The sequence below is a fragment of the Loxodonta africana genome, chromosome 7 (genome assembly GCF_030014295.1).
Source record: "Loxodonta africana isolate mLoxAfr1 chromosome 7, mLoxAfr1.hap2, whole genome shotgun sequence".
NCBI lineage: Eukaryota > Metazoa > Chordata > Mammalia > Proboscidea > Elephantidae > Loxodonta > Loxodonta africana.
In genome coordinates this window covers 91,072,247-91,299,421 of record NC_087348.1, presented here as the reverse complement: position 1 = coordinate 91,299,421, position 227,175 = coordinate 91,072,247, and the positions used below count along the sequence as shown (strand labels likewise).

At 39.9% G+C, this 227,175-nt stretch overlaps 4 protein-coding genes across 12 annotated transcripts; 2 read left to right on the top strand and 2 right to left on the bottom strand.

Annotated features, from left to right (window-relative positions):
- Nucleotides 1-6,716: 6,716 nt before the first annotated feature.
- On the bottom strand, nucleotides 6,717-43,662 carry PAAF1 (proteasomal ATPase associated factor 1). 3 transcript variants are annotated; one of them, XM_003420047.4, is made up of 12 exons: nucleotides 43,459-43,662; nucleotides 41,693-41,733; nucleotides 35,030-35,133; nucleotides 31,472-31,561; nucleotides 29,230-29,328; nucleotides 28,421-28,571; nucleotides 20,756-20,950; nucleotides 17,873-17,964; nucleotides 16,272-16,387; nucleotides 14,183-14,265; nucleotides 9,580-9,662; nucleotides 6,717-7,167 (listed from the first exon to the last, which is right to left on the bottom strand). In XM_003420047.4, the coding sequence occupies exons 1-12, from the start codon at nucleotides 43,503-43,505 to the stop codon at nucleotides 7,090-7,092; spliced, it is 1,179 nt and encodes a 392-aa protein (XP_003420095.1). In that variant the 5' UTR covers nucleotides 43,506-43,662; the 3' UTR covers nucleotides 6,717-7,089. The 3 variants fall into 3 exon arrangements, with proteins under 3 accessions (XP_003420095.1, XP_023394731.1, XP_023394732.1); XM_023538963.2 differs by lacking the exon at nucleotides 20,756-20,950; XM_023538964.2 differs by lacking the exons at nucleotides 35,030-35,133; nucleotides 41,693-41,733; nucleotides 43,459-43,662 and adding an exon at nucleotides 33,433-33,451.
- A 2-nt stretch (nucleotides 43,663-43,664) lies between these two features.
- Nucleotides 43,665-51,573, top strand: LOC100661201 (cytochrome c oxidase assembly factor 4 homolog, mitochondrial). Of its 6 annotated transcripts, none has more exons than XM_064288684.1 (3): nucleotides 43,674-43,791; nucleotides 43,964-44,052; nucleotides 46,197-51,573. In XM_064288684.1, exon 3 carries the CDS (start codon nucleotides 46,209-46,211, stop codon nucleotides 46,470-46,472), a length of 264 nt encoding a protein of 87 aa, XP_064144754.1. In that variant the 5' UTR covers nucleotides 43,674-43,791; nucleotides 43,964-44,052; nucleotides 46,197-46,208; the 3' UTR covers nucleotides 46,473-51,573. The 6 variants fall into 6 exon arrangements, with proteins under 6 accessions (XP_010597895.1, XP_064144754.1, XP_010597894.1 ...); XM_010599592.3 differs by having other exon boundaries at nucleotides 43,964-44,094; XM_064288683.1 differs by having other exon boundaries at nucleotides 43,964-44,074; nucleotides 46,197-51,572.
- A 4,172-nt stretch (nucleotides 51,574-55,745) lies between these two features.
- Nucleotides 55,746-155,895, bottom strand: MRPL48 (mitochondrial ribosomal protein L48). The gene is made up of 11 exons (XM_064289512.1): nucleotides 155,747-155,895; nucleotides 155,256-155,499; nucleotides 154,979-155,147; nucleotides 123,549-123,730; nucleotides 113,724-113,776; nucleotides 106,065-106,102; nucleotides 84,673-84,761; nucleotides 71,931-72,100; nucleotides 58,658-58,760; nucleotides 57,267-57,356; nucleotides 55,746-56,055 (listed from the first exon to the last, which is right to left on the bottom strand). The coding sequence occupies exons 1-11, from the start codon at nucleotides 155,893-155,895 to the stop codon at nucleotides 55,981-55,983; spliced, it is 1,362 nt and encodes a 453-aa protein (XP_064145582.1). The 3' UTR covers nucleotides 55,746-55,980.
- RAB6A (RAB6A, member RAS oncogene family) lies at nucleotides 155,455-224,430 on the top strand. Of its 2 annotated transcripts, none has more exons than XM_064288681.1 (8): nucleotides 155,455-155,963; nucleotides 190,567-190,625; nucleotides 203,845-203,898; nucleotides 205,311-205,416; nucleotides 207,451-207,562; nucleotides 219,104-219,197; nucleotides 221,348-221,414; nucleotides 222,372-224,430. In XM_064288681.1, exons 1-8 carry the CDS (start codon nucleotides 155,894-155,896, stop codon nucleotides 222,434-222,436), a joined length of 627 nt encoding a protein of 208 aa, XP_064144751.1. In that variant the 5' UTR covers nucleotides 155,455-155,893; the 3' UTR covers nucleotides 222,437-224,430. The 2 variants fall into 2 exon arrangements, with proteins under 2 accessions (XP_064144751.1, XP_064144749.1); XM_064288679.1 differs by lacking the exon at nucleotides 205,311-205,416 and adding an exon at nucleotides 205,491-205,596 and having other exon boundaries at nucleotides 155,456-155,963.
- Nucleotides 224,431-227,175: the final 2,745 nt, after the last annotated feature.

Here is a 227,175-nt window from a genome sequence, read left to right as displayed (position 1 = left end):
TGTCAGTTTCTTACTCCATTCAGTGTTTGGTTGAGTTCTTTATCCCTTCATTTGACAGTTCGGGTTCCAGGACTGACATTTGTCTCTGTTTTACTTAGTTTTTCTGGTCCTTGCTGTGGAATGATGCATGGTGCTTTTGTCTATAGTGCCATGTTGGCTCCACCTTCATGACTTACCACTCTTGATGTTGATCATCTGGCTGAGGTAGTTTGTCAGGTTGCTCTACCATAAAGTTGCTCTTTTTCTCCCTTTCTGTACTGTACTTTTGGAAGGAAGTCATTAATGCAGCCCACACTTATGGGAGTTAGGCTCCACCTCCTTGAGGGTACAGAACCCTGTTTCCTACTCACCACATCCAACCAGTCACCAAGCTCAGTCTATCCCACCTCCTAGACACCTCTCAGACCACTCCTCTGCTCTTCCTCCCCATGCCATGGCCTTGGCTCTGAATTCCCACAGCTCCCTCACTGTTCTGCCTGCATTATCTCTACCCTGCTAGACCATACTCTGCATTGCCCATAGTGAAGGCCAAACTCCTTACCCTAGCACACAGGCCCATTGTGATCTGATCCCTTCCTTCCCACCCTCACCTCTTACCAGCACCCTGCATGCACCTATTGCTAGGCAGTGGACAACAGTGCTTGCAACTGCCCAAACTATTTTCTCTTTCACATTCACATACGCTGCTACCCCTGTTCAGAACCCTCCCCACCATACACCCACTGACCCTGCCCTCAACCCAGCTAACTCATTATTTTTTCTTATGTAGTTTATATGCACAAAAGGGTAGCATTAGAACATTCCTTGTTGAAGCCCCTTGTGTGCCCTTTCCTGATTGTATTCTTCTACCTTTAAAGGTAACTACTATTCTGATACCTGTGTACCGTTCTCTTGCTTTTCTTCATAGTCTCAGTATGTATGTATGTATTTGGTAGTATGCTTGTAAATTTTTAACAACCAGCTCACTGGAAGTTAAAGAAACCCTGATTTGTAGCATTTGCCTATATATATACATACACACACTATATATATATATATATATACACACATATACATATTTAATTTTACTGCATTTTAGGTCAAAGTTCACAGTGCGAAACAGCTTCTCATTCAAAAATTCATGTGCAAATTGTTTTGTGACATTGGTTGCAATCCCCTCAATGTCTCAGCACTCTCCCCCTTTCCCTTCCCACCCCAGGTTCTCTGTGACCATTCGTCTAGTTTTTCTGTCCCTTTCTGCCACCTCGTCTTTGCTTTTGGGCAGGTGCTGCCAATTTGGTCTTGTATAACTGATTGAACTAAGAAGCACGATCCTCACGTGTTACGGTTTGTTTTACAGACCTGCCTAATCTCTGGCTTGAAAGGTGGACTTCAGGAGTGGCTTTAGCGCATTTGCCAAAATCTTGCCAGCTGATACCGGACAGCTTCAGCACACCACTATATGTATCCCAAACAACCTATCTACGTTTGCATAATTTTGAACTTTATACAAATGGCATCCTTTATACAAATGGTACATCTTTTTGTCTGTGTGATTTATTGCACAGAGGCTATATAGTACTCTGTTGATGGACATTTGGGTTTATGTGGCAACTTTGTTAAGGTAATGCCCAACAGTTTTCTGATGTGGTTATCCTACACTGGCAATAGCAGCATATGAAAGTTCCTTTTGCTCCACATCCTCACCGACACTTACTGTCAAGTTTTTAAATATTTGCCAATACAGTACGTATGAAATGGCATCTCATTGTGAATTTTATTTTGCATTTCTTGGTTAAGCATCTTTACATATTTATTAGCCATATGTTAGCATATTAGGTAATACATTAGCCGTTTGTTTTCCTCATTGTGAAATGCCTAATTCATGTCTTTGGCCCATTTTTCTATTGGGCTATCGTTTAAAAAATTTTTTTTTATTGTGGTGAAATATATGTACATTTGCCATTTCAACCATTTTACCATGTATTAATTCAAATGACATTAATTACATTAGCCACATTGTGCAACCATCACCACTACCCATTTCCACATTTTTTCATCACCCTTAACAGAAACTCAGTGCCCCTTAAGTGGCCTGTCTTTTTCTTTGGAAAATAGATCCTTTGTTGGCAATTGGTTATAAATCCCTTCTTTCAATTTGGAGCTTGTCTTTTCATTTTTTTTTTTTAATATTGTCTTTTGATAAAAAGAACATTATTTAATAGGGTCAAATTTGTCAATCTTTTCCTTTGTAGTTATATTTTTTGTATCTAGTTTAAGAAATGTTTCCCTACTTGAGGTCAAAAAGATGTTTACCTATATGTTCTTCTAAAAATCCTTTCACATTTACATATTTAATCCACTAGAACTGATTTTTTTTGTGTATGGGACAAGATGGCTTTTTTTTTTTCTTTCAGATATCCAACTGTTCCAGAACCATTTATTTAATAGTGTAGTATTTCCTCATCAACCTGTATTGACTGCTGGGTTATACATCAAGTTTTCACATATGCATGGGTTTGTTTGGATTGTTGTTCTGTTCCTGGACCAATGCCACACTATCTTAATTACTTCTTAATCTTCTTGTTCAGGAGTATCTTCTCTAAGTGCTGCTTCTTCACCTCAATCTCTCAAACGGAAACCTGTTTTTTAAAACAATCTAGTATCAGTCATATAGGGAAAGAGGAGTGCTGCATTTTAAACCTTATCTCTTAATTGTGGAAGAGAAAGTTTGACATTTCAGAAACTAAAAACCAGCTGGAGCACAAAAGAAAGATTGATTAAAAGATATTGTTGGGGCAACCAGGAAAACTTGAATGGGGTCTGCAGACTAGATGACATCCAGTGCTGATGCCCTTGTTTTGATGGATGTACTATGGTTATGTAAGAGAGTGTCTTTCAGCAAATGCACACCAAAGTGTTTTAAGGGTAACAGAACATAATGTTTACGTGTAACTTTCAAGAGATTAAAAAAATACATACATATACAGCATATATAACCTGTATGTGTATATATGTAGATAGAGAGAATGATAAAGCAAACATAAGAGAAAGTTAACAATTGAAAGATTTGAGTGAGTCTATACTGGAATCTTTTGTACTAGTCTTGCAACTATTTCAGTAAGTTTGGAAGTATTTTTAAAAAATGAAATAGAAAAAGAAGATTAAATACATCCACAAAAAGACTTGTCCAAGAAAAAAAAACGTTTCCCTTGCAAGGCTATTGTGAAGACTGTGCCTGGCACAGAATATAAATAGCTCAATAGCTGATGCCGCTGCCAGTTTTTCAGATCTAAGAGACCTCTGTCACCAGAAGCCACAAGGGGGCACCTGAAAGCCAAGAAACGAGGTCTAGCACAGAGCTTCACTAGGCCTGCAGGGGTGCGGAAGGATGGGGGTTGCCCTACCCTTCCTTACCCAGAATGCACTCTTCAATCCTAAAGAAAAAACAAGCTTTGTCTGCTGCAAACTAGGCCTGCTTCTATCCGTAGTGTTGTTGTTAGGTGCTGTCTACCAACTCACAGTGACCCTGAGTACAGCACAATAAAACACTGCCCAGCCCTGCATCATCCTCATAGTCATTCCTATTCCATTCATCGCTGACAAGACTACGGGACACCTGAGGGCTGGCCTCTGCTCCCTTGCTTCTCAAAATGAAATTGCTGTAGCCACGGAGGTCTCTTGCTACCTGCTCGTGACTACATGATGTAGTGGAAGAAAAACAGGCTTTGGAGACAGACTGACCGAGATCTAAATCATAGCTTTGGCTCTGGTACCTAATTTCTTGAGCCTCAGTTTTGCTAATGTGTAAAAACGGAATAACGCTGTCTTAGTTATCTAGTACTGCTGTAACAGAAATGCCACAAGTGGATAGCTTTAACAAAGAGAAATTTATTCTCTCACAGTCTAGTAGGCTAGAAGTCTGAATTCAGGATGCCAGCTCCAGGGGAAGGCTTCCTGTCTCTGTCAGCTCTGGAGGAAGGTCCTTGTCATCAATGTCTCCTTGGTCTAGGAGCTTCTCTGTGCAGGTTTCTTGGTGCTATGAGGTCCTCATGCCTCTCTGCTTGCTTTTCTCTTTTATATCTCAAAAGAGGTTGGCTTAAGACACAACCTAATATTGTAGATTGAGTGCTGCCTCATTAACATAAACCCAAAACCCAGTGCCCTCGAGTTGATTCCGACTCATAGCGACCCTATAAGCCTCATTAACATAACTACCACTAATCCCGTCTCATCAACATCCTGGAGATAGGATTTACAACACCTAGGAAAATCACATCAGATGACAAAGTGGTGGACAACCACACAATACTGGGAATCGTGGCCTAACCAAACTGATACACATACTTTTGGGGGATACAATTCAATCCATGACATATGCCATTTAGTTTTTAAGAATGTTGTGAGGATTAAATATATAAATGTAATACCAACAAGAGAGTACTCAATGAATTGTAGTATTTTATTTCTACACTTTGGTTTATGCATAAGCAACAGGGTATTGTAAAAGAAAATGGGATTTAAGGTTAAGGTATGCTGTGCTCATGTTTCTGCTATCTATGGCCGTTGGCAAATCACTTCATCTCTTTGAGTATTGCCACCTACATGTCACAGAGTAGTTATAAGGATTACATGAGAACATTGTTGTTGTTAATTGCCATTGAGTCCGTTCCAACTCATGGCAACCCCATGTGTGCTGAGTAGAACTCCTCCATAGGGTTTTCAAGGCTGTGACATTTCAGAAGCAAATCACCAGGCCTGTCTTCTGAGGCACCTCTGGATGGGTTTCAACCAACCTTCTGGCTAGTAGTTGAGCACTTAACCATTTGTGCCACCCAGGTGCCTGCATGAGAATATACCTTTAAAAATTCTGTCAACCATTCTATTACCCCAGCCAAGAATTACCTTCCTCCCTGTTATGGACTGAATAGTGTCCTCCAAAAATGTGTATCAATTTGGCTAAGCAATGATTCCTAGTATTATATGGTTGCCCACCATTTTGAGATCCAATGTGATTATCCTATGTGCTATAAATCCCAACCTGTATGATGTTAATGAAACAGAATTAGAAGCAGCTGGTGGCACAGTGTTTAAGAGTTCAGCTGCTAACCAAAAAGTCAGCAGTTCAAGTCCACCACCCACTCCTTGGAAACACTATGGGGCAGTTCTACTCTGTCCTATAGGGTCACTATGAGTCCGAATCGACTCAACGGCAACAGGTTTGGTTTTTGGTTTGTATGTTAATGAGGCAGGGCTCAATGTACAGGATTGGGTTGTATCTTGAGTCGATATCTTTTGAGATATACAAGAGAGAACTGAGCAGAGAAGACAGGGACCTCATGCCACCAAGAAAGAAGTGCCAGGAGCAGAGCACATCCTTTGGATCCAGGGTCCCTGCTGAGAAGCTCCTGGACTAGGGGAAGGATGATGACAACAACTTTCTCCCAGAGCTGACAAGAGAGAGAAAGCCTTCCCCGGAATCTGGCACCCTGTATTTAGACTTCTAGCCTTCCAGACTGTGAGAGAATAAATTTCTCTTTGTTAAAGCCATCTACTTGTGGTATTTCTGTTATAGTACCGTTAGTTAACTAAGGGAGCCCTGGTGACACAGTGGTTAAAAGCTCAGCTGCTAACCAAAATGTCGGCAGTTCAAACCTACCAGTTGCTCTTTAGAAACACTATGGGGCAGTTCTACTGTGTTCTACAGGGTTGCTATGAGTCAGAACCAACTTGATAGCACCTAACGACAACAACACGTTAACTAAGACACTCCTTAACGTAAACACAAATCTTATCCTATGTTGCCCAGCTCAAGTGTTACGTCCTTCGAGAAACCTTTCATCTGATAATCTCTAAAATATAAATGCTATGATATACTTACTCTAAAAATTGTTGGAAAGGATGAGGAAGGTCTAAATGTACTAAGATGGAAAGATCTCAGAGATATTAAGTGAAAATAAGCCATGAAATACATATATTATGATTTGGTTTTTATATTTAGGAAAAAAAAGTGACCATGTCATTCCTTTGCTTAAACCTTTAGTGGTTCCCCACTGCTGACCAAGTGAGGTCCAAGCTCCTTATCTGGCATTCAAGTCCCTTCACTATAATGAGTTCTCCCAAACCCTCAGCCTCATATCCTACAGACCACGCTCATCATCCTAGGAGTCTTAAGTTACAGCTATATCCAAAGTGTCCCTCACCATCTTTTCCTCTAGGTCAGTGGTTCTCAGGCTTCCGTGTCACCAGAATCACCTGGAAGACTTGTTAAAACACAGATTGGTAGACCCATCCACAGAGTTTCTGATTCAGGTCTGGGATGGGGCCCAAGAATTTCTATTTCTAACAAGTTCCCAGGTGATAATGGCATAAGTCTAGGGCCTACATTTTACAGCTACTGCCTTTACACTGATTGTGATTCAGTTTCTCTACCGGTATACAGGCTGACCAATCATGTTGGTTTGCCTGGGACTCTCCCAGTTTTAGCAATGAAAGTGCCATGTCACAGAAAACCCCTCAGTCCCAGGCAAACTGGGGTGGTTGGTCACCCCACCTGTATAAGAGGTTAATGTTCCAAATCTCTCCCAGGTTGCTGCTTATGGGATATTTACCATTACTGTCAAGCAGCCCTTCTCTATGGCCAACCCAACAGGGAGTTCCTGAGAGAGGAGCTTCATTGGCTTGACTGACTTTTTGCTGGAATGAGAGTGTTGAACAGAGTTTTCAAATTCAGCCCCTCCAAACACATTTCCTTTATTTCCTTCAGAGAAAAGGGTTCAATCAACTGGTCCTTACAAACATCTAACACAGTCGGTATGAGATCACACTATAAGCACCCATATCCTTGTCCTATGTTGCTGAGGTGAGTTTACACAAGGAGAAATTGTGGCAAATGCATTGAGCACATGTGAGCTTCTTACTGAGTTCAAAGTAGGGTCTCATCATCAGATGACAGTTCCACATGGGCCAGTGTAGCTGAGTTTCTGTGACTTCCAAGGGATGCCCACGTCAATAAAGGGCTATGATCCTTGGGAAGGACTGATGACGTTTCTGCTCATTCTTGATCAGCATCAATCTTTTCACTAGCTGGGGACTTCTCTTTCCAAGGGGTTAAAGGTCAGAAAGCTGATAGCGTCGCACAAGACCATCTCGACAGGAAGTGTATATCTGCTTCTCCCATGTGGCCACCTAGAACACAAGAGTTCACATTTCAAAAGAAGCCTGGGATGCTTCGAAAATCAGTCTTCAGGGAACATCTAGCTCAACTGGTGTAACATAGTTTATAAAGAAAATGTTCTACATTCTACATTGGTGAGTAGCATCTGGGGTCTTCAAAGCTTGTGAGGAGCCATATAAGTTACTCCACTGGTCTCACCCCACCTGGAGCAAGGGAGAATGAAGAAAACTAAAGACACAAGGGAAAGATTATCCAAAGGACTAATGAACTACAACTATCACTGTCTCCACTGGACTGAGTCCAGTACAACTAGATGGTGCCCGGCTACCACCACAGACTGCTCTGACAGGGATCATAATAGAAGGTCCCAGACACAGCTGGAGAAAAATGTAGAACAAAATTCTAACTCACAAAAAAAAGACCAGACTTACTGGCCTGACAGAGACTGGAGAAACCCCAAGAGTATGGCCCCTGGACACCCTTTTAGCTCAGTAATGGAGTCACTCCTAAGGTTCACCCTTCATCCAAAGATTAGACAGGCCCATAAAACAAAACGAGACTAAAGGGGCACCAGCCCAGAGGCAAGGACAAGAAGGCTGGAGGGGACAGGAAAGCTGTTAAGAGGTAACCCAAGGTCAAGAATGGAGAGTGTTGACATTTCGTGGGGTTGGTAACCAATGTCACAAAACAATGTGTATTGTTTAAGGAGAAACTATTTTTTTCTATAAACCTTCATCTAAAGTACAATTAAACAACAACAACAACAAAACAGAGCTCGTCATAGTCCCCATTAGCCCAAGGGAGTCTGAGAAGCTTTAATAACTCCGAAGGCAAGACATGAAGAATTACATCTATGGTATGTACTTAAAAATGGCAGGGTCAAGGGTGCACGTAGGACTACAGAGTAGAGAACCTAATTGACCTAAGTGGAGAGTAAAAACCCATCAGTGCTGCACATGGTTTAGTGCAGAGGGTCTGAACCTAGGGAGGAGATGTCCACAGATAGGCTTGGGTACCCCTTAACCTCATAAAATTGTATGCAAAAAAGTTCTGAATATGTGTCTTTTTTTTCTTGGGAAGATTTTTCAAGTTCTCTAAGAAGCCTGAGATTCAAAGAAAGTTAAGAACCAGTAATTTACTGGAAATAGCATGAATTTTAGAGTTAGCTTGATCTCAGGTTTGCTGCTGTGTAGCAGCATAAGCTAAGGCAATTTCTTAACCTTCCTGGCCCCCAGTTTCCTCATTTGTAAAGTATGTTAATTCACAATATAGAACACTACGCAGGAACTAAAAAATATATAGATACAGAGAGATAGAAAGAGTGGATCTATATACTATCTACCTGGAAAGAATTCTAACAAGTAAAAAAGAAAAAAAAAAGTCATAGGGCAAAATACATAGAATGATCCCAATTGTGTGCTAAGATAAAACTATATTATTTACATAAATATATAAACACAAAGGTATGTGTGCAAATTCTCTGAAAACAGTCTTGAAAGATATATGCCAAACTGTCAATGCTAGCCTCTCCTGGAGAGAGGAGTAGAACTAAAGGATTTTAAAGGAGATTTTAAGTCTGTACACTTCCCGTACTGCTTGACTTTCTATAGGAATGTATTATCAGTGTGTAATTTGTTAAAAAGTATATGAAAAATAGGAATAATGACTCCTATATCTCAAGAGCCCTGGTGACATAGTGGTTAAAAGCTCAGCTGCTAACCGAAAGGTCAGCAGTTCAAATCCACCAGCTACTCCTTGGAAACCCTATGGGAAAGTTCTATTCTGTCCTACAGGGTTGCTCTGAGTCAGAACCACAACAACAACAACAAAATACCTTAACAGAGATTAAATGAGACAATACGTGTAAAACATCCTGCATAATATGTGGTCAATATATATTTCCTCATTCATTTTTTTCTTTCCAGTCTAATCAAATGAGCAAATCAGTACTGAACTTTAAATAACAACGGCTAATATTTAATACTTTTTTTTTAATTTACAAAAAGCTTTCATATACATTATCATTCTCATTTTACAGATGGATTGACAGACTAAAGAGGCAAAGTGATTTTCAAATTTCTAAAGCCAATTAGTGAAGTCACTTTTAACTTAAAACCCTGATTTCTTTCCATCCCACCATAATGCTTATAAAATAAAAATTATCACTCCTAGTGACCACAAGGAAACCCTGGTGGTGTAGTGGCTAAGAGCTACAGCTGCTAACCAAAAGGCTGGCAGTTTGAATCCACCAGGTGCTCCTTGGAAACTCTATGGGGCAGTTCTACTCTGTCCTATAGGGTCACTATGAGTCGGAATTGACTTGACGGCAACAGGTTTAATGACAAGGAAGCTAGATTCAGTCCCTTGAAGCCCTAGATCCTGGGTGAGAATCACCCAGGCTTGGTCTCCTCCCAGGCCTGTACCTTGTACACAGGGTCACAGTCAGCCCCGGTGAGTTCCATGACATAGTCTAAATCTTGCTGGATAATGAAACAGCTTCCATCACCTAAAAGACAGAAAGAAAACTCAGATAACTGAAGAGAACGCTGCATTCAAAAGAGTTAAAAACTCAATCTTTTGATTTATTTTGGTAGATCACTAGCCTAAGAAGATAGTCCTAAGACACCTAACTGTGTTTTATCACATGGCCAACTATGAATGATGGATAGCGCCTGCTTAGAATGCTGGGTTGGGAGGATTTGGAGGCCAATCTAATAGTAAGTGGTGGATTGAGGATTTAAACTCAGTTCAGTATAGGTCCAAAATCTATGCTCTTTCCACATCATGCTATTGCCCAATAAAATGAGGGCTATGTAGGAGGTAGGGCAGCAGCTATAAATTTCAATCATGAACACGGAGATGACAGCTGAAACAACGAGGTCAGTCTTTGAGGAAGTGTAAAGAAAGAAAAGGTAGACAGACAAAAGCAGTGTTATGTTAAATTGTGTCCTCCCTCACCTCCCCCCCCCAAAAAAAGTGCTGCAGTACTAACTCCTATACCGACAGATATAATCCCATTTGGTAACAGAGTTTTCTTTGTTATGTTAATGAGTCATATCAATGTAGGCAATGTCTTAAACCCAATTACTTTTGAGATACAAAAAGAACAGAATAGGCACAAAAGCAAGGAAGCACACAAGGGGGAAGAAAGATGCCACGTCACATTAAGTTCTCCAAGGAACAGAAGCTGAAAAGAGACAAGGACCTTCCCCCAGAGCCAAGAGAGAGAAACCTTTCCCTAGAATTGGTGCCCTCAATTCAGACTGCTAGGTCTTCTAAACTGTTAGAAAAAAAAAAAAATTCTGTTCATTAAAGTCACCCACTTGTGGTGTTTCTGTTACAGCAGCACTAAGAAACTAAGCCAAGCTGCATCAGGAAATATTTCAGGTTTATGGATGGTACAACAGCAGGAACAGCAAAAGAATTCAAGTTCAACAAATCGATCTGAAAACCTATAGTATACTATGAATCATGTAAGGTACTTAAAAATATAAGTTATTGAAACCAAAGAAAGCAGTTACTGAAGAGAGGGATTAACCAGAAAATCATACAGTATCACAGAGATCAAAGGAGCTAATAGTTTAAGAAGAAGGAAATAGCTGTTACAGAATTCATTACCAGGAGTCATGTAAGATAAAGGCAGAGATTTACTCATTCATTCAACAAATGTGCTAAGAGCCTTTTGGCCTGTGTAAGAGCTGGGAAAACAGAGATGAAGAAGACATGGTACATGCCCTGAAAGAAACTTAGAGGCTAGTAGACGAGACAGGGCTATAACTGGAAAAGTCACTAGATCTAGCAAGAAGCACATCATTGGTGGCCTTTAGAAGGGCAATTTGAGCAGAGGGACAGGGATGGAAGCCAGACTATTGAGAGTTCTCAGGGGAAGCGTATGACATGGCAGCAAAACTCTCATCCCAGAAATCTGGCAGCAAAGGGAATCAAAGAAAAAGGATCATAGTGAGTGGTGGTAGCAGCATCAAGGTGAGCTGCCACAAGCCTATACCAGCTGTTGTCTTGTCAAGGTTCTGTAACGGGACTGCTGCATCACAAACTGGTGCCAAGCCACGGGAAGAGCAATTAAGGCAGAGTGAGCACAGAGTGCTAGAAACTTAGGTCTATAGATTGCCGGTTACTCTTTACTACGGTCTGCAAATTCTGAACAAGGGCCCGTGAAATAAGGCATTAATTTGACCGGGATGAAAGACATTTGAGAGATGGCCATGAAATCCAGACCTGTAGGCTGTCTACCCAAACAACTGTTCTCCAGCCCTTTTCCTTGCTAACACAATCTCAAATTGTTTCTAGTAAAAGGTGACCCAGTAGGTAAAACTTGATTAGCCTACACCAACTATGATAATTCCATTCCCTTGCCAGTGACTACCTTAAGCAGGGGCATGTGATATAATTTTGGCCAATGAGATAAGACAGCAAGTCTGCTGGGATGCTCCTGAGGAAACTTCCCTCATTCTTAAAAAGAATGTAATAGTACCCACTATTATGTGCGGATGAGAGTTGATGCAGCTGTCTTGCACTGTGATCATGAGGGAATAAGCCTGCGAACAAAACCTAGGGAGGAGAAAGCCAGAAGATGGAAAGAAGCTGGGTTCTCGGTTTTCTTTTTCCTTGCTAAAGCTTTTATTTTAAAAAAGTTTTTTTTTTTTTAAATAAACTTTGCATTTTGGAATAATTTTAGATTTACAGAAAAGTTACTAGTACAGAAAGCTCCCATATGCCCTTCAGCCAGTTTCAGTTTCTCCAAATGTTATCATTTTACATTTGTCAAAACTAAGAAACCAACACTGGTACAACACTACTAACTAAATCCCATACTTTACTCGGCTATCACCAGTTTTAATGTCCTGGATCCAATCTAGGACACCACATTGGTTTAGCTGTCAAGTCTCCTTACTCTCCTCTACTGACTTTGTTTTTGAATCACTAAATTAGTTTAAAGGAGTCTTGGTGCTGCAATGGTTAAGTACTCGGCTGCTAAGTGAAAGGTTGGTGGTTCAAACCCACCCAGAGGCTCTGTGGGAGAAAGATATGGTGATTTGCTTCCTTAAAGATTACAGCCAAGAAAACCCTATGGGACAGTTCTAATACATGGGGTTGCTGTTGTTTGGAACTGACTCAATGGCACCCAACAAAACAACAAATTAATGTAAAACTGGAACCACCATATACCTGGACTTCTTAGGTGAAATAGTATACTTTCCTAATTATTTAAGCCATTTTTAAGTTGGTGTTCTGCTATTAATAGCCAAAAACATCGTAACTGTTAACACTGGAATATTCAGGTTAGGTGGCCCCTCCATGCCGTACAGCTCCGTCCTCCTCACTTACATGATTTCTATAAGAAGCCACAGTATTTCTTAATGGATACACTGCTCCAGGCATTTTCCCCAACCTCACTCCCAAACTCCATTCCAAATATTTTGTCCTGACTACGCCAAGCTACTCACTTTATCAAGAACATATATATAAAGCATCGAGTACCAAAACACCAAACCCACTGCCTTTGAGTCGATTCCAACTCATAGTGACCTTATAGGACAAAGCAGAACCACCCCATAGGGTTTCCAAGGAGTGGCAGGTAGATTCAAACTGCTGACCTTTTGGTTAGCAGCCCAACTCTTAACCATTATGCCACTAGGGTTTCCCCATCAAATACAGTACCTACCATATAGCAGGCACTCAGTAAAGGCTAGGTCCCTTCTTTTCACTCCTTTTCCCTCATCTATGCCTTTGCACCCACTACAGCTTTGGTCTTAAACGTCCATCTTTACATCTCCACCTGGTAAAATCTTCACTGACTTAGAAAAGATTGAAGTTGAGAATTTCATTTTACTTGGATCCACAATCAACACCCACGGAAGCAGCAGGCAAGAAATCAAAGAACGTATTGGGCAAAACTGCTGAAAAAGACCTCTTTCAAGTGTGAAAAAGACGTCACTTTAAGGACTAAGGTACGCCTGACCCAAACCCTGGTATTTTCAATCACCTTATATGCATGTGAAAGCTGGACAATGACTAAGGAAGACCAAAGAATTGATGCTTTTGAATTATGATGCTGGTGAAAAATATTGAATATACCATGGACTGCCAGAAGAATGAGCAAATCTGTCTTAGAAGAAGTACAGCCAGAATGCTCCTTAGAAGTGAGGATGGCAAGACTTCGTCTTACATACTTTGGACATATTCTCAGGGGGGACCAATGCCTGGAGAAGGACATTACGTTTAGCAGTAAGCAAAAAAGAGGAATACGCTCAATGAGATGGATTGACACATGGCTGCAATGAGGGGCTCAAACATAGCAATGATTTTGAGGACGGCACAGGATCATGCAATGTTTTGAGCCAGAATCGACTGGACGGCACCTAACAGCCACCACTACCAGAGTTAGCTGCTCTCCACGCAGGCTTCTACTGCAGCACTTAGCAAACTGTACTGCAATCACATGTTCCCATGTCTGTCTTCTTTAACATCTGTGAGCTCCTCGGGGCAGAAACTGTAGCTGATTCATTGCTGAATTCTCAGTGTCTTGCAATAACATGGGCCCACTCATTCCAGAGCCCTGGTGGCACAGTGGTTAAAAGCTCGCCTGCTAACTGAAAGGTCAGCAGTTTGAATCCACCAACCTCTCCCTGGAAACCCTAGGGGGCAGTTCTACTCTGTTGTATAGGGTCGCTACAAGTCAGAATCAACTCGTTGGCAATGGGTTTGGTTTTTTTTTTTTTTTAAACTCATTTAACTTTTATTGAGCACCTACCACATGGTTGACACTCCCACACGGTTAACACCCGGCTAAATGCTGGGGATAACATATTGAATAAGGCAGTTTCTACTCTCAAGGGAGTACAAAGATAGTTACAATGTACAGTGGTAAGTGCTATGCAATAAGCATAATGTACCACAGAATCATGGAGGACCACGCCCCTAACCCAGCCACAGGGAAGACATGTAAAACTATGTTTAATTAACTGAACCACAAGAAAGGACCTCTCAGTTGTCCCCTGGGCCCACCTTGGCTAGCAATGAATCCATCTCTGAAACTCAGCAGGGAGAGAACTGGTGCTCCTGATCTGTGGATCACCTGAACTGGAACCCTAGGATTCAGAATAAAAGGGACAACTTTATTTTTTTTCTTCCACAACAATGCTTGACTATATTTAACATACAGTATTAACCACAGAAGAGTGAAGTGGACAAATACAGAAGGAGATTAAACATCCATATGGCTTCTTTCCTGGCAAAATCCTAACTGGCAGATCCAGGTAAGCCACTCAAAATCCCCTTGAAGATCTTCCCACTGGGATACGAGGGATGGTACCAGAGACTAGAAAGCATGTCTGAAGAGGATTGATGTGCTGATGACAAACTAGATGAAAATTATGATAAAGTGGGGAGAAGTGGTCATTTTACAACAGAGCCTCAAGACAGCAGAGTCAAATGCCACCAGGTCCTTGGAGTTGCATTTCCATCTGTTACTTAGGTGACAGTGCGGTGATGATGGTGATGATAACGGTAAAAATATTAATAGCTGCCAAATGTTGAGGCTATTTTAGGCATTTTACAGACTGTATCTCATTTATTTGATACTATATTACAGAAAAGTAAGCATCATAAACCCCATTTTCAGATGAGGAAACTGTGACTCAGAGAGCTTACATAATTTGCTAATAATGGTTGATGGTGGGATTTAAATCCAGGCACAAGTACACTTCGTCACTGTGATGGTCAGGGTCTGCGTAAGGGTTGGTAAGAACTGCTAGGTTCTTCCCACTCTGGAAAGGAATCACTATGGTAGAACTAAAAAGGTACTGAAGAACGGGAATTAGAGAAATATACCTCACCATGGGTAGAGACTTGCCTTTCAGCAAGGCTATACATGTCAAGGAACACTGGTGGCAAAGTGGTTAAAAGCTCAGCTGCTAACCAAAAGACTGGCAGTTTGAATCCACCAGCTGCTCCTTGGAAATCTATGGGACAGCTCTATTCTGATCTATAGGGTCACTGTAAGTCTGAATCGACTCAGCGGCAAGGGGTTTGGTTTTGAGTTTTTGGATACATGTAAATAAAAATCAGTAAGAAAAGATGTAAACTAGTGACCTTATCTGGAATTTCTTCACTGCTCTTGGGATGAAGTCCAAACTCCTTAAGACAGTATGTAAGGCCTTATTAAGCAGGCTCCTGTTTTCAGGATCACTTCTCACCACTGCCCCAAATGCATGCTACATGCCTACCATATTAAGCTTTTCAGAGATCCCTGAAAGTGTCATGCTTTCACATGCCTGCATGCTTCTGTATGTTATTCGACCTAGGGAAGGTCCTTCTCTTCTTTACTTGCAACTTCCTACTCCGCGAGATCCAATTAAAGCTTCGTTTCCTGGGTGAGGCAGTCTCATCTCCTTCCCTCCTTGCTGCTTCCTCAAATTTCTGAGTATAGTATATCCCCATCAGACAGTACCACAACAGACTTTTACTTGCCTTTCTTTACCCTTAGACCTCATGCGTCTCAAAAGCAGAGTTTGCATCTTTTATTTCTGTTTTTCAGTGCCTTGCACAAAGCCTGGTGCCCACAGAAATCACTCAATAAATTATCAGTTGAACAAGGGAAGAAAATAAAAGAAGGCAGAGAATCGCAAAGACTGTTAAGTCCTGGAACAGAGAGTTGTGAATATTCTCTCTGAATATCTTTAAGACTAGGATTAAGTCTGTCTTAGGTTATTACTAAAACTAAAGAAACAGAGCTGGCTTATGTAATCTAAATACGACTGTTCAATCTTAGGCTAGCCCAAGTCTAATACCAAAGCAGTAATTGCTGAGTTCCTTAAAACTGAGAGTTCTAGACAATCATTTCTGATGAAATGCTATTTCATTTCATTAAATGCAATCACTACAGCAGAACAGTCAGGACGGTATGAATCTAATTATCTTTTGTTATGCTTTAAGCAATAATAAGATCAGATCATTCACACTGGAAAACTTTTATAAATAGAAAAATATACCCTTGATCAACAGTCATCTATATGCTAGGCTAAATCAGTGTTAAAGCCAATAAAAAATTCCACTCTGCAAAAGACCTGCATCATGCAAATAGATGGTGACTCACCTCGGACTCCTTACATCCAACTGATAAATGTTTCCATCCTGCGTCCCAGCCAATAGTGAGAAGCCAGAGAGAAAAGTACAGCAGTTGAAGGCATCTGAGCCAACAAAGAGGAACACCTGGGGACAAACAGGAGCCAAAAAAGCTGTTTAAAGATTAATTTGTTTTCAGGAATAAATAGGCACCAAGAAAAGGAAAACTTCACTATTTTTAGATATTTTTCTTTCTACTCCTTTATGCATTCCCAAGCAGTAAAAAAGAATTCACCAACGACTGAGGAGGAAGCATTCCCAGGATTTCAGGAACCTCAGGTTGGCTGAGGACTTGAGCAGTTTATATAACGCCATACTGTGGGGTAGCAGCTTTCAAACCACCACTCCACCCCAACACCACTGACTCATAAGATCCCTATCACCAAAAATTCTTTTTATTACAACACCCTCCCCCACTTGACAAACACTTGTAATTCACACATTTGGGGTTTGCTTCATGTCACTTCAAGCAACATTTTGAAGGTGGTAATTTGTAGGAAAAAAAAAAAAAGAAAGGCTTAAATAAGGTGGCAATTTAAAGAATCGCAATTCTCCCTGTGTATCTGAAAAAGGAATTTATTATGATTTCATTTATTCCTTACTATTTTCTCAAACTGGTCTTTTCTCCCTCAAATGTCCTAAAAACAAAAAAAATCCAAACCAACAAAAACCCCTAATTCCCCTTTGGAAGTAAGAGCCAGTATGGAAATTCATAGTGCAAAGGCAATTTTATCAAAAAAGAGTGATGCTCCTGGAGCAAACTTTGCAAATGAAAATGGCATAAGCACAAGAGTAATGGGGTGAAATGAAAATACAAAGCCTATGGCCAAATCAAATCATTAAAGTTGTCTGGGTAATGACGACAGGAGCTAGAAGGAAATTTAATAAATCTAATCTCAGGGAAGACAAAGTTTACTCAAGAGCACAGTCTCAAACTGCAGAATATGAAAGACAAAAATTCAATGAATTCTTCTATAAGAGACATTCAGGTCATTAATTGAGAGCCCTGATTCCATGAGTCCGTTACTTAGAATTTCTTATGCATTATCTCAGAGGTAGAAGGGGCCATAAAGAGCATCTATATACTCTCTTCATTTTACACTTTAGCGCACTAAGGCTCAGAGAGGAAAACTGACTTAAAGATGGCAAAGCAGTAGAATATTTAATCTTCATCACATAACTCTACAAGCTAAGTCTTCTAATATGTTCAGGGATGAAGAAACTGAAGTTCACAGGGGTTAAGTAACTTGCCCAGTGTTGTCACCATCAAGTGGATAAAACAAATAAAAAAATCAAACCTGTTGCCATCAAGTGGATTCCTACTCATAGTGACCCTATAGGATGAGGTAGAACTGCCCCATGAAGTTTCCAAGGAGCACCTGATGGATTCGAACTGCTGACCAGCTCTTAACTACTATACCACCCTGCTCTTAATCACTACGCTGTACTTTCATCCACTCATACTCCTCAAAAGATGAAGGCGGCAAATAGAAATGTTTTCAACACAGCTTTCCAAGAAAGTGAGTGACCCAGGTTGCCTCAGAGTTCAAAGGTCTTATAGGAATCACTTGCCGGCTGTCTGCTCTGTAGTCCCAGGCACTGAAGCTTCTTATCTTCTCGGGCCAACAGCAACATTTTCGCCTCAGTTCCAACCTCCCGTTCACCTGCATGACAGATGCGCTATGTCATTAAGGGGCTGGGCTGATCAGCGGGCAGAACCCACGAACCACAAGTGGCAAAGGCCGTTTACTGACTACGCTCTATGTTAGTGATTCACTTATTAACTTAAAAAAAAATTATTATACTCTGTATCTTGATTGTGGTGATATTTATACAACTGTATACATCTGTTAAAACTCAGAACTATACACTTCAAAAGAGTGAGTTTTACTGTATGTAAATTATACCTCACATGCAACTTCAAAAATTATTATTAAGTCCTTTGTAATAAAACAGGCACCATACTAGGAGCAGGGGTATATTGCTGAACAAAATAGACAGGCTCTGGCCTCAAGGCTCTGGTGGAAATGCAATTTATTCAGTCACTCAATAAATATTCACTGAAGGTTTACTATGTATTAGACACTATTCTAGGCACTGAGGAAATAGTGATGAACTAACAAAGCCCTTGCTTTCAAGGATTCCAGTGGAATGAGGCCATTGACAAAAAAAATAGGATAATTTTAAAGACAGTGATAAATTCTTCGAAGGAAATAAAACAGAAAAATACGACCAAAAGTGACTAGGTGGAGGGAGGTAGGGTAGGAGAGGGCAACCTTAACTTCAAAAAGGCTCTTCAGAGGACACTTTTCAACTGAGACCTGAATGATGAACAGAAGTCAGTCACGTGAAGAGTTGTGGGAGGTACATTCCAGACTAAGGGAAGAGCAAGGCAAAGGCCAGGAGGCTGGGTGAGAGACTGCTGTCCTGAAAGTACCAACAGAAGGCCTGTAGCTGGAACAAGTGGGCCTGGCACAGGGTAGTTTGACATGAGGCTGGAAAGGAATGTAAGGGTAGAAAGTTAAAGGGTTTATTGTATGCCATAGTAAGGATTTAGGATTTTAATATATGTATAAAGGGAGGCCATTGTAGGGTTTTGAATAGGAGAGTGATATGACTCGATTTATGTTTTTTAAATGACGACACTGGTGGCTCTGAGGAGAATGGATTATAGGAGAATAGTATAGGTAGTAGTATAGGCAAAAGATGATAGATTGGACCAGGATATTGGTGCAAGGGGAAAGAAGATAAGGGTAAAGATAGAGGCAGAGGTCAAAGCAGAGGCAGAGGTAGACAGGTAGGTGTCAAAAAATTAGAAACACTTTGGAGGTAAAGACGACAGGCTTTGCTGTGTGGAACATTAGGAAAGGGTGAGTCATGAATGAATCTCAGACTTTGGGCTTGATCAATGGGCAGACGGTGGTGCCATTTACTGAGACAGGGAAAACAGAGTTGGGTGAGAGGAAATAAAATACCCCATGTTAGACAAGGTAAGATTGAGATGTCTATTAGACAATCAAATAAAGTCTGAATTTCAGTTAAGAAGCCTGGGCTTCAGGTATACTTTTGGAAATCACCAGCTTAAATTCAATATTTAAAGCTACGGGACTGATGAGATCATCTAGAAAAAAGAAGTAATTAGAACAGAGGGTACAGGACTGAAAAGTGTGGCCCTCCAATATTTAAAGGAAGAATAGAGAAGTCTTATAAAAGGAGACTAAGCAGCAGCAGCCGGTGAGAGAAGAAGAAATCCGGTTAGTGTGGTAATATGGATACCAAGAAAGAAAAATGTTTTGAGGAGAGGGGTTTACCGTGTTGAGCATCAACAAGAGTTCAGCTAGAAGAGCACAGAGAAGTAATGCTGGATTTGGCAACATGGGAGTCATCGGTAACCTTGACAAGAGCCATTTCAGTCAAGCAGTTGGGGCATAAACCAACCTAGAACAGGCTAAATAGTAACTGGGAAGTGAGAAGTAAAGAAAACAGGACTGTTTTCATTTAAATTATTTCAAATAAACTAATTTTTAAAAGCTTAACTTTGCTTGAAATAATATCTGTGAAATATTAGCTTTAAATGGGATATATGTATGTATATATATATTATACTAAAATATAACTTAAAAATGTATACTGACTAAAAATGACCTTGCTCACCACTAACTGCACATTTATCACTCTTTAGGAAACACAGCTCTACCTATTAATTCCTAAAGAAGGCTAGGGAACATCTCGTGGCCAGAGATAGTTTTAACAGGAGCCCTTGGACCACAGTGAGTTTACACAGGAAGTTTAAGAGAAGAGGTAGAGCACCTGAGTATGTCAAAATAGAGGGGCAAAGATGATGGTAGAAAAAAACAGTCCCAAGGAAACCGAGAAGCGATTATTAGTCTATTAGCATAGGAAAATAAGAATGAAAGTTGTCTTCTTAGTTCATTCCTCGTTCTGACTCACCAGTCAGTGTTTCCCGTCACTAATACTCCAAATGTATCTTTTTTTACACAGCACTCAATTTCACCTCTAAGCTTTTTTTTAATGCAAACTGCTCCTACCTCTACCCCTTGCCTAGCTCTCAACCTTGAAGTATCCTTCCCATTCCTATACGTTCAATTCAGCCATCAAGGTTCAAGCCAACTACTACTGTGACACCTTTCTCATCTATATTAACCTAAATTACTCCCTTCCTCTGAAACCTATTATTATTTGCATTAACAATCGCTAATGTATTTTAGCCAAAATGGTACGATACAGGCATTAGTCTCATCTGCTAAATTAGCCTGTATTCACTGCAAAGCAGTGACTATGACAGATACTTTCTTTGTAGATCCCAAACCAAAAGAAACATTAGGTATTCAATAAATAGTAATCTTACAGTGAAAATAGAAATACTAGCTACAAAGCAGGAAGGGATGACGAAGAAAAGGGGAAACTAAGGCAAACAGATCCTTATCAACTCACTGGGCATCTGCTCAGGGGAGCCAAGGTTTATGGAGTTGTCAGCAGCACCCACAGCCACTCCATTGATGGAAGAACCACAGTCTGTAACAACTCCCAGGCAGGCTGAGCGCCCACAATCCCAAAGTCGTGCTGTTCCATCTCGAGAACCAGATACCACATTCCTTCCCCGATCAACAATTGCTGTATCCAAGACACCTGGCCAAAGAAAAAAAAAAGTCCCTAAGATGGAGTAGGCAATGAAGAACTTACAAGGGCAGAGAAGACGGATCTGGATGAGTGATTTCATTTGTTTAATAAGCATGAACTGGGTATGAACCACATTCCGGGCATGTTCAAGTGCTGGAAAAACAAAACCACAGTAAACAGAACACAGTCCTTGCTTTCCAATGGCTCAAAGACTCACTGTGACAGAGACATGGAAAAACAATTTCTGGATTTAATTTTAAGTGGAGTGTTCTAGAGCTGTGGTTTTCAAACTCCTGTTTAAGCTTTTACTTTGGCTTCAAAACTCTTTTTATAAACAAAAAATTAAGTAGACATCTTTGAGAACTTGGATTGAAAAATCAGTGCTGCTTCCACTAAGCTGAAAAATGTAATAACCAAGGGCTATTACAACTTCTAATTCTTTGCTGAGATTTCAGTACTTCAGAAATGACCACCCAGACCAAGTCCCTGCCCACACAGAACTTACACTCTACCTAGAGACTGGGGTGGATATACACACGTACAAGTATTTAAAATAGGGATAAATGCAATGGAGAAAAGGCAGGATACATAAGACAGGAAGTGGTAAAGGCAGTGGGGTGTTATTTTACATAATGGTCAGGAAAGGCCTCTTCAATACTGGAGCAGATACCTGAAGCAAGTGCAGGAACAAAGAATGTGGCTATTTGAGGCAACAGCATTCTAGGCCTGTTTAAGAAACAGCTGGGCCATTGTGGCCGGACCACAGGCAGCAAGGTGGAGAGTAATAAAGTCTCAGAGAGATAAGAGGGATCATTGTAAGGGCAAAATAGGCTCTTACAAGGGCTTTAACTCTGAAGATTCTGAACAGAGGAGCAATAAGATCTGACTTGGATTTTAAAAGAATTTCTCTGGGTGTTGTGTTGAAAATACAGTAGGAAGCACAAAAGTGAAGCAGTGAGACCAGGAGGTATCAGGAGGCTACTGCTATCTTATAGCAAGAGATGATGGTGGCTTGGACCAAGGTGATAGCAATGGAGGTGATGGGAAGTGGTTTGATTCTGGATATATTCTGACTATTCCAAAATACACAGGGATTAACAATTCTAGTAATTCCTTACTTGACCCCTCCTTTGCACCAGACGGCTAGTGGTTTTTATCTACTATTTAAGATTTGTACTATTTGACACCATCTTTGTAAGTAACTTCTGGGCAGAGACTGAGTTTTAATACGTCTTATAATATTTAATATAATGGTTTACCGGATTAATGCAAATGATCCACCAAATAGATGGTTTACTTGAAAGGCTGAGCACGTGGGAACATAGAGAGGGAATGAAAAGGGTGTCTGGAGCCTTCCTCACATTCATCCTGAAGAGCTGACAGGTGTAAGGAGTTATGTAAGACAACACAAAATTAATGCCCAAATGAATTGTTTAGACGATATGTATTACAGGTCTGGATTTTACTACATTTTAAAAATACCCAAACATGTAAAATAACAATAGCATATTTATCACTTTTTTAATATTCCAATTGAGAATAAAACATCTCTAAATTATTTCTCCCCCAAAAAACCTACCAATCTCTTATAAAGGGAAGATGCTCTAGCGCTCTCTCTATTGTTATTAGACGCCGTCAAGTCGGTTCCAACTCATAGTGACTCTATGTACAACACAACGAAACACGGCCTGTTCCTGCACCATCTTCATAATCATTATGTTTGAGCCCATTGTTGCAGCCACTGTGTCAATCCTTCTCGCTGAGGGTCTTCCTCTTTTTTGGTGACCCTCTATATTACCAAGGATGATGTCCTCCTCCAGGGACTGGTCCCTCATGATAACTTGTCCAAAGTACACAAGACAAAGTCTCACCATCCTCTCTTCCAAGGAGCACTCTGGTTGTGCTTCCTTCAAGACAGGTTTCTGGATCTTCTGGCAGTCCATGGTATATTCAATATTCTTCACCGACACCATAATTCAAAAGCATCAGTTCTTCTCTGGTCTTCCTTATTCGTATGCATATGAGGCGACTGAAAACATCATGGCTTGGGTCAGGTGCACCTTAGTCCTCAAAGTGACATCTTTGCTTTTTAATGCTTTAAAGAGGTTTCTTCCGGCAAATTTGCCCAACACAACGCATCTTTTAATTTCTTGACTGCTGCTTCCATGGCGCTGACTGTAGATCCAAGTACAATGAAATCCTTGACAACATCAATCTTTTCCCCATTTATCCTGATGTAGTTTATTGGTCCAGTTGTGAGAATTTTTTTTTTTTATGTTGAGGTATAATCTATACTGAAGGTTGTAGTCTTTAATCTTCATCAGCAAGTGCTTCAAGTCCTCTTTGCTTTCAGCAACCAAGGTTGTGTCATCTGCATAACACAGGTTGTTAATGAGTCTTCCTCCAATCCTGATGCCACATTCTTCTTCATATAGTCCAGCTTCTCAGATTGTTTGCTCAGCATACAGACTGAATGAGTAGGGTGAAAGGATTCAACTCTGACACACACTTATCCTGATTTTAAACCACGCGGTGTCCCCTTTTTCTGTTCTAATGACTGCCTCCTGGTCTATGTACAGGTTCTGCATGAGCACAATGAAGTGTTCTGGAATTCCCATTCTTCGCAATGTTATCCATGATTTCTTATGATCCGCACAGTCAATAAAACACAGGTAAACATCTTTCTGGTATTCTCTGCTTTCAGCCAAGACCCATCTGACATCAAAAATGATATCCCTTGCTCCATGTGTTCTTCTGAATCCAGCCTGAATTTCTGGCAGTTCCCTCTCGATGTACTGCTGCCATCGTTTTTGAAAGTTCTTCAGCAAAATTTTACTTGTGTATTGTTATGGATTGAAATGTGTCCCCCCAAAATATGTGTGTCATCATTTCAGATCAGCGCCTGATCTCTAAAACCTACATGATACTGCAAAAACTCAACTGCAAAAAGACAACCCAATTAAAAAAGGGGCAAAAGATATGAACAGACACTTCACTAAAGAAGACATATGTAGCTAACAGATATATGAGGAAATACTCACAATCATTAGCCATTAGAGAAATGCAAATCAAAACTACAATGAGATTCCATCTCATTCCAACAAGGCTGGCATTAATCCAAAAAACACAAAATAATAAATGTTGGAGAGGCTGCGGAGAGACTGGAATACTTATACACTGCAGGTGGGAATGTAAAATGGTACAACCACTTTGGAAATCGATTTGGTGCTTCCTTGAAAAGCTAGAAATAGAACTACCATACAATCCAGCAATCCCACTCCTCGGAATATATCCTAGAGAAATAAGAGCCTTTACATGAACAGATATATGCATATCCATGTTCGCTGCAGCACTGTTTACAATAGTAAAAAGAGGGAAACAATCAAGGTGTCCATCAACGGATGAATGGATAAATCAATTACGATATATTCACACAATGGAATACTCATTAAAGAACAATGATGAATCTGTGAAACATTTCATAATATGAAGGAATCTGGAAGGCATTATGCTGAGTGAAATTAGTCAGTTGCAAAAGGACAAATATTGTATGAGACCACTATTACAAAAACTCAAGAAACAGTTTAAACCGAGAAGAAAATATTCTTTGAGGGTTATGAGAGGTAGGAGGGAGGGAAGGAGGGAGGGGGTATTCACTACTTAGACAGTAGATAACTACTTTAGGGGAAGAGAAAGACAACACACAATACAGGGGAGGTCAGCACAACTGGACTAAACCAAAAGCAAAGAAGTTTCCTGAAAAAACTGAATACTTTGAAGGCCAGTGTAGCAGGGGCAGGAGTTTGGAGACTATGGCTTCAGGGGACATCTAAGTCAATTGGCATAATAAAATCTATTAAGAAAACATTCTGCATCCCACTTTAGACAGTGGTGTCTGGGGCCTTAAACACTAGCAAGCAGCCATCTAAGATGCATCAATTGGTCTCAACCCACCCGGACCAAAGGAGAATGAAGAACACCAAGGACACGTGGTAATTATGAGCCCAAGAGACAGAAAGGGCCATGTAAACCACAGATTACATCAGCCTGAGACAGGAAGAACTAGATGGTGCCCAGTTACAACCAATGACTGCCCTGACAGGGAACACAACAGAGAACCCCTGAGGGAGCAGGAGAGCAGTGGGATAAAAAAAAGACCCCAAATTCTCATTAAAAAGACCAGACTTAATGGTCTGACTGAGACTGGAAGGACCCCAGAGGTCATGGCCCCCAGGGCTTCTGTTAGCCCAGGGCAGGAACCATTACCAAAGCCAACTCTTCACACAGGGATTGGACTGGACAATGGGATAGAAAAATATGCTGGTGAAGAGTGAGCTTCTTGAATCAAGTAAACCCTTGAGACTATGTTGGCATCTCCTATCTGGAGGGGAGATGAGAGGGTAAAAGGGGTTAGAAGCTGGTGGAATGGACATGAAAAGAGAGAGTGGAGGGAAGGAACGGGCTGTCTCATTTGGGAGGGAGCAATTAGGAGTATATAGCAAGGTGTATATGAATTTTTGTATGAGAGGCTAACTTGATTTGTAAACTTTCACTTAAAGCACAATAAAAATTAAAAAAAAAGAAAATGTGTGTCACCTTGGCTAGTCCAGGATTCCCAGTATTGTGTGACTCTCCACCATTTTGTCATCTGATGTGATTTTCCTATGTGTTGCAAATCCTGTCTCTATGATGCTAATGAGGTGGGATTACGTTAATAAGGCAGGACTCTATCCACAAGATCAGATTGTATCTTAAGCCAATCTTTTTGGAGAGATAAAAGAGAGAAGTGAGCAGAGAGACATGGGGACCTCATACCACCAAAACAGCACTGCCTGGAGCAGAGCTCGTCCTTTGGACCTGAGGTTCCTATGCTGGGAAATTCCTAGACCAGGGGAAGATTAATGACAAGGACCTTCCTCCAGAACCGACTGAGAAAGCCGTCCCCTGGAGCTGACGCCCTGAATTCAGACTTCTATCCTACTAGGGTGTTAGAGAATAAATTTCTCTTTGTTAGAGCTATCTACTTGTGATATTTCTGCTATAGCAGCACTAGATAACTAAGACACATGTGATATTAATGATATCGGTCGATAATTTCCACATACGGTTGGATCACGTTTCTTTGAAATGGGCACAAATATGGTTCTCTTCTACTCACTTGGCCAGGTAGCTGTGTTCCAAATTCCTTGGCATAGACAGGCGAGCACCTCCAGCGCTGTAACCATTTGTTGAAACATCTCAATTGGTATTCCATCAATTTCTACAGCCTTGTTTTTCACCAGTGTCTTCAGTGCAGCTTGGACTTCCTCCTTCAATACCATTGGTTCTTGATCCTATGCTACTTCCTGAAATGGCTGAACATCAACCAAGTCTTTTTGGTATAGTGACTCTGAGTATTCCTTCCATCTTCTTTTGATGCTTCCTGCATCATTCACTATTTTGCCCATGAATTTCTTCTTCAGTTCTTTCGGTTTAAGAAATAACGAGTGTGTTCTTCCCTTTTGGTTTTCTAACTCCGGGTCTTTTGCACTATTCATTACAATAATTTACTTTGTCTTCTTGGTCAGCCCTTTAAAATATTCTGTTCCGCTCTCTTACTTCATTATTTCTTCTACTCTATTTAGTAGCTCTACATTCAAGAGGAAGTTAGAAAGTCTCTTCTGACATCCATTTTGGTCTTTTCTTTCTTTCCTGTCTTTTTAATGACCTCTTACTTTCTTCATGTATTATGCCCTCGATGTCATTCCATAACTTGACTGGCCTTCAGTTATTACTGTTCAATGCATCTAATCTATTCTTGAGATGGTCTCCAAATTCAGGTGGGACATACTCAAGGTCATATTTTGGTTCTCGTGGACTTTAGTTTTCTTCAGCTTCAACTTAAATTTGCATATGAGTAGTTGCTGGTCTGTTCAGCAGTTGGCCCCAGGCCTTGTTCTGACTGATGATATTGAGCTTTTCCATTGTCTCTTTCCACAGATGTACTCAATTTGATTGAGTACATCTGTGGAGGTCCACGTGTATAGCTGCTGTTTATGTTGCTGAAAAAAGGTATATGCAATAAATAAGTTGCTGGTCTTGCAAAAATCTATTATTTTCCAGTGTCGATTCTATCACCAAGGCCATATTTTCCAACTACCGATCCTTTGTCTGTTTCCAACTTTTGCATTCCAATTACCAGTAATTATCAACACATTCTGATTGCATGTGTGATCAGTTTCAGACTGCAGAAGCTGGTAAAAATCTTCAATTTCTTCTTTTTGGCCTTAATGGTTGGTGTGTAAATTTGAATAATAGTTATATTAACTGGTCTTCCTTGTAGGTATATGGATATTATCCTATCACTGACAGTGCAGTATTTCAGGATAGATGTGGAATGTTCTTTTGACGATGAATGCCATGCCATGCCATGCCTCTTCAATCTGTCATTCCTGGCATAGTAGGCCTTACTAATGTCTGATTTAAAATGGCCAATACCAGTTCATTTCAGCTCACTAATGCCTAGGATATCAATCTTTTTGTGCTCCATTTCATTTTTGATGACTTCCAATTTTCCTAGATTCCTACATTGTATATTCCAGATTCCAATTATTAATGGATGTTTGAAGCTGTTTCTTCTCATTTTGAGTTGTGCCACATCAGAAAATGAAGGTCCCGAAAGCTTGACTCCATCCATGTCATTAAGAACAACTCTACTTTGAGGAGGCAGCTCTTCCCCAGTCGAATTTTTAGTGCCTTCCAACCTGAGGGGCTCATCTTCTGGCACTATATCAAACAATGTTTCACTGCTATTCATAAGGTTTTCACTGGCCAACTCTTTCAGAGATAGACTGCCAGGTCTTTCTTGCTAGTCTGTCTTAGTCTGGAAGCTCTGCTGACACCTGTCCACCATTGGTGACCCTGCTGTTACTTGAAATACTGGCGGCATAGTTTCCAGCAGCATAGCAACATGCAAACCACCACAGGATGACAAACTGACAGACATGTGAGGCTGTCTCTACTATCTGATATTAACTGGTTATATGGTTAATTCATTATTAAACTCTGAACTGTGATCTAAAATCTATGAGAATCAAAAGTCAGTACCACGTTCTATCTCTTAATTCTGGTGATGCAGCCATTTGCCACTTAGCTTTTACTCACTCTTCAGCCAAAGGACTAATGATGAGAAAATGTAGTCCCCTCTATCTCCCCCCGCCCCAACACATATAGATGATCTCTTGGAAAGGTTTTTTTTTTCCCTTATCAATTATGGCAAAAGCTATCTGTGTAATGCAGTTAGTTCTAGGTAGAAATAACAAAACTAACAAAGGAATTTCTATTCCTTGGGAAATAGCAGCTAATCTAAATGACGAGTTAGATGAATTATTTGTGTTTTTGTGGGTTAACTAGCTTCTGTTTCTTTTTTGGTGATTCGTCTCTGAGGATCATTAGAGAAGCCTTTCAGGGAAAAAAAAAATCACCCATCACCCTTCATACCTCCTTTGTGACCTTTGAGGGTTACTACACAGCTAGCATCCTCAGCTGACCAGATCTTCAACTGGGCATCCATTCCCCCACTCAGAACCACAAGGCCTGATGGGAAAAACCTGCAACAATTCACATCAAACACATGTCCTTCCAATACTCTCTGGAAAAACAAAAGAAAATTCCATGCTAGTTCTCTTGTTCATCCCTTGATATTCTCTCATTTCCCATATCCTTGATCTCTCATACGAAATACCTACATGCTAAATCCACATGCTGCGCTGTAAAACTAAGGATGTCCAAAAAATCTCTTTAGCTCATTTGTCAACAGGTAGTGCTCTGAGAGCTATGTGGCTCCCTTTCCTGGGCTTTCGCTACAGATGTTGTGGAATCGAATTCCACGGCTCTCACGGTCATCCACAGGTCTAGTTCTAACATATAAGGAGCTAATGATGCATGGTGACTCTTTTATCCATCTTTTCTAAAATCTTTCGTATAGGTTAGAGAGCTAAGCCTTTTGTTCAGTGTAATAACCTAGCTACTTTATTTTGGAAACCAACCATAGAAGACAGTTCACACTAAGGAGACTACCCATTTAGACATCCACTGGCCTGGCTCCTCCAATGCTCCAGTTCCACTCTGTTCTGGCAAATCACCAGGTTTGGAGATGTTCTCAGATTTACAAATGAGAGAATAGAGACTAATTAAAGTACAGTAGTCCTACATTTTTAAAATGGGCCACTCTTCCTTCCATGACCCAGGCCATGGTTTCTCAAACCATCCCTTATGCATAAGGCCCTTAATATATCCAAAGCCATTACTCTGAGTTCTCCATTGGACGCCTGCCAGATCTTCATGCTCCCATCGGTACTAGAAGACACGCCAAGGCCTCCTCCACTGGAAATGTCCAGGCATGTTATCTGTTCAAAGAGAAAACAACCAGTGTTTAAAATGATGAAATGGTCTTATTCTGTTGAAATATAAACTTCCCCAGTTGAATACTCCTCCAAGACTTCTTGAAACCCAGGCTCCATAGCATGTTAAGTTAAAGCCACCAACCTTCCAACAAGACCAGACCAACACCTTTTATTTCTCCAAATGAAAAGATATTCCTGTGATCATCTGTAGTCTCTTATTTCATATAAAAAGTTCTCCCTATCACAATATTTTCTCCTTTTATGATGTTGCTTATTGGTATAGTTGTATTTTTGTTTTCTTTATGTTGAGATTAATCCATACTGAAGGCTGCAGTCTTGATCTTCATCAGTTAAGTGCTTCAAGTCCTCTTCACTTTCAGCAAGCAAGCTTGTGTCATCTGCATATCGCAGGTGGTTAATGAGTCTTCCTCCAATCCCAATGCCATATTCTTCTTCATATGGTCCAGCTTCTTGGATTATTTGCTCAGCGTACAGATTGAATAGGTATGGTGAAAACATACAACCCTGACGCACACTTTTCCTGATTTAGAACCCCTTGTTCTGTTCCAATGACTGCCTCTTGGTCTACATACAGGTTCTACATGAACACAATTAAGTGTTCTAGAATTCTCATTCTTTGCAATGTTATCCATAATTTGTTATGATCCACACATTCAAGTGCTTTTACATAGTCAATAAAACACAGGTAAACATCTTTATGATATTGTCTGCCTTCAGCCAAGATCCATCTGACATCAGCAATGACATCCATTGTTCCATGTCCTCTTCTGAATCCAACTTTAATTTCTGGCAGTTTCCTCTTGATGTACTCCTGTAGTGGTTTTTGAATTATCTTCAGCAAAATTTTACTTACCTGTGATGTTAATGATATTGGTCGATAATTTCCACATTCTGTTGGATCCCTTTCTTTGGAATGGGCACAAATATGGAGCTCTTCCAGTCAGTTAGCCAAGTAGTTTTTCCCAAGCTTTTTTGGCATAGATTAGTGAGTGCTTCCAGCATTACATTCATTTGTTGAAACATCTCAACTGGTATTCTGTTAATTCCTGGAGACTTTTTTTTTTTTTTTTGCCAATGCCTTCAAAAAAAATTTTTTTTTTTCAGTGCAGCTTGGACTTTTTCTTTTAGTATCATCAGCTCTTGATCATATGCTACCTCCTGAAATGGTTGAACGTCCACCAGTTCTTTTTGCTACAGTGACTATGTATTCCTTCTACCTTCTTTTGATGCTTCCTGCATTGTTCAGTATTTTGCCCATAGAATTCTTCAAAATTGCAACTCAAGGCTTGTATTTGTCTTCAGTTCTTTCAGCTGGAAAAATGCCGAGCGTGTTCTTCCTTTTTGGTTTTCTAACTCCAGGTTTTCACACATTTCATTATAATACTCTAGTTTGTCTTCTCACGCTGCCCTTTGAAATCTTCTGCTCTGTAGCTATTACTATTATAGTTATTAATAAAGGCTTTATGATACAAGTTCACAGCAGTTATCTTCAGAATGCAGAAATATGAATGATTTTCACTTTCTTTTATATTTCTTGTATTTTCATCACTAAATATATATTTGTTTTGTAATAACGGTAAACAATAAAAAAAAAAATAGCTATTTTAAAAAATGTTCCGCACAGTAAGAAGTGAAAGGCTTTAATATAATCAGTTTATCCACCTGTTTCTCACTTCTCCTTTCAAAAAGTCCACGGTAGTAGAAAAGGGTTTATCACAAAGACCTTTGAAAATTATTTCTCAATATGCTGCACTTGGAATTTTGAGAAAATGTCCCGGTCCTATAGGCACGTGGACAGGCATATATGAGCAGCAACCTATTATGTAAAACATTAGCTACTATCTTTATTACCCAAAAGCCAGTAAGAAGCTCTGCTAGAAAACATATAAAGGAAATTTCATAGAATTCCTTTCTTTAAGATCACCAAAAACCCATTTTGACACATATTCTATGAGGACATGAGTACGAGTCTTACCAAACACATCACACTTTATCAGCTGTATTATCTTAAAATGCAAAGAAAATGAAAGATACATTAATTATGAATATGTTTACAGCACAAGTAGATAAAACAAAAAATTAACATGCTATTTATGCTTTTTCCTCACTTTACCAAAATACTTACACTTTTTGTATGAATTCTGGAAAAGGAGGTATATGGTGCCAAAAACTTAGATGATGCATTTTCCTTTAAACATGAAATATGAATGCTTTTCTAAACAGAGAGGGAAAGATGAAATCTATCAGTTCAATATTTCAGTGTAATCAAGGCCTCTTAAAAAAACATTAGGACTATAGGAAATTCTTACCTTTTAAGGATGCCCTCTCTAATCCTTCCCCGCCTGACAAAACTAAGACCCAGTCCCCCACAGCTCAGCAGTCTTTCACTGCAGAGGGCTGCAATGTAATCTGGTATCCCTAGGATGACATTATTTTTTCTTATCTCTTTTATCTTGAAGTAATATGTCCCAGAGACATCAGGTCAACGACAAGATATGACTGACAAACATGACAGCACTAATTTTTAGAAGCAAATCTAATACTAGTACTTGCAATTAGCAGTAGGGCAAGGAACAGGATCAGCAGAAGTGTGAACACAGAGATGTGAAGAAACTTAGCACCAGCTCCCAAGCCTAGGGCCTAAAAGACAAGTCTAAAAGTAAACTTGCTGCCTATAAGAACTTCAAAAAAAAAAAAAGTTAGACTACTGACATGTATAGTCACTGAGAAAAAGGATTTAAAAAATCATGTTACAGTCATACAAAGTATAAGCCCTGATCAGGTTTTCGGTGTCTACTTCCACCCAGGACTTAAACTGACTGTACGTGTTCACTGACTGGTCATTGTCACACAGCTGTACTGTGATTCCCCATGTGTTCTGTCTAGTCATTGCCGTGTTATCTTTCAGGTATTGTAGCAAGATAACCCTAGTGGTGGAGTAGGAAATTATACCTGGAACCAGATGCTAGATTCAGGTAACATGACTTGCTAAAGGCAGTCTTTGTAACCATTTAAACTAAGTATATTGGTGTTTTGAGGTGGCACATGTAGACATATAAAAGGCTTAGTAAATTCTTCCTCAAGGATTCCAGCAATATTATCATCTCTCACTCTAAACTGGCAGAATACCATTAATAAATACTCCATTAGAGGCTGAGGAGCTGCACTTACCAAATAGCCTTTAGCCCATTATCTCCTCTACAGTACTACTTTAAAATTTCTGGGAATTCTATAGGACAATGAAAATAACTTCAATAATCAAGATTTTCTGAACCTCTTTGTAAGGCTGTTCTATGTCCAACAAGCACGGGTTTTCACAGTTCATTACAAAGAACAATTTCAAAGTTATAATATTCTCATCCTTTTTCTCACCACTGAAAATGCGCTCTCATTAAAGGTCTACTCCTGTTAAGAGAGGATTAGAATATCTGTACAAACAGTACCTTCTTAGCCAGCATATTCGTGCCTGACTGCCTGCAGGCCTTTTATTAAATGAGATTTTGCTTCTAACTGCATGACAAAGCCGATGCAGCTGCAGGAGAGCTGACCTGGATCTGGAACTGCCTCCTGTACCAGAAACTAAGGCGTTGGCTAAACTCTCCTGGATGAATATTTACACCAGCAAGGAGGCAAGAAGCTCCTAGAGTTTAGTGTTCAGGCCTTTGTAAGAATTAGGTTTGTTATCAGAAGACTTCATTTCTTTGGGGCCAATTATGTTAAAGTTTTCAAGAATCAGTGTTTTTCTCCTACTCAGTGCTGCAAATCAACCTGTAATACATAAGCAGACTATGAAGAAAGATGAATGTTGAACTACTTGCCAATGTCAGCAGCAGAGAATCATGCTGTTAATAATAAGTACTTTAAAGAAAAGCTGCAGGAGATATGAAAACAGACAAAATTCAGGGGGGAAACTGTGAGTATGCCACACTAAGATAAAATTCAAAGTCCAACTTTTTATCCTCCCAAGGTTAGGCATTTAAGCATAATGACGGATTCACTGTTGAGTATAACAATGTAGCAGCATCAATAAGCAAAGTGACTCATGGCTGTTAGGAAACAAATGAATACTCAACTATAAGCACTTACTGTCTGAACCCAGCAGGTACACAGCAGAAATTAGCAATGATGTTGGAAGAGATAAGGATTGTGTCAGGGCCTAAGTATGAACGGAAAAAGGAAGTCAGCACTTCGGCTGCGAGTGGGTACTGGCAAAACACCTGGGGAACATGTAGTCTTGCAAGATGGTGTTAAACCTGAAGCAATAGAACTGGGTTTCAATTCTGGCACAGTCGAAGTAGCTATGATTATTAGGATTTGCTTATCTGCAAAATGGAAATTTAAAATGTCAGTCTCACAGGATCATTACAACAATGAGACTGCATATGGATAAAACTGTAAAGTATCGCTTCTGCATTTACAGTTTTATCCATATGCACTCTCATTACCCATTAACCATCCATGAGGTGGGATATTATCTTCATTTTATGAATGAGGAAACTGAGGCTCAGAGAACAAAGTTAATTGTTCAAGATCACATAACAGTATCCAAGTATCAGATTAACTAAAACTGACTCAGATCTTCTGACACTTTCTACAATATCAAAGGTGCTTATGAAAAACAAAATAAAACAGGTTGTCTATTATTTCACACAAAGAGGGGAATGAACAAAATTTGGTAAAAATCTTATGTAAAAAAAGTATTCTCTATTCTTATTAGTAAATCTGAAATATTTTACAACTAAAAAAATGTTGACTATACACCCACACAGACACACAAAATGTCCGGTTCGCCCTTTGGGAATCATCTCACCAAGAGCATACTAACAGCAACAGCCAGAATGAGCAGCGGAAGTCAGATCATTAGTTCTGTAACGTTTAGCTTGGCCATCTATTGGCCATACACTTACCTCAAACACCAGTGAGAAAATCCTATTAAGCCCTATTATCATGGGTTCTTTACCAAGCCCCAGATACAAAGTATAAGGCTGTACTGTCCAATGTGGTAAGGCTACAGCACTTGAAATGTGGACAGTGCAAATGAGCAATTGAACTTTTAATTTTATTTGATTTAAAATTTAAATTCTCAATTGGAGAACTTTAAAGTATGTTGGAACTACCTGAGCATGTGAATCTACCTTTTCAGCTATAAATTTTATGAAACCTAAATACAGATCAAGTATTTCCAATAAAAAACTAGAGTCTGAATTGAGACATCCTGTAAACATAAAATACACACTGGATTCTGCATATGGATAAAACTGTAAAGTATCACTTAAGAAAAAAGAAATGTAGAATATCTCATCAGTAATTTTCTACATTAATTATAGGTTGAAATGGTATTTTGGATATATTGGGTTAAATAAAATATGTGATTAAAATTAACTTCACTGTTTCTTTTTACTTTTCAAAGGTGGCTATTAAGAAATTTAAAATTACATATGTGGTTCACATTATCTACTGCACAGCACTGGTATAAGGAAATAAGAAAAGTTTGCATCTAAAAGTATATGTAAGTACAAGAAGAAAAAAATCTCAACATTCAAAGGCAGCAAAAAATTGATTACTAGGCAAACAAAATGGACATAACAGAGATACACGGATAACAATACAAATATCTAAAGTATACATACAGGTACTAACATAGTTTTGAATACAGCGCTGCCTAGCAGACTTAAAAACCTACCTTGTTTATTTCATTCACAATAAAGTCTTCTGAAGCTGTAACCTCTGGGATGCCATCTAGGCCAATTCCTTGACAAGTCAAGCTGCCATACAAAGTTGGTTTCCCTGCATAACACAAAAGTAGGTCTCAAAAATTAAAAATAATCTAACATTTTTCTCCTGGATTCATCGTTATAGGTGGTAAGAAATTAGTCCATAAAAGAAATGGAGCTACAGCGTCCCACTTTGGGGCGTGGCATCTGGGGTCTTAAATGCTAGCAAGTGGCCATCTAAGATGCATCAATTGGTCTCAACCCACCTGGAGCAAAAAAGAATGAAGAACACCAAAGACACAAGGTAATTATGAGCCCAAGAGGCAGAAAGGGCCACATAAAGCAGAGACTACATTAGCCTAAGACCAGAAGAAGTAGACGGTGCCCAGCTACAACTGATGACTGCCCTGACAGGGAACACAACAGAGAACCCCTGAGGGAGCAGGAGAGCAGTGGGATGCAGACCCCAAATTCTCATAAAAAGACTAGGCTTAATGGTCTGACTGAGACTAGAATGACCCCGGACGTCATGGTCCCCAGACCTTCTGTTAGCCTAAGACAGGAACCATACACAAAGCCAACTCTTCAGACAGGGATTGGACTGGACTGTGGATAGATAATGATACTGGTAAAGAATGAGCTTCTTGGATCAAGTAGACACATGAGACTGTGCTGGCATCTCCTGTCCAAAGGAGAGATGAGAGGGTAGAGGGGGTCAGAAGCTGGCAGAATGGACACAAAAAGAGAGAGTGAAGGGAAGGAGTATGTTGCCTCATTAGGGGGACAGCAACTGGGAGTGTATAAACCCAAACCAAACCCGCTGCCGTCGAGTCGATTCCGACTCATAGCGACCCTTTACGGCAGAGTAGAACTGCCCCACAGAGTTTCCAAGAAGCCCCTGATGGATTCAAGCGCTGAACCTTTCGGTTAGCAGCCATAGCACTTAACCACTATGCCACCAGGGTTTCCATGGAGTATATAGAAAGGTGTTTATAAATTTTTGTATGAGAGTCCAACTTGATTTGTAAACTTGCACTTAAAACACAATTAAAAAAAAAAAAAGCAGGTACCCATGTTAAAAGTGAAGTGAAGGGAAAAGAGCGCCAGAGTAGGCAAACCTAATTTGGAAGGGCTTAAAGCTAAAGCCAACAATTTAGAGATATAATACGCAGTTTTAGAGAAAGCTACTAGAGTGACTTCAACCTCAGTTTTACTGGCTGTGAAACAGAATTCTTCCAGGATGAAAGGGGGAGATCAACATGCATATACGCATTTATCCACAGTATCCACACATGGAGTCGCCAAAAGCTGTAATCAACTCAATGGCAACTGTTTTTTGTTTTTTTTTTTAATACACACATAATACAGAGTAAAGAGCTAAGCCTCAGTAATCCAGAAAATCTGCCTAAGTAGAACACTGCTATTGAGGTGATGTGAGCTACGTAAGATATTATCCTACACGTAAACATACGCAGGTGATAGAATGGAGTTAAAAAGTCTCTCTTCTTCTGTACCTTTTACACACACTTCTATAACATCCCATGACATGCTGTTCACATGTCTGACTTCCAACTATATTGTGAAGTCCCTGAGTTCACGAACTAGCAGGGTGCTTAACCAATACAAGTTATTCAATAAATTACAGTTGTACCAAACTGAGGTTGTAGGAAAAAGAGGGAAGTAGAAATCAGCATGGATTCACAGAGTAGAAGGGCTTTCTAGAGAGGGTCAGGACTTGAAAGGGGAAGCAAACTCCAAATCAGGAAGGAGCATGTCAAGAATAAAAGAAAAACATAAAGAACAAGGGAGAAGGAGGCATCAATTAGCATACCAGTTCAATTCAGAAGTCATGGAAAAGGTAGTTGAAGAATGAATTATAGAGACAATCACAATTTAGGGTAGAAGTCTGGACTAGAGAAGATCTAGTGAAGAAGCTTTGGGCAGGGAAGTGCCATGAAGTGCTATTTTCTGAAAGATGCCAGAAAAACAGGGTTGAGAAAGCTCCGCTTTTTTTTCCAACTCCATGATCCTCCCTGGATTCATCAACCCCCCATGACATCTAGCCCCCAAAGGTACATCACTTCAACCAATCTCCTGTCAGCACTCTCAATGATTTCTCAACATTTGTAAAGAATAGAACATTTGTCTACAGAATAGAACTGGGATCAATCCAACCACTCACCTCTACGTTCCTATGTGCAGGCTGCTGAATGCCGCTAGAGGAAAGGACACGACCGTGTAGTTTGGCACCACTACAAATTCATGTGTCCAAATTCAGCACAGTTTTGTAGTACTTTTGCCCCTCCCATTCCCCACAGCAGCCAGGTCTCCTGCCACCTATCCTGCCATCAAAATCCTCCTCCTTTGTTCTGGTCAGGGCCACAATAGGTGGGTCCCGATAGAATGGGAGAAAAATGTGCAACAGAATCTCAAATTCTTAAAAAAATCCAGACTTACTGGACTGGTTGAGATTAGAGGAATCCCCAAGACTGTGGCCCTCGGATACTTTTTTTTTTTTAGATTTGTGTGTGTGTGTGTGTGTTATGCTTTAAGTGAAAGTTTACAATTCAGGTCAGTTTCTCACGCAAAAACTTATACACACATGGTTATGCGACCCTAGTTGCTCTCCCTATAACATGACAGCACATTCCTCCTCTCCACCCTGTATTTCCCATGTCCATTCAACCAGCTCCTGTCTCCCTCTGCCTTCATCATCTCGCCTCCAGACAGGAGCTGCCCACTTAGTTTCATGCGTCTACTTGAGCTAAGCAGCACACTCCTCAGTAGTATCATTTTATGTCTTATAGTCCAGTCTAATCTTTGCCTGAAGACTGGCTTCAGAAATGGTTTTATTTTGGGGATAACAAAGAGTCTGGGGCCCATGTCTTCTGAGGTCCCTCCAGTCTCAGTCAGACCATTAAGTCTGGTCTCTTTACTAGAATTGGAGTTCTGCCCCCCACTCTTCTCCTGCTTCATCAGGGATTCTCTGTTGAGTTCCCTGTCTGGGCAATCATTGGTGGTAGCTGGGCACCATCTAGTCCTTCTGGTCTCAGGCTGATGGAGTCTCTGATTTATGTGGCCCTTTCTGTCTCCTGAGCTCGTATTTTTCTGTTCTTAGTGTTCTTCGTTCTCCTCTGCCCCAGGTGGGTTGAGACCAATTAGTGCATCTTAGATGGCTCCTTGCTAGCTTTTAAGACCCCAGATGCCCCCCTGAGATGCTCTTTAAACCTTGAACCAAAACTGTCCTCTGAAGTCACCTTTTAGCTAAATAACAGGATGACTCATAAAATAAAGAATATCACCCTTGAGTACTGTGCTCCTTTAAAAAATCATTTATATGAGACCAAATGGCCCACAATTACCCCACAGCAAAGATGAGAAGGTATGTGAGCAGGGAAACTAGATTACTGGAAATGGAAGAACCAGAACAGAAATAATGAGAACACTGACACAACACGAAGAACGCAACCAGTGTCAATGAACAACCTGTGCAGAAATTGCTGAATGGGAACCTATTTTGTTGTGTAAACTCTCACTGAAAAAACAATAATTAAAAAAAAAACCCTCTTGCTTCATAATAGTCAAAAAGTAGAAACAAACGTCCATCAACTAATGAATGAAGACACAAAACGTGGTAACAGTCATATAACAGAATACTATTCAGCCATAAAAAGGAATGAAGTACTTAAAGGCTACAAAATGGATGAACCTTGAAAATACTGTCAAAGCAGTCAGACACAAGAGGCCATGTATGTCCAGAGTAGGCAAATCCACAGACACAGAAAGTTGGTTAGAGGCTGCTAGGGACTGGGGAGAGTGGGGATGGGGAACGAGCAGCGATCGCTAGTGGGGCATGGAGTTTCTTTTTGGGGTGAAAAAATGTTCTGGGATTAGATAGTGGTGATGGTTGCACTACCTTGTAAACATAATAAAGTCCACTGAATGATACACTTTGAAAGTGTGAACTTTATGGCATGTATACTTTATCTCAATAAAGCTGTTATTTAAAAAAAAAAAAAAAAAACTCCTTCACAAAGAAATATGGAAAAACACCCTCAAATTTCCATGTCCTTGCCTACACATTTACCTACATCTGCCCTTACTTTCACCTTCTTTTGTCTAGTTGCTTAGACCTAATCCTTTTCTCTTCTCTAAGACATTCATTCCTCAGTTAGTCCTCTCTCCTCTACCTTTGGGCTATGCTTTAAAAAAAAATTTTTTTTTTCCCACTTATTTCCCATCTCTAAAAGCAAAACAAAACTCGACTATGAGGCCTTCTAGCTACCACTCTTTCTTCTCCCATGCAGCACCAATTTCCTCAAAAGCAGACTCAATGTTTAAAACTTAGTTTCTCATAGAAACAGATTATTGTATATATAAACCCATTAAAGGTATCTGAAATGAAAATGATCAGTAATACAAAACTGTCTCAGAATCTAGAAGGAATGTTAATTTTTTTTTTTTTTGAGTGCAGAATTTCCCCAAACTTTAATCATATCTTTCTCTCTTTGGATTTAAGAACTTATTATCTATGATTTCCCTAAGTATCCATCCTAAGCAGCCATCTTTACTCTCAGATTCTACTTGACCTTAGAACCATCTTCTACTGGCAGACAGTTCCTTCTGCCACCCTAGACTTCCCCAATACCATACATTCCATACTCTTTTATCTCTTTATTACATCTCAGTCTCCTCATTCCTTCAGCATTTCCCCAGGGTCTTGTCACCAGTCTGTTTTCTCACTCACTTCACATGTTTTCTCAGCAATCTCACTTACTTTCAAAGCTAAGCAAACACTTTTATGCTGTGTAATGGAAAGCTCCTCCTGAATTTCCCACAAGCACAGAAATTCAATGCATCCCAAATGAAATTCACTTCCCTTCCCACAAACCTGCTCCTTTTTATTCCAGTGAGTGGCATTACCACCCACCTAGTACCACATTTTTTAGTACCACATTTTTTAGTACCACAAGCCAGAAACCTGGGAGACATCTAAGGCTCTTCCTTTCCTCCCACAACACTCACTCACCAAGTTCATAGGTTTTTACCCTCTGAACATCTCTCTTATACCTCCTCTCCATTCCTATCTTCTCTCTCATGGTTCAGTCCTCACCATCTCTCACCTAGATTACTCACAATGACCCTCCAACTGGTCTCCTGTCTCCAGTCCATCATCCATATTTGGGGCCAGAGCAACTTTAAAAACATAAGTCTGAGACTGCTGCATCATTACATAAAAATCTTCAATGGTTTCCTACTGCTAATGGTACAAAGTCCAGGCTCTCGACATGACAAAGCTCTCCATGATCTTACTGACCCATTCTTGCCTCTCTCCAAACTTATCTTTGGCTGAGTTCCACCAATACACTATGCTACAGTCGCTCTACAGTTCCCCAAAAAAGGTTGTTTTAAGCTTCTGTTTCTCTAGTGATTAAAGGTCACAAAGAGCCTAACCCACCTATTTTTATTTTGGCCAGCATAATCCTTCAGTCATACGCTCTTCTCTACTGACTAATCAGTCTCATCTGTACTTTATTGCCTGTCTGACTCTCGTAGGGATTTGAGTTAGAAATCCTTGTTGTATTTATCAGAGGATCACTGACACTTCACTGCACTTAAATATTTACACATCAGTCTCCCTCTTCTATGCTCTAAGTCCCCAGAGAGCAGAGACATTGTCCTTTGCCTTCATGTCCCCAGACACAGGGCAGCTGCTTAATAAATGTTGTTAAATGATTAAATAATTGGGTAGTTTAGACATGAGTTGGCCTAGATAGGAACGGAGCACTTGTGGAAGAACTAACAGACACACAGAGGAAAAATAAACTTTACAGGCCATCTAGATCAAATTAAACAGAGGAAAAAAACTGAAGCCTAGAGGAAAACACAATGATTAACTCATAAAGTTGCCCAAAACATGAGTAACTAGAAACTACTCTGAAAACCAAATAATAATCAAATATAAAACATTATTATTTTTAATAGCCGTAGTAGTACGGTACCACACTGGCTACAATATGAACCCAATGACCTGGCAAGACACAGGAGTCATTTCAAAGGAAAACTGATGGGACTTGGGAGCTGCCCCGATAATGGCAGGGTGAAGTGACTTTACATTTTTCACTTTCATGCCTGGAAGAATTATGGGAATTGAAGAAATGAGAAAATCAAGAAAGAGAACCCATTTGACAACAGAAAGGCTGGGCCTGGTTCTGGACTTGTTAAACTGAAGGTGACAGCAGCACCTGCAAGCAGAAGTGTCTAGCTGGCAACTGTGTGATCTCTCCTTGAACCTGAAGAAAGGTCAAGGCTATAGCTATAGATCTAGAAATCACAGTCAGGAAGGGCACAATTGAATCTGTAGAACTGTTTAGAATACAATAGTATTGGGATGATTAAGATACATCAGCAATGTTTTCATGAATAAGTCTGTGGCTTCCAAATATGGAAAATCAGTCTGAAGGCCCTTCCCTGGAATGGAGGAGTCAGGTTGTCCTCAACAGCAGACTGGTCAAGCAAGTTTGGGGACCATGAGCATAGTGCAAGGAGGCTGGGTCAAAACAAAGTAGGAATCTCTCTTCTTGTAGTAAATCCTTCTCTAAAGGGAGAGCATGCAGATTTAGGAACATTACCTGGGGGATGACAGCTTAGCCAGGCCTCCCCTTCATCCTTCCTATGAAGAGAAACAAAAGCCTAATTAGGCTCACCCAAAGCTGAAAAGGATGCCACTGGAGCAAGGGAAGAGAGAAGGTCATAATCCCCAGGTTGGCCATAATACTGAGACATGATCTAGTTCAGCTGCCCATTCAGGCACAGATTATTCTAAGACAGTTGAATTTTATTCGTTAAAGAAATATTTGTGGATTAAGTATTTAATGACTAGATATTTGCTAGTTAAATGAACATTTGAATACTTCTACTGATAGGGAGTTAACTACCTTTATTGCTACACAGCTCTGAAAATAATAGTTATTTTATATTTAGCTATTTACTGGGGTTATTGTAAACCAGGCTCTCTGTTAAGTATTTTGCATACAGCATCATTAAACTTCACAACAACTGAACAAGATACCTTTTGTTATCCCCATTTAAAGATAGAAAACTGAAGCTCAGAGAGAAGTGACTTGCCCAGGGTCCTCTAGCTATGAAGTAGGAATTGGAACCTGGTGCTGGTACACAATAAGGTCTGTGGTCTTTCTACCACCTTACACTGCCTTTTTACATGCTTTAGAGTGTACCTTCTCAACCATCCAAATCCTGATCTCTTCACCCTAAAACTTTTAGGGTGTAGAGAACGGGTCTAAGCCTTTAAGAAAAATTTAGGTTGATGGCAAACCTCTATCACTATTAGCTGTATGATCTTGGGCAAGTTACTTCCTCTGATTCTGATCCTGCATTCTCATAGCCTTGTGGTGGCACTCAATAAGTATTAGGGTTCTTCCTTTATTACTTATCACACATTCTGTGTTGCAGTAAGCACTCTGTATTTATTGTAACCCACCTAGTAAAGTATAAGTTTTTTAAATGTAGGATGCTATGTTTTGTTCATCTTCACAACTGTTTCAATTTGAAAAACCCTTAATAGTAATAATAGTTGCCATTTATTGCATTGCTATACCCATCCTGGTGCCTAGACTAATAACTGGCACACTACAGACGATCAATAAATACATGCTAAATGAATGAATGAAATGGTTTGATGTGCACTCCCAATTACACTGTCAGCTTGAGACAACAGTTGCCACTTACTGCATTGCAGTACTCATCCTGGTGCCCAGAATAATAATTGATATGGTAGATGATCAATAAATACATGTTAAATGACTGGTTTGCTGTGTATTCCCAAGTTGTCAGCTTCTTCGGGGCAAAAAAACACCTCTTAAATTCAGAATACACCTGTGGACTCAACCAAGTATCTAGTACGAGGCCTGGTTATGGTAGGTGTTGCGTCATTTCCTTAAGACAATTGTCCATTATGCCCAATATAGCACTAGTTGCTGAGGAGCATACAAAGATTGTCAACATTGTCACTCTAAGTCTATGTGATGGTAGTAGTGGGTACAAATAACTGATAACCAATAAATATTTGCTAAGTGACTACTGGGCCCAGAGTCTTCCTGCCTCCCAGTTTTCCTGTCTTTTCCCAACTCATTGATCCTAGTCGTGACGCTGGGGTCTGCCAGCGCCTATCTGTTCTCTTGGTTTCAGGGAAGTTCTTCAGAGAATAAAATGACCTCGTGGGTTTGAGACTTGTCTTTTCTAGACCCAGTGTCCTACATTACTCTCAACAACTGATGAGGTAACCCCTATGGATATCCTGGAGAAGGCATGGGTCTCTTGACGCAAAGGCAACATTCGCTACCCGCCTCCTCCTCCCGGGTCCTGGGCCTGGATTCACCTGAGAGCTTGCTCCCAGTCGCTCTGAATCCTCAAAGGCACCGCCATCTTGACCCCGCCTCCAGCAACCCACCTCTCCCGTCTACCCCGCGCTTTCCCGGAAGTAGTCCCCAAGGGGCGGTGAAGACAGCGGAGGGCGGGTTCTACAGAGAGGTCGCCAATGAAAATGTGCGGTGGGTCCTTTCACTCTTCCGCTCCCGCGCACGCGCTCCCGATATCGGGGACGGGTTCCTGTAGGAGACTGAAGATCGCCAGCTGCCATTAGAGCCGCTGCTGCGAAACTGACGCCATTGCGCAGGAGGGCCCGTTCGGGTTCTCTTCTGCCGCTGGTCTGGTGAGCGCCGCGTGCGGCCTCCTTGCGTGGGTAGGCGTGGTGGGGGTCCCCGGGGAGTCGGCTGTCGCGCATGCGCATGCATCCTCTGTTTAAAGTTGGCGAGGAGGCTCAGGTCACCTGGCCACCCGGACTTAAGCGTTTTCCAATTTCCTCCCATGCATTTCTCCTCCAGGCCGGACTCCACGATCAAGTTGCCGACCACCTGCCCGATCTCATTTTAGTCTCATCTAGGAACACCGAAGCTGGGATGTAGTGGATGATGTAATGGCGGAAGAGCCCAGTAGTAATTACAAATTGCAAATTGTAACCCATCCACGTTTCACTCATTATCATATTGCTGTAGTTGTCCTTAGCTGCCATGGAGTTGACCTGACTCATGGTGACCCTAGAATCGGACATTTGTGATCATAAGGTTTTCACTGGCTGATATTTGGCTATAGATCGCTAGGCCTTTCTTCCTAGTTCCTCGTAGTCTGGGAGCGCTCCTGAAACTTGTTTCACATCATAGCAACATGCAAGCCTCCACTGACATATGAATGGTGGTTGCACTCGAGGTTCCTTGGCTGGGAGTCAACCGGGTCTCCCACATGGAAGGGGAGAATTCTACCACTGAACCACCATTGCCCCCATTATCATACTAATGCTCATTTTAATTCTGTGAGTTAAATATTATTAATGAAGAAACTAAAAAGCTTGCATAGTAAGGCATAACATCAGGATTAGAACTCAGATCTGTAGGCTTGGGGCCCAGCATACTTTCTTTTCTACCATGCTTTCTGTAAGAGTTTACCTCTTGCTTTTAAAGAGCTCACAATCTATTTAGGAAGAAGAAACATGAACAGTAATAGGAATTGTCATTTATAGAACTCTTCGAAAGTGCCAGGCTCCTTAAATGCATTCTCTCGTTTAACTTCAACAATCCCATGAGGTAGATATTATCTTTTTCAAGAGAGATTATTAAGCGACTTGCCCAAGGTCACCCAATGAGTCAGTAACAAGCTAAATTTCCATCCTAAGTCTGTTTTCAGTGCCCATTTCCCCCCATCCACTTAGGTTATACTACCTTCCAAAGCAAAAGAATTTTGTGTATGGCCATACAGTGCTTAAATCCCTCTCATGACTTCCTCTTTGCCCCTCAGGGTAAAAGTCGAACTCCTTAACATGATCATGGTCTTGTCATGCTCACACTTTTTCATCTCTTGAGTTTCATTTGTTGCCTTGGTCTCCTCAGTACTCTATGCTGAAGTAATACTGAACTTTCAGTCTTCTCATGTGTTAAACTCTGCCTCCAATCTCCAGCCTGGACTTGCTCTTTCTTTGGCTGGGAATATTTTTCCTCCCCATGTCTGGCTAACTCCATTATCCTTTAAGCCTCAGCATAGAAATCACTTCCTTCAGGAAGTCTTTCCTGCCTATTCCTACCCTTGTATGGATTAGGTACCCCTCCTCTGTGTTCCCAGTCTTAGGTGTCTAAGACACATTGTATGGTAAACTGCCTGGTTACTTACCTAGATTATAAACTCCAAGAAGGCAGGGGACTGCCTCTGTCTTGGTCACTCCTGTATCCTCAGCTCTAGCGTAGTACCTGGTCCATGATTGGTACTCAATGATCATTTGATGAATGAATGAGACACACAGGAAAGGCATCAAGCAGTTGTTTTAGCTTTTCTATAGCCAGCCCTTCGTGTGAAATTTGTGCCAAGGCTGAGGTCATCTCTCTTCAAAACTTTAAGTTCCTTCTGTGTGCTGTATGCTACCTTCTGCTGCATGCACTGAAGTAAATGGTCTTGGGAAGACAGTCTGGGCAAATACACCTCAGATTTTTGTATAGTTGACAAAGTACTCTCACAGATGCATTTTTCACCCTAGCCCCCGCCTGTTCTATGGTACAGGCATACTGAACTCTCTCCATTCCTCCCATGTGTCAGACTCTACCCACATTTGGGTACTCTCTCAAGTGCTAAACTCTTTTCTCTAGGCAAAGAATAAGGCCTATAGGAGAAAAAAAGATATTTTCTTTTGGGGTGGATCAGAGATGGTGTCTCCAAAAAGGTGACATTTTATCTAACTCAAATTTTATTAGCAGAATCCATTGAGTTTACGTAGTGCCATTTGCTGTGTTAAGCCTTCTCGGACACTTTATTTCATTCAGTTCAGTTCAAACCATTTTGCAGGCCTGCTCTCTGCCAGGCCTAGTGCTGGGCAGTGCTGGGGATACCAAGGCAAATCAGGCCCAGTATCTGTCCTCAAAGAAGTTACAGTCTCCTGGGGAAGACAGATACATAAACAGGTTGTAATAGTGCCATTTGGTCAGTGCTGTTTATAATAGAGGAACATCATATATTACCACAAAAAAAGAATACGGTTTTGGGTTTGGTCTAACCATGCCTGTCTTGATGCTCTAGAGACTCCCCAAGATGTCAACCAGAGTCCCTCAAGGCCATACTTGGGCCCGACAGGTGAAGGAGGAGGATGAGGAAGAAGACCCGCTGGACCAGCTGATCTCCCGCTCTGGCTGTGCTGCCTCTCACTATGCTGTGCAGGAGTGCATGGCCCAGCACCAGGATTGGCGGCAATGCCAGCCACAGGTGCAGGCCTTCAAGAACTGCATGAGTGAACAGCAGGCAAGGCGGCGGGAGGAGCTGCAGAGGAAGAAAGAGCAAGCCAGTGCCCACCGCTGAGACCCCAACCCACCTATTCCCAGAGGACAGCCCTGCAGAAACCAACGGCCCTGCAGAAACCCACACCCAGAGAGATCATGGGAGGAAGAAATCCTAAACAGTAGAAGTGCGGACCAGAAGGCGTAAAATTTGGGCTTAGTCTTTGGGATTGGGTTGAGAGTCAGACAACCATGGGTATGGACATGACTGCCATAAAGAGCTGTCGTGTTTTCATGGTCAGATTCCACACAGCCTCACCTATATTATTCCACCTATTTCGTCATGTAAAACAAGAAGTTGGGTTAAGGATACCCCCTACCCCACATCTTGGGTCAGTGCGCCAAGTACTAAACTGATAACGTGAACATTTTAATTTTAAAAGTAAAATTCACAATCTAAAGTTAAATTGGTTGCTTGATCAGGTCTTCATTTATTCAGTCATTTGTTCAATAACAGCAGGTATTTCTGAGACCTTCCCATATGCCAGGCATTGTGTTGGAAACTGATGTGATGAATAACATGATCTTTGCCTTTCATGTTTAGAATCTAGTTTAAGAGAAGGAGAAATAAAACAACTCTGGAACAGCGAATTCATGGCAGTGATACAAGTGCCTTTATCTTTCATCTGTTGTTCTGGATGTTTCACTGTAATGAGAGGAAGAAAGCAAATGGGGAAACTTTTTATTCAACAAACACTGAGTGACTGGTATCTGCCATACTCAGTTAAATTAACCCGATCCAGACTCTGACTTCAGTGCACTCTAAACCCAACAGATACAACGTTGGCCTAACATTTAAAAATTTTATTTAACATTAAAATACAGATTTTCAGCGATTTACAGAATGGAAAATCTGTGAACCTAGAGTTTGTATTCCCACTTCATAATAATTTGCTGAAGCTGAATTATAAGGCCTCCTTTTAGGGGGTTGTTTTCACCAACTCATAACAATTGCCATCTCTTTTCATTTTTCTTTCACGGGGTTACTGTACATTCTCTTACTTCCTGCCTAGCCCTGTACGGCATGGGGGGTGGGTGCTGTGACCACTGCCATAGAAGCTGGACTGCAGAGGGGGCCGTATGCTCACATTATCAACAATAATAAACATTTCTTGAGTATTAGAAGTCCAAATGAAGTATAAAAAAAAACCTGATGCCGTCAAGTCGATTCCAACTCATAGCAACCCTATAGGATAGAGTAGAACTGCCCCGTAGAGTTTCCAAGGAATGGCTGGTGGATTGGAACTACCAATTTTTTGGTTAGCAGCCAGGCTCTTAAGCTGCTATGCCACCAGGGCTCCAAATGAAGTATAAACCCAGTGCTGTCGACTAGAAATAATGAAGTATGGTAGGCTTTAAATCTTTGAGCCCTTGTATTAGTATTTGGGGAAAAGGCAAAGACAGAAGATATGAGGAGAGGCAGTTTAAAAAACCATAAAATTCTGTTTCAACAGTTTAATAGGATATAGGATGACCAGGTGTGTGTGTGTGTGTTTGTGTATACACACACGCATATGAAAAGATGCATGTTCGTGTGGTCATGTGTTCAGTGCTCTGGGTCATCACAGGGAGCAAGCAGAGTGACAGAAGCAGTCAGCAAGGGTCTCAGAAGAAAAGGAGTTAGTTGAGTTGAACTTTTAGAGATGAAGTAGACATTACCTATTTGTAACATATAATACAAGATTACCATCCAAAGTAAATAGAAAGTACCTAGAAATCAGTAAGAAAAAGCAAACAGCCCAATAGAAAAGTGAACAAAGTTAAATATGCCCCAAAATATAGGAAAATGTGTTCCACTCACTGATATTCAGAGAGATGCAGATTTTAAAAACAAAGAATTATTAGCTGATTGTACCGTGGGCAGTGCAAATGGTTAAGCCCTTGACTACTAGCCAAAGTGTTGGCAGTTAGAACCCACCCAGAGGCTCTTCAGAAGACAGGCCTGATGATCTACATCCAAAAATTCACAGCCTTGAAAACTTTATAAAGCACAGTTCTACTGTGACACACATGGGTTGCCATGACTGAATCTGAATCAACTTGGCAGCTAACAACTATTGACAAAAATTAAAAGTATTTATAATGACCAGTATTGGTGGAGGAGCTGTTGATGGTACAGTGGTTAAGCACTCAGCTGCTAACCGAAAGGTCAGTGGTTCACTCCATGGGAGAAGGATGTGGCAATCTGCTTCTATAAAGATTAAACCTGTTGCCTTTGAGTCAATTCCAACTCACAGCAACCCTATAGGACAAAGTAGAGCTGCCCCATAGGGTTTCCAAGAAACAGCTGGTGGACTTGAACTGCTGACCTTTGAGTTGGCAGCCAAGTTCTTAACCACTGTGCCACCAGAGCTCCCCATAAAGGTTATAGCCTAGGAAACCATATGAAGCAGTTCTACTCTGTTCTGTAGGGTCACTATGAGTCAGAATCGACCCAATAGCAATGGCTTTTTGGTGGAGAATTGGTAGGTATGGGATGAAACAGGCACACACACTATCGAAGGATCATAAATTAACAGCTTTTAGAGAGCGGCATTGGTGGGATCTATACATTTTTGATATTTAAACAGTAATTCCTCTTTCAGAAATCTTAAATATATTTTTATAAGATATATGTCCAATTTCAAAAAGGAAATTAATGAGTGCAAGTTGCCCACAGTGATATGTTTTTCTTTAGTCTCTCAGCTCTGCAGCCCAGAGCTATGGGGTTGGAGTTCATTGCAGCATTGTTTATGATGGTGAATAAATTATTACAATGTAAATTTCTATCAATGTGGACATTTGATTATATGTTAATTTTTTTTCCAACAGGAATGTATCGATGTGTTATTTTGTGTAAATAAAGTAGAAATAATAAGTCATGGGGTGGGGTACTAGCAAAGAGGAAGGATGGAAGGACACCCTTAGCAGGAAGAATGGCTTCCACAGCAGTTAAATGGAGGGAGCCAGTTTCGGAGGATTCAAGCAAGCTAACCCTAGGTGCGTGAAGGAATGCCCTTTGTTATGGATTGAATTGTGGCCCCTCCAAAAACTATGTATTGAAGTCCTGGCCCCTATACCTGTGGATATGATCCTTTCTGGAAATAGGGTTTTCTTTGTTATATCACTTAGGTCAAAAACTGTTGCTGTTGAGTTGATTCAGATTCATAACAATCCTACAGGACAGAGTAGAGCTGCCCCATAGGGATTCCAGGGAATGCCGACCTTCTAAACCTAAATCACTTCTGAGTTACAGAAATGGCAGAGTAAACACAGACACACAAGGAAGAGGAAATCAGGCGATGGAGACAGATGCATCTACAAGCCCAGAACACCAAGATTTGCTGGCAGCTACTAGAAGCTGAAATTAGACAAGGAAGGACGTCACCCTAGAGTGACACCCTGAATTCAGACTTCTAGCCTCCTGAACTGTGAGAAAATGAATTTCTGTTCGTAAAGACACCTACTTGTACTTCTGTTACAGCAGAACTAGGTAACGAGACACATTGCATTAGGCAAAGGGGCCTCTGACGCCACCTAAGCCTGTTTCCTCAAGTAAATGGGGATAATCTCTAAATCACAGCTAATGAAATTTGTTACCATGTATTGAACTATTACAACTAATATTTTTTCAACATTTAACCCAGGCAGTCTAGTTCAGAATCTGCTCTCAATCCCTCTGATACACTGATTTAAAATCCCAGCCATACCACTTACTAGCTATGTGTCTTTCGGCAAGTTATTCAGCATCTCAGGCTGCTAACCCAAAGGTCAGCTGTTCGAGTTATAGTGCCTTGCCCATAGGGTTGTTGAGAATTTTTTTATGGCACATAATAAGCATTCAGTGACTGTTAACTGTTCATCATCATCATCACTATTATTGTGTGACAGTCACTGTCCTGCATTACTTTATCTCATCTAATCCTCATAACACTTCTTTTTAGAGGAATAAGAGTCAAATGGGAATCACACTCCAAGTATACCTCATTCCGAACCCTGTGTGCTCCTCTGCCCAGTGTTCTTTCACAGGCATCAAGTGCCTAATACTGCATTTAACGGTAAGTAGGCACATTTACTATGTAATATTGCTTTACTTTTTCAAAAAGGAAATTAATAAGTGCAAGTTGCCCACAATGATCTATATCAGTATTTTTGTTTGTTTGTTTCAGCTCTGCAGCCTAGAGCCATGGGGCTGGAGTTTAAAGTGGCCCATGCCTGTCTATACAATCTACACCTAACCTCTGGCAGCTTTGGGTCATCTCTGCAGATAGGCTTGGTGCCAGGGATGAATGGAGAGCCCTCTTGGCTAGGTGCCCCTCTTGGCTAGGCCTAAGGCAGCCTCATGATTTGGCTCTTCCCTGCAAAGTCCTTGGCTGGGGACTTTGCCTTGTGTTCAGTACAAAGGTGCACTGCAATGTGTTTTACTAGATGAGTAAGAAGATACTCCTTCTACTTCCCCCTCAGGTAAAGCTGCCAGACTGAGTCCTTGGGCTGCTGACTTTAGAAATTAAGACAAAGGGAACTGGAGCCAGCCCAGATTGAAACCTTACACTCTCCCTCTGCAGAGGACTCTGGAGCTCCCTGCTCAGCTCTGTCAGGGACTTAAAGCAGGTAGAGGAAGTGGGAGGGATTCTTTCCTTCTCTGCAGCTATCTTTCTCTAGCAGCTATCTTTTGAAGGGAAGAAAGGCCTGGCAATCTACTTCTGGAAATCAGCCAGTGAAAATCCTGTGGATCATAAGGATTTGACCCGCAACTTATCATGGGGATGGTGTAGGAATGGGCAGCATTTCTTTCTGGTGCATGAGGTTGCCACGAGTGAGGGGCCTACTCAACAGCAGCTAACAGCTACAGCTTTTGAAGAGTTTTCATTCTTCAGAACCCGGGTACCTTTCAGAGCCTGCGTATTCTATCTAAATGGTAAACTGATTCCCCAAATCTGAAATGTCAGAGAATGAAAATTATTCTAGGGGACTGTAAGAGTTAATTGAATCATTTTAGATTCTCCAGGGGAATCAGTCTTTTAAGACAAAAACAACACAGAGCAAATTCAGATTAAACAGCACAAGACACATTGGCCGCCTCTGTCTGCAGTGCCTTTCCAAGTTTAGTTCCAGACATGCTGAATGCACACTCAGAAAGCTTTCCTTCCTAAGGTACACTTTACACCCTAGAAAGGGGGACCAGGAGTCTCTGAGCATTGCTGAAATACCCAGATTCCATCTCTTTCTTCAGGGTTATAACATACCCTTTTAGAATCCACAGCTGGCCATTTCCAGGCTTTCATGGTGGAGGAACAAGACATCCTTAAGTCAGAGGAAAGGGACAAAAACATGAATCTGCCAGACTTAACTAGGAAAACTACACATCTGACCAAGGCAGTTTGTCCTTCTTGAAAGTTATTGATCTTCATAAAAATCTATTTCAAAAATGCACTGAGCCAGGAATTGAGTGACCTAGAGCTAACCCTGGCTCTGCTGCTGGCTAACTGGGTGACCTTGGACAAGTCTCTTCCAGTCCCTAGGCCTGTTAGCTCATCTGTAAAATGAAAACTAAAATAGATTATCCCAAAGGTCATGTATTGGCAGAGCCAAGACTAGAATCCAGCTACCCTGATTCCCAATCCATTGACCTTCCCTGTCTTTTCTCCTGGCCTATCCCTCATATTTTCATGGCAATACTAGGCATAGTTCAACCCTAACTGGGGCATTCAAAACTAAATGTATGCTGGAGGAATGGACTACTGATACATGCAACAACATGGATAAATCTCAAAAACATTAAACTGAATGAATGAAGTCAGACTCAAAAGAGTACATACTGTATGGTATTCCATTTATATGTAGTGCTAGAATAGGCAAAACGAATCAATGGTAATAGCAGTGAGATTGATGGTTGCGTCTGGAAAGAACATGAACGAAGTTTCTGGGGTCATGAAAATGTTCTTTATCTTGATAGATGTGTGGGTCATACGGATGAATGCATTTTCAAAACTGATTAAGCTGTATGTAAATGAAAAAAAAAAACTTTAAAAAAGTATGCTGAAGAACTTTAGAATGGAAGGGATCTAACATTTACTGACCACTTGCTAGTCCGTTATATATTTTATCTCCATCTTAAACCCTGACTTAGGCTGGGTTCTCTAGAGAGGTAAAACCAGTGAAGCTTATACAAATAGGGAGAAGAGAGAGAGAGATTTATATCAAAGAAATGGCTCACACAGTACTAGAGGCTGGAAAATCTCAAGTCTGTGGGTCTGGCTGGAGGTTTCTCCTAACTCAGGTAGCTGCAGGGGCTGCGAACCCAAGATAGGCAGGTCAGACAGCAGGCCTCTGGCTCACAGGCTGCGGAGACCAATGAATCCCAAGATTGGCAGGTAAGATGCCAGGTTACTTGCTCGCAGGCTGTGGAGGCTGATGAATCCCAAGATCGGCAGGTAAGCTGCTAGCTTAAGTCCTAAGAACCAGATGTCAGATGAGGATCCAGAGTGAGCAAAAGCCAGAGAGCTTTCCCAGAAAGTCTACATATTTGAATGCAGGCCACACTTCCAAGGAAATTCCCTTTCAACTGATTGGCTGCTCATAGCAATTCTTATCTTAGAAGTGATTACATTATATCAGATCTCATCATAGAGGTGATTTACATTATATCAGATCTCATTATGGAAGTGATTACATCGTTACATAGCTGCCAAACTACATCATAACTGCCAAACCACTGAGAATTATGGCCCAGTCAAGTTGACACACAACCTTAACCATCACAAACCCCTAAAAAAGGATTACCCCCATTTTACAGATCAGAAAACTGAGGTTCGGTGAGGTTAAAATAATTTTCCAGAGGCCTCAAAACTAACAAATATAGAAACCAGGCATAAGCCAGGTTTGTCTGCCTGTTTTTCTTATAATAGGCTGCCTCAGTGAGGGAAAAGGAGGTATTTTCAACCTGGAGCCAGGAGACTAGTGTTCCATTTGATTTCACTGCCATGTGATCCTAGGAAAGTCCTTTTCCCTCTGGGGCTCATTCTAGAGAGTCAAAAGGAGTTCATAATTGTTTTGTAGCCTTAAGGTTCCAGCAGTGAGAATATCTCCCATCCCTCTTGCCGGGATAAGACATTAAAAGCAATTTCCTTTGTCTCAGGGCAGACTCATCATGAGCAACAAAAGCCCTTTGACTCTGGTGAGAGGATAAATCAACTAGGTCAGTGACACAGGAGCTCCAGGGTGACAGAATCCAGCTGCCTCCGGTTTAAGGGGTAAACCTGACTCATCCCTCAGTGATGTAATGGAAAGGGGTGGATTGGGAATCAAGAAATCTGGTCCTGCTCCTGCCAATGATGCACCCTGTAACCTTGGGCAAAGCACTGATCTCTCTGGGCCCCTAGCCTGCACTCACTACAAAAGAGGGTCAGGCTGGCTGACTCCTAAGGTCCTTTAGCTCTACTATCTAGTATCTTGGGAATTTATGAAATCTTAAGTCTTGCTTCCAATATTGATAACTTCCTAAACTGGGCAATTATTAAAGACTGCTGTTTCCTCCTAAATGGAGTCCATGTGACATTGCCCATTGTCCATGTGATACGGGAGAGAGGGAGAGAGATATAGGTATATATATGTAGATATTTATATACATATGTCTATATGTGTGGTGGCATAGTGGTTAAGTGCTACGGCTGCTAACCAAAAGGTTGGCAGTCTGAATCCAACAGGCACTCCTTGGAAACTCTGTGGGGCCATTCTACTCTGTCCTGTAGGGTCACCATGAGTTGGAATCGACTTGAGGGCAATGGGTTTTTTTTTTAACATGTGCTTCTATGTATGTGTTTATTTGCCTTTCTATGTTGCTATACATTCCCAAGGTTTACATTCACATATTAGCTGCTGCTCTTTTATCTTCCCTATTTTTTTTTTTTAAAAGACACCTAGGGATATGCAGTTCTACAACCAAAACATCAGTCCTCACAGGGAAAATTCTACCTACACGCCCAGTGGGGTTCAGTTGGAAGTCCTTCAATTTGAATGCTCAGACCCTAATCGAGGGCACTTGCTACCTTGACAGCCCTCCCTTAGTGCTGCACCTTGGGAGGAAATTGGAGTTTCCTCATGTTGCCTTTGAAGATCAAGGTAGAGAAATGAGAATAACTTCAGGACTGAAGCTGCTGGGTTTCAGAAAAGTACATCCAATGCTGAGAATGCTCTGAGTGCCCACAGACCTCTTTGTGGGGGTACCCCAGAGGAGCAGTGGGGTGGCAGGGAAAAGAGGTCTGCCACTTACTAGCTGTTTGACACTAGGAAGTCACTTCATCTCTTCAAACCTCAGTTTCTCTCTCTCTAAAACTGAGATGATAATACCACCATCCTCAAGGATAATTCATATAAAACACATAGCACAACAGGGGTCAATAAATGTAAGATAAACTCACACTCATATACATACACACACTCAGATACTCTTGTGCACATACACACACAGTTTTACACAGAGACACCCATTCACATGCACACTCATACACATCCTGAAAGACTATTCTGAGAATTAGCACTAATATAGCACCAAGCACAGGGTCTAGCTCAATAAACGATAGTTATTACGCACAAAAATGTTTTAATGCTCAGAATAGGAAGAACATGAGGGATCACCTAGACCACTGGTTCTCAAAGAGGCGACCCTGGACCGGGAGCATCTGCATAACATGGAAACTTGTAAGAAATGCAAATTCTAGGATCTCACTCCAGACCTACTAAATAAGAAAATCTAGAGGGTGAAGCCCAGCAAACTGTTTTAAAAAGCCCTCCAGGTGATTCTGATGCATAAAAGCAGCCATAGGCAATATACAAGCAAACAAGAGCATGGCTGTGTTCCAAAAAACCTTTATGTTATTTACAAAATGGGCTAGGTGAGATTTGGCTCATGGGCAGTAGTCTGCTGACCCCTGACCAAGAGGATCCTTCAGTTCTCTCCTTAAACTCATTCCTGGCAACCCTATTTAGCAGTTACGTAACATCTGCCTGAATATTTATGGCAAGTCATTCACTACCCCATAAAGCACTTTTTACACTTAGGGTTATGGTCAGACCCTAATTCTATCTAGTTTTTTTTCATATACAAACCCAAAATGTCCCTCCCTATGACTTCTATCCATAGGGTGCTTACATATGTTATGATCCTCTGCTTCATTAAAGGACTCCATGTCAGATTACTTTAAAGGATAAATTCATTCCAATTGGGGAAATACTGATGGACAGAATGCTTTTATGCTAAAGCACCACGCAAAGAGAAAACAGAATCCCTTAGTTAAAGATACCGCACAGGGTGGGCTGATTTTGTAGTAGATTTTTATTAGATGGAGGATACCTGGGGTTAGCTTAAAGGAAAGTGGTTGACAAATGGCAAGCAGAGCCATACCACACAGAGCAGGTGCATCCCTAACTGTGAGAATAGGTACTTGTGATATCTAAGACCCGCGGTCTCCTGCTTAACTCTGACCACCCTGGAAGGTCTTCTCCTTAGCACTCAGTATCACCAGTGCTGGTATGAAAGGGTCTACAGGGAGCTAGTTCATCCTGGCCAACAGTTCTTCCAGTTCTGGTCGAGCTTTGAACCTTCCCTTGAAGTCTTCTTCGGTGTGCTGGGAAGAAGAAAATAAGTCGGAATCATTGTAGAGCTTTTTGTTACCCAAATGTACACAGCAACCAAAAACCCATCAGTTCCGCAGAGAATGATTCACATTCAACTAACTTTTTAGTATCTAATATGTACCAGACATTGCATTAGGTGCCAAGTATTCAAAGTTAAATCCAGCTTCCTCCCTGTCTTCAATAAACTCATAGTTTGATGAGAGAAGACAGGCACAGAAAGAACTAATGCCCAAAAATTTTAAGTATCACAATAGAGGCACTAAGGAAAAAAGAGAATGCCAAATTATCAATTTACAATAGAGATAAGAGTCACAGGGACAGGAATATCTGAAGTCAGCATGACCAGCACATTCTCTCCCTGTGTACAGATCTATGTGAAACCCAAAAAATAAGCAGAAGAGGCTTGGCAAGCATGAACTCAGAACAAGGGGAGCTGGATGAAGCAAATGACACCAGTCTAAGATGACCTGATAGATCTGTGTCATTATAAGGATCATCTAGGCAACAGGACCAGAATACTCAGTGTTTAATCAAAGGATCCTAATGTTTTTCAAGTTTTCTGTGCCCAACCAGACTTCCTTCTAACATTCTATACTGAATATATTCAGTCAGGCTATATACAGTCAAGCCTTGTAGGCCCAGGAATCTTCTCTCTATATTTTCACATTTCTGTTCTGGTTTAGGAAACCCTGGTGGCGTAGTGGTTAAGAGCTGCAGCTGCTAACCAAAAGGTCAGCAGTTCGAATCCACCAGGCACTCCTTGGAAAGTCTATGGGGCAGTTCTACTCTGTCCTATAGGGTCGCTATAAGTCGGAATCGACTTGACGGCAACGGGTTTGGTTTTCAGGTTCTGATTTATTATAAAAAAAAAAAAAAAAAATACTGTACATTAATCTTAAACAATGTTCTTTCTGCTATACAACTACCTGAAAGGAGGGAATTCTGGGCTGTCATGAGCTCACCCCTAACTTCACGATGAGGTCAGCTCCTGTGGTCCATAAAGCATCATCCCTGATCCTCAGAAGAGCCAAAAAAATGACCCTGTGGACCTTTTCTGGTTACTGTCTAGGCTAAATTAACCACTTCTCCCAGTTGTTCCTAAAGCCAGGCAGTCCAGATGCTCTTAGCACCCCCACAGCTCAGTCCACATTTTGAACACAGGTAGGCCACAAGGGAGGTCTCTTCCCAAACTAATACCTACCTCCTTCACTGACAGTTTGACTCCTTCAGGAAGATTGTTTCCAACTATTTCCAAGAAAATCTCCGCAAACGTAGCACTCAAACCGCTGATCTGCGAAAGGAAAGGAGATGCTGCTAAGGGAGGGCCCTGAAAATCAGGTGGTTGGGCAGAGATGGCATGAACTGAAATGCCAGGTCCAGCAGAGGCTTAGGTTGGAGGGTCAACATCCAGAGCTGGTTTCTGAGCCCAGCTTCTACAGGATTTCTCTCACTATCTGCTGAGGCGTCTGCTTGCTTAGATGGTCACTGCCAATATCTCTTCCTATAGGAGATGTCCTAACTGGATCAAGAGGTTATCAGGTCCAGGCTGATGTTCTGATTCAACTCAGGTTTACCCACACTGATCAGGACCTATTGGTGTCAGATCCTGTTCTGAGAATCCAGAGGTTAATCAGAAGTGTGACAGAAGGGCATGCAGAAAGCTGCAGAAACCAATAAGAGAAATATCTACCTGACTCAATCAAGGGAGGTCAAAGAAAGCTTCCTGAAGAGGTAACATCTAGGTGGAGTCTTGAAGAAAACCAGGAGTAAACAGGAAGAATTCAACAGCTGTATGGAGGGTTTTCGAGGCAGAGGAAACAGCATTCAGGAAGATGTGGAGGCATAACACAGTACTTGGGGAATTAAAAGTACCTCCGTGTATGGCTGGAGTGAATGGGATGTGAAGAGGAAGAGCGGGATAATTATGAAGACACTTGAATGCTAATCTACAGGGGTCAAACTTTATCCTACAGGAAAATACTATTAGGAATAATTTATTCCTACTAATATTTAAAGAATCAATGTTTGTAAGTAATTATTTTTAGAAAAAATTGGCATGGATTTAAGGTATTACTGCCTTAATATTCATTACCTTGCTGATGTTTCTTGAATGGATCAAAAAGGGATGATGTCCCTACAACGGAATATTATTTGGCAATAAAAAGGAATGAAGTATTGATGCATGCTACAACATGGATGAACCTTGAAAACATTATACTAAATGAAATAAATCAGATACAAAAGACCATATTATTGCATGATTCCATTTATGTGAAATGTCCAGAATAGGCAAATTCACAGAGACAGAAAGGAAAAGAGAGGTTACCAGGGGCTGGAGGAATGGAGTAATGAGGACTTATTGTTTAATGGATACAGAGTTTCTCTTTGAGATGACAGAAAACATCTGGAAATAGATAACAGTGATGGTTGTAAAACATAGTGAACATACTTAATGCTACTGAATAAAAAAAAAGAATAGCACATTCAAAATGGTTAAAAAAGTACATTTTATATTATGTATATTTTGGCAAAATAATTGGGAAAAAATGAACAGAGAGAAGAACTAGGAGAAGCTTCTCCCAGAATGCCTACCTGAACCACTCGCGCATGGGTGGTAAGGACTGAGTCCAGGAACATTTTGTTGCCTTGGTCCTGCAGCCGCAACACCTCCATGGTTTTCGTGGGCAATGCGTAACTGTGGGAAGGAAAAGTCAGTTATTGGGACGGTTCCCTTAACCAAGCAGCAGCAAGAGCTCTTAACGCCACTTGAGTCAGGGCGACCCCTGGCTGGGTACAGCCACTGCTGCATGCAGCAGCTCCTGGAATCCAGAGGAGGCTAAGCCAACTGTGAGTTTATCTACAACCATGAGCAAAGTAAACAGAGCTCTTTAAACCTCCTCCGGAAGTTTCTAAACACCCTGAGGAGAGAACGTGTCTAATGCCTTTTTGCATCCCCAATCATGCCTAATACAATGATCTGAATAAAATTTGGTAATCATTAAGTGTTTGTGGCTACTGAAGAACAGCCAGTTCTGAAAGAATTAGGTTCATCATTAGGCATGCTTTGGAGGCTAACCTTGGGTATTTCATCTCTTCTGGAGAAATGAGGAACGGAACTCAATTGTTCTAGAGCAGGGTTTCTCAACACTGACATTTTAGACCAGAAAATTCTTTGTTATTGGAAGCTGGTCTATGCACTATAGGATCTTTAGCAGCATCTCTGACCTCTATCAACTGGATGCCAGTAGCACTCCTCCCCCTGTGGTGACAATCAAAATTGGCTCCAGAACTTGTCAAATGTCCCCTGTGGGGCAAAATAGCCCCCAGCTGAGATCCACTGTTATAGAGCCTATGCTTACAATAATTCGCTTTTTTTTTTTCCCTTTAATTGTGCTTTAAGTGAAAGTTTACAGTTCAAGTTAGTTTCTCATACAAAAATTTATACACACATTGTTATGTGGCCCTACTTGGTCTCCCTATAATGTGACAGACACTCCTCCTTTCCACCCTGTATTTCCTGTGTCCGTTCAACCACATAATCAGCTTTAGTAGATCCACAGGCTGTAGTGAAAAGAACACTGGACTTGGAGTCAAGTCTTGGCCCTGCCACTTACTAGCTGTGTTTCCTTAGGCAACTCACTTCCTCTCTGGGCCTCAGTATAAATGGAACTATAATCTGGGCCTATATAAACAGACTACTGTGAGGATCAGGTGTGGCGATAACACTAATGACTACAGAGAAACATGGTATTAGTGTTGTCTTCATCTTATCCAAAAAAGTTCATCGAAGTAAAGATAAATAAAATAATTTATACAGTAGAATTCCTGAATTTTCATGCCTCACAAAAACAAAAAAAAAAAACAAACCTGTTGCCATCGAGTCGATTCCAATTTATAGCGACCCTATAGGACAGAGTAGAACTGCCCTATAGGATTTCCAAGGAGTGGCTGGTGGATTCGAGCTGCCAACCTTTTGGTTAGCAGATGTAGTAGCTCTTAACTACCGCACTACCAGGGCTCCCATGCCTCACAAAGTTTCATTAATTAATAGCAAGGGGTATGGCCCTCTACAGATGAACCTCTACAAAAGGAAGGCAGTTTGGTGGAATGAAAAATGTGTTAGAGACAAAAGACCAGTTCTGGATTCAAATTTGGCTCTGCCACTTATTACCTATTTGACCTTGGGAAATTAATTCAGTTCTCGTAAGTCTCAGTTTCTTCACCTATAAAGGGACGGTTCATAGGGTTGTTGCATTGATTAAATGAGATTACACAAGTAATTTGCCCAGCATACATGTTTATTCATTCGTTTAACAAACATTTACTGGGAGCTCATTCTGTCCCAGGCACTCTGGTGGGCAATACACAGTTTATGCTTTCAAGGAACTCACTAAGAGTGTATTAGAGAGACAGGTAAGTACACAAACATCTGTAGCACAGTAAGACAAGGACAATAGTAGATATGTACTGAATATTATAAGAACAAGAGGGAGAGAAGGGGGGCCCAGGGAAGGTTTCACAGGTGAGTAGAAATAAGTCACAAAAGGACAAATATTGTATGAGACCACTATTACAAAAACTCAAGAAAAGGTTTACATACAGAAAGAAACAATCTTTGATGGTTTTGAAGGAGGGGAGGGTTGGGGAGGAAAATCATTAACCAGATAGTAGATAAGTGTTAACTTTGGTGAAGGGAAAGACAGTACACAATACAGGGGAAGTCAGCACAACTTTATCAAGGCAAAGTCAAAAAAGCTTCATAGACACATCCAAACACCCTGCGGGACTGAGTTACGAGGCTGAGGGCTGGGACCATGGTGGGGTGGAGGAGGGGCATCTAGGTGAACTGGCATAACAAAGTTCATAAAGAAAATGCTCTACATCCAACTTTGGTGAGTAGTGACTGGGGTGTTAGAAGCTTGTGAGCGGCCATCAAAGATACATCTACTGGTCCCATCCCATCCAGAGCAAAGGAGAATGAAGAAAACCAAAGACACAAGGAAAATATTAGTCCAAAGGACTAACGGACCACAAGTACCACAGCTTCCACCAGCCTGAACCCAGAAGAACTAGATGGTGACCAGCTAGGCTACCACCACCAACCACTCTGACAGGGATCACAATAGAGGGTCTCAGATGGAGCAGGAGAAAAATGTAGGACAAAATTCAAATTCATACACACACACAATCATGTACACCTGCCCAAAAGGAATGACAAGGAGGCAAGAAGGGACAAGAAAAATGGACGGATGGCAATGGGGAATTGGAGTAGGGAAGGAGAAAGTGTTGACACATCATGGGGATTGCAACTAATGTCACAAAACAATTTGTGTATAAATTGTTGAACGAGAAACTAATATGCTCTGTAAAGTTTCACCTAAAGGACAAAAGAAAAAAAAAAAAGAATGAGTATAGATGTTTGCCTGGAGGGCGTTCCAAGAAAGTGCAGCAATACTTACAAGGGCAAGAAAGCACGAGAGGCCCTCAAAGACAATCAACAGAAAAACCAGACAAAGTTTATATAGAAATACTGGGAACTCAGGTCATTTCAAAGTAGAACAGGACTTTGAGTGGAAACAGTATACGTAATTTTTCTTCAGCATCTTTATACTTTTCTGTACTTTCTAAATTTTTGGCAATAAATATTACTTGGATGTCAAACAGAAAGGAAGAAGTGAAATTACTGAATTTCAAGAGTCAACCTAACATGACAAAATAGTGCTACCTTTGGGGAATATTGACTGGGAAGAGGCATACGGGAAACTGCTAGGGTGCTGGAAAACTTAGAGTCTGTGTATTTCACTATATATAAATTATACCTCAATTTTTAAAATATAACTGGATTAAAAAAAAAGGGAAAGATTAGCTTCACAGAGAGTGATGCTGGGTGATGCCTTTACTCTCCATGGAGCACAGGGCTTGATCAGCTCACTTCTCAAGTGTGGAAGCTGCTCCCACATAAGAAAGATTTCTATATCCCAGGCAGGGTACAAGCAAATTAAGGGACCTATGAGAAAGGCCTCTTCCTCTCCTCTCCATCTGAGTGAGTTGCAGCAGCAGCAAGGCAAACCATTCTCAGAACAAAAGCCGGTACATAGCTTTCCTGCCCAATTCCATCTCAAGGTCAAGGCTGTCATTCCTACCCTGGATTCCCAGAGGAAAAATGGATCAAGATGAAATAAAAATCAGAAGAAAAGAAAATCATTTTATCTCTTAAAAGTTGGGCAGTGAGACTGCTTAACAATATAATGGTCTGAAAACCTCAATCAAAGCAGAAGTGAGTTGCTAAAAACATCTCTTTATGCTCCGTGAAATTTGGAGCAAAGAGCTAGTAAAATGGCAAAAAGGAGCACATTCAGTTGTTCTAGGAATCATGCCTATGCCTGTTAGAACCTAAACCATTGCCTACTAGTGCCAGGTACTAGGCAAGGCCCCATGATTAGACCACTGATGAAAATAGGAACCCGATCCATTGCCATCGAATGGATTCTGACTCATAGCGACCCTATATGACAGAGCAGAACTGCCCCACAGGGTTTCCAAGGAGTGGCTGGTGGATTCAAATTGCTGACCTTTTGGATAGCTGCCAAGCTTTTGACCACTGTGCCATCAGGACTCCGAAGACAGAAACAGTCTAGTAGAGAGTACCAATAATAAGTAATTACAATGGTAAGGAATGAGTGATATGAAAGAGAAGTCATACATCTTTTACTTCTCTTAAATATACAACAGCAGGACCTAACTTAATGAGATTCCCTGAAGAAGTGATATTCAAGATGAAGCCTAAGAAAATGTCAGAGTTAGGTGAAAGGGGAAGAGTATTCTAAGCTTTAGAGAGCACATGCAAAGGTCCTGAGGTGGGAAGGGATGAAAACAAAGTCTGTGTAACTGGAAGTAGAAGAAGGGATGAGAGAAGTGTGAGTTAAGGCAAGAGAGGCAAGCTCAGGCCATGGGGCACCTAGCAAAACATAAAGAACTTTTATTTTGATCTTAAGGGGACAGAAAGCCATGTAAGGATTTTAAAAAGCAAAGTGACAATCATATTTCCATTCTAGAAAAGTCACCCTAGCTACCATGTGAAGAACTGGTTAGAGGGAATCAAGAACTGGAAAAAAAAAACTGGGATCAAATTCAAAACTTGCAACTTATTAGGTATGTGACTATGGGCAAACCTCAATAATAATAATAGCATCCCACACAAGTACTTTACATATATTAACTCCCTTAATTTTCACTACAGCCTTTTTAGGTAGGCATTTTTATTAACCCCATTTTACAGATGAGGAAACTAAGGCACAAAGAGATTAAGTAAACTGCCCAATGTCACACAGTAAGAATACAGCAGAGCAAAACTTAGGCAGTCTGGCTCCAGAGTTCATGCTTTGATCTGCTATGTGCAAGGTGCTTTTCTGAATTAAGTTATATACCAAAAAAAAGGGCTTAGCAGAGTGCTTGACTGACAGTAGGTGCTCAAGTGTTATTGCCCTCCTGCCTTCACTCAAATGCAACCAGGGCTTCTTATGGTCAAGCTTTAATGAGAAGCATCTTTAAAAAAGAGTTCTTTTTGGAGAACGAAGAACCCCAAAGATGAGGAAAACGTTAGCCCAAGAGACAAAATGGACCACATAAAGCAGAGACTCCATCAGCCTGAGACCAGAAGAACTAGATGGTACCCAGCTACCACCAATGACAACCCTGACAGGGAACATAAGAGAGAGTCCCTGACGGAGCAGGAGAAAAGTGGGGTGCAGAACTCAAATTCTAGTAAAAAGATGACACTTAATAGTCTGACTGAGATTGGAGGAATCCCAGAAGACATGGCCCCTGGACTCTCTGTTAACCCGGAACGAAAACCATTCCCAAAGCCAACTCTTCAGACAATGAATAGTCTGGACTGTAAGACATAAAATGATACTCATGAAGAGTGTGCTTCTTAGTTCAAGTAGAGACACGAGATTAAACGGAAAGCTCCTGTCTGGAGGCGAGATGAGAAGGCAGTAAGGGATACGAGCTGGTTGAACGGACACAGGAAATTCAGGGTGGAAAGGAGGAATGAGCGGTCACATTATAGGGATAGTAACTAGGGTCACATAACAATGTGTGTATAAATTTATATATGGGAAATTAATTTGAGCTGCAAACTTTCACCTAAAGCACAATTAAAAAAAAAAAAAAAGAGTCCTTTTCAATGTTTAAAACACTACTCCAGGGTGTCAATTCACTGTGGGTATGAAAGCAACATTCTGTAAATGACATTTAATGCTTCTTTGCCAGTAGAACCTTTGAGACATTACCCTAACCCTTACCGGCTGAAAAAACATCTTCATCCATTATTAATAACAATATTATTTAGAGTGTTTATAATGTGCCAGTCTCTCTGCTAAGTGCTGTTATGTAATATTTAATTTTCAGAACTCAGTGAAATAGGAAAATTACCCTCCTGATTATACAGATGAGGAAACCGAGGTTCAGAAATGCCCAAAGTAATAAAGCTAGTAATTGGTAGAGTTAGAATTTGAGTTGAACGTGCGCAGTTTGATTCCAGAGCTTGTACTCTTAGCCAGTTGGTACTCAAAGTGTGGTCCACAGACAAGCTACAGGTGAGCAAACTGCTTGTTACAAGTCCACGACAAGATGAGGAGCATTCACCAGTTACTAAACACAGTTTAATTGTTGACTTTTTTTAATAGCAAGACTTCCTCAATAAAGGAGGCAAAGTATTAATGTACATTTTGGCATAATCTGATTATCTTTGCAGAGTGGTACTTCGAGAAGCACCACTCTAAATTATATGCTATTCTGCCTCCTTGAACTGACATTACACTTTACCTTCCACTTACCACCTCCCACATAATGTTACAATTACTTCTGTGTGTGTGTGTTACGCATATGTATATATACTCTCTGAAATAAGGGTCTATGTCAGATTCACCTCAGTATCCTCCAGCCTGAATCCCCGGTACGGTGCCCGCCACATAGCAAGCAGAGGCTCAATCAATGGTTTTTAATTAATTAAAAACATATTCATTAAACTTTAGGAAAAGTACACCACACAACTGGACTGTGTAGTCATATTTAAGATCCTGTGGCAGCTGACTAAATGTCCCCCATGTGGCAGGCCTTGTGTTAGGTGCTGAAGAAATAAAGAACACAGTCCTCATCTACAAGGAATGCACAGACTGGGTACAGGGGGAAGGAGGTACTGATATGTAAGGAGATCATATGACCCAGAGCACTAAATGCCATGATAGAGGTATGTTGCCAAGCGCTGAAAGAGCAACCAACTCTCTGGGGCATCAGAAAAAGATAAAGCACATCCTTAGGCCTAAAACAAGTGAAGTACCGTTGGCTGTGACAGTTAAAGTCACAGTTTATTATCAAATCTTCTAAAGAGCACTTTTAGCACAGTTATACTTCAGGGTATGAAGGTTTTTAAGTTTTAAAGGTTTAAAAGGTTCAAATTTGGCTAACAATTTAAAATAAGACCCTATATAATTAAAAATACTGGGGTTAGGCAGAACTGGGTTTAAATCCGGGCAACTTACTCATTCTGTAATTTTTGGCAAATTACTTAACCCTCTGAGCCTTGGTTTCCTCATTTGTAAAATAAAATATACTAACACTTAAGTTATAGAGTTGTGAAAATGAAATATGTAAGGAACTATAATTTTTGCCATATCCACATTCTGTGCAGTGTACTACCATGCCATAATGGCAAAGTACCAAAACTACAATTTACTTAATGTTTTTAGTTAAATGAACTTTTTTTTTTTTTTAATTAATTTAAAAAATAAATTTGAGATATGGAGCAACTGGAACTCTTATGTTGCTGGTGGGAATGTAAAATGGTACAGTCACTTTGGAAAACAGTCTGGAAGTTTCTTATAAATTTAAAAATATATTTAATATCCAACCCAGGAATACCACTCCTAAAGAAATGAAAACTATGGTTTCACAAAAGCGTGTACATGTTTATAGTAGCTTAATTCATAATTGCCAAAGACTAGAAACAGCTCAGATGCCCTTCAACTGATGAATGGATAAACAAACTCTGTGTACATGCAGCCAGTGAAATGCTACTCACCAACAAAAGGGAACAAACTGCTGATACAGGAAACAACATGGAAGAATCTTAAATGCATTATGCTCGTAAAAGAACCCAAATTCAAAAGGATACATACTGTATCCTTTATCCATTTATACGACATTCTGAAAAAGACAAAACTATAGGGACAGAAAACAGATCCGTGGTTGCCAAGGACTGGGGGTCAGGGAAGGAGCTGACTACAAAAAAGCAGGAGGAAATTTTTTGGGATGGTGAAAATATTTTATATTTTTATTATGGTGGTATTTATTCAACTGCGTGCATTTATTAAAACTCAGAACTGTTCACAAAAGGGTAAATTTTACTGAGTGTAAATTATACCTCAAAAAACTTAAGAAAACTCGATTTTAGCGGTGTAAATGCAAAACCACTATCAGCTGCCATAAATAGAAGGTAAGTTAAAAATAAATACAATGAAAACAAAATAATGTTACACAAGTCTAGCTAGATACTACTGCCTGTCAAAGACTAAGCCTGAGGTCCCTCTGTTACAAAGATTAGGAAGTGCTACAATGGTGTTAAATACATACCAGCAGCACAGTGAGAATTTCTTCTTGACATAATTAGGTTGAATGAGAATTTAAAAGGGAAGAAATTTCTCAACATGTGATTTAATGTTATTTAAGGCAAACCAGAGAACATCCCACACTTTGTGAAACACTAAGATACGTAAAGTGCCTGGCCTAGAGTGGGTAGTCAGTAAATGCTGGTTTCCTTCCTGTACAGTTTTTCAGCATATCCAATGAAAAGCAGAGCAGGCAAAGAATACCTAAATAAATGGAGAGATATTCAGAGTTCATTAATCAGAGGACTCGAAATAGGTAAGATGTCCATTACCCCCAAATTGATCTACTGATTCAGTGCAATCCAATTCAAAACCCCATCAGGTTTTTTTCTGTAGAAATCAACAAGCTGATTTTAAAATTGATTTGGAAAACTAAAGGACCTAAAACAGTCAAAACGATTTTCAAAAAGAGAAACAGTATTTACCACGGCCTCCACCAGACTGAGTCCAGTACAACGAGATGGTACCACCATTGACTGCTCTGACAGGGATCACAATAGAGGGTCCCAGACAGAGCTAGAGAAAAATATAGAACAAAATTCTAACTCAAAAAGAGAGACCAGACTTACTGGCCTGACGGAGGCTGGAGAAACCCTGAGAGTATGGACCCTGGACACCCTTTCAGCTCAGTAATGAGGCCACTCCTGAGGTTCACCCTTCAGCCAAAGATTGAACAGGCCCATGGAACAAAACAACACTAAAAGGGGCACACCAGCCCTGGGACAGGGACTGGAAAGTAGGAGGGAACAGGAAAGCTGGTAATAGGGAACCCAGATTTTTTTTTTTTAATAATTTTGATTGTGCTTTAAGTGAAAGTTTACAAATCAAGTTAGTCTCTCACATATAAACTTACATAAAAAAAAAAAACACATACACCTTACTAAATACTCCCATTTACTCTCCCCCTTTTTTTTAATGAGTCAGCCCGCTCCCTCCCTCCAGTCTCTCCTTTCATGACCTTTTTGCCTGTTTCTAACCCTCTCTACCCTCCCATCTCCCCTCCAGACCAGGAGATGCCAACACAGTCTCAAGTGTCCACCTGATACAAGTAGCTCACTCCTCATCAGCATCTCTCCCCAACCCATTGTCCAGTCCATTCCATGTCTGATGAGCTGTCTTCGGGAATGGTTCCTGTCCTGGGCCAACAGAAGGTTTGGGGACCATGACTGCTGGGATTCTTCTAGTCTCAGTCAGACCATTAAGTCTGGTCTTTTTATGAGAATTTGGGGTCTGCATCCCACTGTTCTCTTGCTCCCTCAGGGGATCTCTGTTGTGCTCCCTGTCAGGGCAGTCATCGGTTGTGGCTGGGCACCATCTAGTTCTGGTCCCAGGTTGATGTAGTCTCTGGTTTATGTGGTCCTTTCTGTCTCTTGGGCTCATAATTATCTTGTGACCTTGGTGTTCTTCATTCTCTTTTGATCCAGGTGGACTGAGACCAATTGATGCATCTTAGATGGCCGCTTGTTAGCGTTTAAGACCCCAGACGCCACACTTCAAAATGGGATGCAGAATGTTTTCTTAATAGAATTTATTTTGCCAATTGACTTAGATGTCCCCTGAAGCCATAGTCCCCAAATCCCCGCCCTTGCTCCGCTGACCTTTGAAGCATTCAGTTTATCCAGGAAACTTCTTTGCTTTTGGTCCAGTCCAGTTGAGCTGACCTTCCCTGTATTGAGTATTGTCCTTCCCTTCACCTAAAGTAGTTCTTATCTACTATCTAATCGGTAAATAACCTTCTCCCACCCTCCCTCCCTCCCCCCTCTCATAACCACAAAAGAATGTGTTCTTCTCAGTTTATACTATTTCTCAAGATCTTATAATAGTGGTCTTATACAATATTTGTCCTGTTGCATCTGACTAATTTCACTTAGCATAATACCTTCCACGTTCCTCCATGTTATGAAATGTTTCACAGGTTCATCACTGTTCTTTATTGATGCATAGTATTCCATTGTGTGAGTATACCATAATTTATTTATCCATTCATCCGTTGATGGACACCTTGGTTGATTCCAGCTCTTTGCTATTGTAAACAGAGCTGCAATAAACGTGAGTGTGCATATATCTGTTCGTGTAAAGGCTCTTATTTCTCTAGGATATATTCCGAGGAGTGGGATTTCTGGGTTGTATGGTAGTTCTATTTCTAACTTTTTAAGGAAACACCAGATAGATTTCCAAAGTGGTTGTACCATTTAACATTCCCACCAGCAGTGTATAAGAGTTCCAATCTCTCCGTAGCCTCTGCAACATTTATTATTTTGTGTTTTTTGGATTAATGCCAGCCTTGTTGGAGTGAGATGGAATCTCGTTGTAGTTTTAATTTGCATTTCTCTAATGGCTAATGATCGAGAGCATTTTCTCTAATGGCTAATGATCGAGAGCATTTTCTCATGTATCTGTTAGCCACCTGAATATCTTCTTTAGTGAAGTGCATGTTCATATCCTTTGCCCAATTTTTAATTGGGTTGTTTGTCTTTTTGTGGTTGAGTTTTGACAGAATCATATAGATTTTAGAGATCAGGCGCTGGTCGGAGATGTCATAGCTGAAAATTCTTTCCCAATCTGTAGGTGGTCTTTTTACTCTTTTGGTGAAGCCTTTAGATGAGCATTGGTGTTTGATTTTTAGGAGCTCCCAGTTGTCTGGTTTCTCTTCGTCATTTTTAGTAACGTTTTGTATTCTGTTTATGCCTTGTATTAGGGCTCCTAACGTCCCCATTTTTTCTTCCATGATCTTTATCGTTTTAATCTTTATGTTTAGGTCTTTGATCCACTTGGAGTTAGTTTTTGTGCATGGTGTGAGGTATGGGTCCTGTTTCATTTTTTTGCAAATGGATATCCAGTTATGCCAGCACCATTTGTTAAAAAGACTATCTTTTCCCCAATTAACTGACACTGGGCCTTTGTCAAATATCAGCTGCTCATATGTGGATGGATTTATATCTAGGTTCTCAGTTCTGTTCCACTGGTCTATGTGTCTGTTGTTGTACCAATACCAGGCTGTTTTGACTACTGTGGCTGTATAACAGGTTCTGAAATCAGGTAGAGTGAGGCCTCCCACTTTCTTCTACTTTTTCAGTAATGCTTTACTTATCCAGGGCTTCTTTCCCTTCCATATGAAGTTGGTGATTTGTTTCTCCATCACATTAAAAAATGACATTGGAATTTGGATTGGAAGTGCATTGTATGTATAGATGGCTTTTGGTAGAATAGACATTTTTACTATCTTAAGTCTTCCTATCCATGAGCAAGGTATGTTTTTCCACTTAAGTATGTCCTTTTTAATTTCTTGTAGTAGAGCTTTGTAGTTTTCTTTGTATAGGTCTTTTACATCCTTGGTAAGATTTATTCCTAAGTATTTTATCTTCTTGTGGGGGGAACCCAGGTTTGAGAAGGGAGAGTGTTGACATGTTGTGGGGTTAACTAATGCCATATAACAATGTGTGTACTAACTGATGAGAAACTAGTTTGTTCTGTAAACCTTCATCTAAAGTTCAGTCAGTCCCTGAGTCGTAGCAACCCCATAACAATGGAACGAAACACTGCCTGGTCCAACTGCAGATCAGACCATTGTGATTTTTCATTGGCTGATTTTTCGAAGCAGATCACCAGGCCTTTCTTCCTAATCCAAATTAGTTTAGGAGCTCTGCTGAAATCTGCTCAGCATCGTAGCAATACGCAAGCTTCCAGTGACAGATGGGTAGTGTCTGGGCTTGAGGTGCATTGGCCGAGAATCAAGCCAGGTCTGCCTTCATACACAGATAGGGGGATAGATACACAAACGAGTGTAACAGAATAGAGTCCAGAAATAGACGACCACATATGTGATCAAAGACTTTCAACAAAGGTGCTTAGAAAATTCACTGGAGAAAGAAAGTCTTTTAAACAAGTGTTGTTGGAACAATTGGACATCCATACACACACACACGAACAAAAAAAAGAACCTCTTACACCATATACAAAAATAACTCAAAATGGGTCATTGACCTAAATGTAAAACTTAAAACTATAGGACTTTTAGGAGATATTCTTTGTGACCTTGGGTAAGGAAAAGATTTCTTAAACAAACACCAAAACACAAACCATAAAAGAAAAAACTGATAAACTGGACATTATCAAACAAAGATTTCTGCTCTTCAAAATACAGTTGAGAAGATGACAAGACATAGACTGACTTATCTGCAAAATACCTTACTTATCTGCAAAACACAAAATTCGCTTATCTGCAAAACACATATCTGAAAAACAATGGGTATGCAAAATATATAAAGAACTCTCAACTCAGTTTCAAAAATGAATAAAAGATTTGAAGACACTTCACCAAAGAGAATATGCAGATGGCAAATAAACACATGAAAAGATGCTCAGCATCATTATCCATTAGGGAAATACAAATTAAAACTACTATGAGATAGCACAATATACCCATTAGAATTGCTTTTTAAAAAATGACAATACCAAGTGCTGACCAAGATGAGGAGCTACTAGACTTTCATACATTGTTGGTGGGAATACGAAATGATGCAGCCACTTCAGAAAACAGTCTGGCAGGTTATTATAAAGTTAAATATATACTTAACATACAATCCAAAAACTTCAGTCCTAGGTAATTACCCGAAAGAAAAGAAGATATGGCCACACAAAACGTAAATAAGAATGCTTCTAGCAGCTTTATTCATAATCACCAGTAAACTGGAAACAACCCAAGTGTACATCAGCTACTGAATAGATAAGCCAGTTAAGGTCCACACATATTGAATACTACTCAGCAATAAAATACTTGCAACAACACAGATGAATCTCAAAAGCGTTATGCTAAGTAAAAGAGGTCAGATACAAACAGTTACATACTGTATGATTCTATTTACATGTTATTCTGGGGAAGTTAAAACAATAGGGACAAAAAATATGATCAGTGATTGCCAGGGACTGGAGGGTGGGAGGAAGGAGACTGACCACACCTGGGCACTGGGGAGCTTTTTGGGGAAATGGAACTATTCTATATTTTGATTGTGGTGGTAAGTATACAACTGTATATATTTGTCAAAATTCATAGAACTATACACCTAAAAAGAGTGAATTTTACTACAAGTAAATCATATGTCAAAAACCTGAGTTAAAAAAAAAAAAAATCAGAGCATGCTACCCATGCCAAGAATATTCCACGCAAAGACACCCTTCATATGCACGCTTCATACCTTTCCTCGACTTTAATGGAGAGGCCATTGCAGAGGTTGTGAACATACCGGGCGTAACTCTCTGCCAGGGCCATGTCATATGCACTCAGGTGAATGTTTACAGTACCATACTCATAATCTGTCCCCAAATTAATGGGTTTCACTTCTACTTTTGCCTTCTTCTTCTTGGGCTGGACAGAAAACAAAGAGAGAAAGAAACAAATCAAGGTATTATACAAGAAATTCTAATAATAACCATCTTGATATAAAGAAGAACCAATCTTTCAAATAAACTTGTTTACCGTTTTACTCTCTGGTCACCATATCTATAAACTGAAGTCCTCCTAGGAAGAACTGGTAACTTCTCTTACTGGTCTCAGCTGTGACATCAGCCAATGAAAGGAAAGGGAATACTGTTGGCATTACTTTAACATGAATGTATGTGACTATCTTCTGCTGTTAACTTGCTGTGAGACTCATCTCCCATCTCTGGCCTTCAGTTTCCTATTTATAAAATGATGGGGTTGTGCTAAATCGAAGATTCTTAACATGGAACCCATGATAGATTTCAAGACATCTGTGAACCCCCAAAATTATATGCGTGCACATTTTTCTGAAGAGAGAATCCCTGGCTTTCATCAGAATCTTAAAGAACAGATTTCAGGAACTAAAATCCAGACCTCCTGACAATGAATACTGGAATTTTCCCATTGCAGTCCCTGCGTTACTAACACTGTTAACAGAGGTGGCCACCCCACGGTGCTATAAGTGAGAAGCCAGCTTCTATAGACCAACCATCAAGGCCTGTCTGTCTCTTCCACGGAGCCCGCCACACCAGTGGCCAAATGCAGCAATCAGGACTTCTCATCATGACAGTCAGCACTGCAGCTAGAGCTGTGAAGAATGCTCAAGTCCAGAATGCAATGCGGAGCGGCTGAAATTTTCCAGCAGAGAGGGGAGGAGCTTCTCTGAAGCCTGCAGGAGGCTTTGCTAAGGCAGGGAAAATGCCAGGCTCTTTAAAGGTGTCACTTTAAGAGAAGAACAACAACAACAAAAAAAAGCAGAGCTGATTCCAGTATCCCCCTTGGCATCTTACCTGCTTTTCCGTGTTGGCCTAGATCTGTCCAGACCAATCCGCACCATCAGGAGCCCATTCTTATATTTCAGTCCTGAGCCAGGACACAGCATAGCCAGCAAAGAGTTTGACTACGTATAATACCAGTTCCTATAATTTTATCTGCACAGTCTCTCTCATATTCACCCTTTCTTCTCTATTCCTACTGCCTGAGTACAGGCCCTCATGACTGCCATGGGAAGCTATTAAAGATACTTGTGCAAGAGATATACATGATCAGTGCTGTGTTTTGGGAAGGCCATCTTGGCTGCACAGGGCAGAGAGGCAGGCTAGGAGAAAAGTGGCTGGACAGTGGCAGAGAAAATGGACTACTGACCACTAGCAAATTTTGGCACTCCTATTACTAGCCTGGATTCACTGTGGGATGGCCAAAGTTGGCCATTCTTATGTCCCTGTAGAATTGTACTTGGTTCCCAAAATGGGCCATGGGATAAATTATTAAACTTGTACAAAAATGTCCACATTATCACCCCTATTTTACAGACACAAAACCAAGGTCTTCTGAATGAAACTGATCTACCCAAGGTTACTGGAAAACTTTTCTGGGAAAGAGCAGATAAGAGAAAGAAAGCACATTAGAATCACAGGCTTCGAAAGGATCTTTGCTGTTATTGTTGTTAGGTACTGTAGAGCTAGTTCCAACTCATAGCAATGCTATGTCCAACAGAATGAAATGTTGCCCAGTCCTGTGCCATTCTCACAATTGTTGCTATGTTTGAGCCCACTGTTGCAGCCATTGTGTCAGTCTGTCTAGCTGAGAGTCTTCCTCTTTTTCACTGATCCTCTACCAAGCATGATTCCTTCTCCAGGGACTGGTCCCTCCTGATAACATGTCCAAAGTAAGTGAGATGAAGTTTCACCATCCTCACTTCCGGGGAGCTTTCTGGCTGCCCTTCTTTCAACAGAGATTTGTTTGGGATCTTAAGAGATCATTTAGTCTCTCCTTTCTTCCCTCCATAATTTTTCACAAGGAAGAAGTTGAGGCCCAGGAGGAGGAAATGGCTTGTTAAGGTTACAATAGTAAGGGAATGGGAAAGGTAAATACTTTATGCCTAGTCATGGCTGGAAGCTGAGTCTTTGCCTCCAAGCCCAGGGTCTCTCCTCCAGCTCCTGCTAAAGTGATACTGCCTACCTATTACTAAGGGGAACATTCTGAAGGAGAGGAAAGTTTGGAAGGATTGTGTTGTCCTAATCCTCAAACAAAAAGGCTGATATGCCTGCCACATATTCAGCTTCTAGAAATAACAAAATTTACACCTGGGGACTCTGAACAGTCCATAATGAGCTCTGAAGTGTCCATAAAGATTGAATGATGTTTAGAACTTAATGTGGCATAGTTGATTGACACAAACCAGACAGGAGGCTTGGTTCTGACTGGGGCAGCAAGCTGCTTAAAGAGCACTAGCCTTACATGGAAGTCAAAGAAACATCTAGGCTCAAATCCTGACTATCTTTGTATTTACTACATGATATTGGGTGATTTCTCTAGGCCTCAGTTTCCTCATCCAGAACACCTAAAATCATTGTGAAGCTCAGTAAACAGCAAATTCATATAAAATGGAAAAAGCAAACACTTTAAATGGGTTCTGACCACTCTCAATTCAAATATTAGCTCTGGAAATTAGTAGCCACCTGGCAAATCATTTAATCTCTCATATTCCTTATATGTAAAACAGGGTCTTTAATAACCATAGGATATTCTGAAGATTAAATACATCATTTGTAATATCATAAAATAATGCTTTAAAGCCTCACACATAGTAGTTACAGCACCTAGTATATAGTAGTTACTCACTAAATGGTATCTTAAAAAAAGATGGCGTAATATCCATAAATAGGACATTATTATTACTATAAATTGGAGGTAAGCATCCTCCTGATATCTTATTGGTATTCTTTATAGAATGAAGCATTTATTAAGCACTTGCTGTGTGGAAAGTCCTTTTTCCACCACTGCGAAAGACACCAAAGAAATAGAAAACACAGTCCCAGCCATCAAGGGCCTTGTAATGCAGAGACAGATAAAAGACACACATGAGAGGGCAGAGTCTCTTCTATTTAATCATAAAGAGAACCCGACCTCCTGTGTGGGAGGTGAATCCAACATAACTACCTTCCCTGCATCCTACCAATTAAATGCCTAAGAGAAACCCAAGGGCAACTACCTCGGGTGGGTGCAGCTGAAAGGGGCACAGTCAGTACCCCTAGGTTTTTAGCATGATACACACAGACCTCCATGACCCAGACCCGCCTACTTCTTGGGCCTCATCTCCCCTCAACCCCTGGTGCCCATTTGAGACTCCAGGATTAGCAAACTGCCAAAAGTTTCCCAACTTCATCTCCATAATCATGCCCACTGCTTCCCCCTTTCCTATTCCTGGCTATAATGTGGGCATGACGGCTAAAGAGGGAGCAGCCATCTTGGACCAAAGACAGAGGCAGCATGATAGTATGGCAAAAAAAAAAAAAAATGCTGGAATATCTATTTTTACTTTTATGTGAGAGTGATATAAATTTCTATGCAGCTTAGGCCCCTATTATTGTGGGTCTCTCTATTATGGCTGCCAAACCTCTATCCTAACTTATATAAGAAGTTAGTATGTCTCATTTATCTTTGTATCCCTAGAGCCTGGCAATATTAAGTGTTGATACTTTTTTGTTTAGTTGAATTGAATTCTGGTTCTGGTTTTGTTATTTACTAGCCATACGGTCGTAAAGATATCATTTAGGTTCCTAAATCAATTTCCTTTTCCGCCCTGCCTACCTCATAGGATTGCTGGTGAATCAAAAGGCATGGTTTTCAAATTTGTTCTGATTGCAAAGGGCTTAAAACATCCTTTTTATCTTTGTGAAACATCATGAACTATTTTTATTAACACATTTTCATCATATACAACAAGAATAACTTTACTAGCAGAAAACATGGTTATATTATATACACGGAGTCCTCTGCATCTTGTAAAACATGAAAGCACATACGAGTGTCTCTGTTAATACTTATTTTCATCAAGTAAAACTGATAGGAGAAAAACTTGAGATTTAGAAAATTCTATCCATTAACTTAATGTTTTCTAAAATTTGGAAAAGCCTGTTGTTATTGAACTTGAGGAGGCGTTCAGCTCTAGGACCACCAGAGTTCCAAGGGAGTGTAGTTTGAGAGGCTCTGAGATGAGAATGTGAAAGTACTTTGAAAATGGAAAGGGATCATTACGATTATTCACATCAAATACAAATCCATCTAAAAATCTGACACAGTTGTCTTAGCAGAACAGACAAGGCAGGGTAAGACTTTCAGTGGGCTGGAGGACTCGGGGCAAAGAGTTTCACAGGAGTCACTCCCTGTGCCTAGAAAAGCCCTGGAGAACTTTTCTTTTTAAATTGTACTTTAGATGAAGGTTTACAGAGCAAACTAGTTTCTCAATAGACAGTTAGCACACATATTGTTTTATGACATTGGTTAACACTCTCCCTTCTCAACCTTGGGTTCCCTATTACCAGCTTTCCTGTTCCCTCCTGCCTTCTGGTCCCCACCCCAGGGCTGCTGTGTCCCTTTAGCCTCATTTTGTTTTATGGGCCTGTCCATTCTTTGGCTGAAGGGTGAACTTCAGGAGTGACTTCATTACTGATTTGAAAGGGTGTCTGGGGGCCATACTCTCAGGGCTTCTTTTTGAGTTAGAATTTTGCTCTACATTTTCTCCAGCTCTGTCTGGGACCCTCTATTGTGATCCCTCTCAAAGCAGTCAGTCAGTGGTGGTAGCTGGGCACCATCTAGTACTAGGTTCAGTCTGGTGGAGACCATGGTAGATGTGGTCCATTAGTCCTTTGGACTAATCTTTCCCTTGTATATTTAGTTTTCTTCATTCTTCCTTGCTCCCGAAGGGACGAGATCAGTGTAGTATCCTAGATGGCTGCTCACAGGCTTTTAAGACCCCAGACACTACTCACCAAAGTAAAGTGTAGAACATTTTCTTTATAAACTATATAATGCCAATTGAGCCAGATGTTCCCAAGACCATGGTCCCCATAGACCTCAGCCCAGCAATTCAGTCCCTTAGGATGTATCTATGGAGTTTCCACGACTTTGCCTTGTACAAGTTGTGCTGGCTTCCTCTGGAGAACTTTTTTATATTCTTTATAGCCTCAGTGTCAGCGGCTACCCAAGCAAATGGATATTCCTAGAGGAGTGTCTTGTTCAACTTTACATGCCCAGTTCCAAGCATACACATGCCATTTAATAAATATCTGCTGCGGCGAAGTCTGTGACACCTTCACGGACCCTTTCAAAGAGAATTGCTTGTTTATCTTTGCTGTCTTGCTGGTTCATTCCTCTTGTAATGCATTTACCACAATGTATCTAGTTACATATTTATTTATTTATTGTTACGGTTGAGAATACAAAGCAGAACATAAACCAATTCAACGATTTCTGTGTACAGTTCAGTGACACCGATTACATTCTTCAAGTTGTGTAACGATTCTTAACGCTCCTTTTCTGAGTTGTTCCTCCCCCATTAACATAAACTCACTGCCCCCTAAGTTTTCTATCTAATCTTTGGAGTTGTTGTCAATTTGATCCCATTTAGATAGTTCCTAGGAGAGCACAATGTTCAAGGTAGACATTCTTTATTAATTAAGCTAAACTACTATTTGGTTTAAAGAAGATTTCAGGGGATATTTTTCTAGTTACATTTTTAGGTATTATCTTTCCCAGCAGAATGTAAGCTTTTTGTGGGAAAAGACTGTGTTCCATTCATCTGAGCATCATCAGAACTCAGCACAGTACCTGGCACATAGTAGATGCTCAAGGATGAATTTTCTTTTCAATGAGTTACAAGAAACAGACTTGAGAGAAAACATGGATGCTAGTATAAAACAACTCTCCCTAAACCAGTCCTATAATCTGTGTTTGGCCTTACAGTCACTAGACCAGGAAAACCAGTCTTTCTGCATCCAGCAAGCTAGAACTGTCACCATAAAGTGAGTCTGATCTGCTGATTTTTCTGGGACTGGTACCACAGTCTCCTTACAGACATGTGGCTACAACAAAATAAATAGGTGTAAAAAATGACAGTCACTTCCTTTAAGTCAACAGTAAAAACAGCAGGCCGTGTCCAAGGGAATCTTGATTCCTAGGAGCCATTCAATAAGGAGGAGGGAAACTGCCTGAGTTACGACAGACACATCTTACTCTCTTGTCCCAGGGCCTGGAAAAATAAGAACATACAACAGCAATTGACAGCAATTTATGCTGCCTCCATTTCATCCTCCCATATCTTCCTCATGGCAATCCTCTGATTCTTGGGCTGCTATTAGCTGAAGATTGAAGGCTGGACCACAGCTGAAGGCAAGTAAGTGGTCTGAGGAAAAATGACCAAGTACTATACAAATGTGAGGGACAATTACTATTATTTCTGTCAAATATAAATCACTAGGAAAAAAAAATCTAAAGCCTTTTAAATTCAACAGAATGACGCAGGGCCCTGAGGGAATAATGAGATCTACAGACACAGTGCTAGGTCTGAGATGCGGCGTGAAATGTGATCCCTTAATGCCATGGGTCAAGCTGGGTCTTGCAGGATGAGCACCACAGAGTAAAAGATGGACCTCATCCCATGCAGAGGAAAGCACATGTGCAAAGGCAGAGCATCAAGAAAGAGCATGAGTGTTTGGGAAAATGTGCCTGAAACATAGGGTAAAAAAAGGGAAATCACTGAGGAGGCTGGGGCCACATTGTGAAGGACCTGGAATACCACAATTTGTTGTCATCCCTGATGCTGTCATGCAAGGGGAAGCTTCATGCTCATCTCTCCTCTCACTACATCCTCAGAGAAGCATTAGGGACAGGGCACAGGATGGAGGAATGGGAACCAACCTAGAGGTATAAGCCAGGCCATGCAAGAAAGAAAAAGGCAAAACCAGGATTCACAAGGAAAGCTGAGATGAAGCAGATGTCCTTTTACTTCCCACGGTTCCGGAGTCACAAGACTAAGTGTGGGACCTTTGGAAGGAGGAATGAAGGGATTATACCACCAGAAATGGGGCAAGAACTGGACATTTTGTGCAGCAGAATTAACTTGTCTCGGGGACATTGGGCTCTAGAAAGTAGACAGGCCAGACTGAGACCCAGACAGGAAGAAATGAAATCTGGTTGCTAATTGTTTTTTTCTAGGCTTAGGGAGAGAAAGAAAGGGGGCCACAAGATTCCTTCTACCTTATCCAGGTCGATTCCCCAGGGCAGTAAAAGAGACAAGGACTTGGGGCAGAGCCTCTGTAAACTAACAGATGAGTGCTTTCATTGTATTGTCCCTTGCAAAAAGGGAGGAGCCTGGAAGCAGCTTCCACCAATATCTGGCACTACTGCCCTAGCACCCTGAGGCACTGAATGAATGACATCAAAAAAAACAAAACAAAACAAAACCTGCAGCCCTAACCAAAGGGAGCATCTTTACCCTCAAGCACCCAAAGTCATCCGGAGCCAGCTGTTTGCAAACAGTGGGGCTGTGTTTGCCAGTTCTGATTTGCAAGCCTCAGGCAGCTCCCATAGCTGCATTTCAGTTCAGCTCAATCAATGTTTACTGCTTCCTGCTTGATGCCAGCCCCTGTGCTGGACACTGAGGATACAGAGAAAAATGAGACATGGCCTCTGTCCTATGGAGCTCACAATTTAGAAGGGGAGCTCATCATCAAAACATAAGCAGTGAGCCCTGTGACAGTGGAAGCACAAGCAACTGTGGCAGCTCACGGTAGTGCAAGTAAACCAGTCTGGGAAATCCAGGGAGGCTTCTCAGAAGAGGAGATTCATTCTTGTCCCTCCTCACTCTGCTTTCTCGGTGGGGTTTAAAGGTTGAGGAGGAGTTAGCAAGAAGGGAAGAACCTCTTCCAAGTAGGCAGAAGGCATGTAAGAAGCCTTAAAAGAGCATGATGAGTTGGACAAAAAGCATGAGGCACAATGCAGCTAAAGTGTGGTATCCACGAGATGGGTGAAGAGGCTGGAGAGGACAATGGGGACAGATGGCATTACGCTGCCTTTTATATCAAGCTAAGGACTGGGTCCATATATGCAGAAAATTGTCTTAGAGGGAGGATACCAAGAAATTAAAAAACAAAAACAAAAAACACCCAAACAAAACTAATTGTATTTCCAGCTAATTTATGTGGGACTTTTAGAAGGGGGATGTCCCAAAATAAAAAAACTCCAGCAACTCACTTTAAGGTGTCACAACTCAGTAAGGGTGTAAATCACTATTCTGAATTTTAATGGCACTTTGTACTCTTCTTTTAACACTTGCCACTTTCTGCCTGGGAGCATACTTATCTGTGTCTTATTTCCTCTACTGGTTCACCTGCACCCTCAGAGCATGAACTAGTTCTTGTTCATTTTTTCTGTAAGATTTTATTTTAACCCACTCTGAATGGGCAACATCCCCAACAGTGCCTAGCACATAAAAGATGTTCAATAAATATTTCACAGCATCATAGAGTCACATGATATCAAGAGCTGAAAGACTCTTTTTAAGTTGGAAAGCATAGCCATTAAAACAGACCCAAATGAACAGATGAACTTTATTGCATCTTAAAAATATTGCCCATAGGTCTTAGGAATCATCTGGCCTTGTTTCTGTAGCTAGACAACTCTCAGATCTTACTTATTAGCCTGTTGAATGGTTCCTTTTTTCAGGGACATAGGTATCATCCAACAATTTTTGGACATCCTTGTTTTTAACTGTTGTGGCTTGCTGAATTAAATCAACTGAATTTGATACAAGTTACATGTCATTTCCTTCAGGGATTAACTCATCTTTCTGGGCTTGGGAGCCTGGTGGTACAGTGGTTAAGAGCTTGGCTGCTAACAAAGAGGCTGGCAGTTCGAATCCACAAGCTGCTCTTTGGAAACCCTATGGTGCAGTTCTACTCTGTCCTATAGGGTTGCTATGAGTCAAAATCAACTCAATGGCAACGGGTTTGGGTTTGGTTCTGGGCTTAAAATACTGAACAAATAACACCTGGCCTCATCGAAACGCTATGGATAATAGTATTTTTTCACCCAAGAAGTTTCAGATTTCAACAGGAGACCCACTCTCCTGAATAATGGTGTTGATGGGAACGTGAGCATACACAGACCTCATCTTGTAACAGAAGCCCAGCATAACAGCCTTGACTGTGTTCTGTACACTACTATAGATAGTGCAAACTATAGCCAGTTCCTTTCTATTTCCCCACCCTTTGTCAACAAGAAGCCTCTTCTTTTTCTTTCCGAGGAAACTGAGTTCTACACTGATGTGAATGAAGTCCTTCCGCAAGGTTTCCCTCCCAGGGGATGCATTATTGCCCTTCACAATAACTGCGCATCGCTTCAGGGTGACGTCAACATTTTCTGGAAATGTCTGCTAAGAATGGTCTTCATTCTCACAGTAGATGTGGCAAAGAGGTTACAGATTCTTAAAGATACTCTAGTCCAGGATTTCTCAACCTTTGTGAAAAGTCTGGTAAAAGATATAGAGTCTTCTCAGAACAATTCACACACAGGAAAATTTTACATACAATTTCCAGGCTCACCATGCCTAGGGGGTAAGGTAACTTAGCCAAAGTCACTAAGCTGAGAAGTGGCAGAACGAGGCCTAGAACACAAGTTCCCTGGTTTCCACTTCAGTTCTCTTCCCATTACAAAGGAAAAATTTTAGTAGGGCACCTGTTTCCTCAGACCTGGCAATGCTTCTCTCATGAAATTCCTTGGTATTAGGATAATGCTCAGGAGAACACAGGAAGTTTAGTGGCTTCTGAAGCTCAAATACAGTGGTGTTAGACCCCTGCCAATGAAAGAGAGGCAATGGGAGATGTACACCGTTGTGTGGGAGCATTAACGTAAGCCAAAAAACCAAAGGCGATGTTGAAGTCTCCCCAGGTAGAACGGCAAAATTTTCCTAATTGTACTGTTTACAGGAAATGATGGAATCAAAACTCAAAGCCAGATCTTTCAACTTTCAGGCCAGTGTTGTGTCCATTCCATCATAAAATCCTCTGGACAAGCACAGAAACCTAACCACATAGAAGCAATCATGCAGCTGGGGCCAGAGAAATTGGCTAAATACTCTTACTATACTTAGAACTAACTGCCAGCTATCTGTGATAATAAATTCAAAATCATATATATTTTAATATCCTAGAGAAATAAGAGTTGACATACGAACAGATATATGCACACCCATGTTCACTGCAGCACTGTTTACAATAGTAAAAAGATGGAAACAACCTAGATGCCCATCAACAGACAAACAGATAAACAAATTATGGTATATACATACAATAGAATACTACACAACGATAAAGAACAATGACGAATGCGCCAAACATCTCACGACATGAATGAATCTGGTACGCATTATGCTAAGTGAAATTAGTCAGTCGCAAAAGGACAAATACTGTATGAGACCACTATTATAAGAACTCAAGAACAGGTTTAAACACAGAAGAAAATATTCTTTGACGGTTACGAGAGTGGGCAGAGAGGGAGAGAGGAATTCACTAACTAGAGAGTAAACAAGAATCATCTAAGGTGAAGGGAAGGACAACACACAATACAGGGGAAGTCAGCACAACTGGGCTAATCCAAAAGCTAAGAAGTTTCCTGAATACAACCAAACACCTTGTGGGACAGAGTAGCAGAGGCAGGGATCTGGGGATGATGGTTTCAGGGGACATCTAGGTCAACTGGCATAACAAACTTTATTAAGAAAATGTTTTGCATCCCATTTTGGTGAGTGGCGTCTGGGGTATTATAAGCTAGCAAACAGCCATCTAAGATGCATCACTTGGTTCCAACCCCACCTGGAGCAAAGGAGAATGGTGCCTGGCTACCACCAATGACCACCCTTGACTGGGAACATAACAGAGAGTCCCTGATGGACCAGGAGAAAAGTGGGGTGCAGAACTCAAATCCTAGCAAAAAGACCAGACTTAATGGTCTGACTGAGGCTGGGGGGACCCTGGAAGACATGGCCCCCAGACTCTTTGTTAGCCTAGAACTGAAACCATTCCCGAAGCCAATTATTCAAAGATTAGACTGGACTATAAAGACATAAAATAATACTTGTGAAGAGAATGCTTCTTAGCTAAGTAGATACATGAGACTAAATGGGTAGCTCCTGTCCAGAGGCAAGATGAGAAAGCAAAAAGGGAAAGGAGCTGGTTGAATGGACACAGGAAATCTCGGGTGGAAAGGAGAGTATGCTGTCACATTATAGGGAGAGCAACTAGAGTCACAACATGTGTATAAATTTTTGCATAAGAAACCAACGTGAACTGTAAACTTTCACTTATAACATAATAAAAAAAAGAGGAAAAAAAAAAGCTTGTGAGCGGTCATCTAAGATGCATTAATTGGTCTCAACTCGCTTGGAGCAAAGGAGAATGAAGAATACCAAAGACACAAGGAAAATTTAGCCCAAGAGACAGAATGGGGCACATAAACCAGAGACTCCATCAGGCTGAGACCAGAAGAACTAGATGGAGCCCAGCTACCACCAATGACAGCCCTGACAGAGAACACAACAGAGAGTCCCTGATGGAGCAGGGGAAAAGTATGGTGCAGAACTCAAATTCAGATAAGAAGACCAGACTTAATGGTCTGCCTGAAACTGGAAGAACTCTCAAAGCCATGGCCCCCAGATGCTCTGTTAGCCCAGAACTAAAACCATTCCCGAAGCCCATTCTTCAGACAAAGATTAGCCTGGACTGTAAAACACAGAATAATACTCGTGAAGAGTATGTTTCTTAAGTAACACATTCTTAAGTAGTCAGACCAAATGGATGGCTCCTGTTCCGAGGCAGGGTGAGAAGGCAGAAAGGGATGGAAGCTGATTGGATGGACACGGGAAACCCAGGGTGGAAAGGGCGAGTGTACTGTCACATTGTAGGGATTGCAACTAGTATCATATACCAATATGTATATAGATTTTTGTATGAGAAATTAATTTGAACCGTAAACTTTCACCTAAAGCACACACAAAAAAAAGGATGGTGGCAAATAATGAATCCAACTAAACATAGTCTAAGGCTCAAAGTGAAAATCTGATTGCATTATACAGTATACATGTTATAAACTTGGAAAAAGTCTATAAGCATTATAACCGATGAAACCAGGAGGTTTGAGGAGTGAGGAAGGAATATGAAAGAACTAATCATGTCTTCATAGCAGATGAATATCATTTAAAAATAATTTGTGTAGTTAAGAAATTTAAAGATTCAAAAAAAAAAAGATCATATATATTTTAAACCTGCAAAAATTATAAAAATCAGCTATTTGGCTAAAAATGTCAATTTCCCTCTACTAGCCACAAGCCATTCATTCATCTCAACTGAATTTATATTTTAACTCTGAGGCCCATACTGCACTAAGTAGTAAGATGATATTAAAAATTACCACAAATAGTAAAATCAACTCATTCGTTTTTCACTGTGATAACCTGGCCTATGGTAGAAATATCTCCAGTCTAGATAACCTCCACACTAAATAACCAGAGAGAACTGAGGAGAAATTCCTATCCTTTCTACCCAACCAGTACATATCTGATTTTGGGGTCTTTGCAAAAGCTGTACCCTATCCTTTTCTAAAGGCACCCCTTCTCTTACCTGTTGTGCTCTAACTAGGTGCTTGTATCTTCCAATGCCATGGGTGGGTTTTGTTTTGTAGTGCCGACTGGTACTCAATAGAAAGCCACCTAAAAAAGAGAAAATTAAAACTGTTTCTAAGCTCCTCCAGGGATAGGCAGATCGTGCATGAGGCGGCAACTTCTTCACCACAGGCAGGGGATATGTGGGAATACAGGGCCTCTTGTTGGTTTAAAAAAATCATAGATATTTCTTGATTCTGGACTGGGTCTCAGTTTACCCGTTTTTTTTCTCCTTTTGGCACCTGGGATATAGCTAATCCCCACCACCCATCCTTCTTTGAGGAATTCTCTCCCACCAGAGCCACTGGTGAGTGGGGGAATAAAATATTTTATATTCGCAGAGGGCTCCCCTCTCCTCTTGTCCCTCAACAGGTAATGGCCCTTTTGAAGTTTTCTAATGGGGATCATATAGAGAAAGAAACAGGGGGCAAAAATAACCAGCAAAGAAGAGAATGACAGAGTTCCAGAAAGCTTTAAAAACCATCTCATCTGGTCTATTTGTGCTGATATGGAACAATCTTTAACATATCTTAAGTAAACAAAAGCAAAAATGAAAATAAAAATCTAAGGTATAGAAGGGTGCATGTTTATAAAACAAAAAAAAAAACAAAAAAAACCAAACCCCATTGCTGTTGAGTCGATTCCGATGCATAGCAACCCTACAGGACAGAGTAGAACTGTCCCATAGGGTTTCCAAGTCTGTAATCTTTACAGAAGCAGACTGCTGCATCTTTCTCTGGCACAGCGGCTAGTGGGTTCAAACTGCTGGCCTTTTGGTTAGCAGCCAAGCACTTAACCACTGCGCTACCAGGGCTCCACTGCATGTGTATACTCCACCCTCCAAAAAAACAAACCCATTGCCGCTGAGTCAATTCCAACTTATGTGGCCACTCCATGCGTTACAGAGTAGAACTGAGCTCAGTAGGGTTTTCTTGGCTGTAATCTTACTGAAACAGATGGCCAGGCCTTTCTTCTGCAGCACCATGGGTAGGTTCAAACTGCCAACCTTTCAGTTAGTAGTTGAGTACAAACTGCACCACCCAGGGTCCTCTATATGTCTAATACTACTAGGTAAAAAAAAAAAAGAATACCTATGTATATGTACATTGTGGTAGACCCAGACACGAGCCGCTCAGATTCCCCTTCGCTGAAGGACTTGCTGCCCAGCTGTGAGCTGTGCCATCAGCAGACAGCTCCTTCAGAGTCAGCCTCAGCCACAGGTCACACCCCTCCCAGGGTTGCCCATATCCACTGACTAAGCATGGGTTAAGCAAGGTAGGGATATGAAGGCCTGACCGTTTTGGCTCAATGTGGGACAACTCTGACAGACGATATTCACTCCAAAGCTCCCTGTCACTTTGACCACGGCTTTGTTGGTCCTACGTCTGAATCTAACTTCTCCTTCTGCCCAATCCTGCATCCTCCCCCTTCCTTTCCCAGGAGTTAATCCTTCATAAACACCTTACACTCCAAACTCCATTTCAGTGTCTACTTCTGCAGCATAATATATAAAGTATTAAGAGCTCCCTCAAAGGATACATAAAATACTAGTCATAGTGGTCAACTCCTGGGAGGGAAACTGGGAATCTGGCGATCAGAGAGGGAAACTTTTTATCACTTGTACTTTTTGAACTTTTACCATGTTCATGTATTACTTTCACAAAATAAAATTTAAAACAAGCTTTTAAGCAACATAATGATAACATGGCTATTATTTGCTACAGGCTTACCATATGCCTCTGCTAATGTTTTATATATGAAGAGATATATAAATATACACACATACATATACATAACTTCTCCTTTAATCCTCACGGTTATTATCCTCATCACAAATTCAAAACCTGCAGCAAAAAAAAATGTGACGAATTGATTTAAGGTCATCCAGCAAGTAAGAGGCAGAGCTGCAATTTAAACGCAGGTCTACCTAACTGAACACCTGTGTCCATAAGCATTAGGTTATAATACTTGAATTTCTGGAATGCAAAATACAACTAGACCGGATGTTTTCTAGCTGTGATCTTAGTTCCTTATCTCTAGATAAGAAACTAGCCCTACACACCTTTGCTTTGTCTGTCTGTATGTCTGTCTCTCCTGCTTCCTCTCCACTTTCTGGAGAACTAGTCCTAGGTTCTGCTCCCTTTCCTCCTGGCTCCTGGGATGCTACCCTTGTCTTTGCAGGATGACCACTCTGTAGAGGGATAAACACAAAATGTATGGAGAAGTCTAAGTGACATCAGGTGAAAGACTGCTTAGGCCTTCTTTCCCTAAGTGGGTTTCCAAGCAGGTTGGCTCTGTGTGGGGACAGAGATAGTCCTGGCTTCAAAGAATGTACCTGAATTTACAGTACACATTATTTCATCAACACAATGCAGGGATATCCCTTCCATGATATCTGTTACTCCACACTTACTATTACATGCCAACAACTATATGGACACTGGGGCAGTTACAAAGATGAATAAAACATGCTACTTGTCCTTGAGACACTCAAGGTATACTAGGGGTGGTGATGGGAAAGGAGATAATTACCTTACAGTGTACAAAGTGCTTTGATGGAGTTGTGAGCAATGTTGTCAATATCCAAAGGAAAGAACACCTAACTATGCCCTGTGTAGGGGTGGAGCTAGGGAGGGGTAAGGGTGGAGCGAATACAGGTGAACAGGTTCAGAAAATACAGGTGAACAGGTTCAGAAAGAGTAGCAGTTTACCATGCAAGGAAGAGGGTGGTATTTTTGGCCAGAGGCTCTCAAAGAGCACTGAATATACCTGAGGTGTCCTCTTGCTGTTGCCCCAATTCCATCTCTCTGAATCTAAGACCTTTAACCTTTTGGACTTCAGCCTCCAGACTCTGCAATCTGGGACCTCACCCAAGGAGTTGATGTCCAAATCCCCCTGATGGGTACACAACGATCCTCAGACCAGAGGAGCCTTGCGGAAGAATCTCATTCAACAAGATTTTGCTATGACCTCAAAATATGACCTTCTAAAAAAGCACTGGACCCTCTAAAATATGTTCATTCTTTCAACAAATATTACTCACCAGAGTAGCCAATGGTAATTGTAACCTCACAATGATGTGAATGGCACACTCCAGAGTTGTACAATGGACAACCAACCTAACATCCATGACAGGACTGATTCCTACCAAGCACTGCCCTAGAAGCCTGGGCTACACCAATGAACAAAGAATGACAAAGCCCCTGCGACAGTGGGGAAACAGACAGTAATTACAATGCAGGGTGATAAGGGCTATGGTAAGGGCCATACATGGGTGGTGCACTTAGCCTGGACTTGCAGAGTCAAGGAAGGATTCTTAGAGCAGGTGGTTTTTAAGTAAAACTTGGAAGAATGACAAGGAGTTAGACAGAAGGAAATACAAATAGTGAGCAGAAGAACCAGAGAGAATTTCAAGGCAGAGTATAAGGAGGAGCGTAAGAGATGAGCTCAGAGAAACAGGCAAGGCTTAGGGAGGGCTTATATTATTGAGTACTTATGATATGCCAGAGCCCTGGTGGCGCAGTGGTTAAGCGTTTGGCTGCTAACGAAAAGGTCAACAGTTTGAATCCACCAGCTGCTCCTTAGAAACCCTGTGGGGCAGTTCTACTCTGTCCTGTAGGGTCGGTATGAATCAGAATTGACTTGATGGCAATGGGTTCGGTATTTTTTTTTTTTTTTTTTAATGATATGCCAGGCACTGTGCAGAGAGCTGGGGAAATCATAGTGAACAAGGCCAACAAAACTCTGCTTGTGGAGCTTACAGTCTAGTGGGAGGAGGAAATCATTAACAGAATAGTCACAAAATAAACATAAAAAACAAATCGTGACAAACGCTAAAAAGGAAAAGCACAGAAAACTATGGCAATACAATTGGTAGACCTATTTAGACTGGCGTATTGGAGAAGCGCTCTCTGAAAAAATAACATTCAAACTGAGACCAGAATTCAGAAGAAAATAATAATAATGGTTATCCCCCAGGGAGGGAGTAAGGGACTAAGTAGCTAGAAGGCAGGGGAGAGAGGCTTACTTTTTACCTTATACTCTTGTACCCCTTATATTTTGTTCCATGTACATGCTCTACCTATTTAAAAATTTAAATAAAATTGAGACCTCAAGAGAAAGATGTGGCAGCCTTAGAAATTCTATCGGCAGTTCTACTCTGTCCTCCAGGACAGAGCTGGAATTGATTCGATGGTAGTGGGTTTGGTTTGTTGGTTTGGTGGGACCTAAAAGGCAGCTAGGAGTTTATGAGGTAAAAAATGGAGGATGAATGTCCTGGGCAGGAGGAAATTTATGTACAAAGGTCCTAATGTAGGACAAAATAAAAAAAACAACCCATTGCTGTTGAGTCAATTTCAGTTCATGGCAATCCCCATATGATACAGAGTAGAACTCTTCTATAGGGTTTTCTTGGCTGTAATCTCAATAGAAGCAGATTGCCAGGCCTCTCTTTCAAGGTATAGCTGGGGGTGGTTCAAACTGCCAACTCTATTAGGTTAGTAGTTGAGTATAAATTGTCTGAACTACCCAAGGACCTAGGCGGACACCACTTGGCATATTTAAGGAAGAGAAAGACCGTCAGAGTGGCTGAAGCAAAAGGAGAGGCGTGCAGAGTGCATCAGAGACATCAGTGGTGATACAGAACCAGCCATGCTGGGTCTTGGTAAGGGTGTGGATTTCATCCTGAATAGCCACAAACAGGGAAATTATATGTTCTGAAGTATGGTTTAAAAAGATTACTTTGGTTGTCGTATAGAGGAGCAGGAATGTGGATGGAAGATTACAGCTAAAGCCTCAGCTAAGGTATTGGTGGAGATATTCCTGCACCCTCCCTCTCTATTCCACCTTCTATAAAGCTGACAAAATATTCCTTCTTCTTCTTCTTTTTTGGTGAAAATATATGCAGCAAAACATACACCAATTCAACAATTTCTCCATGTACAATTCAGTGATACTGATTACGTTCTTCAAACTGTGCCACCTTTCTTGATATCCTTTTCCAAATTATTTCATCATCATTAACTTAAACTTACTGCCCCCTAAGCTTCTTATCTACCCTTTCCAGTTGCTGTTGCCAATCTGATCACAAATAAATAATTCTTTAAAACATCACAACACTCAAGGCAAACATTTTTTACACTAATTAACGATTCGACGGCAGTGGGTTTTTGGTATTGTTTGGTTTAAAGATGATTTCAAGGAACAGTTTTGGTTTAAGGTTTAAAGATGTCCTCAGGGCAATAATAAAAAAAAAAAACAAACCCGTAAACCCGTTGCTATCGAGTCGATTCCGACTCATAGTGACCTGACCCTACAGGACAAAGTAGAACTGCCCCATAGAGTTTCCAAGAAGTGCCTGGTGGATTCGAACTGCCAACCTTTTGGTTAGCAGCTGTAGCACTTAATCACTACACCACCAGGGTTTCCACTCAGGGCAATAGTGGGGAAGGAGGGGTCACCCAGCTTCAATAGCTCCAGAAAATCTGGAACCCATGAAAATTTGAAATTCTGTTTCTCATCTTTTGATCGGGATTCTTCTATACGGTCTTTGATCAAAGTGTTCAGTAATGGGAGCTGGGCACCATTCAGTACTTCTTGTCTCATGGCAAAGGACACAGCTGTTCAAGGAGTTAATTATACTCACATTTCAGTTCCTATGCTGATTTCCGATCCTCCTTCTTCTGACAGAGTAATCCCTTTAACGAACAAATCTAATCATGTTATTCTCTTTCATTAACTCACATTAACTCTACCATTTATTCATTCCACACACTGGTGAGACAATGAATAAGAAAGAGGTCTTTGCCATATTTTCAAGTATTTCATGGATGTCCACCGACCAAAGGTCAAACTCTCTAAGTAAACATATAAGGACTTTTATTTTATAATCTGGTTCCTACTACACCCCTCCAGGCTTTCAAAACCCTGCTCCACAGCCACATAGCTACACTTGCCATTGTGTACAAGCCATACAGTTTTCTGCCTCTGTGCCTTGCTAGGCTGTTCCTCCTGCTGGACTACATTTCTCTGATCAGTGAAATCCAACACAGCCTCTGAGGCCAGCTCAAGTGTCACTTTTTCTGTGAAACTCTTCTGCACTACACATACAAAGATCATCAAGAATTTACTTCAACAGTTATAGCTCTCCCATGCCTCCATTAGATAGTAAAACATTTTGTGTAAATAAAAAACTCATGCGCCAATCAACATCTTTAAGTACACAGAAATTCAATCACCCACTGATGGTCTCAACCAGCAGAACCAAAACTGATCTTTGAGATGATGAAGCACTTAGTTAAAAGTGCTAGAAATGCTTGCCTCAGCCTCTCTTCTACTGGAATTCCTTGGCAAGGCGGCATTTTCACACTCATCTGGGGCAATTCCTATAATTAGAGCAGATGGCTAATTAAAAAGCCAGTTCAAACTACTGTTAAATTAACTATTTTCCCCCTTCAATGAAAGGTTTTGGTCGAATTACCAGTGGTTAAACTGCTTAATTAGCCAGTTGTTTTCATTATAAAATTTATAAGTTTGAAAGCCTCTGATTTCCAATAAGTTCAACTGAGAGGCTGGTTTTTTCCCCCTGCTCTGTGATGGCACTAGTTTTTTTTTTTTTTTTCTGTGTCATTAAGCTGAGTTTCCTGCTATCACATTAACGGGCAGCCTCCTGAGAGAACTGACAACTCTTTTCACTGAATGAAGACACAGAACCCCAGGGTTTCAATAAGAGGCTTTGAAAATCTCTCGATTACTACATTTACAGGGTGTAACCATGCACTGGCTTACCTTACATCCCCTGCCTTTCATTTATATATGCCAGAGCCAACTGCCCTTCAAAGTTCTTGTTTACTAAACTGGGAACTAGATTCTTCAAACCAGGATGGCAGTAAACAGCTTTATTTTATTTCCCCTTCAATACTGGAACAAGCATTTTTAGCAGGGCTGTGCACGTAAAGAAAGGGGAAAAAATGTGGGCAGCCCCAGCGAAGGATCTAATTACGGGATATTTTCTCCATTCAATAGAATGTAAGGTCTTCAAGTGCAGATACAATGCCAATATCTGGCAAACAGTATGTGTTCAATAAATGTATATTAAAAAAAAGTTCTTACGATATTTTATGTAGACAATCTGCAATGATTTGTTCCCGGCAGCTGCCTACTTTTTTCAAAGTGCTGCCCTTTTCGAACTTCTTTTAGTTCTTCTAATTATACTTAACTACCTGGACTTGAATATGTTTCTCACTTTTTTGTTCATGCTCTGAGAGCACTCTGAGTTCCCTTCATTTTACCTTTTTATATATATTTACTGCTACCTCTTTAACCCCACCGTCAACTCAATTCGGACTCATAGAGACCCTACGGGACAGAGTGAGTAGAACTGCTCCATAGGGTTTTCAAGGCTGTAAAGCTTTACAGAAGCAGACTGCAACATCTTTCTTCTGCGGAGCAGCTGACGGGTTTGAACTTTCAACCTTTTGGTTAGCAGCCCAGCACCTTAACCACTGCATCTGCAGGGCTCATGTCTACTCTATGTACATTTAAATCAACAAAAAAAGATAGTCAACACAATCAGGCCCATCCCCTGAATAGAGCAGCTGGGATGGTACCCCGGGGCCCACACAGGTGAAGGTAGGTATGGGCACTGCTCCTGTATTGTTTCTGAACATCATTTTAATACAGTTTTGAAATTTCTGGCTTTAAAGATATCTATGAGGGAGGCAGGGCCAAGATGGTGGAGTAGTCAGATACTTCCTGTGGTCCCTCTTACAGCAAAGAACTAAAACACCAAGTGAATCAATTATATATGACTTTTTTTTAGGAGCCCAGAACATCAAAGACAAAGTTGAAGAGTTAGACTGAGTGGCAGGGAGAGGGAGAGACAGTTCAGAAGCAGTGAGGATTTGCCAGACCTGACTTGGCAGGCACCCTGCAGGCTGGATAATCTGGCACATGTGGGCTGATGCAAGCAGTAGCACTCAGGACGCGTTTTCCACACTAGAAGAAACCAAGCAGCGAAGAGTCTACACAAGCCTCCGGAACCAAGGAGAGGCGACAGTGAATCAGCAAAAGTTAAGTGCAAGGGTCTAACCTACTGCACAGGATCAAAAACACCATTCCCCTCTCTGGGAAGTACCTATCCCCCATTCACCCACCTCCTCCCCACTCTGCTTTGGTCCTAGGCTGAGGCATTAGTGATTGCTGCACCCCCTGGGCCAGAAGTGGGATCTGTCTCATGCCTCAAACCATTTTCCCAACTTTGGAGAAGGAACAAATTAACAAACAGGGAAAAAATAATCTGCCAGCTCCCCTAAGCCAGGCACTCATAAAGGCACAGCCTCATTGCCTAGGCACAGGCATAAGGGATCCATAGGCTTTGAATGCCTTTCACCCCTGCCTAGACCTGTGTGGGTCCATTTCAACAGCATAGGCCCTCGTTAGAATAGTAAAACAGGGTATATACCTAAATCCTACTTTCAACTGCAACAGCTCGGGAGGAGTAGCAGATTCATGACATTTGACACTGCCCTGCCCATTAAGCAGGGTCCTCGCCTACCCACACCAGGGGCCTAGGGACTGGTGGTTTCACCCACTCCAACCAGCCACTCACAATAGGGGTCTGAGAATAGGTGGTGCCTCCCAGTCCTTACAGCCAACAGCATTGGGTCCCCAAAGTCCAGCTGCAAAACCCACCCACCTACACACTACACACATGAAAACACTCTAGGAACAGGGACACTCCTACCACCCAGGCACCCAGGGGCAGCCGTCAGCCCCCTACTTTGCTCAGCACATAACCCCCTATAGCAGCCAGATACCTGTGCCTACTCCAATCACCCCTACGTAGCCCTGCCAGTCCAGGACTGTAGCTGAGAGTTTGCACCACACACTCAGTGACTGATGACCTAGAGACTTGAGCTGAATCCACACAAGAAAAGTAAACAGACTCCTGAACTCACATACCTAGTAACAGCTCTAACCACCTGGTGATACGACATGAGAGCTTCAAAGACGCCAATAATCAAAGTAGCTCACATGACCAGACTATTTGGACATATCAAAACAAGAAGCTAGGACACAGTAAGCAAACATAAAATAAATAAATATAATAACTTATTGATGGCTCGGAAACAACCATCAATATCAAATCACATAAAGAGGCAGACCATGATGGCTTCAGCAAGTGACCAAAACAAATAACCAAGATACCTCCCAGGGGAAGATAAACTCTTGGAGTTGCTGGAGGTAGAATTCAAAAGATTAACATACAGAGCTCTTCAAGAGATCAGGAAGGAGATCAGGCACAACACAGACCAAGCCAAGGAACACAAAGGCAAAGCAAGAGAGGAACTTAAGGAGGTTATACAAAAGCATAATGACAAATCTAACAGGCTGCAAGAATCCATAGAGAGACAGCAAATAGAAACCCAAAAGATTAACAATAAAATTTCAGAATTAGACAACTCAATAGGAAGTCATAGAAGCAGAATTGAGACAATGGAAGTAAGGATTAGTGAGATTCAAGATAATTGCACTTGACACCAACTTATTTGATGAAAAATCAGATACAAGAATTAAAAAAAATAAAGAAACCCTTAGAGTTACGGGGGACCGGACCAAGAGGAATAACCTATGAATAGCTAGAGTACTGGAACTGGGAGGATAACAGAAAATACAGAGAAAATTGTTGAAGATTTGTTGGCAGAAAACTTCCCTGATATTGTGAAAGATGAGAAGATATCTATCCAAAAACTCACTGAACCCCACACACAGTAGATTATAATCAAACTTGCCAAAACCAAAGATAAAAAGAGAATTTTAAGAGCGGCTAGGGATAAATGAAAAGTCATCTACAAAGGAGAGTTGATAAGACTAAACTCTGATTACTCAACAGAAACCATGTAGGCAAGAAGGCAATGGGATGGGATATATAAAGCCTTGAAGGAATACAATCACCAGCCAAGAATTATATATTCAGCAAAACCGTCTTTCAAATACGTTGGCAAAATTAGGGCATTTCCAGATAAACAGAAGTTAAGGGAATTTGTAAAAACCAAACCAAAATTACAAATACTAAAGGGAGTCCTCTGGTTAGAGAATCAACAATATCAAATAACAACCCAAAATTAGGACACAGGACGGAACAACCAGGTATCAATCCAGATAGGTGTGTCACAAAAATAAATCAGAGCTAAACCACTGAAAATAGGGAAACAGAGACATCAATAGGTATAAGATGGCAACATTAAAACAAAAAAGAGGGACTAAATAGTCAAAGAATTTTCATATGAAGAGGAAATCAACAAATAAAAGATTAGCGTTAACTTAGAAAAATACAGGTAAATATTAAGGTAACTGCAAAGGAAATTAACAATTCTACACATCAAAATAAAAAAGAAGAAAAACATAAAGACTCAGCGAATACAAAATCAACAACGATGAAAAGAAAACTCATAAAGAAAAACCACGTGGCACAGAAAATTAAGTGGAACAAAGAAACTGTCAACCACACACAAAAGTGTACATCAAAATGATAGCACTAAACTCATACCTATCAATAATTACACTGAATGTAAATGGACTAAATGCAGCAAGAAAGAGACAGAGTGTAGCAGAATGGATAAAAAAACACAATCCATCTATACGCTGCCTACAATAGACACACCTTAGACTCAAAGACACAAATAAACTAAAAGTCAAAATACATCAGGCAAACAACAATCCAAAAAGAGCAGGAGTAGCAATATTAATTTCTGACAAAATAAATAGGCTTTAAAATAAAATCTACCACAAAGGATAAGGAAGGACACTACATAATGGTTAAAGGATCAATACACCAGAAGGACATAACCATAATAAATATTTATACACCCAACAACAGGGCTCCAAGATACATAAAACAAACTCTAACAGCACTAAAAAGAGATATAGACAGCTCCACAATAATAGTAGGAGACTTCAACACTTCATTTTTGGTGAAGGACTGGACATCCAGAAAGAAGCTCAATGAAGACATGGAAGGTCTAAATGCCACAATCAACCAACCTGACCTCATAGGCATATACAGAACACTCCACCCAACAGCAGCAAAGTATACTTTCTTTTCCAATGCAAATGGAACGTTCTCCAGAATGCCCAGCCAGCCCAGCCCAGTGCCGTCTCTGACTCATAAGAATAGACCATATATTAGGCCATAAAGCAAGACTTAACAGAATCCAAAGCATCGAAATATTACAAAGCATCTTTTCTAACCATAAAGCCATAAAAGTAGAAATCAGTAACAAAAAAGCAAGGAAAAAAAATCAAATACATGGAAACTGAACAACACCTTGCTCAAAAACTACTGGGTTATAGAAGAAATTAAGGGCAGAATAAAGAAATTCACAGAGTGAAATGAGAATGAGAACACATTCAACCAGAACCTTTGGGACACAGAAAAAGCAGTGCTCAGAGGTCAATTTACATTAATAAATGCACACATACAAAAAAAGAAGAAAGTGCCAAAATCAATACAGTAACCCTACAATTCAAATAGAAAGCAGCAAGAGACGCCCACGAGCACCAGATGAAAGAAAATAATAAAAATTAGGGCAGAAGTAAATGAAATAGAGAATAGAAAAACAATTGAAACAGTTAACAAGACCAAAAGCTGGTTCTTTGAAAAGATCAACAAAATCAATAAACTATTGGCCAAACTGACAAAAGAAAAACAGGAGAGGAAGCAAATAACCTGAATAAGGTATAAGATGGGTGATATCACAACAGACCCAACTGAAATTAAAAGAATAACAGAATACTATGAAAAATTGTACTCCAACAAATTTGAAAACCGAAAGGAAACGGACAAATTTCTAGAACACACTACCTACCTAAACTAACACAAACAGAGGTAGAACAACTCAATAAACCTATAGCAAAAGAGACTGAAGAGGTAATTTAAAAATTCCCAGCAAAAAAAAACCCTGGCCCTGATAGCCATGATGAATCCACGAAACATCTCACGACATGGGTGAATCTGGAAGGCATTATGCTAACTGAAATTAGTCAGTCACAAAATGACAATTATTGTATGAGAGCACTATTATAAGAACTCAAGAAAAGATTTAAACACAGAAGAAAACATTCTTTGATGGTTACGACGATGGGGAGGGAAGGAAAAGGGAATTCACTAACTAGATAATAGACAAGAATCATCTTAGGTAAAGAGAAGGACAACATACAAGGGAAGTCAGCACAACTGGACTAAACCAAAAGCTAAGAAGTTTCCTGAACACAACCAAACACTTCAAGAGACAGAGTAGTAGGGGCAGGAGTCCAGGGACCATGGTTTCGGGGAACATGTAGATCAACTGGCATAACAAAGTTCATTAAGAAAATGTACTGCATCCCATTTTGGTGAGTAGCAGCTGGGGTCTTAAAAGTTTGCAGGTGGCCATCTAAGATGTATCAATTGATCCCAACCCACCTGGAGCAAAGGGGAATGAAGAACATCAAAGACAGTAGGAAATATTAGCCCAAAGACAAAAGGGCCACATGAACCAGAGACCTGATCAGCCTGAGACCAGAAGAACTAGATGGTACCCAGCTACTACCAATGACTGCTCTAAAAGGGAACACAACAGAGGGTCCCTGACAGAGCAGGAGAGAAGTGTGTGGTACAGAACTCAAATTCACATAAAAAGACCACACTTAATGGTCTGACTGAGACTAGAGGAAACCTAGAAGACATGGCCCTTGGACTCTGTGTTAACCCACAACTGAAACCATTTCTAAAGCCAACTCTTCAGACAAAGATTAGACTGGGCTATAAAACATAAAATAATACTCACGAGGAGTGTGCTTCTTGGTTCAAGTAGATACACTAGACTAAGTGGGCAGCTGCTCCGGTCAGGAGGAGGGATGAGAAGGCAGAAAGGGATAAGAGCTGGTTAAATGGACACAAGAAACCGTGGGTGGAAAGGGGGAGTATGCTGTCACACTATAGGGATTGGAACTAGGGTCACATAACAATATATGTACAAATTTTTGTATGAGAAATTAACTTGAGCTGTAAACTTTCACCTAAAGCACAATAAATTAAAAAAAAAAACGTATGAAAAATGTCAAAAAAAGCTGTCTCTTTTCAAGTGGAATTATCTTATGCAGACCCATACTGGTAAGTTACCCTGGGTCTTGAATCTTCTAAGGACTGGGATTCCCTGACTACAACTGAAAAATGGGCAAAGGAAAGGATATTTAAAATGTGTTCAACTTACTAGAAATCAAAAAATGTACGCTATAAACACAAGGGATAGTATTTTTTAACCTATAGTAATAGCAAATATTAAAAATTACAACACCTAATGTTGATGAGTATGTAAAAAAAGACACTCTTCTATACCAAAGAAGTACAAAGTGGTACAATCTTTCTGGAAAGCATTTTGGTAATATGCATCAATAGCCTTATAAATGTACATTTCCTTTGACCCAACAGTGCCACTTTTATAAATGTATCCTAAGTAAATATTAAGACATGGGCACAAATATTAATGTACAAGGATGTTTATTATAGTGTTGTTTACATTGCAAAACCTTTGACACAGTTTAAATTTCTCCAAATAGGAAGTTGTTCGAATAAATTGTTACCCTCCCACTCTTTTCAAAAGGGTCCCTTTTGGGTCTGTTCTATCAGCCTTTAACATGCACTACTTAACCCCAGTTTTAAAAGCAAAACAAAACAAAAAACTACCCCATAATAAGCCCTATCCAATACTAAATTGCACCTTAAAACTATTGAAAACAGTATTAAAACACTTTGGTACTAGCATCAAATATACAGACAGATCAATGAAACAAAAGAAAGTTAAAAAATCGGCCCATATTCTCATAAAAAGACCAGACTTAATGGTCTGACAGACTAGAAGAATCCCGGCGGTCATGGTCCCCAAAACTTCTGTTGGCCTAGGACAGGAACCATTCCCGAAGACAACTCATCAGACATGGAAGGGACTGGACAATGGTTTGGAGAGAGATGCTCATGAGGAGTGAGCTACTTGTATCAGGTGGACACTTGAGACTGTGTTGGCATCTCCTGTCTGGAGGGGAGATGGGAGGGTAGAGAGGGTTAGAAATGGGCAAAAAGGTCACGAAAGGAGAGACTGGAAGGAGGGAGCGGGCTGACTCATTAGGGAGAAAGTAAATGGGAGTATGTAGTAAGGTGTATATAAGTTTATATGTGAGAGACTGACTTGATTTGTAAACTTTCACTTAAAGCACAATAAAAATTATTTAAAAAAAAAAAAATAGGCCCAGATCTACGTGGAAACTTAGCATATGATAACATTGACATCCTCAAGCCTACAGGAAAAAGGTAAATATTTCAATAAATGTTAAAACAACTGACTTCATTTGGGGAGAAAAGACTGCATCCTTACCCCACTTCTAATCCTAGATGGATTACGTATTTAAAGAAAAAAAAAGTAACAGAAGATAACAAAGCTTTTTAAAAATAATCTTGGAGTATAGATCTTTCTAAGCATGAAACAAAATCTAGAAGTCAAACAAATATTATTCAACTACATAAAAATTTAAAACTTCTGTTCAATAAAAAACAAAGTGAAGAGATAGATGAATATAAAAAATAGAATATACAGTATTTTTACACAAATAATGTGCCTTCTACATTTGTCAGGTGTTCCCCCCACTAGGTATTTTTGTAGAGGCTCCTATGCCAATTTTTTTTACATATTGCTGTAAAAAAATTAGCATAGTGGTACTTATGAAAATACAGGAGAGGGAGTAGCTGCCAAACAAACATAGAAGGTACACATCATTTGTGTAAAAATATGGTATATATGACAGAAAAATGCCAATTTCCTTATTAAATAAGAATTTCTGATAAATCAAAAAGAAAAAAGCAAATGATCAAATTGAAAACTGGGCAAAAAATATAATCAGGCAGTTCACAAGGAAAGAAATACAAATGGCCAATAAACATACAAAAAGGTGACTAACTCAAAAAATGCGAATTAAAACAATGAGACATAATTTTTCACTAGTAAAAAAATAAAATGTTTTATAAAGTCCACTTTTGGCCAGAAAACAGACATACATACTGTTAGTGAAAATTTAAACTAGTATAGCCTCTCTCAAGGGCAATCTGGCAAAACTTACCAAAATTTTCAATTTACAATCCATGGACTCAGCAATTTCAATTTCAGGAATTTATTTTGCAAATATACTGGAAGAAGTTTGCAAAAGATTTATGTATAAAAATGTTTACTGCAGCATTTTTGGAAATAGCAAAAAACTAAGAACAACCTAAATGTCCAGATTAAGATACATTCATACAATGGTGTTCTCCATTTATAATATGATCCCATTTGTGTAAAATAAACTTTTATACACACACATAATATATGTGTTCATATGTGCATAAACCTTTTCAGCAAGATGCACAAGAAACTGGTATCAGTGGACACCACTATGAAGTAACTTTACATCTATTTTTACCATTTGCAGTCATTTAAAAGTTTTAACAGTTGATAATTTTAATAGTAATTAAAAAGAAACAAAAAACCTTCCTCAGAATATATACCAGTTCAAAATAAACCCTGCCTCTGGTTGGAGATGAGGGATGAAACCAAGGTTAGGGCACACAGGAGACCTGAACATCATCTACATTTTAAATATAAAAAAGATGATGAAAGAATTACAAAAATTGTTACTAATTGCCAATTCTGGGTTTATTTGATATATTACCTGTCTTAGTTTCTATATTTTTTATCTCTCTCAAAATGAAAAGTGTGTTAAAAAATAATCATTTATGAAAAGGAAATCAGGAAAACAATATCATTTATAATAGCCCCTAAAAAAATAAAATACTTAGGAATAAATCTGACCAGGGATGTAAAAGACCTATACAAAGAAAACTACAAAACACTACTGCAAGAAACCAAAAGAGATCTATATAAATGGAAAACATACCATGCTCATAGATAGGTAGACTCAACATTGCGAAAATGACAACGCTACCCAAAGCAATTTACAAATACAATACAATCTCAATCCAAATACCAACAACATTCTTTAAAGAGATGGAAAAATGGTTGTATCATTTTGCATTCCCACCAGCAGTGCATAAGACTGGGAATACAAAATGATACAACCATTTTGGAAAATGATACGGCACTTCCTTAGAAAGCTAGAGAAAGAAATACCTTATGATCCAGCAATCCTACTCCTGGGTATATATCCTAAAGATACAAGTCGTCACACAGACAGACATATGCACACCCATATTCATTGCAGCATTGTTCACAATTGCAAAAAGATAGAAACAACCTAGATACCCATCAACAGGTGAATGAATTAAAAAACTGGTATGTACACGCAATGGAGTATTACACAACGATAAAGAACAATAACGAATCTGTGAAGCATCTCATAACATGGATGAATCTGGAGAGCATTACGCTGAGTGAAATAAGTGAATCACAAAAGGACAAATATTGTATGAGACCACTACTGTAAATACTCATGAAAAGGTTTACATGCAAAAAGAAACAAGCTTTGATGGTTATGATGGAGGGCGGGTGGGGATGAAAAACACTTAATAGACAATAGATAAGTGGTAACTTTGGTGAAGGGTAAGATAGTACACAATACTGGGAAAGCCAGCACAACCTGTACAAGGCAAGGTCATGGTAGTTCCATAGACACATCCAAACTCCCTGAGGAAGTGAATTGTTGGGCTAGGGGCTGTAGGAACCATGATCTTGGGGACCACCTAAGTCAATTGGAATAACATAGTTTATAAAGAAAATGTTCTACATTCTACTTTGGTGAGTAGCATCTGGGGTCTTAAAAGCCTGTGAGCGCCCATCTAGGATACTCCACTGGTCTCACCCCTTCAGAAGCAAGGAAGAATGAAGAAAACTAAAGATACAAGGGAAAGATTACTCCAGAGGACTAATGGACCACATCTACCACAGCCTCCACCAGACTGAGTCCAGTACAACCAGACAATGCCCAGCTACCACCACTGACTACTCTGACAGAGATCACAATAGAAGGTCCCAGACAGAGCCGGAGAAAAATGTAGCACAAAATCCTAACTTAAACAGAAGAACCAGACTTGCTGGCCTGACAGACTGGAGAAACCCTGAGAGTATGGCCCCCAACACCCTTTCAGCTCAGTAATGAGGTCACTCCTCAGTTTCACCCTTCAGGCAAAGATTGAACAGGCCCATGGAACAAAACAAGACTAAAGTGGCATACTAGCCCTGGGGCAGGGACTGGAAGGCAGGAGGGAACAGGAAAGCTGGTAATAGGGAACCCAGGTTTAAGAAGGGAGAGTGTTGACATAGTGGGGCGTTGTTAACCAATGTCATGGAACAATATGTGTACTGTTTGATGAGAACTAGCTTGTTTTGTAAACCTTCATCTAAAGTATAATAAAATAAATAAATAAAGAGATGGAAAAACTAATCATTAACTTTATATGGAAAGGGAAGAAGCCCTGGATAAGTAAAGCACTACTGAAGTAGAAGAATAAAGTAGGACTCACACTACCTGGACTCAGAAGCTACTATACAGCTACGGTAGTCGAAACAGCCTGGTACTGGTACAACTTGTACAAGGCAAGTCATGGAAGTTCTACAGACACATCCAAACTGCCTAGGGACCAAATTGCTGGGCTGAGGGCTGGGGGATCATGGTCTCAGGAACATCTAGCTAAATTGGCATAACATAGTTTATAAAGAAAATGTTCCACATTCTACTTTGATGAGTAGCGTCTGGGGTCTTAAAAGCCTGTGAGTGTCCATCTAGGATACTCTACCGGTTTCATCCCTTTGTTAGCAAGGGAGAATGAAGAAAACTAAAGATACAAGGGAAAGATTTGTCCAAAGGACTAATGGACCACAACGACCACAGCCTCCACCGGACTGAGTCCAGTATAACCAGATGGTGCTCGGCTGCCACCGACCGCTCTGACAGGAGTCACAATATAGGTCACAGACAGAGCTGAAGAAAAATGTAGAACAAAATTTTAGCTCACAAAAAAAGACCAGACTTACTGGCCTGACAGAGACTGGACAAACCCTGAGAGTATAGCCCCCGGACACCCTTTTAGCTCAGTAATGAAGTCACTCCTGAGGCTCGCCCTTCAGCCAAAGATTGAACAGGCCCATAAAACAGAACAAGACTAAACGGGCACAACAGCCCAGGGGCAAGAACTAGACAGCAGGAGGGCACAGGAAATCTGGTAATACGGAATCCAAGGTCAAGAAGAGAGAGTGTTGACACGTCGTGGGGTTGTTAATCAATGTCATAAAATGATATGTGTACTGTTTAATGAGAAGCTCTAGTTTGTTCTGTAAACCTTCACCTAAAGTTCAATTAAAAAAAAAAAAGAGAGAGAGAGAGATGATGCCGAGGTGCAGGAAAAAGAAATAATCATTAAAAAAAAAAAAACAAAAAACTTTCCTTGGCCCCATAACCTGCTCGAGCTCCTGCCAATTCTCTCACCTCCTGTTCAACACTGTCTCTTCTTGACCTTGGGTTCCATATTACCAGATTTCCTGTGCCCTCCTGCTGTCTAGTTCTTGCCCCTGGGCTGTTGTGCCCATTTAGTCTCATTCTGTTTTATGGGCCTGTTCAATCTTTGGCTGAAGGGTGAGCCTCAGGAGTGACTTCATTACTGAGCTAAAAGGGTGTCCGGGGGCTATACTCTCAGGGTTTGTCCAGTCTCTGTCAGGCCAGTAAGTCTGGTCTATTTTGTGAGCTAAAATTTTGTTCTACATGTAGACTTCTTAAAGCATTGTCTATAGTAGCTTTATCTAATTCCGCAACTCCCATTCACTTGTCAGTTCACTCCAGGTTGATTTCTACAACTGACCCCACCCCACCTACACAGATACTGCTCTCACTAAGGTCACCAGTATCCTTTATGTTGCTAGAGCCAAGGAATATTTTTAAGTTCGTATCTTTCTTGATCTATCAGCAGCACTCAGCTGAAACACAGTTAACTACTCCTTCCTTCTTGAAATATTCTCCTTTGAGTTGCTATCAAACTATACTGTCTGGGTTTTCTCCTACCACTTTGGCCTCCCTTTTTGAACCTCATTAGCTATCTCTTTCATCTCTCTACCCAACTTTTTAATGTTGGAGGTCCTCAGGTCCCAATCCTTGGGGCCTTCTCTACCTTTTCTCCTTAGGGAATCTCATTCACTCCCATGTGTTCAATTAAAACCAACAAAATCATGACTTCCAAACTTAAAGTTCCAACTGAGACCAATTTTTTGAGCTTGAGATCAATGTATCTAATTGGCTACTTAATATATCCTCCTCACAAGCATTCCAACTCCACATGTTCAGAACCAGACTCAGAAACTTTCCCCAAAATTGTTTCATTTAATGCAGTCCAATGCAGCCACTCAAAATAATGATGTAGTTATTTATTTCTTAAGTAGAAAGATGTTCACAGATTAGGTGAATAAAAAGCAGATTATAAAGCATTATGTATCATTTGTTCCTATTACTGCAAGAAAAAAAAAAATATATATATATATATATACGATCTGATAGAATATACATCAAAATGTGAAACAATTATCCTCGACGGTAGGATTACAGGTGACTTTTATTTTATTCTTCAGCCCTTTTTTAATGTTTATTTTCCATATTTCCTAAAATTTTATATATATTACCTTTATAACCATATATTCTCAGTTGTTTATAAAAAGCTCCTGAAGGGGTACAATATGAAGTTCAAAGTATCAACTATGAAGTTTTCTTGCTAAAATTGTTTAATGTGAGTCTAGTCAAGCTTTTAGACCTATCTAAATTCCAATTTGTACGGAAGGGGATAGGAGAACACATTACACAACACCATAAGTAAACTGTCAGATATATCCAGGAGGGAGGACATTCTATAATGCAAATGGTCTGGTCTCACCAGAAAGTCTTTGTAGTAAAACAAAAAAATAAAGAGGCAGGACTGTTCTAAATTAAAGGTGACATAACAACTAAATGCAAAGTGTGAAACGTCACTGGCTCCTCATTAAAAACAACACCCATAAAAGACATCTTATAGACAACTGAGAAAACGGACAGGGTGTTAGATGATATTGGGGCGTTGTTATTACTTTTCTTGAGTGAAATAATGGTATTGTGGTTCTTTAACAGAATGTAGAGAATGTCCTTATTTCCAGAAATGCATGCTAAAGTACTTAGGGGTGAAGTGGCACCATGTCTGACAGGGAACGTTAATATGACAAAATGTTAATAACACTTGAATCTAGGTGGTGAGTACAGAGGTGTTCATTGTATTATTCTTAGAGAAAAATATTGTTTTGTATAAACCTGTAAGCTTCTAAACTGCAAGGACTATCCTTTTAATTTTGTATCCCCAGTACTTAATCTACAACCTGGTACAATAAATGTTTCTTGAGTGAATGAATAAATGAATGAAAACTTTAGAAGACATGCCTACTTAAAAGGCTTTTCCCCCAAAATGTTGAGTTAAAATCCCAATCATATTTAAATCTTTCTTTAGCTTTTCATGGCCCACTAGTATATTCAGGCAAAAAAATAAAAAAACCCATATTTTGAGATGCTGAGCATTGAGCCCAGTAGTAAAGTCCTGCCACTTTATTTTTATTTTACTACAAAGACTTTCTGGTGATCCCCTACACATTGCTGCCATCTTCCAAAATAATGTAGAGCCTCTCATACACTGCCTAGCACATAGTAGATATGCCATACTTCCTTGCTCCCATTCCTTTACCTCTGATAATCTTCAGTCACGTGACAAATGTCATGAAAATCCAATAACTTCTTTGAAATTTGTCACAACAGACAAAGCAAAAATGGAAAGTAATTGGGTTGAAGCAGAAATAGAAATACACTGAGTTAATCAGATTGAATGGATACTAATTTCGGATAAACCACTGTGAGAAAAACCTTCTGGTAGTTGATGGACATGAAAGACAGGTCTGTAATAATAGCAGCTAACTTTTTGAGCCTTTTATGGGTTTTATCTCATTGAATCTTCAAATTCACTTCAGTTTGTCCCATAATCATCTCCATTTTTTGAGTGAGGAAACCAAGCTACAGAGAGGCTAGATAGCTTGCCAAAGGTCACAGAACTGATACATGTTGGAGTTAGAATCCAAACTTTCTAGAGTTCTTGCTCTTAACCACTCCTTTATGTTCTTTCCCATTACACTAGTCCATGTGAGGGTGGGATTTGGTCCCAGTCACTCTTCTCAAAGATATGTTAGGAATGTTCTTAGACAAAATATTTACTGAATACTAGAAGGTCACTTAAAGCAGGCAGGTCACTTAAAGCATCATGAAAAAATTGCTTACCTACAGAATAGATGGGATTCTCTCCTGAAGTTCTGCACCTAAAAAGAGGGGGAAAGTATGTTTACACATAATTAGATACCCACAATTTATTCACACAGTGTTACCAAAACTTGGATGATCCTCATTAAGGATACGTCATTAACAACCTGTGATGACACAACCTTGCTTGCTGAAAGTGAAGAGGACTTGAAGCACTTACTGAGGAAGATAAAAGACCACAGCCTTCAGTATGGATCACACCTCAACATAAAGAAAACAAAAATCCTCACAATTGGACCAATAAACAACATCATGGTAAATGGAGAAAATATAGAAGTTGTTGAGGATTTCATTTTACTTGGATCCACAATCAACACCCATGGAAGCAACAATCAAGAAATGAAATGATGCATTGCATTGGGCAAATCTGCTGCAAAAGACCTCTTTAAAGTGCTAAAAAGCAAAGATATCACTTTAAAGACTAAGATGTGCCTGACCCAAGCCATGGTGTTTTCAATTTGCCTCATAGCGTTTTCAATTGCCTCATATTCATGCCAAAGGTGTACCAAAGAAGAACTGACACCTTTGATTGTGGTGTTGGTGAATATCGAATATATCATGGACTGCCACAAGAACAAACGAACCTGTCTTGGGAGAAGCACAGCCAGAATATTCATTAGAAGCAAGGATAGCGAGACTTCATCTCACATACCTTGAACGTGTTATCAGGAGGGACCAGTCCCTTGGTAAAGTAGAGGGTTGGCAAAAACAGGAAGACTCTCAACTAGATGGACTGATACAGTGGCTGCAACAATGGGCCCAAGCACAACAACCAATTGTTAGGATGGCATAGGACCGGGTAGTGTTTCATTCTGTAGTACATAGGGTCACTATGAGTTGGAACCGATTTGATGGCACCTAACAACAGATATTTTCTTATTCCCTCCTTGCCTTTCTTCCTTCTACAAACATTATTAAGCACCTATTTATGTGCCAGGCAGGACCCTGAGTGGCACAAACAGTTTGCACTCAACTACTAACAGAAAAATTACCAGTCAAGCCCACTCAGTGGCGCCAGGAAAGAAAGGTCTGGCAATCTGCTTCCATGAAGATTACAACCAACAAAGCCTCCACTAGCCTGAGACTAGAACTAGATGGTACCCAGATATCACCACCAACTGCTTTGACCAGGATCATAATAGAGCGCCCCAGACAGAGCAGGAGACAACGCAGAACAAAATTCAAATTCACAAAAAAGACCAGACTTACTGGTCTGACAAAAACTGAAGGAACCCTGAGACTATGGCTCCTAGACACCCTTCTAACTCAAAACTGAAGCCACTCCCAAAGGTCACCTTTTAGCCACATATTAATTCTATAATACAAACAATAACAACCATGAAGAACGTGCTCCTTAGAACAATCAAGTATGCAAGACCAAATGGGCAACATCTGCCCAAAACCAAAGATGAAAAGGCAGGAAGGGGCAAGAAAACTGGAGGAATAGAAATGGGGAATCCAGGGTGAAAAGGTGGAGAGCGCTGAAACACTGTGAGGATTGCAATCAGTGTCACAAAACAATTTGTATATAAATTATTGAATAGGAAACTGATTTGCTCTGTAAACTTTCACATAAAGCACAATAAAAAGTACAAAAAAAAGTTGTTGGGCTGGTCCAGAAATACCACATCAATGGATCATAATAACTAACCCTGATTGAGCTATGAAGTGGGAGCCAAGTGTGTTTACAGTTTGTTCCTATCCTTACATTTCTGCAGCACTTTATCCTTTTCAAACTTAAATTCCTTAGCTTTCCAGACCATCTTGAGAAGTAAGCTGGGCTGGCATCGTTATGCCCATTTAACAGCAGAGGAAAGGAAAGCCCATAAAAGATGGAGCAACTTGTCCAGGGTGACCTGATAAGCTTGTGGCAGAGGGCAGACTCCAGGCCAGGATCCTGGCTCCCAGGAATGGGGTGCTTCCACATCCTTACATGCCACCACGATGACCTCACGGAAAACCATGACATCAGGTTGTATGTGTCCCCTTCCAGAGTACTGTGGGATGGTGAAACAAGGCGTAGGTAGAAGGTATGGGTTAGCCCTGTTACTGCCTGTCCTGTATAGAGAAGTGCCCAGCAAAGGGGCATGCTCCAAGAGACAACAGGATGCAGACCAAGAAGTTGATATAATTCAGCAAACACCTATTTACTTGGCACCCACTAAATACCAGGCCCTGGAAGGCCCTCAGGAAACCCACAACCCTGTCCAGATTTTGCTTGCTTTCCTCTCTGCCTCCTTCTGCCCTGCTTCTCTCCATATCACAATGGGCCTTCTTTCATCTCTATTGCCCCTGGCCCCCTTAGCCTGAGAGGCAATGTGGCCTACTGGTAGAAAATGCACCAGATTACACATGGTCTGGAGCTCTGGTCCCAGCACTGGCACTAATTGCCTCTGGAGCTGTGGCTTCACCTCTCTGGGAGCATGATGCCCCCTTCCCATCCAAGTAAGATGTCTCTACCCAAGGCCTAGTTGGGAAAGATACATGTAAACAGATCTGAGCCACAATATGGTACTGATTCGGGACAGAAACATATACAGGATATGGTAAACACAAAGGAAAATGTGGTCACCTATCAGGAAGGTGGAACTATTTGAGCTGAGTCTTAAAAAATTAGCCTTTGTTCCCAGCTATTTAGCAATGGAGGAAAAGCATCCTAGGCAAAGGTATGAAAGTGGTGTGCTTGGGGGGCAGCAAGCAGCTGGATGGCACTGGAACTTAAGCTGCAGAGAAGAGGACAGGGTGAGAGAGAAGGCTGGAGGGGTAATCAGGGGCCAGGATATGAAGAACCCTACACACCATGCTAAAGAGTTTGCTGTTAGGCAGTGGGAAGCTCTTGGAAGATTTTAAGCACAAGAGTAATACGACCATGATACAGCCATTTTGGAAAAGAGTGTGGCACTTTCTCAAAAAACTAAATATAGAACTGCCGCATGACCCAGCAATTCCACTCCTAGGTATATGCCCAAAAGACTTAAAATCAAAGACTCAAACAGATACTTATAAGCCAATGTTCACTGCAACATTATTCATAATAGACAAAATGTGGAAACAACCTAAATGCCCATCAATGGATGAATGGATAAACAAAATGTGGTACGCACATATGATGGAATACTACTCAGCCAGTAAGAGAAATGAAGTCTTGATGTATGTTGTAATAGGGATAGAGCTCGAGGACATTATACTGAGTGAAATATGTCAATCACAAAAACGCAAATATTATATGATCTCTTTTACATAAAAAGACAAGAACCAACAAATGCATAAAGACCAAAGTTTATTAGTGGTCACCAGGGGCAGGAGCAACAGGGAAAGGGGTGGGGGTGGGGTTACGCTCATGGAGTACTGAGGTTCAGTATACAGTGATAGAAAAATCATATTGATTAAGGGTAGGGTTGCACAGCTGATTAATGTAAATGCTGTCAATAAGTTGTACACCTGTAGAAAGTTGAATTGGTAGAAGATAGGCGATAGATATATTTATAACACTGATAAAAAAAAATGTAGCTGCTGAGGCTGCTCATGTGCAACCAACTAGCTCACGGGATATGGTTCCTCGGTTTGGAGGTTTAGGGTCATGGACATCCCAGTTAATTGGCCTAATAATGTGTTTAGTGCTTCTGTTCTACCTCCTTGTTCATTGTATGGTAGCTGGGGTCTTAAAAGTTTGCAAGTGGCCATTCAAGTCAGAACAATTGGTCTCTATTCACCTGGAGCAACAGAAGAAGAAGGATATGGAATGTGTGGCTAACTGCCTCCATTAACAACTGCCTCCTTTGCCATGAGACCAGAAGAACTGGATGGTGCCCGGCTAGCATTACTGAACATTTTGATCAAAGATTCTGAAGAAGAATCCCGATCAAAAGGGGGGAAGATGCAGAACAAAATTTCAAATTTTCACGGACTTCAGATTTTCTGGAGCCATGGAGGCTGGATGAACCCCAAAATGATTGCCCTGAGATAATCTTTAAACTTTAAAACAAAAATATCCCCCGGAGTCTTCTTAAAACCAAACAATAGTTTAGCTTAACTAGTAAAGAGTATCTGCCTTAATAGAGGGGGACAGGAGCTGGCTGAATGGTCATGGGGAATACAGGGTGGAGAGAAGGAGTGTGCTGTCACATTAGGGGGAAAGGAGCTAGGGGGGGAAAGGAGCTAGGGTTACGTAGCAAGGTGTGTATAAGTTTTTGTATGAGAGACTGACTTGAATTGTGAACTTTCACCTAAAACACAATAAATAAATAAATAAAAGAATGTCTGCCTTAAGCATTATGCTCTTTTAAGATCTATCTATATGGGATCAAACTACCATCAGCAACTTGAAAGGTGAGATAGTAACCTTAGGGGGCAGCGAGCTTATGTTAATGGAGGATGAACAACTCAGAAAAGGAGGTTGAGAATGGGTGCACAACTCGAAGAATATAATCAGTGTCACTGAATTATACATGTAGAAACTGTTGAACAGGTGTATGTTTTGCTGTGTATATTCTCAACAACAGCAACAAAAAATAAATTAATTAAAAAAAAAGATAAATATCTCAACAGTAAAAAAAAAAAAAAAAAAAAGAGTGACATGACCACATTCAAGTTTTAGAAAAATAACTCTGGCAACAGGCGAGCAACTAATAGGAAGAGGAGAGGCTGAGGCAAGAGAACCAGTGAGGTGGTTCCTGCAATAAAAAGGGGATAAACCTTGCATTATTAAAACAGGCAGGGAAGATGAGGAGGAAGGGACAGCTGTGAGAGCTGTTCTTGGTGCCAGAATGCATATGGAGCCAGAGGATAGAAGGAGAGTAATATGGCTCTGGGTTTCTAGTTTAGCTGACTAGGCAATCACATTATTTTAATTCAGCATCCTTAGAAGCTTTGAAACTGCAGGGCAATGGGTTTCTCTTTTTATATGGCTCTTCTGGCCATGGAAAACCCTGGTAGCAAAGTGGTTAAGAGCTACGGCTGCTAACCAAAAGGTCGGCAGTTCGGATCCACCAGGGGCTCCTTGGAAACCACATGGGGCAGTTCTACTCTGTCCTATAGGGTGGCTATGAGTAAGAATTGACTCGACGGCAACCGGTTTGTTTGTTTTTTTATTTTTCTGGCCATGATCTTTAACTCCCACTAAATGATTGGCCGGGAATATGCAAATAAGGCATATAAAACTCTTGCAGGGGTGGACAGAGACTATGTAAATAAGGTGCCTGTGGCCCACCAAGGAGATAGGTCAATGTTGCCATCCCGCTAGGCTTAAAAAGAGCCAATCCCGGAGGTTGAGAGAGGACCTCACTACCATCAAGAAGAGCCAGAAGTGGAGCATGTCTTTGGACCCAGCATCCCTGCACTGAGAATATCCTAGGTCCAGGAGACAGAGGACTATAACACTGGAGAGCTGTAACACTGAGATGACAGCAGCGCAGGACCAGCAGATGGCTACAATCGGCTCAATGACCCATGAAGCGAGAGAGCTTCCTCGTACAGTGCGGTGCCTCTGGGCACGTGTCCATGGGGCCATAGAGCCATAACACTTGCCCGAGCAAGGCAGAGGCCAGGCCCAAGCAAGGGCAGAGGCCAAGAGCAAGGGTTGGCAGTGGGCATGGTAGAGAAGGAGCTGAGAGGTTGGAAGCTGTCCAGATTGATGAACTGTATCCTGTCTCCCGAGTTCCTGTCACTTCCAAACTGATTCTGATCCTGGATTGTAACCTGTCAGTTCCCTAATAAACCCAATAATTGTGAGTATAGTCTATGAGTTCTGTGTGGCCACTACAACATATTATCAAACCCAGCAGAGAAGCAGAGAGTACTGTGAGAGGGACAGCTGATGTCAAAACTGGTAAAAAGGTTAGAGAATGGAGGTATGTCTGACCTCGACCTCACAGAAATCAGTTTTGGGCTGATCTTGATTATCAACTCTACCCTTGAAGTTAGGCAAGGTCTGAAGCCACCACATTTCAGAAACTAAACTGTGCAGCAAGATAAGAGACAAGCAAATCTGTGACTGAACACTGACTCCACTGTTTCCAAACTGTGACCTTAGGCAAGTTGCTTCTTATCTTTGTAACTCAGTTATCACATCTTTAAGATGCATATAATAGTACCTACCTCATGGGACTGAAATCTGTCTTAAACCCTCTGAGCTGGTTTCCTCTTTTGTAAAATGAAGACATTTGTATTTTTCCTGTACTGTCTTTGTAAAGATTAGAGATAATATATGTAAAATGCTTAGCACGTTGTCATGATAGGTACTTAACAAATATTAGTTGGTTGATTAACGATGGAAAAAACTAGATTTAGATGGAACGGCATAAAGGGGAGAAAGGCTTCAGTAAATGTAAAGAATTCAAGAAATCACCCAGGCTCATAAGTGCCATGTGGTCCAGGAATATATACAATTCATTGTTTTATATCCTGTGGCTGCCACACCCAGGGAATATCTGCTGAATAGAGAAATAGACTACCAAATGCCTCTCATCAGCACCTAGAGAAAAACAATGGGGATGAACCCTTGAAATTATTTGCAATGATTAAGGTTATGTGTCAACTTGGCTAGGCCATGATTCTCAGTGGTTTGGCAGATATTATGTAATTATCCTCCACTTTGTAATCCAATGTGAGCAGCCAATCAACTGAAAGCCAGTTAGTTTCCTTGGGGGTACAACCTGCGTCCCCTATATATGGATGTTCTGAGAAAGCTCTCTCTGGATCCTGCATCCAACTCATGGTCCTCTGACCCCCGGTTCTTGGAATATGAGCCAGCAGCCTACCGCCTGACCTGCAGATCTTAGAATTTGCCAGTTCCTGAACCCCTTGAGCCAGAAGCCTTCCACCTGACCTGCCAATTTTGGGTTCGTCAACCTCTGCAACGTGAGTCAGGAGAAGCCTCCAGCCTGACATCTGACCCACAGATTTGGGACTTGCCAGCCTCCACAACTGTGTGAATCCTTTCTTTTAGATAAATTTTTCTCTCTCTATTTCTATATATACACTTCACTAGTTTTGGTCTTCTAGAGAACCCAGCCTAAGACACTATTGCCCAGGGATAATCTTTAAACTTTAAAACAAAAATATCCCCTGAAGTCTTCTTATTAAAACCAAACAATAGTTTAGCTTAACTAAACTAGTAAAGAACGTCTGCCTTGAACACTATACTCTTAAGAACTGTCTATATGGGATCAAACTGATAACCACAACTCAAAAGATTAGACAGAAACCTTAGGGGGGGCAGTGAATTTATATTAATGGGGAAGGAACAACTTAAAAAGGGGGTTAGAATGGCTGTACAACTTGAAGAATGCAATCAATGTCACTGAATTGTAAATGTAGAAACTGTTGAATTGGTGTGTGTTTTGCTGTGTATATTCTCAACAACAACAACAAAACAAATAAATGAAAAGAACTGCATGCAGAGTGAAAGAGCAGTTGCAAGAATAAGACAAGGATTTTGGCTTGAGCAACTAGATGAACAGAGTTGCCATTTATTGAGAATGGGAAAGGAGCAAGATGTCAAAGGAGTTAAGATTTGAGGTACTTAGTAGACATGTAAATAAAGATGATGAAAGAAAAATCCTGTGTGAGCTATGAAAAAGAACACAAGTATTAGCTATATTTAATTACTGTTATCCTTACCTTAAAAGGGAAAAAGCTTGTTTGAAAATGGAATCATTCCTCAGGCACAGCACCTACAGCAAAACAGCCATGTTAGGACAATCTTAAGCATTCACAGACCTCCAAGCACCTCTTCTCAAAGAGGGCTAGAAACTCAGAGTACACAAACCAAAAGGATTCAAAGGCTCTTGCCTAGCAAAGAAACTGTTCTACAGTTAACACCAAACATATAGGCAAACTAAGGTCCTCATCTTTCTTACTCTACCCCTACGGAAAACTCTCAAAAACAGAAGCCCCCTTCCTCACCCTGCTTTATATTACCTTGTTTCCTATCTTGATCCATTTTTTTCTAATATCCATCAACAACTATTACATATCTGCTGTATACAGGTATAATGCAAGGGGCCTTCTTAAATCTTCTCTAACTCTTAAAACAATACTCCAAGGCAAATTTACAAGTGAAGCAACTGAGCCCCATAGAGGTTATATTCCAAGAAATTATAGCTAACAAGGGGCTAAGCTACACCTGTTACAGCACAGTGTCTCTCTCAGTGATAATATGATGATACCAACATCAACAAGACAATAACAATGAGAAGAGGCAGTGGCAGTGGCAGCTTTTATCCCTAAGCCTCCCCTTCCCCAGTTATTGCAGTTTCACCCTGCCTTGACCTTGGGGCACTCACCCAAAAGATCAGAGGTATAGATTTACTAAGGGAGTGTTTAACATACAGGGATCTTTTTATGAAGTAATTAGAGAATATATATTAAATGTTCTTAAGGTCCTATGAGGAGCCCTGGTGGTACAGTAGTTAAGGCACTCGGCTGCTAACCGGAAGGTCAGTGGTTGGAATCCACCAGCCACTCTATGAGAGAAAGATGTGGCAGTCTGTTTCCATAAAGATTTACAGCCTTGGATCCCACTTTGGTGAATGGCACCTGGGGTCTTAAACACTAGCAAGCGGCCATCTAAGATGCATCAATTGGTCTCAACCCACCTAGAGCAAAGGAGAATGAAGAACACCAAAGACACAAGGTAATTATGAGCCCAAGAGACAGAAAGGGCCACATAAATCAGAGGCTATATTAGTCTGAGACCAGAAGAACTAGATGGTGCCCGGCCACAACCGATGACTACCCTGACAGGGAATACAACAGAGAATCACTGATGGAGCAGGAGAGTAGTGGGATGCAGACCTCAAAATTCTCGTAAAAAGACGAAACTTAATAGTCTGACTGAGACTAGACGGCCCTGGAGGTCATAGTTCCCAGACCTTCTGTTAACCCAAGACTGGAACCATTCCCAAAGCCAACTCTTCAGACTGGGATTGGATTGGACTATAAGATAGAAAATGAGGAGTGAGCTTTTTGACTCAAGTAGACACTTGAGACTATGTGGGCAGCTCCTGCCAGGAGGAGAGATGAGAAGGCAGAAGGGGACAGAAGCTGGCTGAATGGACATGGGGAATACAGGGTGGAGAGAAGGAAAGTGCTGTCTCATTAGAGGGAGAGCAACTAGGAGTATATAGCAAGGTGTACATAAATTTTTGTATGAGAGACTAACCTGATTTGTAAACTTTCATTTAAAGCACAATAAAAACTAAAAAAAAAAAAAAAGATTTACACCCTTGGATACTCTACAGGGCAGTTCTACTCACTCTGTCCTGTAGGGTCTCTATGAGTCAGAATCGACTCAATGGCAGTGGGCTAAGCTCCTATAACATAAAGAGAAAATCCTGCTCATGCTCACTACAGGTAACAATTTCAATTCTTACAACATGTATGTGTTAAAAGCCTATTATATAAAAACAAGGAAAGTCTGAGAAACTGTCAGTCAAGAAAAGCTTAAGGAGATATGACAACTAAATATAATGTGGTATCCTGGATGGAATCCTGGAACAGAAAAAAGAACGTTAGGTAAAAACTAAAGAAATCTGAATAAAATATGGATGTTAGTTAATATGTCCATATCGGTTCATTAATTGTGACAAATGTAACATACTAATGTAAGATGTGAATAATAGGAGAAACTGAATGTGGGGTATATGCCAACTCTTTGTATGATCTTTGTAACTTTTTGATAAATCTAAAATAAAAGCTTTATTTTTAAAAAGCCTATTATGTGCCTACTACTGTGGAGAGAGATAGTTAATATTAAAGGTAATAGAAAAACAAAATGTAACACAGATGAACCTTGAAAACATCATGCTATAGAACGAAGCCAGCCACAAAGGACCAAATATTATATAATTCTATTTATAGAAAATATCCAGAATAGGCACATCTATAGAGACAGAAGGTAGATTAGTGGTTGCCTAGGGCTAAGGGGGCTGGGGCACTATAGGTAACAGCTAAGGGGTATAGGGTTTCTTTTTGGATGATGAAAAATTCTAAAATTGATTGTGGTGATGGTTGCACAACTTTGTGAATATATTAAAAGCCAATGAATTGTACATATGGGTGAATTGTGTGGTATGTGAGTTACATTTCAATAAAACTGTTAAAAAATATGTATGCACAATCCCTACCCTACAGGAGTTCAAATGGCTGGAGATATGGATATACATTCATCTTTAACAGCGAAGCAACACCACAGCATTACACGATTAAGTCAAAATAGGTGGTATGAACAACAAGTGCCCCTGGCAGAATATCCAAGTGAAGATGGTCAGAAGAAGTTCTTAGCTTTTGGGGTGTTAACAGAGGCTGCTGAGGATCTTCTCAAAGACATGTATACTCTCCCCAGACAAAAGCATACCAAACGAATACACACTTCAAGAGATTCAGCTGAAACCCTTAAGATCACTTGTGGGCCCATATGCTAAACCAAGAGATCCTCAGGGCCAAGGGGCATGTCTTACTCCTCATGCACACCGTAGACACTCAAAAAGGTTTGTTTTGATGAATAAATAAGTGACTGGAAAGCAAATGAGTGATAATCATCACTACCATTTATTAAGCACCCACATTTATTTTGTTGAGTATCTACCATTTTTCTAAATCATAATAACCTTACAAGTATATTATCCCTGTTTAATAGTTGAGGAAACTGAGATTAAGTAACCTTCCCAAAGTTGCAAGGCTACTATCAGAACTAGCATAGGATCTTAGGTTTTTCTGACTCTAAAGCCCATAATTTTTCCATGATTCTACACCTTCTCTCATAAGACTTAATATGTTAGTGCTTAGGGAATCAGGGAAGAAAAAGATCAAATTTAGGGAAAGTCTGGAGAACGTGAGGTCACGAAGACTGGGACGGATGTGAATAAACAGATGGGAGGGCAAAATGTCTACATGATCCTAAAAATCACAATTAAATAAGATACTAAAGGATTTTGTAAAGTATGTGTGTAATATGCTTAACCTAATACTGGCCGGCATAAAAGATAGAGTCGGGAACTGGGAGTCCTGGGGGCCTCTGGGAACTCTAGCCGGCTCCCCCACTACCAGCTGCCATACCTCAGCTAGTATTTCCCCTCTCTGGAGCTGGAGCTGATGAGTCTAAGGTCCCTCTAGGTCCAAGATCTGTCAACCGTGACAAACAGAACAGAAAATCAGAGTGAACAGAATATATTTTTAAATGGGTCACTTCATACAGAAGAGGCGTTGGGTGGGAAGATCTAGATGAGACAGCTTTTTCCTCACTTTAATTGTTCAGAATTCTGAGTTTCTACAATAGCCAAGGATTTAATTATCTAAAAGCCAGGCTTAAGAGTTGACAACTTTCTGGAAGACACTCAAATTATGGCATGAACTCTCCCTTCAGCTCTGGGAAATGTGCTTCCTCTCCCCTGCAATGCTCGGCATTGTTTACCAGGACAAAAGTAATCTATTTTGGGACTCTATCCACAAATGACAACCCCCCTCTCCTCAGTCAGCAAATGAAGAGCAGTTGCGGCTCTGGAGCGAATGGAGAAGTGGAAGAGCAGGGCTGTGATGCAGTGAATGAATGAATGAGGACACAGCTGCTACAGCTGGTTACAGAAATACTTGTCCCCTGAGCTCGGGAGCTGGGAACCTGGAAAGGATTGCACAGCCACCAAAGAACCTGTCACAGGGCAAAATATTTAGTGTGTGAGTAGCTTCAGACATCAGAGCCCCAGGGTGAGTGGTGAGAGCAGTGAATCTGGGGCCTGTGATGCAAGCAACTGAAAGCTGTTTTATGAATATTACTAACAGGATTGATCATTTCAATTAAAATATATTCATATATTAATAAATATTATTTCAAATAGCATGTATTGAGTGCATCCTTTGTGCTAAGAACTTTGTATATACTAGTTCACTTATCCTTTACAGATAGTTGCCTCCATTTTATAGAGAAAAAATATATATAAAAAAATTTATAGGCTTAAGGAAATTGCTCAAGGTTGTAGGTTTGTTAAGAGGTGCCAAGAATTCAAACCCAGGTCTGCCGGAATTCAAAGGCCATGTTTTCCATACTGCCACACTATCGCTCAAAATAGTGATTCCAATTTATACTACTGAAATTCACATGCTGATAATAATAGCCTCAATAATCCCACCATTTGCTGAGGACCTTCAATGTGCCAAATATCATCCTTTAATCCTCACAACCACTCTGTGAGGTAAATATTTCTAACCCTGTTGTATAGTGAAGAAACCAAAGCTCAGAAGCTAAATTAATATGCCCAATGCACATAGCTAATAAGTGGTGTTCCAGGTGACTCCATAACCAGGGTTCTTTCCACAATGACATACTCCTGATGCAAAGCAAGCTCTGCAATTACACAACAATTCTCATTTTCCTCCCTGGGCTGAACAACACCTTGATCTGATTCCAATACTCGCAGCAGAGCAGAGGTTCCTTTTATCTTAGGCATCTTTCATAGCCCCGTCCCTGCCAGGGTCCATCCGTCAATACTTTCAAATCCTTCTCACTGGTCTCCCACCCTCGGTCAGTGCCCACCACTACCTTTCTCGCATACAGGGCTAACGCTAGTCCTCAACCCGTAATGATCCTCCCACTACATAAGCACCTCCCTGATCAGGAACTGAAACACGTTCAAACACTTCTAATTATCTGAAAGTTCTTCCACATAGAAAATCCAAACCAGTCTCCCTGTAACTTCCATGGTTTGAGATTAGCTCCCCATTCCGGGACCACAGAGAATAAGTTCACTTCTTATTTCTCCTACCAGCCCCTTGAGTATTTGAAGGCAATGTTCATTCCCCACTCCTACCCTCAGGTTTTCTTTTCCCAAATTTTTTCAAAAATTGCCTTTCTTTATAGCTTTTCTTTTGGTCATTCTCCTTTGAATATTTGCTATGTTGACCATCAAGTCTGTCACTGCACTGAGTCCTCATGACAGGAACACAAGTTTTAGATTAGACCTGGGTTTTCGTATCAGCACTTCCATCGTACTAGCTGTATGATACTGGAGGAGTCACTTAAGAAAAACCTGGCCTCATATATGATTCCATTTATATGAAATGTCCAGAAAAGATAAATCCATACACAGGGTAGTGGTTGCCAGAGACTGGGAGCAGGAGAGAATGGGGAGTGACTGCTAATGAGTACGGGGTTTCTTTTCGGGGTGATGAAAATGTCCTGGAATTAGGTGATAGTTGTACAATTTCATGAACATAATAAAAACCACTGAATTACCCACCTTAAAGGGATGAATCTTAAAGTATGTGAATTACATCTCAACTTAAAAAAAGAAAAAATAAAGGAAAGACATACCTGACCTCACACAACTGCTGGGGGCCACAGCTGGGCTCTGTTAAGCCCAATTCCCTAACTTCCTCCAGGACTAATTCAGTTTCACAATGCTTTCCTGAAATGTGTTAAGTCCAATCCTCTACCATCTCCCCAACTCTTATCTCCATAATTCTCCACACACTCTCCCTTGAACTAAGACCCACTACTTCTCTCCCTCCCAACCTCCTCCGGGCCCTCTGGAAGTCCATGTGTGTTCCCATTTCAGGGTCTTTGCACATGCTCTCCTCTTTGTCCTGAATATTCTTCCTAAATCCTACTCATTCTTTAAGTCTTAATCATGTAACTTCCTTAAGAAAACTTTCCTGTCTGCTCAGATTTCCTTAAATCCTGTTGTTACGCACTCATATAGCACCCTGATCATTTCTTTGAGGCATTTATCACAGTTAAGTTGTTCTACGTTTGATGTCTGTTTCTTGCAAGGAACAAAAAGTCCATGAAAATGGGAGCTACATTTCAGCAACTAGCACATAAACCATCCCAAAGCCATCGAGTTGATTCCAACTCATAGGGACCCCACAAGGTTTCCAAGGCTGTAAATCTCTACAGAAGCAGGCTGCCACATCTTTCTCCTGCTGAGCCGCTGGTGGTTTCAAACAGCTGACCATTCCATTAGTAGTCGATTGCCTTAACCACTGCTCCACTGGGCTCTATCTAGCACATAACGTGCTCAAGCAATATATGCTGATGAATTAATGAATCCTCCTGAACCTCTTTTCCTATTTCTAAAGAGGTTATAGAAATATCTACCTTATAGAGTTGTTGACATGATTAAATTAGATAATATCTGAAAAGGGATTAGTAAGTACAGGAAAAAAAAACCATGGTTAATGGTCAAATTGGTAGCAGTGGTTGATAATGGAGGTAGTGATTGTTCAGCTTGTCATTTATTAAACAATGTGTATTGAGTACCTTAAGTGTGTGATAGGTGCTGAAGTTAAAACCATGAAAAAAAATGGAATAATGTCCATCCCTATGTGCCTGAGCTTACAGTTTAGTAGTGATCAGGAAATAGCTAACTTCTTGTTTTTCTGGGCTTTTTGGCATTCTGAAATTTGTGTCCTCCTAGTTTGTGTCCTCTTATGTCTTCCTAATTCATGTCTATTGGTTTGTCATTTGCTTCAATCCTCACTGCTATCTGTTCACAGAAACTCTGATCCATTTTAGCCTTCAACATTTTTTCCTGAAAACATCTTATTATCTTTTTCATCAGTCCCTGAGGCTGCTCCCTCTAGGCTGATAGGTTAGACATACCCTGGCATACCTTTTGTGATCACCATCACTCCCCTAGCCATACCCTATGGTTCAGGGATATGGTAGTGCCTGAGAAAAGAGGGATAATCACAGGGTGAGTGACATCCAGATCTGAACTTGATACTCCAGGGTCATCAATTTCCTGTGCAAATTGACTCAGAAGGTGAATCATTACCCATTCCCTGGTGCATTCTGATTCCCCCAGACACCACCCTGCCATCTCTATCAATCAATATCTTTTCTGGGGTCTGATGAGTATCAGCTTTAGATGTCTTAACAGGATCCACCTTCCTGCACTACTTCTTTTGGCCCAAAGAGGTATATTATTCCACCCAACTCCATGCGGGCAAACCTGGACTTCTCTCACCCATGTAAAATTTGAGATGATCTGAAGCCAAACACTTCTTAGGGTCCCAAGGAAAGAGCAGTGGACTAGAAGTCAGAAGTTCTACTCCCAAGCCTCCTGCATACTTACTATGTAGTATCAACATTTGTTTATTCACTTATTCATTCAACATTCGTCAGGTACCTACTTTAAGCCAAGTACACTGTGCCCTAAGTGCATGAAGACAATACGATTCCCTAGCCTCAAACCCTTCTAGTGAAGAAAGCAGATGTGCAAAGTGTTAATTATATTACAATGTGAGATCAATATAATGGACCTTATAGGTCACAAAGAAGGGAAGGATTAACAACTGGGGAGGTCAGAGGTTTTCATTCCTCATTTCACAGATGAAGAAAGCTGGGATTATTCTCAAATTAGGGAGCTGTGAAATACTTAGAAAAGCAAGTGGGGTCTTAGGAGGGGTAAAAAATTTAGGCACCAGTCTCAGTACCCCGCTTAAAGGCTATGTGACATATAAGCAAGGCATTCATTAATTCAGTAGAATATTTGAGACCTTATTATATACTAGACTCTGTGCCAGAAGCTTCTGTTTCCTTATCTGTGGTGTCTGTCAGTATTATCTTGTAATATTGTGGAGATAAAAAAAAAAAAAACATGCAAATGAAAGCAGTTCATTAACTACAGAATAATATCAATATTCTTATTTGTATAGTATTCCTTTACAGCTTACAAGGTCCTCTTACTTACATCATCTTCTATAGTATTTACAGTTCCATGGGGCAGACATCATCTACATTTTTACAGATATAAAACTGAAGCTCAGACAGGTTAAATGGCCTGCCCAAGGTCATACAGCTAATAAGGGATAGAACCCATATCAGATGCAAACCCCATGGGCTTTCCTTGTAAATGTAAAGTAAAAAAAAAAAAAAGTAAAGTATTAACTAATAATTCAAAACAGACTGTGACAATGATGGTCACAGGACTGCATATGATTAGGTACCAAAAGATGATCCCTGCTAGGAGTTCAGAAAATAAAGAGGCATTTGAGATGGAATAGTCAGAACAGTTTTATGGAAAAGATGAGACTACAAGGATGAAGCATTTGGACAAGACACAAGAAGATTAAGTATCAAGAAAGTAATTCAGCATTTGGGAAAAAATGAGACTAGATGGCCATAGCAGGTGGGCAGAATGGGAGAGCAAAGGCACCATCAGAGGAGTCTGGAAGTGGCATCAGACTTGGACGGGTTCTGTGTGCCTGTGTATCTTTAAATGATTGCCTAATGACAGAGTCCCATGGACTCTCCTGGAGTATGAAATGGTTGGAAACAGGATTCCTTAATAAGTCATCCCTCCCTTCCAGCCTTCCTCAGAACCAAGTCTATTAGGGCAGTAGAGTGGAGTCACCAATCTTACCATCTTCAGCAACTGAATTTTGAAACTTCCTGTTTTTTTTTTTTTTTCCTACTACCCTTGCACTAGATCTGGCCAAAATCTCACAAACTGGCTAAGGTGAACAACAGCAAACTGTTTCATAAATGATGAAGTAACTGTTAGGCCCTTAGGGGAACTCAAACCTAGAGACATTCAGGGGCTGATTCCAAGTAAACTGCCTGGCAGATCCACGAGCAGCAATGATCACGCTGATCTATGCTTCCGATAAAACAAAAAACCGGTTGCCTGTGGAGTCCGACTGACAGCGACACTATAGGACAAAGTAGAACTACCCCATAGGGTTTCCAAGGCCCTAAATCTTTAGGAAAGCAGACTGCCGTATCTTTCTCTCAAAAACAGCTGGGTTTCAACCACAGACCTTTCAGTTAACAGCCAAGCGCTTAACCATTATGCCACCAGGGCTCTCAGTCTCTACAATTAAAGCACAAATTAAAATGTTAATATAAATTGGTGAAAAACGAGCCATTAATTCAAGCAGCAGGATACAACTGAGAGAGCACTACTGAAATGTTTAAAAACGGGGGGGGGGGGCAAGGACTGCGTTTATGGTGGTTCATACCGTTTTATCACAGTCACTTAAATAAGGCTTTAGAAGTAAAAGTGTAGTTTATTACTGCTCTTCCTTTATCACCACCAAGAAGCCTCACATCCCAATCCGTTCAGCAAGTCAAAACGGTATTCTTGGAAAAAATTCCGTTATTTGATGACAACGCAAAAATAAAACGACCTGCCCAAGGTCACACGATTTATCTGGACTAGATCCTGGTATCGTGATTTCCAGTGCGGGGCTCGCCTTTTTCCAGGCCACCGAGCTCAAGGCTGGCGAGCAGCGCCGAGGGGCAGGTAAGCATGGCGGCAGCCAAGCATGGCGGCGGCCGCCCGGGGCGAAGACAAGGGAGCGCCGCAAGGACTGCCGGGAAGAGGCTTGTTCTCGTCAATGTCTCAGACCCGGATGTCTGCAGAGGCGGTGAAACCCGCGCCGCCACTCCCACCTCTCCTCTCTCCCCTTCACCCTCGCGCCCCTCGTGCGTGGGACCTAGGTTACCTTTCCCAGGGCTCCGCTCATTCTTAGCTGCTGCGGCGTATAGTTACGCAAGCCGAAGACCGGCTCCAGCAGCCGCGATCCCTGAGCGCCTGAAAACAGTGACGGAATGGCCTTGATCGGTCCGGTATCAATAGCCGACCGAGCCTCGCTTAATTCTCGCAGTACTTTAGTTCCGGAAGCTCCTGAGATTTAGTGCCGAGAAATAGAAATTCCCCAAATTCCTCTCCCACTGCAGCTCAAGTGTCACCTTCACTGCCGTTTCTCCAGGTAGAATTAATTGCCGTCCCTGTGTTGCCCCACTACTTTGCACACAACTCTGGTATCTCACCTACCACGTTGCTGTTAGGTGCCGTCTGGTCGGTTTAGAAGTAGCGATCCTGTGCACAGCAGACTGAAACACTGCCCGTCCGTCCTGTGCGCCATCCTCACAACCGTTGCTGTGTTTGAGCCCATTGTTGCAGCCACTGTCAGCCCTTCTTGTTGAGGGTCTTCCGTTTTTTCGCTGACATTCTACCGAGCATGATGTCCTTCTCCAGGCAATAGTGCTTCCTGATACCATGTCCAAAGTACGTGAGACGAAGTCTTTGTCCTCCCTTCTAAGGAGCTTTCTCGCTGTACTTTGGGGACAGGTTTTTTTTGTTCTTCAAGCAGTCCAGGTATAGTCCATATTATTTGCCAACACCATAATTCAAAGGCATCAATTCTTCTTTGGTCTTCCTTACTCACTGTCCAGCTTTGGCAGGCGTATGAGGTGATTGAAAATACCATAGCGTGGCTCAGGTGCACTTAAGTCCTCAAAGTGACATCTTTGCTTTCTAACACTTTAAGGAGGTCTTTTGCAGCAGATTTGCCCAATGCAATACTATACATTAATCATGTGTCACTATCTCTTCCCAATATTTATTGTGAGTTCTTCAAGGACTGAGGTCCTTTCTGATTAATTCATCCCGGGATCTAACAGAGCTGGAGATCTGACTGCTAACCTCGATTTATGAGCTGGCTGACCCTCTAAGTGAACCTTTCTGACAATTGCTACATAATAATTGATAATAACTACCTTTTATTGAGGGATCACTATGTGCAATGCATTATGCCCAATGCGTCACTTAATTTATTCCTCACAACAACCCTATTAGTGAGATCACTCGATTTTACAGATAAGGACACTGTGCAATCAAGAGGTTAAGTGACTTGTCTGATGTCAATCAAGTGAGGCAAAGCTGAATTTCAGTCTCCATTACTGCAAAGTGTTTTCCCTCTGACACACGCCTTCTCACATGAGATGATAATGTCACTGCACACATTCATTACTTACTTTACACACACCAACCGTTTATTTAGTACTACTTAGTGCCAGTCCTTTAGCTGAACCCTGGGAACACAGATGAATGTGACATAGTCCCTAACATTATGTAGCTCATGGAGATGAGTGGGGAGGCCAAGTCATAAACAGGCAATTATAAAACAGTGTGGAATTTAAGTTACAGAGGTATACACACAAACTTTGTGAACAAAGGGAGTACATGCAATCGTTTTTATTGTTGCTGCTACTATCGTTCCTATTATTACTACTATTGCAAGGAGAAGGTATAGAAATTGGTCAGTATGAATGTCGCTTCAATGATAGTTTGCTTTGTTGTCACAAACGCTGCCAAGATCCCTTATCCTAATGTTTTATCAACTTTTCCTATGATGAAATTCCAAGGGGCTGCAAACAGAGATAAATAAGGTAAACCTGTTTCCCCCAAAGGTAGCCCTTCTCCCTTTGGGGGCAGAGTTGCTAGGAGACCATGCGAAGAGATAAATTGTCATACCTCCTCCACCACAGTGACTGGTTATTGCTCTCATGGGTATCTAAACGCTATGGGGATTTTAGAAGTGAATTTTTAAATAGGAAGAAAATAAGCAAATATCTATCACGTGCTTAGTATGTGTCGTCAGGTCTTTTCAGCTATTTGAGCTCATTCAATATTCCCAATAAGCCTGTGAGGTTAAAGATCATTACACCTATTTCATAAATGAGGAACAGTGGCACTAAGAAGTTCCGTAGTTAACTTAAGGTCACATTTTAAGTGGTGAACTGTCTGATTGCAATGCCTGTGCTCCTTCTACTCCAAAGGACTGCAGCTATAGGTTTCCAAAAGGGTGAGGTGGCTAGGCCAGCAAGTGTTTCTTTCCTTGTCTAGGCCAGGTAAATACAATCTGGTAAGATACAAATCCATTTTCATACACTCCAGGGATGAAGTTGTGGGAGGAGAGAGAAGAGCATGTGGACAGTTAGCTCTTTATGTGAATGTAAGAGGATTCCCAAGACTACTAGAGCGCTTCAAAAGTTCAGAAATCTAGGACCCAGAAGGGAGACGAAATCAGTAAAGGTACCTTAACAATATCCATGAATGTGTAGGGATGGAGATTATTGTTGTCAAGCTCTGCTGATGATGTGATGCGTTATAAAGGAATGTGAGCTTACTGAGCTTCCCAGAAGGACTTTCCATACAGATGTGACCAGAAATCCTTGCATATCCATCATTCTGTGGCTTTTCTGACTTATTTTCTCACCAGACTTAAACACTAAGATGTCTTTGGGGAAAACAAGAGAGCTCCACAGGCCACTCTCCAGGTACCAATGTTCCTGCCTTCTTGCTTCATCCTTCTATAAGCTCCCCAAGGTCAGGATATACCTTATTCATCTTTGTATCCCCAGCATCTAGCCCAGGGAATGGCCTATGGTAATATACATCTGCTGAACTGAACTAAACCTTCCTCTTCTCTCTCCTTTTTCTTCCACCTACAGCCCATTTACACAATGACATTTCTTGTCAGCATATAGGGGTGGGAGAATGTGCCTGGAACCTGGACTTTGGAGCCAGACAGACCTTAGATCCAGTCCTTCCTTGGTGTGGTTTTGAAAAAGAGAGAAAGAGGGCTGAATGTTCTAGGGAGTTCAGGTTTGGCTAAAAAGTAGATACAGAGAAGAAACTGGTGATAAACAAGACTGGAGAAGCAGGATAGATAACTCTTGCCATGCCAGAGAATTAGGGAGGCTTTGACCAGTCAGGATTCAGTGAGGAATGGAATGGTGGAGGAGAGAAAAGAGCCAGGGAGACCAGCCAAAAGATTAAGGGAGCAATGTGAGAAGAAGGAGGGTCTAAGGCAGTGATAGAGAGAAGAGGAATCAATATGAGAGATTCAATGGAGGTAGAATGGGCAGAATTTGGTGACTGATTAGATAAAGGACATTCTGAGTTACAATCTGAGATGGGTATTTAACCATCAGTCTACAACTAGGTATCAGATAAGCAAGTTTCCCATTCTACCAGGCCTGCAGCCTGCTGCTGCCCCTCTCTTTACTTCCTGGGAGCACCTGTGGCAATCACCCTAGAGTAGGACATAGACTAAGGGTTGGAAACCCTGGTGGTGTAGTGGTTAACAGCTACAGCTGCTAACCAAAACATCGGCAGTTTGAATCCACCACACACTGCTTGGAAACTCTATGGGTCAGTTCTACCCTGTCCAATTCCAATGAGTTGGAATCAACCCAACAGCAAAGCATTACCAAATCCCTAAAGGGTAGAACATTTGAGTGTTACCTTTAAAAGGCTGCCTGAAGTAAATTATTTAGGACTAAATCCTGGATAGTTTTGCCTTTCACAATGAATTGATGTTGGAAAAAAGGCAGCTATGGCAGTAGGGCTAAAGAAGAGAGAACCAAATAGTAAATTTGTGATCATTTCACTTTTAAAGTGATTTGACAAATCTCTTTCTCCCTCCTTCATTCTTTATGCTGCCATCAGAGTGATCTTTCTATACATAAGTTTGACTATGTCACTTCCCTGCCCAAGGTCATTTAATGGCTCCCACAAACTGCCTATAGCAGTGTTATGCAATAGCACTTTCTCCAATTATGTGCATTTCTGTATCAGTACTGTCCAGTATCATAACTACCAGCCACATGTTACTGTTGAATAATTTAAATGTAATTTCTACAATTTAGAAACTGACTTTTAATTTGATCTAATTTTAATTAATTTAAATGTAACTGGCCACATGTGGGACACCATGGTGGCATGGTGGTTATGAGTCATAGCTGCTAACCAAAAGGTCAGCAGTTCGAATCCACCAGGTTTTCCTTGGAAACTCTGTGGGGCAGTTCTACTCTGTCCTATAGGGTCACTATAAGTTAGAATTGACTTGACAGCAGTGGGGGGCCACATATGTATAATGACTCCCTATAGTGGCTTATTTGTTTTTATAGTGGCTTATAGGATAAAGTCCAAACTCCAGAACGTGACGTACTAAGTCCTTTACTCTCTAGCTCCTGCCTACCTACCTAGCCTTATTTTCTACCCTTTTCAACACAAATAATACTCTCCAGCTGTCATGGATTGAACATATGTCCCCCCAAAAATGTGTGTATCAACTTGGTTAGGCCACTATTCCCAGTATTCTGTAGTGGTCCTCGATTTTGTGATTGTAATTTTATGTTAAAAGGATTAGAGTGGGATTGTAACATACTTACCAGGTCACATCCCTGATCCAATGTAAAGTGAGCTTCCCTTAGGTGTGGCCTACACCACCTTTTCTCTCTCAAGAGATAAAAGAGAAGCAAGCAGAGGGTTGGGGACCTCATACCACCAAGAAAACAGCGCCAGGAGCAGAACACATCCTTTGAACCTGAGGTTCCTGTACTGAGATGCTCCCAGACCAAGAGAAGAGTGATGCATCACAAGGACCTTCCTCCAGAGCCGACAGAGAGAGAAAGCCTTCCCCCGGAGCTAATGCCCTGAATTTGGACTTGCAGCCTACTTGACTGTGAGAGAATAAACTTCCCTTTGTTAAAGTGGTCCACTTGTGGTATTTCTGTTATAGCAGTACTAAATGACTAAGACACCAGCCAAAATAAAAATCCTTGTAGTTCTCTAATCATGATGTGCTTGGCCACATCTCCCTGCCTTTGCACCTGCAGTTCCCTTTGTTGAAATGACCTTTGTTTACTCATTCACCTGGAAAACGCCTACTCTTTCCAAAAAAAAAAGACACACTCAAATTCTACCTTTCCTATGAAGCCTCTTCCAACCCTTTCACAGGAATGATGTGGTCTCTCCTCTGTACTTCCATAGCCCGTTTTTCAAGCCCTCAACACAGTGTATTATAATTATTGGTTCACTTGAATATCTTGCCTCACTAGATTGTAAGAATTTTAAAAGAAATTTTCTTTTTTCTTTGTATCCCCAGCATTCGGCACAGGCCATAGAAACAATGAGGCTACAATAAATGTTAAATGAAGTAAAGAATGAATGATGATTAAAAAGTTCCTAGACATCATGGATTTTAGATTTTTCCAAGATCTTGCACCCACAAAAAAAGCACAGAGATGCTTTGCCTTTCTGGTTTTATTTTTATAAGTAAGCCCTCTTTAAAAGCTTTACAAAAAAAAAAAAAAAAAAAAAAACCTGCTCCAGTCCTCAGCACAACCACATCAGAGAAAGCCTTAGGGAATAAGAGAGAATAAAGGAAGGCCCTTAGAAGATTATGTTTGATCTCAAGTTAAACTTCCTTTAAACTAACAATTTTATGGTCACCTTTTTATAGAAAGTTTCCCAACAGCTCCAAATAGCTTTAATTTATGGCTTAAAAAAAAAAAAAAAAGCTACCTCAAATTGAAAACGACTTTAGCTTCAATGGGACCTTTTTTTTTTTTTCTTTTTCTTTTGGTATGGTTTTGTTAAAAAGAAAATCACATGTAAAAGAAAAAAGATAAGAGGTCAGAGCTAGAAGAGAGCTAGCTACCTAGGAAGAGCCAGCCTCGGCTTTACGAAGAGTTCTTCTGCTTGTACAGGGCTGCTCTGAAAACGTGGAGATTACCTAACCCTAGAGAGAGGGTGAAAGTATGATGAAAGAGGCTGCAAGAGGGAAGCTCAAGCGGTTAGTGAGCTCACAGGAGTCAGGTAAGCAGGAAGGGAGAGAACCACTCACTAGGCAGCTGGTTGGGCAACTGAGATGGTATTCTTTCTGAAAGCCCAAGATCTGTGTTCAGGTTGGCTTAGCCCACCTTGCCCTAAACAGAGCTCCTCCAACATAGGCATAATGGGAGACACCTGAGAGGCTATCCTATTCCCCCCTCCCCTCAGATGGGCCAGCACTGAGCCGCTCTTTGTAGTTTACAGTATTACTCAACAAAAAGAAAAGTTGTCTTATTGACTAGGAAGAACCCTTTGTGTTGCTGCTGCTTAAGGCCCAGATGGCACATGTGTACTAGAAAACAGAAACAGAAAAATATAAAATTCCACCCTAGCAAACCACTTATAGCCACTAGTGTAATTCTCCTGCCTAGCAGCCCGAGATTGGAAGACACAGGTGCAGATTTTACAAAATCAGATGTGGAGAGGCAGTTTTTGAAACAAATTCCTCAGAAGATAGTATACCACCTTGATCTAATGAGATAGGAGCTTCTGACTTTCTTCTCCAACTATCCAGTCTCTCTCTTCATTTGAATGCTCCTTCCTTTTTGCCTCCACATCTACTGCCCAAGGTTCACTTTTATCACCTCATCTAAACAATTCTGCTGGCCTTCTAAATGATCACCAGCCTCCATTCTCATTCCCATTTCTGTTCCAGTTTCTACCCAAAAACAGCCTTCTTGAGGCACATATGGACATCATGATTTTAAAACACACGCACGTCATAATAAACAAATAAATAAAATTTTAAAAACTTCAATAACTACTTAACCCATTGCCATTGGGTTGATTCTAACACATGGTAACCCCATGTGTGACAGAGTAGAACTACTCCATAGGTTTTTTTTTTTTTTTTTTACTGTAATCATTACGGAAGCAGATTGCCAGGCCTTTCTTCCATGGTGCTGCATGGTGGGTAGATTAGTAGGTGATTGCAAACTATTTGTACCACCCAAGGACCTTCAATAGTTTCTTACAGCCCTCCAGTTTAACAACACACTTTTCAGCTTGGCATGTAAAACTCTCATGATCTATCTCCAACTTACCATTCTAACTGTTCCCGTTCAAATACCCATTGCTCCTGCCACGCTGATAACTCTGTTCAACACATTTTCCTATGCCTCCCTTATGTACTTTATTATTTATATTACAGTTATTTTCACAAGTGTTTTGTTTGACGAGCAGACCATGCTCTTTGATTTTAAGATCCTTGTCTGATTCAGCTCTAAGTTTCTCCCGGCGTCTTTAATAGCATCTACGTATCATAAAAAAAAAAAACAAATTTTTTTTTTTACATATCGTAGGCACCAGAAAATATTTGTGCATGATCATTGGGCTTGCTGAATAATACTAAGACCTTTGGCGTCAGGGTTTAGTGATCGAGATAGAGATAGTTGACATGATAAGCTACTCCTATTTGCCCCTTTTCTTAAAAAAATAAAAGGGCATACTTACTGTAAAATATTTGGAGAAAAGTAAAAACAAAACCACAAAATTTTACATCACCCAAAGATAGCTGGTATATTAACATTTCATTATGTTTCTCTTTTCTCCATGTCTTTTCAAAATAGTTTTAATAGCACCTGCATACAATTTTAGAGGCAGTTTTGTTCTCAGTACCTTATGACATAAGCTTTTCCCTAGTTTATAAAATACCCATTGCAGTTATCATTTTTAGCTACCTAATAATTTTTTTTTAATAATCTATTATGAAGATGGTATCCTAAATGTTTGCTTTTGATATTATAGATTATATTAAAGTTTCATATAAAAGATTACTTTCTAATGATAGCTATCGTAAGAAGTAGAAGTATGGTGCCTGGATACCATTACTGAACTTTTTTTTTTTTAATTTTTATTGTGCTTTAAGTGAAGGTTTAAAAATCAAGTCAGTCTCTCACACAAAAACTTAAATACACCCTGCTACATACTCCCAATTGCTCTCCCCCTAATGAGACAGCCCGCTCCCTCCCTCCACTCTCTCTTTTCGTGTCCATTCCGCCAGCTTCTAACCCCCTCTAACCTCTCATCTCCCCTCCAGGGAGGAGATGCTAAGATAGTCTCAGTGTCCACCTGATCCAAGAAGCTCACTCCTCACCAGCATTCCTCTCCAACCCATTGTGCAGTCCAATCCCTGTCTGAAGAGTTGGCTTTGGGAATGGTTCCTGTCCTGGGGCAACAGAAGGTCTGGGGGCCATGACCACCAGAGTCCTTCTAGTCTCCGTTACTGAACATTTTGATCAAAGATTCTATAGAAGAATCCTGATCAAAAGAGGGAAAATGCAGAACAGAATTTCAAATTCGCATGGACTTCAGATTTTCTGGAGCCATGGAGTCTGGATGAACCCCTGAAACTATTGCCCTGAGATGATCTTTAAACTTTAAACCAAAAATATCCTCTTAAGTTCTCTTAAAACCAAGTAATAGTTTAGCTTAACTGGTAAACAATGTCTGCCTTGAGCACTGCACTCCTTTAAGAATTATCTATGTGGTATCAAATTGACAACAGCATCTAGAATTACTAGACAGGAAGCTTAGGGGCCAGTGAGTTTATGTTAATGAGGGAGGAACAACTCAGAAAAGGAGGGTGAGAATGGTTGCACATTGAATGTAATCAATGTCATTGAATTTAATGTAGAAACTGTTGTATTGGTGTATATTTTGCTTGTATATTCTCAACAAGCACAAAATAAATTTTAAAAAAAGAATCTTTGCAAATTTGGTAGTTTAAAAATTGTACCTTGTTTTCATTTTTATTTTTATTGCTAGTGTGGTTGCTCTTCTCCCCTATTCTTTCTTATCCAATTTTACAACAAAACCTGTGAGAGCCAGAAACTGTATAAGGCAGAAACCTGTCAGAGAAGGAAAACTCAAATATTCTCCACTAAAATGAGCGATTAAAAAGTGGTAAGGCTGCACCCTGTCAAAGGCAGAAAACTTGCAAGGCCCAGAAAAACAAGGCAGTCCCACTGAGTTCCGGCCCTCACAGGTTTCACTGTATTTCCTTTGCAAATTGCTTATTAGTGTTCTTTACCCATTTATCCTTTGAGGTATTAATACTTTTTTTCCTGGCAATTTCAGCTTTTTATATAAACTCTTACTGTGTTTTAGGAGGCAGTTTGTATTCAGGGATAGAACACCACACTGGGATTCGGGAAATCTGGGTTCTGGTCCCAGCTCTGCCAGCATGTGACCTGGAGCAAGTCATTTCTCCTCTCTAGGCCTCAGTATCCAAATCTATAAAGTGAGCATGATGGGCTGGGCACTCTAAGATTGAGGGATAGGCCGAGTATGTGGGGCTACCCTCCAAAACTCCAGCCCTCCACTTTAACTAGTGTAGCTCCCATTTTATCTGTTTTTATAATTTTTTTTCTTAAGGATCTTCTATGTCTAGTAGCCTTGGATTCCATTATTCTAACATACATAGGAAGTGACCCACTTAGAGAACAATTCTGTGGTTGTTATTGCCATTTTATAGAAGGAACTGAAGCTCAGTTCAAGTGAATAGGAGCTAAGAGGAAGTAAAAACTTCCATCTCTACTCTGGTCCCTGAGGCTTCTTGAATCCAGAACCACCCTCTCCTCCTGAATCCAAACTATTCTTGACACTGAGTTGCTCAGCATTTCAGGGGATTCCAGCATGCACATTCTAACAATGGAATGCTCAATAAACCCGACCACCCCCACCCTAAACAACTTGAGGTAACTGTTCCTTAAACCAAAAGAGCCAAATTCTTCAGAGTAAAACAGAAGTCCCCCTGAGGTAATAATGCTATCCACAGCATAGAACCTAGTCAACGGCCTCATGAATGTCTCCCTTATGTGTTCAGCCACGTAGACATATGGGAGTTGCTATATCACTGCCTTTTGCAACACCTCTTCCTTCATTTTTCCAAATTATAATGACTCTTCAAAAATTTCAAAACCTTCCTTTTAAAATGTTATGTCATCTAGTAATAATAACGAAAACCCTGCTGGTATAGTTGGTTCAGTGCTATAGCTGCTAACCAAAAGGTAGGCAGTTCAAATCCACCAGGTGCTCCTTGGAGAGTCTATGGGACAGTTCTACTGTGTCTCATAGGGTCTCTATGAGTCAGAATCAGTTTGGGGTTTTTTTTTTGGGGGGGGGCTTAGTATAATAACTCAAGGAGTGGCCGTGAATCAGAATCAATTCGGCGGCAACTACCAACAGCAACAATGATGTCAACAGCAACATAGTGCCTTCTTTTTTCTGAAGCACCTTCGCATATATTTTCTGAATTGCTCATCACTAGTCTTATGAAGCAAGTAAGGAAAGACTCTTATCAAAAAATGAGGAAATTAAGGCTCAGAGAGTTGAAGCGACTTGCTTAACACCACATGGTTGCCAAGTGGACCCAGGTTCTTGGTCTCCTAGCCCAGTGCCCTTTTCATTCAGTCACTACCACTCAACATTATCTCCTTTGATAATTTTTAGCTGGAAACTCATGTTCAGGCCAGGTTATCATTAAGTATTATAGAGCCTCTGAGTCTGAGCAGTCAGTTCGTCCAACCCTAGGGTCACGTGGAAGGGATTAAAAGGGATTGTTATGCACTGAATTGTGTCTTCAAAAAAGGTATGTCAAAGTCCTAATCTCCTGTACCAGTGAATGTGACCTTATTTGGAAGTAGGGTCTTTCCAGATATAATTCATTAACATGAGGTTCCCACTACCCACTGCCGTCAAGTCGATTCCGACTCATAGCGACCCTATAGGACAGAATGGAAGTGCACCATATAGTTTCCAAGGAGCACCTGGTGGATTCAAACTGCTGACCTCTTGGTTAGCAGCCATAGCACTTAACCACTACACCACCAGGGTTTCCAACTAGAGTAAAGTGTGTCCTACTCCAGTTTACCCACTGCTATAGAGTGGATTCCGACCCATAGCGGCCCTGTAGGACAGAGTAGAACTGCCTCATAGGGTTTCCAATGCTATAAATCTTTATGGAACCTGACTGCCACACCTTTCTCCTGCGGAGGGGTTGGTGGGTTCCAGCCACAGACATCTCAGTTAGCAGCTGAGCTCTTTAACCACTGCACCATCAGGGCTCTTCTACTCCAATATAACTGGTCTCCATATAATAAAAGGTGAAGAGACATAGAGGCAGAGAGAGACACAGAGGAAAGACAGCTATTTGAAGATGGAGGCAGAGATTGGAGTTATGCTACCGAGGAATGTCTGGTAGCCAAGGAATGTCTGGGATCACCAGAAGCTAGAAGAGGCAAGGAAGGGTTTCTCCCCTACAGCCATTAGAGAGAGCTTTGCCTGCTGAAAGCCTGAGTTTGGACTTCTAGCATCCAGACCTGAGAGAAAATAAATTTCTGTTGTTTTAAGTCACCAGTTTGCCGTGCTTTGTTACCACAGCTCTAGAAAACGAATACAAGGACGAAAAAGTGATTTCTCTCCTACCAAATAAATAAATCCATGGAAAACTCCCCTTTCCTATCCTGCTTATCTGCCTAATTAGAAACTATAGTGCAACAGAAGTAGCATTTAAGATTTAGGAAAGCTTCTAGCTAGGCAGGCTGGGGCTGGAAGGCCAAACTTCTTGACAGTCTGTGAAGACTCATTAGGGCCATCTTGACACAGGAGAGACACTAAGTTAGAATGAGGTGACATTATAAATGTAAAGGACCAAGGTTTTGAGAAGGCTCTGATTGTTAGATAGCCCTACATTTGGTGAAAATTTGGATTTGCTTCTTCAAAGGTCCCTACCACCCCAAAATATTATGATTCTGAGTTTCTCGAGATTGTAATACTCTAGAATCCTAAAATTGTAAAGCTCCAAGCCTCTAAAATCTTGTCATTCTTGTGAATTAACTTTACAGAATTGTGGAATAGCCAATTCTTAGTTGCCTCACCTTCCCTGTCCACCCCACCACCAAATGTGCTATCCAGTTAAAGTTCAAATGTGTTTAAATGTCTAGTGGGGAAATAGTATGAAAATTATGGCACATTCATCCATGGAATATTTTATATTATGTAAACAAAAAAAACCAAACCTGTTGGCGTCAAGTCAATTCCGACCCATAGTGACCCTATAGGACAGGGTAGAACTGCCCCATAGAGTTTCCAAGAAGTGCCTGGAGGGTTCAAACTGCTGACCTTTTGGCTAGCAGCCAAAGCAGTTAATCACTAGGCACCAGGATTTCCAACAATATGAAATTAAAAGCAGCCCAGGTGGTGCAATGGTTAAGAGCTCAGCTGCTAACCAAAAGGTCGGCAGTTGAAATTCACCAGCTGCTCCTTGGAAACCCTGTAGGGGCAGTTCTACTCTGTCCTATAGGGTCGCTATGAGTTGGAGTCGACTGGACAGCAAGGAGCTTATGCAACTAAGATGACAAAGAAAAACGCTTAGCATGTGAGAAACAATGTATAACTCTATACAGCATTGTTCCAATTATGTTAAAATCTACACATACATAGAAAACACCGGAAAAATGATGAAAGTTAATCACAAGATAGTTGCTGGTTGGTAGAATAATAAATCGTTTTTATTTTCATTACCCTTTTCTTAATTTTCCCAATCACCTAAAATACGTAGGTATTTTTATAACCAGAAAAAAAAATATTTTAAGCTCAAACTCGTCAGGCCACACCTGGTACCAATTCATCTAGGAGTTGGGACGCAAGGATGAGTCATCTCAAAGGACAGGAGGGGCCACCTGGGCTTCGTCCAGGGCTGGCTTTGAAGGGGCGGGGCAAGCACTGGATACGGTGGAGACTGATCGGCTCAGCCGGAGTTCAACCCGGAAGTGCTGACGGTGGCACTCCACCCGGCATACTCCAGCCGCAAAGGCTGGGAATAACGTGGCACGCGTGACTAGCGAGCCCGGCTCGAGGGGCCGCAACCACCCCCATTGCCCCTCCTCCCGACGCCTCCGGCTAGTCCCCGCCCTCGCCTCTCCCCATTGGTCCGCTGAAGCTCGTTTTGCTCTCAGGGCCTGGCCGCTCTGGGGCCTGCGAGAGGTGGGGCGTTTCGCCCTCCTACCTCGGCAGGGGCGGCCATGCGTAGTGTGCCTGGGCAGGGCATTGTGGGGCCGCTTTCTTTTGCTGGTGCCGTTGACTCAATACCACCTTCTTTCCCTGTGTTCCTTCTCAGTCTCCGGCTCTCGGGGCCAAAGGAAAGAGGTGGTTCACTATTGAAATGATTCTCGCCTGGAAGCTGGGCGTTTGTGTGAAGTGCAAACGTCTCCTGCACTGCAACGTATTCCCTGGAGTCCAGTGGGTTTTAGTTTTGCAGAGATGATGTCACCACAAAACCTTTCCAAGGTCACAATGCCGGAGGTTGGGCTATCAGAACTACTGAAAATCAGAGATTCCTACATAGGGTAGCCATATAATTTATTGTCCGAACGGGGACACCTTTGAGAGTCTAAGGGGACACTATTAAGCTCAGCACAACCAGTGTGAATGTGGACTGTCCCAGAACACCTGGCCACCTTACTTAGAGATCACTGGGTCCTAGGCCGATCTCATTTTACAAATTAAGAAATTAAAGCTTACAGGGAGTTAGGCCCGAGGGCTCAAAGTCACAGGAAGTTAATGACAGCTGCGACTAAGACCCAGAGTTCTCTTTAAAACCTGTGCTAATAAACAATTTTTAAAAAATCATTGGGTGGAGTTTTACTTGCAATTATAAAACGGTGTAAGGAGTAGAACATTCAGAACAGTTTTGCTTCCAGAATAAAGACAGAAGTTTGTGTGTGTAGTTCAAATCATTAAGACAGTAGTCAATTCTGATTTTCAGGATTGTTTTGGGTCAGTATTAAACAAACAAACAAAAGTTCTTGTCTTTGATAAAGAAAATAAAAGTTTACCTCAGGCCATAAAGCTTATAGAATGGCCTTTTAATATATGGTCTGGGATGGTAGGATTTTTAGAAATCTAAATCTTTCCTGGCCTAGTTACTAGAGAGACCTGTCGGAAGCCAAGAGTCAAAATGTCAGTTTCACTTTAAAAAATTTTCACTAATGTATGTTAATAAACAAGGGCGTTGGTGGTTCAATAGAATATTCTCTTAGGCAAGAGGCCTGTTCAATTCCCAGGCCAATGCACCTCATGTACAGTCATCAACCATCTGTTAATGCAGGTTTGTGTGTTGCTATGATGCTGTACGGTTTCAGCAGAGCTTCCACACTAAGACAGACTTGGAAGGAAGGACTGGAATCTACTTTAGAAAATCAGCCAGTGAAAACCTTGTGGATGACTAGGTTCAATCTGCAACTCGTCATGAAAATGGCAGAGGGCTGGGCAGCATTTTTGTTTTGTTCTGTTGAATATGAGGTCACCTTGAGCGGGAGAGGGGCTAACAACAACATTTCAATACCAATGGCCTTGCAAAATTTGGCTTTTTAAAAAAAACTGGGGACACATGTCTAAAGATTAAAATCATTTTGTTCAACAGAGAACTTGCTAAATGCAAGGGGTCTATTTGGGTCTGTAGTCTTATCCATTAATTCATAAACAAAATACTGGAAATTTCTTTTTCTGAAATTTATGTGGTACACTCTATTAGAGCTTGAACAAGTCTAGCCCGTCTACCATGTATCCAAATCAAGATGAATGTGATATACACGCAATGCCAACGCTGCCCCATCATGTTAGTTTCTGGACATTTTAAAGTAACAGCATCTTTTTCCTTCAAGACTATAACGTTTAGGGAAGAGGGCAATTAATTAGACGCCACAGGACAGGAGGGCAGAATTCTTAGATCCTGTCCTAAAAGAGGAGCTGTGGTGGCACAGGGGTTAAAGCACTTGGCTGTTAACCAAAAGGCTGAACATTTGAACTCACCAGCCACCCCCCATGCCTTGGAAACCCTGTAGGGCAGTTCTACTCTGGTGTATAGGGTCAGTATGAGTTGGAATTGACGGTAATGGGTTTGTTTGTAGTTTTTTTGGTCTTAAAAGGAGAGTCTCTGGATAGTGCAAATGGTTAACAAGCCTGGATGCTAAATGAAAGGTTAGAGGTTTGAGTACACTTAGAGGCGCTTGGAAGAAAGACCTGATCATTTACTGCCAAAAAATCAGCCATTGAAAACCCTACGGAGAATGGTCTACTCTAACACACATAGTATTGCCATGAGTAGGAATCAACTCCACAGCAGCAGGTAAAGGAACCCTGCGATCCCTTTGTAATTGATTAATTTTTGTAATGTGAATAATTTCATTCTCTAATTTATGAGTTTATAAGTAAAATAGGTTAGTAGTTCAGATACTAATCTTAAATTTCTATTAAATTATTATAAAAGGGATGCTATTCCTTGTTTGCTGAAAGCGAGGAGGACTTGAAGCACTTACTGATGAAAGTCCACAGCCATCGGTACAGATTACACCTCAACATAAAGAAAACAAAAATTCTCACAACTGGACCAATAAGCAACATCATGATAAACGAAGAAAAGATTGAGATTGTCAAGGATTTCATTTTACTTGGATTTGCAATCAACACCCATGGAAGCAGCAATCAAGAAATCAAAAGACACATCTCAATGGGCAAATCAGCTGCAAGAGATCTCTTTAAAGTGTTAGAAAGCAAAGATGTCACCTTCAGGACTAAGGTGCACCTGCCCCAAGCCATGGTGTTTTCAATCGCCTCATATGCATGCGAAAGCTGGACAAGGAATAAGGAAGCCTTTGAATTGTGGTGTTGGCAAAGAATATTGAATATACCATGGACTGCCAAAAGAATGAACAAATCTGTCGTGGAAGAAGTACAACCAGAATGCTCCTTAGAAGCAAGGATGGTGAGACTACATCTCACATACTTTGGACATGTTATCAGCAGAGATCAGCCCCTGGAGAAGGACATCATACTTGGTAAAGTACAGGGTCAGTGAAAAAGAGGAAGACCTTCAAGGAAATGGATTGACACAGTGGCTGCAATAGTGGGCTCAAGCGTAGCAACAATTGTGAGGATGGCGCAGGACAAGGCAGTGTTTCATTCTGTTGTGCATAGGGTCACTACGAGTCAGAACCGACTCGATGGCACCTAACAACAACAACAACATCCCAAGGATGGAGCGGGCAACATCTCTACAAAACATTTTTTTCATAACTTCTCTCCCTCCAAATGATAGTAACTATTTATTGAGTTCTATGTGCAGGCCTGTTAAGTGCTTTACAGACATCATTTAATTTAAAACTCATGGCGAAACCAAGACTAGAGAGTTTAGAGATGTGGGCCAGTATTTTCAGAGAACATTTGGTAACTTAGTAAACAATAGAAACAGGAAAGCACAACAGCAAGGAACATTTTTTTATATCTATGAAATTATTTTTTTCTTTTTTATTGCACTTTAAATGAAAGTTTACATACAAGATCTTATACACACATTGTTACGTGGCCCTAGTTGCTCTCCCTACAATGCGACAGTACACTCTGCCTCTCCACCCTGTATTTCTCGTGTCCATTCAGCCAGCTCCTGTCCCCCTCTGCCTTCTCATCTCACTTCGGACAGGAGCTGTCCACATAGTCTCATGTGTCTACTTGAGCTAAGTAGGACACTCCTTGCCAGTATCATTTTGTCACACAGTCCAGTCTAATCTTTGTCTGAAGTGTTGGCTTCAGGAATAGTTTCAGTTTTGGGCTAACACAGAGTTCAGGGGCCATGTACTCTGGGTTTGGTCCAGTCTCAGTCAGACCACTAAGCCTGGTCTTTTTACTAGAATTTGAGTTCTACATCCTACTTTTCCCCTGCTCCATCAGGGATTCTCTGTGTCAGGGCAGTCATTGGTGGTAGCCAGGCACCATCTAGTTCTGGTCTCAGGCTGATGGAGTTTCTGGTTTATATGGCCCTTTCTGTCTTTTCGGCTCTTGTTCTCCTTGTGTCTTTGGTGTTCTTCATTCTCCTTTACTCCAGGTGGGTTGAGACCATTTGATGTACTTAGATGGCCACTTGCTAGCTTTTAAGACCCCAGAAGCCACTCAGCAAAGTGGGATGCAGAACATTTTCTTGATATACTTTGTAATATCGTTGACCTAGATGTCCCCTGAAACCATGGTCCCCAGACCCCCTCTGCTGCTACTCTGTCCCTCAGAGTGTTTGCTTGTATTCAGGAAGCTTCCTAGCTTTTGGTTTAGTCCAGCTGTGCTGACTTTCCCTATATTGTGTGTTGTCCTTCCCTTCACCTAAAATATAGAGAACAATATCATTAATATCACATGCAAGCAAAATTTTGCTGCAGATCATTCAAAAACAGCTGCAGCAGTATATCAACGGAACTGCCAGAAATTCAGGCTGGTTTCAGAATAGGGCGTGGAACCAGGAATATTATTGATGGTGTCAGATGGATCCTGGCTGAAAGCAGAGAATAGCAGAAGGCTGTTTACCTGTGTTTTATTAACTATGCAAAGGCATTTGACTGTGTGGATCATAACAAATTATGGATAACATTTCGAAGAATGGGAATTCTAGAACACTTAATTGTGCTCATGAGGAACCTTTACATAGATCAAGAGGCAGTTGTTCAGACAGAACAAGGGGACACTGATTAATTTAAAGTCAGGAAAGGTGTGCGTCAGGAAAAGAGGAAGACCCTCAGTGAGGTGGATTATACAGTGGCTGCGACAACAAGCTCAAGCATAACGACGATTGTGAGGATGGCTCAGGACCAGGCAATGTTTCATTCTATTCTGCATAGGGTCACTATGAGTTGGAACCAACTCGATGGCACCTAACAACAACAACAACAACCCTCACCTCAGCACAAAGCACATTGCCTGCGTAACATTTGTCCTTAATAAATGTTTAAATGCATTAAAAAATGTATAGAAGCTTGATGATAGGTTCACGGGTATTTGTTGTATCTTACAAATGGACTGGTGCAAATAGTTAACATTCTCTGCTCCTAACAAAAGGTTGGTGGTTGGAGTCCACCCAGAGGTGCTTATAAATAGTCTTTGGATCTACTTAGTATTTCTTAAAAGCAATTTTAAAGTAAAGAAAGGGCTTAGAATAATGCTATGCAAACTGAGTGGTAATAAGTGTTTCTGGCTTTGTTTTTAATGACCCGTGGATAACTACTAACTGATTTATTTGGCCTCTCTCTAAGCTATAGGATTAGACTGTACTTTTCAATCTCATCTGTGTTTCATTTATCTGTTAAACCAGTTGGCCTCTGATCTTTTGTTACCTTTGGATCCTTAGCCTAACCTGCCCTTCAAATAACTGCCAGTTTCCTTCTACCATCTTGAGTTTTTATAATTCTACTTCCAACGAGCTTTTCTTAAAAGGACTCTCTCTCCCTTACAGTTAACAGTTTTTCACCCATCTTCAACAAGGATAAAACAAACAAACGTACCTGTGACAATGCTCGTAGATAATGTGAAGTAGTAGTAATTATTTATTTTTTGAGATATAATTAACATACCATAAAATTCATCCTTTAAAAGTGTGCAATTCCGTGATTTCTAGTATATGCACAACATTGTGCAACTATCACCACTAATTCCAGAACATATCATCACCCCAAAAAGGAAAACCCATATGTGCCTTTGGTGTCTGGCTTCTTTTACTTAACATAATGTTTTTAAGATTCAAGCATATTGTAGTATGGATGAGCACTTCATTCCTTTTTTTATGGCTGAATAATATTCTGTTGCACATATAGATCACTTTTTGTTTATTCATTTATCAGTTGGTGAATATTTGGGTTGTTTCTACTTTTTGGCTATGAGGAATAACGCTGCTATGGGCATTCACATACAAGTTTTTGTGTGGACATATGTTTTCAATTCTCTTAGATATATACCCAGTAGTGGATATACCCTGGGTCATATGGAAACTCTATGTTTAACATTTTGAGGACTTCCCAAACTGGTTTCCAAACTATTGCATATATTACATACCCAACAGCAATGTATGAGGGTTCCAATTTCTCCATATTTTTTTTTATCAACAGTTGTTATTTTCTGTCTTTTTTATTACAAACATTGCAGTGGGTATAAAGTGATACTTCATTTTGGTTTTGATTTGCATTTCCCTAATGGTAAATGTTGCTGAGTATTTTTTACTTATTGGCCACTTATGTATCTTTGGGAAAATGTCTACTCAAATCCTTTACCCATTTTTAAATTGGGTTATTTGTCCTTTTGTTGTTGAGTTGGAAGTGTTCTTTATATATTCTGGACTCTAGACACTTACTAGATATATTGGTAGTCAATATTTTCTTCCATTCCTCAGGCTGCCTTTTCAATTACAATTATTAATTAAAGTGATATAGCTAAAAAAAAATTGGGTATGTACAATTATTAATTAAAATGATATAGCTACATACCCAAAAAAGCCACAGAGTTTAAAAAACAAAAAAGTTTAATAGTACTAAAATGCTATTTTCGTTTGCCTAGTTATTACTGCACTTAATAACTTTTTCTTCACCCCACAGTAGTCTGTCAATTCAGTTTTCTACACGGTACAATTTAACTTTCAACCTTCAGCTCCATTCCGGACTGGATACTTTTTAGGCCTTCTGTACAGCTGCTACCCTGTGACTTTGCTTTTCGTGGAATTGCTTTTACTCCTTTCCTGTATAAAAACTCCCGTTGCCTTGATTCTGACTCTTAGTGACCCTGTAGGACAGAGTAGAACTAACCCACAGTGTTTCCTTTCCTGTGCAGGGTTTACTTATTCTATTCCTGGGTCTGTAAGTTCCTTGTCTTTGGTTTAGCTCCTTGTTACCTCCTCCAATAGCTTTTTGAAAAAAAGCATTTGGGAGGTGAATTTTTGAGACCTTGCATATCTGCAAATATTTTTGCCTCTCTTACACATCTAAATGATAGTTTGCCAGGGAATAGAATTCTAGATGGAAAACCCTTTTTAATTAGAAGTTGTTACTTCATCATTAGCCAGTTTCCAATGTTGTTATTGAGAAAGTTGATGCCATTCTGGTTTTCAATCTTTTCAATGTTTTGTTTTTACTTTCTAGAAACTTTTAAGATTTCCTTTTATCTCTGATATTGTAGGATTTCACGATGACCTCATTTCAGGTGGCTATTTATTTATTTATTTTTGCTGAGACTCTGGTATAATTTTTCAGTCTAGACACTTGTGTCACCCAGGTGTGGGCAATTTACTTATATTATTCTGTAATTTTCTCTGTTCTAAATTTTTCTTTCTCTCCATAATTCATGTTATTTTTATGCTGTATCTCCTCTATTAATCCTCAAATTTTCTTTTTTCCTCTAGTGTTCATCTCTTAGCTTTTTTTTTTTTTTATCTCTTAGCTTTTTGCTATATTTTTTAGAACATTTCCTTAATGTTGTCCTCTAATTCTTCTATTTTACTTTTAAACTTTGGCTATCATAATTTTGTTTTCTAAGAAAGCTTGCTTTTCTTCCAATATTCTTTTTTTTCCTTTAAGAATAGCATCTTCTTGCTTCATAAATGTGATATATTTTCTCTTATCATAGGCCTTCCAATTTTTTTTCTGCTCATTTGTTTTGTTTTCTTTATTTCATAGTGGAAGACTTTCTCAAATATATGGCAAACCTTGACAGTTTGTTCATATTTAAGAGTAGTCACAAATTCTAGCCAACAGAATCTAACAGCATACCAAAAAAATAATATATCATGACCAAGTGGAATTCATGCCAGATATGCAAGGATGGTTCAACATTAGAAAATTAATCAATGTAATCTACCACATAAATAAAACAAAGGAAAAGAATCACATAATCATCTCAACTGGCATTTGATAAAGTCCAACATTGATTCCTGACTAAAAACTCTCCGCAAAACAGGAATGGAAGGGTTCCTCAACATAATTAAGGGCATATATACAAAACCAACATCCAGCATTATTTTCAACGAAGAGAAAGTAAAAGCATTCCCCCTGAGTACGGGAACCAGACACGGATGCTGTTTATCATCACTCTTATTCAACATTGTACTGGAAGTCCTAGCTAGAGCAATAAGACAAGAAAGTGAAATAAAGGGCATCCAAATTGTTAAGGAACAAAAACTATCCCTACTCGCAGATGATATGATCCTATACGTAGTAAATCTCAAAGAATTCATAAGAAATTCATAATAGAAAGGTTCAGTAAAGTGGCAGGGTACAAGATCAACACACAAAAATATGTCAGATTCCTCTACATTAACCAAGAGAATTCTGAAAAGAAAGTCAGGAAAATAATACTGTTTATAATAGCTCCCAAAAGATAAAATAGTTAGGAATAAACCTAACTAGGGATGCAAAAGCCTTATACAAAGAAAACTACAAAACACTACGCAAGAAACCAAGAAAGACCTTCATAAATGGAAAAACATACCATAGTCAAGGATAGGAAGACTTAACATTGTGAAAATGTGAATACTACCAAAAGCAATCTATAGATACAATGCAATCCTGATCCAAATTCCAACAACATTCTCTGCCAAGATGGAAAAACTAATCACAGACTTTATGGAAAGGAAAGAATCCCTGGATAAGTAAAATATTACTGAAAAAGAACAGTAAAGTAGGAGGCCTGTTGCAGTCATCTAGTACTGCTGTAACAGAAATACCACAAGTGGATGGTTTTAACAAAGAGAAATTAATTTTCTCACAGTCTAGTAGTTTACAAGTCTAAATTCAGGGCGTCATCTCCAGGGGAGGGCTTTCTCTCTCTGTTGGCTCTGGAGGAAGGTCCTTGTTCTCAATCTTCCCTTGGTCGAGGACCTTCTTGGGTACAGGGACCCCGTATCAAAAGGATGCACTCCACTCCTGGTGCTGCTTTCTTGGTGGTATGAAGTCCCCAACTCTCTGCTTGCTTCCCTTTCATCTCTCCAGAGATAAAAGGTGGTGCAGGCCACACCCCAGGGAAACTCCCTTTACCCTGGATTAGGGAGGTGACCTGAGTAAGGGTGATGTTACAACCCCACCCTAATCCTCTCAACATAAAATTACAATCACAAATGGAGGACAATCACACAATACTGGAAATCATGGCTTAACCAAGTCTATAGACACATTTTTGGGACATAATTCAATCCATGACATGGCCTCACACTACCTGATCTCAGAGCCTGCTATACAGCTATGGTAGTCAAAACAGCCTGGTACTGGTACGACGACAGACACATAAATCAATGGGTCAGAATTAAGAGCCCAGAAATAAATCCATCCGTCTATGGAGACCTGATCTTTGAAAAAGGGTCAAAGCTCATTAAATGGGGAAGGAATAGCCTCTTCAACAAATGGAGCTGGCAAAACTAGATATCCATTTGGAGAAAAATGAAACAAGATTCATACCTCACCCCATACACAAAAACTGAATCAAAATGGATCAAAAACCTAAATGCAAAACCTAAAACTATAAAGTTCATAAATGAAAACATACGGATAGCACTAGGGGCCTTAATTTACGACATAAATAGAATATCAAGCATAACTAAAAACGCACAAACTCCAGAAGATAGACTAGATAACCATGACCTCATAAAAATTATACTTATGCTCATCAAAAGACTTTTCCAAGAGAGTAAAAAGAGAACCTGCAGATTGGGAAAAAAATCATTGTCAACAACATATCTCATAAAGCTTTAATCTCTAAAATATACAGAAAACTTCAACAACTCAATAATAAAAGGAAAAGCAACCCAATTACAAAATGGGCAAAGGGCACAAACAGATACTTCACCAAAGAGGACAATCAGACAACCAACAAATACATGAAAAGATGCTCTCCATCATTAGCTATTAAACTCATTACCATCGAGTCAATTCCGACTCATAGTGACCCTGTAGGATAGAGGAGATCTGCCCCATAGGGTTTCTAAGGAGCTGCTGATGTATTTGAACTGCCGACCGTTCGTTTAGCAGCTGAGCTCTTATCCACTGCACCAGAGAGATGCAAATCAGAACCATGATGAGATACCATCTTACCCCTGCAAGAATGGCACTGATCAAAAATAAAGAAAACAATAAATGCTGGTCAGGTTGTGGAGAGATTGGAACTCTCATACAATACTGGTGGGAATGTAAAATGGTACTATCACGATGGGAAACAATGTGATGCTTCCTTAAAAAGCTAGAAATAGAAATATCATATGATCCAGGATTCCTACTCCTAGGAATATATCCTAGAGAAATAAGAGCTGCCACACAAATAGACATATGCACACCCATGTTCACTGCAGCATTATCCACAATAGCAAAAAGATGGAAACAACCCTAGTGCCCATCAATAGATGAATGGATAAACAAATTAAGGTACATACATCCAATGGAATATTAAGCAACGATAAAGAACAATGATGAATCCATGAAACATCTCACAACACAGATGAATCTGAAGGGCAGTATGCTGAGTGAAATAAGTCCATCATAAAAGGATAAATATGTGTATGAGACCACTACTATAAAAACTTAAGAAAAGTTTTATACACAGAAAGAAACAGTCTTCAATGGTTGTGAGAGAGGGGACGAGGAGTAGGGAGGGGAAATCACTAACTAGATAGTAGACAAATGTTAACTTTGGAGAAGGAGAAGATAACATACAATATAAGGGAAGTCAGCACAACTTGACCAAGGCAAAGGAAGGCACATGCAGGAATACAGGTGAAAAAAAATCAAAAGACAACCACAGGAAATACTAGAGCATATACAACCCTACGACAATAGTAAAAACAAATAATAACTTACAAGCAGGTACATAGGCAGATACGTATGCTGAATAGGTGAAGGAAGGCATATAGGAGTTTATTTTTACATACATATTTGTACATACAGCATGTATATTCATATATATAAAATAGAGTACAAAGCGGGTACAGCCATAGAAGCTTCCTAGACACATCTAAACACCTTGAAGGACTGAGTTATTGAGGCTGAGGGCTGGGGACATCTAGGTCAATTGGTATAACATAGTTCATAAAGAAAATGTTCTACATCCTACTTTGGAAAGTAGCATCTGAGGTCTTAAAAGCTTGTCAGCAGCCAGTACAAATATTGGTCCTATCCTGTCCACAGCAAAGGAGGAAAAAAAAAAAAACCAAAGACACAAGGAAAATATTAGTCCAAAGAACTAATGAATCACAGCCTCCACCAGCCTAAGCCCGAAAGAACTATATGATGCCTGGCTACCACCAACAACCATTCTGAAAGTGATCACATAGAGGGCCCTGGACAGAGTGGGAGAAAATTGTAGAACAAAATTCAAATTCACAAAAAAGACCAGACTTACTGGTCTGACAGGGACTATAAGAAGTCCCTAGACTACGGCCCCTGGACACCCTTCTAATTCAGAACTGAAGCCACTCCCAAAGTCTACCTTTCAGCCAAAGATTAGACAAGCCTATAAAACAAACAATAACACACGTGAGGAAATTGCTTCTTAGATAAATCGAGTATAAGAGACCCAATGGGTAGGTAACGCCCACCCAAAAGCAAAGACAAGAAGGTAGGAAGGGACAGGGAAACTGGGCAAATGGAAACAGGAAATCCTGGCGGAAAGGGAGAGAGTGCTGACACATTGTGGAGATTGCAACCAATGTCACGAAACAACTTCTGTATAAATTTTTGAACTAGGGGGAAAAAAAAAGTAGTAGTCACCAAACTAAATGGAAACTCAGTGTGAGTGAGTGTGTAGGGGTTATTGATTATAAGAGTTCATTACAAGAATGATTTGTTGGTGAACTAGTTTTTTTTATTGAAGGACTTCTATATTCAAGATTCATGATGTCTTTTCCCTGAGGTGTTTCTGTTTGTCTGGAGAAGGATTTTTTAGTCTCTTTTTCAGGCACATAAGACTAGCTGTCGTCGGTGTTATGGAAGGTTGTTGGGGAGAGACAATTGGTTCTCAATTCACTTATCACATGGGGTCATTATGAGTCAGAATCAACTCAAGGGCACCCAGCAACAACAACATCTTTTGCCAGCACCTTACCCTAGTACTATATTACGCTTGGCTATGTGAGCCTAGAGGCCCTTGTATTCAATTCCTCAAGTTCTATATAGAGAAATAGTTTTGTTTACATACACTTTGACCAGTTTTCTTGTTTTTGGCCCCTTTTCCTAATACCTAGTGTTGCTATAACAGAAATAACACAAGTGGATGGTTTTAAAGAACAGAACTTTATATTCTCACAGTTTAGGAGGCTTGAGGTCGGCATTCTGTCCACCGGCTCTAGGGGAAGGGGGTCTCTCTGTGGTCTCTGGGGGGGGGGCAAGAGATCTCTTTAAGTTTTTGCAGACCCAGTATTTCCGGATTGCTTGGCAATCTCCATGTGGCAAGTATTTTCCCTTCCATCTGTGCTTGCTTCTCTGTGCCCAATCTGCTCATTTTATATCTGAAAAGTGGGTAGGTTTGACATACCCTACACTGACATGGCCTCATTAACATAACAAAGGAAACTCTATTCCAAAACAGGATTACATCCACAGGTATAGGTGGGGACACAATTGAATCTATAACACCCACCCTCTGTAGGACCTGATGCTTCACATTCATGAGCCTTTCAGGGGTTCTGCTTGTTTTGCTGGCTTACTTCTCGTTATTCTCCCTCCAGTAGAGCTATGGCTGCTAACCAAAAGGTTGGCAGTTCAAATCCACCAGCTGCTTCTTGGAAACCCTATAGGACAGTTCTACTCTGTCCTATGGGATAGCTATGAATTGGAATCGACTGGATGTCAAGGGGTTTTGCTTAGTTTTTTGGTTAAGACCTTTGTATGCTCTTTTTTAGTCAGTTACCACTGTTCTTTGTCTCCCAACTTATTATGGCTCTGGGTTACTGTCGTTGAAGCCAGAGTTAGCATTTCTTTTTTTTTTTTAAGTTGTGGTGAATATATATGCAAGAAAACATTTGCCATCTTAACTTTTTTTTACATGTTCTGTGTATACAATTCAGTGACATTAATTACGCTCATCATGCTGTTCATCCATCACCATTATTAGTTTCCATGTATTTCCATTTTTTATTCTTGTTTTGGCATGATTTCAGAAAAGGAAGGAGGCAGACTGTAAGTCTGCTCAGTTTTTTTCCCCATAATTTTGTGGTCTAAAGCTCTTGATCCTGGGACTTACCATCTCAGTGGATAGTTTGAAGATATATAACTACTGTAATGATTTTTATATCTTTAAGTTTTTATATAAATGAAGTCTTAGTCACTTTGTGTTATTCAAAAATCTGAAGAAATGTTCATGGAAAGATAGTTTCTCTTGGCATCTTAGGCAAATTACAATTTGGCTGCACAGTCTGTTGGTATTTCAGTGCAAACAGTGTTGGTCTCACTTTTCTGTCCTAAGATGCTCTGTTCTTTAAATAAACAGCAATAGAAGGAGTTGTTCTCTTCTACTCTGAGAGTGATTATCTCTTAGTAGCAGGTGGAGTGATTCATTCTCCTGTACTTCTTAGAGGAGACTTTATTATTTGTGGGGGATAGAGTGTGGGGAGAGGAGAGCTTCATCAATATGTCAAGTATTACACATTTTGGACTAGCAAAAAAAGAAGCAACTTCTTCCCCCATGCAATTTCAAAGCCTGGAAGTAACACCCCACCTATATCACTTTGAGAAAGCACATTGTTCATAACAGGGACCATGATTCATATGAACTGAACAAAATGGGATTATCAAAAATAGATGCTGTAGATCAATCTGTAGCAAAAATATCTTCTGATTTAGCTTGTGAGTTGGTTATAATCACAGATAGGATCATTCTGCTGGAGTTCTATCACCTTCTCTTCCACTTTCATCAAATAACCTTTATTCTTTTCCCATGCCACATACTTGTAGGTCAAGGTATTTAGAAAACAGGTGTTGACATGAGACCCTTCTACCACCATTTTGTGTGTGTGTGTGTGTGGTACTTTTAAAAAGAGATGTTCTTAAATATATTTTGTGTTAATTGGTGCTCATTTAATTGGTCACCTTGAATTTTGAACATTTGTCATTTTTATGCTTTGTATATTGACCCACCATTATTTTTAGCAACAATGATTATAATAACCTGCAGAGTAGGTTAGAAGGACTCTGTATTTGATGGAATTTGAACTCCTGCCAGAGTTATTATTTGTTTCAAATATGAGCACTATGATTTCAGTCCTTTTACCTGGATAGTTTTTCTCCCTCTATTGATTTCCTGCCTCTCCAACAGTAATAAATCCTTTTTAGGGGGTAGTAAACAGAAAAAGGCAGTTCAAGTCTTATAACTATTACTATATACACACACATACACACACACACACTATTGAGTGTCTAATGCTCAAGGAACTGTGCAAGCCTTTTTAAGGGATTTAAAGATAAGAACATCAGATGCTTTCAGCTGCAAGTAACAATGACAAATACAAAGACATTTATATTATTAAAGACATCACAAAATATAAAGACATATATTATTTCACCAAAAGAAATCCAGAGGAAGGCCAGTTCCAAGGTCACTGAAAAGCCCAATGATGCTTATTAGCTTTCTGCTTAGCCATCATCAGTGTGTTGGCTTTTATTCTCAGAATTACTTACCTGTAGGTATCACGTCCTTACATAACCACATCCTATGGCAGAGAAACGGCAGTTTTCCCTCGTGTATCTCATTTCACTGGAGAAGAAAATTTATCTCAGAATCCTCTAGCATATTTCCTTTGTCTCCAGTGGGTCAGATTGAGTCATCTGCCTATACCATAGCTGAAGACAAGCTGGAAAAGTATCTGTCATCTCTAGAATATATTGTGGAAGTGTGTTGTGTGTGTATGTGTGCTGTTGGGTAGGCAACTCATAGTGTCTGCCACCAGGAATAAGATGAAATCTCAGTCTTTCCTCAAGAAGTTTGGTTTCTTTCAAGGTGCAAAGGGTGCTATAATTAGGTTGTAATTCCTGTATGGTAGATTTCTGGGCACACTCAAGAGCTTCAAATTAGAGAACTCTTTTAAATTGATTAAAGAAAGTTGCTCTAGCTACTTTGAATTTGGAGCAGCCAAGGCTGTCCTCTCCTATTTTTCCCCAGTTTTTAGTAACTAGATCTGATCTGTAAATTTTTTCATAAGCAATGTTAAGAAACGAATTTACGTAACATGGTTTTGTGTGTTCTTTCTCCAAAATGCTGTCATCTTCTATCTTTACATGCCCAAATCCCATTATCCTATAAAGATAGCTAAACATAATTCCTCTGATTTACTCAGCAAATATCTGTAGCATAGTTATTATATCAAAAAGCACCATTCAAGTGTTAGGGATACAATACTTGAGTTCTGACATCATGGAGCTTAGAGTCAGGTGGGGAAAACATAATTAAAAACAACAAGTGGTGGGGAAGAACAGGGTACAATGGGAAGACAGGCAGCAACACTTAAACTGTTGATGTGGGTGGGGACAGACTGGAAATGTCCTTGAAGGCTTCTTATGACACCTGAAGGATGAGTAAGAACTGGGGAAAAGAAAGGAGGGCATAAGCATTCAAGGTAGAGAAGTGAGTGTAGGAAATCATAGAGGTGAAAGTGGCCTTGAAAAGGGCCTTTGTAACTCCTTCTTTTTCCAAGCAATTTCTCCTTTTGCTGAACTCCACAGCACTTATCATGCAATATTCAGATCATAAAATCTATGAAGACAAAACACGTGACTTACACAGAGAAGGTACCTGATAAATACAAGTGCACCTTCAGAGAATGAGGTTGTGTGTGTGCCAACGGAAAATATCAGCTTGAAACATTAAAACATTCGTGGTAAGTGGTGGATTATACCACACTTTCTTCAAAATGATAGGGAATAGCATCACCTGTTTAGGTGACTACAGGGGCCAACGCAGCATGGAGAAATTGATTCATAAAGTTCTGGCAGAAGTACAAAGTAGTTATTGTTCCAATTCTCAGATGTTACTTTAAAGGCTATTTCAGGAAATGTATTGAAAACTTGGTACCCGTCAGAAAGAAAAAATTGCCACTCACTTTTGCTTGCAAGAGCTTTTAAAATATCTCTTGGTATTGGCTGCCCTTTGTGCATGTCAGGGTTCTGGGTTACTGGTGGGCGGGCCCTACCAGACCTGACGAACTACTTTTAAAATCAAATAGTTAAATAATCAAATGTCCAAGTCATGACTCAGGTTTTTACCATTTCATTTTAGATTCATGTGCCAAAATCCTGTCACTTGGCTAAGGGAACCAAAAGTGAGTAAATTTTTATAGAAAGGAGATTTGTGGTTATAGCTATTGTCCTGATAGGCCAGAACAGATGACATTTTAAGAACTTCAGTTCCTCCCCTTAATTTATTGTAGGTCAGTGATTCATCCCTGGGCTTGAAAAGGTGCTTATTTAACCCTGCCATTTCTATAAGCTAAGTAAATAATAACACCTGAATAATGAAAATATGTATATAAATTGGGAAACCCTGGTGGCATAGTGGTTAAGTGCTACGGCTGCTAACCAAGAGGTTGGCAGTTCGAATCCGCCAGGTGCTCCTTGGAAACTCTATCGGACAGTTCTACTCTATCCTATAGGGTCACTATGAGTCGGAATCGACTCGACGGCAGTGGGTTTTTGGTTTTTTGGGTATATAAATTTGTTTTGTGAACGTAAGACACAATGTACAAATGTTTAAGGACATATTTTTTGTTAACTTGGAAAGTTTATTTTTATTGTGATTTAAGTGAAAGTTTACAAATCAAGTCAGTCTCTCATATAAAACCTTATATACACTTTGCTACTCCTAGTTGTTGTCCCCCTAATGAGACAGCACACTCCTTCTCTCCATCCTGTATTTCCGTGTCCATTCAGCCAGCTTCTGTCCCCTCTTGGCCTTCACATCTTCCCTCCAGACAGGAGCTGCACGTAGTGTCATATGACTACTTGATCAAAGAAGCTCACTCCTCACCAGTATCATTTTCTGTCTTATAGTCCAATCTCTGTCTGCTGAAGAGTTGGCTTTGGGAATGGTTCCTGTCTAACAGAAGGTCTGGGGACGATGATCTCCAGGGTCTTTCTAGTCTCAGTCAGACCATTAAGTCTGGTGTTTATACAAGAATTTCAGGTCTGCATCCCACTGCTCTCCTGTTCCTTCAGGGATTCTCTGTTGTGTTCCCTGTCATGGCAGTCATCAGTCGTAGCCAGGCACCATCTAGTTCTTCTGGTCTCAGGGTGACGTAGTCTCTGATTTTTGTGGCCCATTTTGACTCCTGGAAAGTATTTTTTATGCCAGTTTTTAAAAATGCCCTCTTCAAAGGCAGGAATTACTTTTTGGACCTGTTTTGCTGCATGGTGTAGGTGTGGCTGAAGTTGTGGGGTTGTCAAATTTTGTAATTTGGTGGTTTTTAACCTTTTATTTATCTTTTATGAAGAGACTATTTTTCAGAATCCTTTCAGATCTACAGAAAAATTGAGCAGATAGTACAGAGTTCCCATATGCCCCTCTCACACAGTTTCCTCTATTATTAGCATTTTACATTCTGATGGTACATTTGTTACAATTAATGAACTGATATTTATATATTGTTACTAACTAAAGTCCACACTTTATCCGTATTTCCTTAGTTTTTGTCCAATGTCCTTTTTCTGTTCCAGGATTCCATCCAGAATACCACATTAGTTGTCATGTCTCCTTAAGCGCCTCTTGACTGTGGCATTAATCTTTTACCTTTTGGATCACCTACTTGGTTGAAAATCTGATGAAAGCTATGGACTCTCTTCACAGTGAAACGCACATGTTTTAGATGGGTAATTTAAAGGAGGAAACGCTGGTGGCCTAGTGGTTAAGGGCAATGGCTAACCAAAAACTCTGCAGTTCGAATCCACCAGGCGCTGCTTGGAAACTCTATGGGGCAGTTCTACTCTGCCCTATAGGGTCACTATGAGTCGGAATAGACTCGATGGCAACGGGTTAATGGGTTTAATTTAAGGGAAGTCCTCTCGCCAATTCAGAAGGCCTGCTTTAGGAGGAAAGGGAGAGCTTTAAAACATCCCCTTGCCCAGATATGGGCTCCAGCTCAGGCTCCGCCCCTAATGTTGGCCGACTTTCTGCAAAGCTGTTCTCCTATGACGGTCTCAGTTTCACCACCTGTGAAATCAGGGGTTTGGTTTACATGAAGTCTTTTCTACCTTGGCGGAAGGTGGGCGTTACCCCTAGAGTTGTCAACGTGTGAGAAACAAGGGCTGGTAACAGAAAACCAAGCCAGGTCAGGCCAGGGAGTGGGTGGGCTAACCAATAAGCAGGCTGCAGCGCTTCAGTGGGGGAAAATAAGAAAACCTGGATTTCAAACCTGTCTGTGGGGATTTTTTAAAATTCATTTTCCTCCTTCTGGGCTTCAGTTTCCTCATCCGCAAATTGTGGAAGTTCTGCAACTGGCAGTTACGAAACCCCCCTGCGAGCAACGAGGGATGATGTACCTAGTAAGATGCCGTGCGGGGAATGATGATGAGAAAAAAGATGCAGAAGGGTGCAGGGCTAAATGGCAGATTTGAGGAAGGTGAGGGAGAGCTGAGGGCTCAAAAAAGAGGCACCTAAAGCTCCCCGAACCCACCCGCACATTGCTAGGGTCATTTCTACCTCTGCCCCGGCCTCGCCTCCGCCTCGCCTCGCCTTCCCTCCACTGAGGCTGCGACGCGCCACACTTCATATGGCCGCCGCGGCGCGGTCCTTTCCATGGCACGAGGGCCGCGCCCACTCTTGCGCCGCCAGCTCCCTCCCGCTTCTGCCTGCCATGGGTCTGTTCTAACTGGCTCATCACGTAAGAGACGTAAGGGCCCCAAATCCCACCCCCTTATTTTCCGCTGGCTCCGCCCCAACTCCGCCTTCCTTCTCCCGGTGGGAGTGGCAATCGAACCCTCCCTCGTCTCGGCTGCTCGTGGAGAAGCAGGGAGATCCGGCGAACCAGGAAGGCGCTGGCTGTGGCGCGCACGCGCACGCACGCACGCACGCACTCACGCACGCCGGCAGCCGAAGGGGTGGCAGGCTCGCGCCCGGGCTCGCCCCGCGCCGCGCCAGAGGCTCGCGCACTCAGCAGGTTGGGCTGCGGCGGCGGCGGAGGCGGGGGCGGCGGCGGCAGCGGCAGCTGGGGAGCTGAGGCGCTGCGTTTGAGAGGTCCCAGGCGCGTCTGCGGCTCCGGGTCCGTCACCCTCCGCCTCTTTCATCCCAGTCTTCGTGCCGGGTGCCGCGGCTGACAAGGGCGCTAACCTTGGGAACCCCGAGCACACCGGTGACTGCTTCCGACACCGCCCTCCTTCCCCTTCCAGCCGCGGGCCTCTCTAGGTGCTAGGCGACTCTGTGGGGAGGCGGCGGCGACGGCTCCGTGGCGTTCTGTTGAGGAGTCCTCACGTCCAGCCTTGCTTCTCCGCCGGGCCCTGCAGGGGCCGAGAGAGCGCGGCTTCTGCCCTTCCTCTCGCCTTTTTCGTCTGTCGGTTGGAGCAGCGTCGGCGCGGGAGGTCTCTGGACAGAGGCGGCGGTAGCTCCTCCGGCTCCATCATGTCCGCGGGCGGAGACTTCGGGAATCCGCTGAGGAAATTCAAGCTGGTGTTCCTGGGGGAGCAGAGCGGTGAGTGCGCGGCTCCCCCACTCCTGGCAGCTGGCCGCGGCTTCGCCGCACCGCCCCCAGTGCGGCCCTTCCGTCCGCGGAGGCTGCCTGCCGGCCTCGCGTTCGTGCTCCCTTCCACCCCCAGCCCTTCCCAGCGTTCGCCGACCCTGCCTTGCCCCCGGCTTCTCCTCGTCCTCATCCGTCGCTCGGCTTTTTACTCTTTATCTCCTGGCCCTTCGCTCCCCGACTCGGCCGCCTCCTTTCGCCGCAGCCCTTCCCTCTCCTCCCGATCTGCCCTCCCCAGTCCTCACCCCGCCCAGCCCCTGCCTCCTGTCTGTCCCTTTCTTCCTCCAGTCTCCGTCGTCTTCTCAACCCCAGCCCCCTTTCTTGAACCGCACCCGTAATTCCATGCTCTTTGCCCAGTTCATTTGCTCTGCAAGGCCTACCCCGAAAAGCCACACTACGGGGAACAGGCCCTTTGCAACCTTGGGCAAGGAGGGTGGGATCTGGGCGTTGTTTTCCCCAGGGGCTTGGCTCTGGGAAGTGCGGATCCTATAGAAGGTGGGAAATGGTGGTCGGAGAAAATTCTTGGATGGTTCTCACTTCCGTGGGGAATTAGTTTGGGTTATGGTAGATATCTGAATTGGAGGCGACTTGAAAATGGGGTGTAGGGTTGAACCGGGTGGCGGCGGTGGTGCGATTTTTGCCCCCCTTGGGTTGATCTGTGGCTTGTCGGAAACCCCCATTTTCTTCTCTGACTTTCATCACTGACAATTCTTTTGGTAGTGTTGATGCTTTTCAGATCTCTGCCAGACGCTATGTCATGATCATTTTACTTGGAATTTTTTACCTCTCACCTCCCCTCTTTCTCGTTTCATCCTAAAGCGGTGACTGATTCTCATGGTGGTGCAGGCAGGAATTACTGGAAAACTATTAATTGTTCATTTCCTTTTCAGTATTTTCCGATTATATATTTAGGATTTCTGAGAGAAGAGGCTTGAGAGTAACGAGCATCTTTGTTTTGTAGGATTTCCTTTGGGGTTAGGGAGGAATGGAGTACGGTAGTAATAGATTCATCATCTAGTTATCGAAAGTAGATTTACATATGTTACATCGTTTTGGCTAAGTGACTCTTATGCTTAACATTTCATACTATCTGATGAGTGAAAATGTAATGTCATTTACCTGGTCAGGTTTCTGTTGTCACTACTGTATTTTGTATTAGATACAAGAACCTAATTTAGTGATGGTTGTCTCTAAAATTTCTTCTTGTAGTAATTCCAGTTTTGTGCTGTATTATGCCGACTTGACACTCGGCAATTAAGAGATTATCACCCTCATTTGTTTTTATCACACGTTTCCTGACCATCTTTAAAAATTCAGACGTTGAGAGATTAGTTTCCCCAAATTATGTGTCATTGGGTACCTATTAGATGTCTTAGGTGAGGTTGTAGAAAACGTTAGTTATTTGTTTTGACTGGAAGGCAGGTACTGATGTAGATTCAGAGCTTTTATTAATACTTTGAACTATCTATACTAAGTTGTATGGCATTAGAGTAGGTTGACACTAGTTGCAAAATTGCCTCCAGTTGGACCTGAGCAATTATTTTTCTCCTTTCACATATAGATGGTCTTTTTCCCCCTTACCAAGGAAAAATATAGCCTCTTTGCTTACGAGTTTTCCTGAAGCAAGTTGAAGCTTGCTTCTCTAGGTGAGTAACTTGATAGAACCTGTGGGGTTGATCCTGGTCTAGCCATTTTATGTCAGTTTCAGGACAGACCATACATAAAAGATAGCCTATAGGTCATTATTGATGAATTGGATCTAAAGTGCTTACTGTGCACTCTGGGGATGTTATTGTCTGCCTTATGTTATGATGCAGAGCTATTTAGTTTGCATGAAAAGCCCATTAATCTCTCATCCTAGGAAGATTTTAGTGTGAATAGAGATCTTACATATCAGCAGGTTTCCGGAGAAATTATGTTCTAATTTATAGTGCAGAGTTTTATGGCTTCTCTTTTCTTTCTTTAAACCTTTAATAACTTTTTCTCCCAAGTAATTCCTAAAGCCATCTTAGATTTTTTTTTTAATAGACTTTTTTAGAACAGTTTTAGATTTACAGAAAAATTGAAAAGATAGTACAGAGCGTTCTTATGTCCTGCACCCAGTTTCCGCTATTGTTAACATCTTACTTTATTATGGTACAGTTGGTAAAATAATGAACCAATATTAACGTTATTAGTAACTAAAATCCATGGTTTATTTAGATTTCCTTAGTTTTTGCCTAATGTCCCTTTCCTGTTCCAGGATTTCATCCAGGATACTACAGAACATTTAGCTGTTCTAGGATTGTGTTTACATGCTTTTTACACTGTGAAATTGTGAAGTTGATTTTCTTTTGAGGCTATTATATAGTTAAGTAATGCCATTCTTCTGTAGCTTTGACAATGAAAGAGTGATCTCTGTTTTCATGGGCAACGTCTGTAGTTTTCTTATGCATTAGCAAAGATATGTAGAATCCGTGCCATTTGATGTCACTCTTCATGAATTATTTATTTTTAGGTCTGTTAGAATTCCACAATTCAGCTTTCAAAAACTATAATCTATGGCAAAGCCTTGTTTGTTTCCCTAATAGCATTTACCACATTTATAATTATTTATTTTCCACCATAGAATGCAAGTCCCACGATGATAAAAAACTGTTACCTTTCTTGTTCTTTGTATCCCACAGTTCCTAGCATAGTGCCAGGCTGACAGTAGATGCTCAGAAATATTTGTTGAATGAATGATGATGAAATTTTGCGGTAATCAAGGCTAATATATTAGTAACCTTTATTACTCTTTGCTGTGGGGAAGACTTTCGCAATTTTTTCCTTACGCAATTATTGGTTTAACATTTTATACTTATGTTGTTTGATCGTGTACAAGGATACTCTAGATGCTGGCGGGTGTTGGAGCGTGTGTTGAGACCTGATCCAATAATTTATAGGCCTAACCACTTGCCTTAAGAAAAAAGAAAAGGGGGGAAAAAAAAGATTGACCTGGGGTTCTTTTTTTTTTAATTTGAGTAAAATTTTGCTTTGTTTAAGCTATTGCTAAAATATTTGCTGTTAACATAGCACATAAAAGTTTGTTAAATGATATTAAAGACATGTTTGTGGAACTGACTTGGAGTTAGACTGTATTTATTTGGCTTATCAAAAATTTAAGGTACTGTGCTCTATAATGAAGATTAATTGAGTTAATGACATACCAGCCTTGATAATCTTCTTGTAGACTCTTATGGTTTCTTTATAAGTGGTTTAATAAAGGAATGTTGAAGTATACAATTTGAATCTGAAATTTACTTGAGGAGCTTCTTTTGTTACTACCTCTGGCTGTTGTCTTGAAATGCAGGGGCACTTTTGGGAATTCCATTCATAGTTTACAGTAGAAAATTTTGCTACACACAAACGTCATGGGTTAGAAATTAGGAAATGTAATAGCAGGAGAAACATAAAATGTCTGGCGTTTTTTCACTTTATATTGCTTTTTTAGTCAATTTTACATCAGTCTTTTTTTAATTGCATTGTGCTAGGTAGGGAAAAGTGTCTTACTATCAGAGACACGGAAGTACTGACTAGTTTGTATTGACTGGGTTAGCCATTCTTAGAGTTTTCCTTCTCAAGACCCCTTTATTCTCTTACAATTATTGAGGACCCTGAAGAGTTCTGTTTATGTGTATCAATATTTACTGTATTAAAAATTAACTGAGAAAATTTAAAAATATTTAATTCATTTAGATATAATAGTAATAAATTCATTACATGTTAACATAATAATTTTATGAAAAAGAACTGTTTTCCAAATAAAAATTTAGTGAGACATTGTTTTCCATATTTGCAAATCTCTTTAATGTTTAACTTAATAAAGACAGCCGGATTCTTGTAGCTACTTCAGCATTCAATCTGTTGTGCTATCTCCACAATACGTTCATGAGAGAATGAGAGTGAAAAAGCCAAATGACATTTTAATATTATAAAAATGATTTTGACTTTGTGTACCGCTGAAGGGTCTTGGGATTCTCCAGGGGTCTGTGGACCACACTTGAAGAATTGCTGGTATCAAGCCACTTGCATCCTCTTTTAGTCTCATGTTGCAAGTTACAACACTCAAGGGAAATGTTTGCCATATCTTGTTTTTGAAGCCTTAAAACTAGAGCTAATGATTAAGAGCGTAAAGTCTAGGTTTCGTATTTTTAGCGCCGACCAGTGATGTTGGGCAAATTACTTAACCTCTCTTTAGTCTTCAGGTTTCCTATCTATAAAATTAAAATAATACTAGTACCTATCATACAGAGTTATTGTGAAGATTAAATTAGTTAATAAATATAAAGTATTTAGAATAGTGTGTAGCATATGGGAAGTGCTCAGTAAATATTTTAACTTAACAAATGTTTATTGAAAACTACTAACACGCCAAGTGGTTTGGTAGAGCCTACTCTGAAGGAACTTACATTTCATCCCAGAAGAAATACATAATACTTAATATAGTAGGATGATGCTGAATATACCATGGACTGCCAGAAGAATGAACAAATCTGCCTTGGAAGAAGTATAGCCAGAATACTCCTTAGAAGCAAGGATGGTGAGATTTTGTCTCATGTACTTTGAACATGTTATCAGGAGGGACTAGCCCCTGGAGAAGGACGTCATGCTTGGTAGAGGGTCAGCAAAAAAGACCCTCAATGAGATGAGTTGACACAGTGGCTGCAACAGTGGACTTAAGCATAACAATGATTGTGAGAATGGTACAGGACCAGGCAGTGCTTTGTTCTGTTGTACATAGGGTTGCTGTGAGTCGGACCCGACTCAACAGCACCTAACAACAACAGTATAGTATGATGAGTGCAGCTGCTTTTAAAAGTGGAGTTAAAAGAGGGGTGACAGACAATGCGTAGTTTCAAGGAAGGCACATAAATGTATCTAGTAGTTCAAGCATCTTTTAGTTGAAATTCTTGAATTAGAGCATTCTAAAGTTGGAGGACACTTTGAGAGATCATCTAATCCAGGTCTCTTAGAACTTTAAACTGGACCGCTCTTAGTTACCATATCCTATTCTTAAGAAAAGCAAATTTTGCAATTTTAATATCAAGCTTCTCTGTTCTGGATTTCTTAAATCTATGCTCATGCTATATAGTTAAGCTTTTCTTCTTAAAAAAAAAAAAAAGGAGGCAATATATTGTGATAAAGACAACTCTAGGGACAGTCAGCCTCTGGTTCTAATCCTGAGCCCAGTATTTACAGTGTGGTCGTGGAAAACTTATTTAACCTGTCTAAGCCTTTTTTTAAGCCTTAGCTCTTTTCATTTCTGACATGGAGATACGGGCAGTGTTGTTTTCCCCATTGTTTGAATATAGGTGTCATACATTTTAGTTAGATCATTATATAATCGTTACACTATTATTACTAGGTGAATGGTATTCACAGCTGTGCTGATTACTTGCACTTTCTTCTACAGTATTTTTATTTTCCTTTGTGTCACGAGTTGACTCGCTTTTTTCCTTTGTTTAATTTATATGAATACTACTGAATTATCTCCAGACTCCCAACAGTGTGAATCACCTTGCAGTATGTAAGAATGCACCAGGTTTTTGTCCAGTTTGACCTCCTTGGGACATCTCTCCTGAAGCCTTTTTTTAATTTAGACTAGTTAGTGCCACTGTCAACCTGGAATCTTCCTTTACCATCATTTTGAAGATTTTCTTTGCTTTTCTCTTTTGTTGGTTGGATCCCCTGTGTCTTAATTACTGTAATGCTGCTGTAACAGACATACCACAAATGAGTGGTTTTAACAAACAAAAATTTAGTTTCTCAGTTTAGGAGGCTAGAAGTCTGAATTCAGCGTGCGGGCTTTAGGGGAAGGCTTTCATTCTGCCACTTCTGGAGGAAGGTCCTTGTCTCTTTTGAGCTTCTGCTCCTGGGCCATCTTCATGTGGCTTGGCATCGCACTTCCCCCGTCTCTGCTTTCTTTAACCTCTTTTATTGATTTATTAAAAATTTTTTTTGTTGTACTTTAAATGAAAGGTTTACAGAGCAAACTAGTTTCTTACTAGACAATTCATACACATATTGTTTTTGTGACATTGATTCCAACCCCATGACATGTCAACACTCTCCCTTTCTCAACCTTGGGTTCCCCATTATTTGCTTCCTGCCCTCTCCTGTCTTCTCACCCTTGCCCCTGGGCTGGTGTGTCTATTTAGTCTTGTTTTGTTTTATGGGCCTGTCTAATCTTTGGCTGACAGGTAAACCTCAGGAGTGGCTTCATTACTGAGCTATAAAAGTATCCAGGACCATATTCTTGGGGTTTCTCAAGTCTCTGTCAGACCAGTGAGTCTGGTGGTTTTTTTTTTTTTTTGTGAGTTAGAATTTTGTTCTATGTTTTTCTCCAGCTCTCTCCAGGACCCTCTATTGTGTTCTTTGTTATAGCAGTCAGTGGCGGTAGCCGGGCACCATCTAGTTGTACCGGACTCTGTCTGGTGGAGGCTCTGGTACTTGTGGTCCATTAGTCCTTTGGACAAATCTTACCCTTGTGTCTTTGGTTTTCTTCATTCTCCCATACTCCAGATGGAATGAGACCAGCGGAGTATCTTAGATGGCTGCTCAGAGCTTTTAAGACCGCTGATGCTCCTCATCAAAGTAGAATGTAGAACATTTTGTTTGTGAGCTAGATGTTCCTCAAGACCATGTTGTTTAATTTATATCTCAAAAGAGATTGGTTCAAGACACACGCTACACTAGTCCTCATTAACCTAACAAGTACAACCCATTCACAAGTGGGATTATAACCACAAAGTAGGCATACCAAAACCTGTTGCCATGAGTGGATCCTGACTCATTGTGACCCTACAGGACAGTGTAGAACTGCTCCGTATGGTTTTTAAGGCACGACTGGTGGATTTGTTCTGTTGACCTTTTAGTTAGCAGCCGAGCTCTTAACCACAGTACCACCCGGTCTCCATAAAGAAGGCATAGAGGTTAGAATTTACAACACATATTTTTATTTTGGGGGGACACAATTCAATCCATAACATTCCAACCTTTGCCCCCCCCAAATTTATGTCCTTACCACATGCAAAACACATTCACCACATCAAATCATCCTGAAAGATTTAAAAATCTCATCTTCTGAAGCATTTAAATCAAATATGGTTAAGACTTTAGGCATATTCCATCCTGGGGTGAAATTCTTCTTCATCTGTGAACTGTGGAATCTAGAATGCAAGTTATCTGTTTCTAAAGTACAGTGGTAGAACAAACACAAGGTAGCCATTTCCATTACAAATGGGATTAATTGGAGAGAAAGGAGGGATAAAGGGTACCAAGCAAGTCCAAAACCCAGCAGAGCAATTTACACTAGTTCTCAAGGCTTGAAAATAATCCTCTGTTCTTTGGAACCATCTGGACAATGACCCTGCCCTCTAGACTCTGGGTATTAGCCAGGCCCTCTGGATTCTGGCTGGAGGTCTTTTGGCCCTGTGCTTCAGCACCATCTTCCAGGCCCACTGGGATGGCAACTTTCCTCCCTCAGCTTTAGATGGCCCCATTTTCTTAGTCCATCTGAGTGGTAACCCTACCCCCATGGCCCTGGCAGGCCCTGTTTTTCTGCCTCTTGGGCATGGCAGCTGTGCCTGCTCAGCTTTGGGTGGCGGCGCCGTACCCCTGACACTTGTGAACAGCAGTCCCACACTCTGGAACTGAGTTGGTGAAGATCTGACTCTTTGAAACCTAGAAGGCTGTGGTCCCTCCCTTTGAGATCCAGGAGTCTGTGACCCTGCCCTTTGAAACTGAGAAAGTGTTTCTTCTCATGCTCCTTTCAACAGTTCTGCTGATCTCTGAGCTGCTCCAGGGATGATCATTTTCTTTTCTTGGAGGACATCAGGTGTAGCTCCTTTGGCCTGATTCCTGCCTGTAGAATTCCAAGAGGCAGGCAGCATTCTTTCCTTTCATTCTTTCTCTGTCTCCTTCAGTGTAAACTGTTGGGTTTTCTGCTCTGGTAGTTGGTTAGGTCCATCAGTCACAGGCTTAATCTTTTAAATAAAAGATTGTGTAGCCAAATCCTTGGTGAACATTCTAGGACACGTGTCCTTATTTTGTACAACAGTATTTTTCCAAATCTTTAAGTTCTTTATTTTTTTCTGCACAGTTCATTTTTAAGTCCATCTCTTTCCTTTCACATCTTATAAGAGGCAGAGAGAAACCACATGGCCCCTTTAAGATGTTTCTTAGAAATCCGCTCAGCCACATATTCAAGTTCATCACTTGTAAGTTCTTTGCCACTGTATGAAAAGCATCGATCGTCCTTCCTCCATTGTCTGATCACATGTTCATCATTCTGTTTTAAAGCCTCACCAGAAGCACCCTTAACGTCCACATTTCCAGCAACATTCTGTTGCAGGTGCCATATGTATTCTCTAAGACAGTAGAGACTTTCTCTATAGCTTTCTTCATTTCCTTCAGAGCCCTCACCAGAATTGCCTTTGACGTTCATAATTCCACCAAGAGTCTCTTCAAGGCAATCTGGGCTTTTACTATTAAAAAAAAATTAGGCACCTTAAAACTCTTCCAACCTCCACCTGTGTTACCCAATTCCAAAACCACTTCCACATTTTAGATATGTGTTAGAGCAGCACCCCCACTTCTTGGTACCAAATTCTGTCTTAGTTATCTAGTGCAGCTGTAACAGAGATACCACAAATGGGTGGCTGTAACAAACAAATTTATTTTCTCACAGTTGAGGCTAGAAGTCCAAATTTAGGGTGCCGGCTCTAGGGGAAGGCTCTCTGTCTCTGTCGGCTCTGGAGGAGGGCCCTTGTCTGTTTTGAGCTTCTGCTCCTGGGGGACCTTCATGTGGCTTGGCATCTCTCTTCCCCCATCTCTGCTTCTTTTCGTTGCTTGTTGAATCTCTTTTATATCTCAGAAGAGATAGGTGTAGGACACATTGTATACTAATCATGTCTCATTAAGGTAACAAAGACACCCATTCCAAAATGGAATTATACCACAGGCATAGGGGCTAGGACTTACAACATGTATTTTGGGGGGGGGGGGACACAGTTCGATCCATAACACCCTGTTCCCTAGGTTCCATTTTTTTCTTATTTCTTGATTTACTCCTTATGTTCTCCAGTAGATAGCTTCCTGATAAAGGGGCCATGAGGGCAAATTTTTTTGAGACCATGTGTGTATGAAATTTCATAAATCCTTTACACTGAATTCTAGGTTGGACATATTCTTCCTTCAGAAGTTTGAAGGCATTACTTTATTGTCTTGTAGATTCCAGTGTTGCCATTCTGACTCCTGGTCTTTTAAGCTACATAGCGATGTCTATTTTCGTTTTATGTGTTAGGTACTAGGTGTAAGTCCTTTCAAACTGGAAACTCATGTTCTTTAGTTTCAGGAAGTTTTATTGAATTAGTACTGTGATAGCTCTCTGCTAGTTCTCTTTTTCTGAAATTTTTATGAGACTTCCTGAATTGATCCTTTAATTTTCTTCTCTCTTTTCTATTTATGTTTCCGTTTTAATTCTCACAAGATTTTCTGAACTTTCGTCCAGTCCTTTTATTAAGTTTTATTTCTGCTATCATATTTTAATTTCAAAGAGTTTTTTGTTTTCTGAATGTTCTTATTTTATAGCATCCTTTAGGTTCTAGTATCTTTTCTTGTCATTTTGAGGATATTAATGAGATACAGTGCTTTCTTCTTCTTGCATGGTCTGATTTTGTAAACTTTTCACTCCCTGTTTGTTTTAGTTTCTCTATGTCCTGTTTGAAGTGGTCCTTTCAAAAAACTAGTTATTCTTTGCTCTTTGCTTCTGTTCAATTGTTGAGCACTAAAATTTTGCTTTTAAGATCGTGTTTGAATTTATAGGGCTTTACTGTAGGGTCATCTAACTGAGTTCTTTTTTGAAAAGTCCCTGGTATTAGATCTTTAAGTCTTTTTTGCTGATCAGATTTCCTAAAAAAGAGTTATCCAGCCTCTTGCTGGAGAGGATAAACCTGAGTGCTAGCATTGTTGGATCTGAGTGGAGAGAGGCTTGAAGTTATAACATACAGTAAGTAGATTTAATCTCCTTGTTTTTAATACTGTGTATGCTCTCTAACCCTCATTCGTACCTTGTATCCTTCAGTGTAGAAACCCTCTGTTTTTCTTCTGGACAGCATAATCCTCTGTGATCTTCTGATGGAGTTAGGTAAGGATTTGGCTGTATGGAATATAGGTGAGCATGTGGTCAGGCTACCTTTTAAACACGCTAGCTTGTATTCCTGCTGTTTATTATTTCTACATGTGCTCTGTGGCACAAATCAGGTTGTTTCTTTGCTTTCCCTGTTAGTGTAAAATTTATCTTTTGGCAGTCTATTAAGTCAATTACAATTTTTCATTTGCTTTTTAGCTTACAAACTTGGATGATTTGGATTTTCTGATAACCAATACATATATTTAGGCATTTAAAATTGCTCAGGTTTTTCAGACTTTCTACTCCCCCAACCATTCTTTAAAAAAAATACATTTTATGAAATTGAAACTAAGTCATAGAAAAGTTGGATAATAAAGGGATGTGTAAAGGGCTGGAAAAAGAATCACCTGTAATCTCACCAAGAACCCATTATAAACATACAGCCATTATTAGCATTTTGGTGAATATCATGTCAGTGTATTTTTGTGTGTATATTTCTTAAAACATTTGTGTTATAAAACATACAGAAAATGCATAAAATGGACATACATGTTTTAACAAATCATTGAAAAATGAATACCCGTACAGTCACTTCCCAGGAAAAGAAATAGAACATTATTGGTACTCCAAAAGTCCTGTGCGTTATCTTTTAGCAGTTAGACTCCCTCGTATCCCAGAGGTAAGCAGCAGCCTGGTTTTTAAGATAATTTTTTACTAATCTTTTTAGTTTTACCATCTGTGTGTGCTTTCCTAAATAAGTTTTACCTGTTTTTGAGTCAGTGTCTTATGAGTTGTGTGTGATTCTTTGTGATTTTGATTTTTTTCCTTAACATTGTTTCTAAGATTCATCTGTGTTTTGTAAAAAATCTGTGTTTGTTAATAAGCATTACTGTATAGCAATCAGCAATATGAATGAATACACAGGGTATATTTATCCATTTTACTGTTGATGGTCTTAGAGGTTGTTTTCAGTTTTTGTCAGTTAAGAACAATGCTGCTGTGAACGTGTTTATGTATCCTGATACACATAAGCATGTATATTTCTTGGGTCTATACCTAGGAATGTTATTGAGTACCATTGAGTCAATTCCAACTCATAGTGACCCTATATGACAGAGTAGAACTGCTTCATAGGGTTTTGCTACACTGTAATTTTTACAGGAGCAGATTGCCAGGTCTTTTCTTCTGCGGAGCTCTGGTGGATTTGAACCACTGACCTTCTGGTTAACAGCAAAGTGCTTGACCATTACGCCACCAGGGCTCCTTATACCTAGGAATACTAACCAGAAAACCAAACCCATTGCCGTTGAGTTGATTCCAACTCATAGTGACCCTAAAAGACAGAGTAGAACTGCCCCATAGGGTTTTCAAGGAGCTCCTGGTAGATTTGAACTTAGCAGCCGTTGCTCTTAACCCTTAAGCGACCAGGGTTTTCCGTATCTAGGAATACACCAAGTGATTTAGTGAGTCACAGAATATGGATATATTCAACTTTATTAGATAATGTCATACTGTTTTCTATCTTTGTTCTTTTTTTTTTACATACAGTATGGATCCATTTATACAAAATTCCAAAAGAGCCAAAATTAAACTATTATTTAGAGATGGATACTTAAGTGGTAAAGCTCTAAGTAAAGCAAGACAAGAAAGTGAATACCAAAAAAAAAAAAATAGGATAATAGTAATCTCTAGTGCAGAGAACCCCCACAAACTCATTGTCTTCCGGTTGATTCTGACTCACAGAGACCTTATAGGACAGAGTAGAACTGCCCCATAGAGTTTCTAAGGCTGTAATCTTTATGGAAGCTGACTGCCACATCTTTCTCCTACAGAGTCAGGTGGGTTCAAACTGCCTAACTTTTGATTAGCAGCCGAGTGCTTAACTATTGTGCCACCAGGGCTCTGCCTTTTATATAGTCGACTATAAAATACTGAATCTGTTCAGTCATAGAAAGCTGGAAAATAGGTCTGTGTTTCTTTTTTAAGAAGAGACAAGTGTTATCGTATTGACGTTAAGTAAATAGGAAAAGACTGGTTGATACTGAAGTAATGACAGGATGTTATTACTTATTTTGTGAACCTTTAAAGCTCTATTTATCAAGTTGTTTAATTTGAAACATTTTTTTCATTTTGCCTACAAAATAATTATAGTTATTGTGGTATGGGGGGTAGGCGTAGGAGAAAACTAAACTCTGATCTTGGTTCTGCCAATTTATACTTTTAAAAAGATCACTTTAACTTTTTGCCTCAGTTTCATCATATGTAAAATGAGAAGAATCTTTTGTTTCCCGTATAGGTGGTCCCTTTGTAGGCTCCACCCAAGGACTTTTAGTCAGCACTTTCTCATGTATTCTTACCTGCTTAATGTTCACAAAGCTTCCAGAAATTGAAAGCAGTTCCTCTTCAGAAAAAGACTGGCTATGCCTAATCTTAAGTATATCATTCCTTTTATAGTTCACAGTTCTTCAGCTGAACTTAATTTCCTCTCCAAAATGTTGTGCATGTGTTTTCAAAATCTCTGCTATTGCAATATTTATAGTATTTGATATATTATTATTTGTTGTCAAGTGAATTCCAACTCATGGTAACCTCATGTGTGCAAAGTAGAAGCGTTCAAGGGCTTTCAAGGCTGTGGCCTTGCAGAAGCAGATCATCAGGCTTGCCTTCCAAGGAATGGGCTCAAACTGCCAACCTTTCCGCTAGTAATCGAGTGCTTAACTCTTTGCACCAGGGCTTCAAACCGGTTCTTCCCAGTTCAGTCATGGCCAATGAAGTGTAACCAGAATGGCCCCGAATTTATAAAATGTGGGTGTACTGGGGCGATAACCAGAAGGGGAAGAATTATGGGTCGATGCCCTGTTAGAAACTTAATCTCCCTCTTAGAAAACAAGGGCATCGTGCACGTTGCATGGCAGCCAGATCTCTTGACCAGCAGAGGTGGAAACAGTGGTGCTCTGTCTGCTCAAAGATGGCAGCCAACCTCTCTGCTTTGAATGTGTGCTAGTCTCTTTAGTCCTGGCAGTGATCCAGTCTTCTGTATCAGTCTCCTGAAGGGGCTCACTATGCCTCTTCCGAGTTTCCCATTCGAGGGCTTTGACCCATAGTTTTTCCCGTTCCATTTAACCGTTTTATTTCACCCAAATTTGAAATTTGTTCTGATTTGATTTCGTTGGCCATGACTGAACTGGTTTGGACCAGTTCAAGCCCTGAATTGCACTCCCCAGTCTAAATAGCCATTTCATCCTCAATCTGATTGATAGTATTCTGAATACTGTGACCATTTATTTTTGTTTTTAAGGATTTCTACATTTGTACTTAACCCTTTCCAATGAAATAGAAAACTCCATATAGCACCTCCTGACAATAGTAGTGGGTAATACTTAAGTATAATTTCTGCCAAACTACTAATTTTTTAAAAATAGTTAGACTACCTTAGTTTTGTGAATAAATCCACAGTTTTGTGGCTGTTTCCTTATATTAGTATATTCGTTAGCATATGTTATCTTAATATCAACTAAAGTGATTACTTACTGTATATCAGGCCCTGTTGGTAAGTGCTTTATGCTTCTAACTCATTTAACCCTTAAAACCAACCCTGTGAGCTCCTTGGAGAAGTGGTTTATTTCAGGGGTGGGGCAGGGAATGTAAAAGATGAGCCTGGAGCATCTTGTGGTGCCAGAAGGTAAGGAAGTACTTAAAAAAGAACGGAAGCACTGGAGCCAACTGGAAAGAGCTCCCAGCAGGGAAAGCTGGAACAATTTGAGCAACAAATAAATAACGATGGTATTGGATTGGAAACCCTGGTGGCAGAGTGGTTAAGTGCTACGGCTGCTAACCAAAGGGTTGGCAGTTCAAATCCACCAGGCACTCCTTGGAAACTCTATGGGGGTGGTTCTACTCTGTCCTACAGGGTTGCTATGAGTCGGAATTGACTCGACAGTATTGGGTTTGGTTTCGTATTGGATTATAACCCATAGGATAAAAATACCCACTAATTTATAAATAAGGGAGAAGGGATACCTTCTCTTTATATAAGAATTCTAGTTAATATATGTGGAAGGAATAAGGAAAGTAGAAAATCATCATTAGAATACCACAGTAATGATTGCTGCAGGCAGATCCATTTGATGAATGCTAAAATTAGTGGGTAAATGTTTGAGAACACACAGGATATTTGCATAGTCTCCAAGTATCTCCCCCAAGATATTTATTATGTACATGGTAAAAATAGCAGCTCTGTGGTAGATATACATCACCTTAACCAAGTGATAAAGAACATCACCTGGAATAAGATATAATGACATCGTGTACCCCTCATGTGATGCATTGACAAGGGCACATCAGCTCTGTGGTATTCTCACCAAAAATGCGTGCCCTCAATCTAATCATAAAAAAGCATCAGGCAAGTCTAAATTGAGGGACATTATACAAAATAATTGACCAGTACTCTTCAAAGGTGTTAAGATTGTGAAAACGAGGAAAGACAGGGAATGTCAGAGGTCCGAGGAGACTAAGGAGACATGCTAACTAAATGCAATGTGGGATTCTGGATTGAATCTTGGAACAGAAAAAGAGCATTGTTAGGAAAACTGGTGAAATCTGAATAAATCCTATAGTTTACTTAATTACATTGTATCCCTGTTAACTTCTTAGTTTTGGTACTTGTACTCTGGTTATGTAAGATGTTAACATTAGGGGAAGCTGTTTGAAAAGTATGCTGAAATTACCTGTCCTATTTTGCAACTTTTCTGTAAGCCTAAAATTATTTCCAAATAAAATATCCATGTAAAATAGGTACTATTATTTCTGTTTTACAGTGAAGAAACTGAAGCATAGAGAGGGTAAGTAACTAGTCCATGGTTGCATGGTTAGCAAGTGGCCAAGTTGATCCAATCCCAACTTAGCAGTCAGGTTCTAGAATTAAAGTTCTTAAACACTAAACTATTATTAACTTTCCTTAACGAAAATTGCATATGTTGTTGTGTGCTGTTGAGCCGGTTCTGACTCGTATGCAGAAAATATCTACAGGGTACTTCACCCAACGTGTTCCGTGGAACATAGAGTGAAAAAACTAAACCATCCCTGGCAAATCTAGCTATATGAACAAAATTTGTTAAATAAGGTTGTTTCTTAGATATTTTGAGTTACTGGACTTTTGTCATTTACATGACAAAATTCTTAATTTCATGTAACTTCTAGTTAAGAGGAGCCCTGGTAGAGCAGTGGTTAAGAGCTCACCTGCTAACCAGTAGGTTGGCAGTTCAAATGCACCAGCTGCTATTTGGAAAGGGTAGTTCTACTGTGTCCTGTAGGGGTCACTGTGAGTCTAAATTGACTTGACGGCAATGGTGTAGTTAAGGGAAAGCTCAATGGCTTTGATAAAATTTGCTATGTTAATGATCATTTTAGTGATAACTGAATTATCAGAAATATTTCAAAATACTATCTGTACACTGTACAGACAGGGATTGGCCTGGACTATAAGACAGACAGTGATGCTGGTGAGGCGTGAACTTTGTGACTCAAGTAGACACCTGAAACTATGCGGGCAACTCCTGTCTGGTGGTGAGATGAGAAGGAAGAGGGGGCAGTAGCTGGTTGAATGGACACAGGAAATACAGGGTGGAGAGGAGGAATGTGCTGTCTCATTAAGGGGAGTGCAGCTGGGAGTGCACAGTGGGGTGGGTATGGCTTTTTGTATGAGAGACTGACTTGATTTGTAAACTTTCACCTAAAGGACAGTAAATAAATTTTTTAAAAAATCACAAAAAAAGGTATCTATACATTAGGAAAGTCATAGGTTTATTTAGTCATAGAATTAAAATGTGATGCTGAAATGAAAAAATACGTATTAAAGTACTACATAAATGTGTTCAGTCTCAAAGAGAAGGCAAAAGTACAATTGAAAAAAGTTTTGGATTTGTAATGATGCAGGGAATAGCTAGTTACTTTGCAATTCTTAACAAGAAGAGAAAGACTTAAGCTGAGTTTAAGTCAGATGCAGAAGAATTTCCTGACTAAAAGGGTTGTAGAAACATTAGGTTATGAAATCATCTAGAGTATATTTTGTTTTTTAAAATACAGAAATAATATCTTGGAAGAGCTAGAGTCACCCAGACAGAACTAGAACTATACCTAGAAAACTTAACAGGCTGTATTTTGAGATATATAGAATCATATTTGTTGATAATTAAATATTTATGTTTGCTAGTTTTTTTTTTTTTTGGTTTTAGCTGGTCTTACTTGCTTTCATGTAAGTTTCCTTTTTATCAGAAGTTCTTGATGACCATCTCAGTGAGAACCTAACTGGTCTTATCCTGAATACCGTGGCTCTTCATTTGTTGTTCAGTGTTTACATTTGCACCTAATATCCCTGTGTAATCAAACATAAAACTTCCCACATTATGTTGTAGTAATGCTTTTCTTCCTATCTCACTTCCCACCAGTGCTACATAATAAACTGATTAAAATCAAGTGAAATCAGTCACTTAAACTGTTTCAGCTTAAGCCTTTCTCTTGTTCAGATCTCGGTAGAACTGCAAAGTTGCATAGCACTTCCATTTTGCCTGAAAGAATGCGTATTTTGCAGTTGTTAGGTGCAGATTCTATATTATAGTCACTAGGTCAGTTTTAGGATACCTGGTGGTATAGTGGTTAAACATTCGGCTGCTAACCAGAAGGTTGGCAGTTTGAACCTACCAGCCTCTCTCCGTGGGAGAAAGACGTGGCAGTCTGCTCCTGTAAAAGATTTACAGGGTTGAAAACCCTATGGGGCAGTTCTGCTCTGTCCCTTAGGGCTGCTGTAAGTTAAATCAACTTGACAGCAATGGGTTTAGGTCAGTTTTGTTAGTCATGTGATTCAAATTTTCTGTGTCCTTAGTGAATTTTTAAATCTCTCTTTGTGATTGTGGCTCTTTGTTTATTCTTGTAGTTCTGTACATTTTTAGTTTGTTATTACGTGTATACAAATTATATATTCTTGGTGAGTTGAACGTTTTGTCATAATTAAGTGTTCTTCCTTATACTCTAGTAATGCTTTTTGCCCTGAAGTTTATTTTTAGGTTAATACCCTTTCTTTTGGTTATTGTTGTTATAGTTTTTTTTTTTTCCCCTATCTTTTTACTTTGAACCTTTTTGTATTCTTCGGTTGAAAGTAATGTTAGTAGATGTTTGCTAACTAGATGTTAGCGAACAACATCTAGTTAGATTTTGTGTTTGTCCAGTCTAACTTTTTTAAAAAAAAAGAGTTGTAGCATTAATATATTTACCTTCAACGTAATTAATTACTTATATATTTGCATTTAGAATAAATCTACCATCTTATTTGTGCTTTCTTTTTGTCCTGGATTTTTTTCTCTATTCTTGGTGTTATTTTGAATTTACAGTTTTAAAAAGAGTGATTATTTAGATTTTTTGTAAGGGAAACAAATGTATACAAATCGTAAGTGTATAGCTTGAATGAGAGAATTTGCAAGTCATATTAACTTTGAATATTTCCATCTTTAAGAAAGTTATTCTTAATGTAAATTAGTAAATGTAGCTTTTTGGTTTTATACCTGTTTCTTGAACTTTATTGTAACTATGTCCCTAAGAGCTATACCCAGCCAAACCAAACCCACTGCCATCGAGTCGATTCTGACTCATAGCGACCCTATCACTTTCATTTTCCCAAGAATGTAGGCTGTTGTGGGCCAAACTCGGGGCCATATTACCTGCCTAAAGTAGTGAATGCTGTCTGGTGAAATTTCTTTCATTGTTTAGTTCACTGAGTTCCAGGCAGGGATAGGTTCTAGACACTGTAGCAATGAACAAGATAAATAAGGTTCCTATTAAAAAAAAAATTTTTTTTTTTTTTTTTTTTTATTCTGTATCTTACATTTCAAGTTTGGAGAGGTAAACTAGTAAATATACATGAATGAGATAGTTTGAGATAGTGGCGGGTTTTTTATCATATTGCCAATTTTTCTTACTTTTCCCATAAGAAAATGTGGATCATGCATTTCCTTACCTTAAATTTCTACACGAGTTTTTAAATAAAGCTCATGCTGATAAAATGAGTCTTATGGTAGTACTTATGTGGAACTTTGCGCTTGACAGTTTTTGAGGGCATGGATTATTTTTGAGTCATCTTCTCTCCTTACAATAGTAACCAATGTATGTTGACTTTGTTATAGGAATAAATTAAGAGCCCTTCTGCTGTCTGAAATATTCATTGAAGCATACTCCTAGGCTGAAAGTAATTTTGAAAGGTAACCTTGTTTCTCTTTTCTTCAGGCAGAGCCTTCTATGATATCAAATTTATAGGCCCATGATGTAACCAGGAAAGAAAGCTTGCACAAAAGGAGGTTACACGAGCAATGGCTCAGAGCCTTAAAAAGCATATCGTATGCTTGGAAATAACTAATAGCCTTCCATGATTGGCATATGAAGTTTATGTTTGGCAAGGGTAGGAGATGAGGCTAGGCTGAAGTTTGACTGTAACGTCCTTGAATGCCTGCTAGAGATAGAGATTTTCAGCGTTGTGTTATGGATACTGGGGATTCCTGTCATGAACTGAGGAAAGATACCTCTGACAGTATGGAGGCTGGACACTTTGCTCAGTGTGTCCTTCTCTTGTTCACCTTCTTGTACGTGTACATGTTTGTTTTCTTCAGTGGACTGTAAACTGCTTTGAGGTCTGCCTTACTCATTTGTTTTTGCATTCCTCAACCTCCTTTTTTCCTTGCATTTAGTAGCTTTGGAATGAAGTGAGAAATAAGTAAATACATCTAAGGATTAAAATACTTGTTTACTTTTTTCTTATCTTTGGTGAGAGAAGCCAATGGAGAGTATTTTTTGTTTTCACTTTGGATGTCCCATTTCATTATTCTGGAAGCTTATACTATAGTTAAATGCCTTTACCATAAATATTATTGTAAATAAATAAAACACCTTTAAAAACAACTTTTGAACCATAGATGCAAAATTACTTATTTCAGCAAGTATTTTATACAGCCAGACTCATTCTCACATTTTTAGATATGATTATGAAAGTGTAGTTGTAGTTGTCTTTTTTTCCTTTTTTTAGCTATAAACCAAAAATACCAAACCTGTTGCCGTCGAGTGAATTCCTACTCAAAGCAACCCTACAGGAAGAAACAAAATATTCAATTTAGGTCTGTAGAGAAAGGCTACTAGATCTATTAAACTTTAACGTTATTGACTAGGTTAGCGACATAGAAGTAACATTAACTTGTTTTAATTGGTTTTTCTCTTTTGCTATAGAATTGCATCACCTAGATGATACATACTTGGGTATGATATTGCATTGGGTTTTGCTCGCAGCTGAGCTTTTCTGCTGTGGTCCCTGGGTACCTTTTTCAGCTGTCTTTGTTACTATGATGGAACAGTGACTACAGGCAGTGTTCTTGGCTTAGCTCATTTATTAAAATCATGGTATTTGATTTCAGTGACTGTTATTATCATAGTACATTAATCTTTTATAGTGGCGTATTTCTGTGGGAAAAAGTTACAAAATATAATTACAGGCAGTCCCCGGGTTAATGATCATTTTAAACTTTTTTTTGAGTTATTATTTTATTGGTTGCTGTAGGGCTTACTGTATACAGTAAAACCTGTGAAAGCCAGAACATGTGTAAGGTGGAAACCTGCCAGAAAGAAAACTCAAATATTTTCCACTAAAACAAACAACAGAAAAGTGATAAGACTGTACCCTGTCAAAGGCAGAAAACTTATAAAACCTGGAAAAACATGGCAGTCTCATTGAATTCTGGCTCTCACAGGTTTCACTGTATATCTTATCAGCTTCTGATTTATACTAACTTAATTTAGTTTTTTTTTTTTAATTCTCATGAGATAATAGAAACATTACTCCTACATAGCTTTATTTCCTTTTCCCCCTTTTTGTGGTGGTATCGTTAGATATTACATCTATAAATGCTGTAAACACAACGATATGTTGTTATAATTGTTACTTTATATAATTTTATACCTTTTAAAGAAGCCGAGAGATGAAAGGAGAGCAAGTATATGTTTATAGCCTTTGTTATATTAACCTTATTTATCATTTCTGGCTCTCTTATTTTATTTCTGTGGATTTCTGTTACTATCGGTAGCCATTGCCTTAGCCCAATACTGCTTTGCCCCCACCCACCTTCTTTGTGCTGCTGTTTATTGACAAATAATGTTACATTTCTAAATTTCATAGGCCCAACAATATGTTATATACATATTGATTTATACTGTTGCCTTTTATATCAGTTAAGAGAAGAAAGGTGAAGAAGTATGCATTTATACTGTTTTTCATAATTATTATCATTAGCTTTACTGGTGCTTTTTGTTTTTTTAATGTGGATTTTAATTACTATCTGGGGTCAGTTACCTTCTACCTGAAGACCTTCCTTCAGTATTTCTTTTTTTAATTTTATTTATTTTGTTGTTGAGAACATAGACAGCAAAACATACACCAATTCAACAGTTTCTACATGTACAATTTAGTGACATTGATATATTCTTCGAGTTGTGCAGCCATTTTCACCCTCCTTTTCTGAGTTGTTCCTCTCCCATTAACATAAACTCACTGCCTCCCCCATCTTTCTAGTTGCTGTTGTTGATTTGATCCCGTGTAAATAGACCTTGTAGGTTGTTTTTTATTGTTGTTTTGTTTAAATAGACCTTGAAAGAGTATAATGCTTAAGGCAGATAATCTTTACTAGTTAAGCTTAACTGGTTTGTAGAAGACATCAGGGGTTATTTTTGGTTTTATAGGATTCTTGGGTTAGTTTTTTTCTGTTGAACACCTTGAATATGTTATTGGTGCCTTCTGGTGTCCATTGTTTCTGATCAACTGTTAGCTGTTAGGTAAGTGATGAGTCATTTTTATCTTACTGTTTTCAAGATTTTCTCGTTGTGTTTGGCTTTCAGCATTTTTATTATCATGTGTCTGTATATCTCTTTGCATTTTTCCTACTAAGAGTTTGTTGAACTACCTGTACATGTAGATTAATGTTTTTCAATTATTCAGATATTTTTTCTGGTCTTTCGTCTCTCTACTCTCCTTTCATTACACGTAAGTTAGTGTGTTTCATGGTGTCCATTTCTCTGAGAGTATGTTCGTTTTTCTTCATTTTTTTCCCTTTGCTCTTTGGATCTCATCATTTCTGTTTATCTTCAAGATTGTACCCTATCTATTTATGGTACTTTTCAACTCCAGAATTTCCATTTGGTTCATTTTTCAAATAATTTCTGTCTACGAATGCGGTATTACCATTTTACCTTCCTTTACTCCTTTACTTATGGTTTCCTTTAGTTCTTTGAACATACGTGTAATGGCTACTTTAAAGTCTTTGCCTCTTAAGTCTGACATCTGGTTGCTCTCCCAGGCAGTTTGTATTGCCTGTTCTTTTTTTCTTAGTATATAGTTAATGCTTTCTTGTTTCTTCGAGTCTTTCATAATTTTTCATTGGACATGGTCATTTTAGATATTAAATTGTAGCCACTGTGGGTACTGGACTCCCACTCTGGGACTTATTTGCTTGTTCCTTGTTTAGTAACTGGCATGATTATTTTAGTGAGGTTTACTCCCTCTTTCCTCTCTGTCCCCCTTCCGTCAACCAGTGTGAAGCCTCTGATGTTGTTCCTCAGGAACTACAGCCTTGAGTATGCCCATAGTTACTCTGGTATGACAGTGGCTTTGTTAGAACTCTCTTTAACTGCCTCTTTCCCTGATCACATGTAGCTGCTGTTGTGTACATTTATACTGCCACATAGGGTTTCCTGGGCTGAAATCCTTATGGTAGATGATCTCCAGGTCTTTTCTCCCATGGAGCCTCAGGTGCGTTCAAACCACAGACCTTCCGGTCAGCATGGCTTGAGTGCTTTTTGTACCAGGAGTGCTCCTTACCTAGCTGTTAAGCTCCACTAGTTGTCACCTGATTGCTCTATTGTTTTCAACAATGCCCTGGGGCACAAATTGCTCCACCGATGATCCAGTCAAATTCAGGCTCTTTTGGAAAGAATAGGTCCAGAGGTCAGTGTTTGAGATTTTTCCTGAGCCCCCGAAGGCTCCTTCTAGCCATCTCTTTTGTCCAAATAGCTAGCCTGCAGTTCAGCCCTTATCTAAAATGAGTTTATTGATTTCCTCCGAATTGCCCTCAGTAACAACTTCCATTGTTTTTGAAAGCTCCTTGGTAACCCTGGTGGCACAGTGGTTAAGTACTATGGCTGCTAACCAAAAGGTCGGCAGTTTGAATCCACCAGGTGCTCCTTGGAAACTCTGTGGGGCAATTCTACCCTGTACTGTAGGGTCACTCTGAGTTGGAATCAACTCAGGTACAGCAGGTTTGGTTTTTTTTTAGGCTTATGATTGGGAGGCAACTCAAGGCGAGAGGGGTTTGATTTTGGTTTTCAGGCTTGAACTTTTTCACATTTTGTCACAAATGAGCTGATCGCTTTATAGGGAGAAAGAAAAAAAAAAAGCCATTGCCACTGAGTCAATAGGGTCCCTAAGGAGCACCTGGTTGATTCCACCTGTCAACCTTTCAGTTAGCAGCTGATCTCTTAACCCCTATGGCACCAGGGTGTTGTTATGTTGTTGTTGTTAGGTGCTGTTGAGTCGGTTTCGACTCATAGTGACCCCATGCACAACAGAACAAAACACTACCTGGTCCTGCACCATCCTTACAATCATTGTTATGCTTGAGCTCATTGTTGTAGCCACTGTGTCAGTCCACCTCAGTGAGAGTCGTCTTTTCTGCCAACCCTGTACTCTGCCAAGCATGATGTCCTCCTCCAGGGACCAATCCCTCCTGACAACATGTCCAAAGTATGTAAGATGCAGACTCACCAACCTTGCGTCTAAGGAACATTCTGGTTGTACTTCTTCCAAAACAGATTTGTTTGTTCTTTTGGCAGTCCATGGATATTCAGTATTCTTCACCAGCACCGCAATTCAAAGGTGTCAGTTCTTCTTCAGTCTTCCTTATTCATTGTCCAGCTTTCCCATGCACGTGATGCAATTGAAAATAACAATGGCTTGGGTCAGGCACACCTTAGTCTTCAAGGTGGCATCTTTGTTCTTCAACACTTTAAAGAGGTCCTTTGCAGCAGATTTACCCAGTGCAGTGCATCTTTTGATTTCTTGACTGCTGCTCCATGGCTGTTGATTGTGGACCCAAGAAAAATGAAATCCTTGGCAACTTCAGTCTTTTCTCCATTTATCGTGTTGTTGCTGATTGGTCCAGTTGTGAGGATTTTTGTTTTCTTTATATTGACATGCGATCCATACTGAAGGCTGTGGTCTTTGACCTTCATTAGTAAGTGCTTCAAGTCCTTTTCACTTTCAGTAAGCAAGGTTGTACCGTCTGCGTAACACGGGTCGTTAATGAGTCTTCCTCCAATCCTGATGCCATGTTCTTCTTCGTATAGTCCAGCTTCTTGGATTATTTGCCCAGCATACAGATTAAATGGGTTTAGTGAAAGGATACAACCCTGACGCACACCTTTCCTGACTTTAAAGTGGCACCAGGGAGAGTACCTTATAAAGTGGAGCAGCCTTACTTCTCACAGTGGTTGTGAACAGCTGTGAGATGAAAAAATGGTCCTCAAAAACGTCTTTGTGCAGTTGTGTAACTGAAGGGTCTTTAATTCAGTTTGTAAAATGAATAGCTTTATTATTTTATGTTCTTTTCTGTCTCATTAAACAGAAAAAGCTCATTAGAAAAAGATCTTTAACTTATCAAACGCAAAGGTATTTATTTCAGCCTTTTGAAGATTTTTTTTAGGATATTCCTCAAAGGTAAGCAATATCGACAGTGCTGATGTGCTAGTGGAATTTGGAACATTTCTCTTGAACAATTTGATTCAATATACCTTCAGATGGTTTAATAAACTTTGGTATTTGTCTTAGGCCAGGGTCTCTAGAGAAGCAGAAAGAGTAAAGTCTATAAATATATATAAAAAAAAATAGAGACTTATATCAAGGAAATGGCTCACACATTTGTAGAGGCAGGAATGTCCCAACTCTGTGGATCAGGATAGTCTTCTCCTGATTCATGTAGCCGCAGGGGCTGGTGAACCCAAGATTGGCAGGTTGGAGAGCAGAGCTGTTGCTCACAGGCTGTGAAGATTGACAAATCCTGTGATGGGCAGGCAAAACTACAAGGCTTCTTCTGGTTTGTGCAGCTGCAGAGGCTGGTGAACCCAAAATTAGCAGTTCGGAAAGCAGGGTTCTCGCTCACAAGCTGTGAAGATGGATGAATCCCAGGATCAGCAGGCAGTACCACAAGGCTTCTTCTGATTCACATAGCCGCAGGGGCTAGCTAACCCAAGATTGGCAGGTCAGAGAGCAGGGCTCTTGCTCACAGGCTGTGAAGATTGACAAATCTCAAGACTGGCAGGCAAGACCGCAGGTAAGCTGCTAGCTCAAACTCCAAGAACTGGAGGTCAGATGAACAGGGGCCAGCTGCAGGATCCAGAGCAGCCAAAAGCCAGAATGTCTGCTTATATTCAGATGCAGGTCATACACCCAAGGAAACTCTCTTTCAACTGATTGGCTACTCACAGCAGATCCTATCATGGGGGTGATCACATATCAGATCTCAATAGGGAAGTGATCACAACATTATACAACTGCTAAAGCACTGATAATCATGGCCCAGTCAAGTTGACACACAATCTTAACCATCACAGTGTTTAAGCATATAATAATGAGTTAATGAATATTGTCTTCTCCAAAGTGACAGTGTCTTGAATCTCCTTCTACAGCCTGTTTTGGAACAAAGCATAAAAATGTCTGGCTACCTACAAATGCGAATGCTAATATGTGTATAACGCTCTTTACCTAAGGGATCTCAGTCTGTTTGAACTGTCTTTAGTGAAGTAAAGGAGCTCTGGTGGCTGCTGACTGAAAGGGTGGTGATTTGAACCCCCCAGCTGCTCCATGGGAGAAAGATGTAGCAGTCTACTTGAATAAAGGTTTACAGCCTTGGAAACCCTATGGGGCAGTTCTACTCTGTCCTACAGGGTTGCTGTGAGTTGAAATTGGGCAATGGGTTTGATTTTTGGGTTTTAGTAAAATGTAGAACCACCTTATTATTTTTTGCTGTCTAAAATCTTCCACATTGCATTAATCCTATCCCAAAGCTACTTTTCCCTGTTGCTAGCAAAATCTGCTACCAGGTCCTTCTTCCTAATCTTAGTCTATAAGCTCAGCTGAAAGCTGTCCTCCATGGATGACCCTGCTGGTATCGGAATACCGTTGGCATAGCTTCCAGCATCACAGCAACACGTGAGCCCCCACAGTATGACAGACTGACATACTTACATACTTTGGACATTTATTGTCAGAAGGGAGTCAGCCCCTGGAGAAGGACATCATGCTTGGCAAAGTGGGTCAGTGGAAAAAAGGAAGACCCTCAATGAGGTGGATTGACACAGTGGCTGCAACAGTGAGCTCAATCAAGCATAGCAACAATTGTAAGGATGGTGCAGGATTGGGCAGTGTTTCGTTCTGTTGTGCACAGGGTCGCTCTGAGTCAGAACTGACTCGTTGGCACCTAACAACAAAGCAAAATCCAATGCTTTTCTTAAACAGGAATTGGCAGAAGAGAGATCTCTACCTTACTAATTTTGGAAAGGTTGAGGGTTAGGATGAAAGCATGTATTACCTAAAACTTCTGGTAATCAGAACAGTATCAGCGTTGTGGAAATATTTGCTTGGGAATAAAATGTCATAATTACACGTTGGGAAAACTATGTAGCTACAAAACATCTTTTTTAAATCTCTGTTTTCTTTTAATATCCTTAAGTGTGCCAGTGTGGAAGAAAAGAGAATTGTCTGTTCTCTGGCCCTCTTTGGGGGTATAAATAGAGGAGTAGGGTTTTGGTCTCACAGGCATAGAGAGGTTACTCAACTACCTAGAGATTTTTGTCTATTTCTAGACTCTCTTCTGTTCCCTGGATCTGTTTTTCTGTCTTCAAACCAGTGCAACACTATTTGGATTATTGTAGCTTTATGATGAATTTTGAGGCTGGATACTGTAGTTCCATCAAATTTATTAATCTTTTCAAAGATTTTAAAAAACTGTTCTAGATCCTTTCTATTTCCATATGAACTTCAGAATCAACTTGTCAATTTCTGTTTTAAAGAAGGCTATTGGGGTTATGATTTGGATTGTGTTGAATGTATTATTTCAAGAAAATTGACATATTAATAATAGTGATTCTTCCTAACCATGTGTATATCTCCCCATTTATTTAAATTCTCATCAGTTTCTCTCAGCAGAATGCTTTGTAGTTTCCAATGTAGAGGTGTTACACATCTTGTTAAATTTACTTTTTTTTTTTACACTATATAGATAAGGATTTAGTTTTTCCACAATAGTGAGTTTGCTCACTTTTAACCATTCTTTTGTAATTTCCTAACTTAACCTTTTTAAATTTGTGTCTCATCAGCAAATCTCTTAATTCACTTGACTCTAGGATTCCTTTTCCTGCTGTTGAGTGAAATTTAGAAATGTGCTGCTCCTTTCTTTTGGAATGTCTTTTAGTAGAGGGAGGCGGCTTTTCCTTGGGGAGTCAAAGAGTGATATTCATAGAGGATACATTTTATGAAGAAACCAGTTCTAATTCTTTGGAAAATTAATTGTATAATGCATTAGTCATAATACTTAGGAAGAATAAAAATTTTGCATTCTATTTGCATGGCCTTTCATAGTATCCTATATATGTGGAGTTTTAAAAACCTTTATTTTCCAATTGTTTGCTTCTTGTTTATAGAGATTCAATTGATTTTTGTATGCTGAGTCCTTGCTGAACTTATTAGTCATAGTAAACGTTTTTAAATTAGCTTTTTAGTGTATTTCTATATCTAAACAATCATGTTTACGGGAATTATCTGTGAATAGAACAGTTTGCCTTTTATTTCTTTTTTTTTAATCAATATTGCACTGGCTAAGATCTTACACCAGTACCATGCTGAATAGAAGTGGTAGGATTGGACATCTTGCCTTTTTTCTAGGCTTAGGAGGAAAGTATTTTAGAGTTTCACTGTTATGTGTGATGTTAGCTGTAGGTTATATACACGTGTTGTTTTTCACATTGAGGAAGTTTCTTTCTATTCCTGGTTTGCTAGTTTCCTTAGAATTTTCGTCATGAATTCATGTCAAATTGTGTCACTTTATCTATAGTGAGATGATCATGTGGATTTTCGTCTTCTGTTAATAGTCTGGATTTCATTGATTATTTTGTATAGTTAAACCTTTTATTCCTGGGATAAACCCCATCTGGTTATGAGGATTTTTCTTTTTTTTTTAACAGCTGAATTTGATTTGTTAATATTTTGCTAAGAAATTTTGAGTGTGTCTTTATGAGAGTTATTAGTCTATAATTTTCCTTTCTTGTAATGTCTTTGTCAAGTTTTAACATTGTGGTTATACTGGTTCCATGCCATGAATTGGAAAATATTTTTTCTCTTTTTTCTAAAAAGGTTTGTGTAAAATTGTTCTTATTACTTAAATCTTTGATTAGAATTCAGTAGTGAAACAATGTGGGCCTGTAGTTTTCTTGGTGAGAATTCTTTATATTCTTATACTTTTAAACTTATTTGTTTCTTCGTACTTAATGTGTGTCTCCTATAGAGAGCAAATAGTTGTGTTTGTTTTTTTTTATCCAGCCTGACAGTCTCTTTCAACTGGAATTTTTAGATCTACTTTGTATATACTGTACATATTGATATGGCTGGATTTGGGTCTGCCATTTGCTATTTACTTTTTATTTGTCTCATCTAGTTTTTGTTCTTGTTTTGGTATTCAGTTTTGATCCCTCTGTTGACTCTTTATTCCTTTTTGCATTAGTGATTGCCAGGGCTTATCTCTGACAGGTATGTGTCGTTAATCTCTAATAGTCTATACTGTACTACTCATGTAAAATACAGAAACATTGCAACAGTATAGTTGCATTTACCTCCCAGTGTCATGTTATATTTGTAATATATTTACATGTTTGTGTTATAAATCTTATAGTATTATAATTTTTACTTTAAAATTTTGTTTTTTAAAGAAATTAAAAGAAAAATATGTAATCTTTTATTTTTATCCTCATATTTACTACCTAGGATTATTATATGTTGTCATTTTACTTCATCCTGAAGAAATTCTTCAAGCATTTTTATAGTACAGGTCTTCTGACAATGAATTCTCTCACTTCTGTTTATTTGCAAGTATCTTTATTTCATCCTCATTTTGTAAGGTTAGTTTCATGGGATTTAGGATTTTGGGGTTGAACTTTTTTTTTTTCTTTCTGTGATTTAAAGATGTCATTTCATTGTCTTCTGTTCCCATTTACCCTGTGGAGAAGTTAGTAAAAATTTTTATCTACCCCTTCCTTTCTCCTCCCCTTTTGCTCCTCAGGTGTAATGTGTTTTCCCTGGCTGTTTTCAAGGTTTTCTCTTTATCATTGGATTTCAGCAGTTTGCCAAGGTGTGATTTGCTTTATATGTATCTTGCTTGGAGTTTGTTGCGTTTCCTGAATCAGCGAGTTCTTGTCTTTGACCATACTTCGGATGTTTTGGGCTATTATTTCTACAAATATTTTTCCCTATTCTCTTTTATCCTGCAATTATACATAGGTTAGACTACTTGATATTCTACTATAGGTAACTAAGACTCTGTTCATTTTTCTTTAATAATTTTTCTCTTCAAATTTGTAATTTCTGTTGATACGTATTCAGGTGCACTGCTTGTTTTGCTACCCCCAATCTTCTGATAAGTCTAAACAGTTATTTTTTCTTATCAGTTATTGTACTCAGAGTTTCCATTTGGTTCTTTTTATCTCATTCTGTTTTTCTGCTGAGATTTTTGTTCATTTCTTATGTGTTTATCTTCCTTTAAGTCTTAAAAAAAAAAACAACCAAACCCAGTGCCGTCGAGTCGATTCCAAGTGATAGCAACCATATAGTACAGAGTAGAACTGCTCCATAGAGTTTCCAAGGAGTGCCTGGTGGATTTGAACTGCTGACCTTTTTGTTAGCAGCTGTAGCACTTAACCACTGCGCCACCAGGGTTTCCCCTTTAAGTCTTGGAACATATTTATAGTGGTTTCTTTTAATCTTTGCTAACTGCATTCAGAGGGTCATCTCAGAACCTGTTTTTATTGATTACTTTTTTCCTTAAGTATTAATTACACGTTTCGTCTTCTTCCCATGTCTAATAATTTTTGACTGTATGCTGCATGTAATGAAGACCACATATAGAGAGATTTTGCTGTTCCTCCAAAGGGTAATTTTTGTCTTAGAAGGCAGTTGAGTTGGCTGAATTTAAACTCTTAAATTTAAACTCCCCTGTGGTGGGCAGTGGAAACCCTGGTGGCATAGTGGTTAAGTGCTACGGCTATTAACCAAAAGGTTGGCAGTTCGAATCCACCAGGCACTCCTTGGAAACTCTGTGGGGTGCTTCTACTCTGTCCTGTAGGGTTGCTATGAGTCGGCATCGACTTGACAGCAACAGGTTTTTTTTTTTTTGGTGGTGGGCAGCAACTAAAATCTCTGCTCAGTTCTTCCAACATACAGTGCTGCTTTTTTGCTTGGCCTTTTGTAAATTGGGGATGTTTGTATAATTGTTTGTTTTTGTTTGTCTTGTTTTTTCATAGCTCTTCAACTCTTACCACATCTTCCACTGGTTCATTCCGATTGACCCTCTGCTGAGAATTTTCCTTTCCATCCCAGATATACTGAATTAGAATTTACATTTTAACAAGATTTCCTAGTGGTTCTTATGTAAACCTGAGGGACTATAAGAATCACCTGGAGATCTTGTTATACTGTAGATTCTGATTCAGTATATCTAGGGGTAGAAAAGCAAATTCTCAGCAGGGGGCTGAACTGAACTGATTCAGTACTCTGCTCTTAACTAAATAAATATTCTTCTTTTTTAAAAACAAACCAATTTATATTCTCACAGTTTAGGAGGCTGCTGTTGTTGTTAGGTGTTGTCGAATCAGTCAACAGAGTGAAACGCTGCTTGATCCTGCGCCATTCTTAAAATTGTTGTTATGCTTCAGCTCATTGTTGCAGCCCTCCATCTCATTGAGGGTCTTCCCCTTTTTCGCTGCCCTCTACTTTACCAAGCATAATGTCCTCCAGGGACTGATCCCTCCTGATAACAGGTCCAAAGTGTGTGAGACGCAGTTTCGCCATCCTTGCATCTAAGGAACATTCTGGTTATACTTCTTCCAAGACAGATTTGTTCATCCTTTTGGCAGTCCATGGTACATTCAGTATTCTTCACCAATACCACAGTTAAAAGGCATCAATTCTTCGGTATTTCTTAGTCATTATCCAGCTGTTGCATGCATATGAGGCGATCGAAAACACCTTGGCTTTGGTCAGGCACACCTTACTCTTCAAGGTGATATCTTTGCTTTTGAACACTTTAAAGAGGTCTTTTACAGCAGATTTGCCCAATGCAATGCATCTTTTGATTTCTTGACTGCTGCTTCCATGGGTGTTGATAGTAGATCCAAGTAAAACGAAATCCTTCACAACTTCAATCTTTTCTCCGTTTATCATGATGTTCTGTTTATTGGTCGAGTTGTGAGGATTTTTGATTTCTTTATGTTGAGATGTAATCCATACTGATGTCTGTGGTCTTTGATCTTCATCTGTAAATACTTCAAGTCCTCTTTACTTTTCAGCAAACAAGGTTGTGTCATCTGCATAATGCAGATTGTTAATGAGTCTTCCTCCAATCCTGATGTCCTGTTTTTCTTCATATACTCCAGCTTCTCGGATTACTTGCTCAGCATACAGATTGAATAGGTGTGGTGAAAGGATACAACTCTTAACGCACACCTTTCCTGACTTTAAACCACTCAGTATTCCCTTGTTCTGTTTGAGCGACTGCCTCTTGATCCATGTACAGGTTCTTCATGAGTAAAATTAAGTATTCTGGAGTTGCCATTCTTTGCAATGTTATCCATAATTTGTTATGATCCAGTCAAATGCCTTTGCATAGTCAGTAAAACAAAGGCAAACATCTTTCTGGTATTCTCTGCTTTCATCCAGGATCCATCTCACAGCAGCAGTGATGTCCTTGGTTCCATGGCCTCTTCTGAATCCAAATGAATTTCTGGCAGTTCCCTGTGGACATACTGCTGCAGCAGCTTTTGAATGATCTTAAGCAAAATTTTGCTTGCATGTGATACTAATGATATTGTTCGATAATTTTCACATTCGGTTGGATCACCTTTCTTGGGAACAGGCATAAATATGGATCTCTTCCAGTAGCTGGTAGACAGCGAGTAGCTGTCTTCCAAATTTCTTGGCATAGACGAGTGAGCACTTCTACCACTGCATCCGTTTGTTGAAACATCTCATTTGGTGTTCCATCAGTTCCTGGAGCCTTGTTTTTCGCCAGAGCCTTCAGTGCAGCTTGGACTTCTTCCTTTAGTACCATCGGTTCTTGATCATATGCTACCCCCTGAAATGGTAGAATGTTGACCAATTTTTTTGATGCTTCCCTCCTCATTTAATATTTTCCCCATAGAATCCTTCACTATTGCACCCTGAGGCTTGAATTTTTTCTTCAGTTCTTTCAGTTTGAGAAATGCCAAGCGTGTTCTTCCCTTTTGGTTTTCTATATCCAGGTCTTTGCACATGTCATTGTAATACTTTACTTTGTCTTCTTGAGCCACCCTTTGAAATCTTCTGTTCAGCTGTTCTACTTTATCAATTTTTCCTTGTGCTTTAGCTACTCTGTGTTCAAGAGCAAGTTTTGGAGTTTGTCCTTACATTTGTTTTGGCATTTTCTTTCTTTCCTGTCTTTAATGACCTCTTGCTTTCTTCATGTATGATGTCCTTGATGTCATTCCATAACTTGACTGGTCTTCGGTTGTTAGTGACCAAAACGTCATATCTCTCCTTGAGATGTTCTCCAGATTCAGGTGGGATATACTCAAGGTCATATTTTGGTTCTCGTGGACTTGTTTTAATTATCTTCAGCTTGAACTTGTATATGCGCAGTTGATGGTCTTTTGAAGCAGTTGGCCCCTGGCCTTGTTCTTATGATGATATTGAGCTTTTTTATTGTCTCCTTCCTCAGCTGTACTCAATTCGATTCCTGTGTTTTCCATCCAGTGAAGCCTACATGTATAGTTACTGTTGTTAAAAAAAGGTATTTGCGGTGAGTAAGTTGTTGGTCTTGCAAAATTCTATCATGTGATCTCCAGCATCATTTCTGTCACCAATGCTGTATTTTCCAACCATCGACCCTTCTTGATTTTATAACTTTCCCATTCTGATCACCAGTAATTATCAGTGCGCCCTGATTGCATGTTCAGTCAATTTTAAACTGCAGACGCTGGTAAAAATCTTGAATTTCTTCATCTTTGACCTTAGTGGTGAGTGTGTAAATTTGAATAATAGTAGTAGTAACTCATTTTCCTTGTCGGCATATGGATGTTACCCTATCACTGACAGTGTTGTACTTCAGGATAGATCTTGAAATGTTCTTTTTGACGATGAATGCAGCGCCATTCCTCTTCAATTTGTCATTCCCAGCATAGTAGACCATACGCTTGTCTGATTCAGAATGGCCCATACCAGTCCATTTCAGCTCACTAATGCATAGGATATCGATGTTTATGCACTCCATTTCCTTTCTGACGATTTTCAATTTTCCTAGATTCATACTGCATGTGTTCCATGTTCTGATTATTAATGGATGTTTTCAGCTGTTTCTTCTCATTTTGAGTCATGCCACATCAGCAAATGAAGGTCCAGAAAGCTTGACTCTGTCCACATCTTTAAGGTCGACTCTACTTTAAGGAGGCAGTCTTCCCCAGTTGTCTTTTGAGTGCTTTCTGACCTGAGTGGCTCATCTTCTGGCACCGTATCAGACAGTGTTCCGCTGCTATTCGTAAGGTTTTCACTGGCTGATTCTTCTCAGAAATAGACCACCAGATCCTTCTTCCTAGTCTGTCTTAGTCTGGAAGCTCAGCTGAAACCTGTCTGCCATGATGACCCTGTTGGTGTTTGAATACTGGTTGTATAGCTTCCGGCATCACAGTAACGTGCAAGCCCCCACAGTACGACAAACTGACAGACACGTAGCAAGTTAAAGGTTCAAATTTAGAGCACTGACTTCTAGGGGAAGGCTTTCTGTCTTTTTGGCTCTGGGGCATGGCCTTGTCTCTTCAGCTTCCATTTCATGGTTCCTTGGGAGATCCCATGTGGCGTGTTATCTATCTTCCACCGTCTGTACTTGCTTCTCTATGCCTAGTCTGTTTGTTTTATATCTTGAAGTTGATTGGATTAAGACATACCCTACACTGATGGCCTCATTAACACAACAAAGAAAACCCTCTTCCCAAATGGGATTACATCTACAAGTTTAGCGGTTAGGATTTACAACAGATATTTTTGGGGGACACAATTCAGTCCACAACAAACTTCTTTCCTAATTCTCCCCTGTCAACAGCCCTGTTGAGTCTGAGAGTGCATCTCGTTTCTTGGAGAGGCTTGACACCAATTCCAAAAGGATAATGCAGATTCTCAAGCATATTCCTTTTGAAACATCCCTATGATTTATATTTTCTATATTATACGATGCACCTATAGGTGCTAAAAGTTGATAGAAATACAGCATAACAGTTAAGAACTTGGGACAGATGTGTATTATGAACCCTGCTTTGCTTCTTATCAGTGATGTAATACAGACATAAGACAAGTGTATTTAATAATATGTGTAAATTTCAATAATTAGAGTGCCTGCCTTACAGTGCAGTTGTTCAGTAACTTTTATCCCTGGGTCATGGCTGGGCCCATTTAGACTGTATTGAACACGTCTAGTCCTTTCTTGGAAACCCTGGTGGTGTAGTGGTTAAGTGCTACTACGGCTGCTAACCAAAAGGCTGGCAGTTCGAACCCACCAGGTGCTCCTTGGAAACTCTGTGGGGCGTTCTGCTCTGTCCTATAGGGTCGCTATGAGTCAGAATCGACTTGATGGCAGTGGGTTTGGTTTTTGGTTTTAGTCCTTTCTTTATGTGATGTTGTTAGCCGCTGTTGAGTTGTCTCCAGCTCATGGTGACCTCATGAACGATAGAATCAGATTGTTATCATCCACAGGGTTTTCATTGCTGATTTTTGGAAGTAGATTGTCAGGCCTTTCTTCGTAGTAAATGTTCTTTACCTGTGCTCTTAATTTGAGAGATTTTGTCTGTTATTAAAGAAAGACATGTAACAAACTCAAGGCTAAATGGCTTTTAATTATTATTAGTGGATCCATTGCAGATATTATGGTAGATATTTCACATTTAGTTTAATTGCAGTTCTCTGTAGAAGAGTTGTGTGAGAACCCAAAGAATTGTGTGAAAACCCAATTAACTAAATGTCTTTTTTCATTTTCATTTCAGTTGGAAAGACATCCTTGATCACCAGATTCATGTATGACAGTTTTGACAACACCTATCAGGTATTTTGTCTTGCCTACCTTATTAGTTGTGTCTATTTTGTGTTACAAGTTATATTTAAGAAATTTTAAAAAAACTCATTATTTTCTTGCGCTTATGACTATAAAAGCCGTTTTTGTAACCTGTAAAATGCTACATAAAATTTAGATGTTCTCAACTTTTTCATTTGAATACTTTGTCTTGTATTCCAAAGTTTATTAAAAATTATCTCTGATGCCATCTGGGATGAAAGTAGCAATGATTGCAGATATTTTCTTTTAATGGTTTCTTTTAAGTATAGGTTCTGTGATATTTTTGTCTGAAGTTGAACTCAAGAGTGAGTAATGAAATTAAAAATCAATAACAGAAAGAAATTTGGGAAATTCACAAATATGTGGCAATTAACATGCTCCTAAATAATCCTGAGTCAAATAAGAAATCACAAGGGAAATCATTAAATACTGTGAAACAAATGAAAATGAAAACACAACATACCACAGCTATGGGATGCAGCTGAAGCAGTGTTAGAAGGAAATTTACAGCAGTAAATTTCTATAATAAAAAAGAAGAAAGACCTCAAATCAGTAACCTAACCTTCCACCTTAAGAAAGTAGAAAAAGAAGAGTAAATTAAACCGAAGGGCATGCAGAAGGAAGGAACCCAAAAGATTAAAAAAAAAAAAAACCTTTGCCAGGGAGTTGATTCCAACTCACGGCTACCCTATAAGGGTTAGAGGGTAAATACATGAAATATTGGTGTTACAGGTGCTGTCGTGAATTGAATTGTGTCCCCCAAAATATATGTCAACTTGGCTAGGCCATGATTCCCAGTATTCTGTGATTGTCCACCATTTTGTCATCTGATGCGATTTTCCTGTGTGTTGTAAATCCTGTCTCTGTGTTGTTAATGAGATGGAATTAACAGCAGTTATGTTAACGAGGTAGGACTCAATCTACAAGATTAGGTTGTGTCTTAAGCCAATCTCTTTTTTTTAATAGAAAAAATTTTTTTATTTTCACTCTATTTACTTTTGTGTGGTCTGAGTCTTATGCTCTGGAGGAAATTATATTTTACAAATTTCTTAAAAATCAGAGATGTAAATGGCAATTTCTATATTTGGCAAACTATTTTTTCATTTTTTTTTTAAATGCAGTTTTTTGATATATAAATGTCATTTTCTGGGGGATTTTATGCATGGGAATATATTGGCATTCAAAGGAATTTTAGAAGTATACAATGTATATTGTCAATCTCACATCATGAAAGATCTATAAATGCATATTATGATATAAGCATACTTCACAATCCCCAAAAAGAATGACATATTGGCTGAAATTGCATCACCTCATTAGAATTCCCTCTACACATTTCAAACAAATATTTTCAAAGTAAAATAAACAAAAACTAGTTGGTCACATTTCAATGTCAGTCATCTTTTAAATCTTGTCCCATTATACCATGTTGTATCTTGGGGGGAAAAAAAAGATGTTTCTAGAGCATTAAGTAATGCCCAATGTTTATAGGGCTGAGTAAGTTTACTCAGTGATGGAGCACGGTGGCACAGTGGTTAAGTGTTCAGCTGCTAACCAAAGGGTCAGCAGCTGAATCCACTAGCTGCTGCTTAGAAACCCTATGTAGCAGTTTTTCTCTGTAGCCTAGAGTCACTATGAGTTGGAATTGATTCAATAGCAACGAGTTATTTATTTTTCTTAATACATGTTACTTGAGATCTTAGAAGGAGAGATGAATGAAGCTAGGAGAAGATAAGCATCAATATTTCATCTACATATCAATTTGATATAATATAGCTGTTCAATGTGCCCCTCCATTCCCTGAGAGTGTCCTAGGTGTCAGGAAAACTGTGAGCCAGATCAGTTCTTCCTTAAGCCTTGTGGCCATAACTGTATTCACAGTTTACACAGTCAGAAAGAACCCTGTCCCACGTCTACAAAACAACAGTTTACCCAGAACTGAAACCATTTCCAAAGTCCACTCTTCAGACAATGATTAGACAGGACTATAAAACAAAAAATAATACACGTGAGGAGTGTGCTTTGTAGTTCAATCAAATACGTGGGACCAAATGGGCAGATTCTGTCTGGAGGCAGGATGAGAAGACAGGAAGGACAGGAAATGGTTGAATGGACACAGGGAACCTGGGGTAGAAAAGGGAGTGTGCTGTCACATTCTGGGGATTGCAACTAATGTCACAGAACAATATGAAAAAAAAGAACACATTAATTTACACAATAGAGTGAGTTCACATGCAAATAAATTGGAACCTCCAGGAAAAACATTTCACAATTCACTGATGAAGAAAAATTTTAAATGAATACTAATTTCAAAATGAAACCACAGGAACTGGTGAAAATGAAGAGGGAATGTGAGTCTGATTAGAGGCGAAGAGGGATGAAGAATACACTAAGAAATAACAACAGGTAAAAGGGTAAGAGAAAAAAACACCATCTGTAGATCTGTAATATATTTGAAGCTAATTTATGAGAGCATCTCGGGCAAGGATAAATGTAAATCCTTAAATTAGTCATTAAGGTATGTTGCATTCTGTGCCACCTTGGAATATAAGGATTACTTAGGGACAGAGAAAGCTAAGAAGGATTCAGGAGGGGAGCTGGAGCTGTTGCATGTGTGTGTGTGTGTATGCATGTGTGCATGTAGAGTTTAGACATCCGTGGAAGAACATACATGTGTGCTATGAACAAAACCAGAAAACAAAATTTTTTAAACATAGAGCTGGAACAGAGACTTCAAGAGACTACAGAATGTGCATACTGAACCCAAGTTATCTGACATATTTTAGCACAAAAGATGTGCTAGGAACAATGTGTCAAGCAAATATATCAAACAAATATTCTTGAGCCAAGGGATGCCTTTTGTCCTTATGAAGTGAGAGACTAGTAGTAATCAAAAGCAGTATTTTTCAGAGTAAGCCAATCTCTTTTGAGATATAAAAGAGAGAAGTGAGCAGAGAGTGGGGGACTTCATACCATCAAGAAAGCAGTGCTGGGAGCAGAGCACGTCCTTTCAACCCAGAGTTCCTGTACAGAGAAGCTCTTAGACCAAGGGAATGTTGATGACAAGGACCTGCAGGAGAAAGATTTACCCTGAAGCCGGCACCCTGAATTTGAACTTCTAGCCCCTAAATTGTGAGAGAATAAATTTCTCTTTGTTAAAGCCATCCACTTGTGGTATTTCTGTTATAGCAACACTCGGTAACTAAAACAGGTGCCATGGAGTAGTTTTTTACTCATAGCGACCCCATGTGACTGAGTGGAACTACCGTATAGGGTTTTCTTGGCTATAATCTTTATGGAAGCAGATCGCCAGATCTTGTAACATGGAGCTGCTGGGTGGATTTGAACTGTCAACCTTTTGGATAGCGGAGTGTTTAACCATTTTTACCACCGAGGGTTCTTAAATATGTGACATGGGGAATAGAAAACAATAGAGAAAATCATCAAAACCAAAAGTGGTTCTTCGAAAAGATTAACAAAACTAACAACAGCAACAAAAAAGGCTCAAATTATAATAATTAAGAACAAAAGAGGGGACGAGGACATTATTACTGACCGTACAGAAATAAAGATTATAAGGGATTATTATCAACAGTTGTCTGCCAACAAATTAAATAACATAGATGAAATGGACAAGTTTCAACAGACACAATCTACCAAAACTGACTCAGGAAGAAATAGAAAATCTGAATATGCCTATAACAAAGAGATAGAATTAATAATCAAAAAACTTCCCAGGAAAAATCCCAGGACAAGATGGCTACACTGGTGCATTCTACCAAACATTTAAAGAAGAATTAATGTCAGTCCTTCACAAACACTTCCACCAAATAGAAGATGAGGGAACACTTCCCAACTTAATTTACAAGACCAGTATTATCCCAATAACAAAATCTGACAGACATCAAAAGGAAAAAAAGCTATAAACTAATGTTTCTTATGAATATAGACATATTAGTCCTCGACAAAATACTAGCAAACTGAATCCAGCAATATGTAAAAACGATTACATATACCATGATCCATTGGATTTAGCCCACAAATGCAAGGTTGTTCAACACATGAAAATCAGTCGATGTAATACATCATATGAATAGAACAAAGGATAATACCACAAGATTATTTCAGTAGATGCAGAAAAAGTATTTGACGAAATCCAACGCCCTTTCATATTAACAATAAATTAGAAATACAAGGGATCTTCCTCAACATGATAAATGGCATCTGCACTGCAGTGAATTACTTAATATGGCCCTTGTATCCATAGTCTTTGTGACTCCCACCAAATGACTGGGTGGGACTGTGCAGACGAGGTGCTCGTGGCACACCAAGGGGATTGGATAGCTTGCTAATTATGTAAATAAGGTGCACAGCATTTTTGTGTGGGTGGGGCCATGCAAATAAGGTGTATAGAACCCTAAGAAGGGGATTGGTCAGTTTTGCCATCCTGCTAGGCTTAAAAGAAAGCCAATTCCAGAGCAGAGAGGGAACCTCATGACCATCAAGGAAGAAGAGCCGGGAGTGAAGCATGTCCTTTGGATCTGGGGTCCCTGTGCTAGGAGCCTCCTAGACCCAGGCGACAGAGGGAAAGAAAGCTGTAACACCAGAGAGACGGCAGCAGCAGAACCAGGAGACCAGCAGGAGACAGTGTGGGCAGAGTTGAGGCTGAGGGCCAGGGAGTGGCCTGCCAGTGGCACAGCTGAGAATAGTCTTTCCTGATCGAAGAACTGTGTCCTGAACGTTGCTGAACCTGAATTATAACCTGTTACTTCCCTAGTAAACCCCATAACTGTGAGTATGGTCTGTGAGTTCTTTGTGGCCATTGCAACGAATTATTGAACCCAGCAGAGAAGTGTAGAGAGTGCTGTGGGAGGGACAGTTGATGTCAGATTTGGTAAAAAGTTTGGAAGGTGGAAGGCATATCTCACCTTCCCCTCATAGCAATCAGCCTTGGGCTGTTGATGGCGATAATAAGTCTTCCTCCCCCTTGTGACATTAGTGAGGTCAGACACCCCTGTCACACCATTCTTATAGTATCTGTGAAAAATCCACAGGTAATGTCATACTTTATGTTGAAAGACTGAATACCTTGTTATGAATTGAATTATGCCCCTCCCCCAATAATGTGTTATAAACCTTGATCTCTATGCCTATGAATATAATCTCATTTGGGAACAGGGCTTTCTTTGTTACATTAATGAGTCCATATCAGTGTCGGGTGTGTACTTTTGAGATATAAAAGAGCAAATTAGGCACAGGAGAAGGCAGACACAGAGGGAGGACAAATACTATCTGAAGATGATCGAGACAGACCAATCTACAAGCGCAGGAACTCCAAGGGTGACAGGCTGGAGAAGCTGAGACAGGGATTTCTCCCCAGAGCCTACAGAGAGAGAGAGTCTTTTGTAGCCGGTGCCCTGAATTTGGACTTCCAGCCTCCTAAACTGTGAGAAAATAAATTTGTTTGTTAAAACATCCACTTGTGGTATTTCTGTTAAATTGTTAATATATAACTGAGACATTTTCCCCCTAAGATAAAAAACGATAATCTGTCTGCTCCGAACATGTCTGTTCAGTCTTATACTAGAGATTCTAGCCAGGCCAATTAGGTAAGAAAAAGAAATAAGGAAAAGGCATTCAGATTGGAAAGGAAGAAGTAAAACTACTTACAGATGACATGATTGTGTATATAGAAAACACTAAGGAATCCACACCAAAAAAAAAAAACTATTAGAGATAATAATAAAAGAGTTCAGGAAGATTGCAGGATACAAGATAAATATATAAAAATAAATTGTAATTCTGTATAATAGTAATGAAAAATCAGAAAATTGAAATTAAGGAAACCGCCACTGCAGAGTGATAGATTGTTTTTATATGGCTTTTTTCGCCATAGTTTTGTAACTCCCACCAAATGGCTGGGTGGGGCTATGTGAATGAGGTTCTATTGGCCCACCAAGGGGATTGGACAGCTTGTTGCCAATGCAAAGAAAGATGGAAAGAACGCTTGTAGGGGTGGGACCATGCAAATAAAGTGTATGGAACCCTAATGAGGGGATTGGTTAGTTTTGCCATCCTGCTAGGCTTAAAATGAGTCATCTCAGAAGCAGAAAGGGGAGACCGCGGCCACCAAAAAAAAAGAGATGGGAGTGGCACATATCCTTTGGACCTGGGTCCCTGTGCTGAGAACCTCCTAGACTTAGGAGCTGTAACACGAGACAGCGTGAGAATCTATGGCAGAGAAATAGCGGCAGCAGAACCAGGAGATTGGCAGGAGATGGTGCAGTAGGCTTCCTGCCCCACAGAACAAGACAGCTGAGTGCCTTCGAGCCAGGAGGCTTGCAGGTAGAGTGGGGCACTTGTCAGCGGAGCTAGGCTTGCCAACTCACAGCGTTGGAGAGTTGAGTGCCTTAGGGCCAAGGCTCACTGGAGCAGTGGGGTGCCTCTGGGCGCTTATTGGTAGAGTTAAAGAGCTTTTTAATACTTGTCTGAGCAGGGCAGAGGCCTGGCTGGCCCAAGAGGCAGAGGGGCCGAGAGGCCGAGGGAGAAGCATGTCTGTGGGCATGGTCAAGAAGATGTCCTAAGTATCCTGAGTTGTTTCTGATCCTGAGTTGTAACCTGTTAACTTCTCTCATAAACCCCATTATCATTAATATTGTGAGTTCTGTGTGGCAGTTGCAACAAATTATTGAACCCAGCAGAGAAGTAGAGAATGATTTTGAGGGACGGCTGTTGTCAGAATTGGTAAAAACATTGAAGAGAAGGCAGTATGTCTGACCTCAACTCGCAAGAATCAGCCTTCGGCTGTTGATATTGATTTCTCCTTCTGCGTTGTGAAGTTAGATGAAGTTGGACGCTGCTGCCAGGCCATTTTTACAGCCATTTACAGGAGCATCAAAAAGAATAAAATACTTACGGATAAGTTTAACAGAAGAATTGCAAAATATTTACACTGAAAATTATACATCATTGAAAGAAATTTAAAGCAGACCTAAATAAATGGAAAAACATCCCATATTTATGGATCAGAAGACTTAATATCGATAAGATAGCAATATTCCCCAAATTGATCTACAGATTCTCTGGAATCTCCATAAAAATTCCAGCTGACTTCTTTGCAGAAATTGACCCTAATATTAATACAGAAATACAAAGAACCCCTGATAGCGAAAACAATCACAAAGCTGTATCAATCAAGATTATGTAGTACTGGTATAAGGATAGACATATAGATAAATGGAATAGAATTGAGAGTTTAGGGAAAAAAACCTATACATTTATGGTCAGTTGATTTTTAACAAGGGTGTCAATAGATTTACTAGAAAAAGAATAGTCTTTTTAACAAATGGTACTGGAATAACTGGGTATCCATGTAACAAAAGAATGAAGTTGGTCTCCTAGCCTCGCTATTACAAAAATTTGTTCAAAATGGATCAAAAACTTAACTGTAAGAGCTAAAATTATAAAACTCTTATAAGAAAACATAGATGTACAACTTCATGACCTTTGATTAGGCATTGATTTGTACACTCTAAAAGGGTAAATGTTATATGAATTGTGTCTCATGTACTGTAAAAATCCATTCAGTTAAAATTTATGTATGTGATATAAAATTTAAGGAGCCCTGGTGGTGCAGTGATTAAGCACTTGAAGGCTAACTGAAAGTCAATGGTTCGAACCCACCAGTGGCTCTGTAGGAAAAAAGACCTGTTGATCTTCTCCTGTCAAGATTACAGCCTAGAAAACCTGATGAGACAGTTCTATTCTGTTTTATAGGGTTGCTGTGAGTTGGAATCAGCTGACAGCACACAACTGTGTGCTGTGTGTATAATTTCCTTTAAACAAGTGGCTTAATTACAAAACAAAAAATAAAAAAAAAACAAGTTAACAAAAAAGAGCAAGCAATCTTACAACTGTTTACTTTCATTGAGGTCCTAAGCACAGTATAAGGAATTTTTCTGTGCTAACTTTTTGAAATACTTTTGTTACCAAAAAAAAAAAAAAATGAAGGCACCCTTAACCTGATTTTCTATTTTGCATCTGTATTACTATGTACATCCACTCCTTGCTTATGAACATGATTAGGTTCCAACCATTGTTATGTAAAAATTGGTGTTATGCCACATAATACAGGGGTGGTCAGCACAACTGGACTAAACCAAAAGCAGAGAAGTTTCCTGAATAAACTGAACACTTCGAAGGCCAGCATAGCAGGGATGGGGGTTTGGGGACCATGATTTCAGGTGACATCTAAGTCAATTGGCACAATAAAATCTATTAAGAAAACATTCTGCATCCCACTTTGGAGAGTGGCGTCTGGTGTCTTAAACGCTAGCAAGCGGCCATCTAAGATGCATCAATTTGTCTCAACCTACCTGGAGCAAAGGAGAATGAAGAACACCAAAGACACAAGGTAATTATGAGCCCAAGAGACAGAAAGGAACCACATAAACCAGAGACTACATCAACCTGGGACCAGAACTAGATGGTGCCCACCTACAACCGATGACTGCCCTGACAGGGAACACAACAGAGAACCCCTGAGGGAGCAGGAGAGCAGTGGGATGCAGACCTCAAATTGTCATAAAAAGATGAGACTTAATGGTCTGACTGAGACTGGAGGGACCCTGGAGGTCATGGTCACTAGACCTTGTGTTAGCCCAGGACAGGAACCATTCCCAAAGCCAATTCTTCAGACAGGGATTGGACTGGACTATGGGATAGAAAATGATACTGGTGAAGTGTGAGCTTCTTGGATCAAGTAGACACATGAGACTATGTTGGCATCTCCTATCTGGAGGGGAGATGAGAGGACAGAGGGGGTCAGAAGCTGGCTGAATGGACACGAAAATAGAGAGGAGGGAAGGAGTGTGCTGACTCAGTGGGAGAGCAACTAAGGCATATGTAGCAAAGTGTATATAAATTTTTGTGTGAGAGACTGACTTGATTTGCAAACTTTCACTTAAAGCACAATAAAAATTTTTTAAAAGTCACATAAAAAAATTGTTGTTATGCAAAAACGGAGCATCCACCAAGTCACAAAATGGAGGGTGACAACGTCATTATATAACCATGGAGTTACATTGTTACATAACTGCCAAATGACTGAGAAACATGGACTAACCAAGTTGACACATAACCTTAACCATCACAGCCAGCCTTACTCGGCATTTGCTACTGCCCGATGAATATTGTTAATTTGCAAAATAGTCAGATAGTAGATTTTTTACTATTGTCATAAGTATGCAATGGCAGATAATGAGGGAGAAGAGTGTAAAGTACTTAGCACAAACGATGCACTCAATAGATGATAGTAACAATGGCATTTTAAATAATATTTATTAATATGTATTTTAATTGAAATGTTAATAAAACAGGTCTCAGTTGCTTGCTTCACAGGCCCAGACCCACTGCTGTTGTGAAAAATAATGTGGTGCTTACTGAAAAAACTGAAAAAAGAATTACCATGTGATCCAGCAGTTCATCTCCTGGGTATATACCCAGAAGATTTGAAACCAGAGAGTTGTACACCAAGTGGTTCATTGCAGCACTATTCACAACAATCAAAACGGTCATCAGTGGATGAATGGATAAACAAGATGTGGTACATACATACAATAGACTACTACTCAGCCAGTAAGGGAAATGAAGTCTTTATACATGCTACAATATGGATGGATTTTGAAGACATGCTGAGTGAAATAAGTAAATCACAAAAAAGGACAAATATTGTATAACCTCACTTATATAAAAAAACAATAACAGGCAAAAGTATAGAGAGCAAAGTTTATTAGTGGTTACCAGGGATGGGAGGGAGGGGAAAGGGAGTTTATTGCTTATGGAGCACTGGCTTTTGGTTTACAGTGATGGAAAAATCGCATTGATTAAGTAGTTGCACAGCTGATTAAAGTAGTTGCTGTCAATAAGTTGTACACCTGTAAAAAGTCGAATTGGCAAAAGTTGGGTGATAGATACATTTACAGTGAAAAAAAAAAGTAGCTGCTGAGGCTACCTCATGGGATATGGTTCCTTGGTTTGGAGGTTTAGGGTCATGGTTTCATGGGACATCCCAGTTAATTGGTGGCCTAGTAACATGTTTAGTGCTTCTGTTCTACCTTCTGTAGGGTCGATATGAGTTGGAGTCAACTCAAGGATAATGGGTTTGGTTTTGGTTTTTGGTTATATTTTCTAGTTCAGTGTGTAGTGCCTGGGGTCTTAAAAGCTTGCGGGTGGCCATCCAAGAGACAACATTTGGTCTCTCCATCCCTGGAGCAACAGAGGAAGAAGTCAGGAATAGAACGGGAAAATGGAATGTGTGGCTAATTGCCTCCATGAACAACTGCCTCCTTTGCCATGGGACTAGAACTGGATGTTGCCTGGCTACCATTACTGGATATTTTGATCAAAGAGTCTATAGAAGAATCCTGATCAAAAGGGGGGAAATGCAGAATAGAGTTTCAATTCTTATGGACTCCAGATTTTCTGGAGTCATGGAGGCTGGATGAACCCTTGAAAACTGTTCCCCTGAGATAAATCTTTAAACCTTAAACCAGAAATATCCCCTGAAGTCTTAAAAACCAAACAGTACTTTAGCTTAACTAGTAAAGAATGGTAGCCTTGAGTATTATTTGCTTTTAAGATCTAACTATATGGGATCAAATTGAAAAAAGCAACTCAAAAGATGATATAGGAAGCTTAGGTGGCAGTGAGTTTTTGTTAATGTGGGGGAGGAACAACTCAGAAAAGGAGGGTGAGAATGGTTGCATGACTCAAAGAATGTAATCAGTGTCACTAAATTATACAAGTAGAAATTGTTGAATTGATGTATGTTCTGCTGTGTATATTCTCAATAATAACAAAAATGAATTATTTAAAAAAACCTCTAATGGCCTCTAAAGTACTATATCATATGGTCCCCCACTATCTCTCTAGCTTCATCTCCCAGCATTCATCTCTCACTTCAGTCCACATAGGACACAACAACCTTCTTGAACAAATTGGCTATATGTCCTTGCATTCACTAGAATGTTCTTACATCAGATTTCTATAACTTGCTTCTTCTAATTTTTCTGACCTCTCATCTAAAATGTCACCTTAGAAAAACTTTTGCTGAACATCTTCGCTAAAGTAGAACCCTGCTTTCTAGATAGTCTCTTTTTCTTTACTGTTTTTGTTTTTCTTCATAGCACTTTTGACTAGTTGAAATTAAATTATTGTCTGTCTTCTCCCCACTAGAGTTTCCATGACAGCAGGACTGAATTTTTTTATTCACTGCCCTGTGTCCAGGATGTAGAATAGTGATAGGCGTATAATAAACACTCCAGGAAATAAATAAAAGAACAATTAATGATTTGAGAATGATGAATGCAAAGAAGATGGACCTTTAATAGAAAGAGGACCTTCACTACTTTGGGGTGAAAGAGTATGAGTGTAAATACAATCAGGTTTATAGCAAATATGGTATAAACAAACAAATAAGGGTGTTCCTATCTGATGACTTCTGTATCTCTGAGAAACAAAGCAGATCTTCTACTAAGGGTGAGGGAAGAGTGGTAGCAACCTTTATTAAGGTTGGGTTGAGGAGTGTAGAACAAGTATGAAATAGTTACTCCACAGAGTGAGATAAGAAATAAGCTTGCTTGTCAAAACTGACAACACTGTTGACGTTAACTCCACCAATGTATTGGAGAACTGATGTAGAGAAAGGAAATGACTGGATTCAATCATCATACAGATTTTGCCAGCTAAATGTGATTGACAAACAAGGGGTTAGAAAGTTAAGGGTATTTCCTATGGAGTCTAACCTAGAAAAGGAGTAAAGACGAAAGGCGTAGGACCTGATATTTACAGATAATGTGGAGGAATTAATAGATTTGAGGTTTATGTGTGTACTGCTGAAATAGGAACTACCTTATTAAGAATACCTGACTAAGAGAAATAGAAGGATAGAAAATTCTGGTCAGAGGAGAGAATATCTGAACAAATGATTTTTAGAAAAGATCTGGCTGTTCCTGATGGTGACTGTGGGAGTTGGTAAGGCCATGATGAGGTCATGCAGATAAAAGGAGAGGAGGCTAGTAGGTCTTCTGTATGAACATCATAGTTGCCTAAAGTGCTAAGAAGTGAGAATGGAGAGGAATATTTTAAGGCAGGTACTACAATCTTCAAAGAAAGAAGTAATCAAAACAATGTTTTTTTTTTCTAAATGGTAAATGACAATAACCATAAAACAGTAGAGCTTTTTTCCCCCAAAAGGAGAAAAAAATCACCTTGCAGAAGGATTACTATTTTCACTTTATAGATGTGAAAATAAAGACTCTGAAAAATTAAATAATTTGTCCAAAATCACCCAACAACTAAATGGTGGAACTAAGATGTAAATAAAGATCCTTTTTAACTCTAAAGCTCATTGTATGGCTTTCCTAGAAAGGAAATGTCCAGATTTTTCAAGTGCTCAAATAAGAAAACATATTCCTAAAGTAAAATAAATATTTCAAATGTGGGAAAATACATACTGAAAAAGGGCAGAATTCAGATTTTAAATCCGCTCTAAAAGCTCTTCTCCTCCCCCCCCCATTTTTTTTTTTTTTGATAAATAAGAGTGGCATTTACCCCCATGGAAATTCACTGTTCCTTTACTTAGCCTGTCATCTACTGTATTACTAAAAGAAAGCAGTTGAAATCAAGTTATTATACCAACCACACCTACTTCCCACTTACCAATTATCAGTGTCACTATAATCAGTGTCAATTATACATCTAGAAATTGTTGGTGTGTGTTCTGCTATGTATATTCACAGTAACAACAAAAAATAAAATCATCTTGTTAAAAAAAGAATTGGTGTGTATTAGAAAGGGCTGGACTTTATAGTCAGACAATCTCAGCTGCATGACAGAAGCTGTGTGATACTAGGTAAGTTATTTAGCATCTCTAAACCTCAGTATTCTTATCCCTGTTTTTCTTATGTGAAAAATAGGGATGATATTGGCTACCTTGCCAAGATGTATAAAGATTAGAGATGATTATGTCAATAAAGGGCCTAAAACAGTCCCTGACAGTAATAGATGGAGGCCATCATCACTGAAAAATTTGTTCTTACTGACTATGACGTGTTTATGTGTTTCTTCATCCTTAATTCCCATTTGAACCCTAAATTGCTGACCACTGTTAAACTATTATATCTGTTAACTTCTTTGTTTTGTTTTGCAGGCAACAATTGGGATTGACTTTTTATCAAAAACAATGTACTTGGAAGATCGAACAGTGAGTAGTGTTTTTAGCATGCAATTTTCTGCAACACTTAGGTTAGAAAACTGTCATCAAAACTGTAATCAGTGGTTGTTACCAAAAGAGGTACTTAGCAAAGTTACCAAAGTTAGTTTATAGGCCTCTAGGAAAATTGTTATTACAGAGTTAATAGTATTTACTACTCTGACTTCTTATCCCCAAGTGAAATCCAAAGGAGAGAGAAAACCAAGTTATTTGCAAAATCATGATAGCCCTAGGCCTGCTAAACAAATTTTGTCTCCTTGATTTGGAAAAATAATAATCCATAAGGTTAAGAGACAATTAAAAGAGAATTTTCCTGAAGAAATTAGAGCTGCTAAAGATGTTTTTAATGCTACTATTCAAGAAGATTTCATTTGAATATTACACAGTTTGTGAACTGTAAGATTTTTCTTTGTCAAAATAGACTGTGAGTAAAAAGAAATAACATGTCTTTATTTTTTGGATTTTTGTCTTCCATCCTTTACCCTTAAATACAGTGTAATTTCCATACTCTGCTTCTAGAAATGGCTAGCCTACTATGCATTGAAAATTAAACACAATATCTCTAGACCTGTACCCAAGAAACGTTGTTTTGTCTCATAAATGTGTGAGTTTTGTTCTTTTGGATGTTCTCTTTTATGCTTTAATATATAGCATGCCATTTTGAAAGCTTGGAAACTGCCTTATAATGGTAAGAGAACTTGATACTTGTTTTCAGGCTTCTGTTCCTCTAATGTAGATATGGAAAGAAAGAAATTACTCATGCAGAGTTGCAAAAGGATATTTTTCTTTTTTGTTGATTGTAGAGCGTTTCTCATACATATTGGGTCGCTATGAGTTGGAAGTGACTTGATAGCAATGGGTATAGAATGTTCTGGGAGAAATGTATGAGGGGGATCATAAGCAAATATCCAGACCCAATTTCAAAGGCTCAGTGGGAAAGGGACACATTTTAGCTTTAGAAAGGCTTTCAGAAAAGCATTAATTCCTTTCCTCTGATAGCCTGGGATGCACCTTGACATTTACCTTCATTTTTTCCTCATTCTCACCATTTAAACACCAACAGAGTCTACTTTTTTGCCATCTGGAAGGCATAGAGCTTCAAAGAGTGGTTATAGGAAGTAAAAAAGGGAAACAATGTTTTCAATGCTGTGAAATCTTTTCCAGTGCCACTTTTCAGTCATGTACCTACCAAGCAAGCAAAATTTTTTAATACTCCCTTTTGAAAAAGGAAAATTTTGTGTTACTTTAATTTCTCACACCTCTTCGGCCTTTTGCATGCACCTCCTTTCTACCTCCCTCCCTCCCTCCCTTTTCCCTCACTTTTTAAAAACATTATTTCTTTTTTCTTTTCAGTATTAGTTTGTTTTTTTTTTTTTTTTTATTTATTTTTTCCCATCCCACAGATCAGGCTGCAGCTGTGGGATACTGCGGGTCAGGAACGTTTCCGTAGCCTCATTCCCAGTTACATCCGTGATTCTGCTGCAGCCGTAGTAGTTTACGATATCACAAGTAGGTATTTTGCAACGGGTTGACCTTTCTTTCTTTTTTTTTTTTTTTGCTTGTTTGACTGATTTTGTTGTTAGGTACGATTGCAATTATGGGACACAGCAGGTCAAGAGCGGTTCAGGAGCTTGATTCCTAGCTACATTCGTGACTCCACTGTGGCAGTTGTTGTTTATGATATCACAAGTGAGTGGGGGGAATTACGCATTTCTAATCCTCTTTTAACCTTTAGCTTAGCTGCATGCATGTTCTTGTCTTGTGCTTGTTTTCCATACTGGCATGTAAAAGTGAGTTTTATCATAGCAAATCTTATCACAGACCAACCAGGTCAGAAATATTTACTTTGGTATTTGTGCCAATATGCTTTATTTCTACTGTATTAGATTATTTGCTCCCAGAAATTTTCTTTTGAATCTAATTATGACTCTTCCCCAAGGCTTTCTAGCATCCTGGTATCACTGAGCCATACCATGATTATAACAGGAGGATGGTCTCCTATTTCATTTAACTTGATGTCATATTTTTCTAAAATAAAACAATCTGCATTTAAGTCTCTCTCCAAGTTTCCCAAATCCTCCAAGGCCTCTTTTAAAAGCTTCTGCTAGCCAGCTTTTCTCTGCTCTCCCCTTCCTGCCATCCTCTGCCTATGGAGGAAGACAGAGAAAACATAATGTGTGATTTTCTATTAATCATTTTCACTTGAGTCGTATCTAGGTTCTGTGACTAAGACTGCTTTACTTCTTTGATAAGAAATTATGTTTTCATCTCTCACCAAGACAAAATAAAAAAATGAGAGACCACTTAAATAATGGTTTTTCTTTTTCTTTTCCCCAAAGACTGAATAATGCCTTTGGGCATTTTAAGTGGCTGTAAATTTCCCATGGAGCATGGTGACTGACAAGAAAATGCTCTGATTGAAATTGTCTGTAAATTGGCTTGTGACATACATTAAGTAATATTAAGCATATTCCATATAGTAGTCCAGAATTTATAGAGAAATAAACTTATTTGCTCAGTAAACATTCATCTAAAGTACAATTAAAAAAAAAAAAAGAATTTATAGGAAAACCTGTAATTATCCAGCTTCCAGGACTTTAAAAATAAAGACACTGTTGATTTGAGCTAGTGATACTATACATTTTTGCATATCTGCCCAGTCAGAGGTCATACCTACTTAACAGTAGTTGCCATGACAGAATTAGAAGTTTGTCATTCAGGGACTTTTTTTTTTTTGGATAGATGGCTATATGCAGTCTCTTCTTGCAGCTTCACTTTGGGGTGCTACTTTTTTTTTAAAGTATGTTCATTATTGTGCATTGACATGTATTGCAGCTTTAAAATGTTTGTGCTTACTTTAACCAAAGCAAGTGAAACCTGGAATATTCTTCTTTAAAAATTACACGGCATAAATGTGGTTAAAGTAATATTAGTAAATTGTTTTCTTTAGCACCTGTAAAAAGTGTTAAAGTACTCTACTTAGAGTCCAGCATTAGAAAAGATAGATTTTGTTACAGATAATTGTGGTGCAGTAAACTAATGAACTTCAAGTTAAAGTGATCACAAACTAAGTAAGCAATGCAAACAGTGGTGTCGAAAAGCTATTTAAAGTCTTTACAAATTTTCTGAATGTGTTGGGACTTACTGGCTGACATACTTTTGGAGATGCTTTCTTTGTTGTGTTTGGTATGTGTAAGTGATCAAAAAGTATTGTGGCAATGTGACACCATATTATCTGCCATAGCTGTCCATATATTTTAAAATGTTATTTTTTTCCAAGTGTATTTAGTACTCATTTGGTCATGTCCAAAACTTTTAAAACTACTATAAAAGGAACCTTTAGAACTCTTTTTCTTGTGATTTCTATAGATCACTGACAGTTGTAATCAGATAAAATGGAGTTATGTTGTAGGCACATTAAAAGTAGGGTCCTAATGTGCCAGCCCCCTTCCAATTCCAGGGATTTTTTTTTGATGGGGGAGTCCATCACTTGGGGAGACATTTGCAATAGCACTAATCTCTCTGTCTACCCTCCTACACCAGATGTTAACTCATTCCAGCAAACTACGAAATGGATTGATGATGTCAGAACAGAAAGAGGAAGTGATGTTATCATCATGCTAGTAGGAAATAAAACAGATCTTGCTGACAAGAGGTATGGAGTGATTTTGTGTGTATGGAATGTTTGATTTCCATATTTAGCAGCCTATTTATTTTTGTCACTAAAGGATTATTTTGAAAGGAAACATGTTTAATTCTTAAGTTAACCCCCAACCACCTTTTCTTCAGTGAGAGAACCTGAAATATAAATATTAAACCTGGTCCAGAAAGGAATACTAGTTTTGTTTTGTGTAAGCCTGTGTAAGCAACTCTCTTGCGAGACTGTTTACATAGGAAGCTGATAAATATTTTGTATTTTTAGGATTTATAAGCATGAGCAATTTTTTTCTTAGGAATAGAACATCTTACAAAACAAATCCTATCTTTAAAAAAATTGTTCATAATGATTAAATACACACTCTTTTCTTGGTGATCTTCTTATAAGCATTCACTCTAATTCAATGATGTAGGATTTTTTTTTTTTTTTAATTGTATGGTTGAGCCAGACTGTGTAGTTGAACTGAATAGCTTGATTGTGATACCTTAGTCAAATGAGCAAAACCATATTCAAGTCACAGAGTGTGAAATGTATTAACATTCACTGTAGAACCCACGGGTTGAATATGTGCTTTCAGTGTTCTTAAGTGACCTATTGGATATTTGCAGTTATTTTTTTCTGCTTTAAATAGTCTTTACCATTCTGTTTACCAGCAGGCATTTTTACTATTTATTATTTGTTTATTCATGAGTTGGATATTGAAATTCAGGTAACGAACTTGTGCCGTTAAATTAAAATGTTGCCAAGAAATCCAATGTGTTTAGAGGCTTGTAAAGATATTAACCCCATTTCTTCCCGTAGTACCTCAATTGGAAATGGTAGTACAGATACAAAAAAGTCTTAAGAGTAAGTTCGAAGTATGACTTCATCTTTTCCTTATGAAAAGCTGTTTTGGACATGAATTGCCATGGTATAAGGTTTCACTATTTATCACCAGTACGGTAATTTGAAGATTATATTGCTACATTCATTCTAGTAGAGATTTCCTAGGTACCCTCATTTTTAATAGAAAAATTGTATATCTAAATTGTTTCACTTTGTAGTGAGAGTTATCTAAGAGGGTGCTAATAAGTATCTGTTCCTTTATTGCTTAATATTTCAGTTCAGTGTACAAATGCTAGAATTTTTCTTTAGGATAATATTTGTCCTGTGCTTTGGAATTACCATCCTTCAGGGTAATTTTTGCCAGACTGTAGCCCCTTGGCTATTCACATTTAAAAAGATTAGAACCGTACCAATATATATATATATAACTTCAACTACTTAACAATAAAAAAAAAAAAAAAAACAGTCATAAAATGGGCAAATGACTTGAATAGACATTTCACCAGAGAGGACGGACATTCAGATGACCATCAAACATACGAAAAGATGCTCAGTGTCATTAGCCATCAGAGAGATGCAAATCAAAACCACGATGAGATACCATTTCACTCCCACAGGATGGCTAAGATTTTTTTAAAAAAAAGAAAGTAACAAAATGTTGGCAAGGATATGGGGAAATTGAATCCTTATCCACTGCTGATGGAAATGCAAAATGGTACAGTCATTGTGGAGCAAACGGTATAGCTGTTCCTCAAAGAACTAAAAATAGATCTACCATATGACCCAGCAAATCTACTTCTAGGTATATAGCCAAAAGGTAGAAACATCCTAAAAGCCCATCAACAGATGAATGGATAAACAAAATGTGGTACATATATACAACGAAATACCACTCAGCCTGTAGGAGAAATGATGTCTTGATACATTGCTACTGTATGGATGGAGCTTGAAGGCATTAGGCTGAGCAAAGTAAGCCAATCGCAAAAGGACAAAAACTATATGAACTCACTTGTATAAAAAGACAAGAAAAGGCAAATGTACGGAGACCAAAGTTTATTAGTGGTTACCAGGGGAGGAAGGTGAAAGTAGGGGTTACCAGTGATGGGAAAATCGTATTGATTAAGGGTAGCGTTGCACAGCCAGTTGTTGTAATTGCCGTCAACAAGCTGTTCACCTGTAAAAAGTTGGATTGGCAAAGTTATGTGATAGATATATTTGAAGCAATGACAAAAAAAACGGCTGAGGCTGCTTATGTACAATCAATACCTTATGGAATTTGGTGCCTTGGTTTGGAGGTTTAGGGTCATGGTTTCATGGGACATCCCAGTTAATTGGCCTGATAACATGTTTATTGATTCTGTTTTACCTCCTCGTTCATTGTGTAGTGTCTGGGGTCTTAAAAGCTTGCAAGCGGCCATCCAAGGCCAACAATTGGTCTCTGTTCACCTGGAGCAGCAGAGGAAGAAGGAGAGTCAGGAATAGGAGGAGAATGTGGAATGTGTGGCTAATTGCCTCCATGAACAACTAAGTGCTTCCTTTGCCGTGAGACCACAAGAACTGAATGGTACCCAGCTGCCATTCCTGAACATTTTGATCAAAGATTCTATAGAAGAATCCTGATCGTAAGAGGAAAAATGCAGAACTGAATTTCAAATTCTCATGGACTCTAGACCTTTTGGAGCCATGGAGGGTGAATGAACCCCTGAAACGATTGCCTGAGATAATCTTCAATCCTTAAACCAAAAATACCCCCGAAGTCATCTTAAAACTGAAAAATGTTTAGCTTAACTAGTAAGTGTCTGCCTTGAGCATTATGCTCATTTAAGAACTATCTATATGGGATCAAAGTGACAGCAGCAACTCAAAAGATTACCTTAGGAGGTAGTGAGTTTGTGTTAATGAGGGAGGAACAACTCAGAAAAGGAGAGTGAGAGTGGTCGTGCAACTAGAAGAATGTAATCAGTGTCAGTAAATGGTATATGTAAAAACGGTTGAATTGCTGTGGGTTTTGCTGTGTACATTCTCAACAACATTGGAATAAATAAAATTTAGGAAAAAGAACTGAGGGGGAAGAAACATTAGAGCCTTATTCATTCCATTGAAATAATTTTCAAGTGGATGAAATATTTAAATGTTAATAAATGAACCCTAAAAGCATTAAAAGAACCTTTTGATTGTGAGTGGCATGAAACCATGAAGCTATAAAGGGAAAGACTGAGAAGTTTAAATACATAAATATAAAGATCCACCTATTGGATTGACCAAGATTTAGAAGAATCATCAAGAGCCTGAATAAACAAAAAACTCATACACTAAAAGTGTAACTATCACAACTTTATTGGGATTTGACAATATCCAAGTTTTAAGTATTCATTGCCTTGGTGCTACCTCCAGTAATTTATCCTACAGTAACACAGAAGTATAAAAAGATGAATATACAAGGATGTTTATTGCAACATTATTTGTAATACTAGAAAAACAAAATCAATTTAAATGTCAATCAGTAGCAGATTGGATATTTAAATAGTAATTTATGAGTGAAATACTTTGTAGTCACTAAAAAGAATGAGGAATTTATTGATGTTTTTTAACATGAAACTTTCAAAATACAGTGGGTGTGTAGCATAATTTCCTTTCTGTTAAAAAGAAAAGACAGTAGAGATACATTTATTTACTTAAAAACAAATCTGGATAAGAATAAATGAAACTTACTATACTTGTCTCTGGAAAAGAGGTGGGGTTATGGAAGACTTTTTATTGCTTGCTTGATCGATTGTAATGATCAATCTTTTTAAAAGTTTATTACTTTTGCAGTCAAAAAAGGTTTTAATTACAAACAAATTCAAAGTTAAATGTCTTTTTTACTTTCTTTGAGAGTTAATGCTTTTTTAAAATGACTTGGAGGAAAGGTAGAGGATATTTGTTCCACTGCCTTGACATAATCTCCTAGGCGTTCAGTTCTCTATCTCCTTCTGTCTAGTGATTCCCAGACATTTCAAGCCTGAGAATCATGTGGTAAATACAGCTTATTAGACTGTTATATGACCGTGGCTTTAATGAATCATGGTTAATTTTTTTTTAATTTAGGGGTTTGGTCCTACCTGTAGATACTGTGATTCAGTGGTCTGCAGTGGGACCGATGAATCTGTTTTAAATAGTCTCCCTAAGTGATACTGATAAAATCAAACCACTGTCTAGGACCATTGCTATAACCAACCTTCAAGCATTTTATTAGTGTGACTTCTTACCCTGGAGTCCCTGGGTGGTGCAAACAGTTAAAGCGCTCAGCTGCTCATTGAAAAGTTGGAGGTTGGGTTTACCCAGAGGTGCCTTAGAAGAAAGACCTGGTGATCTGCTTTTGAAAAATCAGCCACTGAAAACCCTATGGAGCTTAGTTCTACTTTGGCACACGTGGGGTCGCCATGATTCAGAGTTAACTCAATGGCAACTAGTTAGAGATACCCTAGTGACTATGCTCATGGGTCTAAAATCAGTTGTAATTTCTGCCTAGAGTCCGTCACATGTAAGGTTTACAAACTGTCCTTCATTCAAGAAATATTTATTATCACTCAGTGTGCCAGATGCTGCTGCTATAGGATAGTGAACAAAAAAGGACAAGTCTTCAAGGAGCTTTTGTTCCAAAGACTGAACCATACAGTACAACACATGGTGTGTTATAGTGGTACATGCTAAGGGAAATACAAAGCAGGGAAGGGGGAATGTGAAATGTCAAGGGTTGGGTTGAAATTTTAGATAAAATGGCAGTGGAAGACCTCACTGAGAAGGTAACTGTAGACTTTGAGGAAAAATGTGAAAGAAGTAAGGGAGCTAACCATGCAGATACCTTGAGGGAGAAGGGGTTCTAGGCAGAAGGCTCAGAAAATGCAAAGGCACTGAGGCAGGGACATACTTAGCTTACTCGAAGAACAGCAAGGAGATGTATGTAACTGGACCAAGATAATGAGGGGAAGAGTGGTAGGCAATGAGGTAGAAAATACGAAAAAGATAATGAAGGCCAGATCATGTAGAGCAAAGTAAGGGTTTTTTTTTCTGAATAAGATTAGAAGGTTTGAGCAGAGGAATAGCCTGGTCTGACATACCTTTCATGGATCACTGTTGATTTATTGAAAATATAGGGGCAAGGGTAGAATCAGGGAGACCAATTAGGTGACTGATACAGGCTGCAATTCAGACAAGAAAAGATGATGACTTGGACCAGGATGGTGGCAGCTTGAGTGGTGATACATGGTCAAATGCAGATATATTTTGGAGATAGAGCTTTCAGGATATACTGATAGAAAGTGGGGTGTTAAAGAAGGATGAATCAAGGATGATACCTAGATTTTTGGCCTGAGTGCCTGTTATTAACTGAGATGGAAGAAAATTAATGAATATCTGGTTTGGGAGCGAATATCATGAACGCAGTTTTGGTCATGTAAAGTTTGGAATGACTATTAGATATCTAAGGGAAGATATCAGGTAGGCGGTTGGATATATGAGTCTGGAGTTCAGAGAAGTTCAGGCTAGATATATTAGTTTGGATGCCATCAGCATATAGATGATATTTAAAGCCATGAAACTGGATGGGATCACCAAGGGAATGATTTTAGATAAAGAGGTCCAAGCAGTACATTTTCAGACATCCAACATTTAAAACAGGGTTTCTGAGCCTCAGCATGATTGACATTCTTGGGCCAGGTAATTCTTTTTTTTTTTTTTTTTTAATGTGCTTTAAGTGAAAGTTTACAAACCAAGTTAGTCTCTCATACAAAAACTTATATACACCTTGCTATATACTCCTCGTTGCTCTCCCTCTAATGAGACAGCACACTCCTTCCCTCCACTATTTTCATGTCCATTCATCAAGCTTTTGCCCCCCTCTGCCCTCGCATCTCTTCTCCAGACAGGAGCCGCCCACATAGTCTCATGTGTCCACTTGATCCAAGGAACTTACTCTTCATTTTCTATCCCGTAGTCCAGTCCAATCTCTGTCTGAAGAGTTGGGCCAGATAATTCTTTGTTGTAGGGGACTGTCCTGCACATTGTAGGATGTTTAGTAGCATCCCTGGCCTACACTCGCCAGATAGCAATAGTGCTCTCCTCCCCCGAGTTGTGACAACCAGAAATTTTTCCCACCATTAGCAAATGTCCCATGGAGGGGGTCAAAATTGCTCCAGTTTCAGAACCACTGATTTAGAGGTTAAGGAAATGAGGAAATAGCAAAATAAACAGAAAGGAGGAATTGGCCACAAAAGAAGAAAAACTAGGTAATTACAGTAGTCAAAGTATGATGAATTCATGATTTTTCCCCCCATGATATGTTCTAATTTATAATTTTTATTTTGCTTTAAGTGAAAGTTTACAAATCAAGTCAGTCTCTCACATAAAAGCTTATATACACCTTGCTACATACTCCCAACTACTCTCCCCATAATTAGCCAGCCCGCTCTCTCCCTCCACTCTCTCTTTTCATGTCCATTTCGGCAGCTTCTAACCCCCTCCACCCTCTCATCTCCCCTCCAGGCAGGAGATGCCAACATAGTCTCAAGTGTCCACCTGATCCAAGAAGCCCACTCCTCACCGTGATATGTTTTAGCATTAAAATTTTTAATATTTTCTATCTCAGTTCACTGAAAAGACCTAAACGGGGAGGAACGACCAGACTGCCATCTCAAAATACCATTTCTCTCTAAAGGAACCAGGGCTACTTAAAGAAATAATCACTTTGAAATCTGAGGCAGAAAATGTAGAAGATGTATCTGGGTAATCTTGTCACACTATAAGTCAAGGAATTTATTAAAAACTGTTGGGGTTGTGTCAGACTCAGGAGCTAAATCAAAGAAGCTCTGCTGGCCAAAGATAAAAAATTTGCGAATCAATAATAATTACTGGAAAATGTTTAAATTCATGAACCATAATGATATTTTGTTCAGCGTTTATCTTTTTTTTCTGTTGCATGGGTACCAAATAGTTGGGGAAAGTTTCTCTTTAAAAGAAATATTTAATTTTCTAAGAAGAACATTATTGGGATGAGTGGTAAAACCTGAATAAAATTTGTAGACTATAATGGGATGATACTCATGTGAATTTCTGGATTTTAATAATTGTACTGTGGCTATGTAAGAGAATGTTTTTAGAGAATTCACACTGCTGAAGTATTTAGGGTAAAGGGCTACAGATTGGCAACTTAACTCTCAAATTGTTAAAAACAAAGTGTGTATGTATTTTATTTATATACATACACACAACTACAGACAGAAGATGATAAAGCAAATGTGAAATGTTCACAGTTGAAGTGTTGTGTAAGAGAATGTCCATGTTTTTAGAGAGGGGAGAATTTCTAGAATAATATCTTTTAGAGAAGAATGAAATGGAACGCATAAACATCGATATCCTAGGCATTAGTGAGCTGAAATGGACTGGTATTGACCATTTTGAATCAGACAATCATATAGTCCACTATGCTAGGAGTGACAATTTGAAGAGGAATGGTGTTGCATTCATCATCAAAAAGAACATTTCAGAGACAGAAAGGGCCACATGAACAGAGACCTACATCATCCTGAGACCAGAAGAACTAATTGGTGCCTGGCCACAATCGATGACTGCCCTGACAGGGAGCACAACAGAGAACTCCTGAGGGAGCAGGAGATCAGTGGGATGCAGACCCCAAATTCTCATAAAAAGACCATACTTAATGATCTGACTGAGACTAGAGGAATCCCGGCGGCCATGGTCCCCAGACCTTCTGTTGGCCCAGGACAGGAACCATCCCCGAAGACAACTCATCAGACATGAAAGGGACTGGTCAGTGGGTGGGAGAGAGATGCTGATGAAGAGTGAGCTAATTATATCAGGTGGACACTTGAGATTGTGTTGGCATCTCTTGTCTGGAGGGGGGATGGGAGGATGGAGAGAGAGGGAAGCTGGCAAAATTGTCACGAAAGGAGAGACTGAAAGGGCTGACTCAATAGGGGGAGAGCAAGTGGGAGTACGGAGTAAGATGTATGTAAACTTATATGTGACAGACTGATTGGATTTGTAAACGTTCACTTGAAGCTTAATAAAAGTTAAAAAAAAAAAAGAACATTTCAAGATCTGTCCTGAAGTACAACACTGTCAGTGATAGGATAACATCCATAGGCATACAAGGAAGACCAGTTAATACGACTGTTACTCAAATTTACACGCCAGACCACTAGGGCCAAAGATGGAGAAATAGAAGATTTTTATCAGCTGCTGCAATCTGAAATTGATTGACCATGCAGCCAAGATGCATTGATAATTACTGGTGATTGGAATGTGAAAGTTGGAAACGAAGAAGGATCGGTAGTTGGAAAATATAGCCTTGGTGATAGAAACAATGCCAGAGATCGAAGGATAGAATTTTGTAAGACCAGTTATTTCTTCATTCACCAATATAAATGGTGACTATACACATGGACCTCACCAGATGGAACACACAGAAATCAAATTGACTACATCTGTAGAAAGAGATGATGGAAAAGCTCAATATCATCAGTCAGAACAAGGCTAGGGGCCAACTGTGGAACAGACCATCAATTGCTCTTATGCAAGTTCAAGCTGAAACTGAAGAAAATCAGAGCAAGTTCCTGAGAGCCACAATATGACCTTGAATATATCCCACCTGAATTTAGAGACCATCTAAAGAATAGATATGACGCACTGAACACTAGTGACTGAAGACCAGACGAGTTGTGGAATAACATCAAGGACATCATCCATGAAGAAAGCAGGAGGTCATTGAAAAGACAGAAAAGAAAGAAAAGATCAAGATGGATGTCAGAGGAGACTCTGAAACTCGCTCTCGAACACTGAGCAGCTAAAGCAAAAGGAAGAATTGATGAAGTAAAAGAACTGAACAGGAGATTTCAAAGGGCGGCTTGAGAAGACAAAGTAAAGCATAATGACATGTGCAAAGAGCTGGAGGTGGAAAACCAAAAGGGAAGAACACGCTCGGCATTTCTCGAGCTGAGAGAACTGAAGAAAAAATTCAAGCCTTGAGTTGCGATAGTGAAGGATTTTATGGGGAAAATATTAAATGACGCAGGAAGCATCAAAAGAAGATGGAAGGAACACACAGAGTCATTATACCAAAAAGAATTGTCGATGTACAACCATTTCAAGAGGTGGCATATGATGAGGAACCCACGATACTGAGGGAAGAAGTCCAAGCTGCTCTGAAGGCATTGGTGAAAAATAAGGCTCCAGGAATTGATGGAAAGTCAATTGAGATGTTTCAACAAACAGATGCAGCACTGGAGGTGCTCACTCATCTATGCCAAGAAATATGGATGACAGCTTCCTGGCCAACTGACTGGAAGAGATCCATATTTATGCCTATTCCCAAGAAAGGTGATCCAACTGAACGTGGAAATTACAGAACAATATCATTAATATCACATGTACGCAAAATTTTGCTGAAGATCATTCAGAAACAGCTACAGCAGTATATCGACAGGGAACTGCCAGAATTCAGGCCAGTTTCAGAAGAGGACATGGAACCAGGGATATCATTGCTGATGTCAGATGGATCCTGGCTGAAAGCAGAGAATACCAGAAGGATGTTTACCTGTGTTTTATTGACTGTGCAAAGGCATTCGACTGTGTGGATCGTAACAAATTATGGATAACATTGCAAAGAATGGGAATTCCAGAACACTTAATTGCGCTCATGGGGAACCTTTACGTAGATCAAGAGGCAGTTGTTTGGACAGAAGAAGGGGATACTGGTTGGCTTAAAGTCAGGAAAGGTGTGCGTCAGAGTTGTATTCTTTCAAAATACCTACTCAATCTGTATGCTGAGCAAATAATCTGAGAAGCTGGACTGTATGAAGAAGGACGGGGTATCAGGATTGGAGGAAGACTCATTAACAACCCACGTTATGCAGATGACACAACCTTGCTTGCTGAAAGTGAAGAGGACTTGAAGCACTTACTAATGAAGATCAAAGACCACAGCCTTCAGTATGGATTGCACCTCAACATAAAGAAAAACAAAAACCCTCACAACTGGACCAGTAGGCAACATCATGATAAACAGAAAAGATTGAAGTTGTCAAGGATTTCATTTTACTTGGATCCACAGTCAGCAGATACGGAAGCAGCAGTCAAGAAATCAAAAGAGGCATTGCATTGGGTAAATCTGCTGCAAAGGAACTCTTTAAAGTGTTGAAGAACAAAGATGTCACCTTGAAGACTAAGCTGTGCCTGACCCAAGCCATGGTATTTCCAGTTGCATCATATGCATGTGAAAAGCTGGGTAATGAATAAGGAAGACTGAAGAAAAATTGACACCTTTGAATTGTGGCTTTGGCGAAGAATATTAAATATACCATGGACTGCCAAAAGAACAAACAAATCTGTCTTGGAAGAAGTACAACCAGAATGCTCCTTAGAAGCGAGGATGGTGAGACTGCGTCTTACATACTTGGGAGATGTTGCCAGGAGGGATCAGTCCCTGGAGAAGAACATCATGCTTGGCAGAGTACAGGGTCAGTGGAAAAGAGGAAGACCCTCAGCGAGGTGGATTGACACAGTGGCTGCAACAATGAGCTCAAGCATAACAAGGATTGTAAGGATGGCTTAGGACTGGGCAGTGTTTCGTTCTGTTGTGGCTAGGGTCACTATGAGTCGGAACTGACTCGACGGCACATGTCTGTCAGTTTGTTGTACTGTGGGGGCACGTGTGTGGCTGTGATGCTGGAAGCTATGCCACCGCTGTTCAGATACCAGCAGGGTCACTCATGGCAGACAGGTTTCAGCTGAGCTTCCAGACTAAGACAGACTAGGAAGAAGGACCCGGCAGTCTACTTCCGAAAAGCATTAGCCAGTGAAAACCTTATGAATAGCAGCGGAACATTGTCTGATATAGTGCTGGAAGATGAGTCCCCCAGGTTGGAAGGCACTCAAAAGATGACTGGGGAAGAGCTGCCTCCTCAAAGTAGAGTTGTCCTTAATGACGTGGATGGAGTAAAGCTATTTAATAAAAACATTTATACATATAGAATACCTGTGTACCAGCTGGGCATTAGGAATACCAAGGTAAATAAGAGTCTTACACTTGAAGAGCTCATAGTTTGAAACACACTGTTAATTATAATGCATCCCAAAATGCCCTGTAAAAGAAGTGTTAAAGTATTAGTATTACGTATCAAGAGGCTTTAAAATGTCTGAGTCTTTTGACTGAGTTTTTCTACTTAGAGAACTCCAGGAACTCCAACCTAAGGAAATAATCCACAGTGCACAAAATATTAGGCACGAAGATGTTTATAACATTCTTCATAGTGTAAAATTTGAAAACAGTTTGGGAATGGTTATATAATTTATGCTCATAATTTGTACATAGTTTATAGTAGTAAATTGACAACGTACAGTCATGAAAACTATTTTACATAAAGCTTTGAATCACAAGGGTATAATCCAATATTAAAGGAGGGAAGCAGGCTATTAAAATTTTTTTAATTAAGAGGATGAGCTCAGCCAAGTCAAAGCAAATCAGTAAAAAGTATCTTAAAAAAAAATTATTTATTGAAGTATAACAACAGAAAAGTGTGCTGCAGCTTAATGAATTTTTAAACTAGATTTGCCCATGTAATCAACACCAATATCAAGAACAATTATTTTTAGAACTTCGTTCATAGTTTTTATAATATTTTGGTTGAAAAATAGAATTTATTTTCTTTTTTACAGGCAAGTGTCAATTGAGGAGGGAGAGAGGAAAGCCAAAGAGCTGAATGTTATGTTTATTGAAACTAGTGCAAAAGCAGGATATAATGTAAAGCAGGTAAGTGTGCTTTGAGTATGGTTGAGGTTATCAGATTTTAAAACATACTGTGAAATAATGGTACACGTATTCTTTAGTCTTAAGATTTTAGATTCATGACCTAGCAACTATTTTCAAACAGTGAAAAAATACAAATGTAGCCTAGTTTTTGGAAAAAAAGAAAACGCTTGCCAAAATTTCAGATTATGCACAGGATAACTGTTTCATTGTTAATTTAAGATGGTGATTACAAGACTCTGAACTCACCATACTTCCACTGCATTCCTACTGTATTGGTTAAAAAGTAGTTCTTCCTTATTTCACACTTAGATATAAGACTGTCATGAAAGAAAGCAAGTATTTGCTGTCAGGAACGATGCTTTGTTTTGTTGTGAAAGTACATTCACAACTTTTATCGGTTCCTTAATAAACTGCTGATGATTCAGCAGTGTTTATAAGAGGAGTATTTTTTTGAGGAGAAAGGACAAGAAAATATAGGAAGAATCCCACATTATTGAGCTGTTTTTATACAACCTGAGGTAGCCAAAAACTCACCTGCATGATTCCTCATCTGTTGATGGGCATTTAGGTTGTTTCTACTTTTGGCTGTTGTGAACCTAGGTATTTTCGAGTAAAACACTGAAGTTTCATCCCCACTCCAAACCATTTGAATCAGTCTTTGGGGGTGGGACTCAAAATCTGTTTTTAAACTTCCCAGGTAATTCTGATATGAGTTTTGAGTACCACTGGTCAAAAGGAAAGGACTTCACACCTTAACTTTTCCAGGAAGCTTTCCTAAAGTGTTCCTTTCTAATTACTTTCAAAGGTAAAAATAAGAAAAACAAAATAAACAGAAATACTTGTGAGGTCACAGCTTGTTTACTCTTCTGTGTCTCTCTAATATCTTTAACTTTGTAGATGATGGAGACTTGTCAGTTTCCTTGTATGCATTTTTCTCTTGACTAATGGATCTACCAGTTAATCTTTGGTCTCTTCTAATTGTCATTGCAGTTCCAGTCTCTTACCTCTGGCCTTCTGTTCATTCTGTTTCTTCTCAGTTTAGCAACATTTATGGAGTGCTTAAACTTAGCACTTTGCACATTGTGTTTTTCAGCCAAATGAGATTTTAAAACTGCTTTTAAATCTCCATTCAAATGACACCTCCTGGAGATTTTTCCCAGCCTGCTGAGAGGATGTTCTTGCTTCTGTATTCTCATATCATTTTGTACTTCCTTGGTTTATAGCACTCATCACATTGTGACATAGGGACTTGTTTGAGTCTCTGTCATTTGTCAAGTTGTGAGCTGTATGAATTCAAAAACATCTCATTCGTTGCTCTGTCCCCTAGAGAACCTGAGACAGTGCCTCAACTAAGCAGGTACTTGGTACAAGGGAGTTAACATCCCATGTGCATGCCTAACAAAAAGAGAGATCGCTGAAAACATGAGGCAGTTCTACTTGCCATTCTTATGCCTAGGATCAGACAAGGTCGCAGGTATAAATCTGGTTTTCCTTCTGCTGATTTCCATTCCTGCACACCTGTCATTGTGAACATCTTACCAGACTTGAGGTGATTCTCCTGTTGGAGATATTTTTCATAACATCACATCTCAAACACAAGTCAGCCACTTCTACTGGCGCTCATTCCAATGATAGAGGAAAAGCCAGCTTGGGTTGGACTTGAAAGGTGGTGTGCTAAATCTCTAACATAGTGTTTTCCTAAGGAATCATCAAGGGTAATTTTGACCAGATTGACTTTTAATATATATATATATATTGACTATAGAACCTAACAACTCATGAAAGATTCGAATGTCTCTATACGGTTTTACTAAATGAATAATCTGTTCTTATTCTGAGTTCCTGTAATATTTTTATTATTCAAATAACATTTTTCAGCTTATTTCATAACTGTTTGTTCATGTCTTATCTCACTAGTTGGAAAGCAGGGATCATGTTTTCATACCCCTTTGTATGTAGCATACTGCTTTTTATATAATATTCATTTATAAAATGAATAGACATTTTGATATGCTCATGATGCTAAAGTCTAAGTGATGAATAACCCAGGAGAGCCATATCCTTTAAGTCATCCAATGGTTATCCACCTTTTCTTGATACCATTTAATAAATTTTCCTTCCCAATTATCACGTTTCTCTCGTTGCCACAGCTCTTCCGACGTGTTGCAGCAGCATTGCCTGGAATGGAAAGCACACAGGACAGAAGCAGAGAAGACAGTATCCTTTTTGTTTCATCAGAAAATTTTATTATTAATACTTGTCCTTGGAGCCCCATGTTGGCTAAGGAATATTGTGCCATTGCCTTTTACAGGCAGGAGGTGATGGCACAGAGGCATAGAAGTTCAGAGGTTTCTACAGCAAACGGTTATTGAGGCACCCTCTACAGCCTGCAGCTCACTGTAATTAGTCAGTGAGAGGGTTTTGTTGTTTGCTTGCTTCTTTTTTTAGTGAGCAGGAAACTCTTAGAATCCCAGCCTCCTCCTTTGTTTCTGAGTCCCTGTTGGCTCTGGGCTTTTCCCCCATAGCATATCTTTCTTTTTCTCTCTCTCTCACTCTCTGGTTTTTCTAACATTTGAGCTTTTTACTTGGCATAGGCAGGAAATAACTCAGCCTGGAGCCTTCAGAAACAGAACATAATGAAGCACATCTAATTTTCGTTGGTTCAAAGGATTTTGAATTTTGATATTTTCATTGCTTGTATATTTACCTTCTGCTGTTATTCATATATGGACATTTTTATTAAGCCATAGAGTTCATAGCACTTTGTTTTCAAAACCTTTATTACTTTTAATGGCATATAGTGTTCTACTGAGTCAAAGTCTCAGAGTATATTAGATTCTCTCTTTGTTGTTGGAATTTTCTTCAAGGCTATTTTCAGATTTTTATTACAGATAATTCTGTAAGGAATGTTATCTCCATATGGTTTCTTGTGCCTGTAGAATAATTTCCTTAGGATAGATTCTGACGAGTAGGGCTTGAACCTCATTCTGACCCTTACTGCATATAGTGGATATAAGCAAGCTTATTCCATATCCTCATATCATAAGGTAGCTGTGTAGAAATAGTGACTATGCAGACTCTGAAGACAAATAGAAATGTAAGGGGCTTGGCAGAGAAGTCAGTGTTGAGCAGAATTGTATTTCCGCATTTATGAGTCCTTAACTTTTGTTTCAGTGATTGACATAAAACTGGAAAAGCCTCAGGAGCAACCAGTCAGTGAAGGAGGCTGTTCCTGCTAATCTCCCCCAGCATCTTCAGCCCTTCTCCAGAAGCTCACTGCTTTGGTCCCCTTACTCTTTCATTGACTGCAGTGTGAATATTGGCTTGAACCTTTTCCCTTCAGTAATAACGTATTGCAATTCATCATTGCTGCCTGTCTCGTGGAGATGACCTATTAGCTTCACAAGCACAAAAAAGTCAGTGTCTTCATTATTTATGTTTTACAAAAAGCCAAAAGATTTCAGCATATTCCAGTAATAACTTTAAAAATTAGGTACATTTTCTTAACATTGTTTTCCTTTTTTAATGTTATGATAATATACTTCAAAATGATGAAAATCTCAACAGTATGAGTATGGCTTGGTTAAGGAGCAGTATGTTCACAGCAGCACTTGCCTACCTACATGATCTTTCCCTTCCTTTCTCAACTCTTCCGTTCCCTATTCTCACCCTCCCTTCCTCAAAACAAACAATGTGGCAAAGCAGCCATAAGACCAAGCCCATTGGAATTATCTTTCAATTTTAGGAATACCACTTCTATTAGGCCTTTTGGGCCAAAATGTCCAAAATAATTCTTGAGCACTGATACAGATTACTTAACCTTCTTTGAGGTCAAAACTTAGTTATCATAGTGGGCAGTGCTTCAATAAGAAAAGGGTTCTGATACATCTTCAAAATGAGTCCTAATGAACATACTGAGTACTTATAAGTAGAGGAACATAAAATGTATTTCTGACCACAACAAATGACCCTTTCACATGTGCTTAATTAGACTCTGGGAGAGAGATGTGAACAAATGCTTCGGTATAGGTTTTTAATATTTAATTCTTTATTGTGAAAATCACAAAGTCGTCCTGAACTATTGCTCCCAAGATTTTACAGTTTTCAAGTTACAGCTATTACTGTTTGTTAGAAAAACCTTTTAAAGCAATAGATTTCTCTTGGGTTTTCTTTCTTTCTTTCTTTTTTTAAATGCTGTGCAGGCAAGGCCCTTTTGAAGAACCACCAGTGGAAGAATTTTAATTTGGCACCATGATCAAAACTAGTATAACTAATAGAAACAGTGATATCTAAAGCTTACCAGTAAAGAACCTTCAGCAGAATAGCAGATACTTTACTCAGGACATTTGAGGTCAAATTGAAGAAGGAAACAGTTTTTTCTTTTTTGTTTGTTTTTAATAGGCAGATTTGAAAAAGCATACAGAGAAGAGGGGAAAGAGAATGGAAATAAAATTTAATATTATGCAGACTTATGCCTTATTTTTTAGTTTTTCTTTTATTTGTTGGGTTGGTCAGGCTGGTTTTGTCTTTTATTAGATCTGTAGATCTGTATAGTTTGGATAATTAACTAGTGATTTAGTTTTATATTTAAGCTACAATTAATCTTTTTTCTTTGGTGATATTTATTTCTTTGCCTTTTTTTTTTAACTACTCAATTTTTGGACGTTTTGTTCAGTACTTAGTGCTTGATCACCGTGGCAATATGTATTTCCCTTAAAACACTGTAAACACATATACTAGGAGTGTACCCTTTTAATCTTTACTAGTTGTTGTGAGATTGCTGTGTAAGTTAATAAACACATTTGTAAATACATTGTTTGCAGGAAGAAAATTCCTGAGTTACAGCTCAGGAATGTCCTGTTAAATTTATGTTGTAAGCATTACTTAACACAGTATAAAGGTGAAAAGACAACAAAAATATCTTCATACTTCCTCATCCCCTCATTGCAACAAAACCCTTTACCTGGGAACCTTATTCCCCTCGCTTTCTTCGTCCTCCTCCACTTCCCACTTATTGTCACCTTGTAATATTCAGAGAGCACTTGAATTATTGACCTGAATAGAGAAATGTTTTCAGATACTCATTAGCCCACATACCAGTAACTTATGCTCAAAGACAAGATGGAGTTGTAAAGTGCTTTTATAATGCAATATTAATTGTTAAAGGCAAGGGTTGGCTCTTTTGTTTTATTTTGACATGGCATGTCCTAAAATAAATATCAATTCAATATGGCAGATGGGTCATATTCTTTATTTAGAAGATGTTGTGCTTTCTGACAAGGGGCAGATTGTCTTCCTACACTGTAGCATTTGATTCTTTTTATGTATCTTTAAGAAAGTAGTCAGTTACGTGCTTTCAACATTGGTCTTATTATTTGGCTTGGGGTTTTTCAACTGAAGCAGTGAAGTGTGTTCATGGTCCAGATTTTTTTATTTTTTAATAAACATAATTTTACTGCCAAAAATACATAAAGAAAACAATTGTTGACTTCATTTCCCATTCCTGCCAAAGTGGTGAATTAGCATGTACTTCCTGGAAACCCTTATGGCGTAATGGTTAAGAGCTTGGCTGCTAACCAAAAGGTCAGCAGTTTGAATTCACCAGGCACTCCTTGGAAACTCTATGGGGCAGTTCTACTCTGTCCTATAGGGTCTCTATGAGTCGGAATGGACTCAACGGCAACAAGTTTTTGTTTTTTTTTTTTTGGTTTTCTTGCTTCCTACCTAAAAGAACTATTAAAGGGAAAATGGAATCCAGAAAAACAACAAAACTGAGAAACCCCTGGAGAGTCAGAAGACAGTTTTCAACTGTTGGGGAAAGGGGAGGGTGGCTGCAACTTGTGCTGGTAGAGGCAGTAATAGGATATATTAAGAAAAGTAATTTTAGTTCTAATTATGAATCTGTGAAACATTTCATAACATGGATGAATCTGGAAGGCATTATACTAAGTGAAATTAGTCATTTGCAAGAGCACAAATATTGTATGAGACCAGTATTACAAGAACTCAAGAAATAGTTTAAACAGAGAAGAAAATATTCTTTGATGGTTACAAGAGGGGGAGGGAGGGAAGGAGGGAGAAGGGAACTCACTAATTAGATAGTAGATAAGAACTACTTTAGGTGACCAGAAAGATAACACACAATGCAGGAGAGGTCAGTACAACTGGACTAAACCAAAAGCAAAGAAGTTCCCTGGATACAACTGAATGCTTTGAAGACCAGCATAGCAGGGAAGGGGTTTGGGGACCATGGTTTCAGGAGACATCTAGGACAATTGGCATAATCTATCAAGAAAACATTCTGCATCCCACTTTGGAGAGTGGCGTCTGGGGTCTGAAACGCTAGCAAGTGCCCATCTAACATGCATCAATTGGTCTCAACCCACCTGGAGCAAAGGAGAATGAAGAACACCAAGGACACAAGGTAATTATGAGCCCAAGAGCCAGAAAGGGCCACATAAATCATAGACTACATCATCCTGAGACCAGAAGAACTAGATGGTGCCTGGCTAAAACTGATGACTGCCTTGACGGGGAACACAACAGAGAACCCCTGATTGAGCAGGAGAGTAGTGAGTGGGATGCAGACCAGACTTAATGGTCTGACTGAAACTAGAAGGACCCCGGAGGTCATGGTCCCAGACCTTCTGTTAGCCCAAGACAGGAACCATTCCCAAAAGCAGCTCTTCAGACAGGGACTGGACTAGACTACAAGATAGAAAATGATACTGCTGAGGAGTGGGCTTCTTGGATCAAGTAGACACATGAGACTATGTGGTCAGCTCCTGTCTGAAGGGGAGATGAGAAGGCAGAGGGGGACAGAAGCTGGCTGAATGGACACAGATAGAGGGTAGAGAGAAGGAGTGTGCTATCTCATTAGGCAGAGAGCAACTAGGAGTATATAGCAAGGTGTGTATAAATTTTTGTATGAGACTGACTTCATTTGTAAACTTTCACTTAAAGCACAATAAAAAATAAAAAAAAATAGTTCTTCTCTTGCCTTCTTACTCCCAACTCCACCTTTGCCTTTGGACAGGGATTGGCAAACTATGACCCTCTAGTCAAATTCAGCCTGCTGCTTGTTTTTAAAATTAAGTTTTATAGGAAAACAGCCATGCTTTCTCACTACCGAGGCAGAGTTGAGTAGTAGTGATAGACTGATTCGCCCATACCGCCAAAAATATTTACTGTATGGCCCTTTATGGAAAAATGGCAGCCCTCTGCCTTGAGACAATCATAGGTGACCCCCGTACGGTAGAAATGGAGGCCACAGGCTAGACTATTGGTGCAGGTAACCACCGGGGTAATAACAGGGCAGTGAAAAGACCCTGATAAGTAAGGGAGAAGTTGATGAAAATAGGTGTGGAATGACCTGCCTTAGCCATCTCACTCCACCTTTTCCCATTCAGAGCTAGTGGGCTGTAATTAAGGGACACTGGGAGACTGCCCCCTGTAAGAGCTACTTGGGTTGAAAGGGATTTAAAGGTAAGGCTCTGATACAAGGTATGGTTGGGTAGGGTCCCTGGGTAGCGCAGTTAATTACTAGGCTACCGACTGAAAGGTTGGCAGTTTGAACCTACCCAGAGATGCCTCAGAAGAAAGGCCTGGCCATCTGCTTCTGACAGGTCACAGCCATGAAACCCTATGGAGCAGTTCTACTCTGCACAGATTGGTTTGCCATGAGTGAGAACTGACTCCACAGCAACTGGTTGGTTTGGTGGGATGCCGTCCTTGAACACTTAACAGTCTGGCCTTTTACCCTTGCCCAGTATTTCTCACCAGATTAGTAGGCTGTACCCGTTGCTGTCAAGTAAATTCCGACTCATAGCGACCCTATAGGACAGAGTAGAACTGCCCCCATAGGGCTTCCAAGGAGCAGTTGGTGGATTCAAACTGTCAACCTTTTGGTTAGCAGCCAAGCTCTTCATCACTATGCCCCCAGGGCTCCAGTAGCCTGTACCACCAGGGAAATTTGAGC

What these genes read in the sequence shown, in the direction of transcription:
- LOC100661201 (XM_010599592.3), top strand. Translation starts at nt 44,056, where the DNA reads ATGGCGGAAGAGCCCAGTAGTAATTACAAATTGCAAATT. An exon ending in GTAATTACAAATTGCAAATT is followed by an intron (nt 44,095 to 46,196) that starts GTAACCCATCCA and finishes TTGATGCTCTAG; the next exon opens with AGACTCCCCAAGATGTCAAC.
- RAB6A (XM_064288681.1), top strand. Translation starts at nt 155,894, where the DNA reads ATGTCCGCGGGCGGAGACTTCGGGAATCCGCTGAGGAAATTCAAGCTG. An exon ending in GTTCCTGGGGGAGCAGAGCG is followed by an intron (nt 155,964 to 190,566) that starts GTGAGTGCGCGG and finishes TTTTCATTTCAG; the next exon opens with TTGGAAAGACATCCTTGATC. An exon ending in CAGGATATAATGTAAAGCAG is followed by an intron (nt 219,198 to 221,347) that starts GTAAGTGTGCTT and finishes TCGTTGCCACAG; the next exon opens with CTCTTCCGACGTGTTGCAGC.
- PAAF1 (XM_003420047.4), bottom strand. Translation starts at nt 43,505, where the DNA reads ATGGCGGTGCCTTTGAGGATTCAGAGCGACTGGGAGCAAGCTCTCAG. An exon ending in TTGTGAATGAAATAAACAAG is followed by an intron (nt 31,562 to 35,029) that starts GTAGGTTTTTAA and finishes CTCTCTGTTTAG; the next exon opens with AAAAGCATTCATATTTCATG. An exon ending in TGGATTCATTGCTAGCCAAG is followed by an intron (nt 9,663 to 14,182) that starts GTGGGCCCAGGG and finishes TCTGTCTTTTAG; the next exon opens with GTGATGGAAGCTGTTTCATT.
- MRPL48 (XM_064289512.1), bottom strand. Translation starts at nt 155,895, where the DNA reads ATGATGGAGCCGGAGGAGCTACCGCCGCCTCTGTCCAGAGACCTCCCG. An exon ending in GCGGAGAAGCAAGGCTGGAC is followed by an intron (nt 155,500 to 155,746) that starts GTGAGGACTCCT and finishes TCTCAAACGCAG; the next exon opens with CGCCTCAGCTCCCCAGCTGC. An exon ending in GAGGCGAGGCCGGGGCAGAG is followed by an intron (nt 123,731 to 154,978) that starts GTAGAAATGACC and finishes ACTAAATCTCAG; the next exon opens with GAGCTTCCGGAACTAAAGTA.